At 41.0% G+C, this 229,401-nt stretch overlaps 4 protein-coding genes across 4 annotated transcripts; 2 read left to right on the forward strand and 2 right to left on the reverse strand.

The window, feature by feature from the left end:
• Window positions 1-5,014: 5,014 nt before the first annotated feature.
• On the reverse strand, window positions 5,015-62,439 carry LOC126236052 (signal peptidase complex subunit 2). The gene is made up of 5 exons (XM_049945091.1): window positions 62,254-62,439; window positions 54,939-55,016; window positions 48,467-48,600; window positions 25,684-25,839; window positions 5,015-5,498 (listed from the first exon to the last, which is right to left on the reverse strand). The coding sequence occupies exons 1-5, from the start codon at window positions 62,290-62,292 to the stop codon at window positions 5,312-5,314; spliced, it is 594 nt and encodes a 197-aa protein (XP_049801048.1). The 5' UTR covers window positions 62,293-62,439; the 3' UTR covers window positions 5,015-5,311.
• Window positions 62,440-62,612: 173 nt separating this feature from the next.
• On the forward strand, window positions 62,613-172,388 carry LOC126236051 (intraflagellar transport protein 81 homolog). Its single transcript, XM_049945090.1, has 13 exons — window positions 62,613-62,791; window positions 84,324-84,460; window positions 90,731-90,911; window positions 104,763-104,918; window positions 105,006-105,201; window positions 113,264-113,427; window positions 115,028-115,213; window positions 122,051-122,257; window positions 136,189-136,378; window positions 167,919-168,034; window positions 170,714-170,871; window positions 171,292-171,420; window positions 172,027-172,388. Exons 1-13 carry the CDS (start codon window positions 62,684-62,686, stop codon window positions 172,127-172,129), a joined length of 2,031 nt encoding a protein of 676 aa, XP_049801047.1. The 5' UTR covers window positions 62,613-62,683; the 3' UTR covers window positions 172,130-172,388.
• A 20,800-nt stretch (window positions 172,389-193,188) lies between these two features.
• LOC126234379 (uncharacterized) lies at window positions 193,189-195,365 on the forward strand. The gene is made up of 2 exons (XM_049943065.1): window positions 193,189-193,684; window positions 194,826-195,365. The coding sequence occupies exons 1-2, from the start codon at window positions 193,241-193,243 to the stop codon at window positions 195,024-195,026; spliced, it is 645 nt and encodes a 214-aa protein (XP_049799022.1). The 5' UTR covers window positions 193,189-193,240; the 3' UTR covers window positions 195,027-195,365.
• Window positions 193,748-196,502, reverse strand: LOC126234378 (putative nuclease HARBI1). The gene is made up of 2 exons (XM_049943064.1): window positions 195,922-196,502; window positions 193,748-194,683 (listed from the first exon to the last, which is right to left on the reverse strand). Exons 1-2 carry the CDS (start codon window positions 196,369-196,371, stop codon window positions 194,096-194,098), a joined length of 1,038 nt encoding a protein of 345 aa, XP_049799021.1. The 5' UTR covers window positions 196,372-196,502; the 3' UTR covers window positions 193,748-194,095.
• Between the last annotated feature and the right edge of the window lie 32,899 nt (window positions 196,503-229,401).

Raw genomic sequence — 229,401 nt, forward strand, 5'->3', positions numbered from 1 at the left:
ATAGTATTCAGGTACAGCATCTTGTGTGACTTTACCCATCCACCCACATCAGAAATGGTACAGATGACTACTTGTAATCCAATGCCGCCCCCAGCTGATTGAGCGACATGAGAAGACCCTTGAATTTTTGGTCACACCGCACACAGTTCACAGAATATTGTCCACCATCGACCTTCAACCAAACATTCCAGCATATCCCCAACAAGACTTCTGTGGACCACATATACAACCGAGCTCTCAACCTAAACTACTGACCTTCCAATGGGAACACCTGGCAAAAAATTTTATGATCACTGAATTCATACTATATAGTTACGGAATCGTCAATTATACTGCCCAGTTAACAACTCTACTATGCAACATATGGGATTCTGCCCACATTGTTAGTAATGTCATACAGGCCCTTCTATGGCAATGCTGTTCCACCAACTCACCAAGACACCAGAGCAACAGCTGCAGCTAGTAATTCATGAGGGAAAATTGGGCAGTAGGACACCATCTCAGATGCTGAGATGAATCAATCAACCTGGCTTATGCCGGAAAGCATGCTCTAGTTAATTAAATTACTGCCTCAGATCCAGTTGGGGGTGATTTCACATGAATATGATATGAGGGAAAACAAATTGTTTCTGTCTGACAGACTCTTCGCAGTCCCACAGCAATAACAATACTTGAAAATGACACGCAAAAACGAACAATGCCAGCACGTTCCTGACATGACATGCTGGCTGCACCCAAGAGGAGATAACAAGACCCAAGCAATTACGTGCCCTCGCGAGAGTGATATACTGAATTTATGGCTGAGGTACCCCTTCTTCCAACTATAATCTATCATAGATCCCTCAAACAAAATACTGTGCCCATGTCTTGGAAAAAACCGCAGAAGGGTGGTGATCCACGAAAACACTATCCAATATACTTGACATCGATTTGTTGTGGAATCTTAGAACATATTCTGAGGTAAAACATAACGAGGTATCTTGAACAGAATGATGACCTCAATGCCAACCAGCAAGGATTTCCAAAACATCCATCATGTGAAACCCATCTCACATGACATACTGAAAATTTTGGATCAAGGAAATCGGGTAGATGCTGCATTTCTTGATTTCCAAAAAGCATGATTCACTACCATACCTATGCTTATTGTCAAAGGTATGATCATATGGGGTATCAAGTAAAATTTGTGACTGGACTGAGGATTTTTTTGGTAGGGAGGACGCAGCATGTAATCTTGGATGGTCAGATGTAGAAGTAGCTTCAGGTGTGCCCCAGGAAAGTGTTTTGGGTCCCTCGCTGTTCTTGCTGTACATTAATGATCTTGCAGACAATATCAATAGTAACATAAGACTTTTTGCAGATGACACAGTTATCTACAATGAAGTATTACCTGAAAGAATTTGCATACATATTCAGTCAGATCTTGATAAGATTTTGGAGTGCTGCAGAGATTGTCAACTTGCTTTAAATGTTCAGAAATGTAAAATTGTGCACTTCACAAAATGAAAAAAAAAAAAAGTGGTATACTATGACTACGGTATCAATCAGTCACTGTTGGAATTGGTCAACTCATACAAATATCCTGGGTGTAACACACTGTAGGGATATGAAATGGAATGATCGTATAGGCTCAGTCGTGGGTAAACCAGGTGGTAACTTTGGTTTATTGGTATAATACTGGGACAGTGCAATGAGTCTACAATGGTGATTGCTAACAAATCACTCATGAGACCCATCCTAGAATATTGCATAAGCATGTGGGAACCATATTGAATAGGACTAACTGGGGATAGTGAATGTATACACCATGCATGGTCACAGGTTTGTTTAATCTGTGAGAGAGAGTCACACACATGCTGAAGGAACTGAACTGGAAGACTCTTGAAGATAGATGTGAACTAAACTGAGAAAATCAATTAACAAAGTTTCAAGAACCAGCATTAAATGATGATCTAGGAATATACTATAATTCCGTATAATAACAAAACTAATCATTTTTTGACAGCATAACGTAATTGGATAGATAAAAAATATACTCGCCAAGCGGTGGCAGGAGAACACACATGTAAAAAAGGTTTTACATATGCGAGCTTTCAGAGCCAAATGGCTCCTTCCTCTGGCAGAAGGGTTGAGGGCATGGAAGAGGTGTGAAGGAAAAGGACTGGACAAGAAAATGGGTAGGGTTCGGAAAAGTCACCCAGAACACTGCGTCATGGGAGACTTACCAGAGAGGATGAGAAGGAAAGACTTATTCAATCCCCAAGGTATCACTCACATAACATTAGAATAATTACTGCATGCACAGAGGCAGTCAATCATTCTTCCTGCACTCCATACATGAATGGAACGAAAGAAACCCTAATAAATGGTACAATGGGACGTACCCTCTGTGATGCACCCTCACAGTGATTTGCAGATGTAGACATTTGGAAGCATGACATTTGGCCGGCTGTGACTGCCAAGTCCATGAGTCTCAAAAACATACCTTGCGGCAGTGAGGGAATGTGTCAGTGGCTGTGTTGGTTTCACTCACTTTTGAGCAGTGGGGCACAGACCTTCTTCACACCATGCAACCACCAAAATATAAGACGCAGTCCACAGTATGCACACAACAATGTTGCCTACAGCTCAAGCAAGTGGGCCAAACTAGTTTTGTCCCCTTGGAAAATTGGGTTTTTTGCTTGTAATCTGCATTGTACTGGCACAATATTTCAATTGTGAGTTACATGATCAAAATATTGTGCACATATGATGCAGATTATCGAGACAGAAAAATATGATTTTCCAGGATGACAATGCCTCACTGAGAAAGCCTGAAGACCTAGTTTTGTCCCGTCTACATGTGACAGAGGTAGACCGAGTGTGTTAGGCAACACAATAAATTAATGCTTCCTTATAGACACTGGCTATGAAGTGAGCAGCATTATTGCTCGAGAACAGCTACAATTGGAACATATGACGACTGCCATCCAACTGTGCACAACAAACAACACATATCAGGCTATTTGGAAATGTCACATGCTCTGTGGATCTCAGTTTGCATGAGAAATTTAAATCAATTTGTGGTTGCAAATACTTGCGAACTGATCTGACTGAAAAAGGCAAATTTATGGACTTACTGGAGAAGATTGTGATTTTTTGCCGTCCAAGGTCTTCTGATATCGACCTGCTAAATGAACAGGTGGTGATGAAAAGCAACCATTTCTGGGAGCTTTTTGATGGTCTCCTATTTGAAGGCAGAAGACTTCTTAGGAAGGGTTGCAGCATGCCAAACAGTTCTTCTCTTTATATAATACTTGGCAATTCATCATGTAAGAACAAAATCTATTATTATTTGAGGGTGTTTTTTGCTGTTATCTTACTTATTAATGTCTTTAATGTCAATTTCACCCAATACATTTTGAAGCGACCTCTTAAAAGTTCAGTTATAACACAATTTGTGCACTTCTTTTCTTCTCTGCAGCTAAGGCACTGCAGTTCATATGATGTTGTAACATTATTTATGATAGGTATGTGATGACACTGTAATCACAATCAGTGCCAGTGGGCAGTGTGGCTTCAGCTGCATGATACTACAGTTGTGTGTGTGTGTGTGTGTGTGTGTGTGTGTGTGTGTGTGTGTGTGTGTGTGTGTGTTTTTGACAAAAGCCTTACTGTCCGAAAGCTTTATTTGTGAAAGTATTTTTATTGTGCCTATCTGTGACTCATCATCTCCACTGTATGGTGAGCAGCAACTTTCCTTTTCATAATATTGTTATCTTTAATATTTTAACATGTATTTGCTTTATGCAAAAATTGTTAAATGTAATGAAGGTTACTCGGTCTCAGTTTTTAATTTTATCCTCAATTTTATGCAAAAAATTGAACTGGTAATTTTGCATTGATGTTAGTGATATAGAGCATGTTGCTCTACCCATGTAATGTAAGCTGTGGCTACTTGTACTGTAAACAACAGCCTCGTTAGAATCTGGTTATGTATGTGTTAGTTGTATAGTACATTGTCACAATCTTATCGAGACTATATGACTCAGTTTAAATAGTACATTACCTAATATGTTGTCACTACTATTTTAAAATGTTATTTTTGACTACATCTTTCTAATACTGATTCCTGGGTATTTTCTCGAATTATTAGCACTGAAGACAGCTATACAATAAGAGAAATCTAGATATGCAGTGAAATACAGTCTGGATTTGTGACAGATTGCTGAATTCCCTTTTCCTTATTCGAAATATACACCTGTTGCTGTGCGCAACTGTTCTGATGGAATCAAACTCATTTATGTAGGTTATGAAGAAGAGTGGGTCCACTACTGACCCCTTTGGGATCCAAAATCTCATGTTCCACATTCTGAGGTTAGGGGCCAATGGCCTTGCTGCACTGGTTACAACAGTTCCTGTTAGATCAACGAAGTTAAAGTGCTGTCGAGCTCGGCTAGCACCTGGATGGGTCATCATCTGGGTGTGCCAAGTGCTGTTGGCAAGTGGGGTGCACTCAGCCCCTGTGAAGCCAATGGAGGAGCTACTTTATTCAGAAGCAGTGGCACCAGTCACGAAAACTGGCAATGGCCAGGAGAGCTGTGTGGTGACCATGTGCCCCTCCGTATCTGCATCCCATGACGCCTAAAGGCTGAGGATGACATGGCAGCCGGTTGGTAGCATTAGGCCTTCAAGGCCTGTTCAGATGGTTTTTGTTTTTATTTTTTTCTGAGGTTAGTTTCCCCAAAAAGATAGAGAATAATCACAACGGGTGGGTACCTCTCATCCTGGGGTTTGAACGACATGCCCTTCCTATTTAACATTTCCCACCCTATCCCTCTCTTTCCCAAGAAATGGATATTAGTTAAAAAGCAGAGTAATCTGTGCACTTTTATTTGTGTCTGTTGGGAGTAAGGTGAGTATTTTCCATTAAGTCTGCTTAATAATTTGTTTAGAAAACTTGGTATTACAGAAACACATAATAAAAGTGTAAGTACTAAAAAACATTTGTCTATGGTAAATTAAATAAACAGAGTTGATCTAAATTTTCTTTATTTGAAACAAGAAAGACAAAGTTAAGTATCATTTTCACCAAATCAACAATTTTTCCCATTCAGTACCGTTCCTTGAAACTCGCACATGGTGCAATGTGCCCGCATTTGCATGTAAAAAGTCACTGGATCAATATCCTGTTCAGAGAGTGTGGCATACGATAAATAAATAGCAGTCCAGCTGTATGTACAAAGAGGAGTCTTTGTTCCCACTGACACACAGAGCAATTGAAGCCTGCCAATTTATAGACTGTCAAAACAGGCCCTCCTGTCAAATACTGCTACTTCTCCTTGCGCTCTGTAAGGAGACTGTTATGCAGTTTGGAAACTTCTGTTTCAAGAAGTTCATACACAAGGCAACCATTTTCATCTATAAAGTTTGCCACAGATCTCACCATTGTTGCTTCTCTTACAGAACCTGTTTTGCCATCTTTGTATGTTAGCACTAAGTTGTACTTATCATCATACCTGTAAACAGAAGAAAAACAAATATATTTCAAAACAGTTCCCAAAATGCAAAAGCAAGAACAACTCATCTCGAAGTTCCTGAAATAACAGAACTTTATTAGCAAAAAGAATGGCTCTGAGCACTATGGGACTTAACTTCTTTGGTCATCAGTCCCCTAGAACTTACAACTACTTAAATCTAACTAACTTACGGACATCACACACATCCATGTCCAAGGCGGGATTCGAACCTGTGACCGTAGCAGTCGCACGGTTCCAGACTGTAGCGCCTAGAACCACTCGGCCACTCTAGGCAGCGAATTTTATTAGCAGTTTCTCTTTCCAATCTGTACCTTTCCAGACATCCCAAGTACCGAGATGAGCTACAAGTTATTAAAATAACAATGGGCTCCAATTTAAGTGATTATGATTTTACCATCTTTTATCATAGTTTGCTGCACTTATGTTTGTCCTTGATGTATGAAAATAGGATTTTTAAAAACCTATTTTTCACTCATGCTGTTATTACAACTCATAGTAAACCTGGTTAGTTTCTAGCACTACTTAGGATATAAATAATCAGTATGTGATTATGAAAGACTATAGTTTGTGCAACCCACAGAGATATGAGCTTGTGACTACTGTAAATCTTTGTTTATGACAGTCTTAGATATAATGGTCAAAAACTTCTGTGGGTCAAGAAACCAAAATTTTGGGCAACTCTATAACCAAAAAAAAGTTGCAGACAGGCACGATTAAAAGAGACTAACATGTACCTTTCGGCCACAGCCTTCACAGTAAACACACACACAGACAAATACACACACACAGACAAATACACACACACAACTGCCAACTCCAACATCTTGGGCAGCCAAGATGCTGGAGTTGGCAGTTGTGTGCTTGAGGTGTGTGTGTGTGTGTGTGTGTGTGTGTGTGTGTGTGTGTGTGTGTCTTTTAATCATGCCTGTCTGCAACTCGATGTGTCTTCTTTACGGTACGTAGCAATCTATCTTTTTCTGCATTTTTTTATATTCCTACCTGGAGTTTCCATTGTTTGACAATAACCACAATATAAATTTATGTTCGCTATGGATACCAAAATGTTTTATCGAAATTTTGGGCATAGCGAAGTAACAGTTAAAACAATTATATGTCCTTCAGACACTATGGAGTCCTACATTTCCCCCCACCACAGACCTCTCAAATTGACTTATCTTTCAGTCAAATCCGACTATGGGGAATCTGAAAATGTTACGTGCATACCAAGCAAAGAAGGGACAGGAACAAGGCAAGGGATCTGGAATGTGTGACATACAATGAGCTATGACAGATCACACACGCTGAATATAACCACACATATGTTCACTGACGTGGTGTGTGAGCTATAGTAAACTCCTGTATCAACGCAGTGAGCAAGAAGTACAAAGCATCCTCCACCAGAACGCATGCCTTGCATTTTGTGGTTGCATGGTTATGACAAACGGACTTCAAGGCCAAATTCGACACACGAACATGCATATTAGATATATTACTATGACATAGTACATAGAATACATTGTAATGCAGGGCTTAATAGACTACAACCTTGCTAGGCAACTGAAGTATGAACTATATCAATGTACAGGTACTCAAATATGGCTAACTTTACACAATGAAGAATCAGAGTATGAGGTCATCAACAAGGAATGTATAAGTTAAAGGAAGTGTGTGTGTGTGTGTGTGTGTGTGTGTGTGTGTGTGTGTGTGTGTACCTCAGGGAAACTACATCCTACATTACAACCTTGGATTCGGCAGAATACTGACTGAATGACGCAGAAGAGCCCGTTCTGTTGGAGGCACGTATTGCTCACCCCAAGGCCAGAAACACACATCAACAAGCAAACAAGCTAAGCAGCATAGAACACAAAGTGGGTGACCAAAGGGAGCAAGCAGACTGCAAAAATGACAACATACATTACAAAAAGGGAACACGACACGGCAGATAGTAACTGATTCATCACGTCAGCACACTTTGTATTATGGGATTACACGGATGCTCACAATAGACACTATAAGCAGGACACCAATTCTCACAAGAGATCAATGACTGCAGCATCCATGACAGGTACAGCAGATGACAAAAAATGAGGTAAGCAACAATTTGACAACAATGACAGCATACAAACAGATGAGCCAAGTCAGATATAGCAGACCATGAACAACATGACACACAAAACCAATCATCTAAAAAACACAAACAAAGAAAAAAATTAATCAAAAACCATAAAACACAGAAAGAAAATGAGGAGATATAAAATCCAACAAAACTGCATCTATGACTAAATTGTTCCTACAGGAGAACACGTGCACTAACAGACTAGAACAATGAGACATCTTTTAAACTGCTCAGTGTTTCATCACAAGCGTAAGGCACCTGAAAGGAAGCACAATATGATTTTCTTCTAGTGAACAATCAGAACAAATGATCTTTAAGATCAAAAATCTCTAAATGATCCTTGTGGACTGCTAGAATTCGCAGGGTAGCACGTTTGTGGATATCGGTAGGATTCAACTTTGATCAAGTGTACAGAGACCTGTGTAAGTCTTGATCTGACCAGGATGAGTATGAAGTGCTTTGTTTTCACCAAATGCCCATGAAGCTGTTCCAACTAAATGCTATGGGAAGCACTGAGCACAGAGCTGTAAAAGGTCACAACAAGGAATGTGTGGATGTGATGTGCTGTGCTCACAGAAACTGCACACACGGAACACATAGCTGATTGGCATTGCAAGCACCCCAACAGTGATCAAATGGCCACTGATCCAAAAGCTGCAACCAGCAGCCAGTGAACAAACATCTAACTACTATGCTCTGACCACACAGTTATGGTAGAAATGCGCACAAGGAATGTTACATAAGTAATTTTGCAAATTTATGTGTAATTCTCTGCTGAGATCCATCTGTGTGGAGAACAGATATACACACTTGAATAAGGTGCACGACATAAAAAGTTAAATCATCATTGCTTAAGTCAACACATATTCAACACTGTGGGACTCACCACAAACAGATACATGGGGACAATCCAGTTACGACAATATACACATGAATAACCTTTATGTAGTTAACAGGGAGAGCCAACCCCACACATGTAGCAACAGAGTGGGAGTAAAATCAAATACTGACTTTACAATAGCAAATATAAAAGAGGAGGTATCAACACAGCTAAATACAGAAATCATAATGTCATAATCACAAGTATTGCCACACACGCGATACAAGAACACACAACAAGACATTTCTGTTTGATAAAGTAGACTGGTAGAAATTACAAGAATTTTTAGGACTGCATGATTTTTCCCAGATTGAAGGGAGCATTGGTTATAAGATACATATACTGATAGAGACACTGCAAGAAGCACAAGGTACTGGAATCCCAACAATAGTAGATAAGAGTAAAAGAAATGTATCCTGGTTAAATGAACCTAGCAGACTCAAAAGGAATTTGAGACCACAGGCAGATACTACCAGGGGGCAGTAAATGCTACAGGGAGTTTAGAGAGCCAAAGGCACAATATTAGGTACTGCTACTGAAAGTGAGGAGAAGACATTGGGATGAGTATGTACAAACCCAATTAAGTGACAACACATGGGAAGCACTGTACAAACTGATGATGGAGAGAGCAAAAACACCATTTTTGCTAGTCGGACTTAGACGGGATGACAGAACCTTCACACAGGGATGGAGACGTACAGGGGAATTTCTGCTTTATACGTTCCTACCCGATGACAATCAAAACACAGACAATCCATACTGCACCAATTTAGGAGCTCTAACAGAGATAGACTATCCAACAGAGACTGTCATCTGCTCCTTCAAAAAGGAAGAACTGGCACTAGCCATAGGAAAATTAAAAATGCACCAGACCTAGACAGCATTCACTTACGAGACCCTTAAATGAGTAGCACAATAGATTAGCCCATTTTAACACATTTAATAAATGAAGCTTTAAGGCTGGGATGAGTACCACCAGCCTGAAAGTTAGCAAACACGATAATCTTCAAGAAACTGAAAGACAAAGAATCAGCCAATCCTATACCACATAGGCCAATTTGACTGAGGAACACCTTGGCTAAAGCCCAGAAGCAGCTTCTGTGTAACCAATTACAGGCTCACAGATGGCTCCTGAGACTCAGCCCACACCAATACAGGTCCTCTGGCTGAACATGGGCAGACGAGACAAAGTAATGGAAATTACGGGGAAAGATTTAAAGGCTAAGCTCCAACAAAAATAGTGTTGAGTGACTACGAAAATAAGTTGATTAATGATGCAATTAATTGGGCATCAAATTAGCACATAATGTCAGCTGCAAGCATGTAATGGCCACACTTATTGAAAATGCTTTGGCATTTGATAATCTCTGGGGACTCACAATGTATGCAAGACTCTGGGAACTGTGTGTGTGTGTGTGTGTGTGTGTGTGTGTGTGTGTGCGGGCTGTTTCTTTGGAGCTTATGGGCACCCAGCAGGAAAGTTATCAGCACACTTACACACATTAAAAGAAACGAATGTGGATAAAAGAACGAAATGTTAACATATGCAGTTAAAAAACAAAGAAATACTAAAATGTGCTATACAGGAGATTAAAATACATGTAAAATGACAAAGGAACTAAAACAAAGGCACAGGGTAATGTGACTGACTGGCCACTTACAAGAAAACATGGCTGAGCCAGTCACCCTGAGATCACATTAAAGTTATTTGCCTAAAATGTTTGGAAAAATATTGGACAATTCACAAAACTTTAAAACTTGAATTACATTTGTTTGAACTTTACTTAGAATAGAGGGTAGATCTGTTGGCAAATCCATAGCGGCCTCCTAGTCAGAAAATAAAGCACAGTCCAATAAAATGTGGCGCAGAGTTATCTGTACACCACAAGCGCCACACACTGGAGGGTTCTCTCACTGATGTGAGAAGCCACGTGTCTTATGGCTGTGGTCTATGTGAGGAGGAGCAAGAAGGACCTCGTCCCGTCAACGTGGCTGGAAGGAGAGACGCCACGACCGAGCTGTGGGCTTTACTACAAGGAGCTTATTGCCAGTCACTTCCAGCCACTCATCTCCCCATTGACACATGACTTTGTACCTCAACAGTGAGGTGAGGGCATGCAGGGGGATGGCACACTGAAAGAACTGAGGATCACGACACGCCACCTTGGCTGCTAGATCCACCCTTTCATTCCCCACACTACCCATGCACCTGGTACCCAGTAGAAAGACATCATCTTCTCCTGTCGTCATAGCTCGAGGAAGGCATCCTGGGTTACTTTACCTGCTGGGTACAAATACTGCATAGAGTGAGGGCACTCAGAGAATTGGAACAGACAAGAAATTTAGCACTTGAAGAACATCTCATCTACTCCATGGAGGCAATACCACATACAATTCTGCAGCAAAGACACTAAATTCTTGAGGCAGTTGGACCCTGAGGACACAAACTGAGAAAACGACAAGAGCATCCAATGGAGTCCCCTGCTTAGACCCATTCACAAAGGCAGCTACATAGTTGTGGTGCTCATTTAAAATGTTACAAAATATTGCATTAAAACAAAAGGAGTGCAATTTCTCCTGTACTGCACTAAATCTAAATCACTCCCTCTGAAGCAACCAGCCTGGATCTGAGGTTGTACATGCTCCGCACGGAGTGACTCCAACACACACCGCACACGGATCCCAAAAGGCATTGTGGACAGATGGAGAAAAGGCGTTTCAGAGGCGGATGAGAAACAGTGTGGTATGCGGTTGAAGTCAGAGCTGCGAGAAAGTTACATGCTTGATGCACCATGAGGAGTTTGTGCTAGATGGTAAAAGATGGCTCCACAGCCTCAGTACAGAAACTGGGCATGGAACTGGTTCTATAAGCAGCCTTGGCCAGCCGAATCCCCTCAGGGTGGACAGTGTCAATGAACTTCAAATAAGAGGCCGTTGTCGATTCATACACTGTGCACACACATTCCAGCCACAAACACACAAAAGCCCTATAAAACTGGAGCTGACGTGCCCTGACTGCTCCCCAAGACCTGTGGCTAAGGCACTTTATGATGTTTAGTGCTTTGAAAGACCTGACTTTCGGGTCTCTCAAGTGTGGCAACCATGACAATTTGGAGTAAAAAATGAGGCCCAGGAACCTCACCGAGCCGAGTTTCTAAAATGTACGACGGTGTCCCTCATATGCAGGCAGGTAAATTGAAAATATGATGAGAATGATTAAAATGAACACACATGCACACTGTCTGCAGAAAACTGAAAATCTGTCTTTGCAGCCTTCTCCTCTAACCTCTGCTGATGGCTAGCTGATGCAACACTGCAGGAGGAACAGAAAATTGCAAAATCTTCCACAAATAAGGAGCACTGTACAGGACTCCTTACTGTAGAAGTGATATTGTTTATTGCTATGGCAAAGAGGGTAACACCTACAACACTACCCTGAATGACACCATTCTACTGCTCAAAACAATATGACAGCGAGTCACCAACTTGGGTACTAAAAACCCACCGAGACAGGAAAGACCACATGAAGATGGGGAGGTGGCAACGAAAACCCCATTGAAGCAATTGAGCGAGAATACAGTGTCTTCGAGTAGTATCGTAGACCTTACTTATATTGAATAATATGCCAATACAGTGGTGTTTATGAAGGAAAGCCTGGTCAATAGCCGCATCTAGCAAAGTCACATTGTCAACAGTGGACTGAAATCTCTGGAATCCACACAGAGTGGCTAAGGAGTTGCCTGGTCTCTAACAACCAGACCAGATGACGGTTAAGAATTTGCCCCAGGGTCTTTCCTACACAGCTCGTTAAGATGATACTCCAATAACTACTGGGAATGTGCGGTCCTTTCTGGCTTGAGGAGAGGTATTGAAAGTGCCTCTCTCCATGAGATGGGGAAGTTACCTCTCTGCCAGATAAGATTAAAACATTTGAGGAGGATTTCCTCTGATGCTACTGGAAAATGTTGTGGCATGCACTACTGGATTTTGTCGTGACCAGGTGCAGTATCATGAGTCTCAGTCAGGGCTGCTTCCACCTCCCTTGTGGATAAAGTGTAGTTTTAAGTCTTGGACTTTTATCTGAAGCCCAATTTTCCCCCCTCCTCAGTCAGTTGGTACCAATGGAACACTGGATCCTGGCTGGCATTGACAGTAGTTTGTGCAAAATTCTCTCCCAGTGCCTGAGAAATGTCTCCAGGCACTGTTTGGAGATATCCCTGTTTCAACACTGCTTCTATTGGTAAATGACTGTGTTTACCAGAAATCCTCCTGATGGCTTCCCATACTTTCATAAAACAAGTGGAACAGTTGATAGAGTCCAGGAACACTTTTCATGACCTTTTCTTGTTCTCCTTGATTACACAACGAGCATTGGCTCTCGGAACTCTAAAGGCTATGAGGTTTCCTGCTGTAGGGCAGCATTTAAATCATCGAAGAGCCACACGGCTGTCCCGGCTCCCTGAACAGCACTTATCTGTCCACCAAGGTACAGGTCATCTCTTAAGATGACCCGAGGACTTTGGGATGGATAAGTCAGCGGCATGATGGTTCACTTGTGTGACATGGTACACCCATTCCTGGATGCTGTTGTAATGTTCACACACAGCCAGCTGGCTGGCTGATAAGTGTCCATTTAGCCCCTCAGACCATCCATGTTAATGGCTTCACTTCTGGGAGTGCTCCATCCAGTAGTGAATGCAGAATGAGAAGTGGTCTCTGGAATCTGATGGCTAAGAATGACACAGTAGTAGTGCAGAAATTAGTGAGAGTACCTGTGATGATGATAATGCACAGCTCGTGAGATGTCACGAGGCCCTCAAAAACACAATACTGAGGGATAGTAGAGGTCTAGCCCCACAAGATGTAATGAGCATTGAAATCTCCCAGTAGGAAAAATGGTTGCGGAAGTTGTTCCACAAGATCTATTAGAGCCTTAGAGTCTATAGCATGTGGCGGAGGTAGATACAGAGAGCAAACAGTGATCCTCCAACACCCTCGAATTTCAACAGCAACTGCTTGCAGGCCATTAGCCAGGGGGAGAGCAGAAGAGTGATGCGCGTTACTGACGAACACAACAACCCCTCCCTTGGCTCTGTCCCCAGTCACGTCATCCTTTCGGTGAAGGGTGTAGTCCCATAGCACAGGACTTTCAGTAGCTTCAAAATGTGTTTCTTGTAAACACAGGCACAGGGGGCAATCCTGCATTAGCAGTTTCAGTTCCTCCACATGTGTCCTGAACCCATTAATGTTCCATTGTAATATTGATGCTATTTTCCATGGGGTTGTACTTTCACCCAGTCTTTCCGCCGGGGAGGGGAGCCTGTATAATGGGTGGGGGCTCAGTATTGGGGCGAGATGATTGCTCTAGTCCGACATCACGCTCCATTAACTCTAGTGAAGCGTCAAGAGAGATGTCAGATAGTACGACGACGGCATTGTCGGACTGTTTACTTTCTGACTGTCAGAGGGGGCACTTGGCATTCGATTTTTTGCACTGGGTAGGCTTCGGAGCCACAACCATGGAAGCGTTAGTGGCAGTGCTGGACCAGACTGAACCTTAGGGGGACCAGGGAGCTTCAGAACATTAGCAATCACAGACTTTTCCGATGTTTTGGGAGGAAGTGTAGGCTATGACATCAACTGCAGCAGCACAAGTACACTGACAAATGCAGATACTAGTGCTGACACTAGCTACCTCCATTTGTGTAGCAGCATCAGTTTTCTGTACTGTCTGTTTAACAACTGATGCAAAGGGGGTAGCAAACGTTGGGGGGCAGCATGGTCTTATAAATCTCCTTGGCCTCAATCTAGCGGATCTGTTGTGGGGTTTTAATCTCCTGTAACTTCCATTCTTCCAGGAAGACACAGCAGTTCAAGACAGGGTGAGCCCCAGAGCAATTCACACACTCTGGAGGAGATGAACATCTGTTCCTTCGTGGGAAGCCTTACCACACTTGCCACAAGTGGTTTCTTCCTTACATGCAAGTGTAGTGTGCCCAAATTGCTGGCATTTAAAACAGAACATTAGATTGGGGTCATAGGGCTGCATGGTTAAGCGAAGGAAATCTGCCTTAATATGCTCCGGGAGTTTTGTTCTATTAAAAGTGAGGATGAATAAGTCAGATTTAATCAGATCACCTTCCATCATTTTCATAATATTCTGCATGTCTACAAAGCCTTCTTTGGCCCATTCAACTTTCATGTCTTCTTTGGGAATGTCCACCAGGTCTCTGCAGGTAACATCTTTACTGTAGTTTAATGTGGCGTGGAGCTCAGTTCCAATGGCATATTCCACAAGGGTTTTTGTCTTCTGCAGGTTTATTACTTGTTGGGAACTTGATGTTTCTACCAACAGTGCCCTATTTGGCAACTGCTTAACTGATTTTAAAGTACCTGCAATCCTTTCTAAACCATTTTGCATGTAAAAAGGTAACACTTTTTCAAAACTCACCTCTTTCTGTTTAACCAATAAAAACACACCCTGGCTTGCAGAATGCACTCTTTTACTACACCCACTAGAATTCTTTAATATCCCTAAGCCTGGAGGACTGGCTAAATGAGTCCTCTTATTTGACTGAGTGTTGGTACCTACCAGCAGCCCACCCATTATGCTGGGAGGTGGAAGAGAAAACTTCGAAGGATCCACCTCAGTGACACAGGCAGCTAAGGAAATAAAAGTCCACCTAGATAGCGCCTTGAGTGCCTAGGTAAGCCTTATACAACCGAGGCGGGGCATGTTCCTCAAACACCGCCCGCTAACGATTGTTCCACATCAACAGCCGTGCATCTCATCAGTGCGCAAGCACACCTTGATATTGAGGGTTATTTCATAAAGGTTTTTACCATTCTCGTGATCTGGGTGGTCAAGCCAAGATCCCCTTTCCCTGAGACACACAACATTCCACTACCATGCCATACAGTGATCGCTGAAACACGCCCAGAACTTACGGTGACAGAGGACTGGCGGCACTTACCAGTCCCCACTAAGGTATTCTGGTGTCGCCAAGCCCGTTCACAGAAATGAATGCTGAGACCCTCAGGGCAGAACTGCAGGTACCAGCAACTCTATGCAATAGTCTACTAGCCTACTGTAATAATGGAATGCTGAATGGCGGGCAGGTAAATAAATTGATCAAGAGAATCTCAAAGGGGTGCCTGCAAAATTCAATCTGTGAGTCCGTCTTTCATAATCTTTAAATCGAACCCCACTTAATGAGAATGGATGGGGTACATACATTGACCAGACTGATTCATACTCTGATTATCTGTTGGTTGTGGTATCAGCCAACTTAAGAAGAAAACTGGAAACCAAAGCTATTGGCATCCTACACTGGATGAGGATGTGGTACCTGAAAAACAATCTCAACGTGATCCTGTACAAAGCAGTCTATATATTACTGAAATGAAAACCACAGAGAGACCCGATCATAAAATAGCACAATACAAATATTCACAGAAAAAACAGCCAGTTACTTAGGCGTATGGACTGATAAATGATTCATGTTTAACCAACACATGCAGGGTGACAATTTTGGAACTATATGAAAAAAAAAACAAACATCATAACTTCTGAATGGTTTGGGTTAGGGTGTTCAAACTGCACGGATGGCCGCGGGGCATGATGGGAATTAGTATGTGCTGTATGGTTTGGTTTAGAGCCCACTTTCACTTGGACAAGTTTGTCAATAAGCGAAATTGATGCATTTGTTGAACTGACAATCCACATTTTGTGATACAGAAGTATCTTCACCCTCAACAGGTGACTGTGTGGTGTGAAATGTTCAGTCATGGAATAATCGGTGTGATGTTCCTTGATGACACAGTGATTACCGAATGGTACGTGAAAACTTTGGAAGATGATTTCATCCCCATTATCCAAAGTGACCCTGATTTCGACAAGATATGGTTCATGCAAGACGGAGCTCAACCCCATCGAAACAGGAAAGTGTTTAATGTCCTGGAGGAGCACTTTGGGGCCACATTCTGGCTCTGGAGTACCCAGAGATCACTGGTATGGGCCTCAATTGACTACCATATTCTCCAGATCTGAACACATGCAACTCCTTTTTGTGGGGCTATATTGAAAACAATGTGTACAGCAATAACAATCTGTCACTGGGCTGTGACAGACTGGTTGAAGATGGGCAGACTACACAAAGTAACGTAAATTGTGCAGGAAGATTTAAGGGACAAGCTCCAACTAAAATAGCGACTATGGACTATCAGCATCTGCATCCATAGTACAAAGACTTCCCTCCTATATCAAAGATCCCAACCATTTCCTAGATCATTTGAAATCCGTGCCCATCCCACTCCCACAACATGCCTTGCTTGTCATCACTGATGCCACCTCCCTCTATACCAACATCCCCCAAATACACGATCTGTCAGTGCCCACCTGATTCCAAACCTATGACATCCTTCCTACTCATCTTAACCCTTTAACTGGTCTGGACGTGTTAACACGTGCGCCTTTGTACCTGCCCCTAAGGACAGGTCGCCTGGAGGGGGCTTTCCTGGGATCCATAAATTTTCAGCCCCTGGTTTGGTTTAGATACATTGATGACATTTTTACTATATGGACTGATTATGAGGCTGATCTGTTAAAATTCCTTGAATCTCTGAATACCTTCTCCCAATTAAATTCCACACGGTCTTATTTCGAATCCCGTGCCACTGTCCTTGATGCTGATTTCACCCTCACCAAAGGCCCTACACACTTCCATTGATATTAAACCTACCAAAAAACAACAGTACTTACATTTCGACAGTTGCCATCCTTCCCATGTCAAACGTTCCCTCCCATACAGCTTTGGCATTTAAGGCAAACATATTTGTTCAAATGCAGGCTCTTTACAGCAATATACCACCATTCTCACTTCAGCCTTTACTGGACATCATTACCCCACCAGCCTAGTTCAAAAGCAGATTTTCTGGGCTGTCACATCCAATCCTGGTACTGCTCATCCCTCAAAAAAACAACTTTGCAGTGCACAACTGGTCACTCACTATTATCCTGGTCTGCTATGTATTAATCAGCTACTTCGATATGACCATGACATCCTAAAATCATGCCCTGAAATTAGATCCATTCTGTCTGAGAGTTTGCCCACCACATGTAAAATAGCTTTTCGCCACCGTCCCAATCTCCGCAATATTCTTGTCAGATCCTATGCTCCCTCTGCACACATCTCCCTACCTTATGGTTCCTATCCATGTGACCGACCCCGCTGCAAGACTTGCCCTATGCACCTCCTACACCAGCCCTGTAACTGGCCAAACATACTATCAAAGGGAGAGCCATCTGTGAAACTACATGTCATATATCAGTTGTTATGTAAATAGTTGGTTGGTTGTTTGAGGTTTAAGGGACCAAACAGCGAGGTCATCAGTCCCTTGTTTCAAATATACTCCATTCTGCTAACGGGACATCTCAGAAAAGTCAGAACAATAAAACGGAAAAAGGGAAAAAACGTAAAGGGCAGTCACGTTGTCATTGGTAAAAACAAATGAGGGAAGTCGGCAAGAGAACGAACCCAACACTATGCTGAAGCAGCATAGGCAAGACCACCTGTGACTTAAAAGGTACAACTGCTATAATGCAGAAAATACGTATGGGAATAAAAAGACTAACCAAGCCTTAAAAAAGGGTAAAAAGAGTAAAAGGGAAAGAAAAGAGGATTCCGGTCAGGGAGGTGAATCGGGAATCTCTAAACACTGCCTACAGTGGGAGACACCCAAACACTCACCGCCCTGCCCCAACACCAGAGAGATTAAAAACCTTAAAACTGAGAATAAAAACCACTCTCCCGGAGGAAACCGAGAACCAGAGAGACCATCCGGGAATCGTCAGCCAACATCAAAGGTAAAGTGTGGGGGAGTCTGTACTTAGTACGCAGAGCCAAAAGAAGGGGGCATTCAACCAAAATGTGGGTCACTGACTGGAAGGCTCCACAACCACATAGCGGGGGTGGCTCATCACGCAAAAGAAAACCATGGGTCAGCCTGGTATGACCAATGCGGAGACGACACAGTGTGGTCGAGTCCTTTCGGGAGAGGCGAAAGGAAGAACGCCATGGGCCTGGTGTCACCTTAATTGCACGAAGTTTATTAGACAGTGGAGTAGCCTCCCAAGAATTGGCCCATGACTGCGCGAAGTGGGATTTGATGTGAAGCCGTAAATCCGCTGCAGGAGGGGTTACAGGAAACGGGGGGTAAGTAACTGCTCCCCCAGCCAAACGATCAGCGAGCTCATTTCCCGGGATACCCACATGGCCAGGGACCCATAGGAAGTCAATGGAACAAGCAGCACGGTGAATATCAGCGAGATGGTCATGGATGGCAGAGACCAAGGGATGGCGCGAAAAACACCGGTCAATAGCAAGAAGGCCACTCATCGAGTCCGTACATAACAAAACGCGGTTGTGTTGGGATTGTTTAATAAAGGTAAGGGCCCGGGAAATTGCCATCAATTCCGCAGTAAACACCCCACATGTAGGTGGCAGCAGATGATTTTCCGTTCCAACAGAGGACGTGAAGGCATACCCAACATGATCAGCAGATTTAGAGCCATCAGTGTAAAAAACAACAGCATCCCGAAACTCCCATAAAATTTTGCGGAAAAAGGAACGAAACACCACCGGGGGGATGGAATCTTTCGGACCGCGGCGGAGATCCATCCGAATTCGAGGCCGAGGAACTAACCAAGGAGGGGTGGAGGGGAGGGAGCGAGGAAGACAGGACAAAGAAGGAAGTTGAAAATCACGGTAAAGAGACGCAAGGCGCAGCCCAACCGGTAAACCCGCCCGAGGGCGGGAGTCGGGTGGGCGACGTCCATGGTCTGGGAACAGGATAGAATAGGAAGGATGAGAGGGAGAAGAACGGATAGTGAGGGCATAAGACACCAGAAGCTGGGACCGCCGAACAGAAAGGGGTGGGATCCCAGCTTCAACCAGGAGACTATCAACAGGGCTAGTAGGGAAGGCACCGGTGGCCAAACGGATACCACGATGGTGGACTGGATCCAGCACGTGCAGTGTGGAAGGAGCAGCTGAACCATAAACTTGACAACCATAGTCCAAACGAGACAGAACTAGAGCACGATAAAGACGGAGGAGGAGAGAACGGTCCGCACCCCAAGAGGAGTGGGCAAGGAAGCGAAGGACATTGAGTTTACGTAAACATCCTACCTTCAGGAGTCTGATATGGGGCAACCAAGTGAGCTTGTTGTCGAAAAGAAGACCCAGGAAACGAAACTGTGAAACCACAGGCAATCGTTGTGCAGCGAGATAGAGCTCTGGATCAGGGTGGACCGTAGTACGGCGACAGAAGTGGACCACCCGCGATTTTAAAGGAGAGAATTGAAACCCGTGTGAGAGGGTCCATGCAGAGGCACGCCGTATAGCCACCTGGAGCTGCCGTTCTGCAGATGCCATCGAGGAGGAACTAACCCAAATGCAGAAATCATCCACATACAGGGCAGGGGCGACCAAGGGACCGACAGAGGCCACAAGTCCATTGATAGCAATGAGGAAAAGAAGGACGCTCAAGACAGAACCCTGTGGGATGCCCGTCTCCTGGGTCCGTGGAGAACTAAAAGCAGTACCAACTCTAACTCTGAATGACCGATGGATCAGGAACTGGCGGATAAAATTCGGGAGTGGGCCCCGAAGACCCCACTGATGAAGGGTTAGTAAGATGTGATAGCGCCAGGCCGTGTCATAGGCCTTGCGAAGGTCAAAAAACACTGCAACCAAATGGCGGCGCTGGGAAAAAGCCTGCCGAACTGCGGATTCCAAGCGAAGTAAATGATCGATTGGAGATCGTCCCTCTCGAAAGCCACACTGGTAAGGGGACAATAGATCCCGAGATTCGAGGACCCAAGTGAGCCGACGGGCTACCATCCGTTCAAGTAACTTACAAACAACATTGGTCAAACTAATTGGCCGATAGCTGTCAACAGATAGGGGGTTCTTACCAGGCTTAAGGACAGGAACCACAATGCTATCCCACCACTGAGAAGGGAAGTCAACCTGGAGCCAGATACGGTTAAACACCCGAAGAAGATGTTGCCGTTGTGGAGCACTGAGATGTTGAAGCAGTTGGTTATGAATGGAATCTGGGCCAGGGGCCGTATCATGAGAAGAAGATAGAGCAGAAAGAAATTCCCATTCAGTAAAAGGTGCGTTATAAGATTCTGACTCACAAGTGGTGAAACATAAGGTGAGAGCTTCAGCCTGCTGTTTGTGATGAAGGAAAGCAGCGGGATAGGAGGCTGACGCCGATGCCACTGCAAAATGGGTCGCAAGATGTTCGGCGATAACTAATGGATCCGTACAAATGCCATCTGGGAGGTGAAGGCCTGGTAGGGTGGACTGCCGATGGCAACCTTGGAGAGAACGAAGTGTAGCCCATACCCGCGACAGAGGGACAGTGGAACCAAGGGAAGAAACGAATCGTTCCCAACATATCCGCTTGCTCTGTTTGATTAAATAACGGGCTTTAGCGCGAAGGCGTTTAAAAGTAGTAAGGCTGGCTACGGATGGGTGCCTCTTGAAGTGTTGCAAAGCTCGACGGCGATCACGGATGGCAATGGCAATGGCCGGACTCCACCACGGGACGTGCCGGTGACGAAATAGTCCAGATGAGCGCGGGACAGCAACGTTAGCAGCGCGAACAATCGCGTCAGACACGTCACGTAGGACGTCATCAATACAACCCGACAAAGAGGGAGAAAACTCGACCTGTGCAGTGTATAGAGGCCAATCGGCGCGGTGGAAAGACCAACGAGGTAACCTGTCCATCGGGGAGCGCGAAGGGAGCGTGAGAATCAACGGGAAATGGTCACTATCACAAAGGTCGTCGTGTGGCGACCAGTGTAATGAAGGGAGGAGAGAGGGAGAAGAAAGAGAAAGATCAATGGCAGAAAAGGTACCATGACCAGCACTGAAATGAGTAGGGGAGCCATCATTAAGAAGGCACAGGTCGTGGTCTGCAATAAATTGGTCTATAAGAAGACCTCGTCTAGATGGAAAGGCACTGCCCCACAAAGGATGATGAGCATTAAAATCCCCAAGGAGGAGGAAGGGAGGAGGAAGTTGCTGAAGAAGGGTGGTTAAGGCAGCAGGTGTAAGAGCCCTGTCAGGAGGGAGATAAAGATTGCAAACGGTGACTGCAGAGTCTAAGTGGACCCTAACAGCAACCGCTTCCAATGTAGTTTGGAGAGGAATCCACGTGCAAGCAATGTCGGTACGGACCAACGTACAAACGCCACCAGAAGCCCGCAAGGGTCCGACCCGATTGCGACAGAAAACACGGAACCCACGGAGGGTCGGTGAGTGAGCATCAGTAAAATGTGATTCCTGGAGAACCACACAAGCTGCAGAGTAGGACGAAAGAAGGGATTTCAATTCCGGAAGGTGTCGATAGTAGCCATTACAATTCCATTGGAGAACCACAGAACGATGGTTTAAATGAGGGCTGAACACGCTAAATCCAGTCATACTGCCGGGTCCCCACCCGTCACAGACAAGGAGGGGGCGACATCCATAAACGACAGGTCAGAATCCAGTTGTGAAGTCGGGGAAGGGACCTCCGGTGACACGAGAGGCTCTTTGTCCCGGGACTTATGTTTCTTCTTCTTTTCAGGCTGAGATCGAGGAGGGCTGTGTGGCATAAAGGAGCCAGCTGCAGCAAGATCAGGAACAGAAAGAGACCGGGCGACCTGGGGGCCGACAGACCGCGGCTCTCGCGGTCGCCGCGCGGCAGCAGACCTTTGACCTGGAAGGTGCCGGGAAGGGGCATCCCGGGAGAGGCGCCCTTGACCGGCAGACGCCGAAGGAGTGGGACACTTCTCCGGCTGGGGAGGGGGAGCAGCACCCAGAGGAGAAGGTGTGGGAGCCGCAGGGGAGGGGGGGAGGAGTGGGGTCCGGGATGGGGGTAAGGAAGGGGGGGGAAGGGGGGAAGATGTAACCAAGGCGTAACTTGATGTCATAGACACAGGGTGCAGTCGTGCATATTTCTTACGGGCCTCTGTGTAGCTTAAACGATCGAGGGACTTATACTCTTGGATCTTTTTTTCTTTCTTATAAACTGGGCAATCTGGTGAACGTGGAGAATGACTACCACGACAATTTACACATACAGGAGGGGGAACACAGGGACTCCCCTCATGGAGTGGACGTCCACAGTCACCACAGAGAGGGTCCTGGGAACAGCGAGAAGACATGTGGCCAAAACGCAAGCACTTAAAACACCGCATAGGAGGTGGGATGTACGGCTTCACATCACAGCGATAGACCATAATCTTAACTTTCTCAGGAAGGGAATCCCCTGCAAAGGCCAGGATAAAGGCACCAGTATCAATACGGTTATCTTTAGGACCCTTCTGAACACGCCGAACAAAGTGAACACCCCGCCGTGCGAGATTGTCCCGAAGTTCCTCATCAGTTTGAAGGATGAGGTCCCTGTGGAAAATCACACCTTGGACCATATTTAGAGACTGGTGAGGGGTAATAGACACAGGAATTGTGCCAAGATGGGTACAGGCACGAAGGGCCGCAGATTGGGCAGCTGAAGTAGTTTTAATCAGCAATGAACCCGACCGCATCTTGCTCAGGGAGTCCACTTCGCCAAACTTGTCTTCAATGTGTTCCACAAAGAATAAAGGCTTGACACTGGTGAAAGTATCTCCATCAGTCCTGGTGCAAACTAGATAACGGGGGAAAGGTTTTGCCCCTAGACGACGGGCCTGACCCTCTTCCCAGGGGGTAGCCATGGAAGGGAAGGCCGAAGGGGCAAGAGAAGCAGCACTTGAGGAATCAGTACCACGCAGAGAGACGGCCGCAGAACGGCCAGAGTTTTGGACCCTTATGCGTTTCATCTGCATAGCGTCCGCCCTGATACCACCCACTCCGATCAGGGGCTCTCCTCACAGGCGCCACCCAGCCACAGCAAGGGCCGTCTGGCACGGCGGCCATTGCCGGGAGTTCCGATGCTCCAGGATGACGAGCAACCACTCCAAGGCATGCATGAGGAGGTCACAGCTCAGGTATCAGAAGTGTGATCCCTGTGTGTTCAGGGGGCTCAACCAAAAGGGTACATAGCGACCCCACCACACGGGCTGGCTACCGTGCTGGCTATGCACCCTAGCATCAGACCACGACGTGAAAGAAAAGGTGGAATGTACTAGGAGGGCGCACGTCGGAGACACTAGGTAAGGTGCTCTTCCCCAAATGGCTCACACTACGGAAGAGAAATTTTGGAATGGAGGTCAAACCCCAGAGGGGGACCAAGGAATGCCAAAAAGAGGAGATAAGGACGCAACAAAGCCAGAGAGTAAAACCAACAGAACCAGGAGGATAGCGGGGCCAACATAAGCAAGGACACCAATAGTGGGAGAGGAGAGGGCGAGGGGAAAGGAGCATGGAGGGGAAAGGAGGGGAAGGAAAAGGAAATGCAGCCCGGGACAGAAAGAAGGCTGCAATGGCTCGGGGCCCCGTGCTCGCCACGCACGTATCCACAAAAGAGATGTGGACCCCCTGGGGGGGTTATGTAAATACTGCTCAGCCTTTTACATCAGCATGACTACCACCAAATTATCAATAAGGATAAATGGACACAGGCAGAGAGTATATACTAGTAACATGCAATATCATGTTGTAGAGCATGCTCTACAAGATGACAGTCATTACCTCGGTGCCTGTTTCACCACCACATGCACCTTATGGATTCTTCCCCTGGACACCAGTTTCTCAGAACCTCGCAGATGGGAACTTGCACTGTAACGTGTCCTTGGTTCTTGCCACCCACCTGGCCTAATTTGTGTTAATTTATTCTGTCTCAATGTTTTTTAGAGTAACTAGTCTTTTCTTCACTCCACTTTAGTTTTATACATCTTTCATTACCTTATCCGTCTATTTCTCACTGCCCCCCCCCCTCCCACTACTGTTACGTACAATGCACTTAGCTTTTCACTCCTATTAACTCCTGCACAATGTTTAAGCAGTAATCTGTCTTGCATATTACCCTGTCTTCCACCTTCAAGCTGTCAGGTTTTCAAATCTTGTCTGATTCAGTCACCAACAATCAGTCTTTCCTTCTCAACCCATCCGGCAAGTCTGCCCTGAGCTGCAGTTCTGGGTGACTTTCCCGAAATCTATCCCTTTTCCTAGACCTCTACAGTGCTTTTCCTTCATCCCTCTTCCTTCCCCTTCAACCCTTCTGCCTGAAGTAGGAGCTACTGGCTCCAAAAGCTTGTCTAATTATAAGTTCTTTTGTGTGTGTGTGTGTGTGTGTGTGTGTGTGTGTGTGTGTGTTCTGCTGCCGCTTGGTGAGTGTAATTTTTTTAATCTACCCAACCAAATTATGAAACCATATGAAATAAGACAAATGGGAAAAGTAAATGAAGAACTTCATGTGAGGTTGGAGGGAGTGAAAGAAGATAAACTATGACAGCCAAAATTATTGTATGTTGAGATGGAGGCAAAGGAGACAAAGCTTATCTGTCAAGCAAGTTCCCACATACCAAGTCGTCGTGGCTGGAATGAAGAAACAACACAATCTACAAAATACTAACAAACCACAATCATTTTAATACACTGAACATTTTGTTGGTCAATGAAGAATTACTTGATCTCATACAGACAGGATGTTTATCCCTGAAACCACTACTGCTACAGTGGGGAAAAGAAAAGAGACTCCTGAATACTGGGATAAAACTACTTTGTAGAGCTTTGCCTGCTCCTATCACCCGCCCCTCTTTTTCCTCCCCCAATAAACTAAGTTTCCAGCATAGAGCAAGAGGAACAACAATTACTTTAGTGTGGACCCTGTGGGCCAGGGAACAATTATTTTCTAGTGAGTAATATACAATTTTTCATTAAAATTAGCCACAAGTAGAACTTAAAGCCAGCCTTAAGAAGTTTGACTATCTTCTGCACTGTTGTCTTCCAGACTGTACAGTTTTGCATCTATGCAGCAGGCAACTAGTACACACGCAGAGTTATTTCTTATGCACAAAGTAAACATAATTACATTAACAACACACCTATGCATATAGTAAAAGATGTAAGTGTACTTAGGTATGATACTCGGTGTTAATTAGCTTCCTATATATGTTCAACATGAATGAAGTGGAATTTCATTAAAAATTGATATTTTATACTTACTTCTTCAAGTATGAACTTGCTTCCCACACATTTTCTTGCCCAGAATTTGTTTTCTGGATGGCAACTACAAAGATACCTTTCTCTTTGTATGTTGTATATAATGTAAGAATCCCCATCATAACAAAGTAAGTTGTCACGCAGAATATCAGCACAGGCCTGGAATCATAATGCATCTGGTTGTAACAACAATTTTGGTTCTTCCTGAGAAGAAACAAAACACTTCAAGAAAATATTTTAATTACGATTCAGCTGTATGTGAAAGAACTTCTAGATCATGAATTTTTAAAATTATTTTTAAATTTTTTTGACCAAGTTATTGTAAAAAAATTTTGAAACTAATTTTCAAAAGGTATTGTGTTGTTACTAATGATAATGGAAATTCAAGGACAGAAACAATGAAACTGAGTTGTGAACATACTGGCACCACTTGCATGTGTGTGGTGGTTTTCTTACTTTGATTTGGATAATGCAATTTGGTTGTTTGGAACTGATGAGATACATTTACTTGGCAATAGTTTGCAATGATTAAAACAAATTAATCAAAGCATACAAATGTTATTAAGCTGATGTAAGCTCCCCAATAGTGACTATTATGGAGTGGCCTTTGTTAGTATCTTTAAGTGACTTTCTACAACAATATATCCAAAATTCTTCATTTATCTAATTGAGTTGAAAGCTGTATAAGTTGTTGAAGTACTAATCTTCTTTAGATAGGCATTGGTGTTTCATTACTATGAGGGTGAGTCAAATGAAAACCTTAAATATTTTTTAAAATATTATTTATTGTGCAGAAGTGGTACAAAGCTGTATCACTTTTCAACATAATCTTCCCCACACTCAATGCAAGTCCTCCAGCACTTACAAAGTGCATAAATTCCTTCAGAAAAAAATTCTTTTGGTAGTCTGCGCAACCACTCACGCACCGCGTGGTATACCTCTTCATTAGAACAGAACTTCTTTCCTCCCATTGCTGAGTGGTCCAAAGCTATGGAAATCACTTCGGGCAAGGTCTGGTGAGTATGATGGATGAGGAAGACACTCAAAATGCAGGTCTGTGATTGTTGCATCTGTTTTACGGGCAGTGTGGGGCCTTGCATTGTCATGTTGCAAAAGGACACCTGCTGACAGCAATCCACATCACTTTGATTTGATTGCAGATTGCAGATGGTCTTTTAGGAGACCTGTGTATGATGCACTGGTGACAGTGGTCCCTCTAGGGATGTAATGCTCCAAAATGATGCCTTTTCGTCCCAAAAGAGTCAGCATAACCTTCGCTGCTGATGGTTCTGTTAGAAACTTCTTTAGTTTTGGTGATGAGGAATGGCGCCATTCCTTGCTCACCCTCTTTGTTTCCGGTTGGTGGAAGTGAACCCAGGGTTCATCTCCAGTAATGATTCTTGCAAGGGAGCCATCACCTTCTCATTCAAAGTGCCAAAGAAGTTCTTCACAAGCATCAACTAGTCATTATCTCATTTCAGGAGTCAGCTGCCGTGGCACCCATCTTGCAGACACTTTGTGAAACTGGAGCACATCATGCACAATGTGGTGTGCTGACCCATGACTAATCTGTAAACATGCTGCAATGTCATTCAGTGTCACTCGGCAGTTTTCCTTCACTATGGCTTCAACTGCTGCAATGTTCTGTGGAGTCACAACTTGTTGTGCCTGACCTGGATGAGGAGAACCTTCCATTGAAGTCACACCAATTGCGAACTTCCTACTCCATTCGTATACTTGCTGCTGTGAAAAACATGCATCACTGTACTGAACCTTCATTCGTCGATGAATTTCAATAGGTTTCACACCTTCACTACGCAAAAACCGAATAACAGAACGCTGTTCTTCCCTGGTGCAAGTCGCAAGGTCGCAATAGGGGTGGCTATCTTTATACTGATACTGTGACGGTATGTGTGCATCTGCACTATGCTGCCACCTACAGGCCATTCTGCACGCTGTTTGTAGCACGCTAACCAAATTACAGGATAACAGTGTGAAATTTCGATTTGTTATTACAAATTTAAGCTTTTCATTTGGCTCATCCTCATATGTGACTGAATTATTTTGAGGCTGTAAGGAGAAGGGCAAATTTTCCCCAAGAAAATATGCACTGTAATGACCTTGCCAGCATGAAATTTTCACTCTGCAGCTGAGTGTGCACTGATATTAAACTTTCTGGCAGGTTAAAACAGTGTGATGGACCGAGATTCGAACTTGGGACCTTTGCCTTACGTGGGCAAGTGCTCTACCATCTGAGCTACCCAAGCACGACTCACGACCCATCCTCACAGTTTTAATTCTGCCAGTACCTCGTCTCCTACCTTCCAAACTTCACAGAAGCTCTTCTGCATACTTTACAGAACTAGTACTCCTGGAAGAACGGATATTGTGGAGACATGGCTTAACCACACCCTGGGGGATGTTTCCAGAATGAAATTTTCACTCTGCAGCAGAGTGTGAGTGTGCACTGATATGAAACTTCCTGGGAGATTAAAACTGTGTACCGAGACTCAAACTCAGGGCATTTGCCTTTCGCGGGCAAGTGCTCTACCAGAGCCCGCGAAAGGCAAAGGTCCTGAGTTTGAGTCTCAGTCTGGCACACAGTTGTGATGACCTTATTTGCTGAAAGACAGCACATATTGCATGCAACAGATTTGAAATGAGCGATATTACAAACAATCTTGAACAACATTAACAAAAATGAAATTCTGGGTGAAAACAAATTTGGTGGCCTGCAAATAAATACAGGCAGAGAAATATTTTCAGCCTTTTGAGTGCATGAAAACAAACTCCTGGCAACAGCAAACCACAAACTTTTAAGAGGAAAACAAGCAACAAAACAGAGCTGACTTCTGTTAAAATATTGAAATCTGTTTGAGAGAGATGTTGAACATTTGCATTTACACTGGGGCATACATAAGGTAAAATACTGTAAATTTTTAGAATAATGTAAAAAGATAAATAATTAGCTATGTTTCTCCCTGTCCGAATAGGTATTCTACAGTGGCAACTGCACCTTCTCAATTGAAAAGCAGACCAGTTAACGTGCAAATTTGATGATTATGGCTAAGTCCTGCAAGTGATAAATGATTTTACATCAGTTACAGTATAGAATATAATATCAATGTATAGCTGCAGGAAAATCTATAGGTGTATTTCTGACAGAACACAGACAACAGCCTTGGAAAGTGATAAATACTGTAATATACGTTAGGTGTGGTGTACGTGAGTGTATTTCCACATTCAAGATTGTGTTTCCTACCTTACAATAATAGTAGTTTTCAATCTTTTGTAGATAATTTGAACAAAGCTATGTCGGCATTGCTCAGAGACTAACACACACCAAATGTGTGTTGTTAAAGTAACCCCCCCATGAATCATGGACCTTGCCGTTGGTGGGGAGGCTTGCGTGCCTCAGCGATACAGATAGCCGTACCGTAGGTGCAACCACAATGGAGGGGTATCTGTTGAGAGGCCAGACAAACATGTGGTTCCTGAAGAGGGGCAGCAGCCTTTTCAGTAGTTGCAAGGGCAACAGTCTGGATGATTGACTGATCTGGCCTTGTAACAATAACCAAAACGGTCTTGCTGTGCTGGTACTGCGAACGGCTGAAAGCAAGGGGAAACTATGGCCGTAATTTTTCCTGAGGGCATGCAGCTTTACTGCATGGTTAAATGATGATGGCGTCCTCTTGGGTAAAATATTCCAGAGGTAAAATAGTCCCCCATTCGGGTCTTCGGGCGGGGACTACTCAAGAGGATGTCGTTATCAGGAGAAAGGAAACTGGTTTTCTACAGATCGGAGCGTGGAATGTCAGATCCCTTAATCGGGCAGGTAGGTTAGAAAATTTAAAAAGGGAAACGGATAGGTTAAAGTTAGATATAGTGGGAATTAGTGAAGTTCGGTGGAAGGAGGAACAAGACTTCTGGTCAGGTGACTACAGGGTTATAAACACAAAATCAAATAGGGGTAATGCAGGAGTAGGTTTAATAATGAATAGGAAAATAGGAATGCGGGTAAGCTACTACAAACAGCATAGTGAACGCATTATTGTGGCCAAGATAGATACGAAGCCCACGCCTACTACAGTAGTACAAGTTTATATGCCAACTAGCTCTGCAGATGACGAAGAAATTGAAGAAATGTATGATGAAATAAAAGAAATTATTCAGATTGTGAAGGAAGACGAAAATTTAATAGTCATGGGTGACTGGAGTTCGGTAGTAGGAAAAGGGAGAGAAGGAAACATAGTAGGTGAATATGGATTGGGGGTAAAAAATGAAAGAGGAAGCCGCCTGGTAGAATTTTGCACAGAGCACAACTTAATCATAGCTAACACTTGGTTCAAGAGTCATGAAAGAAGGTTGTATACATGGAAGAAGCCTGGAGGTACTGACAGGTTTCAGATAGATTATATAATGGTAAGACAGAGATTTAGGAACCAGGTTTTAAATTGTAAGACATTTCCAGGGGCAGATGTGGATTCTGACCACAATCTATTGGTTATGACCTGTAGACTAAAACTGAAGGAACTGCAAAAAGGTGGGAATTTAAGGAGATGGGACCTGGATAAACTGACTAAACCAGAGGTTGTACAGAGAGCATAAGGGAACACTTGACAGGAATGGGGGAAAGAAATACAGTAGAAGAATGGGTGGCTTTGAGGGATGAAGTAGTGAAGGCAGCAGAGGATCAAGTAGGTAAAAAGACGAGGGCTAGTAGAAATCCTTGGGTGACAGAAGAAATACTGATTTTAATTGATGAAAGAAGAAAATATAAAAATGCAGTAAACGAAGCAGGCAAAAAGGAATACAAACGTCTCAAAAACGAGATCGACAGGAAGTGCAAAATAGCTAAGCAGGCATGGCTAGAGGACAAATGTAAGGATCTAGAGGCCTATCTCATTAGGGGTAAGATAGATACAGCCTACAGGAAAATTTAAAGAGACCTTTGGAGAACAGAGAGCCACTTGTATGAATATCAAAAGCTCAGATGGAAACCCAGTTCTAAGCAAAGAAGGGAAAGCAGAAAGGTGGAAGGAGTATATAGAGGGTCTATACAAAGGCGATGTATTCGAGGACAATATTATGGAAATGGAAGAGGATGTAGATGAAGATGAAATGGGAGATATAATACTGCGTGGAGAGTTTGACAGAGCACTGAAAGACCTGAGTCGAAACAAGGCCCCGGGAGTAGACAACATTCCATTAGAACTACTGACAGCCTTGGGAGAGCCAGTCCTGACAAAAGTCTACCATCTGGTGAGCAAGATGTATGAGACAGGCGAAATACCCTCAGACTTCAAGAAGAATATAATAATTCCAATCCCAAAGAAAGCAGGTGTTGACAAATGTGAAAATTACCGAACTATCAGTTTAATAAGTCAAGGCTGCAAAATACTAAAGCGGGTTCTGTACAGACGAATGGAAAAACTAGTGGAAGTCGACCTCGCGGAAGATCAGTTTGGATTCCGTAGAAATGTTGGAACACGTGAGGCAATACTGACGTATCTTAGAAGTTAGATTAAGAAAAGGCAAACCTACATTTCTAGCATTTGTAGACTTGGAGAAAGCTTTTGACAATGTTGACTGGAATACTCTCTTTCAAATTCTGAAGGTGGCAGGGGTAAAATACAGGGAGCGAATGGCTATTTACAATTTGTACAGAAACCAGATGGCAGTTATAAGAGTCGAGGGACATGAAAGGGAAGCAGTGGTTGGGAAGTGAGTGAGACAGGGTTGTAGTCTCTCCCCGATATTATTCAATCTGTATATTGAGCAAGCAGTGAAGGAAACAAAAGAAAAATTTGGAGTAGATATTAAAATCCATGGAGAAGAAATAAAAACTTTGAGGTTCGCCGATGACATTGTAATTCTGTCAGAGACAGCAAAGGACTTGGAAGAGCAGTTGAATGGAATGGATAGTGTCTTGAAAGGAGGGTATAAGATGAACATCAACAAAAGCAAAACGAGGATAATGGAATGTAGTCGAATTAAGTCGGGTGATGCTGAGAGAATTAGATTAGGAAATGAGACGCTTAAAGTAGTAAAGGAATTTTGCTATTTGGGGAGCAAAATAACTGATGATGGTCAAAGTAGAGAGGATATAAAATGTAGACTGGCAATTGCAAGGAAAGCGTTTCTGAAGAAGAGAAATTTGTTAACACTGAGTATAGATTTAAGTGTCAGGAAGTCATTTCTGAAAGTATTTGTATGGAGTGTAGCCATGTATGGAAGTGAAACATGGACGATAACTAGTTTGGACAAGAAGAGAATAGAAGCTTTTGAAATGTGGTGCTACAGAAGAATGCTGAAGATTAGATGGGTAGATCACATAACTAATGAGGAAGTATTGAATAAGATTGGGGAGAAGAGAAGTTTGTGGCACAACTTGACTAGAAGAAGGGATTGGTTGGTAGGACATGTTCTGAGGCATCAAGGGATCACCAATTTAGTATTGGAGGGCAGTGTGGAGGGTAAAAATCGTAGAGGGAGACCAAGAGATGAATACACAAAGCAAATTCAGAAGGATGTAGGTTGCAGTAGGTACTGGGAGATGAAGAAGCTTGCACAGGATAGAGTAGCATGGAGAGCTGCATCAAACCAGTCTCAGGACTGAAGACCACAACAACAAAGTAACCTTCCAACCAAAACGCCTTTTTCTGAATTAGATAACATACAAACACACATTCATGCAAACACAACTCACACTTACATGACCACTGTCTCTAGCTGCCGAAGTCAGGCTGCAAGCAACAGCACATGATGGGAGAAGGGATCTGGGAGGTGGGGGTAAGGAGGAGGCCGGGGCGGTGAGGGGGAGAGATAGTAGGGTAAGTGTGGGGGGTGGTGAAGTGCTGCTTGTGTGAACATACAGAGACAAGATGGGGAGAGGATAGTGCAGTTAGGTGGGGGTAAGGAGGAGGCTGGGGCGGTGAGGGGGAGAGATAGTAGGGTAAGTGTGGGGGGTGGTAAAGTGCTGCTTGTGTGAACATACAGAGACAAGGTGGGGAGAGGATAGTGCAGTTAGGTGCAGTTGGGAGGTTAGATGGTGGGCAGACGGGGAGGGGGAAGGGGGGGGGGAGGAGAGGGTTGAGTGGAAAAGGAGAGAAGTAAAAAGAGTGTGGGTGTACAAGGTAATAGACAGCTGTATAGCACAGGGATGGGAACAAGAAAGGGGAGAGGTGAATAAAGGACAGCGACTAACGGAGGTTGAGGCCAGGAGAGTTACGGGAATGTTGGATATAATGCAGGCAGAGTTCTCACCTGAGCAATTCAGAAAGGCTGGTGGTGTAGGAAGGATCCAGATGGCACAGGGCTGTGAAGCAGTCACTGAAATGAAGAACATTGTGTTGGGCAGCATGCTCGGCAACTGGATGGTCCAGCTGTTTCTTGGCCACAGCTTGGCAATGGCCATTCATGTGGACAGACAGCTTGTTGGTTGTCATGTTCATGTAGAACACAGCACAGTGGTTGCAACTTATCTTGCAGATCAAATGACTGGTTTCACATGTAGCACTGTCTTTGATGGGATAGGTGATGCCTCTGACCAAACTGGAGTAGGTGACACTAAGAATATGAATGGGACAGATCTTGCATCTAGGTCTGTTATAGGGATATAGCCATTAGACAACGGGTTGGGAGCAGGGGTTGAGTACAGACGGACAAAGATGTTGTGTGGATTCAGTCGTTGGTGAAATATCACTGTGGGAGGAGTGGGAAGGATAGTGGTTAAGACATACATCATTTCAAGGCACAGCAAGACACAATCGAAACCCTGCAAAGAATATGATTCAGTTGCTCCAATCCTCAGTAGCACTGGGTCATGAGGGGAATGGTCCCTCTGTGGCCGGATGGTGGGACTGGTCGGTGACTGGAGAGATAAGCCACAGGAGACCTGTTTCTGTACAAGGCTGGAGGGTAATAACAGTTTGTGAAGGCCTCAGTGAGACCCTCGTTATATTTTGAGAGCGACTCTCGTCACTACAGATGCGACGGTCACGGATGGCTAGGATGTATGAAAGGAACTTCTTGGTATGAAATGGGTGGCAGCTGTCTAAGTGGAGGGTTGCTGGTGGTTAGTAGGTTTGATATGGACCACAATTAACCTCCCAACCTTGTACAGAAACAGATCTTTCATGCCTCTCCTCTCCAGTCACCCACAGCTATAGGCATTGTCTCGTATTTACCTAAGAGCTACTAATCACTACACATGGTGGAAATTTAACCCAAATGTTTCTGCACTTCGTTGAGACCTTCCTACAACAACACTTTCTTGTAGATAAGAGCATCATCAGTGAACAATGTGATAATGTTGCAGGTACTATCTGGTAAATCTCTTACGTAAAGTGAGAACACTTGAGTTCCTATTACTCTTCTTTGGAGTACACCCGATGTTACTTTCAGTTTTGTTAAACATTTGGGATCCACTGTAATGTACGGGCTCTGTTAGTATCTGTAAGACACTTTGAGTGATTGTACCTCAGTTAGTAGTCGAGATGGGGAACAGTGTTGAAAGCTTTTCAGAAATCTTCAAAGATGAAACCTGCCTATTCACCTGCACCTGTTAACTGCAAGATGTTGTGTATGAATAAAGAAAGCTCTGTTTCACACGACCAGTTTTTCCTGCATCTATTTAAATTCTTTGCTGTATCTTCTTTTCCTTCTGGAATGTTGTTGTACTTGAGTTTAGAATATGCACTGGGATCCTTCAAGATGGACACCAATGATGTTTTACCTTTTTGCAAAGAGGAGTCACCTGCACTCTTCTACAGTCACGTTGTGGCATAGCCAAATAAACCACCCATACGGAATCAGACATAAGTTAGCTGCATACAGGCAATGACTCATAGCTTTACTGTGAGTTGCCAGCACTTTACAGACAATGAAATATTACACACGTTTACTATAAATTAAAATTGACACATGCCATGCATCAAAAGGAGTAAAACTTGGTGCAACAGTTTTTATGTTAGCAGCTAGCAACTGTGTTAATTTCGTTTGTTTGATTGCTTGAGTAAATTAGCCAATAAATTTGATACTTATGTGATGTATAAATATTTGCAACTGTAAGTAACTGAGTGTATCATAGAGTGGGAGCATGGACGTGTACTGTGTTGCTGGTATGGCTAAGGCAATAAACCAACTGACCAAATTATGTTTCTGTACTTGAGGAAATGAGCTGAAATAGCAAACAAAATACAAACACTCACGTACCGCCATGAAAATTAAACATTTGTAAATGAATACAGAACACAGAAAATGATATTCTGTAAGAACTTGAGACTAGTTAAGCACTAGGATAGTGCTAGTTGAGATTTGTCTCTATCCACAAGGAAGTTCTCACACTGTCACTTTCATGGAAAGTCCCAAAAAATAGAGAGAAAAAGATAAAGAGAAAATAGAGAGATCAAATCAACCACTGATGTCAAACAAGAATGCCTCTGGCAGCTTGGGTGTGAACTCTTTGACAGCTGACAATCAGAGGTACATCAGACCCCAAGGAGAAGCAGTGTGTCATCCAAAAATATTGCGGGAAAGTGTGCTCGACATCCGGTGAGTGGTGTTCTTTTGGCCAGTGGGTCTACCTCAGATGGTTGTACTTCCAGCTGAAGCTGAGCCAATTTCTTTTGGCACAAGTGTAGGTAGCACTTTTAAAAATATGTATACAGATTTAGTTATGATGATTGACATAGCAGCTTTACCATTTAACAGTATACACAGAGTATGTGCTTCTCTTTTGACTATTTCATATAGGCCTTTGTATGGTGGTTGTAGTGTTGGTCTGACACTGTTTGCATGTAATATCACATGTGCGGATCACAATGCATGTAGGCCGATGTCACACTTTCTCAATAGTTGAGATGCTGTAAGAAGGTCCCTGACAACTTGTAGCATTGCTGCCAGCTTTCAACTGTGAAGTGCTAAAGGTTGCAGGAGAAAACAGTAGCCGTCTATAGAGCAGTGACAAAATTGTGTTATACTACTGGTTCAGGTAGCCCTGCGGAACTGCTGTGCCCAGCTCCCTACAACTGTTAGGGATCAACTTATGCAGACTCAACTACAGATGCTTGATAAGGGCAAGTGCGTGCAATATGTTCACTCAGCTGACAAATGAAGTCTGATTGGTTGTGATCAGATAGCTGTGTGGAACTCGGATCAATGACTTTGCCACATGCGAGCTCCGCTGACAATGAATCAAAGTCTGGTTTGTAAGTGGTGCAAAGACCACGTATGACCATGGGTAAGACAGTTGTCCAACTTGTATCATGATACATCAATGCAGCCTTGCAGAATGGTGGCAATGTTTGATCAAGCCTTTGATCGCTGGGTGTTAACTGGTTGTCCTGTGGTGCAGAACACCACAGAACTTACTGAGTTGAGTATGTAACTCCAACTGTCAGATACAGTCTGTGGTGATGTGCAGCAGACAATTAAAGCATGAAACCCAATCTGATACAAAGGCAACAACTAGCATCTCTGCCAATATGTTATCAAGTAGTACAGTTCCTGGCCAATGGGTGAAACAATCTATTGCAGTCAACAGGTAGTGCTGACCATTGTCTGGTGGAACTGGACCTACTATGTCAATGTGCATTTGCGTGAAGCGTGTTGTCGTGTCTGGAAAATCTACAACTGGTGCATGCACATGACAGGATATCTTACTGCACTGACAATGAAGGGACTCACGAGCTCAGTGACAATCCTTTTGCATACCAGGCCAGACAAAACATTTCAAAATCAGGCGAGTTGATGCTCTAATGTCAGGGTGGCATAGGTTGTGGAGAATGTCAAAAGCATATCTGCAGGATGCAGGTGGCAGAAGAGGCTGAGACACTCCACTTAAAATGTCACTATAAAGCTTCCCATCTGAACCAGGAATTTCGAAAAGTAGTAACTGAAGAGTGGACGATGGACGATTCAGTAGTTCCTGAAGTTCCTGATCAGATTTTGGTGTCTTTGCAATTTGAAAAAATCAATGACATTTGTTATACTGTTATCTCATGACAGACTGCTGGCAATCACTTGGTTAATACCTGAAATTCAGATGGTTGTACTGTCACACCTGTTGTTGCTGTTGTTATCATCATCCTGTCTGAAAGCGTAGACAATGGCTTGTGATCTGTAAATATTGTGAATTCTCTGGCTTTCAGCTGTGGTCGAAAGTATTGAATGAATTTATAGACAGCAACATGCTCACAACAATGAGCACTCCACTTCCGTTGTGAAGGGGAGAGTTTGTGTGAAAAGAAGGCAGCAAGCAGTTGTCAAAGACTGACTTGGCTGCTGCAGTGCTGCACCAGTAGCTATCAGCTATCCGCATCAACTACCTACAACAGAAGTCCATTCATTTTGGAGTGTGCCAACATTTGGCATCCTTTGCTGCCTCAAAAGCAGAGCTCATCACATCAGTCCAGGGGATCAGTGAATTCTCCTTTGTCTTGGGTCCCGTAAGTGCCGCAGTCAGTGGTTCCTGCAGCCTGGTTGAGCTGGGCGGATGACACTGTTAAAATTTCTGCATTCCCTAGAAATAGTATAGTTCTCTGATAGTTTCTGGCTGTGGAGTCTTCATGATGGCTTCTACTTCCGTTCTGCAGTGGCTGAAAAGACGAGGATATCACCTAAGTATGCAAAACAGAATGACAATTCTTGCAGCATGGAGCCAACAAACCTATGCCAAGACACCGACTTTTTGCAAACCAAATGTCATCCATAGACTTTCAAATAAGCCAAAGGGAATGATTATGGCTGTTTTTGGAATGTCTTCATCCACAATAGGAATTTGCGTGAAGGACTTTGCATCGCCTATTAAGCTAAACACAGCTGCACCACAGAGTGTTTGGTTGCAGTCTTTTAACATGAGTACTGGGTATCTGTCCAGAGTTGTCCTTGCGTTAAGTCCATGATACATTGTACCACATTTCTTGGGTAATAGATGGAGAGGTGATGACACAAGACTGCTAGAAGGTCGAATAATACCTTCCCTGAGCATCGAGTCAAATGCTGCCATTGGGATAGCGAGACGATCAGGGGCTAAATGCCTAGGATGACGTGAAACTGGTGGAGCACCAGTCATTTTGATGCAATGCATGGTATAGTGACATACCTCCATCTGTGCACCTGGTGGTCACATTATGGCTGGAAACTGGTCAAGTAACTCAGCATTACTGCTTCCTGCCACCTGCTTGAGCTTGGCACTATGTGTTTATGCAACGCGTTGAAATCCAGAAGTCTGAAGGCCAGTGATGCTGTTAACAAGCCTCCCATTTGCCACATCAGATAGAAGGTGATAACACACCAGGAAGTCAGCTCTGCGAAATCAGAAATAGTAAAATTGCAAAAGAAGGAATGAGCACCCCAAGTCCAGCTCAACACATTCCATACAGTAGGTGGCTATCAATGAGTTGTTTGCGACTGAAGGGCAGAACAAAATTGGTTGGTTGGCTGGTTAAAAAGAAGGGGGACGGACCAAACTGCTAGGTCACCGGTCCCTCATTCCGATTAAATTCCACAAGGGTGGGAGTAAAATAATCGAGACACACAAAAGACAGCTGGAAGAAAGGAGGAAACCACAAGAATGACAGAAGGGCAACAAACACCAAGATGGACAAAATTGGACAAGAAAACCACAGAGAGACGCATGAAACATGTAGAAGAGATCAAAACAAGAGAGCATATTACCATGGCTGGCTGACAGAGAGAATAAAAAGGAGAAGCCAGCCACTCTGCAACACATTAAAACCTCCATCCTAAAAGCACCAGGGTGGAGGACACAGAGGGACGAAGGACATGTACTAAAACTTAGATCAAATGATAAAACCCACCCTCACAAATAAAACGTAAAACTAAAGCAGCTGTTGAGGCACTGTCGCCCAACACCGAAGGTAGGGTGCTGGGAAAGGCAAGAGGTGGACGACCGCCATTTGTGAGCCACAGTGACACCAAGGTGGGTCCTTGCGACAGCGGAGGTAACCATGTGTTAGCCACGTATCGTCAATGCAGAGCCGGCAGAGAACAACTGATTCCCTGCGAGAGGACTGCATGGAAGACTTCCACACGTTATTAGTCGCGTTAATGACATGCAGTTAGTTGTGCATACTGTTATGCAATTCTGTCTCCCAAAGCTGAAAAACCCTGCGGTGTAAGACAGAATGCAGGTCAGTTTTGGAGATGACCATCTCCAGAAGCAGTTTCCACATAGCCTGTTTGACCAGACTGTCGACAAGTTCGTTGCCTGGGATTCCGACATGTTCTGGGGTCCATGCCTGGGATTCCGACATGTTCTGGGGTTCACACAAACACCACTGAATGACAGGACCGTTCCAGGGCACAGGTGGACTCCTGAATGGACGCTACCAAAGGATGGCGAGAGTAGCACTGGTCGATAGCTTGGAGGCAGCTCAAGGAGTCAGCACACAGGAGAAATGACTCACCAGGGCATGAGTGGATGTACTCAAGAGCACAAGATATGGCCACCAGCTCTGCAGGGAAAACACTGCAGCCATCTGGCAAGGAGTGCTGTTCAATATGTCCTCCATGAACATACACAAAGCCTACGTGATCATCAGCCATAGAGTTGCTAGTGTAAACCAGAGGAAGTGATAGTGGAGAGCCGGAGGGTTAACTGAGTCCTTAGGGCCATGTGAAAGATCCAGAAGAACCTGCGGTCTAGGTGTACAGCATGGAAATGTACATGAATGGATCTCAAGGAGGGGTGGCAACGCGAAGGACTCCAGTTGAGACACAAGGGACCAGAAGCGAACCACAATCATAAGCCCTGACCTGGGCCGCCAATGCGGGAGATGAACTTCCATGGTTGGGAAAAGGAAACGGTAATTCGGATGTGCAGGAGAACTAGAAATGTGTGCAATGTAACTGGCGAGCAGTTGTGCATGCCTAACCTTCAATGGAGGGACTCTGGCCTTCAACAGGACACCGGACTCATTCTAAAAGCTCCCGTCACTAGGCAAACACCACAGTGGTGCACTGTGTTGAGTAAGCACAATGCTGAGGGCACCACCAAATCGTAAGCCAGACTCCCATAATCAAGGCAGGATTGAACAAGGGCTCTGTAGAGCTGCAGCAGCGTAGAGCGATCTGCACCCCAGTTGATGTTGCTCCGGCTGACTAAGGTGAGGTAGCCAAATCAATCACACGTCGAAAACCAGTCCTAAGAAATGATATGTCTCCACTACAGTGAGTGGATCGTCATTAAGGTAAAGTTCTGGTTCTGGATGAATGGTACGACGACAACAGAAATGCATGATACACGACTTCGCGGCTGAAAACTGGAAGCTGTGGGCTAGAGCCCATGACTGTGCCTTGTGAATGGCACCCTGTAGGCACCGAACAGCAACAACAGTACTTGAGGAGCAGTATGAAATGCAGAAGTCATCCACATACAGAGAAGGTGAGACCGACAGCCCTATAGCTGCTGCTAGATCGTTAATAGCCACAAAAACAGAGAGACACTCAATACGGAGCCCTGTGGAACACCATTCTCCTGAATACGGGAGGCACTAACTTGGACATGGAAAGTATGGAGCAACAGGAACTTTTGATAAAATTCGGGAGTTGGCCCCAGAGACCCCACTCATACAATGTGCCAAGGATATGATGTTGCCAGGTCATGTTGTATGCTTTACGTAAGTCAAAAAGACAGCAACCAGATGTTGGCATCTGGAAAAGGCTGTTCGGATGGCAGACTTGAGGGACACAAAATAATCAGTAGTAGAGCGACCCTGGCGGATGCCTCCCTGACATGGAGCCAGTAGGCCACATGACTCCAGGACCCAACCCAAGTGCTGAAGCACCATATGTTCCAGCAGATTATGTCACTTGTAGTCAGATGTCTATGAGAGATGTTTAATCATCTGACTATGGATCCGATCCTGCCCAGGAGCTGTGTCGGGCCATTGTGCAAGGGCGCTGAGGAGCTCCTACTCTGTAAATGGGGAGTTATAGGGTTCACTGTGGCGTGTAGTGAATTAGAGGACTTTCCATCCGTCGTTTGAGGGTGCGAAAGGCTGGGGTGGAGGGGATGGGGGTGTTCTCCAATGCAAAGGCTTGAGCACAGAGCTCAGCAAAGTGATCGGCAACCGCGTTTGCATCAGTAGATAACACGCCATTGATGTTAATGCCAGGGACACCTGTTGGGGTCTGGTACCGAAAAAGACGTCTGATCTTCATCCCGACTTGTGAAGGTGACGTATGGCACCCAATGGGCATGGAGCCGCTTAAAGGCTATTAGGTGCTCTACGGAAGGGTGCCACTTATGTCGCTGTAGAGCTCGCCGACACTCTTTAATTGCCTCAGCGACTTCCGGCAACCACCAAGGGACTTTCTTTCGCCGGGGGCACCCTAAAGAACGAGGGACTGCATTTTGCGCTGCAACGATCGTTGCAGTGACCTGCTCGAAGACATCGATGGCACCATGTGGGGGACATTCAGCAGTGACAGCAGGGGTGAAGGCTTCCCAGTCTGCCTAGCTTAAAACCCATCTGGGTAGGCGTCCATGGGCATGACGCTGGGGGAGTGACGGGAAGATGGGGAAGCGGTCACTACCCCACAGGTCATCATGTGCTCTCCAGTGGATGGATGGGAGAAGGCCAGGACTGCAGACCGAGAGATCAATAGTCGAATATGTGCCATGTGCCACACTGAAATGTGTGGACCATGATGGAAAACAAACATCCCCCAGCTTGTCACAGATGAGTAGTGCCAGTGAATGGGCAAAGGATGCTATTTTGATCAAGACCAACCCTGACCACATTTTGGACAAGCCCTCCACCTCCCCAGACTTCTCCTTTAAATGATCCCCAAAAAACAACTGATGTGCATTGACAAGAAAGATTCCCCATCAACTCTTCAATATATGAGGTACCTGGATGAATAAGCTTCGCTACCATCCTTAGCATGGCATTCTTCCCATGGTGTTGCCGGTGGTGGCGGTTGACGATTTACGGTTGTATTTCTTAGCATTGAAGTTAGACCTTGACCGCTTAGAGACTGCCGGTGTTTGACCACCAGTAAGAGATGACGTACTACTCTTCATGGCGTGTCATCTGCCCTGATGCCACCTACTCTGACCAGGGGCCCTTCCCATGGGTGCCACCCAGTCGCAGCAAAGGCCACCTGGCAGGATGGCCATTGCCGGGAATCACGATGCCCCAGGGTGACTGGAATCTACTCCTTGGCATACATGGGAAGTTAACAGCACAGGCATCAGCAGGGCGATCCCTGTGTAGTCAGGGGGCTACAACCAACAGGGTACATGGCGGCTCCACTACAACGGACTGGATACTGTGCTGGATATCAGGTGCACACGAGCTAAGAAGTCCATTATCGTCGACAATGCAGAAAGTGATATTGCACAGAGGATGGAGGAAAATGCTCCCAACAGCTAGAGAATGAGCAGAAGTGCAGATCAACATCAACGAAGGATGCGAGATGTCTCAGCGCACGATGGACACTATGCACCATTATGGTGCCCTTCCGCAATTGCCTCGCTCTTTGGAAAAATGTAAGTCTAACCCTACAGGGGACCATCACATAAAGGCCAAAACATGAGAGACTCCTTCTAGTCACCTCTTACGACAGACAGGAATACCTCGGGCCTATTCTAACCCCCGGACCCGTAGGAGGGGGGCGGGGGGAGGGGGGGAGGGGAATGAAGTTGGTGGCTGGCAACTATACAAATGAATCCAAGGGTAAATGTGCAAATCCGAAGAAATATGCGTCTGGTCTTCCAATCACTACTGTAAAGATGCCAAGATACTGCCTGGTGACTGAGTGTACCTGCCACTGGCATTTGGGAAGGTGCAAGGCGAGGTGCATACTATAGGGCATTGTTCTGCGCCACTCATGAATGATGAGTTCACCATTGAACTATGCAGTCTTCTGCAATAATGTCCTCTGATACCGCTGGAGTTGCGAGGAGACAGCAGTTCACTATCTGTCTAGTTACGAACAGGCTATCGCAATCGGCAAGTGTCCCTGGCAATGACAAAGCACTTTTGTATGGTGGGGACTACTGTACTGATTGATGGTTGTATTACTGTGTCATAAACCCTGACAGCCAGACCTATGACAGTGTCTAATGGCATTTTCACTGGAGACACTATTATAGCTTTAACCTGGGCTGGGAGATGACCACCTCCAAAGTGTAATCTGCATTGACTTCACTGCATAGGTGGCTCAGGTATTGTGACATCATCTGTGTTAGGACTTTATGCATGTGCCCTTCTTATGATGCAGATACTCAGTGAATCAATTCTGTTTTGAGTTTGTCATAAGAATCTAGTGCAGGAGGCCCTGTAATTAACCTTTACTGTAACAGTGGTCGAGCTGACTAACCACTAGAGCTAATTTGGTTGAATCTCTAGTTATTCCTGCATAATGGAAACTTTCTCCTACATGGGTCAACCAGAGTGCTGGATTATGAGGCCGGAATGGTGGCAATCTTATGGCAAGTGGCGACAATGTCAGACCTGTTCTGCCTGCTGAGTATTTGTTCACTCTTGAGGTTTTGTACTGCTGCTTCTATCTTCCATAGGCTGATCACATCCCAGTTGCCAATACTGATGTGGCTAAGGCAATAAGCATCAAAACAAATTAAATTTGTATGTTTGTACTAATGAGACGAAATATAAATACTTCTGTACCATAAAAATAAAACATTAACAAATATTGAACAAAGAAGAAGATAATCCATAAGTTAACTGAGAGAATAGTGCTATTTGATATCTATCTATTCTCAAGAAGTTCCCACACCGTCAATTTCACGAAATACAGTAGTCTACAATCTTAACTGCTATGGTGTGTATGAGTCGCACACTTCAGGGAAATTAATAATTTGCCAGATGCCTGGGAAAACATGAAACATATCTCAGTAATTCAGTCACTTAAAGAAATGATTAATTTGAGTTGAATTGCTTTTCTGCAAAAATATTATTCAAACAATGGAAAGTCCAGGCTGGGCTAAGAACAATAATAATGGATAGGATAAACTGCTACTCATCACATACAGAAGGTGTTGAGTTGTACACAGTAAAAATGAAAAGAAGACTAGAAAAAGTTATGCTTTTCAGACAAAGTCCTTCCTCAGAAGCATACAATCACACACACTGTCCCTGGTCAGTAGGGGCTGACTTCGACTGTGTCTGATGTGAGCAGCAATCTGCTGTCTGCTGGGTTGGGTGAACAGGGTAAGGAGCATGGAGTGGGAAGTGGGGAGTGGGAAGTGGGGAGTGGGAGGGGGAAGGATGCAGGTTAGGGTCACTGGCACTCCTGCCAGAGAAAACAAGGGACAAGGGCCACCTGTGAAAGCAGCTAGTGATCTATAAAATTAGCTGCAACCACTGAGTCACATTATACGTGGGCATGACTACTAACAAATTGTCTGTCTGCATGAATGGCGTCTGCGAACTGTGGTCTGGGGACAGCTGGAGTACCCGGTTGTTGAACATGTCGCTCAGCATGATTTTCTTTACCTTAATGACTGCTTCACAGCTTGTGCCATCTCCAACTTTTCAGAATGGTGCAGGTGGGATCTTTCCCTACAACATATACATCACCCCCCCCCCCCCCCCCCCCAACATGCCATGCACTCCAGCAGTTTGCTGCTCACATCAGACAGAGTTGCAGTCAATTGGTCAGGGTCAATACCTTAAATCGGCTACTAAGAGTGAAAGTTACATTTCAAACATTTTGCACAGACTTGGTAGTGCAAATCTGTGCTTAAAAGTGACAATATGTCATAATTTTCATTCAGTGACTTTTTCTCAAATTGTATTCTGCCCGACCAGAAACTTGAACAAGTACCGCACCCTGTCAACATGTCTAGTGAGGCTGATCTTTCTTATAGTGCTTTTTGCCAATAAACACTTTTTGGATCTTCGGAGCAGAGATGTGCTGCAGAAGAAGCCACTGAAAGGTGAGTGCAAATTCTTGTATAGGCAATGGTCCACACTGCTACAACATATGACTATCTGCTGCACAACAGTTTCTTGATAAATAAGAATTAGAAAAGGAGCTAATGTCACAGCGAATTTAACACAAATTACAAGTGCAATTCTGTCAGCTGCCTGGTGCCATACTCTCTTTGAGTAGTCTTAACTGTTTTTCAGTACCACTGGTGCTTTATCAATCTCCCATTTGCAAGTCTGTGGGGTAGTCAAACATTGGTATAGTAGTATACTTGTGCATGAGTATTTTTTAAATGTGGAATTTAGTACTTCTTCTTTTGTTTTGCTATCTTCGAGAGAGACCCATGAGATACTGAATGGAAGGCTTAGATCCATTCGTGACTTTATACATAAGATCAGTATTTCCTACGATTTTCTGAAAGAATGTGGCAAACAAAGTTATGTCCACCTAAAATTTATTACAATGGTGCAGACTCTACAAATGTGAGATCACTTCTGAATATGATATGCAAGCAATTTCACTGACTATAATAGACTTCGTGTACTTTTACCATGAAACTTTAGCATTCAGTTAGTTTTGGTGGGGTGTTCTCGAATTTTTGTCACCTAGGGCACATCGGCAATCCCCTTGCAGACTGTCCAATACTCTCCAAGAAAAAAAGACTGATCTTATGATAATTAGAACATCTTTTAGGGTTTGTTTTTCTCAAACCTTTTTACAGCTATATTTTTGTAGCAAGACAGAAAAACGCTTATACCACTCGGCGGCTATCAGACTATGAACAAAAAGGTTTGATGTTTGTTCTCTGGTTGGTGCTCCACTCCTCCACACATTTAACATAAGTTTCTCCTCTGGGAGCACTCTGCACACATTAAATATGTTAACTTTCACTTTCTATTGTCATTCAGATTCTACAATAAACTGCAGGTTGCCACTATACTTGATGGGGTGCTGCAGGGCAATGTGTAATGAAAGACTGTTGTGAGCAAACTGACTTTTGGCTCAATGACAGTTGTATTTTAATACTGGTTACTAAAACCAAAAATCGGTTAGTACATTTTCAATCAAAAAACTTTCATTAATTTTCTTTGCATATGATGACTGAATGAACACCATACAGAAACGTGTCTTAATAATAAGAGGAGGATCAGCACTGGTCACTGAAATATAAATCTTTATTTCTGTTGCAAATCAATTTCAATCACTGTGTGGCCATCATCAGTGCTAATATTAAGGCCCTATGGACTTATAAATACAATCTGTAAAACTGCAATATCTGCACATATCAATGAAGATTGCTTGTCAGACCAAAGGTACAAATGTAAATTTGTCTGTGGGAAGCATGCAACTTCAAAGAGTCAACTTTTAAATATGAAAGGAGACCTAAAACCAGATTATTTCAACATAATAAATTGGGTTGGCAAGTTTACGGAACATACTCTTTAGTTTTGAAGTCTAATATGTCAGCTGAGCTGAGGAAAACAGTTTTTGACCAATGTTTACTGCCAGTAATAACTTACGACTGTGGGACGTGGACATTAAAAGAGTTCATTGTTAGAAAACTAAAAAAAGATAAAGGAATGGAAAGATTAATGTTGGGCTATACAAAGAAAGACAACAGTTCATATCAGACGTACAGGAAAGATAAGCGACATAATGGGAACAGTGAATACCTTACAACGACAGTGGGCTGGTCAAGTCGCTCAAAGAAAAGATAGCAAATGGTCACAAAGTACTAGATTGGAGCCCAATTTACCAAAACAGACCAAGGGGAAGACCACAGGACAGTTGGGAAGATACTTAACCCTTTGAGATACTCTGGGGCTGCAATAATGGACATTAACTTTTACTGTGTCTTAGCCCAAACAGAAGTATTTTTCCCAATGGAAACCTGAAGTACACATTTGTAAATGTTCAACCTTTTCAGCATGCTCAAATGCTGCCAACTGTTGGGTATCACTATGAAAATATCAGCAAGTCAGCACAGTAGCACGCAGCAGCTCGTGACAGTTTGCAGCAGCTCGTGACCACCAGAATACACGTATGTGATTGGTTCGGCATAATCCAATGTGTAATTGAATATTGTTATTTAGTGTGGTAATTACTGAATGATGATTTTACTATTCATTACAATTAGAATATTTTGTAATCAGTTATTTTAGCCAATAAAATTAAGCCAAGTGCACATAGTATGTTTTGAAAATGGGTACATATTTTTGAATAAATCTGGCATCTAAAATATTTTTAAAAAATCATCTAAGAGCATTACCACATGAATAAAAAAATTCCCTCTTCCAGAAAAAAAATCAGATCTGATAGTGTTAGAAAAGAAAGCTGGACTGAACTGGCAATGGGAAGTTCAAGATTTGTTTAAAAAGAGGAACTTTCTGGGATTTTATGTTGCATGCCAACTCAAAAGAGGCCACATCACCAAGTAATTGAACTGGTTGATGATGATAGATATATTCAACCGTCTGTTCTAATATGCTGACATTACAATATTTACCTGTTGTCAAAAATTAAAATTATAATTTGTTAAACATTTTGTTAGCATCTTATGCGTTTGAGAGTTCCATATGCACCTTCCATGTTCAATCTATAGTTCTAACAAGGGAACCTCCCCATCGCACCCCCCTCAGATTTAGTTATAAGTTGGCACAGTGGATATGCCTTGAAAAACTGAACACAGATCAATTGAGAAAACAGGAAGAAGTTGTGTGGAACTGTGAAAAAATAAGCAAAATATACAAAACTGAGTAGTTCAAGGGAAGATAGTCAACATTAAGGACGATGGGAACGCAGGAGCGCCGTGGTCTCGTGGTAACGTGAGCGGCTGCGGAACGAAAGGTCCTTGGTTGAAATCTTCCATCGAGTGAAAACTTTAATATTTTATTTTCAGTTTATGTGACAAACTCTTATGTTTTCATCACTTTTTGGGAGTGATTATTACATCCACAAGAAAACCTAAATCGGGCAAGGTAGAAGAATCTTTGTACCCATTCGCCAAGTGTACAAGTTAGGTGGGTCGACAACATATTCCTGTCATGTGACGCACATGCCGTCACCAGTGTCGTATAGAATATATCAGATGTGTTTTCCTGTGGAGGAATCGGTTGACCTATGACCTTGCAATCAAATGTTTTCTGTTCCCATTGGAGAGGCATGTACTTTCGTCTACTAATCGCATGGTTTTGCGATGCGGTCGCAAAACACAGACACTAAACTTATTACAGTGAACAGAGATGTCAATGAACAAACGGACAGATAATAACTATGTAAAAATAAAGAAAGTAAAATTTTCAGTTGAGGGAAGACTTGAACCAAGGACCTCTCGTTCAGCAGCTGCTGACGCTACCACGAGACCACGGCGCTCCTAACCTCACATTGTCCATTATGTTGATTATGTGGCCAATGGACTACTCAATTTCTATATTTTGCTTATTTTTTCACAGTTCCACACAACTTCTTCCTGTTTTCTCAATTGATCTGTGTTCGGTTTATCAAGGCCTATCCACTGTGCCAACTTATAACTTAATCTGAGGGGGGTGCGATGGCGAGGTTCCCTTGTAAGTAAGTATTACTGTGGCTTGATGACTAAGTTTTGGGTGGATCTTGGATTTGTTCTGTCATTCATCACTTGTCTCATCCCTGGCAATATTTGTTAATGTGTAACGTATAAAGCTGCACAATGGTTTGGAGCCCAAGTTAAACTGTTAGGTCCTCAACAAGTGGTTGGGTAAGTCAGTTCACTGTTTGGATGAAACAAAGGGCATACTGCAAGTAACACGACCATGCCTTGTAAGGCACTGCAGTGTTTGAACTGAGTTTCAGGTTGATGACAGTCTCACTTTTGTCTTACCTTGATTGTGGAAATGGGTAAATATAATCCCACAGTAATGCGAACATTGCAACACCAACTGCAATTCCACACATTATTAATCGACCATCCATCAAAGCAAAGTTTTCTGCATAATTGTACTTTGTTGTCAACACCTGTAAGAAAAAGGACACCACAAGAAAAAAGTTTTAAATGGGTCTGCAAACCATACAGTATCATACATGACTAGTTTAATGCCCTGTCGAAGTGGTCATTAGAGACAGAGTATAAGCTCAGGTTACAAAAGGATGGGACAAGAAAATTGGCCACCCCCTTTTCAAAGGGACCATCCGGGAATTTGCCTAGAGCACTTTAGGGAAATCACATAAAACCTAAATCTGAAAGAGTGGACAGGGCTTTGAACAGTCACCCTCCCGAATGTGAATCTGATGTGTGAAACTCTGTGCCACGTCTCCCGGTTTATTTTGCATTAGATGATTTTCAGTTTTATTTGACATTTGGCAAGAATACAACTACACAAAAAATGTTCATGTATACATGTTCAGGTTTCATGAAGAAAAATTCAAGTGATCTACATAAATCAACAAAAACAATAATTTTTTTAAAAAATATGATATATAATTGGATAGATAAAAAAAATGTATTCACCAAGTAGTGGCAGGGGAAAAACACACATAAAGGCTAAAGAAATGTACAAACTTTCGGAGCCAGTAGCTCCTCCTCCTCCTCCTGGCAGAAGGGTTGGAGGGGAAGAAGAGAGATGAAGGAAAAGGACCGGCAAGGTTTAGGAAATAGAGGGAGTTCAGAAAATTCGCCCAGAACCCTGGGTCAGGGGAGACTTACCCCTTTTGCCAGAAGGGGCCACTGGCTCTGAAAGCCTGTACATTTCTTTACCCTTTATATTCGTTTTCTCCTGCCACTGCTTGGTTTCATTTTGTTTTGTTTTAGAGTGCAAAAACAACAAGGGTCATACCCTCCTGTGTCAGAACCGCAGAGTATGAAGACAAAGAGATGAATTAAAAATGACTAAATGTTAAGCCGAATTGGCGGAGGACAAGACAACTAAAAACAGGGACACAGAGAAAGGTCTATAAATATGCCATAGAGTAATGAAGGTCCTGACCTGAAGATTAAATGTTGTTCACCATACTGTTATGGCGGATAAAAAATAAAACGCAGTCAACAGCCCACTCTGGTGACAAACAACAAAAAGAATGCAAGTGGTTAAAAAGAAGGGCATTCTGTCAGGAAATGGTGGACCCATCAAACATTTTTGAAAATGAGCACAAAGTGGCGCGGGTTGATGATGATGTTTGGTTTGTGGGGCGCTCAACTGCACAGTCATCAGTGCCCATACAAAGTCCCCCCGCCCCCCCCCCCTTTTTTTTTTTTACAAAGTCACAATCTAGCCATTGTCACAAATGATGATGGAGATGATGAGGACATCACAAACACCCAGTCCGCTTGTTCCGATGAAGGGAGGACCAGTGGTGATGCCAAAGTGACACCAACTGCTGAGATACAGCAATAAAGAGATCATCGGAGGGAATGTAAGAACTAGTGGGTTGAGGTATGAGGACTGCAGCCTTGGTAGCAGCATCAGTGACCTCGTTTCCTGTTAGACCAACGTGACCAGGAACCCACATAAATATCACAGTGGCTCCATCAAGAGAGAGCAAGTGACCGGTTGCACTAAGGGATGGACGGTGTACAGCACACTCAGGCTCTGAAGGGCACAGAGAATCAGAGCAGATGATGTAATTGAAAATCCTGGAGCAGTGTCCATGGGAAGCAAATGACCGTCAAGGTTAACACACACACCACCGCACAAAGTTAAGGTGGTGAAGGCGTCACACCCATCGGGAAAGTGGCTGGTAGTGTGAAGTTAAGCTGCTGGAGCAAGAGCCGAAAGCAAACTTCAGGAGAAGATAACAGAGAAGAGGGGCACACCCCATACTGGCGATCAAAAGAGTCATCAAAGGAGGACGCATAGGATGGACTGCCAGGTATGGCAGACCACCATGCTTATCTGCTGAGAAGAAAATCAAGGCAATATGACAGTGGTAGTTCGGCAGCTTCTGCATACAGACTCTCAACCAGGCCAATGTGAAAGCCCACAGCGGCCAAACGGATGCCACGATGGTGGATACTATTGAGACAGCGTAGGAGGGACGGATGTACAGGTTCATAAACAGAACACCCAGAATCTAGTTTTGGGCGGACAAGGAACCGATACAAATGGAGAAGGGTGGTTTGATTTGCTCCCCAGAAAGTACCACTGAGGACATATAGGACACAGAGGGACTGCGATCAGCAGGGAGCCAGGTAACACATGTGAGAGGACCAAGAAAGTTTCCTATTGAGCATGAGCCCCAGGAATTTCGTAGTTTCAACAAATGGAAAAGCAACAAGCCGAAAATGTAAAAATGGTGGAAGAAAACAATTGTGCTACCAGAAATTCATACAAGTGGTTTTGTCAGTGAAAAAAAAACGAAAACCACTGTCAATGCTCCACGAGTACAGGCAATCGAGACATTGCTGAAGACGGCGCTCAAGGAGACAAGTCTGTGGAGAACTGCAATAGACCACAAAATCATCAACGACAAGGGAGCCAGAGATGCCTGGTGGGAGACAGGCCATAAATGGCGATAGCAAAGATGACAACGCTCAGGACAGAACCCTCGACAAAGGTGTCTGACAAGACAGAACCCTCCCATACCTTGAAAACTCGGTCTTTTAAAAATTCCTGAAGGAAACAGAGCATGCGGCCACAGAAGCCCTATATGTAGAGAGTACAGAGGATACCAGTCATCCAGCAGGTATCGTAGGTTTTCTCCAAATCGAAAAAGACGGCCACAGTCTGGTATTTCTGCAGAAAACCGTTCATGACATCAATGGACAAAGTGATGAGATGGTCAACTGCAGAAAGGCATGCTCAAAATCCACACTGTGCAGTGCTTAGTAAATTGCGAGACTCAAGCCACCGTACCAGCTGGGCATGAATCATACATTCCATCAACTTGCAAACACAGCTGGTGAGAGAAATGGAGCAGTAGCTAGAAGAAAGAAGTCTGTCCTTACTGGACTTAGGTATGGGTATGACAGTGGTTTCATGCCAGCATCTGGGAAATGTGTCCTCACCCAGATGCGATTGTATGTATGTAGGAGAAAGTGCTTGCCTGCAAGAGGAAGGTGCTGCAACATCTGAATGTGAACATTGTCTGGCCCTGGGGCGGAGGATCGGGATGAAGTGAGAGTATGATCTCCCTCATTGTAAAGGCGGCATTGTAGCACTCACGACTCTGAGAAGAGAAGGGTATATACTGAGAATCCTCCACTCATTTCCGATGGAAAAAGGCAGGGAGATAGTAGGAGCAGCTCGAAATATCCTCAAACTGGCAACGTTGGATATAGCAATAGGATCCACTATAAAATCGTCTGCTAATGTCAGCCCACAAATTGGGGAAGGCCCTCAGTCCCAGAGAGCCATCGAAGGTTGGCCAACATGAAGGAAGAGGAAGTGGAATTGCTAAAAGAACTAGTAAAGGAAATCCAGCCAGCTTTTATGCTATCCTGAAGAATGCAACGACACTGTGCACGCAACTGTCTGTAACGAATACAGTTGGCCATCGTAGGATGACGGTTAAAAATGCGGAGAGCACATTTCCACTCATGAATTGTGTTGTGGCATGCCTCAGTCCATCAAGGGCCTGGGACACGGAATGGTAAGGAGGAAGTGCGAGGAATGGAACGTTCTGCACTGGTAAGGATAATGTTTGTAAGCTATTCTACCTGGTCACTGCAACTGGGGAAATGTTGTTCATCTAAGGTAGCAAGGGAGGAGTAAAGCCTGCAGTTGGCCTTTGAAAGCTGCCATTTGGGTGAGCACATACATGGGGTAGGAGTCAGAAAATGGATAGCTGACAGAAAATGGTTGGCTGAGCACGTGACAGAGAGAACGGACTGCTCGAGATGATGGGCAAGCTGGGAAGTGCAGAAGGATATATCCAAATGGGAATAGGTGTGCATGGAGTCTGAAAGGAACATGGGTGCTCATGTGTTAAGGCAGATGAGGTTAAGTTGATTGAGAAGGTCAGCCATTAGGACACCTCTCAGACAGGTTCTGGGAGAAACACTAAGGGGATGGTGCGCATGAAAGTCACTGAACAGCAGAAAGAGTGAGGGCGCTGCCCAATAAGCTGGAGGAAGTCTTCTCTGGTGACACTGAATGACGGAGGTATGTAAATGGTATAAAGGGGAAAGGTCAAGTGAGAAAGGAAAATGCAGATTGCAACAGCTTGAAGACAGATAGTCTTGGAGATATGTTGACTATGTACATTATCCAGAATGAGCAACAAGTCTTCCCCGTGAGATGGAATGCGGTCCTCTAGGGGAAGGTCAAAGCGGACCAGGAAGAAATGCGAGAGCTCAATTTCAATTTTCTTTACTGGAGGCAGAGAACAAGTGGACACTACAACTGTAAAAGTAACTAAGTCATCTTTGTTGGGTCAAAGGCTGCAAACATTCCATTGCAGGACACTCGTGATGAGGAAAGGGGAGGAGGGAAAAAATGAAGGGGTGATGTCTCAGTGAACTACCAAGTGCCACCCTTCGAAGTCTCAGTGCTAAAGGACACAGGGGCTGGAGGATTCTGTTCCATGAGATCTACAGAGGCATCAGCATTCTCCTTCTGTCAGCCTGAAGAGTCCAGGGCAATGCATACTGGTGACATTGAGGTCGGCTGTGTGACTGTATCACACGGGGACACTGTTGAAGAGGATCCCCAAGTCGGCAAAGGAAAACTCAGAAGTTTGTTGGCTGGAGGGTCATAGGAAGTCTTCGTGGGAGTATTCCTTCTGTCCTTCCCACCCTGCCGGTTGTGTACCAGGTGACTTCGCGCGTGAGGAAAAAGTTTGGTGGCTTGTTGCACAACTGGAGGAGGCAGGAATGCTGTGGCCATGTCCTTCATGGAGTGAGATGTAGCAACAATAGTATTGTAAGTGCCAGATGGTAGAACACAGGGTTTGCAACTAGCCAATAACTTGCAGGCGACGGAGTAAGGCACTTTTTTATTTACCCGTATCTCCTGGGCAGCTCGCTCATTGAGGTACATGGGACAATCTCACGAGCGGGCAGCATGGTCGCCACTGCCATTGATACAGCGTGAAGAAGGAGGCGGATGATCACCCTCGTGAGCATCCCTACCACAGGTTACACATTTGACTGAGTGTCGACAAGACATTCAAGTGTAGTTATGACGATGACACTGGTAGCAGCGCATTGGGTTTGGAATGTATGATCGGACTGTGATAATTTCATAACTTGCTTTGATCTTTGACTGAAGCACCACTCAGCTGTTCTGCTTGAGAATCAGAAGTCGTCTCCAAAACCAAAGTGCCGTTTCATAAACAAGAGCAGGATTTCAAAGGGCCAGCAATTGCATCAAAACCTTTCTGAATAATGAATGGATTTACCATTGCAAAGGACTGACTGCTTTCAGTATGTGAAACCATGAGGAACCATGGTGCAGCTAAGAGGGTCTTTGAATCGGGAATTTCATTCTGTTTACGTTTGGTAGACGTTGACTGGGAAGATGGTGATTGGCTCACTGCGAGAAAATCCCCCTTGACTGCCAGCGTATTTGATGGCACACACATTTCAACTAGCCCCCCCCCCCACCCCCTCAGAGGGGGCTCACCCACCTTAGATGACTGTTCACCCCCCTCCTGAACAGCTGACAGAGGGACCAATCAGCACTTTGGGAAGGTAGCAGATCAGGCAATCACCCCTCCCTGGGCCTGGCCTGTACTAGGGGGTTCGTGCAAACCCTATCTGTCGACCTGGGGCTGGGAATTATGTGTTACCCAGTCACCTGTTAGACATCAGACGCATGGGGCACCCTTCAGGAGCGCACAGGGAGAAAGAAGAAAAAAAGGAACCTCAAATGCCGAAGCGGAGGAAGGATAGGAGAAGGAGAATGAAGAAAGAAAAAAACAACCAAAAACAGTGGAGAGACTGTTCTGATGTCAGCTACTGAAAATGCAGAACTCATTCCTAAAACCATCCCAGAGATGTTCCCCAAGGAAGGAGAAAAAGAATAGCAAGAGGATAGACATGCAGAATAATGAAAGGGAAAAGATGCTGCTGAGGCTAGGGCCCTGTGGCAGCCAAGCTCGAACCCGCCAAAGAGTGGTGAGCCCCCGGGGGAGGGGGGACACCGCTCGGTGAGTAGATGTTTTTTTTATTTATCTGATTATATTACAGTTGATCTATAGATATTCAGCAATATTATTTATATAGTACCCTCATTAGGGTAATCTGATAAAAAAATATTGTATTTTATGACGAAGGAAATTGCAATGTTGGCCCTTACAATGTTCATTCACAATGTAGAGTGATAAAGAATGCTCAATATTTCTCAAAAACAGACTAATTCAGTGCAATGCACAATATGAATTTTGATGTAAAGAGAGAGACAAAGTTATTACTGTACCTCTTTCACTCCATCATCCAAGCAGTTTTTGACAGCAGAACCATCCCATTTATTGATTTTCACTGGTTTGTCTTGTGGCTGGAAAAACGAAAAGAAAATAAAACCTGTTGCTGAAATGCACATTCTAAAGACATCATAGTTTGGAGACAGTTTACTTATTCCATGCTTGGTCTTATTTCCTTTTGCACTTTTGTCCTTGAAAATATTTACACTTCACCCTGTAATTTCTCTTTCATTACTGTTATAATTCTGATCTTCAGAAGCACAAATTTCACAATAATTGTCATGAACTGGGTAATTCGCTCATGCATTTATAATTTAAGCCTACCTCAGCACACAGTGTACAAAGAGTAAATTTGGACAAACCTCAAATAAGGCTAAACATTTAGTGAAACATTTATCAGAATCAAAATATGTCAATATATGAGTTCACAGGGTAGTGTATTAGGGCCAATACTGTTCCTGTTTCACATTAATGACTTCCCTAATAGTGTTAATCTTGGAGAAAAATTTTCTTTTCTGGGGACAGCAGTATTATGGCCTATGAGACAATGATATACTCCTTGTATAGAAAGCAAATGAAAGTGACCAGTTGATCAACAAGTTACACTGAACATAAAATGTTATGAATTTCATTTTGGAGAGAGAAAAGGGCATTTAAATTAAATGCATATGGTACTTCTACAGACTGAGTAACAAACACAAAATTTATAGGAATGAACACTGATTCTAAGTTGAAGTTTTGTGAACAAATAAAGATACTTGCCTTGAGTCCTGTCACCACTGTGTAGCAGGCATTACATAATATACAATCATACAATCAATTCTTAGCTACAGAATTCTTTTCTGAGAGCAAATGCAGAAAATATTAACAAAGTGTGCAAATTACAGGTAAGGCAAATAGAACTAACCAAAAACACTAATTGGGCTGATTGTAAAGACCTGTTCAAAACAATGGTGATTTTAACCACACATTCACCAATCAATTTCACAAGTCAAAAATAACATTGATCATTACTGCAGACAGCTCTGTCCATGACCATGGAACAAGATCTAGAGAGAACTTGTAATTATCAAGAAAGAATAAATATAAAATTTGAAAACAACATTTTCTACAAAGGGATAAATCTTTACAATAAGTTGTTCAAGGAGATCAAAGAGACACTAAAATGAACTTGTTTGTACAGGCAGTTAAAAATTATCTCCTAAGCAATATATGCCACACAGTGGGGATTATTTAAACACCACTAAGTAGTGGTTTGGTGAAAAAATGTAACATAAATAAACAATAACAATAAAGCATCTGTCATTTCACACCACACTTCAACACCATAATTTTTATTTTTCTCTTTTCTTGCCTAGAAAATCTTACTTGAAGCTCTGCAACAGATAATACCAAAAACATCATCTTTCTGATCTCAAAATCACTCATTACAGAGATTCTGGTTCAGTTTTTCTGGCAAAGAAATGGGAACCTGCAGTACAAAAAATGGAAGCCAAACAGTGTCACCAAGGTCCTTATGTATGTTGTAGTGTTACATTACAAACTAATACACATAGCATGAAACTGAGGATTATGGTGACACCCATGATGTCATCAAGGTGGTGGACACTGCTACTTTAGGCATATAAAATATGGTGACAATGACATCACTCATTAGACAAGCAAACAGACAAATAATCCAGAGAACATTTAATAGCAATGGGACAATGCGGGAAATGGGGGGGGGGGGGGCATTTGAATGAGCACAACATAAATATATGTCAGTCTCAATAACAGAGACACCAAAACAAATACTAACACAAAAATCAAGCAAACAAAATTATCAGCAAAAGAAAACTGGCACCGGAAATCTCCCTTGAGCTATATAGCTCAAATGAAGACCACAGTACCATGAAGCCACACATATCTCCCAAATCCGATACTGGCTGATACAGGCCTAACTAACATTGAAAATCCAACCTCTCTGATGTGGGTAAAACAAACTCCATGATATCTATCAACAACAGCCTAACATAATTAGCAACAACTATCAGCACAACCCAAACATTTGCATTAATGCCAATTTCAATAGACAAGAAACGCATAGACAGACATACTGTACACCTGCAATAAAAAATAAATAAAACCACAAAAACAAAAAAATAAGACAATACATAAATCTTGCAATATAGTGATAGCAAAAACAATGTAATTATCAAAATCTTTCGAGTGGTCAGCCTAGACTTCTCAAACCAGATACCCCCCCCCCCCCCAGATAGAATGCCGTAAGCTGTCCTCCTACAATGCCACATATACTGGCCCCTGGAATGATATGCAGCAACTTTTGCCAATCTCATACCTTCTCCACAAGTGTAACACTTCACATACTCTGCAATTAAACCAAACAACTGTAGGAATTTAATCCCAGTCAACTTTTGTCACTCACTGTAGTATGCAGAGACCTACTTGTGAACTTCATAAAACAAAGCACCAAATTAAATCAGTCGTAAAAAACACCCCACGCTAATAATTCAGACCCGAAAACTGTCTACAACTGCCGATGTTGAAATAACTCATTAACTTTCCTCACAAACAGAACAGAAGGAGTTTGATTCATCACCAAAATCACTCACAAACAATACAGAAACAAACATCCCACACTACAGAGCACCACCACATACCCCAACATGTCCCCTGGATACACTACCCATTTCAAATATAAAATACGCTGCAGCCCATGATGTCTCACAACACAGTTTTGTCACAGATCAAAGCAAAGAGGTGGTACCATAAACTCTGGTTGACTTCGGAGATTCCTGCCGAGAAGCAAATGAACAGTGTAGCACCACTCTTTTACATCACTAAACACTTTCTTTGGGAAAAAAAAGTACACTGGGAATAAACTGAATATGCTGAGCTGTTTTAAAACAGACTGGCCACATATTCAGGATGACAGACGCTTCTCTCTTCATCTGATCACTCTAATCTAGGTTATCCATTGTTTCCCTATAATACTACAGCCAAATGCCAGACGGATCTTACAGTAAGGCCATGGCTGAAAACCTATGGCATTTTTGTATGTAACTTGTTGTGTTTGCAAATAATGTCTTCTTAAACTGTAATACCACGACCTGTCAATATCCTTTTAAAAGTCAGCCATGGATGAATAATAAAATACCAAAAGCAAGTAAAAGTAGACTCAGCTGAATTTAAAGGTTATGCAGAATGCAACAAAATACTGTATTTGAGGATGATTTCAAAATGTTACTACCTAACAGTTGTATTCTTAAGAAAAGTACATGGTTTTATTAAAATAGTGCTGCTTGGAAATGACTGGTACCTTGGTAACAACTGCCTGAATAGTAGAGGAAATTGTTGAAAGGCACATGAAAACGACTAAGAACTTGCAGTTGTGATTGATTGTGGTGCTGGAGGGGGGAAGGGGCTAAACAGAGAGTTCACCAGTCCCTCATTCATGGGACAGTCCATCGTGCATTGGAGACATCAAATGTGACTGCATGCAGAAGGGGTAAAATCAAGGCACTGAAAGCAATACTGATGCCAGAAATGAGAAATGATACAAGTACGATATGTAGGCTGGACCAGTCTGCACACCAGAGAGCGGGCCATCAGTAGCGAGAGGTACTCCCCATGTCTGACCCCACTAAACCAATGTAGAGAGTAAGACAGTAACAATAAATAATTCCTAATAGTTGCATGGGGAGGAGATACGTGCAAGTACAAAGGATAAAAACATAATGAACATTAGTGGACTGACAATAGACAAATAAGTTGAGAGAGATAATCAGGTCGGTAGGTAGTTGGGCACAGTCAAGTATTCCCTGGGCCCTGCATGCGGTGGGAGGCATCACTCCAGCAACTGTTCCTCCCCTGATCCGATACTGTCAAACTGTATAGATGGGAACAGAACCTACTCACTCAGAGGAAGCACAAGAATATGTTCAACTGTTTTTTGTCATCGGCTAGTACCCAGGATAAGGAATCCTTAAGGTCTTGCTTTCATTGTACTGCTATATGAAGAGGCACTCCTAAAAAATGACATAGGGTGCAATAGAATAGGACGATCTGCATATACAAGCAATTAAAAACAGAGTAAAAGATAGATGACCAAGGCACCAGGCAAAGGAGGTAGGGTTGACTGAGGGTTCCCCGGACCACTGTGTGTCAGGAGACATCTCAACCCCAACCTCTCTGACCCCACCTCAAAAGGTGTTTAACATCTCATATATGAGAGTAATAACCACTTTCTGGGAGGAAATGAAGCAGCAGTCAAACTGTCATCCATAAACATTAGAGGCAAAGAATCAGGAAGACTATGCTTGGCATGGAGAGCCAGGAGGAGGGATTCCACCAGGATGTGAGCGACTTTCTGTAAGGTTCTGCAACCACAGTGTTGGAGTGGCTCATTACACAAGAGGAAACTACAGATTAATCTCGTGTGACCAATGCTGACGTGACATAGGATGGGGGACTACTTCTGGGAGAAATGAGAAGAGTGATGTCAAGCAGTCACAGACACTTTGATTGCGCAGATTTTATTAGATGGGGCATTAACCCATCAGATGACGTTCCATATCCAAATGAGTCGGGGCCTTTCTCGCATCTGCAAATTCACACCTGGAACTGTCAAAGTGAATGTTGGGTGAGTAATTGCTTATCTAGCCAAACAGATGGCCAGTGCATCCCCTGGAATATCCACTGTTCACAGCATTAACATGAACTTACTGTCTTTGTTTATATGCTGTTACTGACAAAGCTGTTATAAATTTCAAAAGTTACTCAATTATTGACCCTTTCTCACAAGTTGAACAGAACCTGTTCTTAATGTGTGAAATGCGGTGTGTAATACAGTATCATGAAGATTGCTCTGTATATAACAAGAGATCTGAATGTGATATCTGCATGTATCCAATGATTAATAATAAAAATAATAATTACATTTTACTCAACATTAAATGGTTTTATAAATGTCCAAAAGTGGCAAATGTACAATTTTCAGACACACTGTAAATTCATTTATTTTCTAAATATGCTATTAACTTAAAATTAATTTAAATTAGTATGGATATTAACTCAATCTTCAAATTTTGGATAAAGATATAGTAAATTTAAAAAAGTATTTATTTTTATTTACCCACCACTTACCTTTATCCATTCAAGGATTATCTCACAATGATATAGGATTTGTCAAGGTAAAACAATCCAAATCAACATGTCAAAATATACAACACACACAATACACAATATGATTTATGAGGACAGGTCAGCTAGTCTATGAGGAGTGGTCAGGTGGTCAGCCATGGACTTGAGGAACCACCCCAGCACACCTTATTGATCTAGGAAAACCATGGAAAACCTACATCAGGATGGCCAGACAGAGCAACTCCATCCTCTCAAATATGAGGTCAGTGTCTTAATAGATGCACTGCCTCAGTCGGTAATGATCCTATTGGATACTTTACACACAATTTGTTTCAGGTAACTTGTAATATAAGACACAGATCCAGACTTCAAATGAAGACACACAAACTAAGGGCATCTGCTGATGACCCAAGGACTCTGAAAACGCTAATGTGCCCCTTGCACCAACTTGTAAAATATTAAGACATAGTTGGGCATTAGATACGACTTCGGACATCATGGAGATGAGGTACATGGTGTCATATATGCAGTGTATTTGAAAGTCACTGTTGTGGCCGCGGTAAGTCTAGAGGTTTTTGAAATTTGTTGTGTATATTACTATTGCTCATCTACTGCTTCTTGTAGTTGTTTTTGTGGCGGTTAGTAAGCTGAAATGAATCCAACAAAGAAACAGAAGTCATACGCTTATAGTCAAAAGTAAAATTTATGACTTATTGAGGATTTTTTTTTTTTTAAAAAGTCACATCAGGCTTTTTGTAGATGACACAGTTCTCTATAACTAAGTACTACCTGAAAGAAGCTGCATAAATAAGTCAGATCTTAACAAAATTTCAAACCAAAAAATGTAGTCAAAATATCCACGGGTGTACTGCCGGTCTACAGTGTCCACTGTTGGACACTGTAGACCGGCAGTACACCCGTGGATATTTTGATTATCAAATACGCCGGGAGAAACTCAAGAATCACAAAAAATGTAGTATCCAATGAATATAATATCAATGAGTCACTGTTAGAATCGGCCAACTCATACAAATATCTGGGTGTAGCACTTTGTAACAATATGAAATGGAATGATCACATAGGCTCAGTTGTGGATAAGGCATTAAGAAGGGCAGTACAAATGGTCATAGGTTTATCGGTAGAATACAGGGGAAGTGCAATCAGTCTACAAAAGAGATTGCTTACAAGTCAGTCATGTGACCCATTCTAGAATACTGCTCAAGTGTGTGGGACCCATATAAAATAGGACTAACAGAGGATATTGAACATGCATTAAGAAGGGCAGCACAAATGGTCATAGGTTTGTTTGACCCATGCAAGAGCGTCAGATGCTGAAAAAACTGAACTGACAGTCTCTTGTAGACTCTGTAAACTATGCCAAGAAAGTCTACTAACAAAGTTTCAAGAACTTGCTTTAAATGATGACTCTAGGAATACACTGCAACCCCTACATATCACTCACATATGGATCGTGCAGACAAGATTAAAATAATTGCAGCATGCACAGAGGCATTCAAACAATCATTTTTTCCAACACGCCATATGTGAATGGCACGGGAAGAAACCCTAATAACTGGGACAATGGGATGCACCCTCAGCCATACCCTTCATGGTGGTTTGCGGAATGCAGATGTACATGGATAAGTATGGTGATTTGTCACAAGCGCTGGAAATCCATGAAATTGGTAGCAGTTGCTAGATTTATTTCAAACTGTGGTTTTTAATTTTTTGTATAAATTTATTTTATTTTACGTTATTTTGAATGGTAGGTGTTGTAGGGGAAGAGGTACAGTTTGGGTGGATGCTACACATAAAAAAGTCAACCCTCACCTGCAGTAAATGAAGTGGCGGATAAGGGAAGGGGGAGATGACAACAAATATCACTTAGTAACTTGTTGTCGAACGGCTGCCGTATTTGCAACTACGAGTGCAAGAAAATCAGAACTTTTGGGGCGAAATGTACACGAAACAAGGATTAATACTGAACACTTTTGTGTACAATATAAATAATACAGTTTGTAGAGGAGCACCGCCGATAGAACTGTCAGGCGGTAAGCTTGTACACGCCTTATGTTTTATGAGCTAGTGCTTGGTGTTCATTTTTTTTTGGATTTAGAACACAAATGCAAAGCTGAAGGAACACGATAATAAAGTTTATGAATAACCCACCTGCGCTTCCTTGCTGTTTTTCGGTGCCATTTTACCCATGCAAACACAACGTTTTCATGCACTATGCTTGACGTGTACCATCCACAACTACGCTCTTGTCAAAGATTAACCCCGAAGACATTACCAGTACTCCTTTCAAAATGTGGTTTTCGTAATTTCTTTCAACATATGTGATTCGAAAGCATGAGGCTCTATCTTGCTGATGTATAAACTGGTAAATTTATACAACTCTCCCGTTAAAGAGGAGGTGAAACTGCTACACTCCAGCTAAACGGAAAGTAAATAAACTTTGCTTCTTTGGATAAGTCCACATCCCAGCAACGTGTGGCGCGATTTTATCTCACGTTTGTATGCTTTGACATAAACAACGCAACTGAGTTGTGCGGGACACCTATTTGGTATATTTTTCGAATACGATATTATTGTAAACATGAGTGATCAATTGAAGTATGTTGTTCAAGAGCTGAACAAGAGTCCTCTGAACAAATCTTTTAATTTGATATCATTCGATTCCCTGAATTCGGAGCAACTGCTGCAGGTATGCATTCAGCATTTTTGTACGAAGACAGATTTGATGCAACCCTACCCTCCACGACCAATAATATGTGGTTCGGAAATATAGAACAATGGTATCCAGTTGAAAATATATCTGCAGTAAACGTACAGAGCGCTCCGCATCCCGTCATTATCAACTTAGTCAGATTTCCAACTCAACTTGTGATACATATCCAAAGTGTTAGTTCTCGACCAACCCAACTTGCGATACTCACATATCCAAAGTGTTAGTTCTTGACCATACATTTTGCATTTTACGAAATGATGTCCGATGAGATTACTTTTTGAGTAAGATTTATTTTTTGTAGTTCCTTCCAATTAAAACTCACAGTTTGTAATAGGGTGCTAGGTAACGCGTTTTTGTGAAAGATACAGTGCATAATTCTACAAAAATCTTTATCTGTGAAGTTTTGTGTTAAATATGCCGAAGAGAATCGGATGAAACACAGGGAAAATGATGCTTAAATAGTGTTGTGCAGTTTGTAATGAATCTAGTATTGTTTTTGTAGTCCCTGTGGGAGCAATACAAAGGGAGCTGTAGTGTATTCCAAGATTCCTCACTTTCCTGACATAGCTGGAGTCTACCTTCAAGCAGTTAGTTCATGTTTTTCAGCATTTCAGTGATGATGATCAATGAATCAGACTAGAGGCTGTTTGTGCTGCCCTTCTCTCTGTATGTTCAACATCTTGAATTAGTCCCATCTGGTATTGGTCCCACACATTTGAGTAATATTTAGGTTAGAGTATAGTACGAGACACACAATTGTTGTGTAAGCAATCTCCCTTGTAGACTGACTACATTTTCCCACTATCTTACAATGATCCAAAGTCTGCCACCTGCTTCATTGAAAACTAAACCTAAACAGCTCATACAAAATCCATGATAACCTCAAAACCACACACAACTCTAGAAATCCGATATTGAAAATTTCACTTCATCTGTATTGGCCAACCGAAGCCTATGATACCAACAAACCACAATTTGGAGATTTAACAAACCTGACCAAAATAACTCGACCGTTATACCCACCAATATCAATTAATATCTATGAACTTCATTTAACAGCCTTAACCATGAAATTATAAAAAAAAACTACTTCAACATCATTTTTGATGCAAACATTCCAAAGAACACACACACACACACACACACACACACACACACACACACACACAAAAATAATCACCCCAGGGGGCTCGCCGCTCTTTGGCGGGTTTGTGCTTGGATACGACGGTGGCCCAGCCTGCTCGGCTAGCCGCGCGGTTTAAAGCGCTGCTTCCTGATCAGGAAGGCGTGCTGGTCCAGTGTGCCAGCCAGCCGGTGGGTGGTTTTTAAGGCGGTTTTCTATCTGCCTTGACAAATGCGGGCTGGTTCCCCTTATTCTGCTTCAGTTATACTATGTCGGCGATTGCTGCACAAACACTGTCTCCACATACATGTGCACCATAATTACTCTACTACACAAACATTTGGGGTTGCACTCATCTGGTATGAGATGTTCCCGGAGGGGGGGGGGGGTTAAGAGGGGTGGCACTGGGGGCCTAACCGCACAATGACCCTGGGTTCAGTGTGGGGCGGTGGTGGGGTGGGTGGACTTCTGTGGCCTGTTGTTGGGTTGTGAACCACTGAGAGCTACGGCGGGATGAAGCGCCTCTGTCGTTTCTAGGTCCCCGGTTCAATAAACAATACTCACGGGGCCCAGCCTTCGCAGCATCGTTTCGCTTCTGTGCTGCATGTCTGTCCTCTTTTCCTCCTCCCTTGGGGAACATCTTCTGGATGTTTTTGGTAATGTGTTGTGCATATTCTGTAGCTGATATCAGAACAGTCTCTCCACTGTTTTTCGTTCCTTTTTTTCTCACATTTCCCTTCACCTATCCTTCCTCCACTTTGCCGTTTGAGGTTCCTCTTTTCCTTCTTCATCCCTGTGCACTCCTGAAGGCCGGCCCATGCATCTGATACGTAACAGGTGACTTGGTGACGTGTAATTCCCAGCCCCAGGTCAACAGGTAGGATTTCACACATACCCCGAGGTACAGGCCAGGCCAGGGAGGGGTAATTGCTTGAGCTGCTATCTTCCCACATTGCTAATTGGTCCCTCTGTTAGGTGTTCAGGGTGTGTGGTCTGAGGTGAGGGGTCCCCCTCAGTTGGAAGGAGCACATCATCGGATATGCTGGTAGTCGAGGGGGATTTTCTTGCAATGAGCCAATCATCATCTTCACATTCAACGTCTACCAAACGTAAATGGAATGAGGCTAGCAGTTCAAAGACAATGCCAACTGCACTACAGTTCCTCGTTCTTTGCTATGGTGAATCGGTTTATTATTCAGGAAGGTGTTAATGCAATTGCTGGCCTGTGAACTTTTGCTGTTGTTTATTAAATGGCACTTTGGTGTTGGAGACTTCTGATTCTCAAGCACATCAGCTGCTTGCAGCTTCGCTCTTCCATGGTCCTGTTCATGTCGAGGCCCATGGAGCACTGAATTCTTCCCGCATTGGTATTTACACTAGGTTGCTCGATAGTCTGACTGAGGCAGAAATCCAGGATCAGAGGATCAGGGTGTCACTGCATTCCATTGGGTGATGGTCCGCCCCGGTAGCTGAGTGGTCAGCGTGACAGACTGTCAATCCTAATGGCCCGGGTTCGATTCCCGGCTGGGTTGGAAATTTTCTCCGCTTAGGGACTGGGTGTTGTGTTGTCCTAATCATCATCATTTCATCCCCATCGACATGCAGGTCGCCGAAGTGGCGTCAAATTGAAAGACCTGCACCAGGCAAACGGTCTACCCGACGGGAGGCCCTAGCCACACGACATTTCCATTTTATTGGGTAATGAAGAAGGTAGAGGCATCCTTAGTGCCCACACACACTGTTTTCCTTAATTTTCATAGAGTGGTGCTTCGGTTAAAGATCAAAGCAAGCAATGAAGTTATCATAGTCTGACTTTACGTTCCGAATCCGATGCGCTGCTACCACTGTCACCCTTACAACTACAGTTGAATGTCATGTCAACACCCGGACAAATGTGTAGCATGTGGTAGGGATGCTCACGAGGGCGATTATCTACCCCCTCCTCCTCACAATATCAACTGCAATAGCGATCATGCCGCCGCCTCCCGAGATTGTCCTGAGTATCTGATGAGCAGGCTGTCTAGGGCTTCCGGGTGAAGGAAAATGTGCTTCACCTGATTGCCCGCAAGTTGTTGGTTAGGCGGAAACCCTGAGTTATACCATCCGGCACTTACAGTACTGTTGTTGCTACATCTCGTTCCACGAAGCACTTGGCCGCGCAGACATGCGACCTAAATTTCAATATCGCGGTTGTGAAATCGCCCAGTGTCATGGAAACATCCGCATCTCCTCCTCCAGCTGTGCAACAAGCCATCAGACTTTTGCCTCATGGGGCGAAGTCACCTCCTACACAACTGACAGGGTGGAAAGGAGAGAAGGAATACTCCTGTGAAGACTTCCTACATCCCGCCAGTCAACAAAGATCTGAGTCTTCCTCTTCCAACCGGAAAGTATCCAAGAAGTAAAACAAAGGGAAATTGTCTTCTCCCTCACTGACTCAAGAGATCCTCTTCAGTGATGTCGTCATGTGATACTCTTACCCGGCCAACATCCATGTCGCCAGTGGGCACCGCCAACCGTTTTTCTGTCGTGGACTCCACAGACCAACAGAAGAAGAATGCTAATGCTTCTGTAGACCTCATGGAGCGGATTCATCAAGCCTCTGCGCCATTTAGCACTGAGTGTTAGAAGGCTGGCACTCAGCGCTCACCGAGGTGACATCCCATCATTTTTTCCTTCCTCCCCTTTCCTCGTTACTACTCTCTTCCAATGGAATGTTCGCAGCCTTCGATCCAACAAAGAGGACTTACAGGTGCTCTTAGAATTGCAGTGTATCTTTGTTCTCTAGCTGCAGGAAGCAAAATTGTGTCCTCATGACTGCTTTGAGCGTTCACATTTCTACCTGGTCCACCATGACCTTCCCCCCGAGAATGGCATTCCATCTCATGGGGGAGTCATGCTGCTCATTTGGGATGATGTTAATGGTCGACCCATCTCCCTTACTACCTGGCTTCAAGCTGTTGCAGTCCGCATTTTCTTTTCTTTCCCGACTTGACCTTTTCCCTTTGTACCATTTACATCCTTCCATCATTCGGCATCACCAGGGCAGACTTCCTCTAGCTTCTTGGATAAGTCCCTCTGACCGAGCGAGGTGGTGCTGTCGTTAGCACTTTGGACTCTTATTCGGGAGGGCAACTATTCAATCCCACATCCGGCCATCCTGACTTAGGTTTCCCGTAATTTCCCTAAATTGCTCCAGGCAAATGCCGGGATGGTTCCTTTGAAAGGGCACGGCTGACTTCCTTCCCTGCCCTTCCCTAATCTGATGAGACCAATGATCTCGGTGTTTGGTCTCTTTCCCCAAACAACCCAACCCAATCCAACCCCAACTCTCTCACCCCTTTCTGCTGCTGGTTGACTTTAATGTGCACCATCCCCTTTGAGGTTCTCTGAAACGTGTCAGAGATGGACCTCTTGGCTGACCTCAATCAGTTTTATCTCATCTGCCTTAACACGGAAGCACCCACGTTCCTTTCAGACTTTATGCACACCTATTCCCATTTGGATACATCCTTCTGCATCCTTCCGCACTGCCTAGCTTCCCCATCATCTTGAGTGGTCAGTTCTCTCTCTCTCTCACACACACTAGAGTGACCATGTCCCATAAGCTCTCCGATTGCTAACTACTACCTCACCTATGTGCACACCCAAATGGCAGATTTCTAAGGCCAACTGCAGGCTTTACTCCTCCCTTGCTACCTTTGACGAACAACATTTCCCCAGTTGCGATGATCAGATAAAATATCTTACTAACATTATCCTTACCACTGCAGAACGTTCCATTCCTCCCACTTACTCTTTACTGCGCCGTGACGTGTTCCCTTGGTAGACTGAGGCATGCTGTGATGTAATTCGCATGTGGAGACATGCTCCATGTTTTTAACTGTCATCCTAGGATGACCAACTCCATTTCTTACAAACAGTTGCGTGCACAGTGTCATCGTGTTCTTTGGGATAGCAGAAAAGCTAGCTGGATTTCCTTTACTAGCTCTTTTAAAAATTCCACTTCCTCTTCTAGAATTTGGGCCAACCTCCGATGGCTCTCTGGGACCGAGGTCCATTCCCCAATTTCTGGCTTGACAGTAGCAGACGGTGTCATAGTGGATCCTATTGCTATGTCCAACACTTTGGGTCGCCAGTTTGCTGAGATTTTGAGCTCCTTCCATTATCTGCCTGCCTTTCTCCATTGGAAATGAGTGGAGGATTCTTGGTCAGTACCCTTCTCTTCTCAGAATCGTGAGTGCTACAATGCCGCCTTTATGATGAGGGAGCTAGATCATGCTCTCACTTCATCCCAATCCTCCGCCACAGGGCCAGATGATTTCCACGTTCAGATGTTGCAGCACCTTCCTCTTGCAGGCAAGCACTTTCTCCTATGCACGTACAATCACACATGGGTAAGGACACGTTTCCCTGATGATGGCATAAAGCCACTCTCATACGCATAACTATGCCTAGCAAGGAGAAACACCTTCCTTCTAGTTATCGCCCCATTTCTCTCACCAGCTGTGTTTGCAAGGTGATGGAATGCATGATTCATGCCCAGCTGGTATGGTGGCTCGCGTCTTGGAATTTACTTAGCATTGCACAGTGTGAATTTCGAGTGCTCCGTTCTGAATTTGACCATCTCATTACTTTGTCTATTGATGTCATGATTGGCTTTCTGCAGAAATACAAGACTGTGGCCGTGTTTTTTGATTTGAGGAATGCTCACAACGCATGCTGGAGGACTGGTATCCTCTGTACTCTCTACACATGGGGCTTTCGTGGCCGCATGCTCCGTTTCCTTGAAGAATTTTTGAAAGACCCAGTTTTCAAGGTACATGTGGGTTCCGCCTTGTCAGATACCTTTATCCAGGAAAACGGTGTGCCTCAGGGTTCTGTCCTGAGCATTGTCATCTTTGCTATTTCCATTAACCCTACAATGCCCTTTCTCCCACCAGACATCTCCAGATCCCTTTTTGGTGATGATTGTGTGATCTGTTAGAGTTCTCTATGGACTTGTCTCTTTGGGTAATGTCTTCAGTGATGTTCTGATCGTTTTTACTTGTTGAGCAGTGAAAATGGCTTTTGCTTTTCTACTGACAAAACCATTTATATGAATTGCTACCGGCACAGTTTGTTTCTTCCAGTGTCTTTACATCTTGGGCCTGTTGTTCTTCTGTTTGTTGAAACTATGAAATTCCTGGGGTCATCCTCACTAGGAAACTCTCTTGGTCCTTCCATGTGTCTTAACTGCCAGCCTGCTGTATGCGGTCTCTCAGTGTCCTATGTGTCTTCAATAGTATTTCCTGGGGTGCAGATCGAACCACCCTCCTCTGTTTGTACCGGTCCCTTGTCTGTGTGAAACTAGACTCTGGGTGTTCTGTTTCTGCACCTGTATGTCCGTACCTCCTACGCTGTCTCAATAGTATCCACCATCGTGGCATCCGTTTGGCCACGGGTACCTTTTATACAACCCCAGTTGAGTGTCTGTATGCCGAAGCTGTCGAAATACCGCTGTCACATCGTCGTGACTTTCTCCTTGGCAGATACGCGTGCCGTTTGTCTCCCCTGCCTGGCCACCCATCCTATGCCTCCTTTGATCACCTGTATGGGGCACATTCCTCTTCTCTGTTACCACCTGGAGTTCACTTTCGGCTCTAGCAGTGGCAGCTGAACTTCATGATACCTGCCATTTTCACAATGAGTGAACCTTCACCACCCTGGCTTCGTGTGGCGGCCTGTATTCACCGTGGCCTTCATTCGCTCCCTGAAGACACTACTCCAGCCTTGCTCTGTTGCCTTAAGTTTCATGCTCTTTGCATGGAACTTAGTGATAGTACCTTTGTGTACACTGATGGCTCTCGGACTGACCATGCTGTCGGGTGCACCTTTGTCATTGGCACCTACGATTTTAGGTACTGGCTTCAGGAACACTACTCAGCATTTACAGCAGAGCTCTTCACTTTGTATCAGGCTACGCAGTACATCCAGTGACACAGGCTTTTCAATTGTCATATTCTCTGACTCTCAGTGCCCTTCAGAGCCTCAGTATGCTGCACACCATCAATGTGTCAGGGCAATATGTCCATGAAAGCTGTCACTTGCTCACTCTTAATGGAGCCACTATTATGTTTATGTTGGTTCCTGGTCACGTCAGTCTTACAGAAAATGAGGCCACTGACGCTGTTCCAAAGGCTGCAGTCCTCATCTCTCAGCCTGCTAGTTCTTCCATTCTTTCCGATGGTCTCTGTGTTCCCATCTATCAGCAGGCGGTGTCATTTTGGCATCACTTTGACATCACTAGTAGTCCTCCCTTCATGAGAACAAGCTCTGGAGAATTAAGCGTCTTCCAGTGGCTTGGATGACCACTTCATCGGCCCTCTGATCAAGAGGAGATCATTTTAGCAAGGTCACATTTTGGGCACTGTTTTTTAGCTATTGCCATTTAAGTGGTGGTGCTCCACGACTTTGTGCGCATTGCCCTCAACCATTGATGGTCCGCCATTTCCTGACAGAATGCTCTTTTTTTTTAACCATTCATTTTCTAATTTTTGTTTGTCATCTGGGACATCTAATCTTGAGCTCAACACCTCTGTTTCTCTATGAAGTATTTTGTAGACCTTTCTCCCCGTCCCTGTTTTTAGTTGTCTTTTCTGAAAAGGAAAAGGAAATAAAAACAAAATAAACAAAAAACACTAATACAACCCTAGTTCATCCCATATACATGTTCTGCCACATGCTCATTCCTGCTGTGACACCCAGCAACTGTGGTCAGTTTCATTAATTCGCCACACTATTGATACTCACATCTTCAGCTGTGAGACCATATAACTGCAGAAATGGAATTGTTGTGGCTGTTTCATTGTCCAAAGCAGCAACTGATGTTTGACTCACAAATTTCATCATTAAGATACATAATTAGTGACTAATAAAAAACAAGGAATTAAATTTTTGACTTTTAATGACACAGCAAACTAACAATTTGAAAATGGGAAACAAACAGGAAACAAATGAGTAGCCAATAACTACTGCCATTAGTATAACTTGCAGACAAGCCAACAGGAAATGGAACAACATAAAGCCCTAAGTCTAATGCCTCACGAACATCGCTCACATACAACTCGTAAACATAAACATTCAACATTAGAGAGTGCCACCACAGATGACAAAATGGCATCTGCAAACACAATGTATTCCTAGTACATCATGCAGACATGAAATCATGTGACACAATGTAGCTATTTCATGGGTTGAATTGAAATGAATTGAATTGAATGTTGAATTGAATTGAATTTTATTTGATCCTGTAAGATTACATTGTGTACAGTAAATGTACATGTAATGTAGGACATGTCAAAGTATTAACATTCATTATCACTTATTTTTCTACACCTTTAGCTTACATTTTTACATAATTGATAATGAATAACAATATATACAAATTTAATGGCATAAGTATTCTGCAACACTGTAAATCTCTTTTTCAGTGAGATATTCTTTAAGTTTCTTTGGAAAGTTATTGTGAAGTACACTATCTTGCAGGTTTTTAGGCAGACTTCTTAGTAGTCTGATACCAGAGTACTGGGGTCCTTTTTCTAGCATTGCCAGTCAGTGGTGTATGCTCCGTACTTCATTCTTCCTTCTTGTATTGTAGGTGTGTACACTAGCATTTGTAATCGAGTCCTCACTACCTTTTGTGATGTACATTATTGTTTTGTGTATATACAACGATGAAAAAGTTAAGATACCTAAATTCTTGAAACAGTTTCTGCACGTTTCAGAGGTCTTTCTTCTTAAAATGGTCCTAAATTTTTTTTTTTTTTTGGTAATGTGAAAACTCGTTTTGTCTCTTGTTCGTTTGAGTTTCCCCACACAGTCACTCCATACTGTAAGTATGGTTCGCAATGTCCAGGATACACTGTACACAGAAGGTTCTTTTCTGAATACTGTGATAGCTGCATCATTAAGAATATGACAGAACTCAGTTTCTTACAGACATTATTAATATGTTTTTTTTTTTTTTTTTTTTTTTTTTTCCATTTCAGTTCATTATCCACAAGAATACCTAAGAATCTAGCAGATTCTACTTCTTCTAGCCTTGTTCCATCAATCTCTAAATCCATGTCTATAGCCTTTTCCTTGTTTTTAAACACTGCATACGTAGTCTTTTTTAGATTTATAACCAGTTCATTTTCCAACAGCCATTGAGCTGTGACATTTGCAGATATGTATGCTCTTCTCTCAAGTTGTTCCATAGTTTGGTCACTATTTAGTATTGTCATGTCATCAGCATACAATATTTTCTTTTCTTCCTTCTTAACACCTATATCATTAACAAACACATTAAATAACAATGGCACCCTTACCGAACCCTGCGGCACTCCATATTTGATGGGTTTGGTTTCTGATTGGTATGAGTTTCCTAATGATACATACTGCTTGCGGTTGCACAAGTATGATTTTGTCCATTCACCTGGTTGCCCTCGAATGCCATAGTTGTTTAATTTTTGTATCAGCATTTAATGTTCAATGGTGTCAAATGCCTTTGAAAGATCCCGAAACATTGCAAAGACAATCTTTTTCTCATCTAAGGACTGTAAAATGTATTTTGTTAGACTGGCAATTGCTGATTCTGTATGTTTACCCTTTCTGAAACCATGTTGTGAGGGTATGAGAATGTTATGTTTGTCCAAATAGTTAACTAATCTATCTAAAAACAAAGATGATGTGACTTACCGAACGAAAGCGCTGGCAGGTCGATAGACACACAAACAAACACACACACACACACACACACACACACACACACACACACACACACAAAATTCAAGCTTTCGCAACAAACTGTTGCCTCATCAGGAAAGAGGGGAAGGAGAGGGAAAGACGAAAGGATGTGGGTTTTAAGGGAGAGGGTAAGGAGTCATTCCAATCCTGGGAGCGGAAAGACTTACCTTAGAGGGAAAAAAGGACAGGTATACACTCGCGCGCGCACACACACACACACACACACACACACACACACACACTCCTTACCCTCTCCCTTAAAACCCACATCCTTTCGTCTTTCCCTCTCCTTCCCCTCTTTCCTGATGAGGCAACAGTTTGTTGCGAAAGCTTGAATTTTGTGTGTGTTTGTGTTTGTTTGTGTGTCTATCGACCTGCCAGCGCTTTCGTTCGGTAAGTCACATCATCTTTGTTTTTAGATGTATTTTTCCCACGTGGAATGTTTCCCTCTATTATATTAGTTAACTAATCTGGTATACATAAGCATTTGTAGGATTTTTGAGAAACCTGATATCAGTGAAACTGGTCTGTAGTTGTTGGGATCATCCTTATACCCTTTCTTGTACACTGGCTCTACCTTCGTTATCTTCAGTTCTTCTGGAAAAAATGCATCTCTGAAAGAACAGTTTGCTATGTTCAGCAGTGGTGTTATTATCTCCTCACTTACCAGCTTTATTAAATGATTTGATATTTCATCATCACCAGCTGATTTCTTGGACTTCAGTTTCTGTATAGTTTTTCGCAATTCATCTTCCGTGACTGGTCTTAAGAACATAGTACTGCATGATCTTTTTGGTACCTTAATGCCCTTCTGTTTTTGACTATTTCTTTCCAATTTTAAGTTTTCTACTACACTGATATAGTTATTATTAAGTATGTTCGCTATTTCCATACCAAGTGAAGTCCACAATACCCAGCAGATACCCGAAAAATAAGAAGCCGTTTACAAAGTAGGGCAAATGCAGCTTCTCCATTTTACTTATGTAGTTAAAATAACCTCCACAAAACCCACCAAACACATATGAATAGTATTCCCAAAAAGCAAATAATACAATGATACAAACGTATATCTGGCATCACTGACTTTAGTTAACTTGTATATCTAAAATCAACCTGTTAAACACAAGTCATTACATATGTAATAAAAATAAAATATTAATTAAACATATTTTAGCGGAGTGCTTACCAACATTTATCATAAAAAAAGATCTAGACCAGCCTAAAGAACAAGAAAATAAAAAAAAAATCTGAAAAAAAGGGACAGTTAAATAAAATGTCCACCTCAGCTACTTTCCCCCATACAATCACACCCTCTCTCCTATCCACTAAAAATCACCCCCTGTGACCCGATACCCATATCCATAGACCATACATCAATAAAGCTAAAATTAAAAGCCAATTTATCAATTTTAGTAACTACCCCTTGCCCGTCTATCTGCCTCCATACTTGACTAATTCAGAACTCATTTGTATAAAAAAGAAACCGGTCAAGTAGAGAATATTTAATAATGCTTGTCTTATAGGCTCAGAACCAAATAGATGGGCAATGACCACAATTTTAGATCCAATAAACTACATTGTGGATCACTACTGCAAAATTTTTCGAACCATATTCCATGCCATATGGATGTCAACACACTTTCCTCATGATGCTTCCACACAGTGAGGCTACTTCTACTCATCTGTATCTACATCTGTGCTCTGCAAATCACTGTGAAGTGCATGGCAGAGGGTACGTCCCATTGTACCATTTATTAGGGGTGTTTCCCATTCCATTCATGTATGGAATGTGGGAAGAATGATTGTTTAAATGCCTGTGTGCATGCTGTATGTAATTTGACCCTGTAATCATGATCCCTATCAGAGTGATATCTAGAGGGTTGTAATATATTTCTAGAGTCATCACTTAAAGCTGGTTCCCAAAACTTTGAAGTACACTTTCTTGGAATAGTTTGTCTATCATCAAAAGTCTGCTAGGTCAGTTTTTTCAACATCTCCTTGACACTCTCATGACCATTTGTGCTGACCTTCTGTGTACGCATCCAAAACTGGCTGTCAGTCCTATCTGGTATGTGTCCCACACACTTGATCAAATTCTGGGATGGGTCACACAAGTGATTTGTAGGCACTCTTCTTTGTAGACTAATTGCGTTTTGCTAGTATTCTACCAGTAAACCGAAGTTGTCTACCTCCTTAACCCATGACTTAGTGTATGTGATCATTCCATTTCATGTCCCTACAAAATGTTACACCCAGCTATTTGTGTGAGTTTAATGACTGCAATTGTGACTCACTGATATTGAAGTCATAGGGATCCTTTATTTTTGTGCATTTTGTGAAGTGTACAATTTTATATTTCTGAACATTTAAAGCAAGTTGCCTATCTTTGCTCCACTTTGAAATCTTCTCAAGATCTAACTTAATATTTGTGTTGTTCCTTTTGGACTATACTTTATTATAGATAACTGCATCATACGTGAAAAGTCCGAGGTTACTATAAACATTGTCTGCAAGGTCATTAATATATATCACGAATGGCAAGGGACCCAGCACACTTCCCTGGAGTACACCGAAGTCACCTCTACATCTGTCAGTGTCTTCCCATTCAAGATAATTTGCTGCATCCTCCCTTTCAAGATATCATCAATCCAGTCACAAATTACGCTTGATACCTCATACCTGCCTTGATCTATGGCTTTCAGTATGCCATCTGAGAAAAATGTGAGTTGGGTTTCACATGATTGATGTTATCAATATCCGTGTGCTGATTGGCATGGGGGCAAGTCATTCTGTTCAAGACACCTCATTACGTTTGAGATCAGAATGTGTTCTAAGTTTCTGCAACAAACGGATGTCAATGATATTGGACAGTGATGCTGTGGATCACTTTTGCTACCCATCTCCGTATGGGTGTGACATGTGCTTTCTTCCAACTATTGGACACAATTTTTTGTTCAAGGGAGCTATGACAGATTATAGTTAACAGACAGGCTAACTCATCAGTGAATTGGGTATAGAATCTGATAGGGATTCCATGGGGCCTTGGGGCTTTTTAATTCGAATGATTTCAGCTGTTTCTCAATCCCACCAACACTAATATCTTTTTCACTTATCTTTTCAATCATATGAGAATTAAGCTGGAGCAATAGTCCTGGGTTTTCCTTTGTAAAGGAACGTTTGAAAGCAAAGTTAAGCATTTCTGCTTTTGCTTTGCTACTCTCAGCTCCGGCTCCAGTATCGTCCATGAGTGACTGGTCACTGGTGATTAACCTTGGTGCCACTAACAGTCTTTACATATGACCAGAATTTCTTTGGGGTTTGTGAAAGATCATTTGACAATATCCTGCTACGGTAGTCATTGAAGCCTTCATGCATTGCTCTCTTGACTGTCAAATGTGTTGCATTCAGCATCCCTCCATTTATAGTCCTATGCTTTGTTTTGTACCTGTTATGCAGTAGCCTCTGTTTCCTTAGAAGTTTCTTTACTTTGACTATATATCGTGGAGAGTACCTCCCCTTGTGAACTTTACCACTGTGTACATTGGAACGGTGGTCTGATCATTTAATATTAAAAGACTACGACCAAGGTGTGGACGGGGCCAAGGAATTGACATATCAGACGTGCTTTAACACACAAATAATTTATTCATAACATACAATACATAACACCAACTACGCAAATCCTGCTTCAATGCTTACAATTGCCCAAAATGGGAGGGCCACCACTTTCGAATTGGAAAGGCTTAAGAAATTAAAATGCCTAATATAATTTTTTTTTAAAATAATAATAATACAACACATAAGTAAGTGCTAAGTGAATGCACTCTTAAATCTTTAATTATTAATCACAAAGCGTGGGTTTACCACATTTAAATTCTCATTGCAATATAAAACATAAATACATGAATTCACAACACAGCATGGCTTCAAATTTCAACCTGGACAACCTATGGTCCTAAAACTTTCGTATTACATTCCAGCCAATCACATTAATAACTTATAAACACGGTTGGTAAAATACAAACGTTTGCACTATAATGAATTTTAATAATCCACAATCACTCAAAAAAACAACATCAGAAGTTCGATACGGAGCATGTAAGCCTGTTTATACAATCTTTCAGACCAAAATAGGCACGAGGGCCACCATAACAGAATTGCGCTACTTGCTTTTAGGATAGGTGCTCCCATTAGCTTAACCACTGAGCAGATATTTACTTAAGCGACAGGTAAGATAGTTAATGCAAATAGAATGTATTTCTAAAGTTTTTTTTTTCCTCTCTTTTAACAAGGGGGTTTTAGTAAGGTGGAAATTACACTCTGAGAAGACGCAGTAGCAATCTAGCGGGCACGCCTTCACGAGGACGCCATGCCCCTACTAAACTAGCTGCGTGTCCGCTGTTCAAGCCAAACATTAATAACACAGTTCCATATTCCTGACACCCAAATAGTCGGGATCAAAACAAACCAAAAATACACAGAGTGCAAGATCCAGCATAGCTTCAGAACAGATCTTACTTCATGCGGTTGCCTTCACAGATACAGATATTGATATGAAAACAAGAATGTGTAACAACATTCCCTAATCAGCACAATGTTCTTCGTTAGGTCCCGGTAGCGCTAGACAACGCTGACATGCCAATGTTAACAAACCTCTAAGACAACACCCTCCAACTGACAAGCCGAAACCAATGTGACCCTTTATCTTCTCCGTGACAGGACTCGAACCCCCAACTATTGTCAGTGCAACTCACTTAGAATAAATACAGCGCAAATAGTATGACGGACACACATACCCAGGGATTAACAGAACACTGGACTGAACTAGAATTAACCTTAATAATAGAGCACTAGATCTTGGGAGACAAGAAACTAACTCCCCACCTGAAATTCTGCAACCACAGGGCGGGAGGATGAACTACCAAAACATAGAAGTGCAAACGTACACAAATAACTACCAAAATACACCACTACACCGGTTAGCAATGATGCTTGGAGGAATCTACACTGTCAGAATTGCACCAGTGAACAGAACAGAGGATTGCCACGGCGGTGGCCACAAGACGGGAAAGATGACTGGATGAACTCAGTCCCAAAGGACGATCAACTTGAAACATTCACACTTAACTTCTTTTCTCCTTTCCCTCGGCGCACTTCGTCATTTGTCTGGGACTGCTGTGTACAATTCTGAGCCGTCCCCAGTCGTCCCGGCAGACAACGACCCAGCCGAACTGCTTCTGGACTCAAACCCTTGCCGAACGGCGGCTCCGCTGTCCCAGGATGGTTACTGTTTGTTTGCCTTCGTCGACACAGGCGATGATTAGACTGCCATCTGCCTCCCGTGGACAACCAGTGAAGAGCGGACAGAGGGGCCTCAACCAGGCCGACGTTCCTCCACGAGTAGAAGTGCAGGTTCGATAACACCCGTACGCGGAAGGCAGGATGTCGATGTTACCAGAGCAGACACGAAGGCCACTGCGCGACAACTTCCTCCAGCATGACTGCGCTCGCCTATAAATAGTACAGGCCAAAGAGTCTGCTGCAGTAAACACGTGAGTTGGTCGTGTTACCAACCTACGGTTTCTAAGTACACCAAAGACAGAACTCGCAATAGATAGTGGGTACACTACGGGCGGGAGTTCAAACAAAAGAGCTTCATAAAAGACCAACCCTGAACAACCGCGGAAAAACGAAATAGAAGCGAAGCAATAAAAGACAGCAACGAGATGCCAGAGCTGGATCGCACCCAAACACTATCGATTACCAAAAATATTGGCTCCACATGATGCTCAGGAAACGAGCCGTGGAAAGATGGAAGTACATACGGCTCATACATATCTATCCAGTGCATGGTTAACTGTTGTTTTAAATTTGAGCCATAGGTCATCTATGTGCTTCTCTACTGAGCTAAGAGTTTCAAGTTCCTCATTGAGTTGTATCACTACTGGTTCTTTGTCTCCTTTACTGAACATATAGATCTTTCTACTTGTTTTAGTTGCCCTTTGTACATTGGTATTCTTTGCTGCTATAACTGCCTCATGGTTACTGATACCAGTTTATATGTGGACATCCTAAAAGGTGGTCAGGTCTGTTTGTTGCTATTTCTAGCATAAATGGGCTTCTGAACAATCTGTTATAAATAGTTTCCAGAGAAGGCATTTAGTAATGTTTCACAAGATGTCTTGTCATGTTCACCCTGTAACAACACTGTAATTATCCCAGTTGCTTGATGGACACTTAAAATCTACTCCAATGATTGCAGTATGATTAGTGAACTTCCATACAGTGAACTGAACTGAGGTTTTTCTCTAAAATTTTCGGTTACATCAGGAGCTGAGTATGTCCACCCTGAATACTGAGTCTTGCTCATACAATCTCAACTGAAACTTCAATTTCAGTCTTAGTGGATTTTAGTTTCTTGTCTACAGTGAAAAATACCTCCAGTTCTCATTGGCCTATCCTTTTGATATATGCTTAAATGCCAAACATCTCACTACCGTCAGCTTCCAGTTTTAACTTTCTGTACCTAGTATTATGTGAGCTTTACTGCCTTTTAGGAGCGTGTCAAACTCTGGCACTTTGTTGCAAATTATTTGGCAGTTAATCTAGGATTACAATACTCTGGCCTGGTTGACGTGTTTCTTTGGATCTGATGCTTATTGGTGTCCTGCATGTATCATAATCTGGATGGAACGGAGAGTCACCTAATCTAAAAGACCCTTGTGTACACTCCACATACAGTCAGCTACCTGGGTAGCAGCCTTTGTTATGCACACTTGACCTATTTATGGGAACCTTGCAATTCTCAGCCATGTGGGGCAAGTCTAGGAAGTTACAGCCTGGTGTGTTGCAAAACCATTGGACTCTCTGGTTCAAGCCTTCAACTCAACTCAGAACTAGGGATGGAAGTCACCTAATTTTTATAGAAAAGTGATCATATTTGTCATGTTGACCAACACTTGGTTCAACATATGACTATTACAATTTAAAATCAGGTCATTAGCGCCTTATCCCAAAGGACAGCCTTTTACAAATAATACAACTAACAACAACAACGATATTATGAAAAGAACAGATTGCTACTTACTATACAGAAGAAATGTTGAGTAACAGAGAGGCATAATGAAAAGATTGTTATGCACTTAAGGTTCTGAAAGAGAACATACATAAACATTCATACAAGCACAACTCACTCATATATGACCACTACCTTTGGCTACTGTGGCAATATTGCAGACAGCAACTGTGCCTGATAGGAGCAGCAATCTGGCGTGGGTGGTGGGGGTAAGAAGGCATGGGGTAAGGAGGGGAAGGGAGGCAGGGTAGGAGTGGAGTAAGTTCTAGTGCTGTTTGTGAGAGCATGCAGGGATGTGGTGGGAACAGTGTAGGGCTGCTAGGTGCAGTCGGGAAGTTTTGGGTGGGGGGTGAAAAAGGAGAGACTTAGAGGTGAGGAAAAAGGCTAGTTGGTGTGAGGGTGGAATAGAAGGCTCTGTGGTGCTGGGGTGGGAGAGCAGGGAAGGGATAGGTAGATGAAGGATAGGGACTAGGGCAGGTTAAGGCCGGGGGGGGGGGGGGGGGGTTTACAGGAATGTAGGATATATTGCAGGGAGCGTTCCCATCTGCGCAGTTCAGAAAAACTGATGTTGATGGGAAGGATCCATATGGCGCAGGCTTTGAAGCAGTCACTGAAATGAAGCACATTGTGTTGGGCAGCGTGTTCAGCAGCTGAGTAGCCCAAGTCTCTGTTCGCCACGGTTTGTCAGTGGCCATTCATGGGAACAGACAGCTTCTCAGTTTTCATGCCTAAGTAGGAAACAGTGCTGTGATTGTAGCTTAGTTTGTGGATCATATGACTCCTTCCACGACTTTGATGATGTGATAGGAGATGCCTGTGTCTTGACTGGAGTAGGTGGCGGTGGGAGGATGTGTGGGACATCTAGATCTGTTGTACTGTTATGAGGCTAGAGGTGTTGTAGGGATGGACAAGGATACTACGAAGTTCAGTGGGTGGTGTAATAACTCTGGGGGGGGGGGGGGGGGAATGGGAAGTATAGTGGGTAGGGTATTTCTCATTCCAGGGGAAGGCAAGAGGTAGTCGAAACCATGCCGGAGAATGTGATTCAGTTTCTCCAGCCCTGGGTGGTAGTGAGTCACGAGGGGATGCACCTTGGTGGGCAGATGGTGGTATGTGGAAGGCGGTAGGAGATTGGAGAGACAAGACACAGGAGATCTGCTTCTGTACAAGGTTGGGAGGGTATTTAAATGTGTGAAGGCATCAGTAAGACTGGTATATTTAGAGGGGGCTGCTCATCATTACAGATGTGATGCCCACAAGTGGATTGGCTGTATGGAAGGGACTTCTTTGTATGGAACGGGTGGCAGCTGTCATGATGGGAATGGAGTTACAGATGTAGCCATCCTTGAGGTGGAGGTCAGCACTGAGGATGGTGGCGTTTTTGGTTGAGCAGGACCAAGTGAAGCAAGTGGGGGAGAAGGTGGCCTTACCCTTGGTTCAGCTCACAATGTTATCATCAGTTAATCTGTACCAGTTGAGGGTTTAGGGGTTTCTAGGTGGTTAGGAAGGATTCCTCTAGTTGGCTTATAAATAGTTTGGCATGGAATGGTGCAATGCAGGCGCCACTTGCTGTACCACAGATTCATTTATTATTGATGCCTTCAAAGGAGAAGTAATTGTGGGTGGTGACCATGAAGGAGATTGTAAGTTTGGAGTCAATCAGGCTTTGAGAAAGGTAGTGTTCAATAGTGGAAAGGCCACAGGCATCGTGGATGTTAGTATAGATGGAGGTGACATCAACAGTGATGAGCAGGATTCCACATGGTAAAGAAATAAGAGCTGTGGAGATGACTGAGGAAATGGTTGGTCTCATTGATGTAGAAGTTATGGGTAATAGAATGGGTAATAGAATGAAAGTGATGGCCCATGAGAGCAGAGATTCTCTCAGTTGGGAAACAGTAACTGGCTGCAATGGGGCTTCCTGGGTAAGGTTTGTGGTCTTCAGAAAATCTGTAGAAGGTAGGACAATGGGGAAGGATAGGAGGGGGGGGGGGGCAGGAGAGAGAGAGAGAGAGAGAGAGAGAGAGAGAGAGAGAGAGAGGGGGGGGGGGCATTTGAAGAGGGTCTCATGATGCTGTTAGGTTTCTGGTGGGGTCTCTGTGGCAGGCTTTTCAGGTGGACGAATCTGGCAACTGGCATAGTCCCTCCACCAGATGGTCCCTCTGGTTCAAAACCACATTGGTGAAGTCTTTGTCGGCTAGTAGGATAATAAGGCATGGGACCAGTTTTTAAGTGGTGGGTTGTGGTTTTTCTGTGGATGTAAGGTTGCTTCCATGTCAAGAGATTTGTGGAATGGTGACAAGGTTGTATGTTAAGAAGTTCTGGATTGTTAACAGGGCATGATTTGGGGGCAGTGGCAGTGAGTCATGGTTAGATGGAGGGGTGAACTAAGTTAGGCAAGGTTCAGTATTGGTTTTGGGTTGAATCTAGTTGGAAGGGATGGTGGCAGAAAGATGTTTTCACCATAGGGATCGGGAGAAGGTGAGAAGGCCTTTAAAAAGACCTTCATGTTTGAGTATGGGAGTGAGGCAACTGGTAAGGTGTTTGAAAAGGACTGATACTTCAGTGGAACTAAGGATTTTGTAGGAAAGATTCATGAAATTTTTTTTGGGTTGGTTTAGGTATGGATTCTGTATGGTAAAATGTAATAGGTCTGCAAGCTAGGTTCTGTCAGCTATTAGAGGATGTGGGGGAGGTTTGGAGGCACTTGTAGAGGAGGTGGATATTGGTAATCCAAGGCAGGAGTATGAGATGAACAGGTTGGTTGAGTTTTTTGAAGTAGCATTGTCCGTATTGGTCTAGTTGCTGGAGGGCAAGAGTTACAGTGTGAGAGGTGTGATGCAGGAATTTGGGAATGCAGTGCAGGAGATTTTTATGGATGGAGAGGGGAGGTATTGCAAAGAGATTTGGGCCTGATTTACTTAGTTTTGCAGGACTTGTGTGGTGAGGGCTATGTACTGATTGCACGTGTACATACAGAGATCATTGTGGAAGGAGGAGTTGCAATCAGAGATGGGTGATTTGATTGTCAGGCCATTTGAGGGGATTACATGAGCTAGGCAGCAATGTAGGAATGGTATGTAGGACTGGGCTCTTGCTAGGGATAGGGAAACTGTTCTATATTGACACAGGTGGAGGAGCAAGGAGCCACAGTCGAGGATAAAAACACGTAAACATATTAAATTATGAAAAAATATGTTTGAAAAAGCTCACATAAAACATAAAATACAGACAAATATGTGGGAAAAATTGCAAAAAGAATGGAATGGATGAAGTATAGGGAAACAAGATGAAACGTAACGGAGTGGAGTATGTAGTGAAAGGTGAAAATGAACAGAAACTGACATTAAAACACAGTGAGATCAAAGAGAAAAATAAATAGACAGACAATAATGTGGGATGCAGGTTGGTATGAAGAAAGGGGGGGGGGGGGGGACAGCAGGTTTGAATGGATTAGGTGAGATTAGTATGTGCGTATTGGAATAAGACGAGAGAAAGTAATGGGGTACGGGTGTGTGTGTGGGGGTGGGGGGGGGGGGCTGGAAGGTTGAAGTAGGGCATGTTGGTGTGGCACAGGATGGTTCAGAAAAAACACGCAAAAATATGTGATAGTTAATGAAACAGGAAGAGTGGTCAATTTTTAGCTCTGGGAATAATTATATCGGCAGGAGCAATGTGGGACATGCAACCATGTACCAACAATCAGCACTTTGTGTTGTGCGTAAATGAGATGGTTGATACAGTGTGGGTCATAAGCCAGGGCATGTGGTGTAGTTCTGGAGGTGACACACAAAACGCAGCAAAGAAGAGAAAGAAAATGATGAACACTGAGTAAAGTAATATGTTAGAGAATAGTAACAGAGGGAAATAGTGCAGGGTAGCGGGGTGGAAGAAAAGGCATTAGTAATTCAGCACTAGAGCCCACCCGTAGCGATACACCTGATGCATAACCTCCTCTTCTCACACACTGCATTTCAAGTTAATCCGGATTTTTTTTTGAAGGAGCTATGGTATGATAGATAGTTTCATGTTTCATGGATCTTTTTGCACAATAAAGCGTAATGATGCGGCACGAGTCATTTTACATTTGCATCACATATTAATTTGTAAATATGTCTATGTGCTGAGCATTTACAAGTCTTTTCCTTTTAGGAGAGGAGCTAAATCAACCCCCGATCAATATATAACCTGATGGGGCTCACTCGTCAGTCCTTCTGTACTAATTATCTTCTGGCTACTGAAGACTAGCCTCTTGTTCATGCAGTAGCTCTTCATTCGCAGAAAATTTATTCGCCATACGTTTGAGATTACTGCTTGATTTTTTTTCTTTGTGTGTGTGTGTGTGTGTGTGTGTGTGTGTGTGTAAGTTTTTGGCTTTGATAGTATGTGTTATTTATGGACCATACATCACATTTTGTATAATTCTGTTTTATGAAATTCCTTGGGATCACAAAATTAATGTTGATTTTCTCTAAAACACATGCAGATTTTTATATTTTATTTGGGTTTTTTATGACTGTAATAAGGTTTTATTTTTTCAGGTTCTAACTGATGTGTTGGCACTAATTGATACCAGCAACAAAGTTGACATTCGAACTGAAGAACCTGAACAGACCACCATCAGGATTTTGGGAATGTTGAGAGTTTTGAAATACAAACCTGGGCCTGAAACACCAGCGTAAGATGATCTATTGGATAAAAGAGTGCATGCTTGCATATATGAATCCAGATGCATAGTTAAGCTTGTACACTGAAGATCCAAAGAAACTGGTACACCTGTCTAATATCATGTAGGGCCCCCATGAATATGCAGAAATGCCGCAACATGATGTGCCATGAAATCAACTAATGCCTGAAGTAGTGCTGGAAGGTACTGACTCCATGAACCCTGCAGGGCTGTCCATTAATTAGTAAGTACGAGGGAGTGGAGATCTCTTCTGAACAGCACGTTGCAAGGCATGCCTGATATGCTCAATAATGTTCATGTCTGGGCAGTTTAGTGGTCAGCAGAAGTTTTTAAACTTGGAACAGTATTCCTGAAGCCACTCTGTAGCAATTCTGGACATATGGGTGTCGCAGTGTCCTGTTGAAATTGCCCAAGTCCTTCAGAATGCACAGTGGACATGAATGGATGGAGGTGATCAGACAGGATGCTTAAATACATGTCACATGTCAGAGTTGTATCTAGACACATCAAGGGTCCCACATCACTCCAACTGCACACACCCCACACCATTACAGAGCCTCCACCAGCTTGGACAGGCCCCTGCTGACATGCAGGGACCAAGGATTCGTTATGTTGTCTCCATACCCATACACGTCCATCCATTTTATACAATTTGAAACAAGACTCGTGTGACCAGGCAACATGTTTCTAGCCATCAACAGTCCAATGTCGGTGTTGATAGGCCCAGGCGAGGCGTAAAGCCGTGTCTTGTGCAGTCGTCAAAGGTACAGTGGGCCTTCGGCTCCGAAAGCTCATATGAATGAGGTTTCGTTGAATGGCTCACGTGCTGACATGTTTGATGGCCCAGAATTAAATCTGCAGTAATTTTCAGAAGGGATGCAATTCTGTCATGTTGAACAGTTCTCTTTAGTCGTCATAGGTCCCATTCTTACAGGATCTTTTTCTGGCCACAGCGATGTTGGAGATTTGACGTTCTACTGGATTCCAGATATTCACGGTACATTGATGAAATGGTTGTCCAGGAAAATGCCACTTCATCCCTACCTCAGAAATTCTGTGTCCCATTGCGTGTGCGTTGACTATAATACCACGTTCAAAATCAATTAAATCTTGCTAAACTGCTATTGTAGCACCTGTAGCCATTGTAACAACTGTGTCAGACACTTGTTGTCTTATATAGGCATTGCCGACCGCAGTGCCATATTCTGCCTGTTTTCATATCCCTGTATTTGAATACAAATGCCTATACCAGTTTCTTTGGCACTTCAGTTTATGATAGGTTATTGGAAATACTGAAGTGACAACTTTTTTACATGCACAAGTAGAAAAAGTTACCTGTATTTGATGGAAAAAAAGTAGCAAAACTCATGCACGTGTTCTCCTCAAGACTAGTGTATTTACACTTGTTTTTTACTCATAGTATAATGTACCAGTGAAATATTCATAAATACTGAGTGACTCACTATAAAGTGCATAACAGGGAGTACTTTTAATAGTATTGTATGTGTTTCTTCCTGTTCAGTTCAAGGACGAATGACTACTTGTATGCCTCTTTGTATGCTGTTTCTAACATGATTTAGTCTTCATGGTTTCTGTAGGAATGATACATGATGTTTTATTTATTTATTTGTTCATTTGTTCATTCACTCATTCATTCATTCATCCAAGGGTCGTCTTGGAATGATATGGGGTTTGTCATCATAACTGAATGAAAATAAATAGCTAAAAATTTTTTGTAGAATGTAGAAGTATGCTTTCAGAGGATAGGATAAGTGGTGAGAAGTGGGCATGATGAAGAAACCATCCTTCACTATTGTACAACGCTTTTGGTAGAAACACAGTTTTGCTGCACGTGTCAGAAATCCATGCTAATGACTGCATAACCATGATTGCTGCTATACCTTTGCACTAAGTCCAGTCTCTTTGGAAAATTGTCTTCACGAGCTGACAACCATGCCACTATTCCACTATTTTCCAGTCCACCTGCACATGTTCTTCCCTCAGTCCATCTGAACCCCCACTCCCAATGCCCCTCCTGTGATGAGTATGATGTTGAGCTCTGGAGAACGACAAAACATTATTATCATGTACTATATATGTTGGTACATGATATTTTTGCAAAAGCATTACAGAACTGTAAAGTGGCAAGGTGATGTAGTTATCCACTGTCCTTATTAACTTCTGCTTCGAATTCTCTGAGTAATCTTAGATTGTGTAATGTGCGTTACTTATAAACAATGTTTTAGCTGCCTTTTTAAACAGATGTATTTTAGAAATCTGTTTATTCTTTGTTGGTAGTTTATTATGCAATTTTATTCCCTGGTAGAAAATCTTGTTTTTTTGTTTGTTTTTCCGTGGTAAAAGTAAGTCCACACTGCTGCTCTTCTAATATGCAGAACAGATTGATAGACATACTGACTTTGCGCAGTAAGGATACCCAGTTTTTTTTTAACATTTCTTTATAGTGATCCTGTCTACTACTTCTAGTTATTATCATTACAACTCTTTTCTGCAGTTTAAAAATTGTATCCAGGTTCTGTGCCTTTGATCCCCCGATAAAAACCCCATAGCTAACAACTGAGTGTGTGTAAGAGTAGTATGTCACATAAGACATTGGCTGCTATAGAGAGATGATAAAACTCTTAAGAGCAAAACATGTGAATGGCGTATTTTTTATCAGCCTCTGTGTGTACTCATTCCATGGTAACTGACAATCAGTATTTGCACCTAACTACATTGTGCTTATTACAACATCTATAAATTTAACATCTATGCTTAATGCATCAGAAATTTGTTCCCTCTTTATGCTGAAGTGCATATTGTTTGTTTTCTTTATGTTCAATGTGAATAGCTGCATATGGGGGGGGGGGGGGGCAAAATAATGGAAACTGATTAATAATTGCTGCTTCAATAATTAAAAAAAAATAATTGGAAAGAATAATTGAAAGAAATTGGAAGGTACACACATCATGAAAAGGACGTTTTGTCTTTTAAACTAAATACCATTTTTTGTGTTTTGTTCTTGTTCAGGACAAACCCATTTAACCTGAACCAATATGACGTTTGGGCGAGTGTATTATCAGCAGAATCTTTTAACTTATTTAGATCATTGTTGTAGTTTAGGAAGGTAGCGTCATCTGTAAATAGCACTGTATTGGAACTTATAAAGGAGGGTAGGTCATTGATCATTACCATAAACAAAAATGCTCCCAATATAGATCCCTGCAGAACTCCCACCTTAGTTTGTTCCTCGGTAGAATTTTCTGTGCCAATACACACAACTTGCCTACGGTTTTGGAGATAAGACTTTAGTTGTTTTAGGCTGTTCTCTGAAGTGTGTAATGTCCTACACAGTCAAATGCTTTACTCAGGTCACAGAACGTGGCATGAGCGGATCCCTTCTCCTCAAACACATTAAGAACATATTTAAGTACAGTGTCTGTTGCGTCTGCTGTTGATGATATCTTTCTAAGTCCATATTGTGCTACATTAAATATTCCAAATTTTTCAAAATGAGCAGAAAACTGATGGTAAATGATGTATTCTATTATTTTGGTCATGACTGGAACTATTGATATTGTTCTGAAACTTACAGGGTTGTCTCTGTCACCCTTTTTATACACGGGAACCACTCTAGATCATTTCAGCTACTCTGGAAAGTATCCCTCTGATAAACATTTATTTATGCAGTGAGTCAATGGATAAACAATGGAATCAAGTACTTTCTTCAGCAAATTGCAAGACATGTCATAAATATCAGCACTGTCTGCTGGCTTGAAGTCCCTTACTATTTTTAATACAGCACTAGGCGTAACTCCAGAGAAAGTGAGAATATTATTGTAGGGCATCCCATGATAATTTTTTTCTAAGAGTTTCGATGGACTTGTATCAGGTTTATTGATGCCATTGCTCACTTCCTCGATAGATGTATTAAAATAATCATTAAACTCTTGTGGAGAGAGATTGATTTTGACCTTACGTGAGTCTTTGGCAACACTGTTTATGAGATTCCAAGCAGCTCTGCATTCATTGTTAGAAGTCTGAATGTGCTGGGCATTGTGTGACTTTTTCGCCTCAGTAACTGCTTTTTTGTAAACATTTCTCCATCTTACATAGAGAGATTTTGCATTTTCAGAATTAGTATTATTGTATATATCTAACAGCATTGTTACATGATCTTTCATATCAGACAGTGATTTAGTGTACCAAGAATTTTTCTTTTTTGACACCTTCTTTTTTCAACCTCTGTCATTAAATTTTTGCAGAAATGAGTTAAAGAAACATTCAAAATTTATCTTAGCTGACTCTTTATTTAATAGACAAAGATTACCATAATTTCTCTGGCAGAACCAATTTCTGTCTCCAGGGGTTTTCCTGAACTTGTCAATTTTTCCATTGGTCATTGGCCTAGTGATCACCATTTTTGAATTGGCCATGTCATCACTCAGATTGACTGAGCTGGTCCTGTTAACATATATTAGGGACACTGATTTGTGGTCAGAGAAGAGAAATCTTGTTACAACACATGGGGCTTGGATGCATTTAAAGTTAACAAATAGATTGTCTAAGCACACTTGTTCTGTAGTAGGTTTATAGTTAACACACTGTAGATTGAATTGTCACAGTAGGTTTTTCAAATCACTAACACTGCACTTGTCAGTTGACATGTCAAAATTTGAATTAAGATCATCATCTGTTATAATGTCATAGTTGGTAAATCTTTTCTCAGTGAGTGCACATAAAAGGATGTCCAATTTTTCTAAGAACGCACTGCTAATACCATTGGAAGATCTGTACAATGATACTACTATTAGCTTCATACTACTTATGACTATACCATTGGCTTCAAAATTCAGTTCTTCATATAAATAATTTAGATCAAAGTTACCAGTGTTGTAGTTGATTCATCTACCAACATAAATTGCTACACCACCTCTCTTGTGAACTCTTCTGCAGTAACTGTTTGATAAACTATAATTTTTGAACTTGAAATTTCATCTTCCGTGGCCCAATGTTCACTTAAACACTTTGTGATGAGCAGTAGTCTATACCAATTCTATTGTTATTGCATCCTGGATTTTCCATTGTTAGTTTTGGGAATTTTCTTGTTTGATATTATCCCATACCACTTTGAATTCGATAGAAGCACCTTCTATACACTGTTCAGAAACGGGTGTTTTGACTGGAATCAGTTTGTCTTTGTACTAGTCTTCACATTTTAAATAAGCTTTATAAACAGTGTCATTCAGCTGTGCTCCTAGTTTAGAATGTATACTCTCAGGAAGTCTTGCCTACAGTGAACCTGATGGCTTTTAATCATTTCTTTTATTGCTTTTATTTAGGGTTAGTTTTGAATAATGTTGAGCAAGGGTACTCTAAATAAGCAAATATCCCTTATGGATAATTATCAAAATCTGTCTCACTGTTCACAGTTCACAGGATGCTCATAACATCAACAAAATTAATGGAGTAAAAGAATCTGAGGTTCATTGTTTGCTGGTACGAAGAAGCAGAAAAGTGAGAGAAACAGAAAGTTTGTAGTGAGGAGAAGAGTCAGTTACAGCCATATTGCAAGGAATACACAATAAATTCTGAATGGATATTAAAAATCTGTCTCCATTTATTATTACAGTATTATTATTATTATTATTATTATTATTATTATTGTTATTGTTTTTATATGGATGGGGGAAGGCAGAAACTTAAGTTGTCTGTCATCATTTTGATTTATCATTTCCAACCTGGAATTTCCTTTATTATATTGTTCCACACATACCGTTATTTACAGTACTTTGCCTAAAATTTCTGCAAACCTATCAGTATCTGTGTGTACTCATCATATCATAGTGAAGCTAAGTGTTGGCAAAGTTTACCCACCTATTTCCGCTGCTAATCTTGTCATATTTGGCTTTTTAAAAAATACAAAAAGATTATTTTGTATTGTGTTTCTACAGCACATTATTGTATCTGGCTTAAAGTATTTTGTCTGCCTGTTTGTTTTTTAAGCTGAATGCACATTATTGATTTAGTATATTTCTTCTTTTTTTTAGTTATATTTGTCTCTCATGACTTGATCTGTGCTGTATTACAGTTTTTTTGAAACTCATCTGACTGGTTTTTGCTGTATTTACCATTGTGGAACTTCCTTTTTAAAGTTGGAAAGCATTGAAGCCTGCTAATGCTAATTTTATCTTTAGAGGTTTATTTTAATAATTTTTCTTTTACTTCCAATTTTACGTGTTACATTCTCCTTCATTTTAGATCAGTATTCAGACAGGGCTTAGTCCAAGGAGACAAACACATTATTCATCCAATATTGGAATGGCTATTCCAGAATATGGAGGCTCTGAAGAAGAGGGCTTATTTATCGAAGTACCTTGTAAAGGTGGAAGTGCCTCCTGACAAACTTGCTGATCAGGATCTGGCAGCACTTTATGAGCAGGTAACAGTCAGACTCGTACTTTCAAAATTATAGGCTCCTGGTGAACTATTAACTTTAAAATCATTGTCTCTCGTCCACACTTGATTGCATACGCTTACAGAATTTACACTCATTTTTCAGGTGTTTCCAGATGCATTCACGGTGTTACACAACACAATTGTCTAACTTGTTTCTCTACTCTGTTGCTGTATTCTAAGGAGTAGGGGATAGCTTTTGCTTTTGTTGAAATGCTTATGTCATTCAGTTAAATTTGGTGACAAACATTGTGGGTGTGTGCGTATATGAGGGGTGGGGGGACACAGGGGGAGGATGCCTGTGCAAAACTTTGGTAATAATGGTAGAAAATTGGTTTAAAAAATATGGCACCCAATTGTGGGTTGCTTAGTGTGGCCACTCACATAATGCCATACATTCTAAGGATATTTTAATGATCGTCTTAAAACCTTTGTTTGTGTGGCCATCTTCCGCAGCATCTGTTAATGTCTGTTACTGTAGGTTATCCGTCTTGAGATGACTGCAATCTAATTAAAAAGAATTACACCAGACACATTTCACTTTTATCTATAAATCATTTTCCATGGTTATCGGCGTTTCTTTACATATTCTGCTCCTTCCCTCCTAGCTAGCAGCAGTTGCTGTTGAAATGCTCCATTTCTCATTGCACTTGGCTGTTTTTGGCATTCTGCAGTGTTTCCTACACTGCAGCGCTGGAAATACTGCAGATTGTCAAAAAATGCCAAGTGCAGATGTGAAATGAAGCCTTTAGACAGCAACCGCTGCTAGCAAGGAGGGAAGGAGCAGAATATGTAAAGGAACGCCAATAATTACAGAAGATACAGATAGCCGTACCGTAAGTGCAGCCACAATGGAGGGGTATCTGTTGAGAGGCCAGACAAACGTGTGGTTCCTGAAGAGGGGCAGCAGCATTTTCAGTAGTTGCAGGGGCAACAGTCTGAATGATTGACTGATCTGGCCTTGTAACACTAACCAAAGCAGCCTTGCTGTGCTGGTACTGTGAACGGCTGAAAGCAAGGGGAAACAACGGCCGTAATTTTTCCCGAGGGCATGCAGCTTTACTGTATGATTAAATGATGATGGCGTCCTCTTGGGTAAAATATTTCGAAGGTAAAATAGTCCCCCATTCGGATCTCCGGGCAGGGACTACTCAGGAGGACGTCGTTATCAGGAGAAAGAAAACTGGCATTCTACAGATCGGAGCGTGGAATGTAAGATCCCTTAATCGGGCAGGTAGGTTAGAAAATTTAAAAAGGGAGATGGATAGGTTAAAGTTATATATAGTGGGAATTAGTGAAGTTCGGTGGCAGGAGGAACAAGACTTCTAGTCAGGTGAATACGGGGTTATAAATACAAAATCAAATAGGGGTAATGCAGGAGTTGGTTTAATAATGAATAAAAAAATAGGAGTGCGGGTAAGCTACTACAAACAGCATAGCGAACGCATTATTGTGGCCAAGATAGACACTAAGCCCATGCCTACTACAGTAGTACAAGTTTATATGCCAACTAGCTCTGCAGATGACGAAGAAATTGAAGAAATGTATGATGAAATAAATGAAATTATTCAGATAGTGAAGGGAGACGAAAATTTAATAGTCATGGGTGACTGGAGTTCGGTAGTAGGAAAAGGGAGAGAAGGAAACGTAGTAGGTGAATATGGATTGGGGCTAAGAAATGAAAGAGGAAGCCGCCTGTTAGAATTTTGCACAGAGCACAACTTAATCATAGCTAACACTTGGTTCAAGAATCATAAAAGAAGGTTGTGTACATGGAAGAAGCCTGGAGATACTGACAGATTTCAGATAGATTACATAATGGTAGGACAGAGATTTAGGAACCAGGTTTTAAATTGTAAGACATTTCCAGGGGCAGATGTGGACTCTGATCACAATCTATTGATTGTGACCTGTAGATTAAAACCGAAGAAACTGCAAAAAGGTGGAAATTTAAGGAGATGGGACCTGGATAAACTGAAAGAACCAGAGATTGTACAGAGTTTCAGGGAGAGCATAAGGGAACAATTGACAGGAATGGGGGAAAGAAATACAGTAGAAGAAGAATGGGTAGCTTTGAGAGATGAAGTAGTGAAGGCAGCAGAGGACTTAGTAGGTAAAAAAATGAGGGCTAGTAGAAATCCTTGGGTAACAGAAGAAATACTGAATTTAATTGATGAAAGGAGAGAATATAAAAATGTAGTAAATGAAGCAGGCAAAAAGGAATACAAACGTCTCAAAAACGAGATCGACAGGAAGTGCAAAATGGCTAAGCAGGGATGGCTAGAGGACAAATGTAAGGATGTAGAGGGTTATCTCACTAGGGGTAAGATAGATACTGCCTACAGGAAAATTAAGGAGACCTTTGGAGAAAAGAGAACCACTTGTATGAATATCAAGAGCTCAGATGGAAACCCAGTTTTAAGCAAAGAAGGGAAAGCAGAAAGTTGGAGGGAGTATATAGAGGGCCTATACAAGGCTGTACTTGAGGACAATATTATGGAAATGGAAGAGGATGTAGATGAAGATGAAATGGGAGATACGATACTGCGTGAAGAGTTTGACAGAGCTCTGAAAGACGAGTCGAAACAGGGCCCCGGGAGTAGACAACATTCCATTGGAACTACTGACGGCCTTGGGAGAGCCAGTCCTGACAAAAGTCTACCATCTGGTGAGCAAGATGTATGAGACAGGCGAAATACCCTCAGACTTCAAGAAGAATATAATAATTCCAATCCCAAAGAAAGCAGGTGCTGACATGTGAAAATTACCGAACAAACAATTTAATAAGTCACAGCTGCAAAATACTAACGCGGGTTCTGTACAGACGAATGGAAAAACTGGTAGAAGCCGACCTCGGGGAAGATCAGTTTGGATTCCGTGGAAATGTTGGAACACGTGAGGCAATACTGACCCTACGACTTATCTTAGAAGCTAGATTAAGGAGAGGCAAACCTACGTTTCTAGCATTTGTAGACTTAGAGAATGCTTTTGACAATGTTGACTGGAATACTCTCTTTCAAATTCTGAAGGTGGCAGGGGTAAAATACAGGGAGCGAAAGGCTATTTACAATTTGTACAGAAACCAGATGGCAGTTATAAGAGTTGAGGGGCATGAAAGGGGAGCAGTGGTTGGGAAGGGAGTGAAACAGGGTTGTAGCCTATCCCCGATGTTATCCAATCTGTATATTGAGCAAGCAGTGAAGGAAACAAATGAAAAATTCAGAGTAGGTATTAAAATCCGTGGAGAAGAAATAAAAACTTCGAGGTTCGCCGATGACATTGTAATTCTGTCAGAGACAGCAAAGGACTTGGAAGAGCAGTTGAACGGAATGGCCAGTGTCATGAAAGGAGGGTATAAGATGAACATCAACAAAAGCAAAACGAGGATAATGGAATGTAGTCAAATTAAGTAGGGTGATGCTGAGGGAATTAGATCAGGAAATGAGACACTTAAAGTAGTAAATGAGTTTTGCTATTTGGGGAGCAAAATAACTGATGATGGTCGAAGTAGAGAGGATATAAAATGTAGACTGGCAATAGCAAGAAAAGCGTTTCTGAAGAAGAGAAATTTGTTAACATTGAGTATTGATTTAAGTGTCAGGAAGTCATTTCTGAAAATATTTGTATGGAGTGTAGCCATGTATGGAAGTGAAACATGGACGATAACTAGTTTGGACAAGAAGAGAATAGAAGCTTTCGAAATGTGGTGCTACAGAAGAATGCTGAAGATTAGATGGGTAGGTCATATAAGTAATGAGGAGGTATTGAATAGGATTGGGGAGAAGAGAAGTTTGTGGCACAACATAACTAGAAGAAGGGATCGGTTGGTAGGACATGTTCTGAGGCATCAAGGGATCACCAATTTAGTATTTGAGGGCAGCGTGGAGGGTAAAAATCGTAGAGGGAGACCAAGAGATGAATACGCTAAACAGATTCAGAAGGATGTAGGTTGCAGTAGGTACTGGGAGATGTAGAAGCTTGCACAGGATAGAGTAGCATGGAGAGCTGCATCAAACCAGTCTGCCGGCCGAAGTGGCCGTGCGGTTAAAGGCGCTGCAGTCTGGAACCGCAAGACCGCTACGGTCGCAGGTTCGAATCCTGCCTCGGGCATGGATGTTTGTGATGTCCTTAGGTTAGTTAGGTTTAACTAGTTCTAAGTTCTAGGGGACTAATGACCTCAGCAGTTGAGTCCCATAGTGCTCAGAGCCATTTGAACCATTCAAACCAGTCTCAGGACTGAAGACCACAACAACAACAACAGCTTTATAAATAAAAGTGGAATGCTTCTGGTGTAATTCTTTGAATTAGATTGCAGTCAGCTCAAGATAACCTATAGTAACATCGATTCATACCTAACTATGTTCAATATGCCTCTCCCTCTCCCTCTCCTTCTCCTTCTCCTCCCCCCTCTCCCTCCCTCTCCCTCTCCTCCTCCTCCTCCTCCCTCTCCCTCTCCCTCTCCCTCTCCCTCTCCCTCTCCCTCTCTCTCCATCCCCTTGGCCATCCGCCCCCCTCTCCCACACAAATGATTTCGGTTTATATTTGAAGTTGATTTTATTATCAACTGAATTCTTCATGTCACTGAGTAGATGGTCAATGATTTTTATGGCAGAGTAACTCACTCCTTCCTGTGCCACACTAAGGTACAGTTTTTTTCACACTGTGATCGATTGTTGACCACAAACTTCAGGAGAGAGTAATTGTACTCACAAGCTTTTGTCAGTGTGCCCAAAAGTCTACACATTAGCATTATTACATGCTTCTGTGCAACAAACAATTTTTTCCTCTATGATGAGTTATCCTAGAATGTAATGCCATAAGACATCAATGAATGATATTGGAAATGTTAGTCAACTTCTTTTACATTTTTGTCTCCAAAATGTGACACTATCAGTTATCCAAAAGTTGCAGCGCTAAGACATGTAACTTCAAGTTCTTATCAATATAAACAGTTAGTACTGAATTGCATGTATTGTGTTCTAACTAACTTCAGCAAAAGTGTGTTGGCAGAAAAGCAATTGGTAATTTTCAAGACAATTTTATTTACGCGTTCAAGCATTGGAATCTACTCCAATTGTCATGCTTGTAATACTTGCATCTTCTATGTTTCTTTGATATGGGGAGGAAGATTAGTTGTATATATCAAGAACATATCCAATATCAAACAGAGTGGGGTGGCGCAATGGTTAGCACATTGGACCCACGTTCGGGAGGATGACGGTTCAAACCCACGTCCTGCCATCCTGATTTAGGTTTCCTGTGATTTCCCCTAAATCGCCAATATAAATACTTCTAGTCAACCTTTAGTGATGATTCCCCATTTTGAAGATGGTTTTTTAGTTAGATATGATGAAAGCTAGTTACCAGGGGGGTGTTCAAAAGTCTCTCCGCAGTTCTGTATGATTGTTAGCTGGCATGCCTTATGCCGCATTGAATGTACCGAAATGAAACTCAGTGAAATACAAGTTATTAGTTTATTGAATATTCATTTTTACTTACAAATTTTCGCATTAAATGTTGAAAGTGTCCCTCCCTGTTGTTGAATACACAATTCAATTCGTCTAATCATGTTTCCAAACACAAGCTGTAACATTTCTTCTGTAACAGAAGCAGTGAAAGAGGATATTGCAGGTTTCAATTCATCAATGGATTTTGGACGGTTTTTATAGACAGTTGCTTTTGCTGCACACCAGAAGAAAAGGTCAGGTGTTGTTAGGTCAGGCAATCATGGAGTTTATTTAACTTAACAGAAGTTCTGCTATGAATGGGTACAGAATATCACTGCAGTATTGTTGTGCATTTATTGTTTAATTGAAAAACTCAGGCAGGCGAACAATTATATGGCATGCGCAACTAACAATCATACGGATACGGCACTGCGGAGGGACTTTTTGAACACCCCGTACCATAATATTTGACCTTTTGTAGGAGAATACTGAAAACTGCAGGATCAAATGCTTTTGACAAGTCACAGAAGATACAAATTGGCAATATCTTGTCATTCAAATTTTGTGTAATGTGATTTGTGAATTGAAAAATAATTTGTTGTGTGGAGCGACCGTTTTGAAATCCAAATTGAGATTAAGTATCTTGTTTTGAGAGAGATGTGTTACAGTTCCTGTATACATAATTTTTTTCAGTTACTTTGAAAATGAGATAAGTATTGAGAACAGTTAGTAATTTTGTGTAAAAACAGTGACTTCTCGTTTTCAATAGAATTTTATTTTCGTTTTCAACCAAACAAGCTTCACATTGAGTTATTGTTGTTCTTAGTTTCAAGATAAACAACACTGAATTACCAGCTGAAGGTGATTTACTGCAGATGTTACATTGTAGTGAAATGTGTGTTAGGCAGAGTCATAATGTTCAATATTGTGTCATTCACTCTTCAGTGTCATGTTCAGTGTTGTGATATCTCCTGTCATATTAAAACTATGTACCAAAATGGGAGTCAAACCTACACTCATACCTTACCAACTGAGCTATCCATGCATGACTTGTTAACCATCTTTGCAGCTTCAGTTCCTGCCTGTGCCCTTCCTACTTTTGAAGTTGTACATAAGTTGTACTAAGTACCTCACAAGACCAGCACCTTGAAAGAAGGGATATTATGGTGAATGGCTGAGCCACTGCCTGGGGTTGGTTTCCAGAATTAATCTTTCTCTGTGTAGTGTTGTATGTATTGTTGTGAAACTTGCTGGCATGAAGTAGTGCCTGGATAGCTCAGTTGGTGAAAGCACTGCTCCAAAAGAAAATGATCTAGGTTTGTGTACTAGTCTGTCAGTGAGTTTTAATACATCCGGATATTTCACTAATAATCTTGTCTTGTCACCTTCAATGGCTGCCCTTGTTACAATAAAGGGACAACACCCAGAAAACAAGAATTCCTGGCTGATTTAATAGTGGGAGTGATATTAACAATCTGTCTGCCAAGAGGGGTTATCAGGGTACCCACCAAATAAATTTTGTTGGAAAACTTCACTCAGATGTTGTTTAATCCCATGAAGTGAGAGGAAACGTTCATATCATATGTGAAAATATCTGACACTCATCCTCAGTGTTGATGTATGTTACGGGCTGCATAACACAATTATTCTTTCAAATACATTCATAACCTTTTAAATGTTACTAGTAAAGATAAGTCATAAAATATTGTAACTTCCTGGCAGATTAAAACTGTGTGCCGGACCGAGACTCAAACTCGGGACCTTTGCCTTTCGCGGGCAAGTGCTCTACCGACTGAGCTACCCAAGCACGACTCACGCCCCATCCTCACAGCTTTAATTCTGCCAGTACCTTGTTCATTCTATAAAATATTGTATTAACTCTGCAATGTTCTGTTTGGGAGTATTGCATATCCATATGCACACACACCCCCATCCCCTGCACACAAATAAAAGCAAAAGAAAGAGCAATGCTCTTAGTGAAGAATTTAAGGATGAATAATAAACATGGATCAGTAGCATAAATAGTTGAAATATAATAGTAAAAGTGATGGTGGTACTAATGGTAATTACAGTTCCAATTCCACATCATAAATCATTCCTCAGTTAGGCCTTTTGAGAGACTTTGATTGTTATATAGGTTGTTTCAGCAGAAACAGGCATATCTAAATGGTCCATTTACAGTACGCAGCTGTCTTAATGAAGCAATTCCTGAAGAATCTGTTGCCAGGATACTTGGACAATATTTCTTCGGCAACAAGGGATGGAATATACTTGCAAAATGGTAGAGCATCTGCATTTACTTAATGAGCAATGGCATAGTACCTCAATTGTGCCCATCCTAGGTGCTGAATCAGTTGCACCAGTCTTCTGTCATGGCCTCCTGGTCACCTGACACTTTTGCTCTGTAATGTTGTCTATGGGACTTCTTAAAGATCCAAGCTTACAAGTGAAAAACTTGCTAACAGAGTTAAAGAGGAATGCATGTTCCATCTCCATCAGCAATACACCACTGTTGGGTTGAACTATAAAATGCATTGAAGTTGGCAATAACATTTTTAAATGTGAATTATGAAACACAAGAAGTAATGAACTAATTGAAATAAATGGTTGTAGGTCCATCATAAGTTACATTTAGAAGTTAGTTGTCTTTATTTTTTGTGATTAGTTTCAGACAACTGTGTCCATTTTCAAACCATGTGTATCATAAATGTGACAATGTAGGCGATGGCCTGTATACAGAAACTGCCCCTGCCATGATGATCAAAGTGGCAAAATGTGGTGTATTTACTGTTGTTGAGTCGGCCACTGTGCCACTTTGATTATCACTCCAGGGGCAGTTTTTGTACATAGGCTATTGGCTACATTGTCACATTTATGATACAGATGGCTAGAAAAAGTGGACACAGGTATGTGAAGCTAATCACAAAAAAAGGGAAAACTAACTTATCAATGCAACTTATGATGGAGCTACAACAATTTATTTCCATTATAGAACAATTTGCAGACCTATATTTCATCTGCAGTATGCTACAAGTTTGTAAGTAATGATCTTTAATTTATTGCCAGTTGCACTGTTGCCATTCCTGGAAATTTCAAATAACTTTCTCTTGGAAATTATTGAAAGTTGACCATATGTCTTTATATGATGACCCATTCATAATGGTCTATTCTGGGCCCTTTCAATGTAGCTCCATCTACATTAAATCTGTCTCTATAGTCTGCAAACTACTGTAAAGTGTATGGCAGAGGGTACAGGTACCAGTTATAAGGGGGTTTTCTCTTTCCATTCACATATGGAATGTGAGAACTATGGTTGCTGAAATGCCTTTGTGTGCACTATAATTAGTCTAATTTTGTCCTTGTGATATCTATGGAGTAGTTGTACATTCCTAGATTCACCACTTAAAGTTGGTTCTAGAAACTTTGTATATAGGCTTTCATGGGATAGTTGGCATCCATCTTCAAGCATCTGCCAGTTCAATTTTTCAACATCGCTGTGGTCCCCAAGTTCTGAGTTGAATGAAAGGCCTTAACCAGAGACTGTGAAGGTTCTGTGACAAGCTAGACAATGACTTCATAGACTTGCCCCTTAGGGTTGAGAATTGCATGGACCCCCTAAATGGGTCAGATATTGACTACACATCAGAGGTGGCTACCGAGGTAGCTAACTGTGTGTGGGTTGCACACAAGGGTTTCTTAGATAAAGTAACTTTCTATCCAGTCCAAATTGCAATAGCTGTAGAAGATCCAGAAGTGTCAGTTAAGATCCAAAGAAATGCCCCTACAGGAGAGAATCCAAATGGTTAACCATTGAAGCGTTTGCAACACTGTGTCAGAATCTGAAGCACTTTAAAGTGCCCTGTTACCATTGCCCTTCTTTGTAATTAGTTGATATCCCCTGTTAGTTCTATTTAATATGTGGTTCACACACTTGAGCAATATTATAGGGGAGGTTGCAAGAATGTTTTCTATGCAATCACCTTTGTAAACAGATTGCATTTCCCTCATATTATACCAGTGCCAGTATGCCACTTGCTTTACTCATCAGTGAGCCTATGTGATCATTACATTTCATATTCCTACAAATTCTTACTCCCAAGTAGTTGTATGAATTGACAGCTTTGAACTCTGACTCTTTCATATTGTAGTTTTTAGATTTTATGAAATGCTCAGTTTTACATTTCTGAACATTTACAATAAGTTGCCATTTAGCATCTGTTTCAAATCTTATCAAAAACTAGCTGAATATTTGTGCAGCTTTTTTCAGACAGTACTTCATTGTAAATAGCTGCATAATCTGCTAAAAACATGAGTTTACTGTTAATATTGCCTGCAGGCTTGTTAATATACAACATGAACACTAATAGCCCCAACACACTTTCCTAGGGTACACCTGAAGTTACTTCTGCATCTGTCAATAACTCCATCCAAGATAGTGTGCTGTGTTCTCTTTGCCAAGAAATCCTTGATCTAGTCACAAATTTTGCATGCTACCAAACATGATTGTAATTTCAGTACTGAGTTAGATTGTTTTCTGAAATCAAAAATAATACATCTACCTGACTGCCTTGATTCACGATTTTCAGTATGTCATGTGAGAACAGTGTGAGCAGGGCTTCATGTGATCAATGTTTTTTAAATCTGAACTGGTTGGCATCGAGGAGGTCATTCTGTTCGGGATACTTCATTATATTTGAGCTCTCAGAATATGTTCTAAAATTTTACAACAAAGGGATGTCAAGGATGATGGCAGCTGCCTGTATCACTTCACTACCCTCTTGTATACAGGTGTGACCTGTGCTGCTTCCAGCTGCTGGGCACAGGTTTTTGTTTGAAGGATGTACAATGGATTGTAATTAACAAAGCAGCTCACTCGGCTGCAAACTGGGTACAAAATCTGATAGGGATTCCATCAGGTTCTGGGGCATTATCCAATTTTAACAGTTTCAGCTGTTTCTCAACACAGGGCTCAGTCTTGAATACCTTATTGTTCTTCTTATATATTAATGACTTGCCATTCTATATTCATGAAGATGTAAATCTAGTTCTTTTTGTTGATGATACAGGTATAGTAATCACATCCAAAAAACAGGAATTAGCTGAGTAATTTATAAATAATGTCTTTCAGAAAATTATTAAGTGGTTCTCTACAAATGAACCCTATTAAATTTTGAGAAAACACAGTATATACAATTCTGTAAAGCAACATTATTGATAAATGTAGACTTTGAACAGAAGTCTTTCGTTAAGGCAGAATATCAAAGTTTCTGGGTGTGTGCATTGATGCAAAATTGAATTGGAAGAAACACATTGATGATATGCTCAACAGTTAGGTTTAGCTACTTATGCTATCAGAGTTATTGCAAATTTTAGTGATAAACATATCTGTAAATTAGCCTACTATGCCTGTTTTCATTCACTGCTTTTATGTGGTATCATATTTTGGGGTAATTCATCATTAAGGGAAGTAGTATTCATTGCACAAAAGTGAGTAATCAGAATAATATCTGGAGCCACCCAAGGTCACCTTGCAGACATTTATTTAAGAAACTCAGGATATTCACAGCACCTTTCAATACATATATCCACTTATGTAATTTGTTGTTAATAACCCACCCCAATTCAAAAATAATAACAAAGTGCAAAGCTACAACACTAGAAGAAAGGATGATCTTCACTATTCTAGTGGTTTAAATCTGACTTTGGCACAGAAACGGGTGAATTATGCTGTCACAAAGTGAAAACTTGTGTTAAACTGACACGTACAATCATTACAAAATTATCTGTGGAACAAGTATTAATGTAATGTAACACCACTAACACAAATATATATTTTATTCATCTTTGCAGTGCTACAAGAATCAAAGTATGGCATTGTTCCTCCTGGGTTTTCCTTTGTAAAGGAACATTTGAATTATGCATTTCTGCTTTTGCTTTTCTACCCTCATTTTCAGATCCTTCTTTGTCCGCCAGTGTCTGGACACTAACTTTGGAGCTAATAATAGCCCTTACACGTGACCAGAATTTCTTCAGGTTTTGTGAAAGATCTTTAAACAAGATTGTCTCTCAGGCTTCACATATTGTCTCTTGATAGCCAAATGCGCTTCATTCAGCATATCTCTCTCTCTCTCTCTCTCTCTCTCTCTCTCTCTCTCTCTCTCTGTGCTTTGTTTTACACCTATTATGCAGTAGTCTCTGTTTCTTGAGAGAAGTTTCTTTACGATGATTGTATATCATGGAGGGTCCCTCCCACCACGAACTGTTGCAGTAGGTACATATCTATCAAGTGCATGGTCAGCTATTCTTTTAAACGTGAATCATAGCTTCTCTACATACTTCTGTCCTGAGCTAAAAGTTTTAAGTTACTCATTGAGATATGACATTAATACTATATACTGAACATATAAATTTTTCTACTTGTTGTAGTTGCCCTTTGTAACTTGATCGTTGTTATTGCTACAACTGCCTTGTGGTTACTGATGCAAGTTTCATTGTGAGCAACCTCTTCTTATGTGTGGGATTCCATACTATTTGTTCTAAGTAGTTTAGTGATGTTTCACAGGATGTCTTGTCACGCCTGCTACTAAAAAAACTGTAATTATCCCAATTCATTGTTGGATGATGAAAGCCTTCTCTGATGATTACAATATGATAGGAAAACTTACGTACTAGTGAGCTGATGTTTTCTCTGAATTTATCGGTTACATCAGACAATAAGTGTAGTGGTCGATAGCAAGCTCTGGTTATAATTTTTTGCCCAAACAGTCTTGCATCCAGCTTCAATTTCTACCTTGGGGAATTTGAATTTCATGTCTACTGCAACAAATACAGCAGCTCCATTTCTTATTATCTTATCCTATCGATATACGTGTAATTTCCCCCCAAAAATATCACTACTGTCTATTTTGTGTATTAGCCAGCTTTTCTGCACCTAATACTATTTGAGCTTCACTTCATTTTAGGAATGCTTCAAACTCTGGCACATTGTTGTAAATGTTTCAGCAGTTAACCATTTGGATTTTAATATTCTCTCATGCGGGGGGGGGGGGGGGGGGGGAGGGGGGGCATTTCCTTGGACCTTAACTGACACTTCTGGGTCTTCTGCAGCTATCGTAGTCTGGACTGTTCAATTATCCAATGTTTACGCTCCTTACACCAAATGAGGTGTCGTTTGGCATTTACCGGCGTGATGTGTGGCTTATGAGCAGCCGCTCGACGTTGAAATCCAAGTTTTCTCACCTCCCGCGTAACTTTCGTAGTACTTGCAGTGGATCCTGATACAGTCTGGAATTCCTGTTTGATGGTCTGAATAGATATCTGCCTATTACACATTACGACCCTCTTCAACTGTCGGCGGTGTCTGTCAGTCAACAGACGAGGTTGGCCTGTACACTTTTGTGCTGTATGTGTCCCTTCATGTTTCCACTTCACTATCACTTCGGAACCAGTGGACCTAGGGATGTTTAGGAGTGTGGAAATCTCGCATACAGACTTATGATACAAGTGATACCCAATCAGCCGACCATGTTTGAAGTCCTTGAGTTCCGCGGAGCGCCCCGTTCTGCTCTCTCACAGTGTCTAATGACTACTGAGGTCGCTGATATGGAGTATGGAGTACCTGGCAGTAGGTGGCAGCAAAATGCACCTAATATGAAAAACGTATGTTTTGGAGGGTGTCTGGATATGTTTGATCACTGTTACTTGTCATGCATCTCAGTGACCACTACTGCTTTATTTATCACTACACAGCTTTTCTAAAACATACATCTTAATCTTCAAGTGAGGATTTTATTTAGTTTATGCACAGTATAACATGATGTATTTTGGTGTGCAAAATTTAATATTGTCCATCCTAGTTACTCGGATCAAAATAAAGTAAAAGCAGCTGCATGCAAGAGATTAGAAGCCTGCATGATACTGATGTTTCATGGATATGTAAGTAACGTGTTTTATTTTGATGAATTAGGCAAAAATGCCAGACCTCTGCAACTAACCTGAAAATAGTAGGCTATGGATGCAATTAGCATTATTTTATCATATTACTCTTGCAAAAAAATGTAAATTCATTATAAATCGAATTGCATACATGTTCTTAACTTTTTAGAACCTGATACATTTTATTCTTACTGAAATAACTGGGGATACTGCAAGATAAAATAGTTCAAAACAAAAATGTAGAAGTCCATAAACCAAAGGAATTTCACTACCTGAAAATGGAAACAGAAGTTTAAAACATGTGATAATAATAAATTAATGTTAAGTGAATGGTGATAGTATCAGTTTGATAAGGTATAGAAAGTAATTAAAACATCTGATACATTCATTATAACTTTCACTGCTGAATATTATTTATTACTCTGCTTTACTGACTGTATGTTTATTTCTGAAAGTATGAGAATCTCATTGAAGATTTTAAAGCAGTTCACAAAGAAAGTGAAGTGTTGAAGAAGAGTGCAAATTCAATAGCAGAGCTGCGCACTGACATAGAAGCAATGGAGAAGGAGAAGGAAATTGTCTTGAAGAGAATAGAAAGAATGGAAAGAAAGGTATGAAATGTTACACTACACTGCATTTATCTGTCAGTTTTTTGTGTAACTAAAATGTAAAAGACTTTTATTTCTTTTGTGGATCAGATTGAGAATTTGCCAACCAGAGATGCTATGCTTGAAGCAGCTCACGCCCTTAGGCTGGAGCGTGAGAGGGAAAAGGAGATGGAATTACAGAAACATGAACAGCAGACTATTTTGCACCACACTGAACAACGGGCTCAGAGATTGCAGAAGCAGTTGAAAGAGCTTAGACAATCAGCAGTTGGAGCAACTCCAAAAGGTATGAGGTTTCGAATTATATTAAAGGTACCAGTGTACAAAAATCAATATGCTTATAGGGATTATGAATTATAACAGAATCGATGTTCATTCACTGTTCTTTTCATCTATTCATTCATCATTTTTCTTATATTTTGTCAAGAAAGTAGATCTCCAGGGGTTTGGAAAAAGTCACAGTCTATATTAACAAAAGAGGAATGACTTGTAGGAACCTAATCTGTGCACAGTATTAACAGTGTATTTCACTATAGAGTTTAGTGCTATTTGTGCTCACAACAGATGTATGTGGAAGATGGTATTGAATCTTAACCTTCCAGAGGAAGAACTGTCTTTGTTGAAACCTAAGGGGAAACTGAGAAGACAAAGAAAAGGTATAGAGAGTTGGTGAATCTCATTACATGCAGTTCAGTAGTTCTCGTGTATATCCACAAGCTATTAACATAGTGTACACTAACAATGAAATAAAAGAAGTAGACAGCAGTAAGTTTTTGGGGCTGTAGATACAGCACAATTTTAACTGCAAAACCTATACTCCACAATTAATGAAGCCTATACTTCAGTTACAGTTGCCATATGCATGATTACTGCTCTAGGTGAACTGAAAATGAAGAAACTAGTTTATTCTTCATATTTTTCCAGTGACTAATGAGTTGCAGAATAATTTTTTGTGGGAACTCATTGTACAGTGATGGTTTTTCAAAATACAGATGTGTGTTATGAAAATTGTTCCTGATCTTAGTTCTAGAACATCCTGCAGATACCTCTTCAAAAAACTTGATATATTGATAACTGCCACACAATACATATATTTTTCATTGTGAATAAATCTGCTTCAGTTGTACGTGACAAATCCTTTATTTGGATAAAATCATACACGACTTGGGTTTCAGGATGTAAATCCAATTATCAGGTGCTATGCAAGACAAGGTAAACAAAGAGAGGTTCTTCACAAAATTAACTGACAGTAAAAGAGCCTATCACAAATTTGAACATCAGATTATGCCTGGACTGCATACGAGGAAGTCATACCAGTCATTTGAAAAATCCAACAAATTGTGAGGCATTAAAAGGTTCTCTGAGTCAACCAGTACCACACGGATAAACAGGGCTAACCAAAAAAACATTAATGCAACGTCAAATAAAGTACACATTACCAGCCTAATGTAACCTATGAACCAACTTCGAACAACTAGACATGTGGCATAGTCTTAAGAAATTACACTGAAGGCACAAAAGCCATAGAATGTCAATTTGTGAACCTCAGAAGTGTCTGACCACATAAGTGCCTAGCCCATCACATATCACAGAAGCCCAGCAAGACTGCTCAACAGACTGATGTGTGAACCAAATGAAAGTCTTGTGTCCTGTGTACACTTGTAAGTCAGAGAGTGGTTGCCATTGGAACTATTACCAAGGGCTAGAGATACTGCTGAAGAAATCATAGGCTGCACCGCCACGTTTCCTCCCAAATGCCATGCTACTTATAGTGCTAATACCATCTTACTTGGGCCGAGCAAGGTAGAACAGTGGTTAGCACACTGGACTCACATTCAGGAGGACAATGGTTCAATCTCACTTCCAGCCATCCTGACTTAGGTTTTCTGTGATTTCCCTAAATCACTCCAGACAAACACCGGGATGGTTCCTTTGAAAGGGCATGGCCGACTTCCTTCCCCATCCTTCCCTAATCCGATGAGACCGAAGACCTTGCTCTCTGGTCCCCTACCCCACAACCACCCAACCCATCCACTTTACTTATGAATGGCCATATCTAAAATAGGCCTAGTAAGGAGCAAACAATAAAAGCAAGACATACAATGTACACTGCAGTTGTCAACAAATAAAAACAAAAAAATGTGTAATGAAATTGTCAAGAAATAAAATTAATAAAACCTTAGTACAAAGTATAAAATTCATAAAACTGTAGTATAAAATATAAAAGGGGGCAGACTGACGTACCACCCACAAAACATAATAGTGGAAGATAAGCAATATACAGAGTACATCATATGATGAATGTAAGGCTGTGGATGCAGATGGTGCAACACAACTTATAGGGTAACCTATACAATCATAGCGCATAAAATTTCCAGTAACAGAGAAACCAGCATGACTAGTGAAGTAAACACACAAAAATATACATAATTCCAGAATTTCACCTTAGGTACTACTCTGAGGAGTGATATATTATGTACAGCCACAGCCTGTTAAAAGAAAACTTGACAATAGTAAATATGTACATAGCTGCAGAGTTACACATTATGTATTAAGCTGAAGAACAATGTGTATGTACAACCCATTAACTAGTGAGATGTTTGATCTCTGTGGGCATTATCCCTATTGTTAATGTACCTAAAAATAATGGGCAGTGTTGGATCCATCATGAGGAGTGTGTAGTTTTTCCATATAATAATGGTGGTAATTATGGTATTTGATGCCCACAGTGTGAAGATAGATATGTCAGACTCAAAGGGTGAAGTTTTCAGACTAGGTTTAGAGAATATTGTGCCACTCATAATCTGAAGTCAGCTTTAGTGGTGCATTCGGCATGTAATAAGCAAAGCCTGCATAACATTAAAGATGATTTAGGACTTTTTTTTTGCAAAACTAGGTTGAAATTTTCTTTTACTGGCTTTTAAGTAATATATTGCTCCTCAGGTTAGTACCTAATGTGTAACTCTCCTGCTGTGTATATATTTAGTGTTTTTAGGAGTTTAGTTTACTGATCACTCTGGTTTCTCTGGTACTGGAGATTTTGTCTGCTATGATTATGGTGTTGCACTATCTGCAATCATAATATTGTGTTTAATGACGTTTCTTCCACTATTATGTTTTATGTCTGGTATGTCAGTTTGGCCCCTTATAGATTTTATACTACAGTTCATTAATTTAACAGAGAAGCTGAGTCACAGATAGGCACAATGAAAAGACTCTCAGAAAGTGTGTTTTCAGCCAACAAGGCCTTCATCAAAATAGACAATGCAAAACACACACACACACACACACACACACACACACAACTCACAACTCACGATCACAGTCTCTGGCTTCTGAAGCCTTTGTTGGGCCTATCTGCTTGTCAGCATCTCCACTATAATGATGAGTAGCAACTGTCACTTTCATAATACTGTTACATTCCATCCTGGATTTTCCACTGTTTGGTTTTATTAATTTTATAATTTGTACCAAGGTTTTATTAATTTTATTTCTTGACAGTTTTATTCTACTTTCTTAGTATTTTTATTGCTTGACAATTCAATTCCATTATACATTGCCTCTCTTGCTTTTTGTTTTTTGCTCTGTACTAGGCCTATCTTAGCTACTGCCATTTGTAAGTAAGATGGTAGCGCTATTACGTCTAGTAGCGGGTGGCATTTGGAAGGAAACGTGGGGGTGCGACCCTGCTCTCTGATGTATATGTGTACGCAGAAGTCCTATTGCGGTTCGTACATCAGTCTGTTGAGTGTGTCGCTGCACTTCCACGATATGTAGAGGGCCAGGCACTTATATGGTCAAATACTTTTGAGGGTCACAAATTGGGATTCTACGGCTTTTGTGCCTACATTGTAACTTCTTAAGCCCACACCACATGTCTAGTTGCTCACAGTCGGTTCAGAGGTTACATTAGGCTGGTATGTGAACTTTATTTGCTGCTACATCAACGTTTTTTTGGTTAGACCCTGTTTATGTGGTGTGGTACTGGTTGACTTGGAGAACCTTTTCGTGCATCACTCACATGGGACCTCAGATGCTACTTGATAAATTTGGTGGATTTTTCAAATGACTGGTACTACTTTCTTGTACGCAGTTGAGGCATAATCTAATGTTCACATTTGTAATGGTCATTTTTAATGTTAGTTAATTTCGTGAAGAATACCTTTTAGTCATCATTATTTTTTGTAGCACGTTAAGATAGGATTTACATTCTGAAATCCAGGTTGAGTACATGATTTTATCCAAATAAAGGATTTGTCAAATACAACTGGGGCAGATTTATTCATAATCAATAATTGTAGCAACAGTTATGGATATGCTGCAAAGAGTGTACTATGATAATACATACATTCAGTAATGTTTTTGTTGGCTCTTGTTGTTATTCTTGCTGTTGTAACCATCAGTCTGAAGACTGGTTGTGGGTGCAGCTCTCCACACAAGTCTATCCTGTGCACCTCTCATCATCCATGCATAACTACTGCTACTTGCATGTATGTGAACCTGCTTACTGTAGTCAAGCCGTCACCTGCGTCTATTATCTAGCCCCCTATCTCTTCAAGGGTGTCAGCAATAGTACAAAAAGAACAGATAGAAGTGGGGACATTTGTATCCAACAACTTGCCACAGCACATGAAATGCTTTATGGGTTGTATGATGGGGTTAAAGGTTTAATTAAGGGACTTTCTGTTGGTCACCTCAGTTGATAAAGTCTCCATAGAAATTATTAAAATTAATGTCTTAGGTTATTCTGCAATTAATATTAGCAAAATAATTCAAAAATTTTGTTATATTAAACAATTTCATTGTTGTTAGTTAATTAAAATGCACAGTTTTGACTTATTTCCATATCCCAGAGATCTTTCAGCAAAGATCTATGGACTATGACTAATGCAGTGTACTCTATTGTGATTCCTGGGATACAGATGTAGATGAATGTATTTTCATAGCAGTGTCCCTCTCTTTTTATTCTGTCCTGGACTCCCTCATCTTGCTAAAGTCTCTGATTTAACCACATTCAACAGGGTACCTCCCTGACTGTCCTAGGCTGAAATTTCTGTAGTGCCATAGTCTTATCCCTTCCATTACTGCCCATTTAACTGTACATCCTCTCCTCATCTTGCCTGTACTGGACTGCAGTGGTGAGGCAATGGAGCTCTCTCTCTCTCTCTCTCTCTCTCTCTCTCTCTTTCTCTCTCTGTGTGTGTGTGTGTGTGTGTGTGTGTGTGTGTGTGTGTGTGTGGGCGGGCGCGCGCCTATGCGCTTACCTGCGTGCATGTGCCTGCATACGCGTGTGCACGTGTGCGTGTGTGTGTGTTTTACAGAACAGTACAATGGAAAATCCAGGAGAGAATAATGAAAATATTATGAAAATGATAGATTACTCCTCACTGTATAATGGAGATGTTGAGTTGCAGACAGGCACAACAAAAATACTGCCAAACAAGTGAGATTTTGCCAAAAGACTTTCTTCTAAAGTAGATAACACACACACACACACACACACACACACACACTCTCTTTGATGCAAGCACAACTAACATTCACATGACAACTGTCTCTGGCTGCCAAGGCCAGACTGCAAGTGATTGCACTTACTGGCGGAAGCAGTCTGGGTTGGGGGGCTAAGAAAGAGGCGATAATAGGGTAGGGCTGGGATGGTAAAATTCTGCTTGTGGGAGCATACAAGGACATGGTGGGGATGACAGCATGGTGCAGTTGGGAGGTTTAGGGGAGGGGAGGAGACATGTAAAGAGACTGTGGATGTATTGATGGAATAAAAGGCTGCATAGTGCTGGAGTGGGAGTAAAGAGACTGTGGATGTATTGATGGAATAAAAGGCTGCGTAGTGCTGGAGTGGGAGCAGGGAAAGGGATAGGTGGGTGAAGGACAGTGACTAACAATGGTTGAGATCAGGGGAATTATAGGAATGTAATGTATTGCAGGGAAAGCTGCCATCTGCACAGGTCAGAAAAACTGGTGTGGGTAGGAAGGATCCAGAGGGCACAGGCTGTGAAGCAGTCATTGAAGTGAAGAATGTTATCTTGGGCAGCCTGCTCATCTACTGGGTAGTCCAGCTGTCTCATAACCACTCATGGGTGGGAGGGGGGGTTGGTAACGAGTTGCCCTCAGGTGCAGTCGGTGAACTGAAGACACCACAGGGTGGCTTTCTGGAGTTAGGCAACAGTAGCGCCCCCCCCCCCCCCCCCTCCCCTCAGCTGGAGCACCATTTCAGCTCCTGAGAGCATCAGCACTAGGCGCAACACCTAGACCGATGGCTAGAGAAGGCAACATCTGGTAGTGGTTGAGACTGGATGAGTGTTCTTCTCAGGATAGCCTGCAGTTGATGACAGGTACTGCATGGCCAGAACAGGCAGCATTTATGGCCTCTCGCGCCAGCCCATTTGTGACAGGATGTTACTTTTGATCACATAGACCGCAGAAGCAGCCTGGGCATAATGTAATCCAGGTAACCTCTGCGGTACCCTGCCCCCCCCCCCCCCCCCCCTGTATTGTGCTGTGCCAACAATGTTCCAGCCCCAGCAGCAGCACCAAGGCTAGAGGTATGGTAACCAGTTCGCTTCAGTGCCAAATCCATACTTTGTCACACCTTTCTAGCTTTCGGCAGCAGAATGTGGTGGCAACTGTCTGGTTCACCTAGGTGCCAGTTATGGACTCAGCTTTGGAAATATAGTGGTGCAATACAATCAAAATCCAATTTGTGCAGTGTCAGAGTTCAGTCAGCTACTGACCAAATCTGAAGAGACACCTGTAAATTGACTCCATAGCGAGAACCAAACCAATAGTCCCACTGGCGCACACTTACATTGCATCAACACTGCTAGAGAATTACAAGTGGCTCAGACCAGTCCTGGGCCAGCTCACACGCAGGATTCTGGTAGACATGACCTTATTGGAGGGCACTCCTGCCAACAAGTACCATTTAGGCAGTGCTACCATGGCAGTCGACAGTAACATTGCACCAGCTGTCTGCTTTTTTTAGTTACTCCAGATTGTGTCACTACATTCAATAGTTTGAGGGACCGTTTTTATGTTTCCAGCACTTGCTGTCTGAAACCTAACCCTGTATACAAGCTCTATCGCCTGGCTGGTACGACTCCACCAACAGTTCAGTGTTCTGCAATCGTCTGCAGAGAGAGAATGAAGTGCTCCATTTCTGTACTACAGCCACCCTGTAGCATTCAGCAGGCTATGCAAAGGCTGAAATAAAAAAAATTAATTCCTCAAGGCTGCTGCAGACTATTAACAACAAACTTGGACCAAAGTGGATCTGTGGTCAACTTCAAAATCCATCACTGGATGAAACCATCAGAACAGCTAGCTCCTGGCCACCACTGAATCTGGGAAGTCCAGAAATCCTTCAGCAGACTGCAGACAGGGACAAGATATAAAGCAGATCATTTAAAATGGAGATAATTGGTACTGCTCCCACCATTTCCCCCCACCCCCTCCCCGCACTTTGCAATTGTGGTGAAGTCATTAAATGTAACGAGCATATTCTTCACCTGATTGTTCCGCCCTGATTGCAATCTTGAGGACTTCATGTTAGCTGCTTGTAATGTAGTTGATATCACATAATTTTTGAATAAACTAGCCTCTGATTTGTAATATACAGGGTGGTCAGAAACAGTCTGAAAAACTTGTAAGGGCGTTGCAGGGGAAGTTGTACTGAAAATATTCAGTTGATTGTGCCATTTCTTAGTTATTTGGCACTGAAGTTAGCCAGTCAGGTCACTGCCCACACAGATTCAAGCACTTGCTTGTACCAAAATGCAATAATGCACAGACATCCATGGCCCATATGTTACTACTTGTTGAAATGCTGATTACCACTAGAATGTGCTTTTTAGGAAATGATAAATTTAAGCTATGTAAGCAAAAGTTACATTTGTTTGGTTTGAGGAAACCAAATGAAGAACATTTTTCCCAACACTTTTACTTGAATTTTTGTTCTCAATGATCTGATTGGCTAACTTCAGCGCAAAATAAATAAAAAAATGGCATAAACTATCAATTTTTTCTTAAAAAAATATTTCTCACCACAGTCTCCTCTGCAACATCATTACTAGCTTTTCAGATTGTTTCTGGCCATCCTGTGTAATACATAATTTGTGTTGTAAGTGCAATAATTGTCATACAGTTCTATTCCCATAACTTTTACTTCTTTAGTATTCCTTTAATAATAATAATAAACAAAGGACTTGTATGATTATTTTGCATTAATTGATAGTTAGGTGCTCTTCTTTTGCATCTCATTTTATTATTATCTTTTGGTATGATTTTGTTCTGTACTCTGTGGTTGATAGTTTCATATAATTTTCTTTTTGAAGGATTGTTACAGCGTTTAGAAGAAGAGACAAATGTTAATACTTACATTGTGAAGCAAAAATTGCCGAAAGAAATAGAAATGAAGAAACAAGAAGTTGAAATACTCCAGAATGTAGCTTCAGATGCATCATTAGGCAGAGGAGACTTGGAGACACTGAATAGGAAGGTATGTTTCCTGCTTCATGTGTAATACTTTTCCATAATTTTTCCTGCCACAAAGTTAAGAATATTCCTGGTAACTGTCAGAATAATTCATGCTTTTGTGACACTATCATTTTGTTAGTTCCTTATTTATCAGGGCTATAGTCTTGTAATTATTTATAATTTAACTGCAAATGTAAAATTTATGTATTAAAATGGTTGGTTTCATCATGGTTTAAGTTTTTTATTTCTTGACCTTGATAATCGTTTGTTCGCTTGGATAAACGTTCATTTTAAAGCACTGCTTTTGTGATGGGGAGGTTCACCCGCCCAAGATCGGACCTGCCTGGAGGATTAATTACAAGAGGTAGTATGCTGGTCAGCCTGGATGTGGTTTTCAGGCAGTTTCCCACATCTCACTAGGTGAATACCAGACTGGCACCTAAGTTCCCCCTCATCCGTGAACATTTCAAAAAACTTTCACTTACTTTCAAATGAATAACACTTTTTGTAGGTAGTTGGGTTACACACATTCCATCCCAGAGGGTAATGGGCAGGCAACAGGAAGGGCATCTGGTCACCCCTTAAACTAACCATGCCAAATCCATTAATAACCATTCCGACACTGCACCAGTGTGGAAAAATGGCACAAGAAAAAGATCATATTCTTGATGACCATTTAGCAACAATTTTGACCTTTCAGAGACAATACTCGCAGTATTGTTTGAGTTTTACACACTACCTTTGATCTCACGGGGTTTATTTACTTATTTATTGACAAAGACTCTTTAAACTCATCAAACAACTTTTTATTTCCTTACTGGAAAGTCCAGAATGGGCTACCAACAATATGAGAAGGGTAGCAAGATACGCTTGTCATGTTGTTTTTATTTACAGAGACAGTGACACCGATTGATTTTAGTGATGATAAATTGGCTGGTAACAGCATGATGCAATTTTTCATGCAAATTAATGTTGGGAGAAAATGTTTTGTCAGTGTATCTGCATTGCTAAAAGGTCCACTGCTCCATTGCTACTAAATACTAATGGGTGTGCAGCATGGCAGATATCATCCCCTCCACTTTCTGATGAAATACTGTAATTCTCATGCTTCTCAAAATCACTCTTTATTTAGCCCCATGTAGCAATTTCATACTTGAAGCTGCATGTCAGATAAGAAAAAAAAAAAAAAAAATGCGATTTTATTCTGAGGTAACTGAAATGTTGAAACCTGAACCATAAAACATTATGTTGGTAACTAAAGCATGAAAGGGAGGTTACCATGAATCAAGATTGAGGTAAATGGAATAAAAGGTCATTTCTTAAGGGGGGGGGGGGAATAGGGCTTATTATGGGAAGTGTTAAAATGTAATGCAAATACAGTTGTTTCCTTATTTGCAAGTTGTTTACTTTACTCAATGATCATTCTGTCTTCTTGCCTCTTTACTCTCAATTGGCATTTTGCTTGTAATTGCTATTTTAAATTGGTTTATTGGTGACAGAACACTCAATTTTTGGATTGCTCCCCAAATTTTTGTCTTTCCTGATGCAGCTCATAGCTTACCTCTTTTAAATTAATAATAGTTATCCAACTATCCAGTTGCAATTCTTTGTTTGTTTTCCAGATCCAGGAAGTAAATAATGATGTGAACCAATTAGTTGAACGGCACCTAGCTATGAATGACCCAGTTGAAGATAAGCTAGCCCCATTTCGTCAGCAAGCAGCGATAATTGGGAGGAAGAAGGAAAGTGCAGCCGAACAGTTGAGAGAGCTGAAAAACAGATTATCTTCACTTGAAGCAAATATACAGGTTATCACTGAAAGAGAAAGAGAGAGAGAGAGAGAGAGAGAGAGAGAGAGAGAGAGAGAGAGAGAGAGTGTGTGTGTTTGTTTGTTTGTTTGTTTGTTTGTTTCAGTGGACATTTACACATGTGTGCTCTGATGAAGGATGAAAGTTGAATAGCTATGCAATAGCAATCCAAACATAATTTTTTTTTTGTGCATCTGCTATTCTGTGGCTCTGCTGTATGGACATAGGGTCATTCCATGTCAAGGGGACCAGCGGTGCCCACTGGACCCTCTCCATATCTATTGAAATTTGGTGTGAAGGTTCTATGTGGTCTTAGATGGTTTTATACCAAATTTCAGTCCAGAATCTTCAGTGGTTGAATGTCTAGGGGTTTTTAAAGAGAGGCTACTAATCTTTGTACCACATGCGGAGGTGCAAATGGGCCAAGTTTGTTAGGCCTTTTTAAAAGTTCTTGCAGACATTTGGTCATTTGCGTTGATATACGTAGACAATGTTTTAGGCTGAATCACACCATGGCAGAAATTATGGATTTAGCCACACCTAAATACGAATACAAGCCTCTAAAGTGGCTAAAAAATTCAGCGCGCTATTCCGAGAGCCAAGGTCTGACTGACCATTGCTACTTTTCATATGAACCAATCACACCAAAACTTCAGAGGGTTATTCCTATCTGTGATTTCTATATATGGAAGAAATGTAATCAATTGCATGCCTAGATGAAAACATACGCTTCTCCAAAGTTGGCCAAAATTTTCTACGTGCAAGTTTTAGGGTATATTTGGGGGCAATATCTCAACTGTCTTGTTCAATCCTTTCTTTCTTGCTACAGCTGTAAAGTGCATGCTTTAAGCTTACCAAGCTATATTGTTTAATTTCTGGATTTTGCATTTTGTTGAGTAAGAATACAGTTCAAAAGTTTTTATTTTAGCACTTCGAGAAGATTGAAAAGTGAAATATTTTGCTGATTAAGTCCCGTAATTAGTTTTTTTTATTCCAGTATATAAATCAGTTTCAAACATTAATTTAACATACTTCATAATAACAAGTGTAATACACTACACAGCAAATCTGCAAAACAAAAATGCTAAGAGTCAGTTCCATTTTTGGTTAAACAGTTCTACAATTTTGTCAAGGGCAGATTGTGGATAACTGTATTGTATTCCTGATGATGTTGATGGTGCTTCTAAAGTCATGAAAAATGTTGCTCAGAAATCCAGCAGGTGTCTTTAGCAGCTGGCCAGTGGAAGGAACAAGCAGAACCATGTGGGTGCATAAAGCTGATGAGGACACCTTGCTGTTCATGTGAAACTGCACACACATTTCCAACCCACCAAAAATTGTCATACATATATGCAATATATTGTACTGATTGTAAACTTGCAATTGAGATTGCTGGAGTTTCATCATCTGCTTCGGAGGCATGAACTGTGGATGCTATAGCATCATTGGAAACTCTGCTTACTCTGAGCTGATTACAATTAATTGGCTTAAATTGATGATTTTCTTTCTTCCAGGTATTGTATGTCCCATGGCAAACCTTGTTTCTTGATCAGGCTGAATTTTTCAATCTCTTCTTTTGGTACTTAAAAAAACTTTATGCCTGGAATACTAACATCACAGAATTTGAGTAAATCATATGGAGTCAATATTTGGTTATCTAAGGGCCTCTGCAGACTAGCATGGGCTGCTAGTGTTTTTGCTGTTCCCCCAATGCAATCACAAGGCGATTTACCATGGCTCATTCCAAAAAAATTCCATTCAGCAGTGATGCCAAAAACCTTTTCATGCAGACATAAATTGATGAAATTTTTGAAATTCTTATACTGAGCAGCTGAACCATCACTAAAGTAATGAATGTTCTTAATGTTTTCAATCTTTGCCTTTAAATATGCTATTAACTTTATTTGAAACGCATGAACAGCAGTGGCATCATGACAGAGACAGTAGCTGATCATACAAATGATAATATTCTGACATTTTTTGCCACCAAAATAGACAACAAATGGATGTAATACGGCCTGACTATTTTCCCAATGAAATCCTTGCATAGCATCTTGCACAACAAATGAGTAATTCTCAGCAAAGTCCATCAATATAATTAATTCATTTTCTGCAAGATTTCTTTTTAGCTGATTAAGGTATAAACTTCGGTGTTTTGACACGAAGTGATGGCTTCTCAAACCGGTACTTTTGAAAATTAGTGCCTCCATGAAATCTTCAGCAGTTCTCTGACATGTCTCTAATGTATCTCTGTCAGTATGGACCCATTGCTTGTATTATACTGTTTCTTCAGGGTCATAGTCTTTAAAAGCATCTTCAAGAAAATCCTCTAGTTGCATTTTTCCTGGACATTTCTCACAACGTTGCAGCATACAATATTTTGATTCCAAACTTCATAGTTTTTTTCATAAAATCCTTGTAGTCAACTTGGATGGATGTTGCTGAAGCCAACATTAATTTGACATTTTGTGAATTGCACTTACACATACTAAATGTGATCCAGTATCACCAACTGTAGTAAACCATTTCGGCCTGAGCTCTCAAAAATTTATAAGCTTAGTTGATTTCCATATTGTTTACAATAAGCAATGAACATTTCTTTCAGGTTACAAAGGAGCAGGCGTTTCTGCTTGTGAATCTTTTCCCCATTTATTCTTACTGCAACACTATCCTTTTTGCCAGGACATTAACGAGAAAACTCATCATCTTCAAAAAAGTGAGGACATTTTGTTGTACTTCAACACTGAGCTTTTTCCCTTTTTGGTTTGCAGGTGTTGCCAAAATCCCATCTTCCATCTTTAGTTTCCTAGTCTTCCTCACCATTTTAGTTAAAACAGAAAATTCTTTAGCCATTTTTTCATTAGCCCAGCTATTTGGGGACAGGGTCAAAATTTGAACTTTACTGCAATTACTTGAAGTCTGAAGCTTAATCTTAAGTTCTTCAATTAAGATGCCCATATCTTTATGGTTTTGGCACTCTTCTGTTTGTATTTGCGCAATATTGACTTGGCTCACACCAGCAGTTGTGGCAGTTGCCTTAGTAATGCTGCCTTGGGCTTTCAGAACTTTATGCTTTATGTATCCCGTTGAATCCCTTTTGCTGATCCATTGAAGCTTGAATGGTGACTCTCCAAGTGATAATAATGAAGTATTAGCAGTAAAGCAAGCAGCAACATCCATATCTTCAGTGGATGGTGATTCTTGCTTAGCCTGGTGGGATGATTCTTTTTAGGCCACTTCATATCTACATTTGGTACAAATTTCCTGACCAGGTTTAAAAACTTCATTAGTCAGTAACTTCAACCTGTCAGACATTGCAATGGTTACTGGTGTTAAAGTCTTCTTGATTACATGTTTTTCTTAATGAAATGGGTTGCAACAAGTCTTCTGCACGAATTGAAATTTTGTCATTAGCAAGGCATTACAGTAGGAACAACTTCAGTAAAATCAAGCCCAGGCCTACGTTGTAGAAGCTCTTTGTCCACTGGTGACATTTTCTTAACTGATCGTAATTGACTCTTCCCCCAATAGAATGGTGATGACTTATGACAATCAGCTGCATCTGATCCACCAAAGCAGCAGGGTGCAAGGGTCTCTTGGTTCATTTTATACAATAGTTAATTAAACTATAACAAGCTATTTTGAAAGCTCATGAATATCCTGGTTTGAAGCATAGCAGATTCAGATTTGTTTGTATAAAAAATATACAAATTAGTGTATCAAAACACATTGTTTTAGAGCTTACCTTCAGCTACAACGATTATTGATTATTCAAACACTCAGTATTCAACACTAAGATTGTACAATGTCAACACCAAAAACTACACGGCACAGAAGACTGACACTATGAAAACTGCCAATAATGAAAGCAACAATTGAAAGTGGTGATTCAGCAATGTATCACTGCTGTAAGAATAGAGCCTTACAGAATTATTGCTGCTTTATAATGCTGATGGAAAGTGGATGACAATGCATATATACACCACCATGCCTTGCAGGGTTAAAACGTTCTAAAGCAAGATAGCTTTCTGTCATGATCTTCTAGATTTTAGAATCTGATGAAGAGCATTTTCTGAGGTTTTACTATATTTATATTCTATACAGGAAAATAATGTACAAACGCTTCTTAATAGCATCATTACATTCCCTAAACCACAGACAAATCTTACTATTAAAATACACTACAATAACACTTTTTTTGATTTACAACTTCAAATTGTATTAATTTTTTGTATTTATTGATAATTCATTTTCCCTACTTTTGATGGTATTCTTACCCATCAATATGCAAGATCCAGAAATTTTACAATATACCTTGGAAAGCTTAAAGCATGCTTTTTCCAGCTGTGGTATAGAAAAAATGATTGAACAAGACATTTGAGATATTGCCCCCCAAAAACAATCTAAAATTGGCATGTAGATAATTTTGGCCAACTTTGCAGATGCATATTTTTTCATCTAGGCATCCAGTCTTAATTAAATTTGATCCACATATAGACATCATAGGTAGGAGTAACCCTCTGAAGTTTTGGTGTGATAGGTTCATATGAAAATTAGCAGTGGTCGGTCAAACCCTGGCTCTTGGAATAGCACGACGAATTTTTTAGCCACTTTAGAGGCTTGTGTCTATATTTAGGTGTGGCTAAATCTCTAATTTTCACCAAGGTGGGATTCAGCATAAAAAGTTATCTATGTATATTAACGCAAATGACCAAATATCCGCTAGAACTTTTAAAAAAGCCTAGCAAACTTGGCACATTTGCACCTTCATATGTGATGCGAAGATGAGTATCCTCTCTTTAAAAGCCCCTAAAAGTTCAAACACTGAAGATACTGGACTGAAATTTGCTATATAACCATCAAAGACCATATAGAATCTTCACACCAAAGTTCATTAGATTTGGAGAGGGTCGAGTGGGGACACTTTTTAATATTGGTCCCTGTGACATGGAATGACCACATAGATGCCTCTCATTATAACATATCTTTTTCAGCCAGTTGATCAACCAACTCCTCTTCGATTACACATGTGTGAATTCCTAACATATAGCTATACCTTAAGTATTTTGTACAAATATGAGCTGCTTCTATAAATTTTTCATTTCAAATAATAACTTGTTTTCAGTACAACTCAGTGGAAACTGTAATTAAAAAAGGAAAGAAAAAACTGCCTGACATATTCTCGTATCAGCATGTAATTATGTATTCTAATTTGCATCTGTTTTCCCTTCTGAGAATTGCTATTCTTTTTCTTCATCATTGTACAGTTCCAGTTCCCACGTACTGTTAATGGGCCTCTTCCACTTTTTTCTTCAAGTCCATGCATTGTTACTGTAGGAGAATTCATATGAGCCTACACTGTTGAAATATATTTTAGTCATCTTCAGTCTAAACTGGTGTAAGAATACAGTTAAACTAGGAGCCCATATGACCTTATCTTCTTTATCAGAGTGACATTTTTTTCATTAAATGTATGAGGGGTATTCAGTATGTAATGCAACACTTTTTTTCTGAAAGCACGCTGGTGATATTCAGGGTTCCAATACACAGTATTATTCCTCAATCTTTTAGCTACAAAACCCTATTTTTCAACATAATCTCCATTCATTGTGATGGTCTTATGCAACCTTACAGGGAGGCTCTATATGCCTGCATTGTACCACTCTACTGGTTGACGTCAGAGCCAATGTCTTGCTGCATCAATAACCTCCCCATAATCCATGCACTGCTTCCCGTGGGGTGCATCCTTCATTGGGCCAGACAGATGGAAGTCTGAAGGTATGAGATCCGGGCTGTAGGGTGGATGAGGAAGAACAGTCCAATGAAATTTTGTGGAGTCCTCTCTGGTGTGCTGAAGGAGCAGTTCGTTCGCAATTTTGTGGTGACAAACACGCTGAAGTTGGTTCTTTAATTTCCTTGGGGTAGCAGAATACACTTCAGAGTTGACAGTTGCACTGTGAAGGAATACTCAAACAGAATAATCCCTTCAGAGTCCCAGAAGACTGCCTCCATGACTATGTGCTGAGGGTGTGGCTTTGAATTTTTAATTCAGAACACAAGTACCATGGCGCCAATCCAATGTTACGCTGTTTTGTTTTCAGTTTGAAGATATGAACCCATGTTTCATCGTCTGTGACAGTGTTCAACAAAAAATTGTCATGATCAGTCTCATAACACACAAGCAGTTCCACACACGTGATCCTTCATTGCTCTTTATGGTCTTCTGTTAGGCAGCGAGGAACTCATCAAGCAAACCTTTGAGTACCCCAACTGGTGGTTGAGTGTCAGCGCTACCATCAGAGACACCCAGTTGAGCAGCAAGGTGTTTGATTGTGATCTGTTGATCACCTCAGATGAAAGTGTATGCACATTTCAATATTGTAGGAGTCACAGCTGTGTGAGGCTGTATGGCACGTGGGAGATCAGACGAGTTTGCATGAACTTGTTGCAATGATGACAAATGCCTTTTTTTCACTGCGAGGACTTCTTAGATCCTATGAATATCTGTGATGCTCTGGTTTTGTGGCATAAGAAGCTAAATAACATCTATCTGCTGGGGAACACACCTCTGTTACAGATGCCATTTGAAGGCTGTGTATAGTACTGCTAGCTATGGGAACTTTATGGAACTATAGGAGCTGAAGAGGGATTATTCCATGATGTCCCACAACAAAGCCTGCATTTTTTCAACCACAATTGGCTGAGAGAGAAAGTGTTGCATTAGTTATCGAACACCTCTCATAAAAATTAAGTAAATATACTCACATTAGTACTCTACTGCCCACCTGATTTACACATATCTCTCTTTTTCAAACAATGCAATTATGAATTTTTCAGGAAAAGCAGGAAAAATTGAAGGAATTTACAGGGGAAAGAGTTCTGCGCGAAGAAGAATTCAAGCAGTATGTCAACAAGCTAAAAGGCCGCAGTGCACTGTACAAACAAAACAGAGCAGCACTTTCAGCACTGAAAGCTGAAGCTGGAGTTCTGACCAGGACATTAGAGTTACTGAATTCTAAAAATGAAGCCCTTCTAAGGGAACTGGTAAGTTCATTGTCAGGCAGTAAGAGGTATAAAGAGAAATAACTTTGATATTTGTCTCCTCTTGTTCTCACTGTAGGTGGGCAGCTCTCCACCTGGGATCAGTGTGACCTGCCCCTCTTTCCATCTTTCCTGAACCAAACCCTTTTTCCTCCCGGAGGAGTGAGAGTAAAAGTTTGGAAGCCTAAGAGTAACTCTGGTTTTCTAATTTTAAGTTTTTCTCTTAGAAGTATTTGGAATTTCACCTCTTAAAGGTAAGTGATGGTCAGCCAGTCTGTCTCCTTATAATTTAACAGTTTTCTCAACTGAATTTTCAATTTGATGTGATAAACGAAAAGATCTTAGGAGATACTTTTGTATTCCCTATTGACCATCAGATAAGCAGCAGAAGTTTTATTTTGGTTTCTGTTGTGTTAATTTCTTGTGAGGCCAGTGTCAGATGTAAATGAAATGTAGCTTTATTGCAGCACTGACTTCCAAGCTGGCATTTCACAATGGGGTTTGTGTTGCCATGTTGCTAAGCCAGTGGTAGAAGCATCAAATGCAATGTGATTGTGATTAAACTTGCACAGATTTCAGTTAGGGTGAAGGAGAGTATTTGGAATTGGTGGTGCTAGAATGAGCAATGGTTCATATTACCATTAGACCTGACTCTGAGAATGTTCATTTAGAGAGAGATCAGTGATAGTGAGATAGTTATATATGAGGATGTAAGGAATGTGATAAGAAAAGCAAATGGTTGACTTCGGTTTATTGGGAGAATTTTAGGAAAGTGTGGTTCATCTGTAAAGGAGACCACATATAGGAAGTTGGTGTGACCTGTTCTTGAATACTACTTGAGTGTTTGGGATCTGTACAAGGTCAGATTGGAGGAGGACATCGAAGCAATTCAGAGGCGGGCTACTAGATTTGTTACCAGTAGGTTGGAACAACATGTAAGTGTTACAGAGATGCTTTAGGAACTCAAACGGGAATCCCTGGAGGGAAGGTGATGATCTTTTCATGGAACACTATTGAGAAAATTTAGGGAACCGGCATTTGACACTGACTGCTGAATGATTCTACTGCCTCCAACATACATTGGACATAAGGACCACAAAGATAAGATACATGAAATTAGGGCTCATATTGGGGCATATAGACAGTGGTTTTACCCTCGCTCTATTTGTGATTAGAATGGGGAAGGAAATGACTAGTAGTGGTACAGGGTAGCCTCTATGATGGACCGTATGGTGGCTTGTGGAATATCTGTGTGGATGTAGATGTAGGTCTTTACAGTAAGCAGCAGTCTACCTTTTTCTACGTTGCTGCTTTTGCTTAACATGGAGTGCAAACTAGCAAGACTATATTCATCCATTATTTCATAATGACAGTGATTAGTTACTCCCAACAAACTTTAAGCCTAATTACAAACCTTTTCTAATTTTTTTCTCACTTTCATGTTCAACATCAAATATTTAACTGATTTCTAAAGCAATCAGAGGTTAGAAGCTGTTTTAATATGGGAGTTATATTCTTTAAAGAATCTTGGGTTTACTGATAAGTAACTAACATCACTGCTTTACTGATTCGTCAGATGTTGCATACATCATATGATATGAGACATCATGAACATTGATGATGCTTATATTCGATTGGGACAGGCCACTCCCCTCACCATGAGTGTTGCTTACTCCTCAGGTGAGAGACTAATTTTACTTTCCCAGCATTTACTGCCGATGACAAGTTCTCAAATAACTTTTGTGAGGGCACGCTATGGGAATAAAATGTGTCTAATACACAGTTGAATTGTACAGCTGAAACTAGCAAAATGCAATAAAGTAAAAGAATAGGTTATTACAAGAGTAGACAGTTGAGATTGAAATGTTGATTTATACTGTGCAAAACATTGTATGTGGCAGAGCAATGGAAAATGTTATATTGAAACTTTTTGTGCATACATGACTAATGGGTCTATTTCTCTGTACATCAACATATTTGACTTCAAACTGGAATGTTTAAGGATAGTATATTTTAAATTGATGGTAGGTTGCTTGTGCAATAAAAAATTGAGGAATTATAGACATATAGAGCCCTGATTCCTACTTTCGAATAATGTAAAATGTACTTATTCTTGACCAACTGAGATTGTGTTTGGGGTAGAGCATAATTTTTTACTGTGAAAGTACTCTAGAAAAAGGTGTATAATGTTTCCTTTAGTGAACAGAATGCATCATCCATGTTCATGTTGTCTCATATCATATGATGTATGCAGCATATTGTTTCCTTGAGCATCTTTTTCGTTATACATTTTCAATGGTTTATTTATTATTTATCACTGACATATGGAGAAAATCTGTGTAGTTTCATTATTTTTTCTCCTAGTGTTGAATATCGACTGCAGTGTGCACTTACAGATTGTTATAATAGGTATTGAACAGCAGAGGGAAAAGAGTGATGTATGCTAGACACTGTTGAGCAATGAAATTTAAAGCTAATTAAAGGTAGATAAAAGATGTATTTTGTAAAACAATGAATGTCAGTAGCTCAAAGGGTACTAATGAAAACTTATTGCAGCTCACATGTGGTGGTTTCAGGAAGGAGGGTGGTTTGTTTGTGCTAATGGGAAGGAGCAAGAAGCACACACTCACACATCTGCCCCCCCCTCCCGCCCCCCCTAGCATGAGTGCGTGCACGAGCGAGCGCGCGCACGCGTGCTCACACCCGCCCGCACACACACACACACACACACACACACACACACACACACACACACACACACACACACACAGAGAGAGAGAGAGAGAGAGAGAGAGAGAGAGAGAGAGAGGGGGGGGGGAGAGGAGGGAGGAGGACAGTGATGAGGAATACGATTAGGGAGAGGATGGGAGGCATGAGAGGAATAAGGGGCAAGGAAGAATGGCTTTGGAGACCTCTAAACGAAAGATCTCTTTATTTTGAAAGCTTATACTGTGTTTTCTGGACTTTTGCATTGTTTATCATTAGAAACATATTTTTTGACAAGAATATGGAAAGGATAGGTAGCTACTGTCTGCATAGAAGAGGCACCAAGTTGCAGACAGGCACAATGGAAAAGACTGCTAAAATATTAAAGCTTTCAGATGAAGTCCTTTTTGTGCAGTACAAAAAGAAAGCACACACACACACACGTGCACACCCACCCACACACACATGCACACATGCACACAGACATGTCTCAGAGTACTAGAGCACGACTGTGGCTGCATCTGACAGATCTGAAATCTGCTGGAATGGGTGGTGGGGATAAGCAGACGCATGACATGGGGTTGGGCAAGGATATAAAGGTACCGGTGGGCGAGGATGCTAGCGGAGCTTGCGAGAACTTGGTGAGCACAGGGTAGAGATTAAGATCCTGCATTGAGAGGCTGTGCTGGGGGAGGGGCATAGTGGAGAAGGGGAAGAGAGAAGTGGAAGGGAGTTTCAGACATTTAGCACAATAGAACACATTTGTAGTTCTGGAGTGAGATCAGAGAAGGGGACAGACAGGTGGGAGATAAGAACTAGGAAAGGTTCAGGCCAGGGGGTTATGGGAAAGAAGGACATGTTGTAAAGAGAGTTCCCATCTATCCGACTGAGAAAAGCTTGTGTCAAAAGGTGGAATCCAGATGGCACAGGCCGTGAAGCAGTTAGTGAAGAGAAGCACAGGATGATATGCAGCATGTTCAGTAACTGGGTGATCCAGCCACCTCTTGACGATAGTCTGGCAATGGTCATTTGTGTGGACAGGCAGCTTGTTACCTATCATGCCCACATAGAAATCTGGTGGAGTGTTAGATGGCCCTTTACACAGGTGGCCTTGCCTTTGACAGGGTAGGAGATACCTGTGACACAACTGGAGCAGGTGAAATTTGAGGACGTATGGAATGGGTGCACCTATTGTCTAGGGGTTGCGCCTTTGATTAGTAATCAAAATGTAAAAGGTTAATCTTTATTTCAGGGCATGATGAGAGGCAGTGGGAAATACGAATCACTCGCTCCAGTCCTGCTTAGTACTCAATCATGAGAGCAGTGCACCTTTGTGACTGGACAGTGGGTATTTTGGAGGTGAGGCTTTAGAGATCTGTTGCTGGACAGAGTTGGGAGAGTAATTTCTGTTTGTGAATGGCCTCAGTGTGACTCTTGGCATATTTTGGAGAGGGACTATTCAACACTGTAGAGATGTCAGACAAGGGCAAGGGTGGCTAGGTGGTATGGAAGGGACTTCTTGGTATGGAATGGGTTTCACTCGTCGAAGTGGAAGTTGTCTTCACTGAATCTGAACCAGTTGAGAGATCTGTTGTTCTGGGCGGTTAGGAACAATTCCTCTAGATGACTCATGGATAGGTTGGCATATGCTGGAGCGATGCAGGTGCCCAGTGCTGTACCATGTATTTGTTTGTGCTATGTTCAAAGCATGCAGCTTTACTGTATGATTAAATGATGATGGCATCCTCTTGGGTAAAATATTCCGGAGGTAAAATAGTCCCCCATTCGGATCTCCGGGCGGGGACTATTCAAGAGGACGTCGTTATCAGGCGAAAGAAAACTGGCGCTCTACGGATCGGAAGGTGATCCCTTAATCGGGCATATAGGTTAGAAAATTTAAAAAGGGAAATGGATAGTTTAAAGTTAGATATAGTGGGAATTAGTGAAGTTTGGTGGCAGGAGGAACAAGACTTTTGGTCAGGTGAATACAGGGTTATAAATACAAAATCAAATAGGGGTAATGCAGGAGTAGGTTTAATAATGGGGGAGTGCGGTTAAGCTACTACAAACAGCATAGTGAATGCATTATTGTGGCCAAGATAGACACGAAGCCCACGCTTACTACAGTAGTACAAGTTTATATGCCAACTAGCTCTGCAGATGATGAAGAAATTGGTGAAATGTATGATGAGATAAAAGAAATTATTCAGGTAGTGAAGGAAGACGAAAATTTAATATTCATGGGTGACTGGAATTCAACAGTAGGAAAAGGAAGAGAAGAAAACTTAGTAGGTGAATATGGATTAGGGCTAAGAAATGAAAGAGGAAGCCGCCTGGTAGAATTTTGCACAGAGCATAACTTAATCATAGCTAACATGGACCTGGATAAACTGAAAGAACCAGATTTTGTACAGAGTTTCAGGGAGAACATAAGCGAACAATTAACAGGAATGGGAGAAAGAAATACAGTAGAAGAAGAATGGGTTGCTTTGAGGGATGAAATAGTGAAGGCAGCAGAGGATCAAGTAGGTAAAAAGACGGCTAGTAGAAATCCTTGGGTAACACAAGAGATACTGAATTTAATTGATGAAAGGAGAAAATACAAAAATGCAGTAAATGAAGCAGGCAAAAAGGAATACAAAAGTCTCAAAAATGAGATCGGTAGGAAGTGCAAAATGGCTGAGCAGGGATGGCTTGAGGACAAATGTAAGGATATAGAGGCTTATCTCACCTGGGGTAAGATAGATACTGCCTACAGGAAAATTAAGGAGACCTTTGTAGAAAAGAGAACCACTTGCATGAATATCAAGAGCTCAGATGGAAACCCAGTTCTAAGCAAAGAAGGGAAAGCAGAAAGGTGGAAGGAATATATAGAGGGTCTGTACAAGGGCGATGTTCTTGAGGACAATATTATGGAAATGGAAGAGGATGTAGATGAAGATGAAATGGGAGATATGATACTGCGTGAAGAGTTTGACAGAGCACTGAAAGACCTAAGTCGAAACAAGGCCTCAGGAGTAGACAAAATTCCATTAGAACTACTGACGGCCTTGGGAGAGCCAGTCGTGACAAAACTCTACCACAGCAAGATGTATGAGACAGGCAAAATTCCCTCAGACATCAACAAGAATATAATAATCCCAATACCAAAGAAAGCAGTTGTTGACAGATGTGAAAATTACCGAACTATCAGTTTAATAAGTCACAGCTGCAAAATACTAATGCGAATTCTTTACAGATGAATGGAAAAACTGGTAGAAGCCGACCTCGGGGAAGATCGGTTTGGATTCCGTAGAAATGTTGGAACACGTGAGGCAATACTGACCCTACGACTTATCTTAGAAGAAAGATTCAGGAAAGGCAAACCTACGTTTCTAGCATTTGTAGACTTAGAGAAAGCTTTTGACAATGTTAACTGGAATACTATCTTTCAAATTCTGAAGGTGGCATGGGTAAAATACAGGGAGCAAAAGGCTATTTACAATTTGTACAGAAAGCAGATCGCAGTTATGAATCGAGGGACATGAAAGGGAAGCAGTGGTTGGGAAGGGAGTGAGACAGGGCTGTAGCCTCTCCCCGATGCTATTCAATCTGTATATTCTCCATGGAGAAGAAATGAAAACTTTGAGGTTCGCCGATGACATTGTAATTCTGCCAGAGACAGCAAAGGATTTGGAAGAGCAGTTGAATGGAATGGACAGTGTCTTGAAAGGAGGGTATAAGATGAACATCAACAAAAGCAAAACGAGGATAATGGAATGTAGTCGAATTAAATTGGGTGATGCTGCCGGAATTAGATTAGGAAATGAGACACTTAAAGTAGTAAAGGAGTATTGCTATTTGGGGAGCAAAATAACTGATGATTGTCGAAGTAGAGAGGATATGAAATGTAGACTGGCAATGGCAAGGAAAGCGTTTCTGAAGAAGGGAAATTTGTTAACAACGAGTATTGATTTAAGTGTCAGGAAGTCTTTTATGAAAGTATTTGTATGGAGTGTGGCCACTTATGGAAGTGAAACATGGACGATAAATAGTTTGGACAAGAAGAGAATAGAAGCTTTCGAAATGTGGTGCTACAGAAGAATGCTGAAGATTAGATGGGTAGATCACATAACTATTGAGGAGGTATTGAATAGAACTGGGGAGAAGAGGAGTTTGTGGCACAACTTGACTAGAAGAAGGGATTGGTTGGTAGGACATGTTCTGAGGCATCACGGGATCACCAATTTAGTACTGGAGGGCAACGTGGAGGGTAAAAATCGTAGAGGGAGACCAAGAGATGAATACACTAAGCAGATTCAGAAGGATGTAGGTTGCAGTAGGTACTGGGAGATGAAGAAGCTTGCACAGGATAGAGTAGCATGGAGAGCTGCATCAAACCAGTTTCAGGACTGAAGACCACAACAGCAACAACATGTTCAAAGGTGAAGTAATTGTGGGTGAGGATATACTTGGTCATGGTGGTCAGGGAGGAGGTAGCAGATATGGAGTCAGTCAGGCCTTGGGAAAAGGAATGTTTAATGGTGGCAAGGCCATGGGCATTGGGGATATTTGTGTAGAGGGAGGTGGCATCGATAGTGATGAGCGGGGTGCCAGGTGGTAAACAAACAGGAACTGTGGAGAGTCATAGGAGGAAATGATTGGCGTCTTTTATATAGGAGATAGGGTGTGGGTAATAGGCTGAAGGTGTTGGTTCATGGGAGCAGAGGTTCTCTCTGTTATGGGGACTAGTGCCGAGTTTATAGGTGGACTTATCTGTCAGCTGGCAGAGCCCCTGTACCAGGTATTCCTTACTGCTTGTATAATCACAGTGGTGAAGACTTTGTTGGTTCTTTGTCCATGTGTAAGGTAGGTTTGAGTGTTGAAGGATTTGGGGAATAGTCAGTCATGCTGTGCTTGTTAAAGATCTTCTCTCCTTCTCCGAATCCCAACAGTGGAAACACTTTCTCTCACCACCAACCCTATCAGTCACGCTCAATCCAAAATCAGTGTTGAATCCTGCCTGACTTGATTACTCCTCCATCCAACTGTGATCCACCCCCCTTGCCCCCGAATCACCCTGTGTTAACTTTCAAACTATCCTAATAATCTTGAGCCTTATCTCATGATCATTCCCCAAATTCCACAACATGGAAAGTAGCATTGCAGAAAGAACAGCAATACACCAAATCCACCATTTAAAAACTGACTCCAATCTTATAATTCTGCCAACAAAGACTGCATTACTATCGTTATAAACCACAGGAATTACCTGGCAGACGTACTCCACCCGCTTTCAGCAGATCCACCTACAGACCCCACCACAGTGCCTCCATTCTAGAAATCGCAAGATCTCCAGTCCCTCGTCAAATCCTAAGGTCCATCCCAGAACCTCTCTCTCTATCTCTCTCTCTCTCTTTCTTTTGTCCCTCCTTCCACCCCTCCCTCTCCCTCCCCCTACCATCTCCCCCTCCCTCCTCTCTCTCCCTCCTCTCTCTCCCTCCCTCCCTCTCACCCTCTCTCCCTCTCTCCCTCCCTCCCCCCCTCTCACCCTCCCCTCTTTCCCCCTCTCCCCCTCCCCCTCTTTTCCCCCCTCTCACCCTCACCCTCTTTCCCCCCTCTCACCCTCACCCTCTTTCCCTCCCTCTCCCCCCTCCCCACCCACTCTCTCTCTCTCTCTCTCTCTCTCTCTCTCTCTCTCTCTCTCTCTCTCTCTCTCTGCCCCCCCTCCCAAACCTCCTCACCCCCACAGCCCTCTAATCCCACACTCCTATCATTTATTCTATATGCTACCTAAAGGCTGTAAACCCAACCACCAAGCTTGCTCCATTGTGGCTGGTTATTGTGCCCTCACAGAGAGAAAGTGGATCTCATGGACCAACACCATCAGCTCTTACGTGTTACCTGTAAAAGATACCAATCATTTCTTCCAACGACTCTCCACAGTTCCTGTTCCTTTACCACCCAGCACCCTGCTTTTCACTATCGATGACACATCCTCCCTCTACACTAACAACCCCAATGTCCTGGACCTTGCCACTATTGAACGCTGCCTTTCCCAATGCCAGACTTATTCCAAACCTACTACCTCCTTCCTGGTCACCATGACCAACTATATCCTCACCCACAGTTACTGCTCCTTTGAAGGTATCACCTACAAACAAATCCATGGTGCAACAATTGGCATCCGCATGGGGCCATACTGTGCCAGCTCATTCATGGGCCAGCTAGAGGAATCCTTCGTAACCACCAACAATCCGAAATATCTCAACAGGTTCAGATCCACTGATGACATCTTCGTGATTTGGAACAAGGGAGATGACACCCTGTCCACATCCTTCCATGACCTGATCACCTTTCTCAGTGTTGATCTCTCATCTCGAGGATGGCTAGAAATGTTTGTCTGTTCACATCACATCTGTCAACCCTCAACAATACCTCTACTTCAATAATGGCCACCCGTTCGATACCAAGAAGTCCCTTTCATACAGCTTTGCCATCCAAGGTCATTGCATCTGTAGTGAAGAGCAGTCCCTCTCCAAATATGCCAGGGGTGTCATGGCGACCTTCACAGACATAAAATACACTCCCAGTCTTGTCCAGAAATAGATCTCCTATGCTTTGTCTCTGTAGTCACGTACCATCTCCCACATACCCATACAAAGAGCTCTCCTTTCATGACTTAGTACCACCCTGGACTGAAGAAAGTGAATCACATTCTCCGCCAGGATTTTGACTACCTTTCATTGTGCCCTTCTCATCCCTCTCACACTGGTATTCTGCTGCTCACCGAACTTACGCAATATCCTTGTCTGACCCTCTCAACTCCTTGGCTCGTGGCTCATATCCCTGCAATACACTTAGATGCCATACCTAACCCTTTTATTTGTTTGTTTATTTTTTGAGTCATCAGTCTTCTGACTGGTTTGATGCTGCCCGTCACGAAGTCCTGTCCTCTCCTGTCCTATGCCAACTTCTTCATCTCAGAGTGCCACTTGCAACCTACATTCTCAATTATTTGCTACATGTATTCCAATTTCTGTCTTTCTCTGCAGTTTTTGCCTCTACAACTCCCTCTAGTACCTAGAAAATCATTCCCTGATGATGTCTTAACAGATTTCCTATCATCGCATCCCTTCTCTACGTGAGTGTTTTCCTTTCCAATTCTGTGCAGAACCTCCTCTTTTCGTACTTTATCAGTCCATTTAATTTTCATCATTCATCTGAAACACCACATCTCAAATGCTTCGATTCTGTTCTGCACTGGTTTTCCCATAGTCCATGTTTCACTACCTTACAATGCTGTGATCCAAACATACATTCTCAGAAATTTTTCCCTCAAATCAAGGCCTATGTTCGATACTAGTAGGCTTCTCTTGGTCAAGAATGCCCTTTTGCTAGAGCCAGTCTCTTTTTGATGTCCTCCTTGCCCCGTCTTAGGTTAGTTTTCTGCCTAGTTAGTAGAACTCCTTAACTTCATCTACTTCTTGACCATCAATTCTGATGTTAAGTTTCTCACTGTTCTCATTTCTGCTACTTCTCATTACTTTCATCTTTCTGTGATTTACTATCAGTTCATATTCTATACTCATTAGATTGCACTTTCCGATCAGCAGATACTGCAATTCTTCTTCACTTTCACTCAGGATAGCAGTGTCGTAAGTGAATCATATCATTGAGCTCCTTTTCCCTTCAGTTTTAGTTCCACTCATGAACCTTTCTTTTATTTCCGTCATTGCTGCTTTGATGTACATATTGAACAGTAGGGGTGAAAGACTACATCCCTGTCTTACATGATTTTTAATCCGAGCACTTCATTCTTGGTTGTCTACTCTTATTTTTCTCTCTTGGCCCTTGTACCTTTTGTATATTACCCATATCTCCTTGTAGCTTACCCCTATTTTCCTCAGAATTTTGAACATCTTGCACCATTTTACATTGTTGAATGCGTTTTCCAGGTCAACGAATCATGTGAATGTGTCCTGATTTTTCTTTAGTCTTGCTTCCATTATCAACCGCAATGTCAGAATTGCCTCTCTGGTGCCTTTACCTTTCCTAAAGCCAAACTGATTGCATCTAACATGACCTCAATTTTTTTTACATTCTTCTCTATATTATTCTTGTCAGCAACTTGGATGCATGAGCTATTAAGCTGATCGTGCAATACTTCTCACACTTGTCAGTTCTTGAAGTCTTTGGAATTGTGTGGATGATATTTTTCCAAAAGTCAGATGGTATGTGCCAGGCTCATACATGCTACGCATCAGTGTGAATAGTCGTTTTGTTGCCACTTCCCCCAATCATTTTAGAGATTCTGATGGAATGTTATCCATCCCTTCTGCCTCATTTGATCTTAAGTCCTCCAAAGCTCCCTTAATTTCTGATTCTAACATTAGATCCCATACCTCTTCTAAATTGACTCCTGTTTCTTCTTCTATCACATCTTACCCCTCGTAGAGGCCTTCAGTGTACTCTTTCCACCTATCTGCTCTCTCCTCTGCATTTAACAATGGAATTTTGGTTGCACTCTTAATGTTATTAGCCTTGCTTTTAATTTCACCGAAGGTTGTTTTTACTTTCCAATATGCTGAATCAGTCCTCCTGACAGTCATATCTTTTTCGATTTCTTCACATTTGTTATGCAGCCATTTCGTCTTAGCTTCTGTGCACTTCCTATTTGTTTCATTCCTTAGTGACTTGTATTTCTGTATTCCTGAATTTCTCTGAACATTTTCGTACTTTCTTCTTTCATTGATCAACCAAATTATTTCTTCTGTTACCCATGGTTTCTCTGCAGTTACCTTTTTTGCACTTATATTTTTCTTCGCAACTTCTGTGATTGCTTTTTAAAGATGTCCATTCCTCTTCAACTGTACTGCCTTATTGCTGTACATATAGCCTTAGTGAACTTCAAGCGTATCTAGTCATTCCTTAGTACTTTCATACCCCACTTCTTTGTGTATTGAGTCTTCCTGACTAATCTCTTAAACTTCAGCCTATTCTTCATCAGTACTACAGTGTGATCTGAGTCTATTTCTGCTCCTGAGTATGCTTTACAATCCAGTATCTGATTTCTGAATCTCTGCCTGACCATGATGTAATCTAACTAAAATCTTTCTGTAACACCTGGACTTTTCCAAGTATACATCCCCCTCTTGTGATTCTTGAACAGAGTATTCACTATTGTGATCTGAAAGTTATTACAGAACTCAATTAGTCTTTCTCCTCTCACATTCCTTGTCCCAAGCCCATATTCTCCTGTAATCTTTCTTGTACTCCTTCCCCTACAACTGCATTCCAGTCCCTTTATGTACTTTGTTAATCTTTCAATATCGTTGTGTACTTCCTCTCTCTCTTCATCTTCAGCATGCGACGTTGGCATGTATACCTGAACTATCATTGTCGGTGCTGGTTTGCTGTGGATTCTGATAAGAACAACCTTATCACTGAACTGTTCACAGCAACTCACTCTCTGCCCTACCTTTCTATTCACAACAAATCCTACTCGTGTTATATCATTTTCTGCTGCTGTTGATATTACCTGTACTCATCTGACCAGAAATCCTTGTCTTCTTTCCATTTCACTTCACTGACCCCTACTACATTTAGATTTAGTCTTGGCATTTCCCTTTTCAGATTTTCTAGCTTCCCTACCACATTCAAGTTCTGACATTCCATGCTCTGACTCATAGAATGTTATCCTTTCGTTGGTTGTTCAATCTTTTTCTCATGGTCACCTCCCCCTTGGCAGTTCCCTTCTGGAGATCCGAATGGGGGACTATTCCGGAATCTTTTGCCAATGGAGAGATCATCATGACACTTTCTCACTTACAGGCCACGTGTCCTGTGGATACACATTATGCCTTTAATGCAGTGGTTTCCATTGCCTTCTGCATCCTCATGCCATTGATCATAGTTGGTTCTTCCATCTGTAGGGGCAATTCCCCACCCCAAGAACAAGAGAGTGCCCTGAACCTCTGTCTGCTCCTCCACCCACTTTGACAAGGCCATTGGCAGAATGAGGGTGGTTTCTTACACCAGAAGTCTTCGGCCACCAGTGCTGATTATTAATCAAAATTTAAGCGGTGGTGGCTTTTGAACCTGGAACCGAGGACGTTGTGATTACTAATCAAAGGCGCAACCCCTAGACCACAGGTGCACCCATCCCATACATCCTCAAATTACACCTGCTCCAGTCATGTCACAGGTATCTCCTACCCTGTCAAAGGCAAGGCCACCTGTGAAAAGGGCCATCTGACTCACCACCAGCTTTCTATGTGGGCATGACAGGTAACAATCTGCCTGTCCGCATGAATGACCATCGCCAGACTATCGCCAAGAGATGGCTGGATCACCCAGTTATGAACATGCTGCCTGTCATCCTGTGCTTCTCTTCAGTGACTGCTTCACGGCCCGTGCCATCTGGATTCCACCTTTTGACACAAGCTTTTCTCAGTCGGATAGGTGGGAACTCTCTTTACAACATGTCCCTCTTTCCCATAACTCCCCTGGCCTGAACCTTTCCCAGTTCTCATCTCCCACCTGTCTGTCCCCTTCTCTGATCCCTCTCCAGTACTACAAATGTCTTATATTGCACCAAGGTGTTTGAAACTCCCTTCTCCTTCTCCACTTCTCCTTTCTCTCTCTGCTATGCCCCTCCCCCAGCACAGCCTCTCGATGCAGCATCGTACATCTCTACCCTGTGCTCACCAAGTTCCCGCAAGCTCCACCAGCATCCTCACCCACCGGTACCTTGCTTTCCTTGCCCAACCCCATATCATGCGCCTGTGTATCCCCACCACCCACCCTAGCAGATTGCTGTTGCTGTCGGATGTAGTTGCAGTTGGGCTGTAGTGCCCTTGACATTGCCAGTGTGTGTGTGTGTGTGTGTGTGTGTGTGTGTGTGTGTGTGTGTGTGCGTGCGTGCGTGCGTGCGTGCGTGCGCGCGCGCTCGCTCGCGTGTGCATGTGCATGTGCGTGCGTGCATGCATGCGTGTACTGCAGAAGGAGTACTTTGAAAGATTTAATACTTTAGCAGTTTTTTTCCACTGTGCCTGTCTCTGACTTGGTGCTTCACTTACATGGTGATTATCAATCTGTCCTTTCCATATAGTTGTTATTCCATCCTGGACTTTCCATTGTTTGAAATATATGTTTTAGGTTTATATAACTTTCATATTGAGTCCATAAATTGGTAACTAATCAACTCTGTTGTTATAATGAAGTCTGCTGTTACCATTTTTACATAGTCTGTTCGGGAAGCTCAGCATGGTGTATTGGGATTCCGTGCTACTGAAGAGAGATTGGAAGAAGTCTCTAGTGAGAAAGCAGATGTTGATCAAGAGAAAGGAAAGACATTAGAAGAAATGTCATCTGTTGTTGTGCAATTAACACAACGTATAGCAAGTAGAAAAGCTCTGTTGGCACCAATAATAAAGGGTAATCTTTTCAGTGATTAGATGCCTTTTGGCTAAATTCATTTTGTGCACCACATAGTTCAATATTACATTTGCTGTGGTACAGTTTTTAAAAGCACTGTCACTGATTTAATCTATGCAATGTTGTTTCACATTATTAAGGCACTTGACTGAGCTATGCTTTGTACTATTTTGCTTGTTAATAACCTTTGATTAGTGTGAACTACATTTTTTGGCACAAAAATTGGTGCACTAATAAGCATATATGTGCTTAAGAAAGTCATTTGCAGCAAATCATAAGGGGAAAAGCTATATGATTGTCATAATGATCATTTTAGATGTATTGGAAAAGTAATGCAAATTTACTTACACAGAAAATTATTTTCACATAATCCAAGTTCTATGTCTTATATTGTGTGAACTAGTGCATCTTCACAAAAAAAGTTAAAGAATTCCCAGTGATATGAGTAATTGGAAATGTTATTTAGGTACAATTGATAGGCAGATACAGTTGCCTCTGAAGGCAACAATCTCTTTTAATGACTTTTGGTGAGAGAAAGATAACATGTAGCAAAATTTTAGCTATAAAGTGGGTACAGTAGTATCTGGATTCGTGGCACTCCAAAGAATCCTTGTTTTGGCCAACCAGTGGCTGTGTATGTGGAATGACGCCACATGGAAAACTGTCTTGGTGAACTTCTTCTGGCGTCTTTGTAAAAGCTTAGGCAGACATATTCAAGTCTTCTGCTGAATTAGTGTGCTATTTTCTTCAAGACTGATTGTGACAATTTGTTCATTGGCTGCAGTGCAAGTATGCATCATGCTTCCTCTACACTCTTCTGCATGCACTCTTTCGTTAGGTAGGTCAGTGTACTGTGAAGCTGACCTTTCTCCTGTGGGAACTTATCTGACTTGGTTATATTCTGGATCAACCTCCTTCCCCCCCTCCCCGACCCGTTTCAATAGACCGAACTGAGATGACTTCCCATGTTTTCTGTGCATGCTTTCAGGTGTTCAGCATAGTCCGACAGTATCCCTGGCATTGACTGCACATGAGAATACAACTTTCAGCACTCGATGTAGATGACTGGGTAGGTCATTGATATGTTCTGCACAAAATGGAGTCTAAATTGGGGCTGAAGACCCAGAAGCACACCATTAATCAATTGCACAAAGATAAATTGAGAGATAATTATAATACCTAACAAATATTAAGGTAAATTTATTAAACAGGAGAACAGCTGCATGTAGCAACAACATAATTAGTATATAACAGCACCAAGTAAGAGTATATTATCAAGAGCTGATCCGTTTGAGTAGCATCAGATTCACCCACTGCATGATACCAGTTGATTAGCTTTGTGTATACCTTAACATTCATGCTCTGCTCACCTTTGGTACTGCTGATACATAATGAATTGGATGTGTAAGTGCCAACCTTCAAATGGCCTCACCATAAAAGTCACCGATACTTAAGCTCAACATATCATTGTGAAATTGAAGAGAGAAGCAGTATGGGCCTTCATTAAATTTACAGATTTTAAGCTACAATCACTGTTGCCAAATGAACAGGTCCTTGTGGAGACATTAAGTCCTCCCTGTTGCCTATATTCAGCTAATTATAACATGGTTGAGACTAGCATTATCTTCATGTTTGATTATATTGTGTTGATTTTAACTTGTGAAAAAAGAAAAACAAAAATGATGAAACGTGCAAGTGCCACAACAGTAGTTTACTGTCGTTATAAGAAACAGAAATTAAATGCAATGTCCATAGATGAATGTTAACACAAGTAAGTGCAAACAGATATGTCTCTATGAGAAGTTGTCTGAGATGACCATGGATGAATGTCCACAAAAATAAGTACAGACAGAAATGTGTCTCTGAGAGGTTGCCTGGGATGTGCCAACATGATGAAATCCACGAGTCGTCATAGGCGGCAGAGTGGAAGGGTGCTGAGGATGATCGACTGTAAGATCCGACCTGGCACTCGTTGTATGTCCTCGACAACAACAGGCCTCAGGTATGTTGGGTGTTGTCACAGGCGATGGCTTGATAGTGATAACTGCCAGTGGGATGACGGTATTTCCTGGACGTTGAGTGTTGGTGGTTGTCGGAGGCGATAGGTTGACAATGATAGCTGCCGGTTGGCCAACAGTACTCCCTCGCCAATTGGGCATCCTTGTGCCTTGTAGTCTTGGGTCCAGCAGAGATGAATAAGGGTAAGATTTGATACATCGTAGCAGTTTTGATGTCGGTACACTTACACCATCCAGTTGAAAGTACTTCTAGAATTTGGAATTACATACATAAATAATGTTTCTTGTTATTTATATGGCTCAAATACATTGACACACAAGCTCTTTTTAGAGGCAATGTGTGAAAAAATATGCAGATTGAGAAGAATCGCTTAAGTTTGATTATTTAAATAGGAAAGAAATTAGGTGAATTGTAGGGAGACCACTTCACCACCACAGTTAATACCAAAAATGTTCATTGCAGCACAGATGCTTGTAAAAGTGATGAATTAAGAAAATGGCATTATCATGGGGATTCACTCCAAATTCAATTTCTAGCTAAGGCAAAAACAGTAACCAGTAAATTGAGAGATAATTATAATACCTAACAAATATTAAGGTAAATTTATTAAACAGGAGAACAGCTGCATGTAGCAACAACATAATTAGTATATAACAGCACCAAGTAAGAGTATATTATCAAGAGCTGATCCGTTTGAGTAGCATCAGATTCACCCACTGCATGATACCAGTTGATTAGCTTTGTGTATACCTTAACATTCATGCTCTGCTCACCTTTGGTACTGCTGATACATAATGAATTGGATTACAGTTTAAATGGAAGATAAACAGTTTGAATTTGTGGTGGATAAGAAGTAAGTGTGCAGGTTTTGATGTAGTCAGTAAAAAAACATTTGCAAGAATGTTCTAAATTCTGAGCTGAATCTGTAACTGGGGAGATAAAGAAACAGAATTCAATGAAAAGTGAAAAGAAGAAAAAAACAATTACTTCAACTAGAAATACAAGGTAAAGAAAGTAACACCAGATGCAATGTACTTTTAAAAACTTTTAAGTCTCTAAATTATTGAGTGGTACTTTAAATTGCAAAAGAAATTATTTTGTAATAGATATAAACAGCGTTAATGTTGCTTGAATGGTTCTCAGGCCCGTTCTCATGTAGACAGGAGGCAACTTCTCGTCGTCTTCATCTGCAGCCTTGCAGGGAGCTAAAGTGGTGCGTCAATTTGTAGGATAGCTTGCTAGAAAATCTCAGGTCCTGGGTGAGGGAAGAGCTTTGATGTGACTACATCTCCATCTACATGATTACTCTGCTATTCACAATAAAGTGCATGGCAGAGGGTTCAATGAACCACCTTCAAGCTGTCTCTCTACCGTTCCACTCTCGAACGGCACACGGGAAAAACGAGCACTTAAATTTTTCTGTGCAAGCCCTGATTTCTCTTATTTTATCATGATGATCATTTCTTCCTATGTAGGTGGGTGCCAACAGAATGTTTTTACAATCGGAGGAGAAAACTGGTGATTGAAATTTCATGAGCAGATCCTGTCGCAACAAAAAATGTCTTTGTTTTAATGATTGCCACTCCAATTCATGTATCACGTCTGTGACACTATCTCCCCTGTTTCGTGATAATACAAAATGAGCTGCCCTTCTTTGTACTTTTTCAATGTCATCCATCAGTCCCACCTGATGCAGATCCCACACCACACAGCAATACTCCAGAATAGGGTGGACAAGTGTGGTGTAAGCAGTCTCTTTAGTAGACCTGTTGCACCTTCTAAGTGCTCTGCCAATGAATCACAGTCTTTGGTTTGCTCTACCAACAATATTATCTATGTGATTGTTCCAATTTAGGTTATTTGTAATTGTAATCCCTAAGTATTTAGTTGAATTTACAGCCTTCAGATTTGAGTGACTTATCACGTAATCGAAATGTAGCTGATTTCTTTTAGTGCTCATGTGAATAACTTCACACTTTTCCTTATTCAGGGTCAATTGCTACTTTTCGCACCATACAGATATCTTGTCTAAATCATTTTGCAAGTCATTTTGATCATCTGATGACTTTACGAGGTGGTAAATGACAGCATCATCTGCAAACAATCTAAGACAGCTACTCAGATTGTCTCCTATGTTGTTAATATAGATCAGGAATAATAGAGGGCCTATAACACTTCCGTGGGGAACGCCGGATATTACTTCTGTTTTACTCGATGACTTTCCGTCTATTACTATGAACTGTGACCTTTGTGACAGGAAATCATGAATCCAGTCACACAACTGAGGCGATATTCTGTAGGCTCACAGTTCGGTTAGAAGACACTTGTGAGGAACAGTGTCGAAAGCCTTCTGGAAACCTAAAAATATGGAATCAATTTGACATCCTCTGTCGATAGCACTTGAGTATAAAGAGCTAGTTCTGTTTCAAAAGAACGATATTTTTGAAACCGTGCTATGCGTCAATAAATCGTTTTCTTCGAGGTGCTTCATAATGTTCGAATGCAGTATACGTTCCAAAACCCTACTGCAAATCGACGTTAGTGATATAGGCCTGTAATTCAGCGGATTATTCCTACTTCCGTTTTTGGGTATTGGTGTGGCTTGAGCAATTTTCCAGTCTTTAGGTACAGATCTTTCTGTGAGCGAGTGGTTGTTTATAATTGCTAAATATGGAGCTATTTTATCAGCATACTCTGAGAGGAACCTGACTGGTATACAATCTGGACTGGAGGCCTTGCCTTTATTAAGTGATTTAAGCTGCTTCGTTACTCCAAGGATATCTACTTCTATGTTTCTCATCTTGGCAGTTGTTCTTGATTGGAATTCAGGAATATTTACTTCGTCTTCTTTGGTGAAGGTGTTTTGGAAAACCGTGTTTAATAACTCTGCTTTAGTGGCACTGTCATCAGTGACTTCACCGTTGTTACCGCGCAGTGAAGGTATTGATTGTGTCTTGCCACTGGTGTGCTTTATGTATGACCAGAATTTCATTGGGTTTTCAGCCAGATTTTGAGACAGAATTTCATTGTGGAAATTATTAAAAGCATCTCGCATTGAAGTACGCGTCATATTTCGAACTTCTGTAAAACTTTGCCAAACTTGGGAATTTTGCGTTCTTTTGAATTTGGCATGCTTTTTTCGTTGCTTCTGCAACAACGATCTGACCCGTTTTGTGTACCATGGGGGATCAGTACCATCACTTATTAGTTTATGTGGTATATATCTCTCAATTGCTGTCGATACTATCTCTTTGAAGACATTCCACAACTTTTCTACACTTGCATGATCAGATTGGAAGGAGTGAAGACTGTCTCTTAAAAAGGTGTTAAGAGCATTTTTATCAGCTTTTTTAACTAGATATACTTTGCATTACTTGTTGATGGTTGCAGGTGTTATGGTATTCAGCCTAGCAGCAACTGCCTTGTGGTCGCTAATCCCTGTAATCGTCACAATACTCAGTATTTGTCCAGGATTATTTGTAGCTAAATGGTCAAGTATGTTTTCGCAACCATTTATGCTTCGAGTGGACTACTGAACTAATTGTTCAAAATAATTTTCTGAGAAAGCACTCAGTAAAATTTTGGATGACGTTTTATGCCTGCTGCCAGCTTTAAACATATAATTTTTCCAGCATATCGAGGGTAGATTAAAGTCACCACCGACTATAATTGTATGAGTGGGGTACTTATTTGAAATGAGACTTATGTTTTGTTTGAACTGTTGAGCAACTATATCTTCTGAGTCGCGGTGCCGGTAAAATGATCCAATTAATAGTTTAGTCCGATTGTCAGATATAACCTCTACCCTTGCTATTTCACACGTACTATCTACTTAAATTTCGCTACAAGGCAAACTACCTCTGACAGCAATAAATACTCCACCACCAACTGTATTTAATCTATCCTTTCTGAACACTGTTATATCGTTTGAAAAAATTTCGGCTGAACTTATTTCCGGCTCTAGCCAGCTCTCTGTACCTACAACTATTTGATCTTCAGTGCTTTCTGTTAGGGCTTGGAGCTCTGGTTCTGTCCCAACACAGCTACGACAATTTACAACTACAATACCAATCGTTTCTACAACTATGTTACTGTGTTTTACCTGCCCACTTTTAGATGGACGTCCCTTCTGTGGTTCCCTGAGGCCCTCTAACCTAAAAAGCTGCCCAGTCCCTTCCACACAGCCCCCGCTACCCGTGTAGCTGTCTCGTGTGTGTAGTGGACTCCTGACCTAGTAAGCGGACCCCGGAAACCCATCAACTGATGGCGCAAGTCAAGGAATCTGTAGCCTACACGGCCACAGAACCACCTGAGCCTCTGATTCAGACCCTCCACTCGGCTCTGCACCAAAAGATCACAGTCAGTTCTATCAACGATGCTGCAGATGGTGAGCTCCACCTTAATCTCGGAAGCAAGACTGGCAGTCTTAACCATTTCTGCAAACCGCCCGTAACCAGACAGAATCTGCTCCGATCCAAAGTGACACATGTCCTTGGTACCGACATGAGCCACCACCTGCAGTTGGCTGCACCCTGTACTCTTCATGGCATCGGGAAGCACTCGTTCCACATCCGGAATGACTCCCCCCAGAATGCACACAGAGTGCACACTGGCTTCCTTCCCCTCCATGGCAGCCATGTTCCTAAGGTGCCCCATTATGCACCTAACATTGGAGCTCCCAACTACCAGCAAACCCACCCTCTGTGAATGCCCAGTCCTTGCAGGCCTAGAAGCTTCCTCGGAACAGGGTGGATAACTGCATCTGGCTCAGAGACATTGTCAGCCACAGATAACGCTCGAAACCTGTTCGTCAAACGAACCGAGGAGACACTACGATCGTCCCCTCGGAAAGTTTGTGCTGCCTGCCAGACTTTGGAATGATCTCCCACTCGACCAGGGATGAGGGGTCAACCTCAGTGCAGGCAGTACTCGGGGAAGGGGGGGGGGCACAGCAGTGGTCCAATTGGAGGACATGTGGGACGTGCTCGAAGTCCCTCACATCCCTGCATTCGATCTCCCACAGTGACGCCCCTTGGCAGCAGCCCCAAGCTGTGTGATGAAAGCCAAAGCAGCCTGGAGCTGTGAGCGAAGGGTCACCAACTCAGCTCGCATCTGTACACAGCAACAAGCGATGCTGCTCTCGCTGACGGTCTAACCGACACTGCTACCCATTCATAACAGACAACAAATAAAGATGCTCAATCTCTGCTGACAAGCTCCCGGGATATGTTATAGTTTGTGCTCTATGAGAGAGAGTGTTAAGGAGGTATCAGTTGCAGAGAAGAGAATCTAGTGAGAATACACTAATAGGAGCTGAAAGCGAGGCACCAACATTTCGAACACATACTTCAGGGTTGTTGCTTGTTGCCGGTCTTCTGACAGCACGCAGAGTGCAATTAGCAGTTCGTTGCTCTGGCAGGTTCCCTTCCTGCGGGCATCTATGCTTACCATATAAATTGGCTTGCCAGAGCTGCTGCCAGCAATTATGCCTGATGATTATAAGCATCTTCCTCATTGAAATATTGTGCAGTTTACACAATATTTTACATTACCTCTCGGACCTATCCAAGCAATTATAATGTCAGGAAAGCATAACATAGGATGGCTTGAAATTTGATGAGCTATAGAAATATATGTCATAGGATGGGTAAATAAAGTTAGATTGTAATGTGCATACTTTCTCAGTTTTGATTTTCATAAAGTTCACTGACGTAAAAGCTCTGAGTTTTTATCACTGAAATATACTACAAAGGACAATAAATATGAAATTGTTGAAAAAGGGGGTGGTTCAGTATGATTTTCGATTATTATAAAAAATGGAGTAAAGAACTTGCATCAAATTTTGTGTGAATAATGGAATCAAGTGCTCTAAAACACTTTGAAATGTTGACAGTGGCATACCGTGAATCTGCTCTAAGTAAAAAAAATGTTTACAAGTGGTACAAGCTCTTCCAAGATGACTGAGAAGATGCCAATGATGATCCTCGCTCTGGACACCCCAGCACATAAACAACAGATGATAACATCAAAGCTGTGAAGAAAATTGTGTTGGAAAATCATCGAATTACCATAAGAGAAGTTGCTGAGGATGTTGGCATATCGGTCAGCTCATGTTAGACAATTTTCTTGGATGTTTTGGGCATGAAATGTGTGTCAGCGAAATTCATTCCAAAACTTCTCGATTCTGATCAGAAGAACCATTGCCTGTGTGTCGCTCAGGAGCTCTTCAATGACGTCATTCATGATCCTGATTTGCTCAAAAGGGTTATAACTGGTGACAAAACATGGGTTTATGGTTATGACGTTGAAACCAAAGCCCAATCGTACCAGTGGAAGCATCTTGGAGAGCCAAGACTGAAAAAAGCATACCCAATTCAATCAAATGTCAAAGCTTGGCTCAACTGTTTTTTTCGATTACTTTGGTGTAGTACATCATGAATTTTTGCCTCAAGGTCATACAGTCAATAAAGAGTATTACCTTGATGTTGTGCACCGTTTTTGAGAAGCAATATGTAAAAAATGCCTGGAATTGTGGAAAAGTGCTTCATGACTTTTGCATCACAACAATGCACTTGCTCATTCCTCGCTGCTTGTTAGAGATTTTTTGGACAAAAACAACATGAAAATCATGCCTCTGCCACCATATTCACCGTATTTGGCCCCCTGCAACTTTTTCCTGTTCCCAAAACTGAAGAGACCTATGAAAGGATAAAGATTTTCTATGACAGAGGAAATAAAAACTGCGTTGCTGGAAATACTCGAGGCTGTACCAAATGTGCTTACGAGAAATGATTCGAGGATTGAAGAAGCATTGACACAAGTGAATTGCATCTGAGTGGTATTACATTGATGTAGACAATGTAAATATTTATGAATAAATAAATATTTTTTCATAAATTTATAAAGTCTCCTTACTTATTGAACACACCTTGTGTATCTGACATTTCTACAACACAGTCTAGAAAGTTTGGGTATGTGGCTCACTGGATAATAGCTACCCTGCACAGAACCTTCAAAACAACTGAAGAAATCTTAACTTCTTATCTTGACATCGTAAGCCCGTACTTTAGTAAACAGAGGTTACAATCTACATCAAATAAAACAAAAGTTTCCAGAATGAGATTTTCACTCCGCAGCAGAGTGTGCACTGATATGAAACTTCTTGGCAGATTAAAACTGTGTGTCGGACCGAGACTCTAACTCTGGATCTTTGGAAACATCCCCCAGGCTGTGGCTCAGTCATGTCTCTGCAATATCTTTTCTTTTAGGAATGCTAGTTCTGCAAGGTTCACAGAAGAGCTTCTCTGAAGTTTGGAATGGAGGAGACAAGGTGCTGGCAGAATTGAAGCTTTGAGGATGGGTCATGAGTCGTGCTTGGGTAGGTCAGTCGGTAGACACTTGTATATGAAAGGCAAAGGTCCCAAGTTTGAGTCTCGGTCTGGCACACAGTTTCAATCTGCTAGGAATTTTCAAAACAGAAGTAGCATTTTTTCATCTGTCCAATAGATTGGCAGACAGAGCCTTGATGTCTATTTTAAGGGAGACATGCTATACATCTAGAATACCTTGGGACCACATTAGATGGGACACTTTCTTTTAAGGAGCACTTGACATGAACATCTGCTAAGCTCAAAAGCAGAATCAACATTCTCCACAAGCTCTGTGACACTGATTGTGGAGACAGAGTAGTGTGCATCTGTCTGGGGCAGTAGTCCATAAGTGAAAAAGATAGATATACCACATAACAAATGCACGTGCATAGTTAGCGAGTCAATTTCATCTACTCCTAGATAATGGTTAACCTTCCTAGATGTTGACCTCCACCTCAAAGATGGCTACATCAGTACCTCTGTCCATATCTAACCTACTAACCATCAGCAAACCCTCCACTTTCACAGCTGCCACCCGTTCCATACCAAGAAGTCCCTTCCATACAGCCTAGCCACCTGTGGTTGTTGCATTTGCATTGGCGAGCGGTCCCTCTCTGTATATAATTATCGTCCTAGCCTTGTACAAAAACAAATCTCCTGTGCCTTATCTTTCCAGTCTCCCACCACCTCCCAAATTTCCACCGTTCGGCACAAAGAAGTGTTCCCCTCGTAACTCAGTACCACCCAGGATGGAGCAACTGAATTACATTCTTCGCCAGGGATTTGACTCCCTCTCATCATGCCCTGAAATAAGAAATGTCCTCCCCAATATCCTTCCCACCCCTCCCACAGTGGTATTCTGCTGTCTACCGAACTTATACTTGCCCATCCCTACACAGCCCCGGCTTCCAACCACTAACGTCATGGCTCATACACCTGTAATAGACCTAGGTGCAAGACCTAACCCATACATACTCCCACTGCCACCTCTTCCAGCCCAGTCACAAACATCACCTATCCTATCAAAGGCAGGGCTACCTGTGAAACCAGTCGTGTGATCTACAAGCTAAGCTGCAACCACTGTGCTGCATTCTATGTGGGCATGACAGCCACCAAGCTGCCTATCCACATGAATGGCCACCGACAAACTGTGACCAAGAAACGAGTAGACCACTCTTTTGCTGAGCAAGCTGCCAAACATGACATCTTTCATTTCAGTGACTGCTTCACAGCCTGTGCCATATGGATTATTCCCACCAACACCAGATTTTCTAAATTGTGCAAGTGGGAACTTTCCCATAACCCTGCTAGTCTCAACCTTAATTAGTCACTGTCCTCATCCATCCAGCCCCTTCTCTGTTCCCATTCTAGCACTACACAGCCCTCATTCCACCTGCGCACTGAAATATTGTATCCCGGCTAAGACACAAGTTGAAAATATGGTCGCTATTTTTTTTATTTACTTAAATTTGCCATATTTCGTGACAGTACCTTTTCCGTTAGACGTTTGCAAGGCGATATTAGTCTTGGCTTCAGTTGTCTAAGTATGATTCCACAATATATCTTTGTCGGCTGCAGAAAAGACGTGGTTCAACGTGTTTGCCTCATTTTGGTGTTTCAAATACCATTTCTTCAAATGTAGTTTTTTTATGGTTAATACAAAAAAATAGTAACATAATTCAAAATTATTTATGACGGCGACCTTCACATTGTTCTTCCGTCAACACACACCAAGAGTTAGCTGCCGACTGACTATAGTCAAAGACGACTCCGGTGTTAAAGATATTTTACACAACACACAAGCCTCCACTTGTAATCAGTCTCTTTGCTATTCTTCGATACATTTACTAATAGTAATCAATATGCTTTCACTCTCAAAAACATAAGTAAATTAACATATAATAAGGCAGATTACAATAAATTCTGACAAAAAGTATAAAAAAAACATTTACAATTTGGTATCGACAAATACAGTAAAAAAAATAACATCTCCCAGATCCATTACAACTGCTCCCCAGGGCTTTTGTTGTTATGGACATATACATCAAAATCCCGACCACACTCAGTGATGGATCTGTATTACACAATTAGTACATTAATGATGCAGTCTGATAACCTCTTCCAAATTTGGACTCTTTGAATCTGTGGACTTGTTACTGGCTGTTGTTGCAATGATACTTCCCCATCAATCCCATACACAAAAAATTCAAGTAAAGAAATTATTTGACATGACAAATATATATGGTATAAAACATACATGAGAAATATTCTAACATACAGCATACAGATTGAAAATAATAGGAAGGTAAAACTCATTTCCTAGAATAAGATTTTTTTTTATATTTGCCTTATATATATATATATATATATATATATATATATATATATATATATATATATATATATATATATATATATATATTATTTTCTTCTTTTAGTACAGCTAAAGATACATGAGTATTATCTAAATTTTTTGCAATTATTTATGTACACTTGCCCCTCTACTACAATATTACTACAAGTCACATTCTTGTGAAGAGTACTTTCGCTCCCCACAACATCAGTATAAACAACAATAAATTGCTCATATATCATGAGGCTTTATCTAAAATTGTTTTTTGAAACTTATACCTTTGCATGCATGTCCTCACATGCATACCTTCACCCACGGGGAAGACTTAGCTTCCAAAAATTAGAAAAATTCAGAAATGCTCACTAGGGAGACTTTTTTTTTTTGTAAAAAAGTAAAAATAAATCTTTCTCTCATTCTTTGTTACAACAGTGTTTTTTCATCAGTTTCAATTAACATGTGACTTCAAATTATTAATTTACATGCAAATATACATACTTGGTTGTACAGGCAGTTTTGTTCTAACAAGCGTATTCCAGTGGAGGACTTTTGTTTTAGATAATAATAGGTTATTTAAATTTTGAAATTATGATTTCTGTTTATACACTTTTAAAGAGACAACATTCCTGAGACCAAATAATTTCTTTGACTTAGGATACACCAAACGATAAGCATTAGGGTGTGGATTTTCTATGACTTCAAAAGGCCCAATATAGATATCAAAGAATTTTTTAATTTCTGAAGTTAACATTTTTGATTTTTCATGAGATTTGACCAGAACAAGATCCCCAATTTTGAAAGTGGTTAATTTTACCCTATTGTTATGTCTTTTATTCCTCTTTTTCCCTTGTTTCCTCATAGTTTCCCTGACAATATCTTCTCTCTCTTGCATAGTTAAAGGTGTACATTTAGGAAATTCAATAAGTTCTGATATAAGATTTGGAGGTCTAATATTAAACATAATCTCATACGGTGAAAATCCTGTGGAACTATGTTGTAGGCTATTCATAATATCTTCAAAATTTCAAATGTGCTCAAACCAAGTTGGCTGTTTATGGCTACAATAGGTTCTACAGAGTCTCCCAATTTCCCTCATATATCTTTCTGCAGGATTGGTGGACGGAGAATAAACAGATATAAGTATATGCTTCAATTTTAATCTTTCAATAAACTTTTTCCAAATTTTAGAGGTGAACTGTGAACCATTATCTGATAATATAGCTTTTGGTTTACCCACCTGTGCGAAATAATCTCTTTCAATTTTTATTATAATTTCATGGCTAGTAGCTTTTTTTCACTGGATATAGTTTAATTAATTTTGAAAATACATCTACCATAACAAATATGTAACAGTGACCACCTTTACTCTTTGGTAACATTCCATATAAGTCCACTGCGATAAGCTCTAAAGGTTTTTCCGGAATAATGTTTTGCATCTCTCCACCACATCTTTGATTGCTCACTTTAACTCTCTGACATTTGTCACAGGTTGCCAATTCTTTTCTTACCTTATTTCCAATATTGTAAAAATAAACATTTTCTTGTATCTTTTGAATGCACTTCTGTATCCCACAATGACCAAAACTTTCATGTATGTAAATGATCAGCTTATCAGCATCTGCCTCTGGCCAACACAGTTTCCAATTATCAGAATCTACATCTGTTCTCCGAAATAAAATCCCCTTATGTAATTTGTAAAATTTATCAAGTTTCTCATACCCCTTCTTGCCTAAACATTCTTTGATTAATTTCCAACTCTGATCTAAATTTTGATTTTTTCTAATTTTGTTACACATAGCTCTAATTGTTTTTTCATTTTCCACCCCTTTCAAGTATCTAATTTTAAATTGCTTTTCCTCCTCTTGTTCAAAAATCTCCTTTTCTCCCCCAATTGGTAACCTTGAAAGTGAATCAGCTACTACATTCTCAGAACCTTTTATGTGTTTGATTTCAAAGTCAAACTGTTGCAGAAATATTGCCCATCTGGTTAATCTACTATGGTATAATTTGCACTCTTGTAAGTAACTCAAAGCTTTGTGATCCGAAAATACTATGGTTTTATGTCCAATAAGGTAAATTCTAAATTTTGTAAAAGCCCAATGAATTGCCAAAAGTTCCTTCTCTGTGACTATAATTTTTCTCATGCTTGAGCAACATTCTGCTTGCAAATGCTATGGTACAATGTATCTTAACTCCATTCTCTACTCTTTCTTGAAATAACTCTGCTCCAAGCCCATAATTACTGCTATCAGTGTTCAAACAAAATGGTAAATTAAAATCAGGTCTGTGTAATAAGTGTTGCTTCCTCAACTCTTGCTTAATTTTATCAAACTCTTCCTGACAACTTTTATCCCAAACCCAAACAGTGTTTTTCTTAAGTAACTGACTTAAACATGGTGCATTCAGACTCTGATCACTTATATGTTTTCGGTAATAACCGCATAACCCAAAGAACAACTTTAATTGTTTTTTAGTCTTAGGAATTTCTGAAATTGCTTTAATTTTTTCTGGATCTGCCAAAATTCCCTTGTCTGTGACATGACCCAAAAATTTTAATTCAGAAACAGCAAATTTACATTTCTCTAATTTCAATGTCATCCCCCCTTTTCTAAGTTTTTCACAAACTGACTTCAAAATCGAAAAATGTTCCTCCCAATTTTGCCCTGTAACCAAAATGTCATCTACATAAATTATCAGTTTAGATGCAAGTTGTTGCCCCAGTACATGATCCAAAGCTCTTATAAATTCGGAAACAGAAGAATTTAACCCAAATGGCACAACACAATATTGGTAACTCTTACCATTGTACAAGAAAGCAGTATATTTTCTAGAGTTAACCGAAAGTGGTACCTGATGAAAACCCGAAGTTAGATCCAAACTTGACATATATTTTATATCTGTAAATTTATACAGTAACTCATCAATATTTTCGGGATTGTCTGTCTGTCTGAACAAAATTTTGTTTAAGTGTCTATAGAGTCCAAAACCAACTTACTCCACCATCTTTTTTCGAAACTACTACTAGAGGATTATTATATGCACTGATACTCCTTTCTATTATATTACATCCTTCCATCTTTTTCAGCTCTTTCTCAACAGCAGGTCTTTTTGATATTGCAATACTGTATGGTTTTATGAAAAATGGTTCATGAGGTTTTACCTGAAGCTCACACTGATAACCCCTTTTCCCTACCAGGTATGTCACTGAAAACATCACTGTATTCCCACAGCAGATTTTCTAACTGTTGTTTTTGCTCTCCAGATAAATTTTGTGTTTCTGAAATTTTCAAATTTACTAAATTCCCAAATTAAACTTCATCAGTATCAAATCTATGAGTTTCAATATCCTCCAATCTATTTTCTTTTAGTAAATTGATACTGTCAAAATTTCCATTACTCTGATCACCAAGTGTGTTCACAAAATTTGTCTGAATGTATTCCCTTTCACTAGTTTCTATCAAAAGTTTTCTTCCAACCCAATCAAATGCTGTATTTACTTTTACTATCCAATTCATACCCAAAAGAAAACCTCATTAAATTCCTGAATTGCAAAACATCCATGTGTGAACAACTTGCCTTCAATTAAAAATGTCACTAAAGCCTGGCTTTTTACCAATTTACTGCTCTTCCCAGTAGCACCTTTTATCTTTACCCCAACAACTGGCATTTCAACATAATCTTTCCCCACTTTCAATTTCTTGCTTGACCTCTCAGATATTCCCGAGATCTCACTTCCTGTATCAATTAAACATTTACCAATCCATGACCCAATTTGAACTTTTATATAAGGACTGCAAAATTGATCACTTTTCTCAGAACCTGTATAATCATGTAATAAATCACTTTCAATTTCCCCAAACCTATACTTATCAGAATCATATGGTATATCATTACATGTATTATTTGTCACAGTTATAAAATTTGCACAAGATACAAAATTGTCATTAGTATTCTCTATTATCTCAAATAGCCAAGAATTTTCATCCAAATCACATTGTATACTATTGAAGTACTTATCCTTCAGCTTTTCAAAAATAAAATATCTCATCTTTTTCCACCACTCAGGATATACAGTTTCACATACATTAATAAGCATCTTTCTAAAGTCCTTGTCAAAAGAAATAGTTTCACTGTTCAGCCACATATTCATAAGAAATGTGTGTGTATCATTAGTATCTGTAAAAGTTTCACTTAGGCTAGAAGTTATACATGTGTCATCGTTATTTGTGTAGTCAGATTCTTTACCAACAACATCAAAATTCACACTTTCACATACATCCAGCTTGTGAGCTTTATTCATCCTGGTAACATCCGTGGGAATTTCTATAATATTCTCACTATTTAATCCATTTTCAACCATGTGTATGCCCAACTCCCTATGTAAACTAATGAAATACCTTTCCTCAACATCATCATCAATACCATTACCATCATTATCAACTTTATCATCAACATCATTATCATTACACATATTCAGGTCATACACATTCAAATTATCCCCCAAAATATTATTTCCCCTTTCTAAAGTTACCAGATCCCTTTCACCAACATTTTCATTCTCACAGCATACATTCTCTCTTTCATTCACACACATCTCTGAACTACTACAAATTACATCATCTGACAAAGTGTTGTTCTTTTCTGCCCAATTGTAAAACTCTGTTAAATTAAATGAATCACAATTACTTTTATCTACTGTATGTTCTTGTGTACTGAAAATGTTATCTTTATCATCATTATTTTCCTCTTGAAATTTCTTCAATAAGTAACAACTAATGACCTCATGTGATAGCTTAGGTTTGGAACTGTCATGTTTGGGTTTATGATAGTCACATCCATTGGTCCTTTCATCATGCTCACCTTCTGCCTCAACCTTGCGGACCTTCAAGGGGGCGTCTACTCGTTTTTTATGTCCGGTTCCTGTTTGAACTGCTGATTGTGGTTCTGCCAATGTCTCTGATCAACATTTCTGTTCCCATTCCTATGCCAAACATTACCTGATTGTTGGTAGTTTCTATTGTACTGATCTCTAACAAAATTTCTGTGATTTTGATCCCCAAAGTGTTCTCTATTTTGTTGATTATTTCCGCGAAAATGTTGTTCTTGTTTTGGATAAAAATTATGGTCCCTCTTTTGAAAATTGTTATATCCGCATGAATTTTGACTGACACCATGATAATTGTTTTGTTCCCTTTTTTGAAAGTTGTCATTTCCCCAATTTTGACCATTGCCTTTCTGAGTAAACCCACTGTGTGTTCTTGTTGTTACCCTATCCAACTTTTCAATATAATTGAGAAACTGCTCTACATTACTATCAGGACAATGAACTAAACTCAACTGCATTGCTGATGGCAATCTTCTCTTTAAGGTATCAATTTTGATCAAGTCATCCACAGGTTTTGTTAAATGAATAAGTTTTTGAAGTTCACTTTTGCAAAATTGTTTCATGTTCCCAACTGATTCTCTATAGTTTCTCCCATTCAAAAATTCACTTTTGATTCTAGTTTGTTTAAGATCATCCCAAAAATTTTCCAGAAATTTTGATTCAAATTCTGAAAAGGTCATCCCCAAAGTTACAATCTGGTTTGCCCAAGTCAAAGCTTCCCCTTCCAAGAATTTTTTCACAAATTTAATTTTCATATCATCTGGTGAGTGAGGTAAAAAACAATCCTTACAATACTTTATAAAATCAACGGGATGTAAGGGTCCATCTACCGAAAAGTGCTTCACTGGAGTATTAGATACAAGATTGCATGTGTTGACATTGTGATTTTTGCTTTGAAATTCAATGTCAAAACTTTTAAGTTTTTCGCTAAGTTCTCTGACAGATTTTTTGTTTTCTAAATCATTGCACTCTATTTTTTTTTCCTAGAGTAACCAAACGATTGTCAGTTTCTTGTTGTACATTTTTTACTAAAACTTTTGTGTTCTCATCCAAATTTTTAATTTCCCCTTTTATCTCATTAAATTCAATTAAAGTTCTTTCTCTATCTACCAGTAACTCATTTTTTGCAGTATTAATTTCACTGCTCAATTTAGCATCAATTTCATTTACTTTTGCTTCCACAGATTCAATTTTTTCCTCACCCACTTGGGTATTGACTGCTTGGACTTGCAACAAAATGTTATCAATTTTTTCATCCCAGTAAGTCTTATTGTCGTCAACTGATTGTTTAATTTCTTTCGTGAAATTTACAAGAAAACTTTTTAAATCAAATTGATCGGTTCTTTCTGTTTCATTTGACCTGTCCTGATTTTTGAAGTCTATTAAATTACTACTTTCTACTTTAGGCACAATACTCTCGAAAATCTCATAAGTCATTGTGAAGAACAAATATTTATACACAACAATACAAAACAAGATAAAAATATTGTTTTAACAAAATACGAGGGTTTCGTGACTTATCTGGAACACTCTTCTACTGTTGCAAATCCACGTTTTCCAGCCATGTGATTGTTGACCAAAATTCTTGAAGTATTTTCTTCTGTCGAAAATTATATTTTTTGCCGAAACATTTCTTCTCAAAACTTTTACTTCCCGATGAACACAAATACTGTAACACACATTCTGAAGAAACTGGTATTAACACACACAAATTTTCTTCCTCGAAGCACTGTTGAAGATCTCGTGAACACAATATCCCGGCTACAGTCCCCAGTTGAAATATTGTATCCCGGCTAAGACACAAGTTGAAAATATGGTCACTATTTTTTTTATTTACTTAAATTTGCCATATTTCGTGACAGTACCTTTTCCGTTAGACGTTTGCAAGGCGATATTAGTCTTGGCTTCAGTTGTCTAAGTATGATTCCACAATATATCTTTGTCGGCTGCAGAAAAGACGTGGTTCAACGTGTTTGCCTCATTTTGGTGTTTCAAATACCATTTCTTCAAATGTAGTTTCTTTTTTTATGGTTAATACAAAAAAAATAGTAACATAATTCAAAATTATTTATGACGGCGACCTTCACATTGTTCTTCCGTCAACACACACCAAGAGTTAGCTGCCGACTGACTAGTCAAAGACGACTCCGGCGTTAAAGATATTTTACACAACACACAAGCTTCCACTTGTAATCAGTCTCTTTGCTATTCTTCGATACATTTACTAATAGTAATCAATATGCTTTCACTCTCAAAAACATAAGTAAATTAACATATAATAAGGCAGATTACAATAAATTCTGACAAAAAGTATAAAAAAAACATTTACAATTTGGTATCGACAAATACAGTAAAAAAAATAACATCTCCCAGATCCATTACAGCACCCAGCCTTTTTACTTCTCTCCTTTTCCATTCCCCCCCACCCCACCTTTCGCCTGCCCTCTGTCTAACCTCCCAACTACACATAGTTGCCCTACCCTCTCTCCACCTTGTCCTTGTGCACTCCCCAGCAAAACTGCACTGTCTGCCACCGCTACCCTACTATCCCTCCCCCTCCCCGACCCAGCCTCCTCCTTACCCCCCATGCAGTCGCCACTCCCATCAGGCACTGGTGCTGCTGCTCACAGTGTGGCTTCAGTTGCCTGAGACTGCATCGTGTGTGTGTGTGTGTGTGTGTGTGTGTGTGTGTGTGTGTGTGTGTGGTCTGTTTTTGACGAAGGCCTTACTGGCCAGATGTTTTATTTGTGACAATCTTTTTGTTGCGCGTATCTGTGACTCAGCATCTCCGTTATATGGTGACTGGCAACTTTCCTTTTCATAAGGAGTCATTTCTATCTTGAGTCATTTCTCACCTCCTGATACCACACAGAAGAGTGCTCTATTATATGAATACTAGAAAATGGTTGAAAACCTGGACCCTCCAGTACTGAACGACATATTCCCTGTGGAGTGGAAAAGATTAAGATCAAGACATCCCACCCACATCACAGCTGGGATTCTTACTGAAAATGAATTCATTCCCATCTATGAACGGAAACACTGTAGGCAACAAAAATGTCCATTCCAGTATCTGAAATTGGTTACATTCAGGATAAACCTCTGGAATTGTCCAGCCATGGACAGTTTGGACTACCCTGTACTGCATCCAGAAGGACCATTTTTTTTTATTTACACATCAAGTTCCATAGGACCAAATTGAGGAGCAAATCTCCAAGGTCATGGAACGTGTCAGTACATGAAATTACAACATAAAAGTAATAACAGATAAAAATAAATGTTCATGAACCCGAAAAAAGTCAGTCCATAAATTTAAGTAAACACAATCAACAATACAATAAGAATGAGCTTAATTTTTCAAGGAACTCCTCGACAGAATAGAAGGAGTGATCCATAGTGAAAATCTTCAGTTTCGATTTGAAAGCGCGTGGATTACTGCTAAGATTTTTTAATTCGAGTGGTAGCTTGTTGAAAATGGATGCAGCAGTATACTGCACACCTTTTTGCACAAGACTTAAGGAAGTCCAATCCAAATGTAGGTTTGATTTCTGCCAAGTATTAACTGAGTGAAAGCTGCTTATTCTTAGGAATAAGCTAATATTGCTAACAAGAAATGACACTAAAGAATATATATATATTGAGAGGCCAATGTTAAAATACCCAGACTCGTGAACGGGGGTTGACAAGCGGTTTGTGAACTTACACCACTTATTGTCCGAACCACCCGTTTCTGAGCCAAAAATATCCTTTTAGAATGCGAAGAGTTACTCCAAAATATAATACCATATGACATAAGCGAATGAAAATAAGCAAAGTAGACTAATTTTCGTGTTGAACGATCACTCACTTCTGATACCATTTGAATAGTAAAAATGGCAGTATTAAGTCTTTGAACAAGATCCTGAACGTGGGCATTCCACGACAGCTTACTATCTATCTGAACACCTAGAAATTTGAACTGTTCAGTTTCAGTAATCATATGCACGTTCTGTGAAATTAAAACATCAGGTTTTGTTGAATTTTGTATTAGAAACTGTAAAAACTGAGTCTTACTGTGATTTAGCGTTAGTTTATTTTCTACAAGCCATGAACTTAGGTCATGTACTGCACTATTTGAAACCGAGCCAGTGTTGCACACAACATCCTTTACTACAAAGCTAGTGTCATTAGCAAACAGAAATATTTTAGAGTTACCGTAATACTGGAGGGCATATCATTTATATAAATAAGGAACAGGAGTGGCCCCCCACTTGACAGTATCACACTCAGGCCCCACCCACATCATAGCCATTATCAACATTTTTCTGCCTGTTGCTGAATTAAGAGGTGAACCAATTGTGAGCTAATCCCCATATTCTGCAATGTTCCAACTTCTGGAGCAATATTTTGTGATCAACACAATCAAATGCCTTAGTTAAATCCAAAAATATGCCAAGCATTCATAACCTTTCATTTAGCTCATCCAGTACTTCACAGAGAAAAGAGAATATAGCATTTTCAGTTGTTAAACGACTTCTAAAGCCGAACTGTACATTTGATAGCAAATCGTGTGATATAAAATGACCAATTATCCTTACATACACAGCCTTTTCAATAACTATTGCAAACACTGATGGCCTAGAAATAGGTCTAAAATTATCTACATTATCCCTTTCTCCCTTTTTCCCTTTTTATAAAGTGGCTTTACTACTGAGTACTCTAATTGCTCAGGAAACTGACCATTCCTAAAGGAAAAATTACATATGTAGCTAAATACAGGGCTAACATGTGCAACACAGCACTGTAATATTCTGCTAGACACTTCATCATAACCATGAGAGTCCTTAGTCTTCAGTGATTTAATTATTGACTCAATCTCCCTCTTGTCTGTATCACAGAGGAGTATTTCAGACATCAATCTCAGAAAGGCATTTGCCAAGAAAGTTACATGATTTCCTGTAGAATCTAAATTTTTATTTAATTCACCAGCAATGCTCAGAAAATGATTGTTAAATACTGTACATATATCTGATTTATCAGTAACAGAAATATTTTTCCTGCGAAATGACTTTATATCGTCGACCTTGTGCTGGGAGATACACAGACACACTCTCTCCACAAGTGGGACAAAACTTCATCACGATCTCATGACTGCTGCAGGATGACAGACAATTGCTCATGTTGTATCAACATGTCCCACACATCTACATCAGCACTACTCTTTGCAAATGGCTGTAAAGTGCATGATAGAGGGAACATCCCATTGTACCAGTTATTATGGTTTCTTCACATTCCATTCGTTATTGAGCATGGGAATAATTATTGTTTAAATGCCTCTGTGCATGCTGTAATTAATGTAATCTTGTCCTCACAGTCCTTATAGAAGCGATATTTAGTGGGTAGTAGTATATTCCCAGTGTCATAATTTAAAGCTGGTTCTTGAAACTTTATGGTTAGGCTTTCTCAAGATAGTTTACATCTATCCTGAAAATAGTTCAGTTTCTTCAGCATCTCAGTAGCTGTCTCCCACGGGTCAAACAAATCTGTAACCATTTATGCTGCTCTTCTCTTCATACAAGCAACATTTTGGATGGGTCACACTAGTTGTTTGTAAGCAATCTCCTTTGTAAACTGATTGCATTTCTCCTGTGGAATGTCCACCCTGATAGCTGAGTGGTCAGAGTGACGGTTTGCCGTCCTGCAGGCCCGGGTTCGATTCCTGGCTGGGTCGGGGATTTTCTGTGCTCAGGGCCTGGGTGTTTTGTTGTCTTCATCATCATTTCATCCCCATGCGGCGCGCAGGTCGCCCAATATGGCGTTGAATGTAATAAGACCTGCACTGAGGCAGCCGGACCTGCCCCGTAAGGGCCCTCCTGGCCAATGACGCCAAACGCTCATTTCCATTTTTTCCCTGTAGAATATCACCTGCTTTACCCATGACTGAGCCTATGTGATCTCATTTCATATCCCTACAAATTGTTACACCCAGGTATTTGTATGAGACAGCAGATTCCAACTGTGACTCATTGGCATTATAGTCATAGGATACTACATTTTTCATTTTGTGAAGTGCTTACAAGGGTCCTGTTGAAGATTACCTGACAGTGACGCGTGGTGTGATAAAGTATATAAAAGATCTTGATCGTCAGATATGGCTGTTGTCATTTGGTTTATATTATGCTGAAGAGGTGTGTTGAAATATTGACATGTAGAAATTACTTAAGTAATCTTTATATATTTTACATGAGGGGGGATACAAAAAAAACCCTGGAATTATTTTTTAAAACCTGTATATTTTCGAATTGTTTACAAAACAACCTTATTCCATTCAAAATACTCTCCATTACAGCTAATACATTTGTCCCACTGGTGCTTCCACTGTTCGAAACATTTTTTTGTAGTCATGTATAGAAATGGCTGACAGCTCCTCCCTCATTTTTTCCTTGACTTCTTTAATGTTGTCAAATTGGTGTCCTTTCTGCCCCTTTTTGTGCATGGAAATAAGAAAAAGTAGCACAGAGCCAGAGCAAATGAGTAAGGTGCGTGGGCATCGAAACGAGGCCATTTTTAGCCAAAAACTGTTTTAACAGAGATGGCTGTGTGTGCAGCTGAGTTGTTGTGGTCGAAGAACCAGTCTCCTGTCTGCCACAAACCAGGTCGTCTTTGATGAACACTGAACTCCAAAATAACCCTCTAATCTCTGACAGTTGATCAGTTGTCTGTTGATAGTTGCTAAGCACAAGCTCTCGCATATTTTCAATATTTTCATCGATTTGGGCAGTTGATGGATGTCCAGAATGAGGTTTGCCGTCAGTCGACATGTTGCCCTTTTTAAATCGAGCAGACCAATTGTACACTTGAGTATTTCCCACTGTCATCTTGATAAGCTGTTTTCAACACTAAAACAGTTTCAGCAGCATTTGTACTGAGTAGAAAATAAAATTTAACTGCTGTGCATTGTTTACTTAAACTTGCCATCATAAAAACTGAAACAAGGACAAAACGGTGCTAGAAAAAACATTCACTGCAGATGAACAGAACAAGCCAGGTCTACAACACAGGCAGCACTCAACTGGCAATGAGTTTCACTATACACACCGAGCAGCAGAAATGCGTACTGCACAAGCTTCACCCACAGCAATGTTATTACAGTTTTTTTGGGCACCCCATTGTATGTGTGTTCCCCCGTATATATTTTTTATCTATACAGTTGCATTATATTTTCAAAAATTGATTTTTTTCATTTATATATTTTTAGCTATTTATGTGATTCAAAAACTCTTAATGAGTGCCATATGGTAAATAGATGTTTGTAAGTTAGTAGATCAGACTGTATTTTTGATTATATATAGTGTGAAATGTGCTCTCCTCTCGGTGGGAGAAGTTATAACCACTCAGAATTGTCCCCTTACTGAAAAGGCAGTACTGAAACAATGGAAAACATCAACAGATGGTTAAAGTCAAATGGATTATTATTGAATTTTTATAAGACTCTCTACATACAGTTCAGTACTTCTCACAGAACTCCACAAGGTATAAAAATATGCTTCCAGAACGATGAAATAATACAAGCGGAATTGGAAAGAATGAATAAAGTGCAGAATCAATAAAGCATCTTAGTTCAGTTACATTTACAGTATACAATTGCTGCTACAGGTGATTTAAAAATAAAGATATTGGTTTATTCTGAATATTTACATTGACTAATGAATTATGGAATCATTGTTGGGAAACTGAACTTACAGAGACAGTATTTTCAAAATACAGAAATGTGTTCTAAGAACGATATTTTGTATTAATTGTAGAACATTCTTCAGGTAACTCTTCAGAAAACTTAAAGTAACCATATTCAATGTATTCTAGATAATGTGATGGAATTTGAAATATAATTAAAGAACTTTCTGTTGTGCAACTCCTTATGTTCCATTGAAGAATACCTTCATAGAAACTCTGTAAATTTAATGTTTTAAATTATTTTATAATTAGAATTAGCTCACTAATACAATAGTCTTTCATAACATAGAGTCATTAAGTTTTACTGAATTTAAATAAAAAAGGTAGTATTTGACTTCCTTCCACATCTCATTCTGTGGTGTCTGTGGAATATGACAAGGTTTATGACAGTGACGGAACTTCCTCAGTAGAGCTTTCTACCTTTAACAGTTTAGGCAGTCCAGTTCTCTCACTCAACACTAGCACTGATTTTACTTTATACACATCATGACTGGCTTGAAATAGCCATAGACATTTCCTTTGTTGTAAATGAGATCAACATTTTAACAAAGTTAAGAGAAAAACCAGTGTAGCAACACTACAGCTGACCTTGTAGAACTATGCAGCCTCCTTTCCACATTGTGCAGAAAAGTAACAGGGAAGAAGAAAAGGATTTACTTAGCCTATTCACACAGTGATCATTTCACAATGACATGGGATCTTTCATCGTAATTCAATGAAATAGCTCCAGTATATGAGGTGTCCATAATTAAAATTCCAGTTAAAAAACGGTGTAGAAAGAGAACCACTGCTCAGAATTACGTCAAATTTGAACAGCATATTATTGACGTAGGGTGGAATGTCACAGAACAAAAAGAAAATTTAGGGAAAATTGGTCAAAATATGGCACTATAAGCATCTTAATGTAAATGGGCTCGGTTACAAATGACAGATAAATCGCAATATCATTGCTTTTGGTTTGAGTTGCACATTACACCATCTGTACTGTTCAGTGTGCAAGACTGCAGAGGTTCAGCAGTCAACAGTTGTAGCACTGTTATTAGGGAAGCCCATCCATCATGGCAAGGTTGTACCACATTGTATGGGAAAAATAAGTTTCTAATTGTACGGAGGCCAAAGACCACATAAAAAGCAAAATGTCATCGGTTTTTAATTGCCCTGGGGCCAAAAAGGTATAAAAAGCAAAATGGCATCAGTTTCTAATTGTCATGAAACTAGCAAGATGTTCAATATGCTCTCCACTGTTTCCTGCCACAAGCTGAAATTGAGAAACAGCATGTTCCACAACAGATAGGAGTGTCTCGGTAATAGAGTTCAGAATGTTTTGCACAGTGTGTGCCTTCAGTTCAGCTCATTCATAATTGGATCACTGAAAACAATATCTTTCAGATAACCCCATAGCCAATTAAGATCACATGATCTAGATGGTCAGGGAAGTGATGGCTGATAATTATAGCTTTTCCAAAGTGTCTCTGTAGCAACAGCAGCTGTTGCAATGTGCAGAGGAGCGCCATCTTGCATAAAAATGATCCTACCCACACACCCACGCTGTTGAAGGGTTGGAATGATGTTGGTGCAAAAAACTCACTCATAGCATTTACCAGTGACGTTACAGGCAACAAGACCTGCAGGACTCATCTCCTCTAAAAAATACAGCTCTGCAATAAACGATCCCATCAACCTTCACCACACAGTCACCTTCACAAAATAAAGTGGTCCCAGTTGATGTACGTTCAGATTTTCCGCTGCCCGTATTCTGCAATTCTGCATTTTGAAATGTGCTTAGAGATGGAAATGGGCTTTATCTGTCCACAGAATGTTCCATGGCCATTCATTGTCCACTTCCATGCAAGCATGAAATTCCAGAGTGAACGTTTGTCTTGCTGGCAGGCCAGGGGACAGCAACTCATGAACATGGGTGATATTCTGTGGATAGCAATGCATGATGTTTCCTAGAGTTTTGTACACTGTGCTCACAGACATGTACATCGTTCGGACGTTTCCCCGTGCACTACATGTTTGCACACCGCCACTTGATCGCACCTGCAGTGCCGTGGCCACTACTTCTACATGTCAGATCAACTGCTTTCTTGCCATTGCCACAGTGCACTTCACAAAAACCTGTCTTTTCAGATTTTGTAATCATTTTCTCCAGACCCTTTGTCAGTGCCCTTTGAGTGTCCAGAACTTCTGCAGGGCTGCTGACACACATCACTGATCATGTAAAGGAGCTTTACCAGCAGTGCGCAGTCCTTCATGGAGACAGTCACGTTGGGTGCCTTGTTTGCAAACTGATGAACAGCTTTGTGCCACGCGTCTGTTGGTGTGCACATTCTGATACTTACAGTGCCATTTATTGGTCAAATTTTCACCTTCTTTTTGGTTTCAAGACTTTTCCCTGTACGTCAATAATATGCTGATCAAATTTGACATCATTCTGGTTTTCTTTCTACAGCATTGTGAAACTGGAACTTTAATTATGGACACCCTGTATGTGTGCACAGAGACATAAGTATGTTTATGAGGATAGGACATGTGGTTGGCTGTGGCCTCGCTGCAGAAACTGTCCTGGCATTTGCCTGAAAAGTTTCATTAAAACAAGGGAAAACCTAAATCAGGATGGCCTGAGAGAGCAAACTCCATCATCCCAAATATGAAATCTGTGGCATGACAACTGTACTGCCTCATTTGGTTGATCCCTTCTGTGCAATTTTCAGTTGATCATAGACAGTTTGCACCATATTTTTCATAATAAAAATGTAGTTTCTCTCTGTACAAACTAGGAATACTCACTGTTGACCCCAGTACCATGAACATGTACATCTCCATGTCCTCCTTTTAGTCCATCTCGAAAACTGAGACCCCATCCCCCCTCATGAATGATGCTGAGCTCAGGAGAATGTTAGTCATTACTGTTGTACTGTACTGGCCTCGACACACTTTTGTAAAATCATTATGTTGTGATTATTTATAGTTATGTGACAGAGTGTTATAGCTATCCTCTTTTGTTATGTAAGTAATCTTTAATTGTATAGTGTGCATTACTTATGAAGTATGTGTTATCTATCCTTTTAAATAGACGTATCTTAGTAATGTTTTTTGTTTCCTTGTGCAGTTTATTATGCAATTTTATTCCCTGGTAGAAAATACTGTTTCGAGTTTTTTTGTTTGTTTTTCCTTGGCAAATGGAAGTTCAAACTGGCTCTTGTCCCATTATTGTGTATAGAACTATTAGTGAAATAGATGGTTAATTATTTAGTTAATTAGTTACTTGTACTGTAGATCAAATTCACAGTAAACATTACAGTGTGGAATGTGTCAACAGAACAAACATAGAACACTTATCTACAACTAAATAATATTAATAATAATATTAATGGTTTCTTTGATATGGACAGGTTATTAAATGTACTCATTTGATGCAATAAGGATACCCAATTTTGTAAATAGTTCTTTACAATGAACCTGACTGTTACTTTTAATTATTATTGTTATGGCCCTTTTCTGCAGTTTGCTAACGGTGTCCGCACTTTACAACCTTGGTCCCCCCGAAAAGAGACCCATAGCTAAAAGTTGATAGCATGTAAGAATAGTGACAATCATAAGAAGACATTGGCTGTTTCAAACCACTGCTACAACCCTAAGAGCATAATATGCTGATGACATTCGTTTCACCAGTATCATTATGTGTTCATTCCATGTTAATTTACAATCAATGTTCAGCTCTAAAAAGTTTGCCTTTGTAACACAGTTTATAGGTTCACTATCTATGCTCAGTGCAACAGAATTGTCTTCCCTCTTTGTGCTGAAGTGCGGGCTGTTTACTTTCTCTATGTTCAGTGCTATAAACATACTGTTTGCTTGTAAATATCTGTGAAGGTTTATTTGCCTTCTCAATTATGATGAGTTCTGGTGTTTTTATCAGTGACTATGATATTACTGCCGTCAGCAAAGAGAACTTTTTCTCAATGACTTATCCAATCTGTAAAGTCATTGTTAAATATAAAGAAAATTATAGGGCCCATTGCACCACCCTGAGGCAACCTATATATATGTGTTTTTGTGTGACAGTTGTTTTACAAAAAATTTATCATCAGCAGATGTGTGAACTAGCTCTGCATTTTGCACCCTATTTTCCGGGTAAGACAGGGACCATTCATTTGCTGTCCCTCTTAATCCAAATACTTCTAGTTCGTTTAATAATTTTGTATCATCAACAGTGTCAAAATCCTTGGACAAGTCTAAGTCTGTGCCTGTAACACAGTGGTCCTTTTTAGGAGCTTCAAGTACCACTGTTGTGAACTCTGCAGTGGCCGATATTGTACTACTCTCACATCAGAATCCAAATTGTGCTTAGTTAGAAGCACTTTCATGTGAAAGTGGGGAATACAGTAGCAATCCCAAATAATGGTCATCTATGGGGAAAATAAAATGGTACTTTTAGTTATTATTGTGTCCGATACTCAGAAAAGGATAGAAACACAGTATACAATGCAGTACATGCAATATACTGGAGATAGTAAAGTGCTGTTCTACTGTATAAGTAAATTAGTGAAAATTTATCTTGATTTAAGTACAGTACTACCTTAACAAATCCGTCATACACCAGTATAATACAGAACTAAAATGTCATTCATGTATTCTGTAAGGTTGGTTTGAAATAGTGCTGTATTTTTTTCTGAAACAGAGTGTCATTTATAATTGTCTTCTCAATGTGTGTTTTAACTGCTAACATCAAATTGAGTCCCTCTTCATCATATTTCACTAAAAACTAATGTTTCAATTTTCTTACCTCTTCAACTGCCTGCTACTTGAGAGTGGCGTAAAGTCCAGTTCAGTTGCATCATTCTCATCGTGTTTTCCATTTTTGACAATGTCCCTTCTTGATGAAGCTTTTGTATGAGCTCACTCCCACTTGTTGATATGTTTTCTGTGAACAGTGCATCACTGATATTGGCATATTCCTCAGATCCACTGATTTCCTCTACTAAAGCATGAAGTTCATGCTTAAGTTTCTTGAGGTTGTTTTCTGCAAACCATTGTCAACTGCTGAGGTACGGTAATTAAAAATGAACCCTGCTCTCTTGGAACAGTTGCTGATTGAAGTGCATGTCACTTGATTTAAGGCTGAAGAAATCCACAGAATTGTATCAAATACACTGATAGGTTTACCAAGTTCATTCCACATTCGACTTTGTTCATTTGAGACAAAAAATGTGTCAACCCTCACTTCTTGCCTTTAAAATGCTTTGAGATTTTGGATTATCCTCTGAGCCAGCGATTGGCAATTTGAAGCTGAATTTGGTGTTAAAAAGGCTTATTTTCACATTTTTTTTTTAGTGCAGCTTTGCAATGGGAAGTGGCATTATTCATAAACAAATCATTTTCCTCCTTTGTCTTTCCATTCTCCCATCAAATGCCAGCAAACATTCAGTCATTTTTGCCCTTATCGACTAAGATCGTTTATTAGCATACCACTCCATGTTCAGGTTACTCAAGTCAGTACCCTTGAAATGTCTAGCCCTTGCATCCATACATATAAATTAAGATTTTTCAGATTCACACAGTAGAACAGTGAAATTTTAACTCCAGAAGAATTTTCACCTTTCAGGGCCATTGTTTCACTGGGAAAATTTGTGAAGAAAAGGCCACACTCATCACAGTTAAAAATGTTTCTTTCTTCTTAACACTCACAAATTTCTGTTACCATCTTTTGACACAATTTTTTCATCTGATGAACTGGATTCACCAGACATGATTAGAAAAGAGATGATCGTGGTGTCTACTCCTAAAATTCTCAAGCCAGCCTACAAATACTAAAATACGTGAAATACTAACTCCTTGGCAGTTGAGAGTGCTTTATTGTAGATCTGAGGTCCACTAGCGGGCAAATTATTGATGTGAGCGTGGCAGAACCATTCAGAAGTCAAATTCTCAACTGTTAAGCCTGTTGTGTTGCAAAAAGTGCATTTACTGGTAAGGTTATTGTGGTGTCACCGCCAGACACCACACTTGCTAGGTGGTAGCCTTTAAATCGGCCGCGGTCCATTAGTATACGTCGGACCCGCGTGTCGCCACTGTCAGTGATTGCAGACCGAGCGCCACCACACGGCAGGTCTAGAGAGACTTACTAGCACTCGCCCCAGTTGTACAGCCGACGTTCATAGCAATGGTTCACTGACAAATTACGCTCTCATTTGCCGAGACGATAGTTAGCATAGCCTACAGCTACGTCATTTGCTACGACCTAGCAAGGCGCCGTATTCAATTAATATTGAAATTATAAAACATGTACCGTCAAGAGCGCTGTACACCAAATATGGATTAAAGTTAAGTATTCCAAGAACTATGTTCTTTTCTTATTAGACTCAACTCCTTTAATTGTTCCAGACCTCACGCCAGTCTGCGTGTAATTAAACGCGTGCATTTCGGCCTCCTCTAGCAACACGGTGTTGGCTCTTCTGCCAACACTACAGTTATCATTTCTAGTTCATGATTACATAATATTCTTTTCTTTTCTTTTCTTAAAATGTCACTGATCTTTGTTTTTCTAACAGCAAACCTCATGGCCATATTTCCAACACTAAGCTTTTCCATTTCATAAACATTGATGATCTCAACCTTTTCATTCAGTGTTAACCAATTAGGATTTAGCATTAAAGTGCATGAGTGCTCTCACTTGTAGACAGAAACAGTATGCACTTTAACTAAAAAAGCCTTCAAATGCATGATAATGATTGTTTTTGTTTAATTTACAACTGTCTTTTTCTTTCATGCTATCTGTTATGTGGAAGTTGTAATTGTTGCTGGGGGATACATTTCAGTGTCCATGTCTATTATTGAGGATGTCCACTGTTCAGATGAATTCAACATAAGGGCTTATGTTTTTGCAGCTGAATTTTAAAATATCGAGAGGAGTCTTCTTTTGAGAAATGTCTGTTTAAGGAAATTTTCCTTGCTATCATCAAGTGAGGAATATATCACCAAGAACTAAAGCTGAGAGAAAACGTGTCATCTCACTCCCTCTATTTATGTGTTCTTATCTGATTTGAATGAATGACCTGTTCTCTTAAGGATTGATATCCATAATATATTCCAAAATGCTTGTGATAATATTTTTACCTTATTAAGTCAGCTCCCAACTCTGACAGAATTACTCATTCTGCATAGTGTTAACTTTATTTCGTTCTGTATATTTGCCAGAATTACGGCCGTTACGAGAACAATGTCAGGAAGTAACAACAGAATATGAGCAAAAGAAGCAGATATATGATTCAACAGCTGCTGGTCTGGAGAGCACTACAGCAAAAATTGAACAGGTATGAAAACAGTCCCGATTTATGCGACATCAGTTTGTAATTAGGATGAGTGCTAAGATACAATTTTAAGCATAACCATAACACATGTTCTTAGTTTTTCATTACATGTTGATCTTTGGAGCTGATCTATGTAGTGTACTTTTGACACTTGATGTTCTATTTTGAATCCATATGTACTACTCTATTGCCTATTGTTGTGCTTGCTTGATCACAGGATCATATCATCCATATTTTCCCATTTAATGGCTTTCATTTTTAGTTAACTGATTACAACTATCTGTGATTTACATCATAAAACACAGTTGTTGTATATTAATCTTGCAAACCAGTGTAATATGCAAATATTGTATTGTACACTATAAAGTGTCTCAGTTCATAAGACAAACAGACCAGTGGGCCCTGCTCTCTATAAACTGCCAAAATGTAATGACAGATGAAGATTAGCCTCTACATCTCAAAATACACAGTAAATTTTAACAAAAACTGTTGTTTCTGTTTGCTTGCATTAGTTTTGTTGAAAGGTATTTCACAACTTTACCGGAGAATAACATGACATACAATTAGTTTGCAAGAATGGGCCATGGTTGACCTGGTGCACCAATTTTGAATCTGTAACCTGGCTCTGTCCATATATTTCATAATATATTTTTATCAACAGAAGTACCTATACAGTTCTGCTCTTCAGGCCATGGATGTGTATAACAAGCTTGCAGTAAAATAGACAACTCAGAAGAAAAAGATCAGATGTTGTGTAACAAAGTTACCTTGGGGTATCTTGTGATGCTTTAAAATTTCTAAACCTCTGTCAATCAAAAATACAGGAAAGACATTGTTTAGGACATGTCTTACTTCAAGCTGAAGAAAGTCTTGTCAATTTACAGTCACACTAATTGAGCTACTAGATACAGCTCCAGCATCTCAAGATAACTGACACCATTAACAGCATCTGCAGAAAAAGAAATTCGAACGATGTTATCAGTATTGAGACAAAACCAAAAAATCACTTTTGCAATGGTGAGGGTTTGTTGAGCTTCAGTGAAGCAGTAATGTTTGTTGGAAATGTGGAAGAATCTTCTCACCAGATTGCATGAGTTTTGGTGTATTAACTGTTTTAACTGACGGCTGTAATTGCATTTGAAGGTGTTAAGTAAAGGGTATTTCTGGAATATTCTGTTTGCTGTCCCTTCGAACTTTGCCAGTAGTGAGTTCTCGATAGCTACTTGTCTACTTTTGATATCATTATCAGTTTTGCCAGAGTGGCTGGTGTAATTATTTTCACTAGCTTTGGTCATTGATTTGTGCTTTTTTATGAAATTAAAGTCATATTGTGGCAGTTTAAAGTTTCACGAAGTACTGTTTGGGACATTCACCATTTAAGCTGTTTCCTGTGTAACTCTTTGCCATATTTTCCGTATGTATTTCTGGTTCAGTGAGATGTCAGTTATGACTAATGCACTGAAAATTGAGTGTTAATTTTACTTTTACCTTTATGACATATTAAGAGGTACAAGGGGGGGAAAAGAAAAATATTTTATTTGATACACAGATCTGGTGTTTTCTTTGGTGTTATACTGGACAATTTGAGTATTATTATCTGACAGCATATTTGTTTTCCTTTTATTAGATTATTTTTGTTTTAGTAAATGACAGAAAAACATAACAAGGAACAGTACAACAAAATCTAACAATAAAAGTAAACACTCAACAGTTATGTAAAACACAAACAGTGAATTAGTGTGGGGAGAACAAGCCCAGACAGAGGGGTAGGATCTTCTTTCCATCAAAGGATCGTCATGTGACTATCAGTGTTAACCAAAATATACTTGAAAAAAGTGTTCCTCCTACTACTAGACATTATTGTGGAGGTTCTGCAGTGTCAGGGGATCTTAACAATTCCTTAGCAGTCACAACTTATATTCAAAAACAAAGTCACAGTTGGCTCCCATCAGTGGTTGAAAAGTTTTATTTTCAAAATAAAAAAGTTTTTTTCAACAGTCAATGTCACTAAAAAGCTATTTTTAAACAGTTTAGTTGCACACTTATTATGACTACAGTAGGTTAAATGTTTCTGGTCTAGCAAAATTGTTGGCTTGCCTGACATTGGATACCAATGAAATTCAACACAATTTTTCACTCATAATGAGAACCAATATCACACACTCCAGTGTTACTTAAATATTGCCCCATGTTTATGACATTTTTGCTCAAGAACACAAAGTAAGTTCAGTTTTGGATATGCTGTTAACAACTGTCCTGTGCACTATATTGTTAAAATTGTTGATTTCATGAATTTGGTTATTACCTATTCTTGTTTCTTTAACCTGTCTCTCCTCGTCCTCTCTCTCCCCTCCCGCCCTTCCCCCCACCCCCCTCCACATGTAATGCAGTTTGTTTTATGCTGTAACTAAACTTTGTCTCTTTCTTAAAATGTGTTTTATTCATGCCCATCATAACACTGGCAGTTGAACTGGTGAACATTACAGTGTTTTAGTGGAGAAATAAAGGAAATGTTTTAAGAATTTATCTTCAGCAAATAAATGAACTACTTTTTGAACTTGGTGTTATGAAGTAAATTTATTTACTTTTGTTCTAGCGCAGGCTAAAATAAATTATTTATTTGAAGCAAATAAATTTCCAGCTATTCCCTGCATTTGGTCTTCATAGTCATTTATTTCGCAGGAAGTACGAGCACTGAAAGATGAAATAAATTCTAGGGAATCACAGATTGCTCTTTTAGAGGCACAGTGCAACATGACAAAAGTAAAACTCGAAATGGTATCAGAGGAAATTCAGCTTTATGTAAGCAGCACTCCAGCAGATAAAAATAAGTCCATGAGGTATGATGTATAATGAAAAATACACAAACTTTTGCATTAATGTAGTAGGAAAGTTGTGGCGGAATGTAAATAATTTTATCAGTAAAGGAGACCACTCACTGAGTAGTGTAAGTGTTAAACTTTGCTAGCTTAAATCCTTGGACGAACTCAGAGTGGGTGCCCCCCTCACCCCCCACACACACACATCTGTGCATCTACATTGTGTTGGCTGGACAAAAAGCACAGGTGTGTGTGTGTGTGTGTGTGTGTGTGTGTGTGTGTGTGTGTGTGTGTGTGTGTGTGTGTGTGATATTCATTCTCTTTTGCGTTTGCCTGTCAATGACTTATCTCTTCTGCTGTCCAGTGAGTGGTTTCCTTTACTCCTAAACTTCTGCATTGTTTTTCAATTCATGCAATAATTCTCTTCCTTCTACTTCATAGAGAAAAGTTAACAAACTTGATAAATGAACAAGAAAAATTGAGTCGCCAGCTCAAAGAAGAACAACGAACGGTCAAGGAGCATCAAACTAACCACACTCGTCAGATGAAGTTGTGGTCAGATTTACAAAAGTTAGTAACTGTGTTCACAGTTTATTTTTATGTTCTAAGTGTGTGATGTTTTGCAGACACTTTTCTTGGAGTTGTATACTATTTACACTTCTTCCATTAATGTCCTTATTACATGCTATATTTCATAGAAATATCAACATTTATTTGTTGGATTCGATGTCTGCCACTTTTCAGTATCTAACTACATGACTGTTGTTTTTTTACTCTAAAACCTTACCTTCATGTCAAACACTAACATGATTTCCTTATATAATGACAAGTTGTACCATATTTGTCACATTGTATCATTAATTTATTTAACAACAGAAAGTAACATATCCATCTACTACAAATTTATTTGCTAATTGTTCACCTATAGCTGATTATGCACAGATTATGCACAGAAACACACAACAGAAAACAGCATTCATACTAGCTTTTGCACTCTAGGTCTTTTTCCTGTAGTAGAATGCGCATTCACTGATACAACCACACAGACACTAAAATGCACACTCCCATGACCATGGCAAGACTAGTTATTGAAGCTCCATCCAGGAATTTCCAAAATTGTTACATTTTTAAATTGTGATATCTGAATTGATTATAGAATTTTGTGGTATGTTCCAGATTAATGGAGTGTAAAAAACGTTGTCATCAGGCAGCTCTTGAAAACAGTGGAGTTGTCCATAGAGAAAAAGGTGCCGAATATTGGTCAAGTACTAAAAACTAACTGTTGCAAAATTAGAATTGAATTTGTTGCATTTCTGTCTCAAAGAGCTTGTAAAATATGGCTCTTTCTATAGTATTGTTTGTTAATTAACTGAGTCATTACTGTTGATGAATACTGTTTTAAGATTGTATGTACTATTTTTCCAGTGAATCTATGATCCCATGTGTTGAACATATTTAAAATACAACAGAATTAACAGTTAAAACAGTTGTTACATTTGTAGACACACTATATAAGATGTAGAGAATATTTATTTTGATTAAAATCTGTCTAAACTATAAACTGCTGTGATTGCAACCCTTTATTCTTGCGATGCCGGAAATGTTCAGGCAAGGCTTTGTGTAGAACTGAACATTACTTTTTAGCTTTGAATATTTCCAAGCACCAGATTGACAGTACAATTTCTTTATGTAAGTCTGTTGTTGCTACAAAACAGGATGTCAGTTGCCACAGTGCTCATCCACAGATATCTGCTCACAACCAAATTCTCAATTACTTGTTGCATTTTTATTCAATATTATTATCTGTTTGGTGATTCTGTGATCTGATTGCATTGTTACATCTATCTTTTCAAATTACCATACATAAAAATTGAACAGTATTGAAAAACAAGATGTAGGTGGTAGATTGCACCTGGGTCAGTACAAAAGTGCCAGTTTTGAAGAAAAGATTAGAGGCTGTTTTTGTTGCTTTAAAGTGTAGATTGTTGAAATGGGTGCTGCTGAGCTCTCAGATAATGGAAACTGGTATAAAGGTCAGTTTCTGTATCAAGTCATGGGGCCATTATAATCACAGTAACTTTCAAATTTCTGAAATGCAGTTTTTATAGCCTGGATGCTGCCACATGTAACTTTGCCCTTGTTTGCAGAAGGGAAGAGTCAACTGATAGGACAGAGATTTTTTGTGGAATGATAGATGGACCCAACCAAAAATGATTTGAATGGTGGTTTGAAAGTTTGAAGAGGTGGTTCAACAATAGCTAAATATTATTTAGAAAAATTATGTGATTTTATTTTTTGTGTCAGTAGGAAGCAACATAAATCATGAATATGCAGAGTATCCCTAAGATCAACAGGTAATGGCTGCAAATCTTAGACAATAATGGTAGCTTTCGCCAATTCTTCCATGGTGCATGAGGCTGCCACTGTTAGGAAAAAACAGACTCCTCGCTGCAACACAATTTCTAATTAGTCTTGTTCCTAGTGTCACCAGAAGACAAGTCAGTTGACTGGATTCTTGGTCAGCCATTCTCTGTGGCTGTGAGGGAGTATTTCTTCAGGAAGGATCGATCTTCTACAGAAGCAGTATTCTAAGACATCATGTTTGTTGTAGTGACACTGAGTTTCACAGTAAATTTAAGGAAGCTCCTTGCCTTCCATTGTGAATGTGCCATTTGGTAACCAAACAGATGATGAGCAACAAATGTCATTGCCAAGGTCATTTTTCCACTTGGTACTACTACTGTTCAAGTGTCAGGATGAACAATTCCAATGACAAACACTTGTGCACACTAGAGATCAGAAATGGAGCAAGTATGAGTCTACTGTTGAGGGTTGCATACATTAGAAATCAAGGTGCCACTTGTATATCAGTGCCATACTGGCTTCATTCACTTGTGTGTTTAATGAGTCTGAGAACAATGGAACTATGGTTGCTTCCTGCCGGAACTTGAGGCTGGTTGTGACTTCGTACAGATGTTGAGTGTATGATCTTGCTTTTGTTAAGTTGCAGTGACAGAGTGAAAATGACTGATCTTTGGGAAACAAAATGGTTGTATTTTTTTATTTTTTTTATTCCATCTCCAGCATATGAAATGATATGAGCTCCATGAAATGAAAACGGGGACATAGAGAAATGTCACTGTTTTATCCCTGCAACCAAAAAGCATTCTATTTGTGTGTTCTTTTGGTGTTGGCAACTACTGTTTATGCGTTAATAGTGAGTTGTGTAGCTTATCGTTCATTTCTGTATCTTTTTTGAAGACTGCTGTATTTTATTTTAATGATTAACCACCATTTAAAGAATACTCTTATTCCTAGTATCATATTTCTTTTTACCATCGTCACAGACATAGCATGTCAAAAGTTTGTGTACTTTGGAAGCATATTGTGGTATCACTGCTATCCCACATGGCTGTATTCATAGTGACCTCTGTGACGAGTGCAGAGCGTGATTGTAGAGAGTAGTGGTTCAGCTCCCATTGTGCAAGTATCATACAGTGTCAATGCCACAGCTGCAAAATACAATTTACAATAATTTTGTGCAAGTAATTAAAATTCTTGTTGCAGAAGTTCTGTATTTCATGTCAGCGGTGACAGTTCAGTATTGGTGATATATTTGAGGTGATAATTCTGAAATTGTATGTCATGTCCCGAGAACAACAATCAATGGTGTTGCAACAGTTATGGAACAAGTAATGTGTACCAGACAAATATCTGTATGAACCTTAAAAGTGAGAGAGAGATGTATAATCAGTTTGACAAGTATCAGGTATGTAGTTACTTATTGTTCGGATGTCATGCTGCGAAATTTTCAAATAGCTGCATTGGGATCACTCACACTTACTCTTGTGAAAATAGCAACATCACTAGGATGCATTTATACTGATTACAAGAACTATGTTACTCATCTAAATGTATAATGGCCTGTCTAACGTGTTCATGCTCCAATTATCTGAACTGTGTGATTCATATTACAGTTATAGACTTCCGTACATTCCAGTGGACTATGCAGCTGAAGTACCAATAAACGAGTACGTCAGTCATTTTCATAATATCAGTTGTGAATGGTGCAGCCCATAATTTACAGTGCTTTATTAAAAGAATATATTTGAATTATACCAAATAAAGTTGGATCTTATTGTGTGAGTGTCTCCCCAACCTGTTAAATAATAAATATTACAGGATTCCATGTTCAGCTGACAGTGGGAGAAGCAAGAGGACGACTGCTGAGGGCCCTGATACTTAGAGTTTAAGCAATTAGTTGTAAACTATCTAAACCTCATTCCTGGGTTTATGTGACTTTGTGCAGCATTCAAAGTGAGAGAGAGACCAGTTGTTATTTTAACACTGGGGTGAGCAACATCAGTATCATTGTTAACAATCTCTGAATGGTTATTAAATATTAAAATAAATTTACAGCAGTCTTTGAAACAGTTCTATACACGTGCAAATGTACGTATCATATACTAATACATCTATTGATATACAGGACAATTATAATTAAAGTTAAACTTTCAAAATGCTGTAGAAATAACACCACTGGTCAAAATGACGTCAAATTGCAATGGAATGTTATCTGAGAAGGGGAAAAGCATATGGCATAAGAAAAAAAATAGTGTGAAAATTGACCAATCAATGGGGCTATACATGTCAGAATACATAAACGAAAACACCTGTCATGCGTATGACCCATTGAAGTTGGTATAAGCACACCGGGTACATCGCTTTTCTTCCTTTCGCATCTGTGACATTTGCCATGACTGTCTCATTGCAGGATCGCACTCTACTTGTAAAGCTGTATTACAAGGCTGATGACTGTGCACACATTGCACTGCAGAAGTTCCGGACACTGAAGGGTTTGAAAAAAGGCTTTGGTCCGATGACTGCCATGTGTCTGGAGAAAATGATTCAGAATGATGGGTTCTTTTGGTGTGCAACCTGGTAGAGGGAGGAAGCGAATTGATTTTATGTCAGTGGAAGCAGTGGCCACAGCAATGCAGAAGGAGATGAGTGGTGATGTGAAAATGTGTAGTCCATGGAGAATTGCCCGAACATTGAGCATACCCATGAGCATGGCGCGTAAAATCCTATGAAGCATTCTTCTTCGCTGTTGTTGTTGTTGTTGTTGTTGTTATGGTCTTCAGTCCTGAGACTGGTTTGATGCAGCTCTCCATGCTACTCTGTCCAAGCTTCTTCATTTCCCAGTACCTACTACAACCTACATCGTTCTGAATCTGCTTAGTGTATTCATCTCTTGGTCTCCCTCTATGATTTTTACCCTCCACGCTGCCCTCCAATATTAAATTGGTGATCCCTTGATGCCTCAGAATATGTCCTATCAACCGATCCCTTCTTCTAGTCAAGTTGTGCCACAAACTTCTCTTCTCCCCAATCCTATTCAATACCTCCTCATTAGTTATGTGATCAACCCATCTAATCTTCAGCATCCTTCTGTAGCACCACATTTCGAAAGCTTCTATTCTCTTCTTGCCCAAGCCATTTATCAGCCATGTTTCACTTCCATACATGGCTATACTCCATACAAATACTTTCAGAAACGACTTCCTGACACTTAAATCTGTACTCGATGTTAACAAATTTCTCTTCTTTAGAAACGCTTTCCTTGCAATTGCCAGTCTACATTTTATATCCTCTCTACTTCGACCATCATCAGTTATTTTGCTCCCCAAATAGCAAAATTCCTTTACTACTTTAAGTGTCTCATTTCCTAATCTAATTCCGGCAGCATCACTCGATTTAATTTGACTACATTCCATTATCCTCGTTTTGCTTTTGTTGATGTTCATCTCATATCCTGCTTTCAAGACTCTATCCATTCCGTTCAACTGCTCTTCCAAGTCCTTTGCTGCCTCTGACAGAATTACAATGTCATCGGCGAACCTCAAAGTTTTTATTTCTTGTCCATGGATTTTAATACCTACTCCAAATTTTTCTTTTGTTTCCTTTACTGCTTGCTCAATATACAGATTGAATAACATTGGAGAGAGGCTACAACCCTGTCTCACTCCCTTCCCAACCACTGCTTCCCTTTCATGCCCCTCAACTCTTATAACTGCCATCTGGTTTCTGTATGAATTGTAAATAGCGTTCCGCTCCCTGTATTTTACCCCTGCCACCTTCAGAATTTGAAAGAGAGTGTGCCAGTCAACATTGTCAAAAGCTTTCTCTAAGTTCACAAATGCTAGAAATGTAAGTTTGCCTCTTGTTAGTCTAGCTTCGAAGGTAAGTCGTAGGGTCAGTATCGTCTCACGTGTTCCAACATTTCTACGGAATCCAAACTGATCTTCCCTGAGGTTGGCTTCTACCAGTTTTTCCATTTGTCTGCAAAGAATTCGCTTTAATATTTTGCAGCGTTCGGTAATTTTCGCATCTTTCAACACCTGCTTTCTTTGGGATAGGAATTATTATATTCTTCTTGAAGTCTGAGGGTATTTCGTCTGTCATATATCTTGCTCACCAGATGGTAGAGTTTTGTCAGGACTGACTCTCCCAAGGCTCTGTTCTTATATAAATATACACAAATTTCAAGCTTTCACAACCCACGGTTGCTTCATCAGGAAAGAGGGAAGGAGAGGGGAAGACAAAAGGATGTGGGTTTTAAGGGAGGGGATAAGGAGTCATTCCAATCCCGGAAGCGGAAAGACTTACCTTGGGGGAAAAAGGGACAGGTATACACTCGCGCGCGCGCACACACACACACACACACACACAAGCAGACATATGTAAAGGCAAAGAGTTTGGGTAGAGATGTCAGTCGAGGCGGAAGTACAGAGGCAAAGATGTTATTGAATGACAGGTGAGGTATGAGCGGAGGCAACTTGAAATTAGCGGAGGTTGAGGCCTGGTGGGTAATGGGAAGAGAGGATATATTGAAGGGCAAGTTCCCATCTCCGGAGTTCTGATAGGTTGGTGTCAGTGGGAAGTATCCAGATAACTTGGACGGTGTAACACTGTACCAAGATGTGCTGGCCGTGCATCAAGGCATGTTTAGCCACAGGGTGATCCTCATTACCAACAAACACTGTCTGCCTGTGTCTGTTCATGTGCATGGACTGTTTGTTGCTGGTCATTCCCACATAGAAAGCTTCACAGTGTAGGCAGTTCAGTTGGTAAATCACGTGAGTGTTGTCACACGTGGCTCTGCCTTTGGTCGTGTACACCTTCCGGGTTACAGGACTGGAGTAGGTGGTGGTGGGAGGGTGCATGGGACAGGTTTTACACCGGGTGAGGTTACAAGGGTAGGAGCCAGAGGGTAGGGAAGGTGGTTTGGGGATTTCATAGGGATGAACCAAGAGGTTACGAAGGTTAGGTGGACGGCGGAAAGACACTCTTGTTGGAGTGGGGGGGATTTCGTGAAGGATGGATCTCATTTCAGGGCAGGATTTGAGAAAGTCGTATCTCTGCTGGAGAGCCACATTCAGAGTCTGATCCAGTCCCGGAAAGTATCCTGTCACAAGTGGGTCACTTTTGGGATTCTTCTGTGCGAGGTTCTGGGTTTGGGGAGATGATGAAGTGGCTCTGGTTATTTGCTTCTGTACCAGGTCGGGAGGGTAGTTGTGGGGACGTGATTTACCAACTGACCTGCCTACACTGTGAAGCTTTCTATGTGGGAATGACCAGGAACAAACTGTCCATTCGCATGAACAGACACAGGCAGACAGTGTTTGTTGGTAATGAGGATCACCCTGTGGCTAAACATGCCATGGTGCGCGGCCAGCACATCTTGGCACAGTGTTACAGCGTCCGGGTTATCTGGGTACTTCTCACTAACACCAACCTATCAGAACTCCGGAGATGGGAACTTGCCCTTCAATATATCCTCTCTTCCCGTTACCCACCAGGCCTCAACCTCCGCTAATTTCAAGTTGCCGCCGCTCATACCTCACCTATTATTCAATAACATCTTTGCCTCTGTACTTCCGCCTCGACTGACATCTCTACCCAAATTCTTTGCCTTTACATATGTCTGCTTGTGCCTGTATATGTGCGGATCGATGTGTGTGTGTGTGTGTGTGTGTGTGTGTGTGTGTGTGTGTGTGTGTGTGTGTGTGTGAGTGAGTGAGTATATACCTGTCCCTTTTTCCCCCCAAGATAAGTCTTTCCACTCTCGGGATTGGAATGACTCCTTATCCCCTCCCTTAAATCCCACATCCTTTTGTCTTTCCCTCTCCTTCCCTCTTTCCTGATGAAGCAACTGTGGGTCGCAAAAGCATGAAATTTGTGTGTTTGTGTTTGTTATTGTTTCTATCAACGTACCAACACTTTCGCTTGGTAAGTTACAGAATCTTTGTTTTTAGATATATTTTTCCCACGTGGAATGTTTCCCTGTATTTTTTGTCCTGGGGCCTTGTTTCGACTCAGGTCTGTCAGTGCTCTGTCAAACTCTTCACGCAGTATCATATCTCCCATTTCATCCTCATCTACATCCTCTTCCATTTCCATAATATTGTCCTCGAATGCATCGCCCTTGTATAGACCCTCTATGTACTCCTTCCACCTTTCTGATTTCCCTTCTTTGCTTAGAACTGAGTTTCTATCTGAGCTCTTGATATTCATACAAGTGATTCTCTTTTCTCCAAAGGTCTCCTTAATTTTCCTGTAGGCAGTATCTATCTTACCCCTAGTGAGATAACCCTCTACATCCTTACATTTGTCCTCTAGCCATCCCTGCTTAGCCATTTTGCACTTCCTGTCGATCTCGTTTTTGAGACGTTTGTATTCCTTTTTGCCTGCTTCATTTACTGCATTTTTATATTCTCTCCTTTCATCAATTAAATTCAGTATTTCTTCTGTTACCCAAGGATTTCTACTAGCCCTCATCTTTTTACCTACTAAGTCCTCTGCTGCCTTCACTACTTCATCTCTCAAAGCTACCCATTCTTCTTCTGCTGTATTTCTTTCCCCCATTCCTGTCAATTGTTCCCTTATGCTCTCCCTGAAACTCTGTACAATCTCTGGTTCTTTCAGTTTATCCAGGTCCCATATCCTTAAATTTCCACCTTTTTGCAGTTTCTTCATTTTCAATCTGCAGTTCATAACCAATAGATTGTGGTCAGAGTCCACATCTGCCCCTGGAAATGTCTCACAATTTAAAACCTTGTTCCTAAATCTCTGTCTTACCATTATATAATCTATCTGAAACCTGTCAGTATCTCCAGGCTTCTTCCATGTATACGACCTTCTTTTATGATTCTTGAACCAAGTGTTAGTTATGATTAAGTTGTGCTCTGTGCAAAATTCTACCAGGCGGCTTCCTCTTTCATTTCTTAGCCCCAATCCATATTCACCTACTACATTTCCTTCTCTCCGTTTGCCTACTACCGAATTCCAGTCACTCATGACAATTAAATTTTCATCTCCCTTCACTACCAGAATAATTTCTTTTATCTTATCATACATTTCATCAATTTCTTTGTCATCTGCAGAGCTAGTTAGCATATAAACTTGTACTACTGTAGTAGGCATGGTCTTCGTGTCTATCTTGGCCACAATAATGCGTTCACTATGCTGTTCGTAGTAGCTGACCCGCACTCCTATTTTTTTTATTCATTATGACACCTACCCCTGCATTACCCCTATTTGATTTTGTATTTATAACCATGTATTCGCCTGACCAAAAGTCTTGTTCCTCCTGCCACCGAACTTCACTAATTCCCACTATATATAACTTTAACCTATCCATTTCCCTTTTTAAATTTTCTAACCTGCCTGCCTGATTAAAAGATCTGACATTCCACACTCCGATCTGTAGAACACCAGTTTTCTTTCTCCTGATAACGATGTCCTCTTGAGTAGTTCCCACCTGGAGATCCGAATGGTGGACTATTTTACCTCCGGAATATTTTTCCCAAGAGGACGCCATCATCATTTAATCATACAGTAAAGCTGCATGCCCTTGGGAAAAATTACGGCTGTAGTTTCCCCTTGCTTTCAGCTGTTCGCAGTACCAGCATAGCAAGGCTGTTTTGGTTAGTGTTACAAAGCCAGATCAGTCAATCATCCAGACTGTTGCCCCTGCAACTACTGAAAATGCTGCTGCCCCTCTTCAGGAACCACACGTTTGTCTGGCCTCTCAACAGATACCCCTCCGTTGTGGTTGCACCTACAGTACGACTATCTGTATCGCCAAGGCACGCAAGCCTCCCCACCAACGGCAAGGTCCATGGTTCATGGGGGGGGGGGGTCTTCTTTGCTATCCATTGAAAATTACCCATGTGTGCGAGTTGCTTCATGTTAACCTGCCAGCAAGAGAGACCTTTGCTTTAGAATTTCTTCCTCCCAGGGAAATGGAAAATGTTTGGCCATGGAAGATTTTGTGGACAGATGAAACCCACTTCCAATCTGATAGTATTTGTCAATATACAGAATTGTCGAATAAGGGCAACTGAAAATCCACATGCAAATCAACCAGAACCACTTCATCTTGTGCAGGTTTACGACATCATTTGTCACAGGACCATATTTTTTTGAAGAGACTGGTGCTTTCGATCCTGTTATCTGTACCGTCAGTGCTAAGCGCTATGAGTGTCTTTTGTGCAACCACATCATTCCAGCTCTCTAACAGTGTTGATGTGTGGATGGGATAATTTTTATGCAAGATGGTGCACCTCTGCACATTGCAAATCCAGTTAAGCAGCTGCTGAAGCACCATTTCGGAAATGCTAGAATTATCAGCCACCATTTCCCTACAGCCTGGCCATCCCGATCACCTGATCTTACTCCATATGACTCCTGGCTGTGGGGCTATCTGAAAGATGTGCTCAGTGTTCCGAATGCAAATGTGGCTGCATTGAAGGCACACATTGTGCAACACATTCTGAACGTGACCCCAGAAACACTTTGATCAGTTGTGGACATGCTGTTTCTCGATTTCAGCTTGTTGCAGAAAACGGTGGACAGCATATTGAACATGTTTGCGCCAGTCATACGGATATTAATAATCTCATTTGATTTTGATTGATGTTTTTTATGTGGTTTTTGGCCTCAGGAAAAATAAAAACTGATGTGATTGATGCTTTTTTTGTGGTTTTTGGCGCCAGGACAAGTAAAAACCTATGTGTGTGATGCTTTTTATGTGGATTTTGGCCTCAGGACAATTAAAAACTGATTTTCCCATCCGATGTGATATGATCTTGCTGTGGTGGGTGGGCTTTTGTAACTAACAGTATCACATCCGTACACCCTTGCACACTGAGTAGTACAGTTTGTTTAATGTCAAACGCACACCTTAGGGATTGTTGTATGATTCATTTGTCATTTGTAGTCAACCACTATGAAATTACGATGCTTACACTGCCATCTATTGCTACATTTTGTAACTATTTATTTTTCTTCGGCCATACATTTTCCCCCATCTCCGATAATATTCCGTTGCAATTTGACGTCATTCTGACCAGTGGTGTTATTTCTACAGCGGTTTGAAAGTTTAACTTTAATTATAATCACATTGCATACTCATACATACATATGTACACATATAAATACAAACATAAACTGGGTGTTCCAAAATACCTTTACAACTGTGAATACTTATATTGCAGAAATAGGGATAGGTAAAAAGTTGCGGTTGGCAGCATAATGTTCACATACACCTAAAGTTTTGTTTTTTCTTTTTGCACTTTAGTTATTGATGCAAAAGCCCCTCCCCCAATCAGATGGAATAAAACATAACACCATCACATCTTACCATCAGACAGTGATACACAAAATTCAATGAGTCCAGAAAGATCATGAAGAGGATGAATTCTGGGCATCCAAGGACAAGTGATGCAGATGTGGAATGGCTGCAACAGGCATTTATCTGAAGCCCAACCAAATTCATCAATCAAGTGTCTCAACAGTTGCAGCTACCATCAACCGTGGTGCACAGGGTGCTACACAAGAGACTGAAGCTTCATGTCTACAAGGTGGAGCTGCTGGATATGCTTCAACCGAATGACAGGCCAAAGCGTATAGCATTTTCAGTTCAGATTCTGAGTCATATTGACAATGATCTAGGCTATCTGAAGAAGGTAATGTTCACAGATGAAGTTTGTTTCCATGTGTTTGGTAAGGTGAACAGACAAAATGTGAGGATCTGGGACTCTGAGAACCCCACTTCAGCCTGGAAATTGTGTAAAGGTAAATGTGTGGTCCGACAGTTTTTCTATGCAAAGGCATCAATTAGCTGGCTGTTTATCTGAACATGTTGGAACAGTTTACTTTTCCACAGGTCGAAGACTTGCAGACTGACATTATACTGCAGCAGGATTGTGCCCCTCCTCATTGGGCCTTGATTGTTAGGAAGACTTCGGACAACACTTTTCCAGGTCACTGTGTTGGCAGAGGAGGATGCATTTCCTGTCTGTCAAGGTCTCCAAACATAATCCCATTTTATTTTTCTTTGGACTTTGTGAAGGATGCTGTCTACCAGATCCCAGCTTGAGACCTGCAGGAAATGCGAGCACATCAGAGCAGCAATTATACTCGTTAATATGGACATGTTATGCCAGATATGGGAGGAACTGCCATTTCGTTTTTGCAGAATGTAGCTGGAGGCAGCCCAAACAAATACTGCTCATCATAACTTTCTTGCATGCCCAGTGTCAATGAAAAGTGTCATTTGTTTCCCATTACAAACAAAATGATTTTTAAAGCAGAATTTTACATGCCAGTTTGATAGAGTGGTCTCAGATTGTTTAGTGTGATATTTGTTTTATCAATATTTGTTGTAAGGGGTAGTAAAACATGACAACTGACCAATACTCCAGCAGCAACAGCACTGCCCTCTCCTGCACCAGCTGCTACTGTCATGCAGCAGCACTGCTAAGTTGCTGCTGAACTACTGGTTACTCTTCTTGTTTCACTGTCCCTGTCAATACTTATCAATAAAATGAAAATTGTACTACACTAACCTAGGACTGATGTATTGTAGGCATCTAAAATTCTACTTTAAAGATCCTTTTATTTGTAATGAGGAAACAATCCAACATTTTCTGTGGAAACTGAGTCTCGCATGAAAGACATGATACTTCACACATATATGTCTGTTGTCTCCCATAATCTCCCTTCCCCCATCTATTTCTCCATCCCATCGTCCACCTGCCTCTTCGTACCCAACCCCTCTTCCACATGCCTCTTCATACCCAACCCCTTTTCCACCTGCCTCTTCATACCTTGTATCTGTTCCATCTGCCTTCTCACAACCTGTCCCTCCTCCACATGCCACCCCACAATCTCTCCCATTTCTACCAGCCTCCTCATAGCTTCCTCCACTTTCACCTGCTTCCTCACAACCTCTTTCTATTCTTCCTGCCCACTACCCCTCTCAATCTTCTCCGTGCCTCCTACAGCTCCATGTCCTCTCCTGCTCTCTCTTTGGCAATCTCCTCAATCCTTTCTTCCTGTCCACCACCACCACAACCACCACCACCACCACCTCCTCCTCCTCCTCCTCCTCCTCCTCCTCTTCCCACTTCCTCTTCCTCCTCTGTTCCTCTGCCAATTTGCACTTCCCCGACTCTCTGTCCATCCCTTGGAAGATAACAGATTTGCACCCTCCTATCAGCATGATGAGAAAGATATCAGGATTCATCAGACCATGCAACACACTGTCAATGCGCCAATGTCCAATGCTAATGATAACATGACCATTTCAGTCGTAGTTGCCAGTGTCATGGTGTTAACATTGGCTCACACATGGGTCGTCAGCTGTGGAGGCCCACCATTAGGAGTGATCGGTGCACTGTATGTTGAGACATGCTTGTACTCTGTCCAGCATTAAAATCTGATGTTAGCTCCACCTATCCAATACCTGTAATGAGGGGTGGCTGCCCAACCTCAAGATGTCTGGATGTGTTTTCATCTTAGTTTCTCCTTGTGTTGAAGACACTCGCCACAGCACACTTCTAACACTTGACAAGTCATGCAGTTTCTGAAATGCTCAGGTCAAGCCTCTGGGCCATCACAGTCTGCCCTCTATCAAACTCATATATATTGTATGTCTTCTCCATTCTACACACGGACAGCACGCTCACTGAGACTACATGCACCGTGTGTCTGTCTGACTAGCAGTCATTCCTCACCAGGCGATGCTGCTGTTGCTTGTATGGTTTTATATAGATAATAGGTTGGTTGTCATAATGTTGTAGCTGATCAGCATATATATCTCTCTGCTTGTTGTAGTTGTCCATTGTACTTTGGTAATCACTATTGCCACAACAGTGTCATGGTTGCTGATACCTGTTTCGATGTTTACATTTGTTGATGTTAGATCAAACATATTTCCACTATTTTTTGTGAGCTTCCTAACTATCTGTTTTAGGTAGTTTTCAGAGAAGGCAACCATCACTAACAAAACTGTAATTTTCCCAAATCATTGCTGGATGATTAAAGTCTCCACCAATGATTACGGTATGATTGGGGAACTCGCGTACAAATTTCCGGTTAGATAAGGAGATGAATCTAGTAGGCAGATTCAGTTATCATTTTATGCCCATCCCTGATACTGAATCAGGCCCAAACAGTCTCACTTGCAGTCTCTATTTCTGTCTTGGTGGATTTGATTTTTTTCTCTACTGCATCAAACACACCACCTCCATTTCCCATTTGCCTATCCTTTCAATACACACTTAAATTTTCCCTAAAATCTCACTGCTATCAATTTCAGATTTAACCAGCTTTCTGTCCCTAGTATTACGTGAGCTTGACTGCTATTCATGAGTGCTTCAAACTGTGGCACTTTGTTGTGAATGCTCGAATAGTTTACCTTCAGGATTTTAATACTCTCACCTGTTGGAAGCATTTATTCCAATTATAATTGAATTCTTTGATTATTTTTGTAAATGACGAAAGTCTATATGTGGTGAATGCAGCTTGCCGCTAACTCGGTGTAATATGTTGTCTGTACAGAAGTGTATCTGTCGCCTTTATCGCTCTTTACTAGCTCGCTTTAGCGCGAAGAAGGATAAATAAAACTCTTTTAGCAATCTGATAATCTTCAAACGAATACTTCCGAAGCTGTTCCTCTCTCTCTCTCTATAACTATAATAATCATGGAGCATACATCTCCGTACCTCTGTTGTTCCAAGGAATAAACGTTCTAGACAAATACCTTGGTGTCGACGAGCTGTCGGCGTACATATTACTAGGAAATCTGATCAGATACTTTTCAAACGTAAATAAATGTGGATGATTTGATTGACCATTATTAATTATTGCGTGATAGAGGGTAATTTTCCAGTGGGTAGATTACACAATCTTACACTGATACTTCTGTTTTTCCTAAGCTATCATTATCTGGATTGGTTGGAGAGTCGCCTAATCAAAACAACCCTTGTGTGCACCCCACAGACAGACAGCTACCTGTGTAGTAGCCTCTGATGTATAGTACACACCTAACCCATTTAGGGGGATCCTACAGTACTCAACCCTATTGTGCAAGTCCAGGAAGTCACAGCCTAGCTTGTAACAGAATCTTCAAAGTATCTGGTTCCATCCTTCCTGTCAACCCAGAACCAAAGAGCCACAATTGGTTCTGGGGACAATGATGTAAATTGTGAGCTTCATTGGAACTCCATGAACAAGGCTGGTCTTCTCTGCCATCCGCTGGAATTACCCAAGCCCAGACGACAGGCATAATTTATTCCAACATGAATCACTATCTGCAGCTAGTTGCACCCTCAACAGCTGCCGGAATAGCCTCTTCTATATGTAGAATGAGACCCCCAGGCATATACACTGATTACACCTGCCATCCTTTCCTGTCCCTTGCTGCCATTTCCCTAAGGGTTACCATCACTCGCCGAACATTTGAACCGCCAATGGTTAATAGACACCTACCCTTTTGTGTTTGCCTCCTCTTTACACTGGACAAAACAGGTTTCCCCAGAACAGGTGAAGTGAGTCCCAATGGCTCAGTTTCAGTGAAAGACAGCACCTCAAACTTGTTGGTTAGGGGGATCGGTACTCACCCTGAGTCCTCCCTAGCCCCGATCTGCCCTTTACAGGATGCCTATATCTACTATTAATATGCCACTCACAGTCAAGTGGATGGGTAAGTACAGATCCTGTACTTTCTGTAGAGGAGGCAGCATCGACAGGAAAGGATAGTACTTGAGGTACCTCCGGTACTGGTATCACAGGTACATGACTCTCGAGAGCTCTTCCAACACATCAATTCACAACAGCTTCCAATAATTTGACAATAGTCAGGATGATTTCCATGTGCTAATCAATGTCAACCAACTCATCTCCTGCTTGACAACAGGATATCCAGTGGGGCTGCATTTTGGCTTGTGCAGTGTATTACAAGGCAATGAATAAATACCTTTGAATTAAGCTCTCTGATTATCTTTTAATCTGTTGAGCTGAAAAGTTCTAATGCCCTATAAGAACTGAAGCAAATGCACAAAACGAGATTTCTATTAAGGCAACAGAAAAACCTGTGGTAAAAATTACTAGTTTCCTAAAATGTTTTGAGGTCAATTATAGTTATTAGCAAACTCAAAAACAAAGTTAATTTACAATAAATGCAGATAATGTATGGGGCTGCTACTCTTTAAGGAGAAACTAGATGTAACACAATATGTTAGTTAGAATGTCTACTACATTAACTAAATCACCAATGCCAATTCACTACAAATTACTGATAGATTATGCAAAGGACAGTGGTAGCTTCTGAGAATCCTTAAAAATGCACATTTATTTGCTCTGATGTGCAGTGAAATTCAGGGGTGACATATTCTTTGGTAGGCTGTGAACCAAAAAACACTGATTTTCTACGTATCCAAAACACTCGTACCGGTAACTTACGAATATATAGTTTTGTAAGTGTCTGAAAATTCTCAAAAATAACCCATTTCTCACGTAAGTATGATGAAATTATAGAAAAATTGTTTTTATGGCATCAGGCCTACTGTTGTCACTCATTTTAAAAGAATTCAATGAAGTTTCAGTTTATAATTGACGATGACAGTATGAATTTATCGTGGCACTCGCAAATGTTTGACATTTCACATATATCACAGTGCAAATGGGTACTGATACAATCAGTGAAAATTCCATCTCCTCCTCCGCCCCCCTCTCTGTCCATCCATCTCCTCCTCCCCCTCTCTCCGTCCATCCATCTCCTTCAACAATGCTGCAAGTCCTTTGTTATACTTGTGAACCCATGCACTTGCTCTCCTTTTTACACTGGTGTCATCGACTTGTACTCAACAGCAGACCCAAGTGATAAGTTTACAGTTAAATGAATAGAGGCAGAGAATGGAGACTTAAGACTCTGAGCATACGATGATGCTGATTTCGGGGGAGACATCCTAGGTCCACCTGACAACTTTAAAGCGTGTATACAGAGCTCATTTCTGATCTCTAATGCACACATACATAGGGACACTGACTCTTTATGAATGACAGCCCTGGCAAATGGATGGTCACTAAAATGGATAGATTATAGAGAATTACTGCAGGATGGAAGAAGTTGAACACATTTTGATAGTGAGAGGAAATGCTAGTGTCAATTGATGGACTGAGAGGGTCAACTACTAAGATTACAATAAACAACCCAACCTAATGACTCAACATGGTTCCATCAATTCAAAATGCTGTGAATTCAACATACCGTATAAATATTGGGAAAACAGCAATTGCACATTTGATAGGAATTGGGATGCAAATCAACTTAACATCACAAAACTATTAGAAAAAGAGGTTACCAATTCATTTGAAGAAAGTGCAACAAAATAACAGAAGATGCTAACTTGCAGATCTGTAAAATTTTGGATGAAAATGATTCAAGCTGCAGCTGACATCTATAGAAAGCCTTCTGTATAAAGTTGGTGATCTTGTGGCAATAAAGTGAACATGAAGTAGACTGAAATTGAAACTGAGGACCAAAAGCATTTGTTCTGCTTAGTTAGAAAAGTCAAAACAAATGAAATGTGATGGTTTCAAAGGAGATTACAACATTTGCTGCCATAGTAATAAAAAATTGCCAAACGACTACTCATCGAAACTGGATGATTGTCAGAACCGGCTGATTCTGGGAGTCAGTGGAGATTTAAAGGTTTTACTCCGGACAGTGGGGCAGGTGGTGCAGGCTAGATAATGCAGACACTCTAGAGATAAACAAGTGATAAGTGATGGTAGAAGGACAATCGCAGAGGAGATGCAAATTGGATTCCTGGATTTTATAATCTTTTTCTTATGAGTGGACCCTTAATCTTTGTGTTCATAAATGTTTGTGTGTAATTCAGAACTATTTTTATGACAGAAGGTGGAGACAATCCTCACCTAAGCTGTATGGAGAAAAAATGGTTGAGAATGGGAAGAAAGGAGAATCCATACTGCTTAAGTGTGTGGGGGATGGGGTACTGGAAGTATGATACCAGAATAGTGATACCTCATAGAGGTACAATTTCCATGCTATTTACTGAGCGAAGTAGCACAGTGGTTAGCACACTGGACTCGCATTCGGGAGTCAGGCAAATGCCGGGATGGTTCCTTTGAAAGGGCACAGTCCATTTCCTTCCCCAATCCGAGCTTGTGCTCCATCTCTAATGACCCCATTGTTGATGGGACGTTAAACACTAATATCCTCCTCCTCCTCCTCCACACTATTTACTACTGAGTTCAATATACATAACTTGTGTAATTGTTACAAGCATACAGAGCATACTAACTCCTTCTAGCCTCCCAGAGCACTGATCTTCCTTTTCTCCCAGACAGAGATTTTACAGCGCCTTAGAAGTCACTGCCTCTCCCCCACCCCCACCCCTTGTAGTGCGGAGCATGTGAGGAGAGGCTGTGGCAGGGCATTATCAAGACACATTGTGTCAACAAGGTGTGCCGGGGTACACATGGCACACCCAAAGCACGATGTTGACAATGTGACTAACAGGTTGCTGCCGGCAGTGTTTAGCAGATAATAATGTAGTCTCGCTGGCATCTTTAATTGTTGCTGGCCTGGCAGTGGTATTTGAAGAGGGAGGCATGTTGACGGCATTGCCTTGCATTGATACGTTCACAGGAGGTGGTGTGCGGCCTGCAGCAGTGCAAAACAAGGTGGTGACAGTGAGTGTATGGTCTACTGAAAATTGAGAGGTGGTAGGCGACTGTTTTGAAGTAGTGGCATCCACGTAGGTGGCATAAGTCATTGAACAACTGAGATTTGAACTGCCAATGTTGGTATGATAATAAGGAGGACAGGCAGCAGAATCTGGAAATCCAACTATTGAAGAAAATTTTTGCTATTATCTCTGCTGATATGTCAGAAATGGGCATGGCCTCCACCTGTTGTGTCATGTGATCATTGACAGAATGTAATGGTAGTAATGCGATTTGCGGAGTGGCCCTACGATGTCAGTATGGACATGCTGGAACCAGCCCTTTGTAACTGGGAATTTACCAAAAGGGGGGTTGTGTGTGGTGGACAATTTTTGCAAGTCCTGGCCCATGTGGCACCGTCATTTTTAATGTTAGCCTAAACATAGTGTTCCATGATGAGGCATATGGTAGGGCGCAAGTCTGGATGTACCTGCAAAGTTGTGGAGACAGTCAAAAATTGTCCTGCGATACGTCTCTGGAATGACTGGTTGGACCTGTTCATTCAAAACATCACACCAAACTTGTTTTGGTAGTACCAGATAGCATGCATTGTTGCCTTTGGAGTCCGGTGTCTGGTTTGTTAAACAAGCTTTGGAGATTGGCATCTGTCCCTTGTGCATCTGTGATCCTGTCAACGTGCATCTAGGCGAGGTAGTTACAATACAGAAAAGATAATTTGCCCCAATATTATTGGCACTTTTGAGGTATCACACATTGGTAGTGAACTGTGCTACGAAATCTGGGTGCAGAACCTACTGACAGGTTGCAGAATGCGTTTGCCAATGGGCAATGGTCTGTATATATGGTAAGGGGTCTGTCATCATCACCACCCTGAAAGTGACAAACTGCTTCATATATGGCTAGTAGAACTGCTTCATGTATGGCTAGTAGACCACGATAAATTTTGTGGACCATTTTTTCTGGATGTCGGTAATGCTGCGCGAAAAAAATCTGAGCAACTGACTGATTCCACCGATCTCTTGCTGTAAACCATTACCGATAATGTGATCACTAGCATCGGATGCGATAATTAGATGTGTGTTGGGCGATGGGTGGGTGAGTGTTGTGGCGTGTAACAGATGTTCCTTTATTTTGTCAAAGGCCATCTGCATTTATGCTGTTCAATTGAGGCACTATTTACCAGATGTATTCTTGTTGCGCAGTGCTTGTGTGAGCGGTAGTAAAATCTCAGCAGCCTATGGCAGTTTGTTCCTGTAGTAGAAATTTCTGACACCAAAAACCTATGGAACTCTTGGTAGTTTTCAGGAGGTGGGAGGAGGTGTGTATCAGTGGTGTCCGACAAAGATCACATAGTGTTGCTGAAGTTGGCACCTGTCATGATTTATCACAACCCCATGAGAGGCCAGCTTGTCAAGGATGATACACAGGTGGTCGTCGTGGTCTTGCTTATTTTGCAAGAGAGGAATGACAAAAAGGCAAAACCAACAGTATAATGTCAATAAATCTTCGCCTTTTCTGTGCCACATTTTTAGTCAGTATGGCATGTACAGGAACTCAGAGAGATCGAATGACATGATTATCACAGTTTTTTGTACATCTTTGACCCACTGGAATTTGCAAGTATGCTGTTTTGCGGTTGAAATACTGAAAATTTTTGCCCCACCCAAGATGTGGGAAAAATGGTGCCAGTTCAGAATGGGGTCGCTGTCAATGACTGTACAAACATTGAGGTAGTGGTAGTTACTGCATAGGCACCAGGTGCTCTTCTTTTTAGGAACTAGTTTAATTGTGGAGGCCCAAGCACTGTCTGATGGCTGACTGTGCCAGCTCGCAAATGTTCATCCACCACAGCTTCAGCCACTTTAAGTTTGTGAGGAGCTAGATGATGGGGGTGATAATGTGTGGTGTAGTGGGTAAAATTCATTAACTTCCTTTGTTGTTAGTTTATGTAGTTAGTTAGTGTTTGTGGTTCACCATCATTCTCACACCAATCTGGCAACTATTTTTGTGGTCAACCAGAAAGCGATGGAGAACATACTGAGCATAGTTTCCAGTCTGCCCATCCACATTCTTGTCCAGCCCACTGAAAGAAATGTTTCTATTCCCTTTCTTCTTAGCAGGATCATGACTATGATTATAAATGAAGGTATAGAGTTCCAGTTCGTACATATATTTAGTAAAGTATGTCACGCACAACAATTTGAAAGTCATCATGTTCAATTAACAGTAAACCTTTCTATCCTAAACAGCACTATTATCAGTTCAGAGGTGATCTCTACAGTACATTCCTACCAAATTGTCTTTCGCCCTAACTACTGATACTCAAATAAATGTTCGAAATAAACGCTTGCCACAAAAGTGGAAATAATAGTCACCATTTGCCATGCGGATTTGTAACTATTCACAGACGACACACTAACAGATATTTTAGCAAAATCTAAGTGGCCCAGGGTGGTGTACAGTCCTCATGAGTTCACTGTCAGTTATTACAGAAAATACGCGTTTTGTCACAGTCTCTGACATCATCCGAGGCAGAACGCAATCCGGCACTTGGCAGACGCGGATCTTACTGTGGCTGAGTGCAAAGTCAATACGCAAAGTGAACCTCTTTCCTGCATCTCGGGCTGTATTTATATATGTGCTGCAGCGGACGGCCAAAGGAAAATCTGCTGTCACCTGCCTTATGCACACGGCTGTAGTCCCTGAACGACAGCTTTCTTGGACACATAATCTTTAATAACTAAGTTATGAATTAATTTAGAATTTTGTTAATTTTTACATGCATTCAGGTCAATCGGTTGAAATCACAGAAAAAGTGTCAGCTCGCTTGAATAAAAGCTTTGCCTTCTAGAATTTGTCGAGTGGAACTGGCGGTAGATCGTTAACTCTGAACTATAACTTTAAAAGACCTTGTATTGGTTGTTATTAATATTTCGGTCCTAAAATTTGTTACAGCTCTATTATTTAATAAATTTTCTCATGGGCTGCAACCAAAATTTTCTAGCATTAAAATTAAGGTACGTTTACACTGGGATACATGTATCGCGACATGTATGAGCGACATGACAATTTGACATGTCGCGATACATCACCTCATACAAAAATTCACGGAACGTATATGCGGACCCTCGAGCTCATACATGTCGCGTATACATTTTGTATATCGCTTTTTGGCCATATACGCGACATGTCGCGTATACATTTTGTATATCGCTTTTTGGCCATATGCGCGACATGTATGAGCGACATTTTAAGAACTCGCGCATGCGCAGTACTATCATTTCCTGTCGTCTTGTCGCCTGCCGCTTATTTTGACGATTAGCACATGCGTAGTACCAGGCTCTTTGGCGGCTGTTTGAGTTTTGGAGGTGCCGACTGTCGTTTGTTGTGTAGTTATTTGTGTATTGTATCGTGTGTTGTGCCCGCGTGTAATACTTTAAAATTTGCCATGACTTCTTGGTCAAAACAAAATACACTGCATTTTAGAGAGGCAGTGCGCAGGCATCCCTGTATATGGGATGTGAAACTAGGAGACAAGTGGGAGGAAATTGCCAAGGCATTTAACGTGTCAAGGAAGGAATGTGAGGACAAGTGGCATAATTTAAAAAGCCAATATAGTCGCGAGTTAGCGAAAAGGGAGAGCAGCAAAGGAACTGGAAGTGCTACAAGCAATGTGTACCACACTTCATGGTATGCTTTTGAAAGTATGCAGTTCATAAGAGACAATTACAAACCACTCTCTCATAGGAGCAACAATGAAGTAGTACCAGTAAGTAAATTTTTCATATTATTTTATTAATCATATATTTGGCAACATTTTTTCGTGCTAATGCTTTACATAATGTGAATATTAACAATTTCACTGGAAAACATGATTCTCCATACTGCTATGGTTTGAAGTCCTGAATACTGCAGAAGAATGGAGCATATTACTTTATGTCATCATTTAACAATGATGTGGAACTTATTTTCCATACTGCCATGGGATGGAGCCCTGAATACTGCAGAAGTATTCAGCATATTCTCTTCTGTTGTCATTCAGCAATGAAGTTCTTCGGCCAGTTCTGGGCAGTGGCTCCAGCACAGTAGGGGTGCCCCTCCAGGACCCAGGTATTACGTTGCCATCATCTCCTTCTCTGTCGTATGTTCCTGCTGGACAATAACTTTGAGATTTTCTGTTTTAAAGAAAATTATGTAAATAAACACAGGCTAGTGCCACCACTGTAGCCTTTTCTGGACTGAGAAGCATTTGCTTCCTCAGCACTCTGTAAACAGCACTTATAATCCCAAATACATTTTCTATTACTCTTCTTGCCCTGCATGCTCTATAGTTAAAAATACGTTGCCAACTATTTTTTTCATGCAGACCTGGAAATGGTTTCACAATATTTTCCTCTAGGCCAAAGGCTTCGTCAACGACGAAAACATATGGAACAGGCTTGCTCCTACCAGGAAGAGGAGTTGATGGTGGTATATTTAGAGTTTTGGTTTCTAACATTTTGTAAAATGTGGTGTCTTTAAGGACACCACCATCTGAAATCCTCCCCTGCGTGCCAACATCAGCGTAAATTATTCTATAATTAGCATCAGCAATTGCTAGCAAAACAATGCTGAAGCGCTCTTTATAATTAAAATAAACTGTTCCACTGTTGGGTGGTGCCACAATGTCAATGTGCCTCCCATCTATAGCCCCCAAACACCTGGGGAAATTCCATTTTTCTTCATATTCTTTGGCAATTTTCAGCCATTCCTCTGCAGTAGCAGGAAGCTGGAAAGAAAATTGTTACTCTTTTAATTTAATTTACGCATGGACACTCAAAAAAATTCAAAATACATTAAGATACTTTGATTATAATGTATGTATAACATATAGCTCACTTTGCCTTAGAAATGTGTTATGTATTTTAAAGGTCATGGAAGCCCCAGCCACAGAAGGAAATGGTGAAGGAGAAGGAAGCATTAGTTTCCCTTTCGATGTCACAGAAATGGAGGAGGTGGCAAATCCACGCCCCCACAAGACATTATGGAAGTGGAAACCACTCCAGTCATCTCTGTGCCTCCACATGAAAGTGGATGTGCAACCGTGTCACCCTGTACCACTCCAAGTCTGAGTGGAAGTGGTAGATCAAGTGCACTGAAGAGAGCCAGGAGAGACCTGGATTAAGACCGAGAAGGTCTTTTACAGACCTTAAGAAAAGTTGGTGACAATTTAGCAGGCAGAAAAAGGGACCAGTTTACCCACTTGGGTGACTTGGTCGCCAATAAGCTCAGATTTCTTTATGAAAATGGCCATACTAGAATTATGGCAAGACTTGAGAACGGAATATACAGATGTTTGCAGGAGGCAAACGATGAACTAATAGATGCAAATGCATCATAATTTATGGATTCTTTAAAAACATGTATAAATGTTGAAATATGCATGTAATGTGCTGTCAAGTACTACTTAATAAAACTAAATACAAATTAATGTTGTTGGATATCTTTACTGTGAAGAAAGTGTCCTCAGAAATTGTGATATTGTATTACTGAGTGAAGCATGTCAGTCGATCCAAAGAACTAAAAGCTAACCCATTTCAGCAAACTTTGAGAAATTTGTGCTGCAAAATATATGTGCCGTTAAAATTTTAGTTCCTGTTCCAGCATCCTCACGTGGTTATGTTGGCAACATCAACGGCATGGTAGAAAATGTGTGCTGCTGTTCCTGGTTGACAGTTACTTGTATGTACCCTCGTCCGCTCGTTAAAAGTAATTGCCCTCGTAAAACGAAGATTTCATGACAAAACATTTGCATTGTCGCGCCATTGCTAATGCCAATGTCTCACACACGATTGTCGGCATTAGTATCCGTTGTCAATATTATCACGCGAGGCCGCCGGAATAATAGCAAAAAACTGATATGCGTGCCAGATGCATGAACAAATTATATAATGTATTACATACTCTGATATATATATATATATATATATATATATATATATATATATATATATATAAAACTTTTACCTTCACTTCTTTGGATAAAACTTGCACAATGGCCTCGCAAACACGAAGAATAATGTTGCATATGGCACTTTTTGATATTCTATGCAGATACATTAACGTCGAAAAGGAATCCCCAGTGGCCAAAAAACGGAGTGTTACTGCCAACTGATCCTCTGGTGGAATCGCTTCCCGAAAGTTTGTGTTGGTTTTGGACACAAGAGGAGCAACAAGAGATAGCAAACCGCGGAAATCCTCCATACTCATCCTAACATAATTTCTAAAATATGCGCCATCCTCTAGCGTTAATTCCTGAACGAGCATTGCGTAAGCTCCGTGAGTAGCGCGTTTGCGAAGAAACTCTCTCTGCCACCATCTACGCTTCCTCCGCCTTTTCTTCCTATCATCTTCCAAAAGAGCAAGTGTACCAGCACATAAAAATGTGAAATCTTCCAAATCGTCGTCGGAAGCCATCGCACAGTGATACAAATCAGTGTAAACGCACGCTCATACATGTATGAAATTGATACTTGTCAACTCATACAAGTCGCGATACATGTCGCAAAGTCGCATATACATGTATCTCATACATGTGCCGATACAAATCGCAGTGTAAACGCACCTTTACAAGTGCTTAATCTACTACAAATGGGCATGTTTTAGTTACAATTTTGGTTTTCATTAAATTACTGGAAAACTATTAGAGGTAGCTTAACATGGTGTCTTAGTTATTATTTTTAGGATGAACTGAAGCATCATACAAATTTTTACATTTCTAAGTCTAATATTTAGTGCCACTTAGTTTTCTTAAAATGGTATTTTTATGAAAACCATTGATTTAATTACATTAAGACTTGACATTTGAAATGTTATTACATTAAATTATATGTTGACAAAGTTTGAATAAGAAATTTTGACTTTTAATTGTATAGTTAATTATGGTGCATACTTGTGCACTACACGCAGATGCATTAAGGTGACGTGGTGCTACTAGCAGTGGACTCGGGTAATTCCTGGCACACTTTCTCGCCTTTCTATCTCACAAATGATACAGCACTTGTTTTGCTTCAGATGGACAGGGGAACCTGGTGTGGTTGCAGTGTGGTGGACTGTATTGTCCCACAGAGCACAGGTTGATAAGCGATTTGTCACAGTCTGTCTCTGACATCATCCGAGGCAGAACGCAATCCGGCACTTGGCAGACGTGGATTGTCTTGGAGCACACTCAAGTGGGATTGTGATGCGTCACTAACCTGAGACGCGTCTGTAGCAGTGGTGCCACAGTAGTGATCGGTGTCAAGCAGCAACAGCAGCAGGGTAACCAAGGGCATTACAATGCCAGGAGATACTGTATTTCTAACCACACCATGAATTGGCTGCTGGCCACCCCATTGTAATAGGAGTCCACAATTTAAATCTGTTAGTAATTGGTAGTGCTGGAGGAAATCGGCCTCCAGGACTGGTTCAACCGTATCTGCCACTAGAAAAGTCCAAGGTATTTGTGTATCTGTTCCGAGGTCAAATGCGATGTGTGCGATGGCGACGCTGTAGCAGTCAAGAGAGCAGACAGTAGAGAGCTCACATCAGCCCCATTATCGATGAGGAAATACATGTGCAGGTGCCTGTCATGCATGAATAGTCAGCAACTGTCTGCTCGTTGAAACACTGCGTCAGTGCTGTTTCATCATGGTGTGCAGAGGCATCTTGTTAATGAAGAGCATCCTGGTGCACCTTTGTCAGGTCGTTGCCGTTCTAGTTTGGGTAGGTGCAGGTTTGTCTGCAGTGTTGTGCACTGTGCCCAAATCTGGTGTGAAACCAGCAGTAGAATTGTTGTGTGTTGAGTGTGGAAGCAGACAATGCACATGGTCAGTGCAGCTTTCGTTTATTTGCAAAGTCGGGGTGGTGGCCAGCTGAGGGATGACAACAACCTCGACTTATGCAGTAGGTGACTGTTGTCCGCTGGAGCTGTGAAAGGCGCTTGGGTTGGTATTGGTGGGGGGAGCACAGCCTGGTTTGGGCCAGTCTGGCCATTGTCAGGCAGTCTGCAGCTGTATGAAAGTTTGGGGAAGCTTGGCCGGAATCATGCAAAATCGGTTTCAGTGCAGGGATACTGGGCATCAACTGCAATGTAACACTGTTGATTATTGATTAGAGTGTGGTGTTGTGATATTATGTACGCAGTTGCGTATTTGTGAGAAACTAAGTCCAAAAGCAAGTCGCTAATTAGGCCCACACTGTCTCTGAGGTGGTTAAGGAGAGTGGCAAACTTCTCATCATCCTCAATGATGCCACTGGCTGATATAAAACACTTGTTGAGGGCAAACCACATCACAGGAGAATCCACACAGAACAATGGTAATGTTGCATGCTAGTGGATGATATGATGGCTGTCAGTGGTTTGATTGTAAGACACCATCATGAGGTGGGTGTGGCTCAGCATGGGAGATGTGGTAGTGTCATTGCATGAGATGGGCAGCAAATGTGGCTCAACGTATGGAGGTGTGTGATGAGGCAATTCGTGTCGTGGCATGGGTGGCATTGGCATCATGCAGAGATGTGTGTAGAACTTGGGTTGCTGTTTGAAGAATGGCTGCATGTGTGAGTGAAGTTGTGGGGCCGATGTAGTAGGTACAACTTTTCCAATGTCAGTTGCCTGAGATGATGGAAAATGTATGTGAGAGTGTACATGAGATTGTGGCACCATAAAGAAGGAAGGCAGTGTCTCATGGAGTTGATGCAGTTGTGCAGTCATTCCCAAAGTGGGTGTGACATCACTCACACTGGGAGGCAGCAGTGTGTGACCTTGCCGAGGTGAGGTCAAGAAAAATGTGTTCTCAGGGTCTGTAATTAGTTTTGGAGCTGGGGACTGGTGATTCACATGCAAAGAACATTGCTGGGCTGGAATCAAGTCGATTTTGATGCCTAGCAAGCTGGCACACCTGGGATATGAGTGGCCTCATAGTCTGTCTCACGGAACTTGAGTTTAGTCACAATAGTCGGAACCCTGATTTGGAAAAGAAAGATGTAATCCTTGATCCCGCAGTCCACTGGTGGATGGGTGACAAAACAGAACGACAGAGTGATATGGTGCAGGCCATTGTTGTTCAACCATAATGACACTGAGGGAGGCATCCCTATGGTTCAGGCCGTAAAGGCGAGTGTTGTAATGCTCATAATCACTAGCAGTGGAATACATGATGTTTTGTCCTGCCCGAAGATCAAAGGCACTTGGATTAATGTTTGTTATGGAGGTGGGCAGCCATTGTTTATTGTGATTTTCTGCAGGAGTTTTATCTGAAGTACCAGGAATAGATTCACTTGGTGTAAAATTTGGAATGTTTATTGTGAAGTTACTCCATGAATTCACCACATAGCAGAGATGCAGAGTCACAGATAGGCACATTAAAAAGACTGTCACAAATAAATCTTTTGGTCCACAAGGCCTTTGTCAAAAGGAGAAAACTGACATACACATGCACACTCACGCAAACACAAGTGTGTGTGTGTGTGTGTGTGTGTGTTGTGTGTGTGTGGGGGGGGGGGGGGGCGATATGGTGAGTAGCAACTTTCCTTTTCATAATATTGTTACATTCCATCCTGGATTTTCCATTGTTTGATACTCCATAAATTCGACACATGTCATGGCACAGTCTGATGCTTGACATCATCAGCGATGTGAGGGTGATCTGAAGATATGGCGAACAATGAAGGCATTGTCGTTATGTCATTTGGCATTATAGTATTGTCTGAGCCTTGAGGGATGTTTTTGACACTGCCAAAGAAACAGTGAGATTATACCATTTGTAATGACAGCCTTCTCAATGGTGTAACCAACACAGCAGATTTTTAACTTAACATCAAAATTGTGGCGTTGCGCAGAAATTTGGGGTCACTACTGTACGTCATTGGGTACCAGAGTTGTTATAGCAGAATAGTGACACGTCACAGAGATATGATTTCCCCATTACTTATTAAAGAGCACAATACACGTGACTTGTGTAATCGTTGGAAGTGTACAAAGCATACCAACTCTTCCTCACCTCACAGAGCAGTGCTCTTCCTTTTCCCTCAGAGATGTTATGCCGCCACAAATATTTGAAGCAGATGTTGATGTCATCAGAGAAATTCAAACTCATAGCTTCACACCTTTAGCTGGTCTTCCCATGCACCATTTACAGTCAAAATGCAAAAGGGAGGAAAATGATAGTCTTACTTCAGGAAAAAACAGTCTTGGTTGCAAAATTATTTAATGTCAGTTATATGTTGCAACCTTTTTGGCATTATTAGATTCTGTAAAAGTAACTGGATGGGAAACTCTTCCATCACATAGCCAGTTACTGCTGTGTCCATGTTCCATTTTGTGTGGCTATATGACAGATGCATTTCATATCAAGCTACTTTTACACAATATGATGATGCCCCAAAATGGTGAAACACGTCATTGACAATTTCACAGCCAAGACTGTTTTTGTTCTGGAATAATTCAAAATTGTTTGCTGTAGCAACCTGCCACTGCGAAATGGAATAATTTTTGAAAGTGATTGTGATAACTGAAGTACCCTCTTTCACGCTCTGTAGCTTTCATAGCACAGATGTAGATGGATGGGGGTTTGGGTTTGCCTTTAATCACAATTTGTAAATGACCATTGATGTGGGCAGATGGCTCATTGGCTGCCATATGCATCTAGATTGCTGGTCAGGTGGTATGTTATATGGCTGCTTTCGCACGTGGCCCTATCTTTTGTAGGATAGGAAAAGCCTGTGACTGGACTGTATTAAGTAGTGCTGGATGGGTGTATAGGACAGGCATTCCATTTGAGTTGTCCACAAGGGAACGATCTCTTGGGCTGCTGGATTTGGAGCAGAATTAGGGGTAGCCTGGTATATTGCATAGGTGAACAATAAAATACATTTTAGGGGCATGACAGTAGCTTTTAGAGTAGAATATCCCTTCCATCAAGACACAAGGAGGGGTTGCTGAAGCCCTGGTGATGGAAGTGATTTGTTTTCCAAGATACGAATGTTGTTAGATGACACTGGCTGATTTGTGGTGTTGGTGAGTTCTTTGGGTCTGTGTAAAGAAATGCTATGGAAAATGTGGTTCTGTATTGCGAACTGTAAAAATACAATACATGCTATCAGGGAATTAACTGAAAAGATAAGCTCTGCTTTAGATAAGGGTAAAAAGGTCACAGGTATTTTTTGTGATTTGACCAAAGCGTTTGACTCAGTCAGTCACTCACTACTTCAACACAAGTTAGAGAGATATGGGATTGTGGACAGGGCATTGCAGTGGTTCAAATCTTATTTTCAGAAAGAAAACAGAGAACAATTCTAAATTCAAATGGGAAAAAAATCATTCTCAAACTGGAAAAAGATTTTTACAGGGGTCCCACAGAGCTCAATTTTAGGGCCTTTTTAACATGCAGCTTTACTGTATGATTAAATGATGATGGCGTCTTCTTGGGTAAAATATTTCGGAGGTAAAATAGTCCCCCATTCGGATCTCCGGGCGGGGACTACTCAAGAGGACGTCGTTATCAGGAGAAAGAAAACTGGCGTTCTGCGGATCGGAGCGTGGAATGTCAGATCCCTGAATCGGGCAGGTAGGTTAGAAAATTTAAAAAGGGAAATGGATAGGTTAAAGTTAGATATAGTGGGAATTAGTGAAGTTCGGTGGCAGGAGGAACAAGACTTTTGGTCAGGTGATTACAGGGTTATAAATACAAAATCAAATAGGGGTAATGCAGGAGTAGGTTTAATAATGAATAAAAAAAATAGGAGTGCGGGTTAGCTACTACAAAAAGCGTAGTGAACGCATTATTGTGGCCAAGATAGACACAAAGCCCATGCCTACTACAGTAGTACAAGTTTATATGCCAACTAGCTCTGCAGATGAAGAAGAAATAGATGAAATGTATGACGAGATAAAAGAAATTATTCAGGTAGTGAAGGGAGACAAAAATTTAATAGTCATGGGTGACTGGAATTCGTCAGTAGGAAAAGGGAGAGAAGGAAACATAAAAGGTGAATATGGATTGGGGGGAAGAAATGAAAGAGGAAGCTGCCTTGTAGAATTTTGCACAGAGCATAACTTAATCGTAGCTAACACTTGGTTCAAGAATCATAAAAGAAGGTTGTATACCTGGAAGAATCCTGGAGATACTAAAAGGTATCAGATAGATTATATAATGGTAAGGCAGAGATTTAGGAACCAGGTTTTAAATTGTAAGACATTTCCAGGGGCAGATGTGGATTCTGACCACAATCTATTGGTTATGAACTGCAGATTGAAAATGAAGAAACTGCAAAAAGGTGGAAATTTAAGGATATGGGACCTGGATAAACTGAAAGAACCAGAGATTGTACAGAGTTTCAGGGAGAGCATAAGGGAACAATTGACAGGAATGGGGGAAAGAAATACAGCAGAAGAAGAATGGGTAGCTTTGAGAGATGAAGTAGTGAAGGCAGCAGAGGACTTAGTAGGTAAAAAGATGAGGGCTAGTAGAAATCCTTGGGTAACAGAAGAAATACTGAATTTAATTGATGAAAGGAGAGAATATAAAAATGCAGTAAATGAAGCAGGCAAAAAGGAATACAAACGTCTCAAAAACGAGATCGACAGGAAGTGCAAAATGGCTAAGCAGGGATGGCTAGAGGACAAATGTAAGGATGTAGAGGGTTATCTCACTAGGGGTAAGATAGATACTACCTACAGGAAAATTAGAGAGACCTTTGGAGAAAAGAGAACCACTTGTATGAATATCAAGAGCTCAGATAGAAACTCAGTTCTAAGCAAAGAAGGGAAATCAGAAAGGTGGAAGGAGTACATAGAGGGTCTATACAAGGTCGATGCATTCGAGGACAATATTATGGAAATGGAAGAGGATGTAGATGAAGACGAAATGGGAGATAAGATACTGCGTGAAGAGTTTGGCAGAGCACTGAAAGACCTGAGTCAAAACAAGGCCCCGGGAGTAGTCAACATTCCATTAGAACTACTGATTGCCTTGGGAGAGCCAGTCATGACAAAAATGTACCATCTGGTGAGCAAGATGTATGAGACAGGCGAAATACCCTCAGACTTCAAGAAGAATATAATAATTCCAATCCCAAAGAAAGCAGGTGTTGACAGATGTGAAAATTACCGAACTATCAGTTTAATAAGTCACAGCTGCAAAATAATAACGCGAATTCTTTACAGACGAATGGAAAAACTGGTAGCAGTGGACCTCGGGGAAGATCAGTTTGGATTCTGTAGAAATGTTGGAACACGTGAGGCAATACTAACCTTACGACTTATCTTAGAAGAAAGATTAAGAAAAGGCAAACCTACGTTTCTAGCATTTGTAAACTTAGAGAAAGCTTTTGACAATGTTGACTGGAATACTCTCTTTCAAATTCTGAAGGTGGCATGAGTAAAATACAGGGAGCAAAAGGCTATTTACAATTTGTACAGAAACTAGATGGCAGTTATAAGAGTCGAGGGGCATGAAAGGGAAGCAGTGGTTGGGAAAGGAGTGAGTCCGGGTTGTAGCCTCTCCCCGATGTTATTCAATCTGTATATTGAGCAAGCAGTAAAGGAAACAAAAGAAAAATTCGGAGTAGGTATTAAAATTCATGGAGAAGAAGTAGAAACTTTGAGGTTCGCCGATGACATTGTAATTCTGTCAGAGACAGCAAAGGACTTGGAAGAGCAGTTGAACGGAATGGACAGTGTCTTGAAAGGAGGATATAAGATGAACAATAACAAAAGCAAAACGAGGATAATGGAATGTAGTCAAATTAAATCGGGTGATGCTTAGGGAATTAGATTAGGAAATGAGACACTTAAAGTAGTAAAGGGAGTTTTGCTATTTAGGGAGTAAAATAACTGATGATGGTCGAAGTAGAGAGGATATAAAATGTAGACTGGCAATGGCAAGGAAATCGTTTCTGAAGAAGAGAAATTTGTTAACATCGAGTATAGATTTAAGTGTCAGGAAGTTGTTTCTGAAAGTATTTGTATGAAGTGTAGCCATGTATGGAAGTGAAACATGGACGATAACTAGTTTGGACAAGAAGAGAATAGAAGCTTTCGAAATGTGGTGCTACAGAAGAATGCTGAAGATAAGGTGGGTAGATCACATAACTAATGAGGAGGTATTGAATAGGACTGGGGAGAAGAGAAGTTTGTGGCACAACTTGACTAGAAGAAGGGATCGGTTGGTAGGACATGTTTTGAGGCATCAAGAGATCACAAATTTAGCATTGGAGGGCAGCGTGGAGGGTAAAAATCGTAGAGGGAGACCAAGAGATGAATACACTAAGCAGATTCAGAAGGATGTAGGTTGCAGTAGGTACTGGGAGATGAAGAAGCTTGCACAGGATAGAGTAGCATGGAGAGCTGCATCAAACCAGTCTCAGGACTGAAGACCACAACAACAACAACAACTTTTTCTGCTGTACATAAATGATTTACCTTTAAGCATTGGTGTTCACTCCATTTTATTCACAGATGGCACCTCAGTTTTAATTGAAAATGCCAATTTAGAACAAATTCATGGTACTGTGGAAAATATGATGGGAAACCTAGAATTATGGTTTCAGCACAATGGATTAAAACTCAATGTCATGACAAAAATTTAAATTGGAAGGTACATGTAGACTACTTAGCAAACAAACTAAACAGCCTAGTTTATGCGATGAATGTCTTGTCTGGTTCCACCCTTAAGAACACCAGGAACATAGTCTGCCACAGCTACTTTGAGACTATAATTCAGTCTGGGATAATTTTCTGAGGAAACTCAACGAACAGCCTGCAATTACTTACTCTTCAAAAGCGAATCATAAGAAACGTGTTTAGTCCAAAAAAGAATATCATGGTGCCCATTATTTAAAAAATTAAAAATACTAATCATTCTTTCCCTGTAGATCTATGAAACTTTTATTTTCATATATAAAAATCAAAACTCACTTGACAATTTTCATTTCAACCACAATTACAGTACTTGTCACAGAGACAGTTTCAGACTCCCCTCTCATAATTTAAAACTTTATGCTAAAACACCACTGTACTTGGGATTAAAAATGTACAATAAATTAAATAATACAAATCTGTTAAATATAGAGTTTGACCCACTAAAAAGATTGTTATTTAATACACTAGTGGAAAAATGTTATTATTCAATTGCAGGACAGTCTGGCAATTTGAAAAGAAAAGAAACAATGAAGATTATGTATTGTATAATAAACTGTTAATATATTGTATAAATTGTATTGCAAGCTGCAAAATGACCATAAGTGTTATATATGTTCTTGTTAATTGCTCTTGTCTAAAAATTCAGAAATTCCTGCTTAAATATGTTAATTATTATAACCTTATTTTTTCAAAAGTAATTTGATGTGTCTCCAGTGCAAAAATCTTTGATTTGTAACTGTACATTTTGAGACGAATAGACTACATTCTACACATACACATTTTACATTCTGTGCACGACTCTTCATCTCCAAATAACTACTGCAACCTACATCCTTTTGAACCTGTGTACTGTATTCGTTTCTTGGTCTAACTCTACAGTCCCTTCTTTTACTCAAGTTATACCACAAATTTCATTTCTTCCCATTTATATTCAGTACCTCTGTATTGGTTATATCTTCTAACCATTTCATCTTAAGCATTCTTCTGTAGCACCACATTTCAAAGGCTTCTATTCTTGTCTTGCCTAAACTGTTTATTGTGCAAGTTTCACTTCCATACGAAGCTACTCTCCATACAAATACCTTCAGAAAAGACCTCCTAACACTTAAATCTGCATTCAAAATTAGCAAATTTTTCATCTTCAGAAATGCTTTTCTTGCCATTACTAGTCTACATTTTATATCCTCTTTAGTTTGGCCGTATCAGCTATTTTGCTGCCCAAGTGGCAAAACTTACCTGCTACTTTCAGTTTTTTGTTTCCTAATCTAATTCCTTCAGTATCACCTGATTTAATAATACTACATTTCGTTAACTTTGTTTCGCTGTCATTAGCGTTCATCTTTTGTTAATGTTCCTTTCGAGATATTGTCCATTCCTTTGGAATCCTCTTTCAAGTTCTTTGCTGCCTTGGATGGAGTTACACTGTCATTGACAAGCCTCAAAGTTTTTATTTTTTCTCCCTTAACTTTAATCCCTACACCAAATTTTTCTTTGGTTTCCTTTGCTGCATGCTCAGTGTACAGATTGAATACTATTGGGGATAGGCTACAACCTTGTCTCAGTCCCTTACCAACCAGTGCTTCCTTTCATGCCCTTCAACTCTTGTAACTGTTATCTTGTTTTTGTACAAGCTGTAAATAACCTTTTGCTCCCTGTACTTACCCCTGATACCTTCAGAATTTCAAATAGTATATCCCAGTTGACATTGTCAAAAGCTTTCTCCAAATCTACAAAAGCTATTAACATAGGTTTGACTACACTTAACCTATTTCCTAATGTACATCATGGGGTAAGTATTGCCTCACTTGTTCCTGGAATGCAAACTGTTCTTCCTTGAGGTTGGCTTGAACCAGTTTTTGTATTCATCTGTAAATAATTCATGTTAGTATTTTGCAACCATGATGTATGAAATTGGTTGTTCAGTAATATTCACATCTGTCAGCACCTACTGTGTTTGGAATTGGAATTACTTGCATTCTGCTTGAACTCTGAGGGATTTCACCTGTCTCATATATCATATGCAACAGGTAGAATGGTTTTGTTATGGCTGGCTCTCCCAAGAATATCAGTAGCACTGAGGGAATATCATCTACTTCAGGGGCCTTCTATTGATTAGGCCCATCAGTGCTCTGTCAAATTATTTTCGCAATGTTATATCTCCCAACTCATCTTTGTCTATGCCCTCTTCTCTTTCTGCAATATTGCCTTCAAGTTTGTTTCCCTTGTAGAGCCCCTCCTTATACTCCTTCCACCTTTCAGCTTTCCCTTCTTTGGTTAGGACTGGTTTTCCTGAGCTCCTGGCATTCATACAGTTGCTTTTCTTTCTGCAAGCATCTCTATAATTTTCCTGTAAATGGTACCTGTCTTACCCCTAGTTATATATGCTTCTATATCCTTAATTTATCCTTTTACACTTCCTTCTTTTTTTAGATGTCTATATTCCCTTTCACCTGTTGCGTTTTTGAATTTTCTCCTTTCATCATTTAAATTCAATATCTCCTGTGTTATCCAAGGATTTCTACAAGGCCTTGTCTTTTTACCTGTTTGATTCATTGCTACTTTCACTATTTCATGACTAGTGAATAGTGTTTTATTCGTCTCATAACATACAATTTCTAATCATATGATTAGTGTACAGGGGAAACATCAAAAAAATGGTCAAAACAACTTAGGCCTAATTGGTACAAAGAATTTTAACATTAATATAAACTTTTATTTTTCTTTCCTCCCTTTTGTGAAGGACAGCTACATTTACACACAAGACTATATGTAAATTTATCCTGCTCAAATGTTCAGTTCATCCTTCACGAACTCCTCAACAGCTTAGTAGCAGCATTTGACAAGTATATCATATAGCTTTGTTTTCAGTGTTTCTAGGTTCATACTTAGAACATTCTTTCCTATTAGCTTGTTATGAATTTTCATTGCCATATACTGAGGAGTCTGCGCATATAGGTTTAAGCGATGAGTGGGAAGCATAAAATTGTCTTTGTTTCTCGTGTTATACGCTTGATTGAAACAGTTTTTCTCGAATAACTCTAAATTGCTATGTAGAAAGATGATAATATCACAGATGTATAAGGAAGGAACTGTTAATAACTGTTGTTTTTCAAATAGTGGGCGACATGATGTCCTTGGATGGGCAGTACACATGTTCCTTATTATTCTTTTCTGTAACTTTAGTACGCACAATATATTGTTTGAATTTCCCCAAAAAATAATACCATACCTTACAACTGATTGAAAGTAGCTGTGGTATGCAATTTTCCTTGTATTCATATCTGTTGCACCAGCTAATATTTGCATAGCAAATGCAAAGCTACATAATTTGTTTAACAGGTAGTCAGCATGTTTATTCCAATTTAAATTTTTATCTGGGTTTAACCCTAAAAACTTCACAGAATATACTTCTTCTATATCCTGATTTTTATGAGTTATTTTAATTTCTTGGGGCTTTGACTGTTTTGTGCTGAAATGGACCATGTGGGTTTTGGGTATGTTCAATCTTAATCCATTCAGTTGGAACCATGTTTCTAGTTTGTTCATTATGTTTATTATGTAGAGAGGGATGTTTTCTGGCTACTGGTTTTCAATTAATACAGATGTGTCACCTGCAAATAAAATCGATGGAGCATTTATATTGTTCAGTAAATCATTAACATAGAACAAGAACAAAATAGGTCCTAGAATCGAGCCTTGAGGGACACCTTGGGCTACTGTTTTCCATTTTGAATAGTAATTTGCTGCATTTGATGAGACAATCACTCTTTGTTTCCTATTTGATAAGTATGAAGTAAGCCAATTTAGAACATTACCCTTGATCCCATACTTGTCAAGCTTATAGATGAGCAGTGCATGATTTACTGAGTCAAAGGCTTTTGTGAGATCACAAAAGATTCCTGCAACTTTATTATGGTTGTCTAATGATGTGCTGCTCTTGTCGATAAACTTGTTAATTGCATCAGTAGTACTTTTGCCACGCTGGAAACCAAATTGGTTTTCCGTAATAATATCATATTTCTCCATAAAATTTTGAATCTGCATAGCAGCAGCATTTTCAAAGATTTTTGATAGGACTGGAAGGAGGGAGATGGGATGATAATTCCCCCATATCCTCTCTTGATACTTTTTTGAGCAACGGTTTTACTGCTGCATACTTCAGCACCTCTGGGAAGCTTCCTTGTTCAAAGGTTTGGTTTATTATTTTAGATAGTGGATATCCTATTATTTTACACACAAATTTAAGGACTTTTGCTGGTATTCCATCCCAACCTGCAGAATTTTTGTTTTTTAGTTTTAATATAATTTTTTCTACATATACTGTTGAAACTGTTTTGAATTTTGTGAGGCATTCAGAATTATGATTTAGTCCACAGGGACATACATTGTTCTCATAATCTGCAACATTAACCTCTGGTTTCACTACATTAATGAAGAACTCATTGAAGCATTCTGAGATTTGAGCCGGATTTACAGTGATCTCATCTTCAAGCTTAATTGTACTAATCCCACGTCTAGAGGCCATTTGTCTTCGACGGTATTATTTCCCATTTCAGTCAATTGTTGCCTAATACTACCTCTGAAACTCTCTACAACCTCTGGTTCTTTCTGCTTGGACAGTTCCCATCTCCTTAATTTCCTATCTTTTTGTAATTCTTCAGTTTTAATCTACAGTTCATAACCAATAAAATGTGGTCAGAGTCCACATCTGCCCCTGTAAATAACTTACAGTTTAAAACTTATTTCCAAAATCCCTCTCTTGCCACTACATAATCAATATGAAACTTTCTGGTGTCTTCAGTGTCTTCAAGTCTCTTCCACATATACAAGATTCTTAAACCAAGTCTTAGCAGTGATTAAATTAGCTCTGTGCAAAATTCTACAAGGTGACTTCCTCTTTCATTGCTTTCCACCAGTCCATAGCCTCCTACTATTTTTCCTTCTCTTTGACTTCCTACTATTGAATTCTACTCCCTCATTATGATTAAATTTTCCTCCCCCTTAACTATCGGAATAATTTCTTTTGTCTCATCGTACTTCCTTTCAATCTCTTCATCACCCACTGAGCTGATTGGGATATAAACTTGTACTACTGTGGTGGGTTTTGGCTTCATGTCTATCTCGGCTATGATAATTCATTCACTGCCCTGTTCATAGTAGCTTACCTGCATTCCTGCTTTCTTGTTCATAATTTGTAAATTGTGGTTTATTTGTCTCATAACATACATAATCTACATCATTTTGATTCAGGTACAGGAGACACATCAAATTGTGGTACAATTTCACCATAAACAAAGAACAGCTGAGGTTAACAAACAGCATAATAATAATAATAATAATAATAATACAGTTTTATTATACATACATAAAATAAAATCTAACATTTAATTATACTTTGCTCAAATTATCATTTCATCCTCTATGAATTATTCTGTTGAATAGTAGCATTTCACCCATAGAATCTGCTGTAGCCTCGTTTTTAAAATTTCTGGCTTCATATTAAATATGTTTTTGCCTATTAACTTGTTATATATAGTCATCCCCATATACTGTGGAGACCATGCGTATAATTTCAGCTGGTGTGTGAGTAGCATAAATTAATTTTTGTTTCTGGCATTATATGAATGGTTAAAATGATTCTCCTCAAATAATTTTTGTATGCTGTGTAGGGGTAAAAAATATGTTTTAATAAATAATAAGACACCTACTTTAAATTAAATGATATTTATTGGTTTAGATAGTAAGCTATTTTCCACTCTTATTCTTTTGTTAAAATGTGTTTGAAATACACTGTAACCTATATTGCTACATAATTATTAAAAAAGTCATTTTATCCAGTGTAATATGATACGCCGTGGGGGGGGGGGACTATAGCCCCATTGCCCCCCCTCCCCCCCTTGCCACTGCCCCTGATAGTAAACAATTTTTTGTGTACTCAATTCAGTGGAATTTGCTAGTATTTGCATTGCAAAGGCAAAACTACTTAGTTTATTTGATAGGAAGTCAATATGTGTATTTCAGCTTAAGTTCTTGTCCACATTTAGATGCAGGAATTTGACCATGGCAGCTTCTTTCATAGGTTGATTGTTATGTTGTATTTTAAGTTCCACACATTTTGAATGTTTGGTTTTAAAATGTACCATATGAATTTTTGCAATACTCAGTTTCAATCCATGTAACTGGAACTAGTTTTCTAATATACCCAGTGTGCTTATGATGGAGTTCGGAATTTTTTCTGCATCGTCATCTTCAATTAAAACAGAAGTATCGTCTGCAAACAGAACTGAATTTGATCTAGTCCTGTGTTACCCCTGTTTAATTTTGTATTTAGAACCAAGTGCTCACCAGACCAGTTCATCCTGCCACCAGACTTCACTGACAAGATTGTCTTTTTTCGCCCAACATCTTCCTGAATAGTCCTTGCCGTGTGATCTGAATGGTGTACTATTTTACCCAATTTTTGCCATTTAATCACACAGTACAGCTGCATGCTGTGATATTAATAATATTTGTACTTGCCACTTACTGTCAGTTGTTTACAGTACCACTACAGCAAGGCCATGTTGGTGGACATTACAAAGTCAGATCGAGATTGTTGCTACCTCAGCTATTGAAAAACCTGCATCCCCTCTTCAGGAACCACTACTTGTCTGGCCTCTCAACAGATACCCTGCTACTATGACTGGACCTATGATTCGGCTATCTGTATCGCTGAGATACACAAGCCACCCCGTCAACAGTAAGATCCATGGTTCTTGGGAGGGTCCATGTCATTACCGATCAGTTAATCAGGTACGGTCATATAAAGAGTGAACAGCATGTCAAATTAAACACCTTTCAGCCGTCTAGTTTCTGAACTTATTTTATGTGGCTATCAGTTTTGGCATTTTACTACTCCATCTTCAGGCCCCTGACCGACGTGTAGGAAGATTCCATCTCGGCTCTGATAAAAAAAGGGGCCAGCGATACTGGTATTAGTATATTTCTGCTTGCTCTAGCAATCACTTCAGCCATCATGGAAACTAGGTGGCTGAAAGGTGTTTAATTTAATATCCTACATCGAACTGCCGAGTCCTGCATTCATCTCTGAAAAGATGGACATACAAAGAAGAGTAAACGTTTAAGTTACAGTCTTTTGTCAATATTATTCAGCCCATCACTAATGAAAATTTAACCATTTTTGTGTCCGGTGAATACATAAACGAACCTAATTTCATACTGTGTTCTTATCAAAATTGTATAAAGACAGTGTACTGAAAATATGTAGCCACCATCAAATCTTTTGGCATGGAATATGCAGTTTGACCTGCTATGAATTTACCATATGAATTATACCAGCTGATCATCTTAATAATAAGTATGTTAAGAAATGTGAAAAAGTGACAAGGTAACTAAAGCAGTGTTGCATTCATCATTTCACACTTGTCATTAATTCAAATTTCAGTAAGATTTCAGACAGTAGAAAAACACCTACCAAGAGCCAGTGAACAAACGTTAGTCATGTTACGCTCTATTCACAGTACCTTTCTTGTGGCAAAAGTGTGTGTCCATGTTACCTGTGGCAGCCACACTGACATAAAATTTTGGCACTGTCCAGGCAGTCTTTGCAGTGCTTGTTTGTCAGTAGAGTGGTTGTTGGTGATTAGGATTGTGTGTTGGATATCATCTTGCTGGTTTTGCATGCTTCAGCAGAACTCAGACTTTACTTAAATGAGCTGAGTAACTACTGCTGTTACTGTTTCTTACTCACCTTATTAACAGACCTAACTTTTGTTCTTGCAACTTGAAGTGCCGTGAGCGTCTACACAGTTCCCTGTATATGCCCCTGCATGGCATTATCCTGCTGTCACTAAATGCTGAATGGAAACTGTTACTCTCCTAATCAACAGGCTGCTTACCAAATTGACCTGAAGACTTCAATATGGCTGAGCCAGAGGCCCGATCAATTACACTCCTGACATGTTCCATCTATTCATTAGGCTGACACTACATTCAGATGCACACAGTTGGCTGTACAGTGTGCAGTTCAAATGCTGTGCATTAATTTTTGCAACTTCCTTTTAGGGACTGCTCTTTTTTTCTACCGAATACCTCCCACTGAGAGTGGCACAGTACTAAGTCACTGGAGTCACATTTGGAAGGGAGGCAGGTCAAATTGCCATCCACTCATCACAATTTACAAATTCCTCAGTTTCCTTAAACTACATGAGGCACACACAGGAAAGTGTCCCTTAAAAGGATGTGACCAATATTCATCCATATTACTAGCTCATGCTCGTTCTCTAATGACCTCATCATTGGTGGGGCAGTAAACCCTATCTTCATTTCCTTTCAAGTGAGTTCAGGAAAGGAATTGGTCACTGAAGTGAAGATCAGTTTCCACTGACAACTGCAGTTGTGGGGTCTTCATTCTGAAGACTGCTTTGGTGTAGCTCTCCACAATATTCTATACTGTGTGTGTCTCTTCATCTTCTGTGCATAACCACAACAACCTACATACATTTAAACCTACTTTACTGTAGTGCTGTAGTGCAGTTGTTGTTCTAAACTCCCCCCCCCCCCTCTCCATGCACACACAAACATACTCTTCCTTCCAGTATGAAATTAACTATTTCTTATTCTTAATACCTCAGGACGTGTCTTATCAATGAATCCCTTCTTTTAGTTAAGTTGCGCCATAAATTTCTTCACTCCCCAAATTGTTTCAATATCTGTGTATTAGTTATCTGTCTAGCCATCTAATCTTCATCAATTCCCTGTAACATATTACAGAAGCTTCTGTTCTTTTCTTGTTTCAACCATTTTCTGGCCATGTTTCACCTCCATATAAAACTAAACACCAGACAAGTATCTTCGATAAGACTTCCAAACATTTAAATTTGACACATTAATAATAATAATAATAATAATTTTTGTAGTATACACTGTTCACGTTTACGTCGCACTTCACTTAGCGTAGACCGGGACTGTGTCCTAGGCATGCCCGATGTTGACTGAATGGGCACGGCCCGTGCTGCTGGAGTAGTTGTTGTTCTTGTTCTTGTTGTTACGCCGGCAGAGGTCGCGTCCGAATTCTCGCGTGCCCTCTGGTGGACGGGACTCTACTTGCGGCAACTACCGCCCGTGACACGCCGTGCCAATGTGCGCCTCCCGCGATCTTTCTGGTGGCTACTACACTCCTCCTCCTTCGGGGGGTGAAGCCACTGTGATCCACTGCGTCGGAAGGTGGAGCGTCGGGCAGGAGCGATGACCTCCACATCCATTGGATGGCCGGAGTCGAGGGGATCTGCCAACCCTCGAGCTGGAACCTTCGAATACGGCTGGAAGTGACCCACACGAAGAGGCCCCCGTCGTCCCACAACCGGAGCTCGGGACAGAACGGGGGACAAGCTGTCGAACTCCGGATCCAGTTCCACCTCAGGAGGGGCAAGACCCAGTGGCGGGGACGAAGGGGAAGGGACGACCACAGGTGAACTAGCCCCCTGAGAAACCGAGCCTGCTAGGGGGGCCAGCTCTCGCTGGGGCATCTCGAATGATGGCGATGCCAGTGCTGGAGCTACTGGAGGCTGCCAAGGCTGAGAACCATCGCAGTGCGGCAGAGTCACAGCGGGGAGAGGAGGTAACATCCCCTGTGAAACCAAGACAGGTGCCAGCAATGGGGAAGCCGGTGTCCGAGAGGTCGGAGGGTGGGTGCCCGAACGTGGACGTAGCTGATTTTGGTGACGACGTACCACCCGATCCCCCGCCTGCAAGGTATAGAGCCGGCGGCGATTTCGGCGCAGGACCACCGCCGGTATCCAATGTGGATTGCGACCAAACCCACGGGCCCAGACTGACATACCCAGTGGAAAACCAGGTACTCCGTTTTGTGAAGACTGGCGAGGACCCGGCCAGAGGAGGTGCAGCAGAGTCCGAGGTTGACGCCCATGGAGGAGCTCTGCGGGGCTGCGGTCGCCCATTGGTGTGGTCCGGTATGCCGTCAAGAAAAACGTCAAGGCTTCCTCTGCAGGAAATTCGTGCACATACTTTTTCATCTGCGTCTTAAATGTGCGCACCATGCGCTCGGCTTCCCCATTTGATTGTGGATGGAAGGGGGGAGAGCAAACGTGCCGAATACCGAAGCGCCTACAAAAATCCTGGAAGGTCTGCGAAATAAACTGCGGTCCATTGTCTGAGACCAGGGTGATTGGCAGACCTTCCACAGAAAAGATTTTTGCTAGGGCCTGGATTGCAACTTCTGAAGTGGTTGAGGAGCAGCGAACCACATATGGGAATCGGGAATAAGCATCAATGACAATGAGCCAAAAGCCATTGAGAAACGGGCCCGCAAAATCGATGTGAACACGTTCCCATGCTTGGGTTGCCGGCGGCCATGAAGAGAACGCTGCCCTGGGAGATGCTTGTTGGCTCGCACACTGGGAACAGGCGGCCACCAAGTGCTCAATTTCTCTGTCAATACCGGGCCAGTACACATGTCTGCGAGCCAAGGTTTTAGTACGAGAAACACCCCAGTGCCCCGCATGTAATAACGTGAGGACCTCCCTTCGTAAACCTGCAGGAACAAACACTCGAGGAGCTGTATCATCGGTAGCCAGAAGGAGAACTCCTTCCAAGACCAAGAGGCGGTCTCGTAGAAGAAAATAATTACGAAGAGGGTCCGAGGCCCGGCCCGGAGGGCGGGAGGACCACCCCTGCTGAATGAGGCGAACTACTTGCCGGAGAACTGGGTCAGCCGCCGTTTCTCTGGCGACTCTAGAACTAGTGATCGGAAAGCCATCAACTGCTTGGCGGGATGCCACATCCAAATGAAAACACATAATCTCCTCTCGGTCGAACATAGGATCCGGGCCCACCGGAAGACGGGAAAGAGCGTCGGCGTTGGCATGCTGTCCTGTAGGGCGAAAATGAATGTCATAATGGTACTTAGAGAGGAACAAGGCCCAGCGCTGTAGTCTGTGGGCCGCCCTATCCGGAATCTGAGAGGCGGGGCCAAATAACGATATTAACGGCTTATGGTCAGTGATTAACTGAAACTTCGTGCCGTACAAGAAAGGGTGAAACTTGGTAACAGCGTAGACAATGGCCAAAGCCTCTTTTTCCACCTGGGAGTAATGGGCCTGCGCGGGACTAAGCGTTTTAGACGCAAACGCCAGTGGTTGCTCGGAACCGTCGGCGTTGCGATGGGCCAGGACCGCCCCCACCCCATACTGCGAAGCATCTGTAGCCAGGACCAATGGCTTACGGGGATCAAAAGTAGCCAAACAAGGGGCTGAAGTGAGGAGGCCCTTCAACGCGGTGAACGCTCGCTCGCATGCAGGTGACCAATCAAAAGGAACACCCTTGTGCAGAAGGCAGTACAGGGGGTGGGCTATAGTGGAAGCCCTGGGAATGAACCGGTGGTAATAGACTATCTTGCCTAAAAAAGCTTGTAACTCTTTCAGCGAAGTGGGCCGAGGAAGGTTGACGATACCTTGGACCAAACTTCCTAGTGGCTGGATGCCATGCCGAGATATGGTGTAGCCCACATACTCAATGGACGGTTGGAAGAAGGTTGACTTATGCAGGTTGCAACGCAAGCCCACAGACCTGAATTTGAGAAAGAGGGTGCGAAGGTTTTGCAAGTGTTCCTTCGTGCTGCGGCCTGTGACAATTATGTCATCCAGGTAATTAATACAATGAGGGATTGTCGACGTGACATGCTCAAGATAACGCTGGAATATCGCCGGGGCACTGGATATTCCAAAAGCCAACCGCTGGTATTGGTAAAGGCCAAACGGGGTGTTGACGACCGCCAGCCGTTTGGAGTCCTCATCAAGTGGTATCTGATGATAAGCCTCCGACAGATCGATTTTCGAAAAATATTGGCCTCCCGCCACGGCAGAGAACAATTCATCAGCACGAGGCAAAGGATAGGTGTTCACCACCAATTGGGAATTAATGGTGGCCTTGAAATCGCCACAAAGGCGTAAGTTTCCCGAGGGCTTCTTGACAATAACGAGGGGCGAAGCCCACTCACTGGAAGAAACGGGAAGAACGACCCCTAGGGCTGTCAGCCGGTCGAGCTCTGCCTTTACCTGAGGGCGGAGAGCCAAGGGGATCTGTCTCGCGCGTAGAAAACGCGGCCGAGCCGACGCCTTCAACGTTAAGTGAGCTTCAAAATCGGAAACACGCCCCAGGCCCTCCTCAAAAATATCTGGAAAGTCTGAGATCAAAGATTCCAATGAGTGATAGGGAACGTCGTCGGAGACCAACTGTATGGTGTCAGCAATAGAAAAACCGAAAGCTTGAAAGGCATCCAGGCCAAAAAGGTTAGCGGAGCTCGCATCACTGACAACAATAAAAGTAATAGGCCGAGTGACTGATTTGTAAGTCACGTCGGTAGTGAATTGACCCAGTAGGGGAATGAACTGTTTACCATAACCGCGTAGACGCCGGTAAACTGGCGCCAACGGGGGCGATCCAAGGTCAGAATAAGTTTGTACATTCAACAACGAAACTGCCGCGCCCGTATCTACTTGCAGTTGTAACCGGCGCGACCGAACCGACACCTCGATAAAGAGTTTGTGGGCCGATGCGTCGGGAGCCTGGCCCGATGAAACTTCCTGAATGTCAACGTCCATGTCCGCTGTACTTGCTTCCTTTGATGCTTTGGAGGCTGAGCGGCAAACTTTAGCAATGTGACCTTTTTTATTACATTTGCGACAAACGGCCCAACGCTGGGGGCACTCTGACCGATCGTGATGTATATAGCACGACGCACAGGACGGCAACAGGGGCCGGCGGCCGGAATTCTGTTTACGCGCCGTGCGGGAGCGGCCGTAACGGCCGGATTGTACCGCTCGCACGTCGTCCACCCCGGACACAGTGGACGCGGCCGCGCCACCCTGAACCTCCGCGACGTCGCACCACGCTTCCAGCTGTTGACCTGCCGCGTGAGAGACTTCATACGATTGAGCGATGGACAGAACTTCCTCGAGGGAAGGGTCTTCTAACTGCAGGGCCCGTTGCCGGACCTCCCTATCAGGGGCCGAACGAACAATGACGTCACGTACCATAACGTGGGCATACGACTCTCGCGACTGCTCCGTGACAAATGACACTTGCGACTAAGACCGTGCAGGGTTGCGGCCCACGCCCGGTAAGACTGATGGGGCTGTTTCTTGCATTGATAGAACTCGACCCTAGCCGCCACAACATGCGTGCGGCGGTGATAATATGAAGACAGCAACGAACACAATGCGTCAAAAGACAAGGCCGAGGGTTCCTGCAACGGCGCTAGCTGCCGCAAAACTTGATACAGCGAGGGAGAAATCCAAGACAAGAAGAGAGCACGACATACCTCCGCATCGGCAACATGAAACGCCTGGAAATGCTGCCGAAGGCGATGTTCATATGCGTCCCAATCCTCCGCCGTCTCGTCATACGGGGGAAAGGGAGGAGGGAACTGCGCCGGAGCAGACGGCGTGGAGAGCAACGCCGGAAGCACTTGTTTCATGGTGGCCATGAGTTCCGTCTGCTGCGCAACCAAAACTCGCACCAAATCCTCCATGCCGTGGAGAAACTGCGAGACCGGAACAACGACGCAACACGCGAAAGAACGACCCTACTCGTCGCCAATTGTGTAGTAACACTGTTCACGTTTACGTCGCACTTCACTTAGCGTAGACCGGGACTGTGTCCTAGGCATGCCCGATGTTGACTGAATGGGCACGGCCCGTGCTGCTGGAGTAGTTGTTGTTCTTGTTCTTGTTGTTACGCCGGCAGAGGTCGCGTCCGAATTCTCGCGTGCCCTCTGGTGGACGGGACTCTACTTGCGGCAACTACCGCCCGTGACGCGCCGTGCCAATGTGCGCCTCCCGCGATCTTTCTGGTGGCTACTACAATTTTATTGTCATTCAGCCATTACAGCAAGAGAGAACATCATATACATACTAAAATACAATTAATAGTTTGAAAGAAACAACAGATTTGTTGTTAACATTTTAGTATTATATTACAGTTGATAAATTCTCTTATATCATAGAATGGGTGGAGGACTAGCCAGTCATGAATTGTTTGTTTGAATAATTGTTCAGGTAATTCTTGAACAGATTGAGGAAGATTATTAAATAATTCATACCCCATGATTTCATAGCTGTTGAGTGACTTTGACAATCTGTGGTAAGGAATATAGAGGCACCTATTCCTTCTTGTATTGTGGCTATGTACATTTTCTCTGGTTTTTGTTTCTGGTAATTTCTTCCTCATATAAATTAGAACATAGTATATATACAAGTTTATAGCTGTCATGATTTTTTGTTCACAGAACAATGGTTTACAGTGTGCCTTATATGCAGAACCAGTAATTGTCCTAATAGCTTTTTTTTTTTTCAGTATTAATATGTCTTGTACACAGCTAGAGTTCCCCCAAAAATAATTCCATATGTTATTATACTTTGAAATAATGAAAAATAGGATGTTCTAACATATTTTTCAGGAACACAATCCATAAGTCGCCTTAACAGGTAAATAATTCTTGACAACTTACCACTAATATATTGTACATGTTGACCCTAAGATAATTTATCATCTATGTATACCCCCAACAATTTGACATAACTTGGATCATCTGACAGAAGCTTATCTCTAAGACTACAAACCATCTGTTGTGTTTTGTTTTCATTCAGCAGGAATCCATTTGCCTTGAACCAATAGAATGCTTGGTCAATTGTCTTTGCTGCACAAGTTTTAAGGCTGTTGAAATAATCACTAGCATGAAGAAATGTTGTATCATCTGCATACAACACAGTGGTGGACTTGATAAATGATGGCAGATCATTTGTCATTATTAGGAACAAAAAGGGGCCCTGTACAGATCCCTGCAGAACACCTACCTTGACTTGTTCGATACCCGACATTTCTTTCCCTACACAAACAACTTGCTTACGATTCTGAAGATATGATTTTACTAATTCACGGCTGTTTCTAATTCCAGTTTTTCTAGGAGTGGCTTATGCTTTACAGAGTTGAAAGCTTTGCTTAGAACACAAAATGTGAGTTGAGCATAGCCATTATCCTCAAACACTTGATGTAAGTATTTGACTACAAAGTCTATACCATCCACAGTAGACAACTTTTTCCTAAAACCATACGAGGTGCATTCAAGTTCTAAGGCCTCCGATTTTTTTTCTCCGGACTGGAAAGAGATAGAAACATGCGCATTGTTTTAAAATGAGGCCGCATTCAGTGTCAATACGTCCCAGAGATGGCAGCACCATATGGCAGATGGAATTTTACCGCCAGCGGCGAGAATGAGAACTGTTTTAAATACTTAAAATGGTGACGTTTTCCTGATTTGAACAGCGTGCAATCATTCGTTTTCTGAATTTGCGTGGTGTGAAACCAATTGAAATTCATCGACAGTTGAAGGAGACATGTGGTGATGGAGTTATGGATGTGTCGAAAGTGCATTCGTGGGTGCGACAGTTTAATGAAGGCAGAACATCATGTGACAACAAACCGAAACAACCTCGGGCTCGCACAAGCCGGTCTGATGACATGATCGAGAAAGTGGAGAGAATTGTTTTGGGGGATCACCGAATGACTGTTGAACAGATCGCCTCCAGAGTTGGCGTTTCTGTGGGTTCTGTGCACACAATCCTGCATGACGACCTGAAAATGCGAAAAGTGTCATCCAGGTGGGTGCCACGAATGCTGACTGACGACCAAATGGCTGCCCATGTGGCATGTTGCCAAGCAATGTTGATGCGCAATGACAGCATGAATGGCACTTTCTTTTCGTCGGTTGTGACAATGGATGAGACGTGGATGCCATTTTTCAATCCAGAAACAAAGCGCCAGTCAGCTCAATGGAAGCACACAGATTCACCGCCACCAAAAAAATTTCGGGTAACCGCCAGTGCTGAAAAAATGATGGTGTCCATGTTCTGGGACAGTGAGGGCGTAATCCTTACCCATTCCATTCCAAAGGTAACAGGTGCATCCTACGAAAATGTTTTGAAGAACAAATTCCTTCCTGCACTGCAACAAAAACGTCCGGGAAGGGCTGCGCGTGTGCTGTTTCACCAAGACAACGCACCCGCACATCGAGCTAACGTTACGCAACAGTTTATTCGTGATAACAACTTTGAAGTGATTCCTCCTGCTCCCTACTCATCTGACCTGGCTCCTAGTGACTTTTGGCTTTTTCCAACAATGAAAGACACTCTCCGTGGCCGCACATTCACCAGCCGTCTTGCTATTGCCTCAGCGATTTTCCAGTGGTCAAAACAGACTCCTAAAGAAGCCTTCGCCGCTGCCATGGAATCATGGCGTCAGCGTTGTGAAAAATGTGTACGTCTGCAGGGCGATTACGTCGAGAAGTAATGCCAGTTTCATCGATTTCGGGTGAGTAGTTAATTAGAAAAAAAATCGGAGGCCTTAGAACTTAAATGCACCTCGTATTGGGATTCACTAATTATTCCTAATTTTTCAAAATAAACAGATAGCTATTGGTAAATTACCCATTCCAGTATTTTAGAAAAGCTGGGACTATGGAGATTGGTCTGTAACTGGAAGGTGAGTCTATATCTCCCTTTTTATAAATTGGAACTACCCTAGCCACTTTGAGTTCTTTGGGAAAATATCCATGAGATATAAATTTATTTATACAGAATGTTAAGGGGTACACAATATAGTCTATTACTTTCTTTAGTATATTATAGTATATGTCATATATACAGGGTGTTACAAAAAGGTACGGCCAAACTTTCAGGAAACATTCCTCACACACAAAGAAAGAAAATATGTTATGTGGACATGTGTCCGGAAATGCTTACTTTCCATGTTAGAGCTCATTTTATTACTTCTCTTCAAATCACATTAATCATGGAATGGAAACACACAGCAACAGAACGTACCATTAGTGAGGATACATGCACCCACCCTCCATCGCGTGGAATCCCTGATGCGCTGATGCAGCCCTGGAGAATGGCGTATTGTATCACAGCCGTCCACAATACGAGCACGAAGATTCTCTACATTCGGTACCGGGGTTGCGTAGACAAGAGCTTTCAAATGCCCCCATAAATGAAAGTCAAGAGGGTTGATGTCAGGAGAGCGTGGAGGCTATGGAATTGGTCCGCCTCTACCAATCCATCGATCACTGAATCTGTTGTTGAGAAGTGCACGAACACTTCGACTGAAATGTGCAGGAGCTCCATCGTGCATGAACCACATGTTGCGTTGTACTTGTAAAGGCACATGTTCTAGCAGCACAGGTAGAGTATCCCATATGAAATCATGATAACATGCTCCATTGAGCGTAGGTGGAAGAACATGGGGCCCAATCAAGACATCACCAACAATGCCTGCCCAAATGTTCACAGAAAATCTGTGTTGATGACGTGATTGCACAATTGCATGCGGATTCTCGTCAGCCCACACATGTTGATTGTGAAAATTTACAATTTGATCACGTTTTGAATGAAGCCTCATCCGTAAAGAGAACATTTGCACTGAAATGAGGATTGACACATTGTTGGATGAACCATTCGCAGAAGTGTACTCGTGGAGGCCAATCAGCTGCTGATAGTGCCTGCACACGCTGTACATGGTACGGAAACAACTGGTTCTCCCGTAGCACTCTCCATACAGTGACGTGGTCAACGTTACCTTGTACAGCAGCAACTTCTCTGACGTTGACATTAGGGTTATCATCAACTGCACGAAGAATTGCCTCGTCCATTGCAAGTGTCCTCGTCGTTCTAGGTCTTCCCCAGTCGCGAGTCATAGGCTGGAATGTTCCGTGCTCCCTAAGACGCCGATCAATTGCTTCGAGCGTCTTCCTGTCGGGGCACCTTCATTCTGGAAATCTGTCTCGATACAAATGTAGCACGCCACGGCTATTGCCCCGTGCTAATCCATACATCAAGTGGGCATCTGCCAACTTTGCATTTGTAAACATTGCACTGACTGCAAAACCACGTTCGTGATGAACACTAACCTGTTGATGCTACGTACTGATGTGCTTGATGCTAGTACTGTAGAGCAATGAGTCGCATGTCAACACAAGCACCGAAGTCAACATTACCTTCCTTCAATTGGGCCAACGGGCGGTGAATCGAGGAAGTACAGTACATACTGACGAAACTAAAATGAGCTCTAACATGGAAATTAACCGTTTCCGGACACATGTCCACATAACATCTTTTATTTATTTGTGTGTGAGGAATGTTTCCTGAAAGTTTGGCCGTACCTTTTTGTAACACCCTGTATTTACACTGAAGATTGTACAATGCTTAGGACAAGACTAGGTGAGACCTCGGAGAACATACATGTGCCTGTGTCTGTTGGTGTTCTGCAAACATTTTTAGAAAGTAACTCTGATGAACTGATATCACGTTTGATTATAGTATTTCCTACATCTTCCAAAGATTTAATAAAGAAATCATTGAATTTTTGGGGACTTATATTAATTTTTTTGCTTCTTACATCTTTAACAACACCGTTTATTAATTTACATGCAGCTTTGCTCTTATTTGTGGAATCATCAATGGTATTGAAATTATGTGCTGTTTTGGCTTCCGCAATGGCTTTTTTATACTTATTCCTGCATTTTATATAGGCTAATCCGGCATGTTCTGTTTTGTGATTGCTGCATATATTGTGCAACACCATAACTTGGTTTTTCACATTTGATAATTGTTTAGTGTACCATGGATTTTGTCTGTTTGTAGCCCTGTTTGTAAAGCCTTTGTCAGTTAATTTGCGTTCCTTTATGGGGATGTTGTCATTAAATTGCATCAGAAATGTTTTTAAAAATCTCTCAAATAATAGTTTCCCTGACAAATCGGCACTAAGACTATAACTTGTGTCACCATGACATTGGTTGAACCAGTCTCTCTCAGCAAGGGACTTACAGAGCTGAACAATTTTGTCATCTGTGACAGTTCTGGTGATTATAACTTTTGGGACAGGCTTAGGGATATTACTCTTATCAATACAGAACCTACTTGTATAGTTTAAAGATACAGAGTCATGATCTGAAAATGGAAACACTGTAACATCATATGACTCTTCTGTAGTTTTAAACTTGACAAAAATATTGTCAAGACATGCTTTATCTCTTGTGGGCCTGTTATTGATTGAGTGCAAATTGCACTGTCTTAGAAGGTTTTTCAACTCAGTCTCAGTACGTTTATGTGTTGTTATATCAAAATCTGCATTCAGATCTCCACCAATTACTATGTCATAATGCAACCATCTGGTCCCTCTTAGTACCTCTAACAGCATGTCCAATTTTTCTAGAAATACATTGATGATACCCTTAGGTGACCTGTGAAGACATACTATTACTAACTTAAAACTGTCCATAACTATACCAGTGGCACCAAAGTTCTGTTCCTCACACAAATAATCTAGGTCCAACTTAACAATGGAGCAGCTGAATGACTGGTTAATATATATTGCCACACCACCTCTTATGTGCAATTTTCTACAGTAACTATTTGCTACATTATAGTTATCAAGTTTGACAACTGGAAGTACACTCTCAGTAATCCAATGTTCACTCAGACAGAAAATATCAAATTTGTAATCTAGTCCAAAACTGTTTACAATAAATTCTTTGTCTATTAGTCCTTGAACATTCAGATAGCAAATTTTAAGATCATAATTGTTGTTTATTTTAGATCAACCATTTTGGTGAGTTGTTATGAAATTCGTTACACTACTTATCTCATGGGCTTCTTCATCTTGCTGCCTTTCACTAAAAATCATTTAGACGGAGAGGAGGTGCTGTTTTCCGCCTACCAATAACACTTGATGCTGCTTCTCCTGCTGCAGTTCTCTTTTCTTCTTTTAGAGGCACTGTAGTTACTGTTGCTGGTGAAACGTCTGCTGTTACTTCCTTTTCCACTGCTGCTACTGATAATGCCACTGGTGACTGTGACGCTTTACATGTTTACACTGATGTAATTTTGTCATCATAGAGTGTATCTGCAGGTGTTTCTTCCTCATATGCTGTTGGTGCACTTTTCTTTTCTGTTGTCATTGGCAGAAGACCTGTTGCAGGTAGTGCTATTTTTACATAGGCATCCACTCCTGCTGTCTTTATCACATGGAGAATTTCTTTGGCCAGCACTTTCTTGCCTAGGTTGTTTCTGTCCAGTCCATGTCTAGTAAAATGCTTTCTTACTGAACTCATTGCTTCAATGAAGGTTGTGTGCACAAAACTGCTACAAATCTTCCTGAATTTCCAATTAGTTGCGATGATTTCTCTGTTTACACACGAGTCTTCTGTTAAGTCATGCCTGTAGGGAATGTTTACAACAAATACCTTCGCCTGTGAAATTTTTCCTAGCTATTCTTTCAGTGTTCTTACAGCAAGGCTGCTTTCGTTTTTATAGACATCGTTTCCTCCTCTGATTATGACACAGTTGATGTCACTTTTCACGGCACTTTCACAGTTTTTCAGCACTTCCCGTAGCGGAGCACCAGGTTTCGAAATTTTAGTCACTTTATATTCGGACTGCATATCAGACATGATTGTAGCCAGTCCCTTACCATGACTCGTTGATAATATGTATATTTCTTTCTTCTTCTTCACTGTTTCCTTTTTTGTCTCATATTCAGTTTTATTACTAGTTGCTCTCACACGATTTTTTCGTTTAATTGTATTTGGTGGTAACGTGTTTCTGCTGGCACTTTTTTGTTCAACAGATCTTTCTGAGCAGTTACCTGTTACACTGAGATTTTTTTGTCCGTGATTCTGAACTGTCTGCATTTAGAACATTGTATTTATTCATTAGTGGAACACACACGCACACACACACATTAATTCACACAAGCAAGTACACCTCACGTGCACATGACCACCGCCCCTGGCATTTGTAATGAAGGCTTTGGCCAAAACCTAATGTGTAAGTGTCTTTTCGTTGTGACTGTCTGCTACTTAATGTGTCATCCTTATGCTAAGTAGCAATGTATCTTTTCCTTATATTGTTGATATTCCAACCCAGAGTTTCCATTATTTGAAAATTAAATTTATATTTAATATTAACAAATTTATCTTTTTCAGAAATGTTTTTCTTGCTGTTGCCAGTCTGTATTTTATATCTTCTCTACTTCAACCATTGTCAGCTATTTTCCCACCCAAACAAAAAGCCTGTCTATTGTTTCTAATGCCTCATTTACTAATCTAATTTCATCAGTATCACCTATTTCAGTTCTACATTTCGTTATCCTTGTTTATTTTTGTTCATGTTCATCTTAAAACCTCTTTTCAAGGCACCATTCACCCTTTTCCGCTATTTTTCATAGTGCCTTCCTGTCCTGATAGAATTGCTATGCTATCAGCAAACATCAAAGTTAAGGTTAAATTTCTTCTCCCTGAACTTTTAATTCCCTTTCCAAATGTCCCTTGCTTTCCATCACAGCTTGCCCCACAAACAGATTGAATAGCATTGGGGATAGGCTACAATGTGTTTCAGTCCTTTCTCAACTACCGCTCCCCATTCATGTCTTTTGGCTCTTACAACCATAGTCTGTTGCTGTAGAAATTGTAGAAAAATATCACTCCTGTATTTCATTCCTGGTTCCTTCATAATTTCAAAGAGAATATTAAATGCTTTCTGTAAATCTACAAATGCTATAAACATTGGTTTGCCTTTCTTCAGCCTATCTTCTAACATAAGTCATAGAATCACTATTCCTTTCTTCTGTAAATAATTTGTGTCAGTAATTTGCAAACATGGTTCTGTCCAAGGTAGTGGTCATATGTGTGTGAGGTGTGCCTGCTTGTGTGAATGGGTGTTTGTGTTTTCCTTTCTTTCTGAAGAAGGCTGTGGCTAAAAGCACAGTATGTAAAATTCTTTTCGTGTGCCTGTCAGCGACTCAATGTGTCGTCTGTATGGTGAATAGCAATTTGTTCTTTTATGGTGAGTATCAATCTGTTCTTTTCATAATATTGTTGACATTCCCAGTTGAACGTTCCATCATTTGACTTACTAAACTGATGGTTTGGAAATACTCACATCTGATTTTTTTAGAAATTGGAGTTATTACATTCTTCTTGAAGTGTTAGGGTATTCTGCCTGTGTAATATGTTTTGTATATCAGGTAGTTATGTCATGGCGGGCTCTCGCCAGGATATCAATAATTCTGCATGGAATCTCATTGACTTCAGGGTCCTTATCTTGTGTTAAGTCTTTCAGTGCTCTGTCAAATTCTTCTTACAATATTGAACCCCCCCATCTCATCATATGCCTCTTTCTCTTCTGAAAATATTGTCATTGTTTCCCTTGTATAGCCCTTCTGTATATTCCTTCCATATTTCAGCTTTCCCTTCTTTGCTTAGTATTGGTTTTTCATATGAAAAGAGCGTAAGACTCAAGAGTTGAATCCACCCTAGAGCCAAGAAACTTGAAATCCTCACATCCACTGCACAATGTATATTCTCTGTGATGTGTTTCATAGGGGAAAAAGGTTCTCTCTCTCTCTTTTAAAACAGACACACCACCATTTGACTGAACTGTGGTTTATTTAATTATGACCCAGGTTTCAGCCTTTTATGCCATTTTCAGACAACTGCTAGAAGCAAAAATTGCATACAGTAAAACCATTTGAGATGTCAAAAGATGTAAAAATGTCTTAAACATTGAATGTAAATAAGTGTCTAATTATGAAATATGTACTTACAGTTTATGTCATTAACATATATTGCAGAACATTGAGCTCAAAATTGGCCATAAATTAAGAAAAAAATACTGACTCCCCATGAAATGCAAGGTGTAAATCACCATATTGTAAAAAGATCAGTAAATAATAATTAAAACTAATGATGTGTATCTTAATCATGATACTATAAGGAAAGATGTTACCCACTATGAGCAGACAAACATGAATATGGTACGAAGAGGCATCCATTTCAGTGGCTGTTATGTCTCTTCTCAAATTGTTTAGTGGATGATGAGCTGTTGTTTAAACAAAATTAAAGCAGTGTATATTTCAAGGGTCTTTTTACACTATACAGAAGAGTACCTGAACCACATTGTATACTACCAGAAATACTTAGATACATTCACTGATCTTTATCTTTGTACACATCTGTTTATTATTGAACTCATATTTATTTTTTATTATAGACCCTAAGCTGTAGATACATTAAAATGACACTGATTAGTAATGCTTACTTAGTTCCATCGAATGAGGTCTTAGTATTTATACAGATGCTTCCCTTTCTCCAAATGTCTTAATTGTCCTGTAGGCGGCATTTATCTTTCCTGTAGCCTGCACTCTTAAACAGCTATCTGTTTTTCCTGTAGCCATTCCAGATTTGCCCTTTGCACATTCTGTCAGTCTTTGACAAAGGGTAGATTTTTATTGTGCGGAGCGTATTTAAGAGTATCTCAAAAATGGTGGAGCTAGTCACATGTTCATGTGCTACTGCTGTGAGCATCTAAAGAAAGAGGTAGAAGGACAGTGAAACTACCACTAGGTGTTAAATGGTTGGATGTCCACAACTCTTCAGAGACCTGTCTGCTCTGTAAAGTAGGACACACGATGAGCTGTAGCGTCTCTGTCAAAGGAGCACAATGCTGGTGCACACACAAGTGCTTCAGAGCACACCATGCATCGTTCATCGTTGAACATGGAATTCTGCAGCAGACCACCCCTACATGTTCACTTGTGGACCCAACGACATCATCAGTTACCATTGCAATGGGCACAAGTCCATTGGGATTCAACCATCAATCAATGGAATGTGTCAACTCTTCAGATGAAGCACAGTTTTGATACACTAGGTTGATGTTCTTCTCTAGAAGAGCCGTCATCGAGGTGAACGGTGGCTCAAAATGTGCAGCACACCGTGGACAGAGGCTGGTGGGAGCAGCATTATGCTATGAGAGACATTCTTCTGCACTTACATGGGACTTGGGGTAGTAATCAAAGATGTGCTTATAGCTGCGAATCACCTGCATCCCTTCACGTTTGATGTCTTCCCAGACGACGATGTCATCTTTCAACAGTATAGGTGTCCATGTCTAAGAGCTAGAACGGTGCAACAGTGCTTTGATGAGCGTTATAGTGCAGTCACATTGACATCTCAGTGACCAAGTGTGCCTGATGTAAATCGTATTGAAGCCATCTGAGTTGCTATTGGGCACCATTACCACATTCGCAAATCAGTGGCCCGTTATTTTTATGAATTGCCTGACATGTGCATAGACATCTAATGCCACATATCTCCACTAACCAAAAACTGTTGGATACCTGATATGCACAATCAGTGATGTATTTCATTCCAATGACAGACAAACTAGCTATTAAGGAGGTGTCATAATGTTTTTAGCTCATCAGTGTATATTTTGTGCAATATAATCGAATAGTGGCACATGTTGGTTCAAGAGTGTTGCCAGTAGTGTGTTGCAGGCTTATGTTGCAAGTGATTTTGAATACCGGTTATGGCATAAAAAGATATCAGACAAAAGTTTGTAGGTCTACAGAATTCAGCCATTATTAACATTTTGGGACTCTGCTGTATGAAGTTGGGAAACATAACTTTTCGTTTACTCCACACACAACTGATTTGGACAGTCTTATGGGTGGCTGAGGATGAAGTTGTATAATTCAAAAATCACTACCATTATGCCAATATGAACATCATAAATAAAAACATATGAGTGGAATGTTCCAGACATACATTATTAGTGAATACATCTGAATACCCTACATTAACACCTGGAATGATGAATTACACAAAAATAGATGTTTGGTCTCTCATATGCCTAGTAATTTTTCTGTAGGTTTCAGTTTCCTGACAGTCTCATGGATGTTGTAGGTGT

This window comes from Schistocerca nitens, chromosome 2 (assembly GCF_023898315.1).
Source record: "Schistocerca nitens isolate TAMUIC-IGC-003100 chromosome 2, iqSchNite1.1, whole genome shotgun sequence".
NCBI classification, from domain to species: domain Eukaryota; kingdom Metazoa; phylum Arthropoda; class Insecta; order Orthoptera; family Acrididae; genus Schistocerca; species Schistocerca nitens.

Bases quoted from the DNA above. Each gene is read 5' to 3' on its own strand.
- LOC126236052 (XM_049945091.1), bottom strand. From the start codon at position 62,292: ATGGGTAAAATGGCACCGAAAAACAGCAAGGAAGCGCAG. The intron at 55,017-62,253 runs GTGGGTTATTCA...TCGTTTTTCCAG, and splicing joins AAAACAGCAAGGAAGCGCAG to CCACAAGACAAACCAGTGAA. The intron at 48,601-54,938 runs GTACAGTAATAA...TTTTTCTTACAG, and splicing joins TGGATGATGGAGTGAAAGAG to GTGTTGACAACAAAGTACAA.
- LOC126236051 (XM_049945090.1), top strand. From the start codon at position 62,684: ATGAGTGATCAATTGAAGTATGTTGTTCAAGAGCTGAACAAGAGTCCT. The intron at 104,919-105,005 runs GTATGAAATGTT...TTTGTGGATCAG, and splicing joins TAGAAAGAATGGAAAGAAAG to ATTGAGAATTTGCCAACCAG. The intron at 113,428-115,027 runs GTATGTTTCCTG...TTTGTTTTCCAG, and splicing joins TGGAGACACTGAATAGGAAG to ATCCAGGAAGTAAATAATGA.
- LOC126234379 (XM_049943065.1), top strand. From the start codon at position 193,241: ATGCGTAGTACCAGGCTCTTTGGCGGCTGTTTGAGTTTTGGAGGTGCC. The intron at 193,685-194,825 runs GTAAGTAAATTT...TGTATTTTAAAG, and splicing joins GCAACAATGAAGTAGTACCA to GTCATGGAAGCCCCAGCCAC.
- LOC126234378 (XM_049943064.1), bottom strand. From the start codon at position 196,371: ATGGCTTCCGACGACGATTTGGAAGATTTCACATTTTTATGTGCTGGT. The intron at 194,684-195,921 runs GTAAAAGTTTTA...TTTTCTTTCCAG, and splicing joins TTTTATCCAAAGAAGTGAAG to CTTCCTGCTACTGCAGAGGA.